The 288,358-nt window shown below is 41.3% G+C and overlaps 15 protein-coding genes and 1 pseudogene across 20 annotated transcripts in view; 9 read left to right on the plus strand and 7 right to left on the minus strand.

The window, feature by feature from the left end:
* Positions 1-14,918: 14,918 nt before the first annotated feature.
* smim7 (small integral membrane protein 7) lies at positions 14,919-17,105 on the minus strand. Its single transcript, XM_083969441.1, has 5 exons — positions 17,034-17,105; positions 16,766-16,807; positions 15,914-15,966; positions 15,708-15,798; positions 14,919-15,595 (listed from the first exon to the last, which is right to left on the minus strand). The coding sequence occupies exons 1-5, from the start codon at positions 17,057-17,059 to the stop codon at positions 15,580-15,582; spliced, it is 228 nt and encodes a 75-aa protein (XP_083825567.1). The 5' UTR covers positions 17,060-17,105; the 3' UTR covers positions 14,919-15,579.
* A 2,422-nt stretch (positions 17,106-19,527) lies between these two features.
* LOC310984416 (interferon-induced protein 44-like) lies at positions 19,528-24,427 on the plus strand. 2 transcript variants are annotated; one of them, XM_083969614.1, is made up of 10 exons: positions 19,528-19,647; positions 20,720-20,823; positions 21,296-21,317; positions 21,546-21,646; positions 21,856-21,907; positions 22,031-22,226; positions 22,991-23,137; positions 23,255-23,426; positions 23,584-23,684; positions 24,003-24,427. In XM_083969614.1, the coding sequence occupies exons 1-10, from the start codon at positions 19,580-19,582 to the stop codon at positions 24,210-24,212; spliced, it is 1,173 nt and encodes a 390-aa protein (XP_083825740.1). In that variant the 5' UTR covers positions 19,528-19,579; the 3' UTR covers positions 24,213-24,427. The 2 variants fall into 2 exon arrangements, with proteins under 2 accessions (XP_083825740.1, XP_083825739.1); XM_083969613.1 differs by having other exon boundaries at positions 22,985-23,137; positions 24,003-24,424.
* A 1,139-nt stretch (positions 24,428-25,566) lies between these two features.
* On the plus strand, positions 25,567-41,285 carry LOC310985312 (uncharacterized protein; the record flags this gene model as incomplete). The annotated part of the gene is made up of 15 exons (XM_083970889.1): positions 25,567-26,038; positions 26,162-26,210; positions 28,327-28,522; positions 28,601-28,753; positions 28,861-29,032; positions 29,130-29,230; positions 29,649-29,840; positions 37,570-37,747; positions 38,242-38,733; positions 39,145-39,193; positions 39,654-39,849; positions 39,928-40,080; positions 40,188-40,359; positions 40,459-40,559; positions 40,966-41,285. 15 exons carry the CDS (start codon positions 25,567-25,569, stop codon positions 41,158-41,160), a joined length of 2,871 nt encoding a protein of 956 aa, XP_083827015.1. The 3' UTR covers positions 41,161-41,285.
* LOC310984417 (interferon-induced protein 44-like) lies at positions 33,224-37,102 on the plus strand. The gene is made up of 9 exons (XM_083969615.1): positions 33,224-33,290; positions 33,814-33,880; positions 34,112-34,206; positions 34,412-34,463; positions 34,576-34,771; positions 35,598-35,750; positions 35,869-36,040; positions 36,330-36,430; positions 36,633-37,102. Exons 2-9 carry the CDS (start codon positions 33,870-33,872, stop codon positions 36,840-36,842), a joined length of 990 nt encoding a protein of 329 aa, XP_083825741.1. The 5' UTR covers positions 33,224-33,290; positions 33,814-33,869; the 3' UTR covers positions 36,843-37,102.
* Positions 41,286-43,364: 2,079 nt separating the features above from the next.
* On the plus strand, positions 43,365-44,424 carry LOC310985313 (interferon-induced protein 44-like; annotated as a pseudogene). The gene is made up of 3 exons (XR_014596485.1): positions 43,365-43,532; positions 43,695-43,795; positions 44,216-44,424. The product of XR_014596485.1 is annotated as an interferon-induced protein 44-like (transcript).
* Positions 44,425-45,200: 776 nt separating this feature from the next.
* On the plus strand, positions 45,201-98,395 carry LOC310984413 (interferon-induced protein 44-like). Of its 2 annotated transcripts, XR_014595308.1 has the most exons (9): positions 45,201-45,310; positions 45,810-46,349; positions 46,486-46,534; positions 47,087-47,282; positions 47,361-47,513; positions 47,604-47,775; positions 47,965-48,065; positions 48,458-48,897; positions 98,319-98,395. XR_014595308.1 is itself a non-coding variant. In XM_083969610.1 (8 exons), the coding sequence occupies exons 2-8, from the start codon at positions 45,878-45,880 to the stop codon at positions 48,641-48,643; spliced, it is 1,329 nt and encodes a 442-aa protein (XP_083825736.1). In that variant the 5' UTR covers positions 45,201-45,310; positions 45,810-45,877; the 3' UTR covers positions 48,644-49,523. The 2 variants fall into 2 exon arrangements, 1 of the variants encoding a protein (XP_083825736.1); XM_083969610.1 differs by lacking the exon at positions 98,319-98,395 and having other exon boundaries at positions 48,458-49,523.
* Positions 51,250-54,098, plus strand: LOC310984414 (interferon-induced protein 44-like; the record flags this gene model as incomplete). Its single annotated transcript, XM_083969611.1, has 7 exons — positions 51,250-51,721; positions 51,848-51,896; positions 52,191-52,386; positions 52,455-52,607; positions 52,710-52,881; positions 53,071-53,171; positions 53,904-54,098. The coding sequence occupies 7 exons, from the start codon at positions 51,250-51,252 to the stop codon at positions 54,096-54,098; spliced, it is 1,338 nt and encodes a 445-aa protein (XP_083825737.1).
* LOC310985314 (interferon-induced protein 44-like) lies at positions 55,488-58,019 on the plus strand (the record flags this gene model as incomplete). Its single annotated transcript, XM_083970890.1, has 7 exons — positions 55,488-55,959; positions 56,078-56,123; positions 56,372-56,567; positions 56,646-56,792; positions 56,902-57,073; positions 57,325-57,425; positions 57,825-58,019. 7 exons carry the CDS (start codon positions 55,488-55,490, stop codon positions 58,017-58,019), a joined length of 1,329 nt encoding a protein of 442 aa, XP_083827016.1.
* On the plus strand, positions 59,739-62,270 carry LOC310985315 (interferon-induced protein 44-like; the record flags this gene model as incomplete). Its single annotated transcript, XM_083970891.1, has 7 exons — positions 59,739-60,210; positions 60,340-60,388; positions 60,618-60,813; positions 60,892-61,038; positions 61,141-61,312; positions 61,602-61,702; positions 62,076-62,270. The coding sequence occupies 7 exons, from the start codon at positions 59,739-59,741 to the stop codon at positions 62,268-62,270; spliced, it is 1,332 nt and encodes a 443-aa protein (XP_083827017.1).
* rabgap1l (RAB GTPase activating protein 1-like) lies at positions 62,919-177,292 on the minus strand. The gene is made up of 26 exons (XM_083969609.1): positions 177,227-177,292; positions 170,124-170,350; positions 169,552-169,702; positions 166,748-166,952; positions 165,843-166,017; positions 165,129-165,286; positions 164,234-164,344; positions 162,507-162,573; positions 161,905-162,007; positions 157,949-158,115; positions 150,696-150,822; positions 145,402-145,495; positions 143,490-143,640; positions 105,696-105,809; positions 98,073-98,147; positions 96,009-96,134; positions 93,920-94,063; positions 90,288-90,329; positions 84,070-84,198; positions 73,283-73,375; positions 69,849-69,959; positions 69,245-69,349; positions 68,318-68,401; positions 68,064-68,135; positions 66,957-67,157; positions 62,919-66,117 (listed from the first exon to the last, which is right to left on the minus strand). The coding sequence occupies exons 2-26, from the start codon at positions 170,259-170,261 to the stop codon at positions 65,956-65,958; spliced, it is 3,105 nt and encodes a 1,034-aa protein (XP_083825735.1). The 5' UTR covers positions 170,262-170,350; positions 177,227-177,292; the 3' UTR covers positions 62,919-65,955.
* On the minus strand, positions 129,726-130,859 carry gpr52 (G protein-coupled receptor 52; the record flags this gene model as incomplete). Its single annotated transcript, XM_083969740.1, has 1 exon — positions 129,726-130,859. The coding sequence occupies exon 1, from the start codon at positions 130,842-130,844 to the stop codon at positions 129,726-129,728; it is 1,119 nt and encodes a 372-aa protein (XP_083825866.1). The 5' UTR covers positions 130,845-130,859.
* A 3,868-nt stretch (positions 177,293-181,160) lies between the features above and the next one.
* On the minus strand, positions 181,161-181,925 carry LOC310984466 (protein FAM163A-like; the record flags this gene model as incomplete). The annotated part of the gene is made up of 2 exons (XM_083969686.1): positions 181,161-181,559; positions 181,833-181,925. The coding sequence occupies 2 exons, from the start codon at positions 181,923-181,925 to the stop codon at positions 181,161-181,163; spliced, it is 492 nt and encodes a 163-aa protein (XP_083825812.1).
* A 31,338-nt stretch (positions 181,926-213,263) lies between these two features.
* On the minus strand, positions 213,264-222,876 carry tdrd5 (tudor domain containing 5; the record flags this gene model as incomplete). The annotated part of the gene is made up of 16 exons (XM_083970892.1): positions 213,264-213,322; positions 214,755-214,938; positions 215,054-215,242; positions 217,104-217,214; positions 217,458-217,658; positions 218,112-218,178; positions 218,304-218,513; positions 219,087-219,304; positions 219,520-219,713; positions 220,327-220,489; positions 220,714-220,770; positions 221,038-221,121; positions 221,447-221,598; positions 221,833-222,091; positions 222,333-222,526; positions 222,648-222,876. 16 exons carry the CDS (start codon positions 222,874-222,876, stop codon positions 213,264-213,266), a joined length of 2,571 nt encoding a protein of 856 aa, XP_083827018.1.
* Positions 222,877-225,406: 2,530 nt separating this feature from the next.
* Positions 225,407-239,425, minus strand: axdnd1 (axonemal dynein light chain domain containing 1; the record flags this gene model as incomplete). Its single annotated transcript, XM_083970893.1, has 28 exons — positions 225,407-225,517; positions 226,679-226,857; positions 228,789-228,899; positions 229,013-229,152; positions 229,452-229,543; positions 229,647-229,748; positions 229,951-229,995; positions 230,515-230,598; positions 230,864-231,004; positions 231,237-231,327; positions 231,612-231,802; positions 232,508-232,601; positions 232,984-233,116; positions 233,251-233,470; positions 233,799-233,868; positions 234,003-234,169; positions 234,292-234,393; positions 234,679-234,799; positions 235,123-235,227; positions 235,431-235,571; positions 236,465-236,586; positions 237,521-237,629; positions 237,835-237,891; positions 237,995-238,080; positions 238,345-238,435; positions 238,698-238,801; positions 238,897-239,051; positions 239,344-239,425. 28 exons carry the CDS (start codon positions 239,423-239,425, stop codon positions 225,407-225,409), a joined length of 3,246 nt encoding a protein of 1,081 aa, XP_083827019.1.
* Positions 239,426-240,554: 1,129 nt separating this feature from the next.
* Positions 240,555-260,643, plus strand: crb1 (crumbs cell polarity complex component 1; the record flags this gene model as incomplete). Its single annotated transcript, XM_083969461.1, has 13 exons — positions 240,555-240,627; positions 243,813-244,049; positions 244,817-245,012; positions 245,126-245,265; positions 245,950-246,132; positions 248,401-249,354; positions 250,494-251,044; positions 251,368-251,533; positions 252,597-253,554; positions 254,248-254,292; positions 254,998-255,120; positions 256,353-256,479; positions 260,425-260,643. 13 exons carry the CDS (start codon positions 240,555-240,557, stop codon positions 260,641-260,643), a joined length of 3,972 nt encoding a protein of 1,323 aa, XP_083825587.1.
* Positions 260,644-263,911: 3,268 nt separating this feature from the next.
* dennd1b (DENN/MADD domain containing 1B) overlaps positions 263,912-288,358 on the minus strand; it is a 103,310-nt gene continuing 78,863 nt past the window's right edge. For all 3 annotated transcript variants that reach the window (XM_083969463.1, XM_083969462.1, XM_083969464.1), the window contains 9 exons: positions 287,471-287,572; positions 281,703-281,793; positions 280,451-280,491; positions 278,958-278,993; positions 278,397-278,441; positions 276,894-276,983; positions 268,440-268,525; positions 267,900-268,122; positions 263,912-267,171 (listed from right to left, as the gene is read on the minus strand). In XM_083969463.1, coding sequence (XP_083825589.1) covers positions 266,233-267,171; positions 267,900-268,122; positions 268,440-268,525; positions 276,894-276,983; positions 278,397-278,441; positions 278,958-278,993; positions 280,451-280,491; positions 281,703-281,793; positions 287,471-287,572 — 1,653 coding nt within the window. In that variant the 3' untranslated portion in view covers positions 263,912-266,232. The remainder of the gene's footprint in view (positions 267,172-267,899; positions 268,123-268,439; positions 268,526-276,893; positions 276,984-278,396; positions 278,442-278,957; positions 278,994-280,450; positions 280,492-281,702; positions 281,794-287,470; positions 287,573-288,358) is intronic.

Consider the following 288,358-nt stretch of genomic DNA (forward strand, 5'->3'; position numbering starts at 1 on the left):
TTATGTATACTGGTGTTTCAGATACTATTTGAATCTTTTATGCAAAAGTTTTGCCTTGATAAAATGACAACAAAAAAAGCTCCTGCAAAAAACTGGGTTAATGCATATTTGTGGGGACAACAAAATGCGGGAGTTGAGGAGCTCCGACTCCCCAATCCCACCAGATAATTGCATAACATAACTCATTTGTGCAGGAAACGTCCTTACTCGCGGACCATGCAATACAGCTAATGCAATCAAGCTTTTTCAATGCTCTCGAGTTAGTGAGGTTTAAAGAAAAATGCAAACATTCACCCAACTCTTTGCAGTGGTGCCCTCTAAATGGATGGAATATGTCAGAAATGTCACTCCTATAAATGTTGCAGGGCTCCGACCCAAACACATCAAGCTTCAAGGAGCCATGAAACTCATTGTTGGAGATTTTCTGCCAAATTATCTCACTGCACTTGCAGCATTGTGGATTTATGGAAAATAGTGTCTATTAATCTGAAGTGATGGACAGCCCCTGAAATAATTAACTTACTCAAGTCTATAGGGATTACTGTATGTATTTTCATGATGTGCTTAAATGAGGAAGTTTGGTCACATTTTCCCCTGTAAACTCCAGAAACGCAGTCAAGCCAAAAAAAAGTGTCCTTGAATGAATGTGAACTAATGGGAAGTTGGCTCGACAACAGCCTTCACTGCTCCCCAACAACAGGAAGAGGCCTTGTAAACTTGGACCACTGGCTAAACCTTTCTCTGAGGCTAATCAACTCTCAGGCTGCGGGTAAAATTGTTTTACTGCCTCTGACAGTCACCAGCTCTACATCCTAAAAATGTTTTTATTCTCAAACATTTTTAAACACAACTCGAACCAAGGATAGAACAGGAGACAAAAGCAATGAAATATACGTACGACAGTTTTTAACTCTTTGCTAAGAAGAGAACGTCTCCTCCAGAGCAAACCACATCTGATCTGATATGTACCCAGTTTCAAATGCTCGGTCACAGAGAGTTATACATCTCCTTTTTCTTGTTGCCACCGCGTGTGTGCAGCTCAAGAGAGTCAGAGCGTGTCTGTGGGACAGAGGAGGAAGTGTGTGTTTTTCTCTCTCTGTGAGTGGCAGCTTGAGTTTTTGGACCTCCAGGGTGAGAACATTTTTGTGAAATGAGGTTATTTCTGACAACTATTACATTTGCAGGGGGTGGGGGGGTGTCTTGTTATAAAGAGTTGGACAGTTGTCCTTAAGAGAAATGATAAGTAGGATAAGAATTATATCAGACAGTTGACTGAAAGTCACTAGAAGTTTGAGTTTGGTAGATTTGGTAAAAAATAAAATGAGTTTTGGTGTTTTACTTTTGAAGTGATGAAGATTAAACTGTTTTTAGATAAACGTGAAACTAAACCAACTAAATAAAACCAAACATGAAACTTCTCTTAGCTCAACAAGAAACTGCAGTCAGGTCAGAAAATGACATTAAGTTGAGGGTCAGAGTCAAAACAGACAATAGCAAGCCCTCATAAGTACACCAGTCCTAATGTGTGTGTGTGTGGGTGTGTGTGTGCGCGCATGTGTGTGTATGCACATATGGGAGGAAGAAGTCGGAGGAAGGAGGAGGCGAGGGGGTGATGTAGCTCTCAGCACTGGCTCATGCCGGTTTGCGCTGCTTCTCACTGGCCCAGCCCCACAACGAGGTTGCGAGGTTAGTTGAGAGGCGGATGGATTTGGGGTGGGTTGGGGGCGGGGGGGCGGGTTAGAGAGGGGGTCATTTAGCGCCTCGGCTGCCCTTTGCGGCACCGAGGGCCTTGGCAGGGCTGCCCGCTGACATGCCAGACAGATATCTGCAAGTAGAGAATGTACGCAGCAGCCGTCACCCCTCCTCTATGAGGAATCAAGGCTAAGATATTCAGGCTCGTCATATGAACATCACACTGACACACAAACTGAAATGAAGCAGAGGCACAAAGACTCACTCACACCAACTGACCTGCTCTGATTGGGGCTCCTGTTTGCATGTTATATCTATACAAAACACAAAAGAAACAGGCAAAAGTTAAACAATTGTGACTCCTAATGAGTTCAGAAAATGCACAAATAATCAATTTTCATGAGTAAGAGTGTGCACAAAAAACAAAATCAATGATCAGTGGAATAAGACAGTGATTATTTACAGAAGCCTCCCTAAGAAGTTCTGCAACAGCAGCATAAACAATGGTCACGAGTGCACGTGCTCTCGCTGCAGTGACTGCGAGCGACTGAGAGGCGGGTCAGCCACACAGCTGTCTACCTTAAACATTAGCAGCAGCAGCAGAGCGGCTGCTGTGTTTGGTCGCTTTCTGAGGTAACAAGCACAGCTGAGCCTCACGCGAGCAGAGCAGAGACTATACACTGAGCAATCCTGTGCATGTCGTAAAAGTTTCACAACAACAATGAGATGCTCATTTAGTCTCATCACCAGAGAGGAAAAGCGCTGAGATAAATTCACGGTGTCAGGAATTACTGTACATGTGTTTTGACTCACTCTTCCTGTGTCTGTCTTGGCAGGATGAACCGACTGCTTGTGAGTAACGTTGTGTAACTGTGCAGCTTAAACAACAGAAAATCAAAAATGTCAGAAAAGAGATTTACACTATATGGGTCTAAATGACATCTGTCTAACTTGTCGTCCTCTCAGAGTCGGGGAGGAGAAGCCAGGAGTTCCATTTTAAACTTTGTACTCTCTGTTTTGTTGTTGTTGTTTTTGCTGTTTTTCTGTTTCGAAGAGAAACTCTGTTTGCTTTGCTGTTTATAAAAAGCCACCAGACAGAGTATTTCCATGTTCTGTCGGCCTTCTTCCTCTAGATTCACTTGAACGTTCTGTGGGAAAAAATCCATCCATTGGCCAACTATTACTAGAAGGTTTTCTTTTTAAACGTTTGGCACCTGAAAGTAGAGAAAACAAGATTTTTCCATTCCCTCTGGCAGATGGGGCAAAAAAATACAGCACTAAAAAAATGTCTGTGCTTTCAATAGATACATCTGCATAGCCACTCATAGTAGAGCCATGACTGCAGCAAAACTCTCCAGAGGAATAAATAAAATGCAGCTGGCAATAGTTATGCAATGGAAAAACTAAGTGGTGTCGCCTTCCCCCTGACCAGGTGGAACTGATTTTAAGCCGCGGCAGATCGAAACATTTTGCCCAAGTGTGCTTAACTTAGATTATAGCGTGTGTTTTTCCAATCAATGAGGTGGTGAGGATTTGGATTTGGATGCATCTGTTCAGAATTTGTGTTTTTGGGGCTATTGACTTAACCATTATTAATCCACATGTGTACACTTCTGCACACATAGACCACAACACCGTCTACTGTTGATGAGCTTCAGTGAAATCCTTTTTTTCTGATTGTTTTGTTCAAAGTAATCCTTTTCATTTCACTTCTCTCAACTGACCTGAAGGCTCCATGGTCATTTTGGGGGTTTTGAACAGCAACCTTTAAAACTTTAAATAAACTTAACCATGTCTGTTTTTCAAGCCCTAGTAGCATTGACCTTAACCAATAAGACCATCACTGAGAAACCTGACAGCCTGAGGTGGCCACAGTTGTAAAGTCTCCTGTTTGAATGTGGAAGAAAATATGACTTATCACTTAATAGACAAAGAGTTCATGGACTAAGAAGTACAGAAACTAAAGAAACTCTAGAAAGAAACTAAAGAAAATATATGCACAGTGAACAAGTTGAATTTATCATTGTATCACTGGGGCCATTACTTTGTAAGTTTGCAAATTTGTTCGTGTTTGCAAACCAGCTCCCTAGGACAATATGGACAGAGAACAATGAGGCCCATGGGAGATGTGGTTTTGTGGTTCTCTCTTCTTAACTCTTTGAACACCACAAGCTGTCACTAAGAATTTGTCCGGAATCAGTGACTCACCTTCAAAATTTTCCCCTCTTGTTGCTGTGCATGAAGTACACGCAAGTTTGCCAGAAGCATAAAGGAAGAAAGCTGTGCAGAGTTGACAGTGAAAGTAACAAAGATGAAGTATATTGCATTTAGGACAACGGAAAAGCTCAGGCAGTATACGGCTGCTGCCATTGGTCACGAGTTATAAAACCTGTGAGTCAGCACAAAGCGGTTTCTGTCTCACTCTGCTGTGGACTGATAACTCTGCTCGCTGATGGCTCTGCATGCAGCGAGGTTCCTGGAGGAGTTATGAGGGTGAGGTTAGGGGTCAGAGGTCAGGGGTCTGACCTCCAGCTGTGTCCCCTCCCCTGCCTCAGACATCCAATAAGAGCGTCGACCCCAGTGGGCTGAACCCCACGAACACAAGGACACATGTTGTTGTACAGTGTGTGTCCCTCTGCCCATCAAACCAACACCCTGATGTGTGTGCCCTCACTCACAAGCAGCACAGGCAACGATCCAATTCCCACTTTCATTTATAATAGCAATCACATATCGCTGCTCTCTGTCGTCTATTGTTTTAACACAAGAACAAGTTGTGCTACAGCTGCTAATAAGACACTCATCTCTAGTAGCACCCAGCATCCAAGGGGATTTACTGTAACTGAAGATCTAGACAGTATGCACCAAAATTGCTTCTCAAGCATCATAACCTTAAAGGATTTTTACTACGCTACATTTTTAACCTTAATTAAACAGCTTCGGATAATTGTGATGGTTGAATAAATAACTTGTAACTTCCACGTAGCGTCTCTTGGCTGAAAACCAACCTTGTAAGATCAGCACCTCCGACCCGGTGTCCCAGCTCTCGTCTCTGCAGCACCACAGCACAAATGCGCCCCGTAACCCTTAATCTCTTGTTTATGACAGATACTAAGACCACACAAATATACACATTGTAACATCGCATATGATGTATAACGTTATCTATCGCTCCATGGATTGCTTTCTCGCATTGAAAACAAATGCCCATGGCCAGGAGGAGGGTTAACAAAACAGCGAAAAAGCGACCGGACTTGCATAGTTCCCCTTTAAATTTTCCAACCTCCTGAACAAATAATTTGATTGTATGACTATTTTTTGAACATGGATGAAAATGTAATCGAACATAATGAAAAATGTGAATAAAAAAAAAACATCATATCTGAGTTAAGCGCTGGCTAATATAGTTATAAAGAGTAATAAAATGTGTTTACAGCATCAGTCTGACCCAAGGCCCTAAAATGGACTCCGAGGCAAAGTGCCATGAATTAGCTGCCGCGTGCAGTGATTCCATGTTTGCTCTGATGAGTGAAGATAACTGGGAGTGTAATGCATATTAATAGATTGTGTCTGATCTCCAGTGAAGACAGCAGCCAGCGTTAACCGGTGTAGGAAAATGAGTTTAGGGCTTGGCAGCTGGCTGAGTCCAGATATAGTGTCAGTTCTCATGAGCTGTGTGACCGACAGCCAGCTTACATTAGACGGAGCTCGTCACAGGGACAAGACACCGCTGCCTCTGACCGCGCTGACCCTCTGTTATCAAGCTTTTATTACAACTCTCACCTTGGCACCAAAATGGCAGAACAACCAAAAGGCCCGAGCACTCCTCACACACACACAATATTTCTGGACAATGCTTTTTTTCCCCTTTTAAAAAAAAAATCCATATTCTTTCCATGATTAATCGTTTAACCAATCAACACCTTTCCTTCTTTATCTTGGCATCTTTCCCAAACCACTTGACCAGCGATTTATGTCCCCTTTTCTTCCTGAGACCACTCCCGTCCCAAACCAATCAATGCTGCACACATTCTTCCTGTGCCCATCAGCTGCTTCTTCTCCTCGTCACCACCATCATCCAAGACTTCCATTGACTCAGCACTTTTAAATCCATCATCTCAACTGAAGTGTAAACTGTTTAAAACTAAGCTGCCAAAGCATTACCTCTTTGGAAAAAAATGACTTGAGGAAGACATTTTCTTAATACAGTATTTGGGCGCCTCTGATTTTCTTGCAGTTACTCAACCATCTTTTGGTAACCGGGGTTAGCGTCACTGTCGCAACCTTGCTGCACATTTAGCAAACAAGTTATAACTCTGTAATAAATCAGTCTTTTCCCCAGAGGAGGGATGGTAGGATCAGCTGATCTCCACAGTCGGGACGAAGACCTAGAGAAACCTTTGGATAGAAATGGAGAAGGAGGCCAAGAATAGAATGAGGTGGAAAAAACAAAAGTGTGTGACCTGCTCTCACAAGTGTAACTCATACACGTGTGTTCCCTGGTGAAGTTTAGTAAATCAAGCTCCAAAAATCGGAATCTTCTGGTTAGCTGCTTCCATCACTGCAACATTTTTTGCCTGTTTTTGTTTTTCATTATTTTTACGGCCTTTTACTTTGTCAGTTCTGGTGTTAATTAACTTCCTCTTTGGGATCAATAAAGTTTCATTCTTTTATAGGGCAACACTGGCACACTTTCTGCGCATCTGCATGAAGCTTTAAAAACTTCTCTTGCTGTTTTCCATTAATAATTCTCCCTATCCCCAGTGAGTGCATGCACAGATGAGGAAGAAAAAAAAACCTACACCATACAAATGTAATTAAAAGACAAAAATCACTGATGTTATGCAGTGAGAATGAAAGAAGATGCGCTTTTCTGAACGTGCCCCCATTCCATTTCATTTTTAGGGTATCCACACAGAGATCTACAAATTATTGCCACAAATAGTAGCTGTATGATCACGCCCACTGTGGCACGGGAACATACTGTCCCACCAGAGGTATGCGCGAGTGCTCACTAATCCCAAGCATGTCTGCCTGATAATCAATACACCCCAACCTGACTCTCCCAAGGCCCCTTCTGATTCCTTATGTAATGTGGCAGGGGAACACCTGCCCGCCGTTTTAAGTCCTGCATCACCACCCCTGCCCCTGCCCCTGCCCCTGCTCCTGCTCTGGATCCTCTTACACTTCTGGGGAATGTGTATCCAAATTGTTCCTGGTGACAACAAGCGCATGACAGAGCGCAAAGAGAAAAAGTTCAGCCAGTCTGAGTCAGAGGAAAGATGAGGAGGAGGACGAGGAACGAGGGAGGGGAGGAGGGGTATATAGCTCGCAGAGTCAGCCTACGCTGGTTCAGACCGGTTCCTGCCCCCGTCCCCTTCTCCTCTCTTGACTCTCCTCCTCCTCCTTCCCTTTTACTCTCCTCATCTCATTGCGTCTTCTGTTTTTTCTTCCTCTCCTATTTTGGTCTAATTTCCGTCTACTCCCTCACTCCTTCCTCTTCTTTCCCTTTTCTTTCCCCTTATTTTCTTTGCTTCTATTCTCCACTTTCTACGGTTCTCCCTCCTTCTTTTCCTCCTATTTCCCCTGTGCAGATGTTTGGCAACCAGCTGAACTCACACCTCCATTTTGAGAAAAAAAGGAGATTATGCGCAGTGAATAACAGAATCATTCATCATCTTGATGAAGGCTTAAATGTACAAAAGCAAGTTCATTTTGTTCCCGACAGACAATCATGAGAAGGTCATAGGTCAGTGAGTGTTGGCGGTTAAAGAGAGTGTGAAACAGGAGAAGAAAGGCCACAGAGAAAGTGATGAGATGTGTGTGTACTTGAGAAAGAATAAAGAAGGACTAAGAGATTAAGAGTCCTTCTCATGCTCCTCTGTCCGTGTTAGTCTAAAGAGCAAAGAGCCTGTGCTATAAAAACACAGCGTATTGTATGTTGTACACTGATTGGACCAGACGAAGGCCAGGAATCCGTAACATCTACAGCATACGTGTTTTTCTGGAGTTAGAGTTTGAGAAAAACAAACTTCACTGGAGGCTAAGCTGAGAGAAAACAGTGGTGAAGATTAACACTGTAGGGAGGGTCTGAATTTTACTGCTGGTTGTTGATATTCAAAACAGAGATGGACGGGGTTTGGTGTTTCTCAGCAAAACTGCAGACTCTCACTTCTCCACACTGAGCTGCTGCAGGGTTTGTCCACCCCAGAGGAGGCTGGGGATGTAAACAATGTGAGGCTGAACAATGTCTCTGTCTCCAGGCTCCCAGCCAGACGGATTAGAAACTGTCAGCCGTGAGATCGGACACAAGGAAACAGCTCAGCTCAAAGACTATGACGGAAGATTCTCGAATAACCTACGACGTACTTTTGTAGGATATGTTTTCAGTACAGTATGTTCTGGCATCGTGGTGATGAAGTAAAGCTCTACTCATTTCCTGAAAGACTTTCTATTCATGTTACTTTTCATTTTAAAGTGCTGACAGTTGTGCACCACGTTTTGCTCCATACAAAGGTCGGAGAGACGGTTGAAATAGATGCTCACCTCCTGCCAGTGACAAAATTCCCAGTTATCTTTGGCTCTTCCCTTCCATATATTCCCAACACCTCTTGGAAAACAAATTTGATCTATAAGTTGTTTATGAACGTTATTTGCAGGTTCCCGTGCAAAAGTCCCGTGCACAAACAAGCAGCTCTGGTGACAGGGAGACATTTGATAGCTTGACTTACTAATTAAGGCTTGTTTACTGTCTGTGTGAGGTGCAGTGGGAGGATTCACTGAGCGTGTTGACCTGCAGCAGACATGGTATCTGATAATGTCATTAACCTCCGTTAGGCCTCTCTTAACAGGTCAGGTACATTTATATGTCTGCTATGTCTGCTTCTTTTTTTTAGTCTCATCATGTTTCTCTAGTTGGTTTTGACACCCGTATTGTCCTCCTCCACAGCATATTTCAAATATTTCCAAGTTGTTCAGTATCTTACATGGAAGCATTAGATTTTGGATGTCACTACTAACAAATGAATGGCCTAAAAAAATATAAATGTAAATAGCCTATTACTTTGATCACCACCAAATTGTATCTTAGGTCTAAGATAATGGTAATAATTTTAATTCACTTGGCACCATTTAAAAATATAGCTGACTAATTGCTTTCACATATAAAACAGTAGCAGTGAAAAGCCAACAAGAGGGAGGGCAAACAATATGCATGAGAAAGGTACAGTACAGAATCAGCATATAAACAAATGCACACAATCGACTATGCGTGTGTGGGTTGATGCATGTGTGTATGTGTATGGACATGTGTATGTATTATTATTATATAATATAATATTGTATATTTGTATTTATTTCTTTTACTTTTTCTATGAATGATTATTACTTTTTTTAACTTTATTTTATTGAACTTCATTTCACTTCATGTTTATCATTATTATGGCTATTTAATATTGTTGTACCTTCTTGTTTTGTTTTGTTAATTGTTTGTAAAACTAACAAAATGTGCAACAAATAGTTGCAATGCACTCACACACACAATCACACACACACACACTAAGTCTGTTGTGACCACCATCACTCTGCAGCTACATGTTAACCAGTGGTCACCTGTGATTTCAACAACTCAGCAGCATCAGCGAGCACTTCCTGTCAAAACATGTCCACATCATCAATTTTCCCATCACACCTTGCAATTTCTATTTTCCCCCCGTTATCAGACTGTGGCGAACTCTCAGTCTAATTATGATTTCTGCATGTTCCAACCGGTGCTGAGTGTAAAAATGGAAGGAAACAAAATGCAGCATGTGAAAAAAACAACATGTCTTCAGACAAAGACGTCAGGAGTTCACTGTGTGTCAACAGCTTTGAACCAGAGACGTTGTTTGAACCGAGTATAACTGAGTAGAGACATGGAAAGCAACGCTCTCCCCTGTGAGGAGACAATCTACCTGTAACCTGCGGGGAAAACAGCCGAGTCATGTTTACCCATACTGCTCATTTCTGCGAGAGGAGGAGCAGTTAGAGCTTTTACTTAGAGAAATGCACAGTAAACAGACAGGGAGAAGTTTCTGCTTTGATCTTGACGAATCAAACCTGGGACTTACATGGTACTCTAGGAGGACTGAACAACTGCTGTAAAATTTGAGCATAGCATACATACAAAACATCTTAAAATTACAGAACAGACAGTACTGACCCACACATTAACACTATATGCATTCTATATAATTTACATCCAAAAAATGCAAAAACATACTTGTTGTGAGGACATGTTTCCTGCCAGAAAAACAAAATGTTATAAATAGTTCACTCTAGTCATGGCGTCACAGAAACCTGCAGCAAAGCAAACATTCATGTTCATACCTGCACAGATGTCGGGGGCACACTTTACCCTGCAGCGTTGCTTTCTTAGAAATCTGAAAGAAAAAAAACAACTTTCTTAGGACTTTAAACACCAATATAGAAACAACAAAAACAGGAAATAACGACAGCTTTGCAAGAGGCAAGGTGATGGGGAATGGCAAACAGTCTGTGATGTAGGTCATCAGAGAGAGGCCATCAGATATCATTAGTGAGAGGTGTCAGTCAAAAATGCTGACACGTGTTTTTAAGGTGGTGTTATGATTTCCTCATTCTCTGTTCTCCACAAATGTAAAAGGGAACATCACACATTAACAGACAGCTTTGCTCAAGGCCACAGTGGTAGAGTAGTTGTTGCTAAAGAGGAACAGAAGATGCAGCTCTTTCTTAACTCCACTCATATCCCTGAGCTGGATTTCAAAGCCATCATGAGCTGCAGCCTCACAGTTATTACCTAAAGTGGTGTTTTTGAAAACTAATGACTAAAACATTGCTTGTAGGCGACGTCCTCTCTGTTTAAATGCTCAAACTAGACGCCCCACTTTACACTTCAGGTCAAGGTGTGGCCTACTCACACGGCAGCTGTCTATACATCACACTGTGAACGTGACCAGAAGCTGTTGTCATGTCCCAGTCCCGCCCATCCTGTAAAACTCAACCATCATGCTATCACCTGCACAAAGGTACAAAGGAAGAACAGAGGAACAAAAACACAATTCCCAAGACATTTCCATACGTCAGCTGACAGAAAAAACAGCCTTACTTACCAACTCGTCATACTCTACATCAGCAGTGATTTTCTCTGCATAAATAACGCATGGCCTACCTAAAACAGAAAAGAAGAGTGTTATTAAATGCACTATACTGAACAGAAACTCACAGTCGAGACTTTGTTATGAATGTTTCTTAAAATGTGGTGAGACATTTGTCTGGCATTTAAAACATTACACTGTTTGTCCTGATGGGAAAGCTGAAGTCAACAGTTAAAACTTAAAAACTTAAGCATAAACATAAGCAGCCAGCTCTCATCTTGTTAAAGGGTTTTATTTGGTTTAAGCTGGTATAATCTCTTCATACTTTCTGGGATACATACTGAAAATGTGTATATGTTATACATAGAGTAGAAAGACTTGTCAGTCCAACAATCTTTCTGTTTAAGAGCATGTGTTTGTTACTGTTATAGAAATACTTCCAATGAAAGTTTAATAATCTATTTTGTCAAACACATACATTAAAAAACCTTATTTTAAGTTGTTATACATTGTTTTCTTGCATTCTGCTCAGCTCCAGCCTGCTCCATGCAGAGAACTGGATACTGCGCACTGCACTGCGGGTCGACCAGGCTACTGGCAGGAGAGCCCTAGGGGAGTTGAGCACGTGTGTGCCACCCGTTATGGATGCGTAAGGGTGATGGGGGTGGGGGTGGTAGTGGGCGACCTGGTTGGGGGCGGGGTGGGGGGGGGGTTGCTGCTTGTAAAACAGACTGCTGTGTCACACGGCTACATAGTCGGCATAGCTCCCCGTTTAGACGGCTCATCTCCCTCCTCCCACCTGCAGCTCTGCGCTCCACTGACATCAGCTGGAGCTGCTGAGTCAGAACTGAATCGTCCTGAACTTTCTCAACTCACAGCCTGTGACGATAAGGAGGTGTCGCTGTAAAGGTCAATGGTTTACTCTCTGTATTAATTATGACCTACATGAACACTGTAAACAAAAAAAAACCCAACAACCACAGCTGAGAGGACAGCACGTCTCATGCCTGTCTCTGTACTCCAGGTTATGTGACTGCTGGCTGACAGTCGGATGTGGCGGGAAAACTTTTGGATTGTTTTACCAGGTAGAGGTTTAGTTTACGTCTTTTGAATGGACGCTGGCTGGTCTCAACAGCTGCCTTCATTTCTATTCTGCCTCATCCAAGACAAATACAGTATTGCGAGAAAGGGAGGTAGGGACAAGCCGTGATCCTGCTAATGACGGGGGTTTACAGAACACGTCTTCATTTTTAGAAACACTTCCACACCAAACACTTTTGTGCTGAGTGTGTTTATATTTCAGTAAGTCTGATCACATACTATAACCGGAAGAGGGCTGGTTGGAGAGAAGGCAAGAAACATCCCCATCCTGAACACCGAGGCCTCAGGATTTAAGGACTTAAATCCTGATTACAGCTGGGACACGAGGAAAAAACTCAGAGTACACAGTGATCTGTTCTGTAGGTGCACATTAGACTTATTTATACACACATTACACTTCACCACACTACATTACACATTTTCTGGTTACAGGACAGTTAAATCACGAGTTCTGTTTTGCACCGCTGCTGTGTTTGGTTTTGTGGGATTCCTGTTTTAGCAGGGAAACATATCCGTCATTTACAGATTAACAGCCTATAGATACTGTTTGCTGTCACAACGTCAACAGTTGTACTCACTTGTAATGACACCCAGTCATGTTTCTATTTCCCAACATCAAGTTACCAACCTACCCTGATGCAAACCGTGGCTTAACATCTCCCATTCTTTCTATTATTTTTGCTGAGATAGCAAAGGCATGGCACAACCACAAGGCATAAAGATAACAGTGCCTTACTGCACCCAGTCAGTTGCAGGCTGCTAGCCAAAGCAGCCTTACCAAAGTCGCTCTGAATGACAGATAACTGACCTGGAAAAACCTGCAAACATGAATTTCTTTAATGTTTATTTTGGCTGGAGGGTTTTGCTGAGTAAACATGCTCTTCTAAGTCCCACCTATACAACCTACACAAGAAACAAGCTGAGAGAAAAAAGAAAAGTGAGCTGTCACTGTTGTTGACATGGTTTGAGTTAGTTATTAATGATAAAAAAAAAGGTTGTTGCCAATCAGATCCTATGAATTGGCTCTGTAATCCTCATCTGTGGAGTCTAGGGAGATTGTGAAAATGTGGAGAAGCACTGGAGGTGCAGGTGAGGCTCTGAGGAAAAGGCACTGAAAAGACAGAACGGTGTTAGATACAGTGTTGGTTTGCTGTTTGCTTCTATTGGCATCACCTAAAAACAATGGATTGAGCCTACAATCTGACCTACAACCAATAACTTTTTTAAGTTAGAAGGTTGTGTGTGTATTATTGCTACAACAAAATCCAGTTTGAGCCAAGGCATATGAAGCAATCACAGCCTGTTTTGTTTTGGGAAGCTGAAATAATTTCCTTTGTGATTTTCAACATCTGTTTGTGTCGGTTTCTTTTTTTTTCAAGCTTACACCCACACAAGCATGTGTCTTCAACTTTTAAAGAGGCACTAAACACCTCATACTCACGCTAAGGTTTGATTTCTGCATATGTTTTTTATTTTTTATTTTTAGGGTTATCAGTTTTGGAATCAAGTACAAGATTTTGAATATTTTTCTGTCTGATTATAGTTTGTTATGATCAAATCTGTCCAGGCTCAGTTCTAGGGGAAATAATTCTGCAAATAGGACAAAAAAATACTTAAACACATGAACATACTCACATCTGCGGTCAAAGCAAGTTTCTCATCCAGGAAACAGCCATCAACACCATAAATCACAGGCGAACAGTCACTTCAAAGCAATATACTCACTTCATTAAAAGCTACTGACTGATGACAGTGATTATGTATCAGGATGTATTTTCCTGGAGCAGTGGATGAAGCTCTGGATATCAGACTATGAAGTTTCCCTCTGCACATAGAGTAGGTCACAGGTTGACCTCTGCCGTCAACCAGCAGACAAGCATCCACAGCTTCAAACATAGGACCACAGCGCCCTCTAGTGGATATGATGAGTGGGTGCAAGGGCCATAATGATGCTCGTTCCTGTCTTTGACTGCAAACAAACGTGCCTTGCTGTTCTGTTATGTGTTTTATGTGTTTTGTTATTTGTCACTGCAGACATTATCCACAGATACTCTGATTTGTCTTGACAAAGGACACATGGAAACGTGTCCTGCTGTGCTGCCACTCTGTGCTCCTCCTTCACTTTGTTATTGTACATCTAAAGGCAGCATTTTCCAAAAGACTCACAAGATTCACTCCTGTGGTTCTTCAACATTCAAAAGCCAATATATAACATCAACACTATGACTGAGTATTGTGGCTGCTGCCTGCATCCATTTGAGAGTCTGTGTCTCAGTTTTGTTGTAGGCCTACTCATGCAGTGGCAATGAAAAAGATTTTCTACTTCTGATTTTCTGACCCCTGCTCCTTCTGTGTTAATTGTGCAAATTGAGTATAAGACTTAAGTGCTTTTTAATTTTTCTGATGTATTTCACTACAAAATACATACATTTTGTGGGATCACTCCAATGTTTAAAAAGAAACATATGTAATGGAGTATGAATCAATGATTTGTGCAATCCTGCAATAAAGTATATAAAAAAATCTTTGTTGTCAATAACCTCAACTATCTCAGTCAAATAAATTATAAAACAATTACCATCTGCTTTTTACCATCTGACATTTCATGTCCGTTCCCTCTAACTCTTACAAATGCAAGCCGGGTCGTGAGAAATATACTCTACCTTTGTGTTGATTTAGGCTTTTAGACGTATGACGACTTTGCACCCTGCTTATGTGATCACACAAGCAGGGTGCAACCTGCGATCCAAGCAAAAACTGAGTTTATACTTTAAATATGCACACAAAGCCACTCACATTAGGGTATAAAAGTGTAGTTGTATATGCTCTAACAAAAATTAAGTCCCATATTAAACACAAGAAAGTAAAATATGTTGCTGCAAATGACTCACATTTGTTTTTAGAAAGCCCACGTCTCCCTCCGGGCATGTTAAGCATCGCCCATACCTTCAGAGTCATTCGAGTTAATTAGCAGACACTGGATAGGAAATTTGTATTTTTATTGATGAGAGTAAAGACACATTTACATTATAAAGCATATACATTTACTTACAGCACATGTGCCCCAGAATAAATGAAAATACATTTTCTCTATTGGAGAGGCTGCACATATCGCACATAACAGTAGATGAGTAGAATTTAGGGATATTTGAACCATTTCTCATAACAGAAGGTGACAGAGATCATTGTGTCGATTGATGGCCGAGAAGATAAAGGGGATAAAAGCATGTTTCAAAAAGATGATCCCGGTAAGTCAGCAGTAAAATGATGACAGAAAAATAACATGCCACAGAAAAGACATTTTCTATCCTGTTAGCAGAGTTTAACTCCTGTGTTTCTTCAATTAACAAACCAACATGCTGAAGAAAATGTCTCATATCCTACATTGAAGCACGGGGCACATTAACAACACATCCAGTAGAAGGCAGGGGTGGTGTTGTGATTACAGCTTAAACGGAGGAGTATAAATGTAACAACTTCTATTAGACAAAATAAATACAGCGTTTCATAGATTCCTGTACAGCCAGAGGAAAATTTAAAATTCGAGGTGGTGAAGAAAACCGAGAATAATTACAGTTAAAAGGAGCCAAAGCAACAGAAAATGCCTTCAAGGAAAATTGTTAGAGCATCTATCTTGAAAAACTGGCAGTCTGGTCATTGTTTATGTTGATCATGATCCAAATAATCTGCGGAGATTGAAGACATGAAACCAGTTGAATGAGAAATGAGGTCACAACACACTGCAGTCTTAATGAACAACTGCTTATATAAAGTAAAGTAAAAACACAGACTACTCACAGGATCATGCAGAACATGATGAAGACGTTCCACAGAGCAATGAAGATCCGAAAGTATCGCAGGCTGAGCAGGAACTCTCTGATGTTGTCACCTGAAACATGGACACATCTTTATTTTACTTTTTTGGCAATGTTGCTCTGTCTCTTCATCTGTGACACACACGGTTTCTGAATTTCTTTCTCATATATCTAAACATTCATACACACCTGTTGTTGGTGATCTGGACTCATCTCCAAATCCTTGGGTCTCCTTCCTTTTGCTGCAAAACATCCACAGTCAACCTCCTGCTGTTAATTTGTTAATGTTATGATCCTCTATTGTCATGTCAGAGCTGCACGGCAAAAATGTCTAACATTTTGTAAAGACTGACATAAAAATCATCATATTTCATTGTACCTTATTCTTTCTGCCCTGTGTGTCTTGTGTTGCTCGTCTAGCTTACATGTTGTGAATAATTTGCTCTACTATTGCACTGGTTTTGCTGTTTTGCCATTGCTCTGCATACATGGTATCTGTGCTGGTGGGGTGGATAAGCAATTTGAAACAGGTGGGTTTTGATTTTTGTTTTGAAAAGAGGGAGAGAGTCAATGTTACGGATGTGAGATGGTAAAGAATTCCAGAGCGACTGAAAGCTCTGCTCCCCATGATATAATGAAATACAATTGTGTTAACCCTGATAAACATTTTAAGTTGAAAGCAGCAGTGGTTAACAACGTGGGGGCCAATGTAAAATGATGTTGAGACAAGCAGCAGTAATTGAAAGTGCTGATGTGCAGCCTTATACACTTTATCTCATTCATTCATGAACCATCATAATAAAAAACTCATATAAGAAGACACAAAATTGTGTTGGCATAGGATCACTGTATTGTTATGTTTGTTTGTTTTTACATGGCAAACCAATACTATTATAATCTAAACAGCTTTCTACCAATAGCTACTCAAGTGATAATTAATATAGTAGGTTTTTAAGTCTTTATGTGTTTTTTCATGCAATTCAGGTTCTTGGTAGCTTTATACTTAGCGTATGTTGACGTATGTGGGGATGTGATACTCACAGCTTGAAATTCAGCACGGCCCCTGCATTCACCAGTAAGGTCCTGGGGAGCAAAGAGACAGACAAACAGTGTTTCTTTCTGTTACAGGTGAGGATATTTACCTGCAGAGCTAATGTTAGCTGCTGAGCTGGCACTGACACGGAGATACTTAACTCGTCTACATTGTCATTTAACCAACAACACCGTGGACAACAAGGCACACGGAAACATCTCAGATCAATAAAAACGCGTTTAAATGTGAAAATGTGTCAGACAATTAAATAATTACCCGAATATCAACAGATCCGCGATCATCTTGCTCTCATAACATACGTTTACAGATTCCCCACTTCCGCGTTCATCGACGCAATCCGGAATGTGACCAATCAGGCGTCAGCAGGGCCAGACGGGGTGACGTCACGGTGTTAGTGACCTAAAAGTAATGTCTGACAGGCAGCTCTCCTGTCACGTCCTACGATCAAATTAAGCAGCTGTCAGTAGGAAACCTGTGGTTAGGGGTTATGGTAGGAGTGTGAGGGAAGGACACTGATACAGAACATCTTTGGTACAACTACTTGTATGCCCATGTACCTTAAGACTCAAACTTAGGGAAAACTGTCCGTCTTTTGCATTGTATACATAGACTGTAGGCCGTGGGAAGGCAGGGCAGGACCATGGATATGGGCATTGATGACAGACTGAATTAAATATTAAATATGTTTTTGTTTATTTGTATATGTATTTTTTCTGGTGCTGTAACCTATGTGTGTTGGTGTCTTTGTCTGGAGCAGAACTGTGAAAATGAATTTTCCCTCGGGGACAATAAATCATAACTGAATCTGAATCTGAATCTGAGGCTCATTTATTTACTTTGTCATATAGTCATGGGTGGATTCTGTTTTTGCTGGTATTTTTCACTTTGATTGGTTCTTTATCAAAAAAAGTTGTGTGACTCAAAAGTCCTAAATCAAACAAAGAGACTCAAAACAATATGGCTGATAAATTAAAAGGGTGTGTTACTGTCATAATATTCAAAATTCCTTCAAAAATCACACCTAGAAAATATGCTTTTGCTTTAGATGCAATAGTACCAAGTGGTTCATTTAGTGTTATTAAAAAATGAGCTTGCAAGTTACAAGTTTGTTTGGGACAGAAATCAAAGACTAAGCTATATAAAAAGGAGGAGAAAAAAAGTATATGAATGTACTTAAGGTATTTGATTTTAAGTTTTACTTTGATTTCAATGGGGTGGCTGTTAATTTAATATCATTTTTTTAATTACATTTTTTTTAAATTAAACTCCTTGTAACTGTTGGAAAATTACATGATTTGTCTCAATTCGCACACTTCCATACTTACACTTAGCCTACTGTTTGGAGTGTATACTGTAAGTGCATTCACACTGAGAAGTATGGCAAAATGCAGAGTACAGGCGTACACATTGGCGTCGCACCCATGGGGGATGAGGGTGTTTCGACCATAGACATATATGTACACCTATACATGTATAATATATATTTTACAGCAAGATGATTTATTAATAATTACCAAAGGATAATTCATTTGTCTGGCAGCTCATCTACATTTGCAGAAAGCCTGATTGCTGTAGGTACAAAGGATCCTCTATATCTCTCTGTCCTGCAGTGAAGAGAGAGGAGCCGTTTTATTGCAAAAAACATTAATTAATAATAATAATTTAAAAATAATCTGCAGTTTCAACAAACTGTGCAAAACTCTATGTCACTGCCACTGCACTGTCTTCAATTAATCATTTCAAGCAGCAGCACCAAACTGCCACAATTTTGTATAGCAAAGATAAACGTCTCCGTACAAATGATTCCTGCCTGGTCACAGCACTTTATGGACTGTGTATCTGACATGTTATCTGGTAAAACACAGAAATGCTGTGTGTGGAGAAACTCCTCCCTACACCTACATCTTCTTGGTTGACCTCACAGGCATAGATGTACGTAATTCCTTATCAGCCTATGTAGTGTGAATCTGTTACAGAAATGAAAGCATAACTACATGTGACACCTTTTATGAAAATGATGATGCAGGTAACCACCTCCTTTTGAAAATAAGCTAATGTGTAAAGAGGAATTGGAGGTGGGAGTAAAAAGTAAAGCTTAACAAAGGTAAACGTTTGGCTGTTACAGGGATTGGTTCACAAATTATTTCAGTGTCTATAGAGTCATTTGACAAACTAATTATCCATAGACTTGAACCTCAGGGCCCCCAAAATACTCTGCTGTGTTAACCATGTTTGTTGTTTTGAGAGCCCTCTTATGGCCACCCTGACTAAAGTTTCACTTTCTTTTCCCCAGAAAGGACATCGCCTGGTTTTTACTTCCCACACTAGTATCTCGTAGCCTAACTGCTGTTGTTGCACGTCCACGCGCAAAGGTCGATATGAGGTGAGGAAATAAGCATACTTATCTTTATGCAGTTTATGGACATAATTCATGAAGCTGATAAACTGAACAGGTGGAGCCTGACGGTGACAAACCTGTAAGGGGATTAATGGTCTTTAGTTGATTAACATTCAAGTAGTTCTCTGCTATCGCGTTTACAGTCTATGGTTTACTACCAAGTTGTTTCAAGTCTTTCTAATTTTTTATTTATTATTGGAGCATGCTACGGAAGCCTAGAATATCCGTACTTGCAATTATTTTTCTGTAAATCCGTAAACAAAGATCGTTGTCGCGAGATAACAGCTGTCTCTGGAGATAAGGAGACGCCGCCCCTCCCTATGCGCAGACTACGCGCTGTGCGTAGGCCCCCGCGATCCATGGGGCCCCCCAATTGCGCCAGGGTCTCCGCAAATGGCAAAGGATGTTCACCACGGGCGCACCGATCTCGGTGATGCGCTCCAAGTCATCCCGAGACATTTCCGCGTCACGGTATGGTGTGTGTGGTGTTGAGCATAGACTGTAGGGTGTTGAAATGCCTCATGCTGCTGCTCATAGATGAGACGAGACAGTGGAGCGACTTAAACCTCTGAGTTAGTTATTCCACGAACTTAGTCATTTCAGAAAAGCGCCCATTTGTGTTTGTTTAGTTCATCTGCTTGTTTATAAGAGTTACTGTACTTTAATTTAATTTATTTGATTTGTTGTTAAGGCAGGCACTTTGCACATGCACATGCCCTTTTATGGTGTTCAGCCCTTGCCCCTTTCATGTGTGTAAACATAATTCTGTGAGATGAAAAGGCACACATGCTTGTCATGTTGAAAGACGCTGTTGATAGTTTTTTTTTGTAGGACATTCAGGTTGAAGTAACTTTTTTTTTTTTTTTTTTCAATTTATAACTATTTGTGACTCGGATTTATTGATTGAATTTGGTTTGAAGCTATTTTTATTTGGTTTGTTCTAGTAATAAATGCTGTCAAATTAAATGGCATATCATTATACAGTCATTTTGTAACTATTGACATCGGCCGGGGGGAGGGCCTCCAAATAAAATTTTGCTTAGAGCCCCAATTTGACTATGCCATTGTGTAGAGGTAATTATGAATAACTCGAAAATTAGTGTTTATCACCTGATCTCAGTCGTCAGGATCCACAGCTGCACAAGATCTAAACATGACGAAATAACATTATATCCCCACAAAATCATTCATTTGTGGTCTAGGGATGAAGCAGTTAGAAAATATAATTTAGCCAGCCATTCTCGGGTAGCCTACTGTAAATCATATTTTTTGTCAGACTACGTGGTCATAAAGCAAATGCAAAAGATGGGAAGCTATAAAGTTGGTTCTAGTGCTGTTTATGAATGTACGATACAAGTGGGTGAAATGTTTTGTATTTCAGCGGCTGACTGACATGTTTTTGTTTCTAATGGGCAAGTTGGCAGTGCCTCTAACTATTTGCCTTAATGTCTTAAGGTCATACTGTACACAGAATGTTTCATTCAAGTTCATTTCTGCTTATCTGCTGCCCTGATGTGATGTATGTGATGGTTTTCCTCATCAGCTTTGGCAGCTCGTTTTCTTTTGGAGGGGGAGGCTCTCCGTTTGGTACAGCTGCAGGTTCAACCAGCTCAACAAACCAAACAAGCATTGCTTTTGGATTCTCAAGTAAGTCACTGAACTGTTTCACTCCAAGATACTGATGAAGAGCAACTCTGACACAGAAAATGTGCCATAGTTCTTCCCCGTTGTTTGGATGCATGGTAAAACCTTACAGTCTATGGGTAAAACACAGTTCATCCAGTTTGACAGGATACGCAACTATGAACCAGTTTAACAAAAGTATGTTTTAAAACCATGTACACAATTAACAAAATAAGCGGTATTTCACTCTTATTCATTTTGACATACAGTGAGTCAGTTTACATTCAGCACCATGCATAGCCTACTGTAGAGGAGCAAGTCATTCAGAACTTCCACAAATGGTATATTTCTAAAACTCTCTAAAGCTATATATCCTATGAGCTACAAAATTGTTTTCTTTATTTACATGATGCCTGTTTTGTGTGGACAGTCTGTGGAGAGTGTTACTACATGTTTGATTAAACTTCAGCAGCTCTTAACTTTTCTTCTGCTGCAGGACCGCAGGACACTGAAGAAATGTGAGTGAAACTGATATCCACTCCTGTTTATGAATTTTTAAATAATAGCTGGCTTTATTAGAGTCTCAGTTATCTATGGAAAGCTTATTTTTCTCATATACACATTTAAATCTTTTCAGTGCAAGATCTTTAACCCAAGGACATTTAAAAATCAATCAATCAATCAATCTGCGCCTGTGTTTTATCTATTCTCTTGTTCTGATTTATGTGCTTTGTTTCCTTCATCAGCCCCAGAGGTGTAAATTTTCAAGCCGTTGGTGCTGCCACAGGTACAGGTGCCAGTGTCAGCTCAACAGATGAAACAGCAGCACAACCTTTTACTTTCACAGGTAAACGGCTCCACGGCTCCACACCAAATACACTGTAGTCTGGAAATGTATGTGTTCACTGTATTATGTCATAAGTCCACAGAATCAGAAAAATTCAATTTATAATTTCAATAGTCACATTGAATATAATAGACCTCACTGGTAAAAAAAAGAAAAAAAAGAAAGAAAAGAAAACGCTGACTGTTTAATTAAATGTAAATTATCTTCAGAGCTTGAACGCACGCTGGAATCTGAATGGAGAGATGTGGAGTGGACAGAGGAGTGAGTACAGCCGTAACATTTTAATAACTAGCAGTCATGTTAATGTCTGTGCATATTTTAATGAGAAAAAAGAACACGTTTTATACACTATAAAAAGCATACACATCTTAAATTCATACCTAGACAAAAGACAAGCTTGAAGAAGTCGGTCAGCTCCTACAAGCCCAGCTGTGAGGGGGTGACCCAGGCCAGGGTTCTCCTCCTGGGTCCAGTCGGGTCTGGAAAGTCCAGCTTCATCAGTTCGGTCCAGTCGGTGTTCACCGGGAGAGTCACTAACAGAGCCATGGTTGGCTCCTCCACCACCAGCTTCACCAAGAAGGTACATGTGGAGCAGAGGCATTTTGATGTGCACTTTAGGGCACCGTGCAATACAACTTGGTACCTTTGCAATCCTGCACTTTAGCACTTGTCACTGTGGCCCAGCACTTTTGCACTTTATCTCTCAGAAACTCTTATGGCCCCCCTACCCATGGAAGTGTTTGTCAAAATGTCAATGTTTTATTTCGTTATAGTCGTCTTGTTATCTTCTTGTTGTCTGCATTATTATGTCGTCTATATTACTATGTGTATTGTCACTGTACTGTTTTTTATGCTATGGGACTCCGGATGGAAATTAGCATTGCTGCTATAATCCGGCACATTTACATGTTTTTATATGTTCATTAATGTGCACTGTCCCATCCAAAAAAACAAATAAAGTTAAGTAAATTTACATTACATTGATTGAGAGACATCACCAAAGCTACTGATCCTTTTTGCTGAAATTAATTGTTGTTTCACTGAAAATGAGGTGACATTGAAAAGAGGCTCCACTGAACATATCCCTTTATTTATTTCTTTATATTATTTTATTGGTGAGTATAAAGCCTGTAGGATGTGCCTCTACTTCTTCAACACAACTACGAGTATTCATCTCATATAAAATTAAGATTAACATTCAGATGATTTCCACATATAAGTGAGATGTGTCAACAAAAAGCACAAAGTTTTTCCAACTGGTCCAAGTCCTGGTCCTCTGATCAGCAGGCAGGTTGCTCCAGTGCTTTCAGTGACATCCATGTTTTTGTTTTGCGTCAGCTGCAGTCCTTCAACATCCGCGGCCAGAAGGGGGAGGATCCTACCAATCTTGTGCTGTGTGATGTCATGGGCCTGGGGGACGAAGAGATGACCGGGCTCACCCTCTATGACATCCTGTCCATCATCAAAGGCCACGTGCCTGAGGGACACAAGGTACAGTACAGCAGGGTTAGGGTTACAGTTTTTATGTTGTGATCTCGGCGTGCTCCAGTATGTTTATTCTTGTCGTTAAATCACTGATGATTGAATCTCTTCACTTGCCTCCCCCAGTTCAGCCCAGATCAGCCAGTGAGATCAGAGACAGTGGGCTACGTGAAGAAGCCAACCCTTAAAGACAGAGTTCATTGTGTGGCCTTTGTGGTGGATGCCTCTAAAATCCTGACCTACCCCAAAGGCCTCAGGACCGCCTTCCAGCAGCTCCGGGAGCACATCCGTGATCTGGGTGAGCAAAGGACAAACTAGTGACGTGAAGAGGAGCTGTTGTCATTCCTTCTTGCAGTGAACTGCAGTAAAATTTCAAAGTGTAACAATGAAATGCTGTTTTTCTGATAATGACAGGAAACCCTTAATGACCCCAGAGTGTACTGTGTGTGTGTCAGGTGTTCACCAGGTGGCTCTGTTGACACATATTGACAAGATCTGTCCAGAAACAGCCAAAGACGTCTCCCAGGTTTACAAGAGCTGCACAATTCAGGAGATGGTACGTTGAACTAAATCATATTGTTCATCAAAAGTGTTCATGTTCTTTAATTGTTCTGTTCAGACTTCAGAGTAAAAGTAAAATGTAAATGTAAATGTAAAGGAAGATAGAAACACCGGGTTCTGATTTCACCAATAAGCAGAATAATGTAGCAAACATAAATAAGTGATCAATGAAAGAAAGTGTTACAGAGTGTGTGTGTGTGTGTGTGTGTGTGTGTGTGTGTGTGTGTGTGTGTGTGTGTGTGTGTGTGTGTGTGTGTGTGTGTGTGTGTGTGTGTGTGTGTGTGTGTGTGTGTGTTTGTGTGTGTGTTTGCAGATGGATAAAGCTGGATCTCTGTTGGGGATGTCCACTTCCTACATCGTCCCGGTGAAGAACTATTCATCAGAGCTGAACCTGGATGTGAACACTGATGTGCTACTTCTTAGTGCTGTCGACCACATCCTGCATTACGCTGATCTGTTTTTCCAGGATAATACACCACAGTGTGCAGGGTCAGTGACATACGGAGGCATTGACCTACCTTAAAGCATGGCTAAAAACAGAACAGTTGAAATTTAAATATGGGGAAGCCATGAAAACAACCAAACAGCAAGTAATTGATTATATTTTTACTGGTATGTCCTTCCTAAAGGCGTGTAATGACAGGGTAATCACAGTCTTCGATCTGAGGCCCTATGGTCACACACTGGAGGGGGGAGCTTACTTGGAGAAAATGACATGATTTTAGCCTTTCAAATGTGAAGACATGTGTCATTAATAGATTTGTTGGTTTTCTTTCATATACCAATGATTTTATATTTATCTCCTTTTCCCCCTTTTTTGGTTTGTTTAAAATTGTGATACACTAAAGTGTAATTCATAATAAAAATCAAGGTTGTGTAAATTTTTGTTGATGAGTTATCTTCTCTTTGTATGAATAGAACTGAATCTCATAAAGAACACAATTTTGTCCTTGAGTGTCAGTTATCTTCTGCATTTGGTAGAAATGTATTGTAACAAAAGTCCAGACTTGTACTTCTCATTAACAGACTTTAGGCTACATTGTCAAATCAGAGTATCACACTGATAGGCAGGGGCTCACATCATTTCTTTTTTTTTTCTCTCTCTCTTTTATTCTGAAGGAAACGTCATTAGTCCGTCGTAGTCATGGTCGTAGTCTGCAGACTTTCTATTTCATTTCCTCAAAGTCCTAACCCTGACAAGCCAGACTACATCATTAAAATGTATATGTGACCTGCGGAGCAAGTATATTTGCTGCCGCTAGGGTGCATCTAGATTTCTGCTATCAAAGTCCAGTCCATGGGCAGTTTACACTTGTCAGACCTACGTGAACGTAGCCAACCACCTCTCCTTGATTTTACAAGCAGAGAACAGGTAAGAAAGTTGATTGAATAAAGGTTTATCTTAAAATGTTAAAGTTGAGACTTTATATTTAATTTCTTCCAAATTGAGTCCACACGGACAATTTCTGACAAAACCTTTTCAACAGTTTATTGAAGGACTGTGTAACATTGTAAAAGAAGTAGGCAGTTACTTTCCAATGTTTTCTTCTTTTTGCGACCAAAGGTGTGTGTTTGGTTCGCCCTGATTTTAATCTGGACTATTGACTAAATACAAAAAAAAAATTGTATTTTACTCCTTTTAAGTGAACATTTGATAACAGCAGCTAGAGGGCTAATTGTATGTTTTAACAGATTTCAACACTGGCTATTAACTTCCTGTTTCTGCTGATCAGTTATTACTTTTCTTTTCTTTCTCATGTTCTGTAATCAGCCATGATTTAATAGCAACTTCCATGTGTTTTCATGTCTATTTAGGAACCAAAGTGAGGAAGTTCATTGCTCATCCTCTACACACAGCAGCAGACCACCTGTCCACCATGGACTCAAAGTTAACCAGGAGCCATCAGAGAACTATCTGCTCCCAGCTGGGAGGAGTCAAACTACATCTGCTGTACAAGGCCAGCGTCCATGGTTTCACTGGTGCAGCCTTCCACCAACGATGTGACAACCAAGGTCCCACGGTGTCAGTGGGCTTTAACGCCTCAGGATATGTGTTTGGAGGATACACCAAACAACCTTTCAGTCAGTCTGGTCAGTATGTGCGTGATGACCAGGCCTTTCTTTTCACCTTCAGTGGAGAAAGGCTCCTCAAGTATCCAGTCACTGGCCCTGCTAATGCAGTGCTAATGAATGCCAACTCTGGTCCAAATTTTGGAAGTGTATTTGCTCTTGTGAATGGCAATCAAGCAGTGGTGCACAGCAACCCAGGAAATTATTACAACTTCAATGCTGCAGAAATGCATGGCAATGACCTCACACTGACTGAGTGTGAAGTCTATCAAGTGGAAGGTAAGTTCTCCATAAATGATCAAATATTCATTTTTGTTGGCAGCAACCACCACAGAGAAGATAAGAACAGCTTTATAGTCAAAGATCATTGTTTGATCAAAAATGTTTTTTCCTTCTCAACAGAAACCACAGAACTTGAGGTGCCGTGGAGAAATATAATCTGGGAATCAAAGTAAGATGTGCAAATTATTGACACATGTCATTAGATGCATTGGTTCAAGACATGAAGTAGGCTTTATAAGTAATTTGCACTAAGATGGGATCTGTAAAATCGTTTGCTGTGTGTCTTATACTATATTAGTTTTAACTTCTTGGCAAATAAATAAATTAACCCTCATGGAGGTCAACTGGCTATGCCCAAAAACCTCTGTACACACCAGGCCAGAACAAATAAGAGGCTTCACACGAGATGAAAAAGTTTTTCTTTTATTAGGGTCCGGGCAGCTAAGCTGCCGGGAACCTATTGTATTCCTAGGAATTCTTCTTTAGGGTCCGGGCAGCGCAGCTGACAGGACACTATTGTATTCCTAGGAATTCTTCTTCTTCTTCTTTCTTTCTTTCTTTTTCTTTCTTTCTTTCTTTCTTTCTTTCTTTCTTTCTTTCTTTCTTTCTTCTTCCAAGGAAGTCATACTTCCCATGGGCGAAAACTCACCAAACTTTGCACAAAGGTTCAGTCCCATGCCAGATTCACTCAACTCCAAGGACATGTGCCCCCCCCTCCTAGGGGGGGCACAATAAGCGTTTAAATTTAAAAACTTTAAAAATTCCTACCAAACCAACGGTAGATGCTACAGTGTTGAAACTTCACCACAATGTAGCCTCAATACTGCTGAAACTTTTGTCCACTTAAACTTATTACAAATTATGAAGTCCATCACTCTGTTTTTTTCAATAACTGTAAAACTTTTAAAATGTATCTCCTCCCACAATTTTTGCTCAATTGTCACCAAACTTGCTCCAGAGCATCTCCAGACTGTCCTCCATAAAACTTGTTTCTCGGATTTTTGATTAAGCAAAAATTGAGCCTACAGTGCATGAAAACGTTTGACTGTAAACAGTACTGTAAACATATACCATCAAATTCTTGATAAATACATTTTCAATCTTCCTGAAAAAAAATGACAATATTCTGGAGTCATGGTTGATGAAGTTTGGCAAATATCAGAATTTTATCTCAAAAACTGAATTTTTGAGAACATCTTGAATTCTGCTCTCATGGGAACAACTGCAGTCAATGTGAGAGTGGAATTTATAAACATCAGATTTTCTCTTATGAAGCAAAACACTTATCATTAAAAACAAATCACCAACATTTCCATGCTGTCAAGATGCAATTTATGTTTTATCAGATTTTTGTTTAGATGACTGAATTTCAGAAATTTTGACCATTTCATCACAACAGCTGCCCGGGCACTGACTCACCTGAGTGGATAAATGAAGCTACACAGCAGGTCTCACTACCAGCAAATTAGCTCAGCGAGTTAGGAGCTGGTTCTTGGTGTCAGAGATTGTGAGTTCGAGACCCAGCAAGGATGATGATGATGACAGATCAAAATGTCAAATGTTCTCAAGCTGTTTTGCTGTCTAAATGCAATTTATGTATTAACAGATTTTTGTTTAGATAATGGAATTTCTGACTTTTTGAAATCTGCCTTGACAACAGCTGCCCGGGCACTGACTCCCTGAGTGGATAAATGAAGCTACACAGCAGGTCTCACTACCAGCCAATTAGCTCAGTGAGTTAGGAGCTGGTTCTTGGTGTCAGAGGTTGTGAGTTCGAGACCCAGCAAGGGTGATGATGATGATGACAGATCAAAATGTCAGTTGTCCTCACCAGAAATACAAGACAATTGTCCTAATGGTGGCATCATAGCAAGCCTCTAAATTTAAAAATCCAAATAGCTTGGACTGGACCATGTGCGAAGGCTCCTAACATCTTAGACTCATAGATGTTTGACAAATACATATCATTATTTTACCTCAAAAACTGATTTTTCTTTTTACTGTGGTTTCAAATCTGCCTACACGACAGTGAATGGCTTACTCAACCACCCTGAAGCCACTATGGAACTGTCACTTGTCAATTAGCTCAGTGTGATAGACAACGGTCTTTGGTTCCAGAAGTTGTGGGTTCAATCCTCATCTGGTGCAAATTGAACATTATAAGGTCGACTGTCTTGTCTTCCTATTCTCCTGTTTGTTGCTCAGAACTGCCTAAATTTGCCCAAAAGTAGCCCGGACCCGACCCATCGCTGCGCAGCAGCTATAATCTCTTCTTGTCTCTCCAGGAGGAGGTTGGAGTTGATGGAGAGTATTAAGACCTACAAACCCATCGTCAGCTCTGTGGCCCAGATTCAGGTTTTGCTCATCGGACCAGTCGGAGCTGGAAAGTCCAGCTTCTTCAATTCTGTCAACTCTGTATTCAGAGGCCACGTCACCAGCCAGGCCATCGCTGGCTGCTCTGCCACCAGCCTCACCACACAGGTCAGTTTCTGCTCCTGATGATGGTTTTCTGTGTGCTGGTGGTGACTGACTTCAAGATGAATATTTTGTGGCCAACAGTTTCGCAGCTACTCTGTGAAAGCTGGACGAGATGGAAAACCACTGCCGATCATCTTGTGTGATACCATGGGATTGGAGGAAAGCACTGGGGCGGGGCTGGATATAGATGACATCAGCAGCATCCTGAAAGGTCATCTGCCAGACCGTTACCAGGTACAACTTCCTGAGACTCTGAGCAGGTTATTCAATGTCTGAACCATTGGTTTGGCTGTTTACTAAAACTGCTTCTGTCTTTTTGTTGTTTTCTCCTGTTTGCACAGTTCAATCCCTCTGCTCCTCTGCACTCTGAGGTTCAGGGCTACTGTGAGTCTCCAGGACTCAAGGAGAAGATCCACTGTGTGAGTTATGTCATTGACACCTCTAAGATCTCCATCATGCCGAAGAAGCTAGAGGAGAAGCTGGGAGCTATCCGCAGAAAGGTCAACTTATTGGGTCAGTGAAAAATGAGACACATTTCATTACAATGACCAGATGCTGTGGTTTTAAGTGGATTAAAATTAGAAAGTTTGCTCTGCTCTGGTGTCTGCAGGCGTCCCTCAGCTGGTCCTGGTCACTAAAGTAGATGAAGCCTGCCCTCTGGTGTCTGCAGATGTGAAGAGTGTGTATAAGAGCGGCTACATCAAGGAACTGGTGAGAATTTTACAATATTAAACAGAGAAAAATTCAGCACATTAGTTTTTCCTCAATTCTCAGGTATTAGTTTTAGTCTCCAAATAATTATATTTTTATACACAGTAAAAACATGAAGCTGTTTTATATTATTTTCCTTAGTATCGGTTCTAGTCTGCAGTTTTACTTCAGCAGACAGTGTTGTTATTGAGTAGGATGACAGATTGTGAAATCAGTGCATTGAATGTTTATCACATGACCTTTGATTCAATGTTTCAATTGATTTGTACTGGGAAGCCATAATCAAAACAAAACAATTGACTTTTTCAACACCTTCACCTTTTGAAAAAGCCCAATGCAAACAAATGTTGTGACAGATTTCATTGGTCTTGAGAAACTAGTTATCTACTCACCTCATGTGAATCCTTCTGTGATCCAGATGCAGGAGGTCAGCGCTCGGCTCGGTGTGCCACTGTCCTGTGTTGTTCCCGTGAAGAACTACAGTGAAGAGCTGGAGTTGGACATGAGCTGTGACATCCTGCTGCTCAGCGCCGTCAACCAAATGCTTCGCTTTGCCGATAACTACTTTGATGAGATCAGTGACCAGCTGAGTAAAGCTGGAATCAAGGAATAGGAAGTGTTAACCGCAGATGTTGTGTACATACTGTATCTTAACTTCATTTTCACTGTAGTACAATATTGAAGCGCAGGGAAGATTGGGGAAACTACACTAGTTTCATGTTATATGGATACCAGTGATTGATCCAAAATGGCTACCGTGCCAGTCATCATATCTTTGCTTTACTGGCTGCTGATTCACTTACATTTCTATTGCCATGTTTACCAAAAAAATAAAATTAAAAAGAATCTGATGGACGATTAGAGGGCTAATTGTATGTTTTAACGAGATTTCACTGACGATATTAATATAGGAATAAGAAGTAACTTCCTGTTTCTGCTGATCAATTCTTTGATGTTGTTGTTTGTGGTGGTGCAGGTTTTCTTTTCTTTTCTTTTCTTTCTTATATTCTGTAATCAGCAATGATTTACAACTGTAAACGTGATGACCAGGCCTTTCTTTTCACCTTCAGTGGAAAAAGGCTCTTCAAGTATCTAGTCACTGGCCCTGCTAATGCAGTGCAAATAAATTAACATTTGCTAACATTTGCATTGATGCTAATATTTGACTTTAAATGTAGCTACCAGTCATGACATTTCTGTTGTCACATTTACCAAGTGGAAGATACTATCCCTTCTTGCTCATCGTAGTCTGCACAGCATTAAATAACTGTGAGTCTGGCTTCTTGAGGATATCCAGAGATCACCTCAGATCACCACAGCACAGATGAAGACCCAATAATGGTAAGCAGCTGGAGTCTGGAAGCCGTAACATAATCACAACTCAAAGTGATATACGGATGGATCCATGGACCAAATGCTAATTGCTGTGGGCCGTGGGAAGGCGGGGCAGTACCATGGGCATTGATGACAGACTGAATTAAATATTAAATATGTTTTATTTTATTTGTATATGTATTTTTTCTGTTGCTGTAGCATGTGTGTGTTGGTGTCTTTGTCTGGAGCAGAACTGTGAAAAGGAATTTCCCCTCGGGGACAATACATCTGAATCTGAGGCTCATTCATTTACTCTGTCATAGTAGTCATGAGTGGATTCTGTTCTTGCTGGTATTCTTCACTTTGATTGGTTCTTTGATTTGGAGTGTATAAGTGCATTCGCACTGAGAAGTATGGCAAAATGCAGAGTACAGGTCTAGGCCTACTCATTGGCATCGCACCCATGGGGGATGAGGGTGTTTCGACCATAGATTCACCTATACATGTACAGTATATATTTTACAGCAAGATGATTTATTAATAATTACCAAAGGATAATTCATTTGTCTGGCAGCTCATCTACATTTGCAGAAAGCCTGATTGCTGTAGGTACAAGGGATCCTCTATATCTTTCTGTCCTGCAGAGGAGCCGTCCACCACCTCCGTTTTATCCTCCATCAAGGTGTTATGAAGTGGATGATCTGAATTGTTCAGAATGGCCTTCAGTGCACATCCATGGGTGGGATGTACACATATTGTAAGTCTACTTTCTGAGTCTTCAATATATCACTCTTGTTGGGCAGAGAGTTGACATTTCCCATGATGACTGACAGCAGAAAGGACCTACAGTAGGCTACATCTCCACTTTCAAGCCTTCACTTTTGCACCAGCACGGCAACCACGATAATACCTCTTCACCTCAGCTGGAACAGGGTGGCATCCTCCAGACTTGCTCAGTTTTCAATGAAAGAAGCTCCTCTCCTGAACAAACTCCTCTCCCCACAGAAGTTTCCATCAGTCATTGACAAAATATGACAAAAACATTAAAATAAAGCCATGTTGAGTATATCTTAGAGCTATGAAGTGCATGTTCTAGATGGATGACAAACTGGATTTAATGCACTCATTCATTCACTCTTTTCTCTGGACTCATGGATGGATTCTTTCCTTTCTATTTTTCATTTTGATTGGTTGTCTATCAAAAAACACAAAATAAAAACAAACTGTTTATCTAGCTACAGGTAGCCTACATCAAGGTTGTTTATTATAAAAACCATTAGGCCTAATTAATAATAGTTTTAAAAGAATCTGCAGTTTTAACAATAACAAAAATAACAATTTTGTATAGCAAAGATAAACGTCCCGGTACAAATGATTCCTGACAGCACTTTATGGACTGTGTATCTGACATCTGGTAAAACACATAAATGCTGGGTGAGTAACTCCTACACCTAGCCTACATCTTCTTGGTTGAATTATGATGCAGACCCTTTTGAAAATAAGCTGAATGTGTAAAGAGGAATTGGAGGTGGGGGTAAAAACTAAAGCTTAACAAAGGTAAACTTTTGGCACTGTTGGTTCACAAATTATTTCAGCTTCTATAAAGTCATTTGACAAACTAATAATAAAGTAGCTATTCAACGTAACCCCAGGGCCCCAAAAGTACTCTGCTGTGTTATGTTTGTTGTTTGGAGAGCCCTCTTATGGCCACCCTGATTAAAGTTTCACTTTCTCTTCCTCAGAAAGGACATCGCCTGGGTTTTATTTCCCCCACTTTACTATCTCGTACACAATACACAATTGCTGTTGTTCGCCATGTCCACGCGCAAAGTCGAGAGGTGAGGAAATGAACATAAATTATCTTTATGCAGTTTATGGACATAATTCACGAAGCTGAATAACTGAACAGGTGGAACCTGACGGTGACACACCTGCGAGGGGATGGATGGTCTTTAGTTGACTTTTGTTAACATTAGTTCTCTGCTATCGCGTTTACTTACTACCAGGTTTTTTTCAAGTCTTTCTAAATTTTTATTTAGCCTACTGCAGAGCATGCTACGGAAGCCTATCCGGACTTGCAATTATTTTTCTGTAAATCTATAAACAAAGATCGTTGTTGCGAGATAACAGCTGTCTTGTAGAGGTAAATGAATAACTCGAAAATTATATCGATCACCTGATCTCAGCCCACATGACAGTCGAACATGACGAAATAACACTAACTTGTGATCTAGAGATGAAGCAGTTAAAAGAATAATTTCACCCACAGTCATTCTCTCGCCTACTCAAAATCACATTTTTGTCAGACTCTGTGTCATAAAGCAAATGCATTCGTGTGCACTCTACAACTCAGGGGGACTTTAAAAAAGATGGGAAGCTATCCAGTACTGTTTATGAATGTATAATGTGGGTGAAATGTTTTAGTTGTATTTCAGCTGCTCACATGTTTTAATTTCTAATGGGCAAGTTGGCAGTAGGTACTGTAACTATTTGCCTTAAGTGTGTTAAGGACATACGCAGAATGTTTCAAATACATTCAAGTTCATTTCTGTTCATCCGCTGCCCTGCTGTGATGTAGGCTATGTGATGGTTTTCCTCAACAGCTTTTCTTTTGGACGCCCTGCGTTTGCTGCAGCTGCATCCACTTTGGCCCAACCCATTACCAGCACAACAGTGGGCACCAATGTTCTCACCACAACTTCAACCAGCTCAACAAACGAAACAAGCTGTGGTTTTGGATTCCCAAGTAAGTCACTGAACTATTTCACTCCAAGATACTGACCAAGAGCAACTCTGACACTGAAAATGTGCCACAAAAAAGCTGGAGGTACACTGTCATAGTTCTTCTCCGTTGTTTGGATGCATGGTAAAACACGTTCATCCAGTTTGACAGGATACGCAACTATGAACCAGTTTAACAAAAGTAGCCTATGTTTTAAAACCATTCACGGTGTCTAAAAAGAACAGAAATGACGGAGGATCAGGCAACTCTGACTCCTGTATTTTCTCACCTGTAACTGCACTTTTCACAGCTGTATTTCACTCATTCATTTTGACGTACAGTGAGTCAGTTTACATTCAGCACCATGCATACTGTAGAGGAGCAAGTCATTCAGAACCTCCACAAATGGTATTTCTAAAACTCTCTAAAGCTATGTATGTCCTATGAGCTACAAAATTGTTTTCTTTATTTACATGATACAGTACTGTACCTGTTTTGTGTGGACAGTCTGTGGAGAAGGTTTTGTTTGATTACTAAACTTCAGCAGCTCTTAACTTTTCTTCTGCTGCAGGACCACAGGACAAAGAAAAAGATGTGGACAAAATGAAAAAAACGTGAGTGAAACTGTGATATCACCTCCTGTTAATACATTTTTAAATAATGGCTGGCTTGATTAGAGTCTCAGTTATCTATGGAAAGCTTATTTTTCTCATATACTGTACTGTACACATATATAATCTTCTCAGTGCAAGATCTTTAGGACATTTAAAAATTAGTACATTTTAAATTTCTGCTCCTTTGTTTTATCTCTTCTTCTGATTTATGTGCTTTGTTTCCTTCATCAGCGGCTTAAAATTTCGATCCATTGGTGCTGCCACAGGTACAGGCGCCAGTGTCAGCTCAACAGATGAAACAGCAGCACAACCTTTTACTTTCACAGGTAAACGGCTCCACACGCCACACCAAATACACTGTAGTCTGGAAATGGATTTGATCTTATTTTGCCATAAGTCCACAGAATCAGAAAAATTCAATTTATCATGTCAATAGTCATATTGAATATAATAAACCTCACTGGTAAAAAAAAAAGAAGAAAAAAAAGGTTGCAAACACTGACTGTTTCATTAAATGTAAATTATCATCAGGGTTTGAACGCATGCTGGAATCTGAATGGAGAGATGTGGAGTGGACAGAGGAGTGAGTACAGCCGTAACATTTTAATAACTAGCAGTCATGTTAATGTGTGTGCACATTTTAATGAGAAAAGAAAACACGTTTTAAATAGCATACACATCTTAAATTCATACAGGCAAAACACAAGCTTGAAGAAGTCGGTCAGCTCCTACAAGCCCAGCTGTGAGGGGGTGACCCAGGCCAGGGTTCTCCTCCTGGGTCCAGTCGGGTCTGGAAAGTCCAGCTTCATCAGTTCGGTCCAGTCGGTGTTCACCGGGAGAGTCACTAACAGAGCCATGGTGGGCTCCTCCACCACCAGCTTCACCAAGAAGGTAGGCTACATGTGGAGCAGAGGCATTTACATGCATGCACATATGACTGAGAGACATCATATCATTAAAGCTACTGATCCTTTTTTTAAAAAGCTGAAATTAATTGTTGTTTCACTGAAAATGAGGTGACATTGAAAAGAGGCTTCACGGATATCCCTTTATTTATTCCTTTATATTATTTTATTGGTGAGTATAAAGCCTGTAGGATGTGTCTCTACTTCTTAAAGGGACAACGAGGAGTTTTGGAAAAGCAATGCGTTTTCACACTACATTTATGAGCCTCCGCGCGCACTATGAAATTCTTTGACCGGCGCAAGACGGACTCATGTTTTCATTCATCAATAATTAAAGTCAGAGGTTCGACCAGCATTTCCGCCACCACTAATAACGATAGAGACAAAACAATATATTTATCGAAAATGGGCCCATTAACAAGTGCGGGTAGCGTAGATTCATCCACATTAAGGTGAGACTTTTTTATAACCAAATAGAAACTCCTCGTTGTCCCTTTAAACACAACTAAGAGTACTTTCAGGTTTACTTGTAGAACATCATCTCATATAAAATTAAGATTAACATTCAGATGATTTCCACATATAAATGATTCTAAAGCTTCTCATGATCTGTGTCAAAACATTTAATTTGTCCAGTTGTCTTAACTGATGTGCTGTAACAACTGCGCTAGTTTAAAAACGGTTTTCAGGTATTTTCAGGTAAAGATGTGTCAACGACAAGCACAAGGTTTTGCCAAATGGTCCAAACCTCTGATCAGTAGGCAGGTTGCTCCAGTGCTTTCAGTGACATCCATGTTTTTGTTTTGCGTCAGCTGCAGTCCTTCAACATCCGCGGTCAGAAGGGGGAAGATCCTACCAATCTCGTGCTGTGTGATGTCATGGGCCTGGGGGACGAAGAGATGACCGGACTCACCCTCTATGACATCCTGTCCATCATCAAAGGCCACGTGCCTGAGGGACACAAGGTACAGTACAGCAGGGGTTAGGGTTACAGTTTTTATGTTGTGATCCCGGCGTGCTCCAGTATGTTTATTCTCGTCGTTAAATGACTGATGATTGAATCTCTTCACTTGCCTTCCCCAGTTCAGCCCAGATCAGCCAGTGAGATCAGAGACAGTGGGCTACGTGAAGAAGCCAACCCTTAAAGACAGAGTTCATTGTGTGGCCTTTGTGCTGGATGCCTCTAAAATCCTGACCTACCCCAAAGGCCTCAGGACCGCCTTCCAGCAGCTCCGGGAGCACATCAGTGATCTGGGTGAGCAAAGGACAAACACGCCGTCAAAAACGACAAAGTTTTCAGATGCAGTGACGTTAAGAGGAATTGATGTCATTCCTTCTTGCAGTGAATTGCAGTAAAATTTCAGAGTGTAACAATGAAATGCGGTTTTTCTGGGCCTTAATGACCTCAGAGTGTACTGTGTGTTTTGCTCTGAAGAAGACTTCACGTTGAAATGTTATGTCAGCAACTTCACTTTTTAAAAATTGCTTAAACAAACCGTGTGCTCAAGCATTCCTTACCTGTACTGTGTGTGTGTGTGTGTCAGGTGTTCACCAGGTGGCTCTGTTGACCCATATTGACAAGATTGGTCCAGAAACAGCCAAAGACGTCTCCCAAGTTTACAAGAGCTGCGCAATTCAGGAGATGGTAAGTTGAAATAAATATCATTCATCAAAAGTGTTCATGTTCTTTAATTGTTTGGTTCAGACTCTAAAATGTAAAGAAAGATAGAAACACCGGGTTGTGATTTCACCAATGAGCAGAATAATGTAGCATACATAAATAAGTGATCAATGAAAGAAAGTGTTACAGAGTGTTTGTGTGTGTGTGTGTGTGTGTGTGGTTGCAGATGGATAAAGCTGGATCTCTGTTGGGGATGTCCACTTCCTACATTGTCCCAGTGAAGAACTATTCATCAGAGCTGAACCTGGATGTGAACACTGATGTGCTACTTCTTAGTGCTGTCGACCACATCCTGCATTACGTTGATATGTTTTTCCAGGATAATACACCACAGTGTGCAGGGTCAGTGACATACAGAGACATTGACCTACCTTAAATCATGGCTAAAAAGCAAAGCAGTTACATAAATAAAAATATGGGAAAGCGAAAACAACTATGATTATGTTTTCAATTACTGATATGTGCTTCTGAACGAGGTATTATGACAGGGTAATCACAGTCTTCGATCTGAGGCCTTTCAAATGCAAAAACCACATGTTTCATTATCAGATTTGTCTGTTTTCTTTTATGGACCATTGCTTTTATATTTCTCTCTTTTTGTGTGTGCGTGTGTGTGGGGGGGTGTTATCCAGAATAAAATCGGGGTTGTGTAAAATTTTGATAATGAGTTCCTCTCTTTGTATTCTTAAAAAAAAAAAAAAAGCTCATGAACAGATCTTCACACTGTCAAATAAGAGTAGGCCACTCTTTCTCCACTGGCAGGCATGGGCTCATCAACAAAATACTTTTTTTTCCTCTTCTTTTTTTTTGAAAGTGCAGCTAGCCTACATCCGGTTTTATTTTGAAGGAAACGTCGTTGTAATCTGCAGAGTAAAGTTTCTGTTTCATTTCTTCCAAATCGAGTCAGGCAAATCGAGTAGGCTACACAGAAGGACTTTGGTACATAGGCAGTTTAGGGCGCCGCCTTTTACACACTAGTCAGACCTACACTACGTGGAAGCAGCTAACGACCTCCCCTTGATCTCACAGACAGAGAACAGGTGACAGTAAAATTGTAAATCGTATAGCCAGTGACATTTTGAATGTTTTTGTTGTGTTGTAAGAATGAAAAGAAGGCTAGCAGGCAAGCTACTTCAGGGGAACGGTGTTTACTTCACGGAGTCAGGAGGACAACTGCATTCAGAATGCATGAGTTACATGTAGTGACACTGCCACCTACTGGCATGATGTATGCAGGCACACACGTATATACCACAGTTTTCTTCTTTTTTGCGACCAAAGGTGTGCGTTTAGTTCGCCCTGATTTTTATATGACCTATAGGCCTACTGACTAAGAGACTTTAACTTTAAAAAGGTTTTTGTATTTTACTCTTGAAGTGGTCGTTTGATGACGGCAGATGATGGGCAAATTGTAGCCTGTGTTTTAACAAGATTTCAATATGATATTTGCAATGAAGTCATTATTAGGCTTTATGCACAGCTCCACTACTTCTTGAATTTTAGCCAGCTCCTTTATTTCCTGTGTCAAATTATTGGACAAACTGACCGTTGTTGTGAGGTCAGACACACCTGGATTAATCAGTTTGTCCAATAATGTAAGAAGAAGTTCAGGAAGTAGTGGAGCTGTGCATAAAGCCAATTCTTTGATGTTGTTCTTGTTGTTTGTGGTGGTGCATTTTTTATATTCTGTAATCAGCCATGATTTACAACTGCAACCATGCGTTTTCATGTCTATTTAGAAACCAAAGTAAGCAAACATCATCCTCTACACACAGCAGCAGACCACCTCTACAACATGGACTCATTGCTGACCAGGAGCCATCAGAGAACTATCTGCTCCCAGCTGGGAAGAGTCAAACTAAAGCTGCTGTACAAGGCCAGCGTCCATGGTTTCACTGCTGTAGCCTTCCACCAACGATGTGACAACCACAGTCCCACAGTGTCAGTGGGCTTTAACACCTCAGGTTATGTGTTTGGAGGCTACACCCAACAACCTTTCAGTCAGTCTGGTCAGTGGGTGCGTGATGACCAGGCCTTTCTTTTCACCTTCGGTGGAGAAAGGCTCGTCAAATATCCAGTCACCAGCCCTGCTTATGCAATGCTAATGGATGCTAACTCTGGCCCAAATTTTGGAAATGTATTTGCTCTTGTCTATGGAAATAAAGCAGCGGTGCACAGCAACCCAGGAAATTATTACAACTTAAATGCTGTACAAATGCATGGCAACGACCTCACACTGACTGAGTGTGAAGTCTATCAAGTGGAAGGTAAGTTCTCTATAAATGATCAAATATTCATTTTTTGTTCAATCAAATCTGTAGTAGCCTACACATCATGTAAGTTGAATAACTCTGGTTGTTTTGCCCCACATGCAGTTTTAAACTATGCAAACTAGATCAAACACAATATGGACTGACATGCGTGGAGTCATATTTTGACTGTTTTTCAATAGTTTTCCTTCCTTTCAAAAAAGAAGAAAGAAATATCCCTCCCCCTTTTCTCAGCCTGGATGTCTTTTTTTTTTTTTTTTTTTTTTTTTACAGTATCTTCATGTGATGTAGGCTGGACGACAAGAGAAGAGTCCTATGTTTACAGCTTGCACAGTTCTCCATGAATTTGTTTCTAGTCAAGTTCAATAAGAGCGTTGTTTTATAAAAGTTGTTTTTTCTCCTCAACAGAAACCACAGAACTCGAGGTGCCGTGGAGAAATATGATCTGGGAATCTAAGTGAGATGAGCAGAGCTACTGTCCTTCACATAATGCTATTAACGTGCTAACATACAGTATGGTACAAGATACATTATGACAAAACTGATCATCAGAAAGCTCAGTACACCACTGACAGTGTAATTAAAAGTGTTAATCATTTGAATGTAAATTATGAATGTGTAGTACATGTCAGCACATGTGGTGGTTCTATGCATGATAGTCATTTGCACTAAGATGGACTAAGTCAGGAGTATCAAACTCATTATAGTTCAGGGGCCACATAAGGCACAATTTGATCTGAAGTGGGCCAAAATAATGGCAAAATAACCTATAGATAACAAGAACAAGAGAACAGGTACAATAGTAAGATGTTTACAGTTGCTGGCTATGCCCAAAAACCTCTGTACACACCTGGATAGAACAAATAAGAGGCTTCACACTAGATGAAAATGTTCCTTGTCTCTTCTTGTCTCTCCAGGAGGAGGTTGGAGCTGATGGAGAGTATTAAGACCTACAAACCCATCGTCAGCTCTGTGTCCCAGATTCGAGTTTTGCTCATTGGACCAGTTGGAGCTGGAAAGTCCAGCTTCTTCAATTCTGTCAACTCTGTATTCAGAGGCCACGTCACCAGCCAGGCCATCGCTGGCTGCTCTGCCACCAGCCTCACCACACAGGTCAGTTTCTGCTCCTGAGGAGGATTTTCTGTGTGCTGGTGGTGACTGACTTCAAGATGAATATTTTGTGGCCAACAGTTTCGCAGCTACTCTCTGAAAGCTGGACGAGATGGAAAACCTCTGCCGATCATCTTGTGTGATACCATGGGATTGGAGGAAAGCACAGGGGCAGGGCTGGATATAGATGACATCAGCAGCATCCTGAAAGGTCATCTGCCAGACCGTTACCAGGTACAACTTCCTGTGACATTGAGCAGGTTATTCAATGTCCGAGTCATTGTTTTGGATGTTTACTAAAACTGCTCCTGTCTTTGTCTGTTTTCTTCTGTGTGACACAGTTCAATCCCTCTGCTCCTCTGCACTCTGAGGTTCAGGGCTACCGTGAGTCTCCAGGACTCAAGGAGAAGATCCACTGTGTGACTTATGTCATTGACGCCTCTAAGATCTCCATCATGCCGAAGAAGCTGGAGGAAAAGCTGGGAGCTATCCGCAGAAAGATCAACTTATTGGGTCAGTGAAAAATGAGTCTAATTTCATTACAATGACTAGATGTGGTTTTAAGTGAAGGTGCTTAAAAATTGAATGTTCCCTTTGCTCTGGTGTCTGCAGGCATCCCTCAGCTGGTCCTGGCCACTAAAGTAGATGAAGCCTGCCCTCTGGTGTCTGCAGATGTGAAGAATGTGTATAAGAGCGGCTACCTCAAGGAACTGGTGAGAATTTTACAATCTTACACAGAGAAAAATTTAGCAAATTAGTTTTTCTCAATTCTCAGGTATTAGTTTTACTCTCCAAATATTTATATTTTATACACAGTAAAAAACAAAAAGCTGTTTTAGATTATTTTCCTTAGTATCGGTTCTAGTCTGCAGTTTTACTTCAGCAGACAGTGTTGTAAATGAGTAAGATGATAGATCAGTGCATTGAATGTTTATCATATGACCTTTGATTAAATGTTTTAATTGACTTGTACTGGGAAGCCATAATCAAAACAAAGAAATTCCCCTTTTGAAAATGCCCTATGCAAAAAAAAAAGAAAAAAAAGTTGTGACAGATTTCATTGGTCTTGAGAAACCAGTTATTTACTCACCAGAATCTGTGAATCTTTCTGTGATCCAGCTGCAGGAGGTCAGCGCTCGGCTCGGCGTGCCACTGTCATGTGTTGTTCCCGTGAAGAACTACAGTGAAGAGCTGGAGTTGGACATGAAGTGCGACATCCTGCTGCTCAGCGCCGTCAACCAAATGCTTCGCTTCGCCGATAACTACTTTGATGAGATCAGTGACCAACTGAGCAAAGCTGAAATCAAAGATTAGGAAACGTTACGGTTGATACCGTCATCTGGGTGTACATTATAAATATGTCCCTCACCATGATCCATCCATTTGCCAGTAGGTACAGTGGCCCTGAGAGCTCAACACACTGCAGCTTAGGGAAAGACATGCAAAAATTCAGAAACATTTTATCTGACAAAGCTGTAAAAACTCACAACTCAATGGAAGTGGTTCAAAGAACACAAAAAATGACGGACCAGTCTTAGCATGTGTTTTCTTAAAGCAGCACTAAAGAACTTTCAGTTTTGGTTGAGTTTGGCGGCGCCAGTGGCCCAAAGCGGTAGTGTTTTGCCTGAAGGAAGACTCCATTTCCCATGAGCACTAGCGCGTAGCGCCGTAGACATACTGATCTCCCGGTGCATGGAAATTAACAGAAGACGTCCAAACTGAGTTTCTGTTACCAGCGGATCATTTCTCAGTAGACACACATACACAATCCGACGGAAAGGTGCCACATTGCCTGTTCCCTCCTCGTCGTGACTCGCAAAAGTGAAAGTGAAACTTAAGTTAGAGCCGGGTTCCTACCATGCTCCTCAAAGCTGCTTAGTGCCAGTGAAGGCGATACAGACCCCCTCAGGCCATGACAGAGGTGTCATTCAACCTGTTGTAAGTCGATGTACCATCACAAAAGTTATGAAAATATTATATGAAGGTTGAAAAGTTCCTTAGTGTTGGTTTAAGTTGCAAGTGTTTTGTCCTCTCATGGCCACTGTAAGTAGGAGATCTTTCTCAAGTGTAGAAAATGTGACCCCAATTCAAAAGTCTGTAGACTGATAAAATACTGGACAAATACAAACAAAGGATTATTGGCAATGAGTTGTACCAGGTCTGTGCCAGTAGGCTACATGCTTGCTCTTTTTCAACACAGACACTGACGAATGCTCTCACCATCTCTCTGCACTCCTGAGGCCTGAAAGGTGCTCAACATTTAATCCTCAAAATACTCAACAGGTGCAGACCTGGGTATACAACACCCAGACCTCCTGGCAATAGTTGGATCATCTCTCAATCCTGCATGTTTACAGTATGTACTTTCCTGTTTGCTTTTCTATTTTTTGTTACAGATTATACATGTTACTTCTGTTATATGACTATACTGTATGGTAAACTTAAATTTGACTGAAGCGACAGGTCTTTGTAAATGAACCGGCATGGTGCTCACCATAACGTTTCAGATGAGTATTGTGCAGGTTTTGCAGTGGCTATAAAACCTCATTCTTTCAGTAACAGAGTTTACTGATAGGTGTTTTTCCCTACAGCATTTGATTTGTTTGTATGGGCAGTTTACATCATACTGTATATATACTGTATTGTTCGGTGCACATTGTGTCACCATGGATAACTCATGGAAAGTTAAAACTTTTAAATGTGTTTGTGTTACAGAGAATATAACATGAATCCTGGAGAGGCATTCCACTTAGTGTGAGTTCATTTAAAGAGTTTAACTGGTCGTACATGCACAAAAGTGTGACTAACAAACTTGTGTTTTCCTCTGATATCTAGCTGTCAGGAAAACGAAAGTGAAGAGCTACATCATCAAGGCAACTGAAATGTATCTCTAACTTCCAGTAATCCTTCAAAATAAAATGCTAAGCCTTTTATATGCTTGAGGAGTTGAAATAAAGAAAACATTTAAAAATCAAGCAACTAGATGAAGTCCATTAAATACACAAATTGAATTTATATAGAAATAAAGAGGACAAAGAGTTTGACTTTTAAGTTATGTCAATGTTCCTTGGGGCCACAAGTGTATCATGAATTGTAGTAAGAGAAGTACTTAAAAAAAATGTTTCCCCCAAATTGAGCCACTATATACGCAAGCTTGTTAGATTAATGCATTAACCTTTTCCTTAAAAAATAAACTAAAAGACACTGTCCTCAAAGAGTTGACCCTAGGATATATAGTCTCATTAGAGCTGTTAGTATTTGAAAAGGAACGGTATAAAGGACAGGCACAGCTATGAACCTGGATTAAGATCAATAAAAGGGTGAAATCAGTCATTTTAATCAATGATTTTATAACTAATAACTAATAACTAATTTTCTCATCGCATCCTGAAAGGTCATCTGCCAGACCGTTACCAGGTACAACTTCCTGTGACATTGAGCAGGACATTGAATGAACCATTGGTTTGACTGTTTACTAAAACTGCTCCTGTCTTTGTCTGTCTGCACAGTTCAATCCCTCTGCTCCTCTGCACTCTGAAGTTCAGGGCTATCGTACTGTAAGTCTCCAGGACTCACGGAGAAGATCCACTGTGTGACTTATGTCATTGACGCCTCTAAGATCTCCATCATGCCGAAGAAGCTGGAGGAGAAGCTGGGAGCTATCCGCAGAAAGATCAACCTAATGGGTCAGTGAAAAATGAGACACATTTCATTACAATGACCAGATGCTGTGGTTTTAGGTGAAGTGGATTAAAAAATGATGTCTGCAAAAAAATAATATACAAGTGAAGTACAGACACTCAAAAAATATGCTTTTTCAAATGTTCCCTCTGCTCTGCTGTCTGCAGGCATCCCTCAGCTGGTCCTGGTCACTAAAGTAGATGAAGCCTGCCCTCTGGTGTCTGCAGATGTGAAGAGTGTGTATAAGAGCGGCTACATCAAGGAACTTGTGAGGATTTTACAATCTTACACAGAGAAAAATTCAGCACATTAGTTTTTCTCAATTCTCAGGTATTAGTTTTAGTCTCCAAATAATTATTTTTTATACACAGTAAAAACATGAAGCTGTTTTAGATTATTTCCCTTAGTATCGGTTCTAATCTGCAGCTTTACTTCAGCAGACAGTGTTGTTATTGAGTAGGATGACAGATTGTGAAATCAGTGCATTGAATGTTTATCACATGACCTTTGATTCAATGTTTCAATTGATTGATTTGTACTGGGAAGCCATAATCAAAACAAAACAATTGACTTTTTCAACACCTTCACCTTTTGAAAAAGCCCAATGCAAAAAAATGTTGTGACAGATTTCATTGGTCTTGAGAAACTAGTTATCTACTCACCTCATGTGAATCCTTCTGTGATCCAGTTGCAGGAGGTCAGCGCTCGGCTCGGCGTGCCACTGTCCTGTGTTGTTCCCGTGAAGAACTACAGTGAAGAGCTGGAGTTGGACATGAGCTGTGACATCCTGCTGCTCAGTGCCGTCAACCAAATGCTTCGCTTTGCCGATAACTACTTTGATGAGATCAGTGACCAACTGAGCAAAGCTGAAATCAAGGAATAGGAAGTGTTAACAGCAGATGTTCTGTAAATACTGTATCTTAACTTCATTTTCACTGTAGTATAATATTGAAGCGCAGGGAAGATTGGGGAAACTACACTACATTCATGTTATATGGATACCAGTGATTGATGTATTGTCCATTTTTACAAACTGTCTCAAAGGGTTTTACACAGCATCATAACAACATCCTCTGCCATTAGACCCTCACATCGACTGAGGAAAAAAGAAAGAAAAAAAAGAAAATCCTTAACAGGGAAGAAAGAGGAGAAACCTCAGAGTGAGCAAAAGTGCAATAGATGTTATTTACAGAGTGTAGAGTTGAGTAATGCAGACAAATCAACTTTTTTTGTTTACTATGACTGTCATTTGTCATAGTAAACAATAGTGTCATAGTGTTTCCAGAATAAAATCAGGGCTATCCTCTCTTTGTATGAACAGAGCTGGATCTCATGCAACAACCATAAAACCATAAATAATTAACCAAAAATAATTGTCCTCGAGTGTCAATTTTCTCAGCTTCTGAACATTTTCTCCTGCATTTGGTAGAAATTCATGATAATTTTAACACCAGTCCAGACTTGTACTTCTCATTAACAGACTACAGTAGTTCTTTCAAATCACAGTGCCACTCTTTAACCGCTGGCAGGCATTGGCTCACATCAACAAAGAATAAAACACGTAGCCCCCCCCCCCCCCCCCTTTTCTTCTTTTTCTTTTTATGTGCAGGTATCCTGTTTTATTTTGAAGGAGCTGTCATTGTAGTCTGCAGACTTTCTGTTTCATTTCCTCGAAACTTCGAAAATTGAGTCCACGCGGGCAGTTCTGACATCACCTTTTCAACATTTGTCAGACCTACGAGAAAGCCGACCACCTTACCCTAATCTTACACGCAGAGAAGAGGTACAGTAACAAAGTTGATTGAATAGGGACTTAAGTGTTAGATTGTAAAAGGCAGTGACTTTTCAATGTTTTCTTCTTTTTGCAACCAAAGGTGCGTGTTTGGTTCGGCCTGATTTAATTTGGATTATTGATTAAGGAGCTTTGATATAGTGAAAAGTTTTTGTATTTTACTCTTTAAGTGAACATTTGTTGACAGCAGCTAGAGGGCTAATTGTGTGTTTTAACGAGATTTCACTGACTATATTAATATAGGAATAAGAAGTAACTTCCTGTTTCTGCTGATCAATTCTTTGATGTTTTTTTTTTTAATCCCACCACCAACCCTAATGGGGACCTTTTTTTTCCCTTTCTTTCTTTCTTTCTTTCTTTCTTTCTTTCTTTCTCATTAATTTGATGTTGTTGTTTGTGGTGGTGCAGGTTTTCTTTTCTTTTTTTCTTATATTCTGTAATCAGCAATGATTTACAACTGCAACTTCCATGTGTTTCCATGTCTATTTAGAAACAGTGAGCAAACATCAGAAGTTAATTGCTCATCCTCTACACACAGCAGCAGACCACCTGTCCACCATGGACTCAAAGTTAACCAGGAGCCAGCAGAGATCTATCTGCTCCCAGCTGGGAAGAGCCAAACTAAAGCTGCTGTACAAGGCCAGCGTCCATGGTTTCACTGCTGCAGCCTTCCACCAACGATGTGACAACCAAGGTGCCACAGTGTCTGTGGGCTTTAATGCCTCAGGTTATGTGTTTGGAGGATACACCCAACAACATTTCAGTCAGTCTGGTCAGTGGGTGCGTGATGACCAGGCCTTTCTTTTCACCTTCAGTGGAGAAAGGCTCCTCAAGTATCCAGTCACTGGCCCTGCTAATGCAGTGCTAATGAATGCCAACTTTGGTCCAAATTTTGGAAATGTATTTGCTCTTGTGAATGGCAATCAAGCAGTGGTGCACAGCAACCCAGGGAATTATTACAACTTCACTGCTGCAGAAATGCATGGCAATGACCTCACACTGACTGAGTGTGAAGTCTATCAAGTGGAAGGTAAGTTCACTATAAATGATCAAATATTCATTTTTGTTGGCAACCATTGTCAAGAAGGCAACTGTCAGAAGAACAACTTGTTTAGTTGAATTCAATAAGATCATTGTTTTATAAAAGTTGTTTTTCTCCTCAACAGAAACCACAGAACTTGAGATGCCGTGGAGAAATATAATCTGGGAATCTAAGTAAGATGAGCAGAGCTACTATCTTTTCCTTTTTTAAAGTATATTTTTGGGGCTTTTGCCATAAATTGATAGGGAGACAGGAAATGGGGAGGCAGAGAGAGGGGGAATGACACACAGCAAAGGGCCACCCGATTCAGATGGGGTGCCTGCTCAACCCACTGAGCTATACGGCACCCCAGAAGTACCATCTTTGAACATACAGCACAATATACGATAAATAAAACTGATGATCAGAAACCTCAGTACAGCACTGACTGTGTAATTAAAAGTGTGTGTTGTACATGTCAGCACATGGAGTGGATCTATGCTTTCCAAGGCATGATATAACAGTAATTTGCACTAAGATGGACTCAGTGTTTCTGCAAAAACCATCTGCTATGTGTCCTGTGCTATATTATTTTCAACTACAATTCTTGACAAATTGTCATACATTTATCCTCATGGAGGTCAACTGGCTATGTCCAAAAACCTCTGTACACACCAGGCCAGAACAAATAAGAGGCTTCACACTAGATGAAAAAGTTGTTCTTTTATCTCTTCTTGTCTCTCCAGGAGGAGGTTGGAGCTGATGGAGAGTATTAAGACCTACAAACCCATCGTCAGCTCTGTGTCCCAGACTCGAGTTTTGCTCATTGGACCAGTCGGAGCTGGAAAGTCCAGCTTCTTCAATTCTGTCAACTCTGTATTCAGAGGCCACGTCACCAGCCAGGCCATCGCTGGCTGCTCTGCCACCAGCCTCACCACACAGGTCAGTTTCTGCTCCTGAGGAGGATTTTCTGTGTGCTGGTGGTGACTGACTTCAAGATGAATATTTTGTGGCCAACAGTTTCGCAGCTACTCTTTGAAAGCTGGACGAGATGGAAAACCACTGCCAATAATCTTGTGTGATACCATGGGATTGGAGGAAAGCACAGGGGCGGGGCTGGATATAGATGACATCAGCAGCATCCTGAAAGGTCATCTGCCAGACCGTTACCAGGTACAACTTCCTGTGACTCTGAGCAGGTTATAATGTGTCTGAGTCATTGGTTTGGCTGTTTACTAAAACTGCTTTGTCTATGTGACACAGTTCAATCCCTCTGCTCCTCTGCACTCTGAGGTTCAGAGCTATCGTAAGTCTCCAGGACTCAAGGAGAAGATCCACTGTGTGACTTATGTCATTGACGCCTCTAAGATCTCCATCATGCCGAAGAAGCTGGAGGAAAAGCTGGGAGCTATCCGCCGAAAGGTCAACTTAATGGGTCAGTGAAAATGAGACACATTTCATTACAATGACCAGAATGTTGTGGTTTTAAGTGAAGTGGATTAAAAAAAATGAAGTCTGCAAAAAAAAAAAAAAAATTATATACTGTACATATATATACACAGTGAAGTACAGACACTCAAAAAATATGCTTTTTCAAATGTTCCCTCTGCTCTGGTGTCTGCAGGCGTCCCTCAGCTGGTCCTGGTGACTAAAGTAGATGAAGCCTGCCCTCTGGTGTCTGCAGATGTGAAGAGTGTGTATAAGAGCGGCTACATCAAGGAACTGGTGAGGATTTTATACACAGAGAAAAATTCTACAAATTATTTTTTCTCAATTCTCAGGTATTAGTTTTACTCTCCAAGTAATTATATATTATACACGGTAAAAACATGAAGCTGTTTTAGATTATTTTCCTTAGTATAGGTTTTAGTCTGCAGACAGTGTTGTAATTTAGTAAGATGACAGATTGTCAAATCAGTGCACTGAATGTTTATCATATGACCTTTGATTAAATGTTTTAATTGACTTATACTGGGAAGCCATAATCAAAACAAAACAATTCACTTTTTCAACACCTTCACCTTTTGAAAAAGCCCCATGCAAAAGTTGTGACAGATTTCATTGGTCTTGAGTAACTAGTTATCTACTCACCTCATGTGAATCCTTCTGTGATCCAGATGCAGGAGCTCAGCACTCGGCTCGGCGTGCCACTGTCCTGTGTTGTTCCAGTGAAGAACTACAGTGAAGAGCTGGAGTTGGACATGAACTGCGACATCCTGCTGCTCAGCGCCATGAACCAAATGCTTCGCTTCGCCGATAACTACTTTGATGAGATCAGCGACCAGCTCAGCGAGACTGAATAAAAGATTATGGAGCGTTACGGTTGATACTGTCATCTGGGTGTACATTATAAATATGTCCCTCACCATGATCCATCCATTTGCAAGTAGGTATAGTGGCTCTGAGAGCTCAACACACTGCAGCTTAGGGAAACACATGCAACAATTCAGAAACATTTTATTTGACAAAGCTGTAAAAACTCACAACTCAAGGGAAGTGGTTCAGAGAACACAAAAATTGACAGACCAGTCTTAGCATGTGTTTTCTTAAGTCGCAAGTGTTTTGTCCTCTCACGGCCATTGTATGGGAGATCTTTAGCCTACTGGACAAATACAAAAAACAAAAAAGATTATTGGCAACTAAAACATGAATGTGTACCAGGTCTGTACCAGTAGGCTACATGCTTGCTCTTTGCTCTTGCCTTCTCTCTGCACTCCTGAGGCCTGAAAGGTGCTCAATATTTAATCCTCAAAATACTCAGAGGTTCAGACCTGGGTATACAACAACCTCCCAGCAATAATTGGATCATCTCTCAGTCCGGCATGTTTTTGTACTTTCCTGTTTGCTTTTCTATTTTTATACATATTACTACTATTACTAAACTTAGATTTGACTGAGGCTACGACATGTCTTTGTAAATGAACTGTCATGATGCTCACCATAACATTTCAGATAACAGCATTTATTTGTATGAGCAGACTCCACTATTGTTCGGAGCACATTGTGTCACCATGAATAATTAATGGAAAGTTAAAACATTTAAAATGTGTTTGTGTTACAGATAATATAAAATCTGAATCCTGGAGTTACTGCTAAAAATGGGAAATTTCTCTGACAAAACTGACAACTGTGTGACTGACAAACTTATGTTTTCCTCTGACATCCTGCTGACAGGAAAATGAAACTGAAGAGCTACATCATCAAGGCAACTGAAATGTATTTCTTACTTCCTGTAATCCTTCAAAATAAAATGCTTAGCTTTTTATATGCTTAAGGGGTGGAAATAAAGACAGCTTTTAAAAATCAAGCAACTACTGTAGATGAAGTTCATACACAAAGTGAATTTATATAGAAATAGAGCAAACATACTCAATATCTGTGTAAAGAGTTTGACTTTTAAGTGGTATAAATATTTCTTGGGGGCACAAGAGTTAGATCATGAGTTGTAGTAAGAAAAGTAATTTACATTAAACCCCCTCCCCCAAATGAGGCACTATATGCACTCTTGTTAGATTAATGTGTTAACCTTTTTCTTAAAAAAAAAAAACAACAAAAGAAAACTATAAGACAAGTGCTCAAAGAGTTGACTCTGGAATATAGTCTCATCAGCGTTAGTATTTCACTCTTTTAAGATCACTTAAAGGGTGAAATCAGTCAATTCAATCAATTATTTTATAACTAGGATATTAACAAATAAAGCCTTTTTTTTCTTTTTTTACCAAGCTCCACTAACTCTGGCTGATTAGATTTTCGTTATATTAACTTTTCATCATTATGAATGTCACTCCTTCCTTCAGACTTGATGCTGGCTCACTTATTTTGAAGGAAACAACATCCCTGTAGTGGTCATACTGTAGACTGAATGTAGCTGCGTCTCTGCAGCATCCACTGACAGCACTGATCATCTCCATCAACCTATGAAGTGATTCAGCTTCTTTCTCAACAACTGGCTGAAACTGAGGAGGTAAAAACTGAACAAATATTTTAAACTTTATATGCTGCTGCAGTTACGAGTGAGGCAACCAAATTAACTGATAGTTTTAGGTGGTGAACTGAAAAATTTAGTATGATTTAATTGGAGCACTTTATAAGATTTGATGTTTTCTTGAAGCAGAAAGTTTCGAATAGCCTACTACAAAGTCGTTACTTTATCTGAATGATGATTGTTTGGACATTTTTACTTTGATGTTTCCCGAGATGGGGATCCACTTGCCGGCCCAGGAGCGTCCTTTTCTCTGGGAGGGTGGGGTGGGGCTGCTATCGAGCAATTTCATAATTTACCACTGAAATGTCCGTTTTAATTCATGAAAAAACACCGTGGATGACCTACACTATTTGCGGCTTATTTATGTCTCAGAATATGACGCTGCATATAAAACTGCTTCTGTGGACATTTTTGTACCGGTCAAAAATTCGATCACGCGTTTCCTTGTGTCCAAACTTTTAACTAGTTCTGATGTGCATGTCAACAAGGATCAGTCCAGTTCACTTTGCAAAACATGTACAGAGGCTGCATAGTAATTGCAATTAAGTCTAGTAAAATAACTGTCTTGTGGCGGTGTGCTGCTGCCAAACAAGCCAAGGTGCAGGAAATATTCACACTTCCCTGAGAAAATTGGTCTCAAGTGTTTTTGCAGAACATTATGATGTCACAGTGAAGCTGACCTTTGAATATTTGGATATAAAAATGTCCTCTCTTCATTATTTAATCCTATTGACATTTGTATTTATATTGACATAATAATTGTACTAATTTAAGAATTATGGTTTGGGATGTGTTTTGTGAGGTCACAGTGACCTTGACCTTTGACTAATCAGTTCATATTTGATTTTATTTGTTTTATCTACACGGCAAAAAGTGAATTTTAAAAGCACTAGACTCTCAAAAACCTGAGGACAACAATCTAGGATGAACTCCAGGCTAACCAAGCGCCAGCAGAGAACTATCTGCTCCCAGCTGGGAGGAGTCAAACTAAAGCTGCTGTACAAGGCCAGCGTCCATGGTTTCACTGCTGCAGCCTTCCACCTACGATGTGACAAGCACAGACCCACAGTGTCTGTGGGCTTCAACGCCTCAGGTTATGTGTTTGGAGGATACACCAAACAACCTTTCAGTCAGTCTGATGATTGGGGGCATGATGACCAGGCCTTTCTTTTCACCTTCAGTGGAGAAAGGCTTGTCAAATATCCAGTCATCAACCCTGCTAATGCAGTGCTAATGAATGCCAACTCTGGTCCATATTTTGGAAATGCATTGGTTCTTGCCAATGGAAATCAAGCAGTGGTGTACAGCAACCCAGGACAACATTACAACTTCAATGCTGCAGAAATGCATGGCAACGACCTGAGACTGGCTGAGTGTGAAGTCTATCAAGTGGAAGGTAAGTTGTCCATAAACTATCAAATATTCATTTTTGTTGGCAGCAACCATCATGAAGAAGATAAGAACATTTTGTAGTCCAATACAGTGGGATCATTTTTTGATATTTTTTTTCTCTCCTCAACAGAAACCACAGAAATTGAGATGCCGTGGAGAAATACAATCTGGGAATCAAAGTAAGATGAGCAGAGTTTTAACATGCTGGACAGACATTATATGATAAATACATAATGACCTGACTGATGATCAGAAACCTCAGTACAGCGTTGACAGTGTTTTAATCATTAGAATGTAAATTATTGAGTTATACATGTCATGGGATGCGTTAGTTCTGTGTTACAAGATATGGTATAAGTATAAGTAATTTGCACTAAGATGGACTCTGCAAAAATGGTTTGCTATGTCTTATGCTATATTATTTTCACACTACAGTAGATGAAAAAGTTCCTTGTCTCTTCTTGTCTCTCCAGGAGGAGGTCGGAGCTGATGGAGAGTATTAAGACCTACAAACCCATCGTCAGCTCTGTGGCCCAGATTCGGGTTTTGCTCATCGGACCAGTCGGAGCTGGAAAGTCCAGCTTCTTCAATTCTGTCAACTCTGTATTCAGAGGCCACGTCACCAGCCAGGCCATCGCTGGCTGCTCTGCCACCAGCCTCACCACACAGGTCAGTTCCTGCTCCTGAGGAGGACTTTCTGTGTGCTGGTGGTGACTGACTTTTTTTGTGGCCAACAGTTTCGCAGCTACTCTTTGAAAGCTGGACGAGATGGAAAACCTCTTCCTATCATCTTGTGTGATACCATGGGATTGGAGGAAAGCACAGGGGCGGGGCTGGATATAGATGACATCAGCAGCATCCTGAAAGGTCATCTGCCAGACCGTTACCAGGTACAACTTCCTGAGACTCTGAGCAGGTTATTCAATGTCTGAACCATTGGTTTGGCTGTTTACTAAAACTGCTCCTGTCTTTTTGTTGTTTTCTTAACACAGTTCAATCCCTCTGCTCCTCTGCACTCTGAGGTTCAGGGCTATCGTAAGTCTCCAGGACTCAAGGAGAAGATCCACTGTGTGACTTATGTCATTGACGCCTCTAAGATCTCCATCATGCCGAAGAAGCTGGAGGAAAAGCTGGGAGCTATCCGCAGAAAGGTCAACTTATTGGGTCAGTGAAAATGAATCACATTTCATTACCAGAATGTTGTGGTTTTAAGTCTTATTTCTTGATCCTGCCCAAAGTTAAGTGAAGTGGACTAAAAAGCATAAGTCTCCAAATAACAATAATATTCAAGTTAGCACAGAAGAATATGCTCAAAAATATTCTTTTTTTCCTGCTCTGCTCTGGTGTCTGCAGGCGTCCCTCAGCTGGTCCTGGTCACTAAAGTAGATGAAGCCTGCCCTCTGGTGTCTGCAGATGTGAAGAATATGTATAAGAGCGGCTATATCAAGGAACTGGTGAGGATTTTACAATCTTACACAGAGAAAAATTTAGCAAATTAGTTTTTCTCAATTCTCGGGTATTAGTTTCCAATAAATAAATAATTATGTTTTATACACAGTAAAAACAAAAAACTGTTTTAGATTATTTTCCTTAGTGTAGTTTCTAGTCTGCAGTTTTACTTCAGCAGACCGTGTTGTAAATGAGTACTTTGATTAAATGTTTTAATTCTTACACAGAGAAAAATTCAGAAGATTAGTTTTTCTCAATTCTCAGAATGATTAATATATATTTATATATTTTTTACACAATTACAATGTAGAGCTGTTTTAGATAATTTTCCTTGGTATGTTGGTTGTTGTAGCATTCGGCTTGCTTCCTCTGTCAAGATATTGAACTAAATGACTGCTGTTGACTTCATAAAGTCTTGTTGATGGACAGTTTCTTGGAGAATCCTTCTCATCACTGTGTCCCATGAGAAACTTTAAGGGCTGATGTTACTGTATACAGAAAGTCAAACAGTTGTGCCATTTGTCACCTCCATGACTCCTGTATGATTTATATATAGCCCATTTTTACAAGTTTGTCTCAAAGGGCTTTACATATGCATCATAACATCTTCTGCCCTTAGACCCATTGACTGAGGAAAAACCCCTAACAGGAAAAAACAAGAGAAACCTCAGAGTGAGCAACTTGGTCTTGAGAAACTAGTTATCTACTCACCTCATGTGAATCTTTCTGTGATCCAGATGCAGGAGCTCAGCACTCGGCTCGGCGTGCCACTGTCCTGTGTTGTTCCCGTGAAGAACTACAGTGAAGAGCTGGAGTTGGACATGAGCTGCGACATCCTGCTGCTCAGCGCCGTCAACCAAATGCTTCGCTTCGCCGATAACTACTTTGATGAGATCAGTGACCAACTGAGCAAAGCTGAAATCAAGGAATAGGAAGTGTTAACAGCAGATGTTGTGTATAGCCTAGGCTACTACTGTCTTCATCATCACTGTGGCATGCTGTGCAGGGAAGATTATCCTGTAAATTACACTACTTTCACGTTATATGTCATATCAGAATAACAGATTTATCCAATGATTGTTTCAAGATGGCTACCCTACAACAGCCTTAACCAGGTACAAACAGCATGTTCTTAAAAAAAACTAAAACATTTGCATTGATATAACTTTACAAAAAGGTACATGTAGCTACCAGTCGTGATGTCATACTTGCTGCTGGATTGTTGACATTTCAATTGTCATGTTTACCTATTGGAAATCAGTATTAACTATTTTTCACCTGCTCAACATTAAATTATTGTGGCTTTGGCTTCTTGATGTTCTCCAGACGGCCTTAGGGATGCCTGGAAGAGGAAGTCTCTCTATTTTATAGAGTAGCTGCACTGCTCCAGGGATTTACTCTAGGAAAACTCAAACTCAAAGCAGTGATGATGAACTGGTGAAATTGCCCTGTACCTTTCAACTCCATCCGTATTCTCTAATTGTGTTTATCTTCCACAGTTGGTTGTGATCTGATTTGACTGAAACCAAATAATAACCTTTAGTTAGGCTACGTTGCATGGCCGTTTGAGTTTGAAACTGAATTTTCTTTTTGGATTCTGGATTTTTCCTAAAATGATTATTTCTATTTAGTATGCTGCTGTTCAATAAAATCTCAAAGTGCATGAATTAGCTAACTAACAGGAGAAGAAAAAAAAGAAAACTCTGTATTAGAACTGGATCTAATGCAACAACCATAAAACCATGAATAATTAACCAAAATAACAGTCCTTGAGTGTCAATTTTCTTGTAGGCTATTTAACGTTTTGTTTTCTCCTGCGTTTGGTGGAAATTATTATTTTTCTTTTTTTGGAAAGTGCATACATCCGGTTTTATTTTGAAGGAACCCTCATTGTTTTCTTTTTGTCCGAATCCACCACGTGCGCAGCTTCTGGCGCCGCCTCTGAGACCTTCGTGAAAACAGCAAACCACCCCCTTAATTAATATCAAGGGAAGAGTACAGGTAACAAAAGTTGACTGAATAAAGTCTGAAGTGTAAAACTGTAAAACTGATAGCCAGTGACATTTTGAACGTTTTCGCCATTTTGTGACCAAAGGTTTATGTTTAGTCCACCTTGATTTTAATACGGGGTATGATTAGGGACTTTGAAAACTTTGAAAAGTCTTTATATTTCACTCTTGAAGTGAACATTTGATTGTTGTTAACTTATTATATTCTGTAATTAGCCATAATTTAACTGTAACTTCCACGTGTTTTCATGTCTATTTAGAAACCAAAGTGAGGAAAAGTATCATCCTCTACACATAGACCACCTGTCCACCATGGACTCAAAGTTAACCAGGAACCAGCAGAGATCTATTTGCTCCCAGGTGGGAGGAATCAGACTAAAGCTGCTGTACAAGGCCAGCGTCCATGGTTTCACTGCTGCAGCCTTCCACCAACGATGTGACCACCACAGACCCACAGTGTCAGTGGGCTTTAACACCTCAGGTTATGTGTTTGGAGGATACACCAAACAACCTTTCAGTCAGTCTGGTCAGTATGTGTGTGATGACCAGGCCTTTCTTTTCACCTTCCGCGGAGAAAGGCTCCTCAAATATCCAGTCATCAACCCTGCCAATGCAGTTCTAATGAATGCCAACTCTGGTCCATATTTTGGAAATGCACTGGTTCTTGCCAATGGCAATCAAGCAGTGGTGTACAGCAACCTAGGGAATTTTTACAACTTAAGTGATGCAGAAATGCACGGCAATGACCTCACACTGACTGAGTGTGAAGTCTATGAAGTGGAAGGTAAGTTCACTATAAATGATCAAATATTAATTTTTGTTCATCATGAAGAAGGGAACTGTCAGAAGAACAACTTGTTTCAAATTCAATAAGATCATTGCTTTTTTTCCCTCCTCAACAGAAATACCAGAACCACAGCCATGGAGAAATATGATCTGGGAATCTACGTAAGATGAGCAGAGCTTATATCTTGCACATAATGCTATTATAAAATGGTTTGCTATGTCCTATACTACATTATTATTATTATTATTATTATTTTTTTTTTTATAATTCTTGACAAATTGTCATACATGTATCCTCATGGAGGTCAACTGGCTATGCCCAAAACATCTGTACACTACACACCAGGCCAGAACAAATAAGAGGCTTCACACTAGATGAAAAAGTTCCTTGTCTCTTCTTGTCTCTCCAGGAGGAGGTTGGAGCTGATGGAGAGTATTAAGACCTACAAACCCATCGTCAGCTCTGTGTCCCAGATTCGAGTTTTGCTCATTGGACCAGTCGGAGCTGGAAAGTCCAGCTTCTTCAATTCTGTCAACTCTGTATTCAGAGGCCACGTCACCAGCCAGGCCATCGCTGGCTGCTCTGCCACCAGCCTCACCACACAGGTCAGTTTCTGCTCCTGAGGAGGACTTTCTGTGTGCTGGTGGTGACTGACTTCAAGATGAATATTTTGTGGCCAACAGTTTCGCAGCTACTCTTTGAAAGCTGGACGAGATGGAGAAGCACTGCCGATCATCTTGTGTGATACCATGGGATTGGAGGAAAGCACAGGGCTGTATATAGATGACATCAGCAGCATCCTGAAAGGTCATCTGCCAGACCGTTACCAGGTACAACTTCCTGAGACTCTGAGCAGGTTATTCAATGTCTGAACCATTGGTTTGGCTGTTTACTAAAACTGCTTCTGTTTTTTTTATTGTTTTCTTCTGTGTGACACAGTTCAATCCCTCTGCTCCTCTGCACTCTGAGGTTCAGGGCTACCGTGAGTCTCCAGGACTCAAGGAGAAGATCCACTGTGTGACTTATGTCATTGACGCCACTAAGATCTCCATCATGTCGAAGAAGCTGGAGGAAAAGCTGGGAGCTATCCGCATAAAGGTCAACTTAATGGGTCAGTGAAATGAGTCTGATTAATAATTTTAATGGTGTTTCAGTACCTTATCTATCTGTTAGTTGTTTGATATTCATACACCATTAAAACATAACACATAACACTGCAGATTATAATTGTATTACAATGGCACATGTATTTTCCAATGATCCCTACATTTGTGAAACAACAGAAAGCTGAATGTGGACTAACTGTCTGATTTTAAACACAGAGACCTATCGGTCCATAATACATCATTTTGTTTGTTGCAGGGATTCCACAGCTGGTCTTGATGACTAAAGTGGACGAGGCCTGTCCTCTTGTCGCACGGGACATCAGGAACATTTACAAGAGCCCCTACATCAAGAAAATGGTGAGATCCACTTTAAATCAACCTGTAGGATTTTATTCTGCTTCTAATCAGTTTTTGAATTCTGAGTTTCTGGCCTCGATGGATGAACATCAGCTCTGATTTAACATGAACCTGTCTCACTTCCATTTCATTAAGTTTATGTTTCTTATTGAGTTCTTTTGATGCAATTTTTTTTACCTGCTACAAGTGTTTTCTTTAGCAAACAGCATTTGATAACTAAACCCAACTTGAAAAGCCATGATCCAGTTACATATTTCCATTTGGATTACAATGGGTTGTTACAACCTACATAAATGAACTTTACCGCTGTGGTAAAGACCAACGGGGGACAAAACAAGTTACAGTATTTTACTTAACTGAACTTTTTATTTTGTGTTGTCCATGTCTTTCATGATCCAGATGCAGCAGGTCAGCACTCGGCTCGGCGTGCCACTGTCCTGTGTCGTTCCCGTGAAAAACTACAGTGAAGAGCTGGAGTTGGACAACAACTGTGACATCCTGCTGCTCAGCGCCGTCAACCAAATGCTTCGCTTCACCGATAACTACTTTGATGAGATCAGTGACCAGCTGAGCAAAGCTGAAAGCAAAGAATAGGAAGCAGATGTTCTGTGTATGCTGTATCTCAACTTTGGTCTGCTGTTGTAGTCATCCATGTGTATTCATGTCATGTTTTGTCAGAAAAGCAGAAGTGTTCAATAACTGTTTCAAGATGGCTACCCTGTTCCTCAGCTCCTAACCACACCAAATGGAGAGGGTGTGTGTGATTTACATTAGTTACATTGGTTTTGTTACAGCCCAAACCAGGTACAAACAGCATGTTCTTAAATAACTAACATTTGCATTGATGCTAATATTTGACTTTATATAAATGTAGCTACCAGTCATGACATTTCTGATGTCACATTTACCAAGTGGAAGATACAATCCCATCTTGCTCATCGTAGTCTGCACAGTATTAAATAACTTTGAGTCTGGCTTCTTGAGGATCTCCAGAGATCACCTCAGATCACCACAGCACAGATGAAGACCCAATAATGGTGAGCAGCTGGAGTCTTGAAGCTGCAACATAATCACAACTCAAAGTGAAACTTCCTCACACCTGTATTCACTAATTATCAGTGTTTATCTTACAGTTGGTTGTGAATCTTATTTAACCGAAACTGTCAAATTACTTGTGTTTACGCTGCATGTCATGTACATTAATTTGAATCAGAATTTCCTTTTTGAATTCTTGACGTTTCTTAAAAATGATTGTTTCTATTCAGTGTTCTTGCTGTTCAATAAAATCTCAAAAGTGCAAGAATGAACAGAAAAAACTGAAATTTATTAATACAGGTCATTCAGTTACTATACAGCAAACAGTGTTGGGGGCAATGCATGGCAACGACCTCACAGTGTGAAGTCTATCAAGTGGAAGGTATAGTCTCTATGATCAAATATTCATTATTCAAATCTGTATATAGTAGCCTACACATTTAGATCATGTAAGTTGAATAACTCCAGTTGTTTTGCCCCACATGCAGTTTTCAAACTACGGTAGATCAACACAATATGGACTGACATGCATGGAGTCTTATTTTGACTGTTTTTCAATAGTTTTCCTTCCTTCCAATAAAATCTCAAAATGCATGAAATAACTAACAGAAAAAAGAAGATGAAAATCTTAACTGGATCTAATGCAACAAAACCATGAATATATTAACCAAAATAATAGTCCTTAGGTGTCAGTTTTTGTTGAAGGCTACTTAACGTTTTCTCCTGCATTTGGTGGAAATGAATTTAATTTAATTTAATTTATTTATTTTTTATTATGTTTTGGGGGAAAGTGCAGATACATCCGGTTTTATTTTGAAGGAACCCTCATTGTTTTTCTTTTTGTCGAATCGAATCCACCACGTGCGCAGCTTCTGGCGCCGCCTCTGAGACTTCGTGAAAACAGAAACCACCTCCCCCTCAATTAATATCAAGGGAAGAGTACAGGTAACAAAAGTTGACTGAATAAAGTCTTAAGTGTAAAACTGTAAAACTGATAGCCAGTGACATTTTGACCGTTTTCGCCATTTTGTGACCAAAGGTTTATGTTTAGTCCACCTTGATTTTAATACGGGGTATGATTAGGGGACTTTGAAAACTTTGAAATGTCTTTATATTTCACTCTTGAAGTGAACATTTGATTGTCGTTAACTTCTTATATTCTGTAATTAGCCATAATTTAACTGTAACTTCCACGTGTTTTCATGTCTATTTAGAAACCAAAGTGAGGACAAGTTAATTGATCATCCTCTACACACAGCAGCAGACCACCTGTCCACCATGGACTCAAAGTTAACCAGGAACCAGCAGAGATTTATCTGCTCCCAGCTGGGAGGAATCAGACTGAAGCTGCTGTACAAGGCCAGCGTCCATGGTTTCACTGCTGCAGCCTTCCACCAACGATGCGACAGCCAAGGTCCCACAGTGTCTGTGGGCTTTAACACCTCAGGAAATGTGTTTGGAGGCTACACCAAACAACCTTTCAGTCAGTCTGGTCAGTATGTGCGTGATGACCAGGCCTTTCTTTTCACCTTCAGTGCAGAAAGGCTCCTCAAGTATCTAGTCGCTGGCCCTGCTAATGCAGTTCTAATGGATACCAACTCTGGTCCAAATTTTGGAAATGCATTGGTTCTTGCCTATGGAAGTAAATCAGTGGTCTACAGCAACCCAGGAAATTATTACAAATTCACTGCTGCAGACATGCATGGCAATGACACCAGACTGACTGAGTGTGAAGTCTATCAAGTGGAAGGTAAGTTCACTATAATGATCAAATATTCATTTTTGTTGGCAGGAACCATCATGAAGAAGGGAACTGTCAGAAGAACAACTTGTTTCTTGTTGAATTCAATAAAATCATTGTTTTTCCCCTCCTCAACAGAAACCACAGAACTTGAGATGTCGTGGAGAAATATGATCTGGGAATCTAAGTAAGATGAGCAGAGCTAATATCTTGCACATAATGCTATTATAATCATTTGCTACATGTTCCATACTATATATATATATATATATATATATATATATATATATATATATATATATATATATATATATATATATATATATATATATATATTTTCTTTCAATTCTACAAATTGTCATACATTTACCCTCGCACTAGATGAAAAAGTTCCTTATCTCTTCTTGTCTCTCCAGGAGGAGGTTGGAGCTGATGGAGAGTATTAAGACCTACAAACCCATCGTCAGCTCTGTGTCCCAGATTCGAGTTTTGCTCATTGGACCAGTCGGAGCTGGAAAGTCCAGCTTCTTCAATTCTGTCAACTCTGTATTCAGAGGCCACGTCACCAGCCAGGCCATCGCTGGCTGCTCTGCCACCAGCCTCACCACACAGGTCAGTTTCTGCTCCTGAGGAGGACTTTCTGTGTGCTGGTGGTGACTGACTTCAAGATGAATATTTTGTGGCCAACAGTTTCGCAGCTACTCTTTGAAAGCTGGACGAGATGGAGAAGCACTGCCGATCATCTTGTGTGATACCATGGGATTGGAGGAAAGCACAGGGCTGTATATCGATGACATCAGCAGCATCCTGAAAGGTCATCTGCCAGACCGTTACCAGGTGCAACTTCCTGAGACTCTGAGCAGGTTATTCAATGTCTGAACCATTGGTTTGGCTGTTTACTAAAACTGCTCCTGTATTTTTGTTGTTTTCTTAACACAGTTCAATCCCTCTGCTCCTCTGCACTCTGAGGTTCAGGGCTACCGTGAGTCTCCAGGACTCACGGAGAAGATCCACTGTGTGACTTATGTCATTGACGCCACTAAGATCTCCATCATGTCGAAGAAGCTGGAGGAAAAGCTGGGAGCTATCCGCATAAAGGTCAACTTAATGGGTCAGTGAAATGAGTCTGATTAATAATTTTAATGGTGTTTCAGCACCTTATCTTAGTGTACGTATGCAATGAGCTGTATCCATGTGGTTACAGCTGCTTGTTGTTTGATATTCATACGCCATTAAAACATAACACATAACACTGCAGATTATAATTGTAGTACAATGGCACACGTATTTTTCAATGATCCCTACATTTGTGAAACAACAGAAAGCTGAAAGTGGACTAACTGTCTAATTTTAAAGACAGAGACCTATCGGTCCATAATGCATCATTTTGTTTGTTGCAGGGATTCCACAGCTGGTCTTGATGACTAAAGTGGACGAGGCCTGTCCTCTTGTCGCACGGGACATCAGGAACATTTACAAGAGCCCCTACATCAAGAAAATGGTGAGATCCACTTTAAATCAACCTGTAGGATTTTATTCTGCTTCTAATCAGTTTCTGGCCTCGACGGATGAACATCAGCTCTGATTTAACATGAACCTGTCTCACTTCCATTTCATTAAGTTTATTGAGTTATTTTGATGCATTTTTTTTACCTGCTACAAGTGTTTTCTTTAGCAAACAGCATTTGATAACTAAACCCAACTTGAAAAGCCATAATCCAGTTACATATTTCCATTGGGATTACAATGGGTTGTTTCAACCTACATAAATGAACTTTACCGCTGTGGTAAAGACCAACGGGGACAAAACAAGTTACAGTATTTTACTTAACTGAACTTTTTATTTTGTGTTGTCCATGTCTTTCATGATCCAGATGCAGCAGGTCAGCACTCGGCTCGGCGTGCCACTGTCCTGTGTCGTTCCCGTGAAAAACTACAGTGAAGAGCTGGAGTTGGACAACAACTGTGACATCCTGCTGCTCAGCGCCGTCAACCAAATGCTTCGCTTCACCGATAACTACTTTGATGAGATCAGTGACCAGCTGAGCAAAGCTGAAAGCAAAGAATAGGAAGCAGATGTTCTGTGTATGCCGTATCTAAACCTTGGTCTGCTGTTGTAGTCATCCATGTATATTCATGTCATGTTCTGTCAGAAAAGCAGAAGTGTTCAATAACTGTTTCAAGATGGCTACCCTGTTCCTCAGCTCCTAGCCACACCAAATGGAGAGGGTGTGTGTGATTTACATTAGTTACATTGGTTTTGTTACAGCCTAAACCAGGTACAAACAGCATGTTCTTAAATAACTTAAACAATATTTGACTTTATATAAATGTAGCTACCAGTCACGTTTACCAAGTGGAAGATACTATCCCATCTGGCTCATCGTAGTCTGCACAGCATAAAATAACTGGTGAGCTGGAGTCTTGAAGCTGTAACATGATTACAACTCAAAGTAAAACTTCTAACCCTCAAAAACCTCATATCTTCAACTTCAACATCTGTATTCTCTAATTATCAGTGTTTATCTTACAGTTGGTTGTGAATCTTATTTAACTGAAACTGTCAAATGACTTACGTTTACGTTGCATGTCATGTACATTTAATTTGAATCAGAATTTCCTTTTTGAATTCTTGACGTTTCCTAAAAATGATTATTTCTACTCAGTGTTCTTGCTGTTCAATAAAATCTCAAAAGTGCAAGAATGAACAGAAAAAACTGAAATTTATTAATGCAGGTCAGACAGTTACTGTACAGCAAACAGTGTTGGAGTCTTGCCAGCTGAGGAGCAGCCCCTCCCTATGTAACAGGACCGTGGCATTACAGCAAACTACACACACACACAATCCTGCTCACTGCCTGCCCTCACTGAAACAAACTGTGAATTAGAGTGAGTTACAAATTGGCAGCTGTCCTCTCAGCGACAATAATCATCAGTTAAAAAATAATTATGCTCTGTGCTCAGGATAACGTTTAAACAAACAAACAAACGAACAAACACACATCTTGAAATAGTGTTTAAAATATCAATGTTGGGTTAGTGCACATAAAAAGACGGGGAGTTCCCTCCAACTTGGCCACAGTTTACATGACACTGGTTGTACGACACTGTAACTGTCACAGGGAATGAGGGAATGTCCTGGAAATGCAAAACACACCTGGAATTCAATGATATTAAGCCGGTCAGCTTTCATTTTTTGCTCCTTTTCCACAACATTGGTGCGTTTCCTCCAGCTGCTGTTGTACTGGGAAGCTCCTGATCTGAATGTATTAAACGGGGCGCTGCTGAAAACCATATGCAGCGGGTTCTTCTGGTCGACGGCGGAGCTGGTTCAGGTAACTGGGAGCACGGAGGAAGACCACCGGGTGGGTGGGAGGAGGAGCGGAAGGGACGGAGCAGTAGGGAGAAATCTTATGGCACAGCTGACGCTCTCCGACATTTCAAACAGTCAGATGGCTTTCCTCTCATCGGTCAGCGGCTTCAGTCATTAACAAAAAAGGCAGCCACGTGAAGAAGAAGAAGAAACCATTTCAACTTGAACCACTTGAGTTACAGTGGAGAACACACACATGCACACACGTACATCCAAACACGCACTCATACGCGCACTCTCCCATACAGACAAGTACACATGGGCTGAGTCAGAGTCCAAAGGCTGATTCCAGAGAAAGGGGGGGAGCGGAGAGTGAAGCAGGACTGTTGGCACTGCTACTGTAAAACAGACTTTTTTTGGCGAATTGCTGTTTGTCAACTCACTACACAAAACAAAATCACCCTTGTGTCTTAAAATTTATTCTTTCCAATCTCTTTTAAATCAATAAAGCTATTGATATATAGTATATCTTTTTTACCATTTAAATGAGGAACCATCTCCTGTTTATGTAACTTCACACTTTCCCATGAAACTATGAGGGATATATGAGATGTTACTTTCCATGCCTGTGAATTATACTTCCTACAGAGAAGTGTCCATTTTCTTGCTGTTTGGTTTTTAAGGTTCAACAACTCATTTTGAGATGCTGCCAGTTGGCTGCAGTCATTCAATATAAGGTTTACACTGACGAGACAGAGCTGAGCACTACTGCCGATAGTCTGTACTGGACACATGGAAGATTTCTCATCCTTCAAATTCACAACGATAATAAAAGTCTTTCTGTTAACATGACAGAGGGAAGAGAAAATGTTGGCACAAACAGATAAAGACTGTTGGTCAAAGATGGTGGAATATAGGAAATGTAATGTTGCTTATTATTCCAGATGTTTGTTTAGAGATGAATTGTGCTTTATAATAGATACTTAAGAGCCTACACTGGAAAGGTAAAAATGGTTGATTCAGTGTGCTGGCTCTGTTATCTACGCTGCATTTTGATGACATGTATGAAGTGGTCAGAGTTTGGTTCCTGTGAATAGAGTTAAATAATGCAGACAAATCGATTTGTTTGTTTACTGTGACTATAATCTGGCTCCGTGGAAGCCTTTTGTCACTCTGCTATTTAAAACAAGGTTTCAATTGTTTAATGAATGAAGTTTAATCTGCATTTGTATATATTTTCAAACTATTTTTGACTTCACACTATTACAACTTCACTGAAGACGTGAGGCGTTGTGGTTAATTCCAACTTTGAAAGGGAAAGTGCAAGAAGGACAAAGTCTTTTTGCTGCTGTCTTTAGTTGACCGAACTTAAAATAAAGACAAAGTAAAGTATCGATGCATGTTAGACATCTGCGTAATGCGATATGCAAAAAAAAAAACTCAGTGAAATTTGAGATAAAAACTGCTGCGTCCCTTTGGCTCATCAGCGTTTGGACTCGACCACATCGATCACACACTGTGCTTACGTCAACATCTAAGAGAGATGACATTCAAATTCCAAACAGTAGAAAAAAAAATTAACAAAGAACTTTTCCTTATGTTTTTTTCTTATTCTTCTCTTAAAGAACTGTACAAGATTATTTTAAAAAATCAATAATTAGTTATACATATTTATATGACAACATTGTTTACGTTATATTACTGTAAAGAAATACAACCTTTATGTTGTTCTTGTTTAGGAGTAGATGCAGTATTCCTTTTTCAGAGTGCTGTGGCTTTGCTGCGCTGAGGATGGTTCATGTAGATTATTCTATTTGTAAGCAGCAAACTTTTCATATCTATATGTGTGTAGTTGCATCACTATTATTGACACTATTGTTTAAATTGTAAGATTTCAGATTTTATTCTGATTCTCAAACTAAAAACTAATAAAAAGTACTGTAATGCAGATAAAAATGACTATAACTGCATTAGCAATGTATGTCCACAAGGTGGAGCTAAAATATTGACCTATAAAGAAACGCCATCTTTGGATTAATTCACCTTGCTTACAACGAGCCTAGAGAACCGACTCAACAGAAACAGTGTTAGCGATGACTCCGCCCCTTTGAAAGAATGTGGAGCCTCAGTGATGACGCACACTCACATGTATCATCACCTGTGAAGCAGAGCAGGTCAACAGACACTTTTCAGTTCACTCAAACGTAAACATCAAGAGGGGAACAGGAGGCCGGTCCACTCCGCTGCCTGTTCCTCCCCTCGTCTTTTCAGCTACTTGCAGTCGAAGGAGCTGCTGAGCTCCGGCGTAACCACTGGTTGGAAAAGGAATACTGCATTTCTCTGCTGCTTGTTTCTTCAACTTGTGTTCCTTAGCTCTGTGTGCATCCTGCAGGGGAAGGAGGAGGGTTCGGGGGGGGGTTGGGTGGGTGGGGGTTGGTCATCTAGGGGGGGCCTTCCTTTGGAGAGGACGGAGTCTGGGACGTGGAGCTGGAGGACGAGGAGGCGGAGGCGGAGCTCTTCAGGGAGCCCAGAGTCTTGCTGAACCAGGAGTTCTTGGCCGCCTGGATCTCGTTCATCAGGACACCTCGCTGGTGCTCGAGCTCCTGCAGAAGTGACAAGAAGGAGCAGAGAGGAGTCAGGAGGAGAGGAACATGGAGGAGGAGGAGCACACTCAGGGCTCCAGTCGCCAGTATTAGAACGACGGAGGCTACTGGGATTTCTTGGTTTCCCTCATCAAACTCATCAAATACACAATCCAACAACTCCAAAACGCTCTGGTGGACAAGTTATGACCTGCACATTCACCACGCTATGAGGTAATAACAGAACGTTACGAGACGGAGTTGTTTTCGAGGCAAATGCAGAGACTGCTTCCTAAAAAACTGCCCCTGACGGGAACGCGCATCAGCAGTTTTGCATGATTTTACCTCAAAAATAACTCTGTCTCGTAACGTTCCGTTATTATCTCATAGCGTGGTGAATGTGCAGGTCACAACTTGTCCATCAGAGCGTTTTGGAGTTGTTGGATTGTGTATTTGATGAGTTTGATGAGGTAAACCAAGAAATCCCATGAGCCTCCGTAGCGTAGCTCTGAGCAGCTCACGGCTCTGCTCCGCCGTTCTAAAAATAGCTTGCATCGACAATTAAAGGTAACGAACCTACTGCTATGACTTTAGGGATTATGGCAATGGGCCAATTTGCCAAAATGTTGAACTATCCCTTTAACACATCTCCATTCATACATGAGCAAATGCATGTGGTGCATAAGTTTGTTCAGGTGCTTTAGTGTTATGTTATGTCAAGATAGGATAATAGGCTAATAAAGCACTGAGGGTTCAGTAAACTCAGTGATGTTAATACAAAATTAAATTATCTACAGTAACAGTTGCTCTGCAATAACGATCATTATTGTTACTGATGTTACTGATTTCACGCTGCTGACCTGGATGCGACACTTGGCCTCCACCAGCTGTAGTTTAGTCTGAGCCAGCTCCAGCTCCAGGTGCCTCAGCTGCTCCTTCAGCCCGTCCTTCTCCTCGTCCAGCGGCTCCATCGATGTCTTGTCCCTGCCAGGAGACGAGGCCTGGAGGCCACCCAGGGTGTTGAACAGGTCCTTACAGTGATCGCAGCCCATTACTTTATTCTGCACAGGCACACAAACATAAATGCATCAGCAGAGATTGGTGATGGACATACGTGTGTGGAAATGTGACAGGTTCATGTTCTAGCACAAACATAGATGCATCAGAAGCTGTGCTGCAGCAGGGAAGCACATCTGGTCTGGCAGAACATATTCACGGCATGTGTTTCATTTACAGGCAGTAAAACATCAATAACAAACTCTCAGGCTCGATGCAAAAAGTGATGGATTTATTTAGTGCGATATGGCCTGATCTTGTGTGATGCATCTCTTCTTTTTATTCAATTTTTTTTGCTTTTGCTTGGAGGCATCAAAACCTGTATTTTTCCTTTGTTTATTTCTCCATCGAATCATTGCTCAAAGTGAAATTTAGCATGTTAAATCAGTCAATCACAAACTCCGGAGTGGTTATATTATCTACATCTGATCTTTCTTTGTATCCATTCTGCTTACAATGTATTGACTGTAAATCTGAAATTTAAAGAGTGTGTGTCACATTAGCATCTGCAGGTGTTGCAGTAACACTGACAAACACAGATCCCATCTTGTGTTTTGTCCCACAACAACAGCAGCATGTTTCTGAGTGATGTCCTGTTGCAATACTGTACATATTATTATCAGGGTAAATCAGACTGTCTTCATTGTTATCCAGGTCTAAGATCCAACCCCTCCACACCCAAAGGACACAGGTCTTACAGGACTAAACTGTGGTACGACTATTTGTACAATCAAGTTGTGTATGGGTGTGATGAGCCAATCTGGGCTTGTCTGGCTGCTTCATGTGCACTCAAAGACAAACAGTTCCAACAAAGTCCTTCATCTTGTGATGCAACACATAGTGGCTAAGTCTCCACACTGACAGCAGCCCTCCACACTACAGTAGCTGTGCATTAAACACTGTGGTCTCACCCTGACGATGTCCAGCTCTTCTTTTGTTGCTGCCTGCTGCTTCTCTAGCCTGGTGCTCAGCTGGGAGCAGATCTGAAACACAGAGGGAACGTCATGTTATATAAGAGGTGAAATGTTTGAACCGCAATAAGAGATGCACTGAAGAAAAAATAAAACTCTTTTGTCCAGGGAGAAAAAAAAATCAGTAGGCTGATGTCATATTTTCTACCAAAACTCTTTACATGCTCATATGAATCCACACACAAATGTCAAACCTGTTTGTATTCAGCTATGATTGCTGTGGTTTTCTTGATCTCCAGCTCTGCTTTCTCCAGCTCTCTCCTGAACACCTCCTTCAGCTGGGGGAGAGACAACATAACAATGTAAGATGGGATATTACTGAAAGGACACTATGACAGAGCATTTTCACATACATGTATTCAAATGGATGTCAATGAAATACATCTGGTATCAATTATGAATCATTCAGTTAAACTGAATTGTCCTTTAAAAAAAAAAAGGTTCATAACTCTTAATTACAATAATAATGGCCACTTTGGTGATCAATAATGAGTTGATAAGCAACATTTTGACCATAGGATACCTCTCACACCTAAAGTAAATTTACAGCCGGGGCCATGTTGCTCCTTTTTAGTCTAATTTCTTCTTCTTTTAAGTCAGGTTGTATTATACTGGTATAGTGAAATATCAATGCAATGAGTTCTCCAGCTCTGAGAGGGTAAAAAAAGGCCAGAATTTGTCATTGAGGGTTTTAATTGAGTTGTTGATCAACACTTATTACACATTCTCTGTATCATTTAGAATAGAAAGATATAAGCTTATATGTTTTGCAGACAGCATCTTTGAATCTGCTGTAATTACTCGGCATACATGTTCTCTTTGCCAATGCGACTTATAACGATGATAATGAGCCACTGTTGTTGTTATTTTTCTTTGGTCGTCAACAGAAGCTGATTAATGTTGTTAATTACAAGTTGTGCATTTCAATGGCATAAGGAAATATAACAGCAAGGCCATTAAGCTGAGACACGTCCTGTGTTACCTTCTGAAGATATATTTTGTATTCTGGAGTACCATACCAACGCTTAGACTGAAGAGATCCCTACAGTAAACCAATTCACCTGCAGTTTGTTAATGAGCTGAACGAGATGGAGGCACAGTAAACAGAGGACGGATGTTACCTGAGCCGTCTCCTCCTCCTGCCGTCGCTTTTCCTCCTCGGTCTCCACCAGACGTTGCTTAGTGCTCAGCAGCTCTTTGTTCAAAACATCGGCCTTGTCTTCTGCCTGAATGCACATACACACACAGAAACACACTGAGCATGTAGCACAGCACCATTTTCACACGCCACAAACACATTCAAACGCAGTCCGAGCTGAGGCAATGAGAGATGCAGCTTTGGGGTTTAATAGACCAACTCATGTTCAGAGCCTTCAGCATTAACTCACTGACACAGCTCCAGAGATTCACACTGAGAGCTGCCCAGTGGAGCTGCAGTGTGTTTAATATGAGGAAGGGCTTGGATGTTTTGCTGCTTACAGCTACATCTGTCTGTTGATATTGCTGTCAGAGTGGGGTGTTTTTTTTTTTTTATTCTCTCAACTTCTGAAATAAAGTCAAAAAAGGACGTGCATTTGGAGTATTTTATTCTCCTCATTGTGAATATAACCAGCGGTGGGAGTTGGAAACAAACACTGCATGTAAACACGGTTTTACTGAACAAAGGACAAAATCCAACAAGTCATTACATCCCGACTTCGCTTTAAATAACAGGTGCTGCGTTACCTGGTCGAGATCGTTCCGCAGTGCGATCTTACTGGTGACCAGCTCATGGGCCAAGTCGTCGTTCTCCTGTTCTAGTCGCATGCTGGCCTCCTGAAGACGACGGTTCTCCCTCTGCACACACAAACAAGACACACACAGAGTTACAGAATCCATTACTGTCAGAAATCCTAATCAAAATACACACATATTGAACGTGAGATGCATTTATATAAAGACAACAATCTCTTTCTGAAAACATTTTTTTTTCTTAAATACATCTTATTATGAGTTTGTGTTATGAATCCTCCATTTGCTCCTCTGGGTTAAGGTTTAATCTGCTGACCGTGAATCACCATGCAGTAAAAATTTAAAAAACAGCAGAATTTTTCACTTCTGATGTAAAAACAGTTGACAACCAAACAATATTTCCTGATTCTATGGGTTTAGAAAAAGGCAGAAGCGCCACTGCAGCCTTAAAATCAAAATACGACTACACACAAACAGACACACACATTAATTTAACGTCCGCATTGTAGACCATTAGTGGAGTCTCATGACTGCTGGTCTGCCAGTAAAGAGTCTCACATGACAGCCATGCCTCAATGGGACGACATAGTTGTCACGGTTGCGAGCAGCCCACCCTTCCACCCACACACACAATCACACACACATGCATTAAAATACATGTGCAGAAAAAAGGGAGTTTTAGCCGATCTGTGAAAATAAAAACTGTAACAGCGCACAGAGGGTGTTCTCCAGTAAACATCTCTCTGCTGCATTATATCATACATCACACCAACAGACATCAGTGGGAAGAAGGTTAAAAAAAAGAAAAAAAGTCCTGCTTTCCCTGGGAAGAGCCCTCATGTGGCTCCTCAGTTTCTATAACCGACTTCCTGCATGCAGTGAAGTGGTGAGTTTAATTTGGGCGCACAGAGGAAAGTCCTACATTGTCTCAGTTAGTGGAGAGGGGAAAGTCTCCTCTGCTGCAGCTGTTGCACATGTTATGCTTCGGACTGATGAACAGCTACAAATCTACACGAAAATCTTCAACCTCACCGACTGAACAGAAATCAGAGCCAGACAAACTCCAAAAAGTCAAAAACCCATTGTTAATGTCATCAACCAATGTTAAAGCATAATAAAACGTAAAAAGTGCTTCCTAAACCTCTGATAATAAAAGGTGAGGAGGAAGAAGAGGCAGCTTACCGTGCTGCTGTCCAGAGTCACAACAACAACGTGTTCATATCGAGCCTCCAGCAGCACAGACTAAAGTTAAACTCATGATCCTGGCAGGAGTTTCCCTTCTCTCTCTGACACTTCACAGCTCTTCACTCTCCCTCCCTCTCACTCACTCTCCCCTTTTTTAAAGGCTTGGTTGTTTTGTATTAATATAAACACTGAAAGCAGCCAAGAAAAAGAGCAACTGCCCACAGAAGTCACACCTACATTTTAGAAATGAGCACATGAGACACGCACAAACACAAACACACCCCAAACAAGGCGACGAACCCTGGAGGATAAAACCGTACAAAAATCGTTGACTTACAATTAAATTTTTAAGCGATCAAAATCCAAGCGGTCGTTCCTTCGTGTGCAGTTTAACCCTGTGCTAAGTTACAAGTGGCAACATTCCTCCTTTGTGTCTTTTTGTCCTCTTGCTCTGTAACAAAGTCTTTCCACTCGCTGCAGAAGACGTGGCTCTGATCCAACATCTTATCTACAATAAAAGTTCCTTCCTTCCCTCCACAACCAGCCGCGTACACGGCTCTGCTGTGTGCCACAACATATCACTTCTGCCTGAAGGGAAAAAAACAATGACATGACTTGATGTGTATGTGTGTGTTTTTTTGTTCTTGTGTTGCAAGTTCTCCTGGTTGTTTGTGTGTATTCCCTCACAATTACCACTTAAGTGATATTTCATCATGAAGGCAGCCTAATTATTGTTTGTACTTGAACTTTCAAAATTATACAAGGAAACAAGCCAGTTGCTGAATTTAAACAGTGTCTTCTTGAGTTTATTCAGTCAGGGCCAGAGGAATTTCATTAGTCATGTTAAGGCCAATCTTTTAAACCTCCAACGCTAATCATGGTGGGGTTTGGTTTAAAAGTGGGTGGGAGCAATGAAACAGCAAACAACTCTGGGTGATATAGTTGTCATACACCAATGCATCCCCTTCATATCTTAACAAAGATGTTCTTGTAGGTCAAAATTCACTGGTTTCCAGCTATAGGGTACAAAAGGCTACTCCACCTATTAACTGCTGCTGAGTGCTCCCTTCACTTTCCTGTAAGGAACTGCATTTATCACAATTGGGAATGAAGGTTTTAACACCAGTTTGCACTCGACAACTTGTGTCAGCATCAGCAGTTTAGTGTGCGGAGAATCACACAGGACTATCTGTGTAACACAATAAGAGCTTTCCTCTCTGCTCAGATGGAGCTGTGAAGTTTATAACTTAGCTGGCACCACAGGCTGTAACTCCTTTAGGGAAGATAAGACTTCATAACTTATAAACTTGTTTGCTTGAAAACTTCTTGTCAAAAAGGAAAAAGGTAAAAAAAAAAAGTGGAAACTGAGAAATGACGCATACTTTCTACATACTACATAAGCAGTGGGTGTACACGTCAAAGATGAACTCGGAAATTCTGAACTGTTCCTTTAAATTTACATAAAGTCTGCAGACAACACATTTTTTTTACCTGAATAGCTTTAATTTAATCTTTCTCATTTCAAAGCCAAATTTGAAAATAAAGACTTTAACTATAGTTCAAGAGGATGTGACAGATTAAAACCAAGGAGGAGAGAAAGGAATGGCTAAAATTAGACAACATTCGATACAAGCGATGCTGTCTATTGACTGTTTGAGTTGGTGTGAATGATGCTTGTGTGTAAATCTGCCTCACCTCTCCTGTTTTCACCTTTTGAAGTATCAGACAAGATAAAGTCGCAGCAGCTAAACCTCTCTGACAGCATCCCGGCAGCTTTGCCCAAAAATACATTTCATAGCTGCCTGGGTCAAGAGCGATGAAAGTCAGCACCGCTGCGCTGCCAGAACGGTGTCACAAACATTAACGAAGGAAGAGTCTGACGAACTGACTCGTGCTCACGAGAGTTTTCTAATCTTAGAAATGTGGTTTATTTTAACAAACACAGCTCCTTACAAGAATCCTGAATTTTTTATGACCTAACCACAACAAAATCACAGCGTTTTAGTCACATTATTGAAGAGCAAAGTGATTTTTTTTTTTTTTACCGACTGTAAGACTGAAATCTGAGAGGTTATTCAATTAAAACACACAGGAGACAAAGCTGCTCCCACATGAATAAACTGCATGTGCTAATGAAACAAAAAAATATGAGTTTTTAAATTCAATACCCAAGTGATAACAGAAAGTAAGATTTGTGTGTACTGTCTGTGTTATGTGTATGTGTCAGTGCATGTCGTACGTACCTGGTATCTGTCGATGGGGTCTTCTTGTTGCAGCTGGCTCTCTCTCAGTGTCTGATACTCCTTCTCAAACTTCTTCAGCTTTTTGGTTGGAACCTGAAAACAACAAGAGAGTTGTTGACATGATTTCACTGTAAACTTCACGATGCGCCCTGCTTGATAAAAACTTATCTTAAAAAGCCCATCCTACAGTAGCTGTTTGTGAGTGAGGGGGAGAGTGTGTGTAAGTTTATTTGGAGTGAAACAATTAACTTTGATGATGCTGAGTAGTCCTCATTCCTGGTGATTTTTTTTTTTCTTAGTGGGAACCAACATATTTTGACATTTTAGCAGAAAGGTGGACTTTGATGCGAGCAGCAGAAAATGTTTCAGTGATGACATCTCCAATATCAAAAGACAGTGAAAAGGTAGAGAGAAGACATAAACCGATATTATCATAACAGCAGGTCAAAACTACTTGAATGTAGCTTCTGATATATTGCGGAGTTGTGGTTTTTTCTACATCTGTGACCTCAACATGTTGCATAAAGTCATGATGTTAAAATATGAGAGATGCACATAAGACGTATTAACGAGGCACATCACAGCACATCTGACTGCTCATCAGCTGGTCGCCATCATTCTGGGAAACCAGCTCGGACGTCAGAAGCTGTCGGTTCACACTGTGAGCTACACGACCCACGTGTCACTCAAAGTCATTCATTTCCTCCTGAGATGAACAGAAAATAGGATGACGTGTAGTCTGTGTGTCTTGTGATGGGGGTCATTTGCTATAATTAAAGCCAACAGGATGCGTACTTGTACTTTGCCCGCCCGTGTTGCTACCCATTAGAAATTCACAGAAGTCGCTCTATCTGTAATCTCAATGTAAACACACTCTACTAAACACAGGACTGCCTTATGTCCACATCAAAAAAATACAAATATAATTTTTTTCTGGTTTGTTTAATCTTTTACCGTAGCGCAAGGAAACTTCTAGCCTACTGCATATTATCTAAACAGATGTGGTTTTGTCTTTCAAAAGTCTTTCAAAAGACAAAACGATCATACGATTAAAACTGCCTTGAAAGATTTCTCCAGCAATGTTATTAATTGCCTGTGTGTATGTGTGTGTGTCTTGTTCAGGTGGGAGGTAATGTTATCTCCTCTGTGTGGAAACAGCGTTGCCATAGTACCCACTGTTAGGGCTGGGGATTCCAGGTCAATCTCAGTCACATGACCTCTCCTCTGAGACTGGCATATTATGTGTGTGTGTATGTGTGTGTGTGTGTTTGTGCTCTAGTGGTTGTTTGAATCAAGTCAAGCAACTGATTAGGTATTATAAAAGGTACCTGCTGTTTATTTCTGTATTTGTTCATGGTTATATATGAAGAGGAAACTGAAAGGAAGCGGAATAAAACCGGTCATCGATTCCAGACAAATGTGTCACATGAGTCAGTGTTGGGAGCAATCAGAGGGACACACTCTGCATCTATCTGAATATCCTGCTGTAATAAATCAATAAATGCCCTTCCTTTCTGCTTCATGTTAAACTCATGTATTTCCACATAGTCTGCTGCATCTTATATGACATCTATTAATAATCTATAAAGCAACCATTACAATTTTATGATGTTTTCCTTTTGATTGTTTTTTTTCTCGCCTCTCCCAGTTCTCCACAAACAAGCCATTTTTCCTTCTTTTCTTTTTCTTAGTCAATCACTTTGACTGTGTTCATCATTTACTGGGCTTGATAACAACATAACAATGACAAGACATCTAGCTGAGCTCTGGATCTACAGCATTTCATAATATTTGGTCCACATCAGTAATGACGTGTATGTTACTACAATGCCCCAATTCACAAACCAACTAACAATGTAGATAATTGAAACTGACACAGATACAGACAGATGCGGACTCACTACCTGTCCTCCTCACTAAACTGCAGGTTGACCCTTGACCTTTATGACCTGGGAACCACTGAGCTGAATGAAAGTCACCCTGTAATCTATCTGGCAGATAATAGAGCTCAGACCCATTCTGTTGTTATCTGTGTGGGAAGAAAGAGCAGCTTGGTCTCTACATGCTGCTTAATAATCAACAAAAACAATGGAGTCGAATTGGACGTGGTGTTCCCTTGTAAGGTATCAACAACACTGCCAGGGATGGGAGCTGGGATCTTCAACACACTTAAGTATTAAACACCCATGGTACAGTACAGAGAGTTGTTCTGGATGCACTGATCCACGTAGAGATCCAGTTTCACTTATCATGTTTTATCTGCAGCTAAAGATTGAGAAAGTGACACTCTGTGTTGCTGGAAATGGACGTTTTTCCTCCTTCTTTATGGTCTTTCTTGTCTGATAAAAGTGGCTCCTGAAGGACGGTGTGTAGGAGGTGAGTGAATTCACATGGCATCAACAATGTGTTAATATGCATGTAATATCTGTGTTTGAACTCCTTCCTAACCACTGTTAAAACTGTCATGATTTTAGTGTTTCCTCTAAAACATTACTCCTGTCTAAGTGGGAAAAGACCTCTGATAAAACACTGTGCCCCATTATGTTGAACTTAATCTCTAATCTGAAAGAGGAGTGCTGGTATTGTTTAACTGATGGACAAATAAGTCCAACCCAAAATTTACATTGCTCATGTTTCACATAGCTAAAAGCAACCAAAGCAGGCATCTCAAGATTATTTGATTACTTAGACGTGGTTTCTTTTGTTAACTTCTCTGACCAGTCTCTAAAAATTCTACATTAATGCCTAAAACATAAAAGGAAAATGCAAAAGACAGAGAGAGAGATGGAGAGATGGAGAGAATGACTTGACTTCCTGATACTTCACACACCTCCAGATTTGCAGATTTTTAGAGTTGAGCAAATGCACGCACAAAAAAAAAAAAACCCTTACTTGTGCTTTCACCTCCAGATTCTGCTGCAAACCACCTCAAGACAATGATTGTGTCATACTTTCCAACTCCTTGTTTTTGAAGACATGGTTTGTCACAGATTACCTGCAGGTTAATAAGCCCACACTGGCAAGTACACAAATATTATACACAAGCTGACATCTGTGTTTAAAACAACTTCTTTCTTTTCCTGTGTTTACAAGTTCAACATGTTTGAATCTTTGTAAAAATCCTAAATGCATCAATTAAACATAAACTGAGGCCTTAAAATACTGGACCCTGATTGGCCAAGAGGAGCAGATATAGAGATCATCGTCAGCTGGGGAGCAGCAGCTCAGAGGGATTCAGTGTTTTACTCAAGAGCACTTCAACATGTCAGGGCATTTAACTTGGTCCGCCTTGCTGATAGAAAATATAAACCTTAAAGCCGCCCTTCACTATTAACGCACACAATTACACAACACAGGAAAGAGTTTAACCTCTTTTTTTTGCTTAAGTGTGAAGCTTAAGTCACACGAGCAGAAATCATCGACAGCGAGCTGAGATCTAGCTACTGATTATGCAACCTGCTGCTCTCCAACACCCCTAAAACACACAAATACTACGGCACGACTGCGTAATGAAATGCAACACTAAACTGGGCTGTGCTCACCTGTTAGAGGCAAGGTTTTTATTCAAACATACAGACCCGCTACTGCTACAATCACACTGGATCCAAAACTCCATGACCTCTCTGCAAAAACTACATCAGAGAGCTTCAGTTTCTCTCTATATGTTCCATTTCACTAATTTGTCATTGTTTGTCACTCTACTTGGATTGAAAACCACCTGAGGTAATGAATAATGGGATTTTTCTGATATTCAGTGGCTTTCTCTAATATATCCAAATCCCTCAGTTCAGAAAGGCTGCTGCCCTTTGCACTGACATTTTGTTTTCATTGTGTAGCTGACATCTTTACCCAGCCTGTTTAAAAAAAAGTTACAGTTGTCAGATCACCCAGTTACCGTCCAACAGTTTCACAGGAAAAAGTGTCGAGTGTCAAAATCCCTAATATTTTTAGACATTCCCAGCAACATGAGGACGACATCTCAAACCTCATATTCCTGAAATTCCTGGGGCAGAGCTAAGCCTGCCGAGCTCAGATACAACCATCAACTGTGTGCAAGGCTCAGTGTCTTGCTCAAGGCCACCTCACTAACACACAACTTTGGATGTAAATGCTACGAGGCCAGATTGAGGACAGAGGGGCCCTGCTGATTCAGGTAATGCGATTAAAAGACGCCTGGTGCCACGAGTAGTGGTACTAGGCCCACTTTAAGATTTCTGACCTGAATCCCTGCAGCAAAAAATGGAATTGGTCCCAAACCTCTAAGCTGAAATCACAGGCGGTGGTGCCATTCTCCGTGTTATACTACCAGGAGTGTGTGTGTGTGTGTGTGTGTGTGTGTGTGTGTGTGTGTGTGTGTGTGTGTGTGTGTGTGTGTGTGTGTGTGTGTGTGTGTGTGTGTGTGTGTGTGCGCATGTGTATGCATGGAGGGTGATCTGCTCTTACATAAAGTGGTTGTCCAAGAGTTTGAATATTTAAATAAGGACAAAGGCAACTGGACATCTGAAGAAAAAACTAGGCCATGCAATTCAATTACACCCACATACACCCACACACACACACACATACACACACACAAGGTCTCCATTGATTCCAAACTTATGTCGGTAATTGAAACAAACTGACAGTCACAAACCGGCAAAGCACAAAGCACTGTGACCTTAAAGGTCAGACACACACTACACTACAGTCAGAACAACACAGCACAACCCACACACATCTACTGTGTACGAGTATACACACCATCGACCGCATGGAAGGAAACATGTAGTTTCTGTTCAACCTGCATTTCCCACCATTGATATAATTAAAGTCATAAGGGCTGCTTGATTCAAAGAGCAACATCACACGAAAAAGAAAAGAAAAGAAAGAAGCGGACGAGTTCCTCTTTCCATGTTTCTTATCTAAAAGTGCAAGAGATGGTCAGAAATGAACAGAACACTAAAAAAAGAGAGAGGAGAAAGAAAGAAAGAAAGAAAGAAAGAAAGAAAGAAAGAAAGAAAGAAAGAAAGAAAGAAAGAACAGACCTACCACCGATCTGGGCAGTCTGAGAGGTCTGGAGTGGGCGACCAAGCGAGCCAGGGCGTCCTCCTCGCCCGGCCGGTCCACAACATGAGCGTCGTACGCCACCATGATGGACACCTCCTGCATCATCTTTGCTCCTGCTTGTCTCGCTCCGAGCAGCAGGGAGGAAGAGAGGATGAAGAAAAAAGGAGGAGGAGGAGGTGGAGGTGGAGATACTGCTGCTGACAGGTTTTTGCTTCTCTATGAGTGTGGAGGAGGCGGCTGGCTGCTTTCAAGAGTCCCTCAAGAGCTGAGCCCCGCCCACCGAGAGGAGGAGGAGGAGGAGGAGGAGGAGGAGGGGCAGGGGAGGGAGCGAGAGGGCAGTACAACACACCTGTTTGTCTCCCTCTCTCCCTCTGTAACGCTAGAAGTGTGCGACAAAGGAGGATGAGTTTGCTTTTTCCTCCTCTCCACTGACTGACTACTTCCCCCTCACTCATTTGAGCCTCTCTCTCTCTCCTTCCCTCCCTTCCGCCCTCCCTCCCTTCCTCTCTCTTTAGGTTTCTGTCTAGAGGTTTTGTGTTTTTTTTTCTTTTTTTATTTCCTGCTGCTGGTAAAAATAGAGATAAAGACCTGTTTACACGTCTCCACTGTGTGTGAGTGTGTGTTTGAAGTTAAGAGAGATAGGAAGGAAGTTGTCAGATCAACCACAGTGACTTGTCGTTGACAGTTGCACATCGTTCCAACGGCAAAAATCCAGGAAGTGGAGTGAAAGCAACTAAGAGGCTGTTGTGTGGATGATGCCTGAATACTACAGCAGCATCCTCCCAAAAATAAAACTATCTGGAAACCTCTTAGGAAACATTCCCCCTGGTTCACTAACAACCGTGGGTTCATCTCTCCGTGTTTCTCTTCCTGTGTGTCTTTTTATGCTACTGTGTTTTCTCTCTGTCATCAGATAAATTGCTGGTTTCTGATTCTGCACTTCCAGTTATGGATTAATTGCAGTTTGCTGAAATCTCCTTTATGCAAATCCTGTGCAAATAACAGAATGATAAACTATTTAAACTTGAAATGAAAAGTTTATTTAAAAGGAAAGCAATGGTAGAAAATAAAAGCCAACAAATAACCTTTGCTCTAAATTCATTTCAAATTCCTTAAAGGAGATATTATGCCCCCTTTCCACAAATTAAAATAGTTCCCAGGTGTTTTAAAGACATATCTATCTGTGACATGCTTTGGTCAAAATACCCCAAGGATCAAACATCACAGCTCTTTCCATTCTCTCAAAACAGCCCTGTTCAGAACGGCTGGTTTCAGAGCCTGTCCCTTTAAATGCAAATGAACCACTGCTTGCCCCGCCCCCTCTACTGGTCCCAGGTAGGGATGGGGATATGCAAATTCGAATCCTAGTTACATCACTGGAAGACAACTGAGGGAACAGCTCGTAAAACCACATGGATTTCAACCTAGTGAGCCTGCACATTACAGGTTTTTTGTCAATTCTCACATTTTACTGGCAGGAAGGTAAGACAAACACCCAAATATATGTTAAAGAGCCTTCAAAAAGTGATATTTCCATTAGGCTATATGTTTCCTTAGCAAACAGGTGTGACATGTTCTAAACACAAATCAAAAAAATCAAATAGTTAATGATCAAGTAATCAGTTTTCTACAAACACCCCACAGAAATTATTTACGTCCCCATCACACATAAACTGTTTAACTCCAACATGGCGGCCACCACCTGTACTGTGCCCTCCAAAATCCTTCTACACCTCTTTTCAGTCTGTACTGTATCTGTTCAATTTCTCTCTACTGTGACTCTCAATGCCTCTAATGTGTCTCTGGAACTTTATTTCTTCAGGTCTCTTTAAACTGTCGTTACAGTCTCTGAGTCTTCATCCATCCATGTAAGTCTTGGTCTCAGACTCTGTATCTTTCCTTCTTTCTCTAAATTATTCTGTCAGCCTCTCCACACACATCCTTCTCTCTTCTTTCTCCATGGTCTGCTAAATGTTTAGCTTTTCTGTTGGGGGGGGATTTGGTAAAAACCGGATTAATCAGTCAAACCCTGAGCAGCAAATGAATGTACGACATTTCTCTCCTTTTTTCTCTCTCTTGGAGTCCTAAAAAGTCATCACTCCAGCTGCGGTCCGGCGGACATTTAAGAAGGCAGAGAAATTCAAATTCTTCCCATAATCCCCAGAAAGGCTAAGCCACCCTACTACCCGTTGTGTTCATCAAGCCAAGGTGCCAGTGAATTCTTTCGCTGTTTTAAGCAGCTTACAGAGTTCAGCTGATCCGATTTAGACGTCGACAGGGAAAAATATGTAAAAGGGGGGCTCCCTCCTTCTCTGATGGCAGTTTAGCATGGCAGGTCCTCCAAAAACGTTTCTGAAGAAAAGTGCTCTAGCCACTGTCTCCCTTAATGTAGAAGCCAGGTCACGTACAAATGATTACGGTTTGATTCGTTAAGGGTGAAAAGAGGCGAGAGAACCCTGGTTCCCTTCTTTTCTTTCATGTCTGATCTGAAACTAGAAGACGTTTGAGAGTTGTTGCAGGTCTGGTAACAACATCAGGTTCGTCAGTGTGTTGCCTACAGATTCACGTTATTTGGTCCAAAGATGCTTTAAGTCACTTTTATGACCTAAAAGAAACAGGCGGCCACGAAAACCATTTAGTCTTGTGATGAACCTACAAGTTTGGAAATGTATGTGTGGTATAGTGTGTTATCAGGGGCATGATGCTGTGTTAACTGAAGTTAAGTGGGGATAATCAATTAGCAAATCACATCAATAGCAAATTATTCACTAATAACTTTGATAATGTATTTAGTCTCAGGTGTGTATCTTTACATCTTTTGGCATGCTGTGTAACAAGGTTTTTTGTGACATTATGTGATATCACCAGGTGCAGAATGACACGGTTGGATATATGATGTGATATGATGTGATATAGCGTTGTGCAATGTGACAAGTCACAAGCTGCTGCCTGTCTGTGAGCTGGTGGTGGACGGTCAGTGGTAAAAAAAACAAATAGAGAAAGAAAAGTGAACAGGAGTGCACAGAGAACCAAGACTATTTCTCCTCTTAGTCATTTTCATTAGGCTCAGCCTCTCTTTATCTCTCCCCTCCTTCTGACTGACTTGCTCCATATACTTGTATCCACAGGGAGTACTCTATTTTAAAAGTTAAAAGAATGACTGGTTGAAAAACATAACAGTAGAAGGAATATGCTCTTGAGATGAAGAAGTCAAAGATGCACATTCAATGTTTTGATACGTAAGACATTCCTATTGGGATGTGTTCAGTTAGTATTTGCAATATTTTCTCATTGGTATGTATATAGTTTAAGGCCAAATTCCCTTTATCATATTACCAAGAATCCAACAATACTATTATTGATTTACTAAATGTTTGTGATTGAAACAGACTGGATTAATTCAACATTCAGTTTATGTATACATGTGTGTGTGAGAGAGAGAGAGAGAGAGATTAAGGTGCCAAGAAGAGAGTGGCCGAGCCAAAACCTCAGAGGCAAAAGCTTGTGCAAGGCAGAGAAAAAGTGTGAAAAATAAATACGCCAACGCGTGAAGAATGTGAAGAACAGTAGGAGAGTGAACAATCAGCAGGGGGTGATCAAGAGATGAGAGGAGAGAGAGAGACAAACTGTTTCTATGCGCCCTGTGGCTCCGTCGTCCTATCAGACAGACAACCTGCTTTCATGATGAATTCATTAAGTCAGCTGCTTGTGTGTGTGTAGAGCTGCTCCAAGTTTTGCGAATTCCTCCGGTACTACCTATGATACTGAAATGTGGAGTGGCGAGTACATGATGCTACGCACCGATCTGCTACCAAATTACTTATTAATAAACTTTGTAGTTTCACATTTGGATTAAAAAAGCAGTTCTCCTGGGAATCAATTTTTCTTTACTTCTCCCAAAAACAGTGGCCTGCACAGGCTGCACTGTGAAGCTACTGGCAAGAGCTAGGGCAACAAAGAGTAATTCATTTCTGGTAAACAGTGCAATGTTTGCCATTAATAAAAATGTCAGCAATATGGAAATATATAACACCAGAATGAAGGCAACATGTGCAGTGTGTGAGCCTTTGGTTTCTAGGGAGGAGTGTTAGTACAGTACAACTAGTGCAGGGAGTGATTTATTCTTTAAGACTGACAGTCAAAGATGATAATAAAAAGATCCTATAACATTTATTTAAGCAATGGTATCTGATTGGTATTGGCTATGACACAAGTCTGGGTATTAAAAGTATATATATAATATTATTATACAATACAGTTGAATGTTCATTACTGAGCATGTACTGTACTGTACATTACATGTTTCAAAGTGTGTGCACACCCAACATGTTATAGAGCTGGAGGATTGTGCAAGAGTAACAAAATGCTACTAAACCACCAGAGATAAACAGTGAGTCATGATGCAGGATATCCTGTGTGTAGAAAAGCATAGCAATACACCCCAACATGCACGGACTGTAAAGCATTAAAGAGCCATGTATACTGCCAACAACACACTCTTGTCTGTGACACTACGTCACAACCTGCACCGCTCTGTAAACTTGTCTGGATCAGAAAAAGACCAATAAAAAATCCCTATAATGTAAAATAGGTAGATACAGAGAGACGTGAACAGAGAGTGTGCAGGAGAGAGCAAGAGAGAGAGAGAAGGGTGGAGGGAGGATGATTATCTCTTCCATCTGTCTCTGTCAACTCTTTCCTTCCTCTATCACTACACACACCACCGACACACACACTAACACAGACACACACGATATCCTATACACCGTGTACTGCATTTGGTCCCTGGTGACTGAAAGCAAATTCCCTAAATGCCAGCAGCCTCATTAAGGTCAATAGGAGGATGATAACGTGTGTGTGTGTGTGTGTCCATGTAAAGGAATTTCAGTGAACACACACACTAGTAGGCTTTGGAGAGAACTATGACGACCATTCATGGAATCAATCCTTTATCAGGTATCGTCAGATTTCACTCCTGACCGACGAACTACAACATACACGAGAGAAAGAAAAGATACAGCACATTGGAAAGCTGACAATATGACTGAAGTGTATGTGAAAGAATGCAGTAAATATCTGAGACATTCTTCCTCCCTCACGGCCAGGCTTCTCCAACACAGCAGAGCTGCAGCAGGCCCACACACACTTCACAACAGCTTCTACATTTAGGGATGTTGTTGCAACTCCCTCCTTGTACACAGGAGGTGATGTCTTTTATTGTGTTATTGTGAGTCTTATTGGATAAGTAGAACAAGAGACAGTGACAATCTCCATGCCTGAAGAAACAAAGCGCTGATTCTGTACACAAGTTCACCCTGTCTTTTTGACTGAGTGCAGTTCAGCATGTGGCAGTGAGGTCGTGTGGTATGAAAATCATAATGACGCCGATAAAGAGCTCAGCAGTCAACACAAACCATAACATCTGCAATAATGGAACCAGAAGGTCAAAGAACCGGCGCTCTACTTGACGTGCTCCTGGACCTTTGACCACCTTTGGTCAAATGTATTTGTATCTCAGTGGGAGATACCAAAAGAGGAATTTCATCATGTTGTCAGACTCATACAATAACTCCTGGAATGTCGTGTGTGCATTTTTTCACACTTGTACAACAGTTTTGGGTAACGTTCTTCTCTGTTCTGAACTGTTTATCAGCTGTTTGAGGGTTAGGTGTTGAATTTAAAGCGAGCGTTTTTGGGCTTAGAGTTAGCGAATGCGTGTGTTTGTCCGTAGAGCCTCTTACCTTGATGTTGCAGGCCTGCTCCATGAGCCTTCGCGCATTCTCCGCTGCTCTGTAGCGTTTAGGGAGCTGCACTCGGAAGAACTTGAGAGCCCCTTCAAAGTCCGCCTGCAAAAGGTCCTCTTTAGATGTCTGGAGCGAAGACATGAGGAGGTGGGAGGAGAGGGGAATGTGGTGGTGGAGACAGACAAACAAGGGTTTGTTATTAGGAGACAGGCCTTCAGAGAGTAACCTCCAACAGATTGTTCTCCCCACGTGATGACTGTTATTATATTTTGAGATTCAAGGAGATTCAACAAACTTATTGTCTGCACAACTTGATGACGGTTACACTGATTAATGTGAGACGGGATTAGTTTTATTGAGTTAAATCACCTTAAACCAATCGAGAGTAAAGTCTGGGAAATAAATAATCACATTTGCTACAGTTCTGCTCCAGAAAGATGAACACATTTAAAGGAGATGCAACTGCACTGCAATAGTTAAGAGTTAGTATTAGTACACGACAGTACTGTGCAACACCACCATCTTGTGGTGTATTGATGCATAGACAGTATAATCCAGCCAGAGATGTTAATGCACATTAGAATAAGTGAATAAATATATGGGTCTTGATGGACAGGGCTTTTGTGTCAGCTAGAGATGATTGGCTGTTTCATTTATAACATGCAGTAAGACGGAGGTTTGAGGCTAGCTACTATTAAACTCAAGGCAACATGAACAAGGGATGAAAGGAATGAGTGGCCTGTTTTAAACTGACATTTGCAACCCACAGACCTTCCTCTTCTTCTACTACAGGAATTTACAGTACATAGGAATATATTCAGGCAAGATCTTTGGTCAACTCAGAAAGCAGAAGAGGCTAACTGTATTGAAAGTAAAATTTTAGGCATTTTTAGGAGGAGCGGAATTTAAATGATTCAAACTAAAAGGATATCAAGACTCGGAGATCACAGCATGGCCACAGAAGACAAGATAATTGTTGCTTGGGCCAGTATCAGAAGTGGAAAAACAGCGGTTGCTTGTTTTGAGAGATGCTTGACTGCTTCCCCATCCTCCGCTCAGCAGCTTCTTCCACCAAGAACACAAGTCAAACTAACAACCAACTCTGTTGAACTCTAAACCAACCGTCCAAACATGCTCATTTTCTTTAATCCTGCAGCCCCCACCCTCCCTCCCCACCTCCTCTCCACCTCTCACCGCTAGCAGCCTGGGAACGAAGAGCCGGTGCCCCATCCCAAGGAGACCCATGACCCTGCAGAATGAGTCGTCTGAGGCCTGACTGCCGTGGGCGCCCTCTTCATCCTTCCCCTCTCCATCCTCCACCGCCCTGCGCACTGCTGGAAGGGGCAGATGGGGATGGGGGGTCAGGGTCGGTAGAGGGGGAGGAGAGGCCAGAGGGGAGGGTGGAGGAGACGGCGGCGGTGGGGTGGGACAGGGCGAGGGGCGGTCCCGCTCCGGGGCCAGGGTGGCAGATGACTCCAGCGTGTCGTCCAAATGTTCCAGTGCAGGTTTCCCGGTTGGTGGAGAAGAGTTGGAAGAGGGCTGGTCTGGGAGCAGTCCAGTTATTTGTGCGGGTCGACTCAGGGTGAGCTGGGACTTGTTTTGAAAGTCAATGTCTACTCTCGCCAAAACCGGCTGAGTCCTGGTGACCAAGGCGACTGACTTTCTGGGAGGAGAAGCTGGTAACGCCACATCAGACGACGGTATCAGCTACGTTAAGAAGCAGATATCCACTTATTGGATCACACGGGAACCCAGCAGGCGCAGCAACTCAGGCGTGCAAGTGTTCAGACTGATCCAGGTCATCGGGACAGGAGAGGATTTGGACAGGTGGACAAGTCGTTGGTGGCGGCCACTCAGCTTGTACCACTGTCAGAGCCCAGAAATGGCCACCAGGTGCGATAAAGTAACAGTCAGAAAATGATGTATTGAAGCTGCCTTCAGCATTATGCCTCCAGCTACCTGCCAGACTCACTTTGAAATCCAGTCACATTACCCACCCTCATCCTCCCCTGCCAAACTCCCCTAAACCAATTCCAATCCAGTACGCCGTTGCCTAGCAACAAAGCTGCTCAACACGTGGGCTGCTGCTGCTGCTGCTGCTGCTCCGGCAAACAGCAGCGATGGATAAGTACTCCACCTTTTTTTTTTCTCTTCTTTTTATTATTATTCCTCCGTTGATAGACTTCAAAGACGGCGAGAAAATCCCCTCAGTCTAGTCTGCACAACTGAGTGGCCCCTAATGCTCAGGGCTCGGTGTGAGAGAGATGACACATCAAAGCCCGGTTTCCAAATGGCAGGCCGCACCTGGTTTGACACCGACAGGATTTTTAGCTTTCTTTGAAATGCAAAATGGACTGAAATAACTGTAAGAGTCCTTTTATCTGAACAGCCCCAGTCTGAATCCAAGCAGACCGTCCTGACAAGGCAGAAACAGAGGAGATGTGGTCTGTTAGCATCACAGTGTGGCACTTTCCTGCCTCCAGGAAAAAAAGATGATGCACTGAATGTTTGTATTGGTTTATGGCTGAGTGGACGCTGAACTCGATGAGTCAAGGCAGCTACGCATGAGTTTTGGAGAGAGGTAGTAAAATGGAAAAAAGCTGTCTCTCTGTTTCTTTGCTCTTCCTCTTCAACCCTCTGATCTGAACTCAGTCCAGTTCCTGCCTGGTCCTGTCAAAAGCTCCAGCATGGACTCCAGTGTCCGTCCCTCCGGCAGATTTCTCAATTAGCAGCAGCCAAGCATCCGGTCTGTATCGGTTAGTAGATCCTTTAGATCGTAAGCCAGCTCCTTCAGATGAAGAAAAGTCCCCTCTGCTTTTCAACAACACAGGCTAAATGGTTGAGTGTTTGCATGAGTGAGTGTGCTATCAGGAGTGATGGTCCTGGCCAGCTGGGGCGAGGCAAAGAAACCACAGAGCTTCAGCTTCCCGTCCTCCGCCTCTCTCTCTCTCTCTCTCTTTTTCAATGCCTCCTCTCCTATCTCGCTTCCTCAACCCCTCTCTGAACCTTTGTGATGCTAACAGCTAACGGCTAGCAGGGGCGGCTCCGTTGCAGAGGTCTGGGTGGTGGATGGACTGAGGTAGCGTGTTGGAGAAATAGATAGCCAGCCAACAGAGAAGAAGGAGAAGGCGGAGGTAGAGGAGTAGGAGGTGAAGAAGAGAGAGTACGAGGAACTGAGGGAGAGAAGAGGCTCCAAGTAGGCATCCACGGGAGGTAAAGATGAAGAAGAAAAGAAAATGTATTTAAAAAAAACTGAACACAGAGCTTCTCTGCTCCAGTTTCAGATTGCTAACGCTATAGCTTATGCTCCTGTTGTGATGTGGATGCCGACTGCTGAGCAGGAGAGGGAGGGAGGGAGGGAGGGAGGTGAGCACAGATGGAGGGAGGGGTGATGAGAGCGGAGAGGAGAGCAGGATGGATGGAGGAGGGAGGAGGGAGCCTCGAGGGAGAATGCCGTCATGCCCGGCCAATAGGAAGCAGGCACTGGAAACCCCTTCTACCCTCCTCACATCCTCATTTGTTCTCCATTCCCGACCATCGCACCCACCACATCTCTCTCTCTCTCTCTCTCTGACATACAGAATACATTATGGCTAAAACACAGAGCGGGAGGGCTTTTTAAAACCGGTCATGTATGATTCATTTAGAGAAGACAGTCTGAGTGTACTTTACTGTGTCATATATTCATATTATATTATTACATATTACATTTATTATCATTATTGATCTGCAGCCAATCTGCAAAATTGGATTGATTTACATGTATTTCTTTATATATTGCCTGTTGTATAGGCAAAATGCATTTTAAATCAGTACACAAATTTGTCAGATATGATTGTGAAAAAATTGGGGATTACACACTAAGTTTCCCATATCTCCTGATTTTCTAGATGCCTATATTCCACCAGTATCTGTATATTTTATCTGTAAAAAAAATATATTAGAAAAAAATGTGTGTACTAAGGGACTGGATTTTCTGATGGCTACCAGCAGGTCAAAAACGTCCCCCCATTATTAAATCCTGTCATCAACACAATGTTGTGTCACAACACAGTTTTAAATAAGAATAAAAAAAATGAAAAATAAGAAGAAGAACATTTCTGTAAACATGATGCTGAGCATTGCGTGCTAATAGCTAATGATCTGTTTGTTTTTGTACTGAGACCTGGACCACAAAATGATACAAACACATCAACACTGAGTGTTCTTGAGGTTTCCGCAAGACGTCCATTATGACTGTCCCATCAGAGAAATGTCCACACTGAACATCGAGACACTGACCTGCAATACGACACTGTCAGTGCCAGAACTCATTGATCCGTCTCACCTCAAACAGATCTGATAACACAACAACTAGTAAATGTACACCACCCAGCTCCGTTAGCAACGACACATGGTTATTTTTGCTAATATTAATAAAACTCAAGCAGGCATGTTGTTTTACATTTTTGAACACACCGTTGTGGTTTCTTTGTAACTTTATATCTAATCACTAAATAATGTCACTAAAATCAAGATTAACTTTAAAGAAAAGGTAATGTTGGGTCTTTTTTATGTTTTGTTTAGTGTATGTGCGTTGATCAAACTGATCAAAAGGTTATCTACATAAATCTATGGATTTTCTGAGTCTAAATAACATTATTTAATGACCTATGGGGAAACCTATAAAGAAACTGTGTATCAAGCTATTACTGAATTTTTGTATGTATGGTTTAATAAGTTAGTAACTTCAGTCGAGCCAGCAAACTTCAGCTTAGAGTAGGTAGGACACAGACTGAAAACACTTTTTAAATTCATCCAGTTCATTCACCTCTAATACCACATATATTGATAATAAAATTACAATGGAAAGGTATCATGAAAATACTGTATAGCCCCATAAATAAATGTAACTCTGCTAAGAATCCAGTCACTGCGATCTAGTCTGGCAGCTGTTGTGACACATGAGCCACATCCATCAGTGATGTTTTAGCACAATTAGTCCTCACCCATTTGCCTAATTTGTCTTGAAGGACAGGCTCTTCACTTCCAGATGAAGTTTCTAATTTGATCACTAGGGGGCGAGGAATGCCAACAAACTAACTGTGTACCTCTGCCCATCACATCAGACCTCAGACTGGGTCTCATTCATGAAATGTTAGTAAATCTGTGTGTAGATTTGCACATATAGAAGCTCATGCTACTAAAACCCGACTCCGGATTCATGAATGCTGCAGGAATCTCAGATGTGAACATAAGCACATGTGTATGATCATGAATGCCAGCCCATCTTAAATTGACAGCACGCCCCCGGTGATCAGCAATTAGCATAGATCTCCGTCCATGAATAGCCATATAAAGAGACCCTGACCACCATATAAGGTGGTAGGTACATCCTGTCCACCTGCGATCATGACGCAAACAATGAAAGAGGGAGAGAGAGAAAAATCAGTGTTGAAGTTATTTTGGGTGAAGTGGAGTCCAGAAAAAATATATAATTCTCTTCTGTTAGTAGTGGTGAGACTGGGACAGGTAAATCAAAGGCGTGGAGGGAAGTAACACGTCTCGTGAATTAAGTGCCCTGAGTTTAAAAAACCATTGAATTGAAGAAGTAAAACCAAAATAATTCAATATGAAACAAGGAAAAAACACAGACAGCCACAGAACGAAGAGGCTCTTCACAGTCTCAGCTGTCTGCTGCAGAGGAGCATGGCTGCATCAACACATGAACTTGTATAGGCAAGCACACTTTGCATCGCATATCAGCTGCACATTTATGTTATGAAATATTTTCCAGTTGATATCATATTTCAGGTTATTATCAAAATTAGATGGAGCCTTGATGTGTTTACACACAAATTCGAGCTGCTGACGTTTCATGAAAGGGACCCACTGAGTGTACCTGTTTACCCACAATAACTCTCTTGTACAGTCATGCATGCTTACAATGTTTGCTTTGCACTTTGTGGAACAATAGCACGATTAACAATTCACATATAAAATAATTAATGAGCAATTAATTTCCAAAAATTGAACTTTGGTGCACAAAAAAAAAAAAAAATCACACAAAGAATATATTTAATAATGTATACTCTTTTACTGCCTTTATTGAGGCAAAGTGGTTCTAAAACTAGAAGTAATCCCCATGGTTATCAAAAAAAATAGCCACTTTGATAAAGTTGAGTTCATCTAAACAAAAGGTTACAATTAAATGAGTGACTGAGGCAAGTACTCACCTTGAGCAAGGCCAGGGCCACGTTGAAGATGATGTTCAGACCCTGCAAGAGAGAGCACAATTACTGTAGATGTGAACACAGAGATGTATATCAGCAGGTTTTAAACTGCTCATGGCTAACCGTGAATATATATACGTCAGTGTGCCTATTTTTGATCACAGTGAAACTGTACTTATGCCCACACTAACACCAGAATATATAGTGTGACACTTCACAGGGATGTGATGCTCTGCTGCAGACGCTCTTGGAACAACAACTTAAAGAAACAAGACGGTCAAAAATCTGCAGTGAAAAGGAAGTCGGCCTGGTCTGGGTAAGAGATGTGACCTCTAAGTGACATTCTTCACTTTTAAATGTCAGTAAAAGATTCAGCAGAAAAGTTGTTGGCGAAACTGCAAGGACAAAGGAAAACACATGGCATCGAGTCAAGTCCTGATACCGTAATAATGTAATTTGTTTGCATATTTTTCTTACAGACCAAACAACAACTGACTTGAAACATGTTGCCTTTTTTGAATTATAACAGCCAATCACAGTTACCTTACTAACATTTATCTACAGGTGTCCAAAAAGTCCAGTTGTTGGTTAAACTGCCTTTTGCACGAGGCATTTATGACAGTTATTTCTGAAAACTGGTGCCAAGATAAAACTTATATTATCAATTTAACTAAATGTAATTGTTGTTGCTGCAACGCAAAGGCACATACTGACCAACACAAAGCCCTGACAGAAGTACTGCAAAAAATAGCAATAAGAAAACAAGCTGAAACTTTCTTATGTTTTATTCATTTCATTTAGCATATTTCTATGTATTGTGTTGTGTATATAATTGTAGTAATAGATTAATTGCAACATGCACATGCATGTTGTCATCCTATGTTTTTCCATCCCTGTTTTTGTGTTTACACAATGATTTTGACACAGAGAGAAAGAAAATGTAAAGCTGATGTCAGCACTGCATGGGAACACCCGTCTCCTTGGTCTCCGTGACAACCAGTTCACATGGCAACACAGAGCTAAAAATAACTGGACAGCTCTAAAAATAACCGGAGAAAGAGAAAAGAAAGGGAGCTCTGCCTTCACATCCGCGTCTCCGCACGCCTCAAGATGGTGCTACAGTGCCGAGGCAGGATCAAAGGTGCACATGAGAGACAGGAAGATAATCTCAGAGCGGGTGTATCTGAGCGAGACAGATGCATGGGGGGAATGAGATAAACATGCAGAGAGGGAAGATATGATGACATAGGCTGGGAAGCAGATGGGAGAAGAGGCAGGGTGATGTGTGAAGGTTCAAGACTAAATGAAAAGTTTCACAAATGACCCAAAAAAAACCTTCACATGCTATCAAGGTTTGAGTCTGGGAGTCTCCACCAATCATTAGTCTCTTGTATCAGTGGCAAAATACACGATTAAATAATAATAATAATAAGTCCTGTAGCTAGTGTAACTACACTATTTAAGGACATGAAGTGGTACAGAGAGGTTGAATGTTAAAAAATAAAGGAATAAATATTTGTGGGACAAAAATTTTAATCAAAATCAGAACTTTCACAAAGACTTCATCCGGTGCTGATTGTGTATGAGATTGATTAACAAAAAGGGGCAGAACAGGTATGAAGGAAAGCTGGGGAAAAAAAGGAGAGTGGTGATGAGAGTGAAAAATACAAATAAGAAGCGAACAAGTTAAGCTGCTGATGAAGAAAATAGAGAGAGAATAAAAAGAGGAGGAGAGGCAGGAGATGAGAATTCTGGTTTAACAAGCAGATTCTCATCATGCGGCTCATTGGGTGAGAAAGACCTGAGAAACTTTTAATTGTTCTGCCTGCGGCCAATGGGCAAACAGAGAGGGGAGAGGGAGGAAGGGAGGGTGGATGGAAAAAAAGTGGGGGAGGAAAGCAGAAAGCGTAAGAAGGGTGGAGGAAGTGGCGAAAGTTTCGTGGCTTGACTTTGATTGTGTGTTTTTTTTTTTCAATATGAAGTTCTGCCTGTGTTTGTCACTTCCTTTTACTTTCTTTTCTGACAGGATCTGTTGGTTCTGAGTTGCATCTTGTCTTTATCTGGTCATTCTGGACGGGGTCACCCACAAAGCTCACCTCACTCCCCAGCCTAGCCCCCCTTTACTTTGAGTTTATGTGCTCCAAACACAATATTTATTTTCCATAAGGACACAGCTGCATGTTCGAGGCCTCAGCCTCAGCCAGACCCATTCCTCCTTGTGCAACCTCATTACTTTTCTGGCTTCACCACATCTTTCTGGCAGCTTTTACCTCCCACCTGATCCAACGCACCAGAGCATACAGCCACAGATTAGATGATATAGTCATCGAAGAAAAAACTTTTGTCAGACACTGTCCTCGGCCGTGGTAACAAATAAAGATATGGTCAGTCTAGTAGTGACTACCAGAGGAGGCCGGAGACAAAAAAACACCCTGGGAGGTTAGATCAAGTCTCAAAGTTTTCACCATTGTTACCTAAGTGAGACCTATGGAGAGGTGTGCTCTCCAGACACCCACTACAATAATTATTTTATCAAATATGTCATATAAATTTAAGTATACAACTGAATATGATACCATAAATTAGAAAAATATAATAAATCATGCTTTTATGTCAATCTGAAATTATTTTGCAGTACAATTAAAAATAAAAAAAAACGTGCAATATATTCAGAAGAAATTATTTCATTATATTCATATTTTTTTGCAACACACAGTTCATGTTGCTGACCAATGTAGGACTGAGTAGGAGCTGAGCAGTGGCATTAAACTTCGCTAGCATGCTACAATTTACCAAGAGAAATTAATTTGAACTTTTGGGTGTGGTGCAGTTTTTTTTTGTTGTTGTTGTTCATTGTTCATCTTGCCCATGAATCCCAGGGAGTCAGAATGCAGTTTAAAGCAAGCAGCTGCTTCACATCACACAGCTTCTCATGCGGTTTTTGCATCTGCAAGGCACCATTTGACTGTTCGAGCTCCCCTGTGATCTGTGATCTCAGTGGGGAAAAAAGTTGAAGGAAAATTGTTGTTGCAAAATGTCACAATTTGTTATGAGATAAAATGGCATGACGATAATCACATTATTAAGGAACACTGTCATTTCATTATTATTATTATTATTAAGAAGCTGCCGATGTAAAAAAAAAAAAAAAATGAGCAATGGACATGAGGTAACCTACAGTAATGGCTTTTGGAAGAACTACTTAAGAGGAGCTTTTTGTAGAAATGTTGTCATGTCAGAACAAGAATCAAAACGTGATTGTGATCAGGTCAAGAGATCCTAATGTTATTGGCGATTGTATCACCCCTAAAAAGGCCTCTCAGAGCATCCCTATTGATCAGGTTGGGTAGACTGAGGGGCATAATGGAGATGGTTCAGTGCTGATGGTGGTACAGCTCTGTCTGAAATGTCCTCTATTTCCGGCCAATAGCGGTAAGCTTCATCCAACTGATGTCTCTCTGACCTTCTCTTTCATGCCTCCTTTCTCCTGCCTTTGTGGTTGCCACCTGTTTTCCGTGACCCTCTTTACTACCTCCTTATCACTCTTTCCCTTACTTGTCTCTGTCACAATGTGTGGACCACAACAACTCTTCCGATGCTCCCAGAATAATGTAAAGCTGTGAGTCAAATTGTACCTCGCAGAGCAGCAGGTCAGTGATGTGGAACACCATGCACAGGGGGAACTTGGCAGTGAAGAGGGTAAGAAACCACTGGGAGGCATACATGTGCGCCTCCAGGTTCAGCTCCTGGAAGTGGGACCACAAGTCTGGAAGCTGTTCCTGTACGAGTAAATAGAGGAATGGGAGGAGGAGGAGGAGGAGGGAGGAGGAAAAGGAGGAGGAGGAGAAATTTATGACATAAAACAGCACTTACAAAAATACAAAAATATGGCTCCACTTGTCTTTTCAATTTTACATTATTTCATTTTGACTCATTCTTTATTAAATCATGCCATCTCTCTGAGATCAAAATCTCTTTCAAGAGCAACCCAAGAACAAAGGGAAGTTTCAAACAACACATAACACAGTTCGGTCCCATGTCAGACACATTATTCATCAAATCAAATAATCTAATTAATAAATTCTTTATTATACAAAATGTGGTATAACTGCTGAGCTTAGCTGTTTCATAATGCACAAGATGTAAAAGCAACACAATTCATAATTGTTAATGTTGTATGTATTTTCATACCTAATTATATTGATTCAACATTTATTTGTTCTTGTTTTTTTCTCACCATTTTATGTTGTTTTATTTTATCAGGTCTCTTTTTGACATGGGGGAATAAGACAGCTGTGGGTCTCAGATAGAAATGTATGTGTGTGTGTGTTTTACTACTGTACATAGACCATGAATAGAGGATCCAATTAGCCAGTCAGTGATCCACAAACACTTACCATGCCACATGACACCTCACCGGATCAGATAATGAGCTCCCACCTATATGCTGATATCAGTCAATCCTAACCTCCTTACATTGAGCTTGTTAGGTCAATGCTAACAGAGTTGATCCTGATGATGAGATGATTGCTCGTGGGGTAGGAAGGGTTTCGGGGCCAAATTAAACTTACACACCAACAGACATCAGCCTGAACAGACGGACCTGCTAGTCTCACAGTATCATACTCTGTTATATTTTTTGACCAGAGACACAAAGCAAAGAAGGCAACAACAAATATGTTGAAACCCATAAATGATGCAATCACTGGTAACAAGCTCAAAAAACTTTCTTCGCCTTTATGGAAAATGTAAATACAGTTAAGGAGGCTATTTGTGTTGTCTGCTAGTCTTTTCTTATTAGTGGCACAGAGTGTAGGTTTGTTGTACAAACTCTGTGCTCAATTAGTAATTAAATGAAACAGCCCAGAGGACCTTCAGTCTCAGGGAAGTAAAAATGTTGGAAAAATCCAATCTTGAGTAAATTGATGTTCATTAAGACCAGACTCTACCACAAAGATATGTGAAGTGAATTTCATGGCATTTAAACTCACGATGTGGTCAAAATGACTGATCAACATTTTTCATTTGGAGCTGTAATTGTGAAGGACCCCAAGGCTCAATCATTTCAATTTCTGCCACAAGTGCCAAGAGTAATCATTTCTTCAACCACAGCCAGAGGTGTCAGGAAAAGTGTGTGATGAACGAACAGAGAACAGAAACAGAGATTGATCAATAAACTGGGAACGACTTGTACCTTACAGAGTTTAAAAGTGGAAGGAGCTATATCGTGACCTGATGTGCCAGTTGGTTTGTAACACACAACCAGAGCGAAGGTGTTGCTTTCAAATAATACATAGGAGGTGATTGGATGACCCATCGATAACCGACCATCACAGACTAACTTTAACCAATCAGTCTCTTTGGCCTTCTCTTAATAATAATAAAAGAAGAAAAAAAAAAACACTAAAAAAGGAGAACGTCTGATTTTGGTGTTTCAAAAAAAACTGATGGGACAATCCAGACCAGTTTTTTTCTAGGCCAGTTTTAAATTCTGTGTATTTCAGGTTTAGGGCTGCATTGATTCTGATTTCAGTCCATCACAAGTCTGAAGAAATTGCAGAACAATGCTAAACTTGAGTGTGAGTGGATTTTTTACACAAAGGACATAATTTTAAGAAGTAATGAATAGGGCAAAAACATTTCCACTTCCACTGCAGTACTCTGTTACTACTGTACATTATATGAACACATTTCAGTACATTTCAACAACAATGCATCTATTACCTGCATCAGCCTCTCCAGCTGGTAGAACTTGCAGTGGAGATCTTCAAAGTTGTTCTTGTAGAGCGCTCTGAGGCCGTATTCATACATGATTTTCACCAACACACAGAAGGCCTGTTCCTCAGGCATCTGAAAGAAACACACAGGCACCACTAAACAAATGGCTACTGTACATCAAGTTCAACTCCCACAGCTGACTGTCCAAAATGTATATAACTATCATCACAAAGGGAACTAGGATACTTTGTTGTTTTGTTGGACACAAAGGCTCCAAGACGAGAAACAGATTCACTCTTTATCTGCACGTGAGTTACAGTCGGGCACTTTGATGCTACCAGGCCAGAGTCAAATTTTATTTACAAAGATTTTGGTAAGCCCCTCCCATCTCCTCCTTAAGCCAGATGGAAAACAAATAACATTTTATTTTCTGACATTATTTGTCTGGCTCTAAATGGGAAGGACAGGAGAAGAAAGTGAAGGTCTGAGGAGCAGCTTTAGCAGCTGATATGTAACGCGTTTGTATGTGCAAGAATGTGTGCGCGCAAAAACATGCTGCAAATGTGCGAGTGAGCACTTTACTGTTTCTGTGTGATTCAGTGTATGGGATGAATGAAGATAAGAGGCATGAAAGAAAGCTTAACACTGAGTTTGTGTGCATCTGTGAGGGTATAAACCCATTTATTTCTCCTTGCACACACACATACACACACACACTTGCAGACGGTGGGGTGAGGTGATATTTAATCAGAGTGACAGTATGTGTTTGGGGCTGAATGGGCTCCTGCAGGTAAACCTGAACCCCTATTAATATTCCTGACATCTCCTCTATAACCTCTCCCTTCTTCCTCTTCCTCCTCTAAACCTAGTCTGCCCCCTTCTTCTGTATAACCTCCCTTTCTTTTACTGCTGCTCTCCCGTTTATATCTCCTCCTCAACTTTACACCCTCCCCTCCTATGTACCTCATTATGCGTCACCAAATTCATCCACCGCTTCTCTCCAAGACTCTCCTACCGCCTCTCCTCGCTCCATCTCCTCCTGACCTCTCTGTTCCTCCCCACTCTCCCTCCATCCTCCTCCTCTTTAACCTTTGCTGCCCTTGTCGTTTGGACATCAACCAAAACTTCCACCGCCCTCTCTCCTCCACTTGGGACTCCCGCCTCCACATGTCAACTCCTCTGTCTCTCCTCCATCTGTCTTTTAACACCTTCCTTGAAGAAAGATTTCAGGCACACAAGCTGAAATACATGCACAACAAACAAAAAAAAAACTGAACAAAGGATGGAGAGGGAAGGGGAAGGGGGATCTAGAGCTGTGTGAAAGCCAGTGACCTTGAAAACAAATGTGTGAGAGAATGAATGAATGTCTTTTCCACCTTTTTCTCACTCCTCATCTTCTGCCACGACTGTGTCTCGTGCTTTCATCTTTACCTTCTTTCACACTCTCTCGCTCCTTCTATTCACCTGAATCATTCTGCTATGAACTGTTTTCATTTGAGTGGTCAGCAACTTTCTTTTCAGCCGGAGACTCTCTTTCTATCTCCCTGTCCCTCCCAGCCTCCACTGAATCTGTTATATTGCCTTGGTTCTGTTGTATTACACCTTGTACAAGCGAACAGCCTTGGCGGCTGTAGAAGCAGTGAGGTGTAGGTGCAGCTGCACAATGGCGACATCATCTCTTTATTTAAGTTCAAGCCTTGAAAATTTGCTCTTGTCTGACAGAGTCCTTTTAGCGTCGACTTAATATTCCAACAGCCCCATCAAGCTTTTATTTTAAAAGCGTGGAGCAAGGGGAAGCACCAGCAGGAGGTTCTTCAGCGACTATTTTAGAAGAGCATAAGATTTATTTTTCTATTTGAATTGTTTTTGTTGAGACGGTATGTGTCTAAGTATGTGTGCAGAATAGTAAAAGTGTGTTTGTGTATCTAATTAAATTATATTGTATATTGTTATGTTTTTTTTTGCTCAATTAGTGTTTGAATGTGTGTACAGTATGTATTGTGTGTGCCTATACATCCATCTGGTGCATTGAGTTGACCATGAAAAGGCAGAGATGACAAGTTTACTCACGTGCAGCAGGAGAACAGCAGCGAGGAATGACTGACCCTGACAATAACCGATCTCTTCATCATAGACGGAGTACGCCTGAGAGAGAAAAAGAAAGAGGACAGAGTGGAAAAATGCATTTTAGTTATTATTGTCAACCAGACATCAGGAGTCACTGACATCAATTCAACATTGTTTAAATGTGTGAAGTCGACTCTGAAGTGTTGCAACTCCAATTTCATCCATATTTTCACTTTTACTTTAAAGCAGAAGTAAGCGAACCGGTCCTTTCGGCTAATGCTGCGTTCCAGGCAGGCTTTTGAAACCGTAAATTACAGCTTCAAGTCACGGCTTACGACTTTGTAGCGTTCCAGGCAACCCACTCGTGTTTTTCCGACCTGTTTTACCTGTGAAAGTCACTGTAACTGCCACTCGTAACTTCCGACCCGTGAACTCGTACCAAATCGAACTGGTACGACTTCACAGGTCGGAAAAACACGAGTTACGGGCTGCCTTGAACGCACCATAACGTCTTGTCAGCCGATGGAGTTAGCAGCCCCGCGCCCTCGTCATGGATCTATTGGTCCTCGTCCCTAGGTCACTACATTCAGGCGCATCCCTTAGCTGCACACACAGCCCTTCATGCCGTTCTCTCTCCTCATTGGATAAAACTTGTAGGATACGAGAAAAGTTTTCTCCTCGGCTCAGAGCAGAGCAGAGTGACTGACAGACCCGTGTTTCAGTCCAAACACTCTATGTAAGTGATTGCTGTCGGAAGATATAACTATTTAAGACTTATATTAACACAAAAATATCGCTTACTTCTGCTTTAACATGGTCATTTTCAAGTGAAGATTATTAAACCAATACGTTCTTAAAAACATGAAAACCCAGCAAAATGGTAACATATTTCAAAGTGAACATTGTGGAGAATTTAATTTTACAGCTGAATTGTGAACAAGTCTCACACAGATGTTGTATCCGGTTAATACTAGGATTGTAAAAAACTATACCATCACTGTGTACAGTACTGCATGTAAAAAAAAATGTATGAGAAAAGAAAATATTCATAGTCCTGAAAAATGTGTTTCTTGTAGCCACATGGTAGGGTAATACTAGGAATGAGATTATTTTAAAACAAATTTTAGAGCCAGAATCAAGTCATTTGATCCTAAAAGTTTAATGCCTTGTTGATATTTCAACTGGCACTAGTTTTATCACTTTAATGTAAATGTTGTCAGAGAATGTACAGAACATACAGAAGATATTTCCCAAGAGACCGACAGGTTCTCTCCAGCACCAGGGCTTTTCATTTTTTCAGAGGAATTTCTCTAGAGACCGTCTCGCTGCGTCCTTTCTCTGTGTCAGCGTCGGCCTCTCTCTCACTCTCTCTCTCTCCCTCATCACACTCTTAAATGTAGTATCTGGGTCTAGTCACATAAAAACCAAAGTTGTATGTCCACTTTAAGAAACACACTGTCCAAGAACAGGTATATTGTTGTTCACACAATGCAGATTATCACTGTCATGTGAGAAATCTGTAAATCTTCCCTTGTCAAAGTCATTTTCCTCACAAACAGGGGGCAGCACATTTCACAATAAAGAATTTCAGTCATGCAGCAACACAAATCTTAGTTTAATCATCTCACTGCTGCAGAGGTAATAGGCGAGCGGGTCCTGCCCAATAAAAGAAACCTGGATGGTTCAGTCATTAAAGTGTGGAATTAGGAGAGCAACCTTCAAATGACCGTTCAGGAGAAGCACCGTCTCAAAACAGTCGGTAGTTGACACACACCACCAATCATGCTAATGACCAAACAGACAGGCCTTTTCACAGTGTAAACATGGATCCATGGAGAGGCAAAAGAGTCTAAAACCATTTGACCTTTTTTTCTCTTTTTTAAAAAAAAATGTGGGACAAGCGGCAAGGTGAGGATGTCATCACAGCATTAGAGCAGAAAGAAACATTAACGTGCAACAAAAAATGTTCTGTTTTCAACGACTGCTCCAGTGCGAGGCATGAAAAGAAGTGTAACCAAGCTCAGGGCAGTCTGTCTCAGTACAGCTATAACAGTTCTCCAATACATGGTTTACTACCTTAGACCTTGAATGTTTAAAGTATAATTCTTTACATACCTCAGTAGGAGGGGGACTAATTGAAATGTTTCTCACAGGTTGCTTTTCCATTTTGCAGAATCACGACACAAGATCAAGAAAGATGTAATGCAGTTTCAGTCTTGGTTTCAGAATCGTTAAACCCCCTAATTCTGAGATAACCCCCCCCACTTGACCTCAAAATGCGTGCAAGGTCAGCAGCACCAGAGCTGAGCACAGAGGCCCAGAGAACACAGAGAAGGTGACCTGTCATCATATACTCAGCAGTTGTTCAGTGTGACAGCAGCATTAAACCAAACACAGTTTTCTTCCGACATTTTTAACTATCACGGTTTTTTTTCCAGCTGTTATCTAAAACTACTTGAAATCACTGAGTAATGACCGGTAAGAGCTCAGTACCTTCCTCACAGACATGTTCGCAGGAAGCTATGTCTTTGATGGACGCATGAACTGTAACAGCAGTCAAACCTGCTTACACTGGGTTAAAAGATTCTTTCCCCCTTTTCCGTGTTTGAAAAATGAGTGCGGACGTCCAGAGCTCCACCGCTGATCTGTGCAGCTAATTTGGGGTTTGATGTGGAGGTAATGGAGAAGTCTTGTGGAGCTGTCTGGAGTGTAATCTACAAGCTGACATGCTTGATGGAGTGTGGCATTCACACGTCCCCAACTCGGTTGTGAGAAGTACATGCTGACAGATGGATGGGGGAGGTCCTGGTGGGTGAAATCTAAATTTGTTAGCCTGAGCGGATAGTGGGCTCATCGAGATGGATCATTTAAATCTATATGCCTCGTTTCTCATTACCATTGAGGATGGGGATTTTATTCTTATAAATATACACTTTAGGGCACCGTCTGCATAATCTGAAACGTGGGTCGAAAAGACTTTAAACTGGTATGGTGATGGTCAAACGTAATTCCATAATTTGTAGTGGTAAACTTGCCTTTGTAACCTGTAAAAATAAATCAACATGATCAATTATTGTTTAGTTGTAGAAAAGATTTGAAACTGAAATATAAATAAATAAGAAAAAAATTGCAAATGGTCTTTAAAATCTGTGGTGAAGTTACACAAAGACACTGGAAAAAATAAATAACAGTTTTTGTGAACATCTGATCTGGTGATAGACGGTGGTATGGGATCCACTGTGGGTTTCATACATAACCAGTGCACTGTATGCAATAGTTCAGCATGAAGGTAACAGAATCACCTGCCCCTCTGATTGGTTTCTGCTTTACAGGTGCACAAACCTGAGATCCTCATGCAATAAACTTTGAAATCATCTGGAATCTGTTTTTTTGTTCATCGATCTAACATTGCTGTTTATTCAGGTTTTCTGTTTTTCCACAGTCTATAGCAAACATCATTAAATGTCACAGCTTGACAGGAGAGACCAGTGACGGTAGAGGCATCATGTGGCTTAGACACGAAAGGAACCAAGTTACAATGCAGAGGCGGATGCCACTCTATCTAAAAATCTAGAAAATGAACCTCAGGTACAAATGTTTCTTTTTCTTTCAAACAGACAGATGAAAAAAAGGCTAAATGAGAGATCGGACTGAGCTAAAGAATCAAGTGAAACACAAGCAAGATATGACTTTGACTCTCTCTATAGCATAAGTGACAATCTGTGTGCATCTGTGCTGTGAAAGTGTCCTTGAACAAAACAATGAATATCTTAACACTCTAGTCAAGTGTTTCACAGAATTTAGTAAAAGATATGGAGACGAGCTGTCCATAACTGTCCCAGCAGTTATGGAAACTCTATTTATATTATTTTTATGAAATACTGAATGAAGGGGTTTTATTTTTTTATATACTAAAGTTTTAACTGAAGATTTTGTAGCTGAAGTTCTGTTTCCATTATTGCATCATATTTTTGTCTTAAATTATTGGTTCATTGTATAGTGTAAATAAAGTCTCTTGGATTAAAACGTCAAAGGTGAGTTTAGGAAGGGATTCAGCAGGGGAAACAAACCCTGCTGGTGTTTTGTTTACAAATATATGGAAGTCTGTTTAGGATGTTGGTCACCAGGATGTGAACCAGTCTCCTGAATAATGTGTGGATGGAAATACTCAGTGATCACTGGGATACGCAACATTAGCTTGGTTGATGAGGCGTGTTCATGCGTTATCATGTTTGCTATTTTTTCCCCCTGCTTTGTTTAAATTCGGTTTTCCATGGAAATATAGAAGATATCCTCTTTATCAACCTATCTGAAAGTCACAGGTTTTAAATCCCCACACTACACTGGCTGGGATAATAATGTTCTGCTCGCCTCCTAAAAAAACCCCCACTGTCAGCGTGTCCTTGAAGTGAGGCAGTTGAACCCAGACTGCTGCAGCGGGGCCTTCTGAGTGACCACCAGTGGACGTCTGAGGTTGTGCAGGTTAGCTGAAAAGTGTGAGTGAGTGGAACATTATAAGAGAATGAAGCAGAGTTGAAGTGACCTTCCCCGGAGAATAAAGGTTAGAAAACAGAAGACTCCAGGCTTATTACTGAGTAGGATATGAAGATGAATAAAAAAAATAAATAAATAAAAACTTGTCCTGGATCCTCTGTGCCTGTAACCCACTCATGCCTCAAGATCCAACCAACCTTATCAGCAGCAAATCTACATGGATTTGCATACAAATGAAGGCTGGCTCGCCACTGACCTAGTTGGGTCCAGACTGGATGCTAACCCTCCCTGACAGGTTCTCCCAGAGCGCTGACCGGCCATAGTCTACATCTGCAGCGCCAGGAAAACACAAAGGAGTAAAAAGTTCTACTTCATCATTCTGCAGCTACCTTTGATTTCAATGAATACACCAAACACGTCCGTGATATGCCCCATTTACATTTGTTATTTACCGTATGCCTCCTCCTTTCATCTGATTCTACCTTGTGCACACAGGTTTCTGTTCATTACATAATTACTGAACACAAGCATCTAATTACTGCTCACGTCAATTACTGAAATGTGGTCGACTGACCAACATTTTCCTTTCTAAATTCACCACTATCTAATTTGCCTCAATTATAGTAATTAGAGTTTATTTATTTAGAAGTATTTTTGTATTTGAAGAACCTTTTCAAGTTCTATTTTGGTGTGTTGGCCCTTTTCCTATCAATACCAATTGTAATCTGATGACTTTTTGTTATTCATCAATCAGTTATGCTGGTGGCATGGTAGGGCATATACAGGTGTAAATACAATGTTAACATACAGAGCATTTTAGAGGGTTGTGTTTGAAATCCTTCTCTCTATATTATATGTAGTAAACTATCTTTATTGTTCACTGTTTTATTTTTGAGTCAGATTTCTAAATGTGAAATTGATGATCTCATAAATTCTCACAATGGTGATTGCAGTTTTAACACTAAACCTGTAAGTTCTTATACAAAATGACAATGATTTATCAGTGTCTGAAATCTCATTTTACAGCTGACTATGAAGTAAACTACTGAGTGTATATTATATTGGGACAAATGAAGGTGACTTTGGAGTGATTTCTGGACTGGAAAAGGTGTGAAAATGTTTACGACCGCTGAAATATTTGTATATTTCTGAATAAATAGGTTGATTTGTGGTCCCACAGAGTTTTCTGAGTGTAATAAATCAATAAGTTTAATGCAGGTCATCTTCTTGTCCCTCATTCCTTATATATCAAAAAACTATTAACCCGTACCTGGTATTGTCATGGGTTGGCTTTTATAACGAACACTACTGAAGGTGCCGAAGTATTTTTACTTATGTCATGCTGTGTTAATCTCTGTGATGAGAGGATTATGTTACAGGTTAGATTTCTGTTTGATGTGTTCATTAATGATGAGTCTCTCCTCAAAAACTTTGTGTTATAATCACTGAGCTGTTCAGATGTTGAAGAGTATAAAGGAATCTATTCTGACGATGTGTGAAAACAGTAGTGTACATGTTGTCTCCGTAGTGTTTATATGTACTGTAGCTCTCTCCTAAGCTTCGTAAACTGTTAAGCGACTACTTTTTTCCGGTTAGTGATAAAGCTGTTGGGTACAGTGTAGGGTAATGCAAAGTCATCTGTGCATAAAAAATGTCTTGGTTGAGTTCACAGCTGCAGTCAGGCTAAAAGGACAGTGACGGAGATTAAGACTGGCTTTAATACATTACAGTAGTGCTGACCTTGGTTTTTGTCTGAATAAAATGTACCGTGTGTCTTCACAGATAATTACCTCAGGATGTGAGTCCACTGGGACCCTCTCCTCACAGCACTTATTTTCTTCATTCATTTTAATGGAAAACAGGCACTGCACTTGTTTTATTTCGGTACAAGGCTTGTGGCTGATCCACTAAAGGTCAGCAAGAAGGACTGTTCAATATTGTATGTGTATGTTTGTATGGATGAGATAAAGTTTTTAATATACCTTGGTTGCATTGAACATTTTCCAATGTAAAGAAGGTCTCTACACAGTCTTTCTTTTATACTCATGTATCAACATGGGGATAATATGAGACAATAATCCATTAAATCTCTGTCTATTAAAACACATTTTTATATAGTTGAATCTTTAAAGAGTTCACATTAAAACTTATACTCACCCAAAGAGCTTTGCTATTCAAATGAAATTTCAGGATTTATAATTGGACACAGATCTGTACTGAACTTACTGTAGACTTAAAATGCATAGTACATAAATATGTTTAATTTCAACTGTGTGACTATGTTGTTGTTGTTGTGCCCTTAGCCATGCTCTCTCAGATACATCTGTCTTTCAGTGCTCATGCAAACTCAGGCACAATCTCACACGTTCATATCCGCTAATACATTTTTTGCCTCAAGGACATCCCCTCAGGATGAGCCTGTCAGCAGGACACAGGACAAATCATTAAATTACTGTGAGTCGTTAAAATGATGAATTTACTTCTGCTGCTAAAAGCGTCCAAATCTAAACTATTCAAACTAAGCCTTCAGAGTTTTACCATAAAAGCACGGAGCATTCAACCAAATGGTATATTTAAATTCTTGCCTCAGATTGGATATTCAAAAACAACTTTTGGTGGGTAATCTGAGAGAAATCTGCCAGCTACGTCGCAGCCACCGTGTATTTTTCCGCTTTAAAAAAATTGGAAAACAAGATCAATGACTGTCCAGTGAACGGTGCATACGTCCGGTGTGCGTGTAGGAAGGGTTCATGATGATCTCTCAGTTAAAGGCGGGCACTGTCAATCATATATTGTCGAGCCAACTTGAAATGCCAAGCAAATTCCTACTACAGCTTGCCAGACCACAAAGAGAAGGAGAAAATACTAATAGCTGGCATTGTGGGAATAGGCACAAAATTTAGACATTTCAGAATTAGCTTTTTATCTCACAGCATTTGATTCTCTACAGAAAGTTTTTTCCAAAAACATTCGGACGCAGCATGAAAGAGTTTGCACAGAGATTTGCCTTCTGTTCGACGTTGCCACAAGGACAGCGAAAGTTAACAGTATTTTATAAATCGGTGCTGTTGTGGTCAAACTCACAGTATTTTGGAGGTAAAAGGAAGCCGACATGTCATATCTCAGGCTCACCTTGCAGATCTTGTACAGTGAATCCTGTCCGTCTCCATCAGAGTCCTTGAAGTAGTCGTGAGCGGGGAAGGTGCGGTGGATGTCTCGGGTGATGACGCCTTCCTGGGCTGAGTCCTGTGATACACAAACACACACAAACAGATTACCCACTATAGACATGTGGCCAAACCAAGGCAGACTTTTTAGATATACGTCGCTGAGTGAAGTTCTTTTCATACTGTAGGTGAGGAAAGTGCAGGTTAAATACTACAGTATATCCAACAAAGTTGTATGAATTTACAGCTATGACACGAAGAAGCAACACAAACTATGTCAGTGTGTGTTTATTTTTTCTTTGTGTCTGTTTGGTTTGTCCCATTCCTCCTGCGACAGCAACAGTGCTCCACAACTCTGTCACTTGGTCTGGTCTTGGTTTGGTCTGCAATGTCTACAGTAATAGACAGCCAATGAAGCATACAGTACACACATGCATACTACACACAGCTACTTGTTTTCCTGTGTGCTTCTCAATCACAAACACACACATAACACAGGCAATCTGCTATTTCCTCCTCACTTTCTATTCTCACATAAATACAGTGAGTTGCACACTGTCACACACACACACACAGTGCTAACAGTACTGGAGAGAAGACTCTGGCAGCACAGCATTCTCCAACAACTCACTGTAAGCTGCAGATAAACCAACCCTGAGCCCAAATGGCCTTGATGTGTGTTTGTGTGTGTCAGAAACAGAATGAGAGACCGTGTGTGCGAGAGCAGCAGAGGGAGTGAGAAATTTCATCTTTCTTGCTCCCTTCCCTTCCTCTCCTCGTGTCCTGACAGTGTGGAGAAAAGAAGGAGGGTGTTTAGTGTGGCGCTGCTGAATTATCATGCTCATATGGTGAAAGGGCAGGAGGTCTCCTACTTGTGCACAGAAAGAGGTCTCCCAATCTCAGGAGTTCATATTTTTGTATATCTTTTCATATAACACTATACAGCTTTTCACCTTCATATCTTATTGTGTTTAAAAGTCGCAATAACATGTCCATCACCAAGAAAATTAATTGGCAACCATTTCAACTATCCATTACATGTTACAATAGGGAGTTTGCTAAAATCACCTTCTAAAATGTCAATATTTTCTGGTTTCTGGCACTGCTGCAATTAATTGTAAAGTAAATTGATCATTTTTGGGCTTTGGACACAACACAATTTTCCCAATATTTAGATATAATACAAACTGAGCAATGAATGAAATAATCAAAGAAATAATCAGTGAAAATGATCATTGGTTAGCTGTCCTTGTACTTATTTAATAATCAAATGTAAATACATTTTAATGTTGCAGAGTAATCTGTGTACCTCTATAATTTCTTTTGGTGTGGTTTTGTTCATCTATCTATTTTCTCTTTCTGTTTACAAACTGAACTTGGGAAGAGTGAAATAAATCTTATAAAGAGAGCTACAGCAAAGTTTATTAAGAATATTGTCTGTTCATAATAAGGTCGGTGCACTGAATTCACACAGTTTTTGCCTGATTCTTGTTGAAAAAAATCTAATTGCTACCAATACATACTAATCACAGACACAATTATACTGCACATGCGTTTCATATCAATATTCTAGTTTCCCGAACAACTGGCTAAATATATATAATTCCCTGTTTTCAGTGTTGCCACTATCCTGCACTGTGCTTGTATGTTATACGAGTACAAGTATACATACATAGTTGAAGTGCTTCACATGTACACACACACACACACACACACATACACACACCATAGGGTTTGATAGACGCTGCTGGCACAACTGTGTGTAATGCTTTAATGAGATTTGTAGTGCGGAGGTGGTGTGTGGTTCTGTGTATTATGTGTTGGAAATGGAACTAACAGTTTTACATTGTGTTCCTTCTGTGGCACAAAAAAAACAGATGCAGCTCTTCAGGAACTGAAGGCAGTGTTGAGTGTTTTTTTTCCCCCCTTCATATGTTCACGGTCTTCTCAACCTGACAGCAGAACGAATTTCGAAAATGTGACACAAAAGATTGATAAAGCACATTTCAAAGTTTGTCAACATGTGTAAATTTGATGAAGACAGATCGCGGGGTATAACTGGATACCTTTATTTCTATGTTAGGAAAGGTATTTTTACAAATGCTGTTGATTTTGACCTATAATTCACCTAACCTACTTTAGGGCTGAGATGCTTAGTCCATGAATCAATCAGCTTATCAACAGGATTTTAACCAGTTATTATTCTAATAATCAGTAATAAACAGTACCCGTGTACATGTCGGAAAATTGTGAAAATATTCACCTCACAATTTATGCCAGCACACAGAGTTCAAATAGTTGTTTTGTCTAAACAATAATTCATAACACAGATATTTAATCTAATTTATGATCAGCCCCTAAACAATTATTCAAAATATACTATGATTATCAGCTGCAGCCAAATTAACATTAAACCAATACAGTATCAGACTGAAGCTTGAAACACAATATCCACCCCGTATTGATTTGTTTTCATCCCCACACAGTGAAAATGATCCAGAAAACAGTGAAAATGTTTCTTGCAGTCTGTGGATATTTTCTCACCTTCACTTTTACTTTGCTCAGGGAAATAGTGTGAGCAGCTGAACAGTTACATCGTGTGGACGACCACACAAAGAAAAATGTAATCAATTATTCAGTGAGTAAAAACACTACTTTTAAAATAATTATAGGCTAATGATTAATGCACGACTTTTTTTCCGAGTTGTTCCATCAATAACAAATTCATTTATGACACTTTAATTACCATGGAAACATCAGCAGGGACCACAAAAAATCTGGTTGACAGTGGAAGTTGTAAACACTTTGATTTAATAAACCATGCATGCCTCTACTAATTAACAGCCTCATTACTCAAAAAAAAGCACAAAAAAATGAGGAGAGGACATCCTCTCCCTTACTTCATCTCCTCCTCCATCCTTCCTTCCTTCTCCTCTTGAATCCTTTTCAACCCCTTCTCTTCAATTTCTCCCTCCACAGTTCCCTCTCTTCTCGAATTCCCGTCTTCTTTATCTTTCTCATTTATCTCCTTCCCTTGTCTACTTCCATTATTTCCCCCTCTTCATTCTACTTCATTTCTACTATATCATCTTTCTGCATTTCCTTTTCCTCACAGTTATATGTTTCCTACATTTTATTTGCTTCTCTCTCTCCCTCTACTTCCATGTGTCCTAAACATTTCCCTCATTTTTTCTAATTTTTAATGCATAAAGGAGACAGAAGGAAATTTACAGTAAAATCCTAATCCGTGTCAATATGAAGGTTAACAGGACCAGTGTGCTGTACACACACTGTAGAGCAAAGTGCCTTAAGTACATCATGTATTTTTTATTTCTCCATTTTAGTATGATTAGGTAATATGATTTGGTACATCATCACTTTCAGCACAGGCAAACACTTCAACGCTCAGTGTAAGTTGTAGCATTTACTTGCATTTAGTCACTTTAGTGTCCCTCAAGTTGAGCTGATTAGTGTATACATTTCCTTTCTGACTGCATGCTAGAATAAGAGTTATATGCTGCTTACTGGGATGAATGTCTGTGAGTAAGTGTGTGTGTGTGTGTGTGTGTAAATGCTGAAGCTGGCAGCTCTTTGATCTCTGCGGGGAGACCGAGGTGCTCAGGAGAAACTGCAGCATCATCAGCAGCATCAGTTCTCAGTCACATTGCCCTAGTTCCACTTCCCAGCTGTACACTGTTAGTACAAACACACAAAAACAGAGGGAATAAATCTCAACTCTGTGCCCTACAGTATGATTCTAGTTTTATGAGCAGAGCTACAGTCCTTCTCCTAATTACTGGTTTGGCTGCAAACCTTAACCAAGCAGCAGAAAGTCTGGATCTTGACAAGCAGCAGAGTGACCAGGTCAGCCCACTGACTTATTGGTGCTTAAATAAATGAGTTATATTATGTGTTTCAGGCTGTCTGGCTTTGCTGAGGTACAGTAAATCCAAGGGTGTCGTCTCTCCCTGTCATGACTTGGGCAGAGCCTCCTACACTGTGCCACTGCTCATCATCCACCTATGAAGCCGGAGAGAAAGAGCTAAATGTTGCTAAAAGCAGAAAGCTCAGCATCATCACCACTTCCTCCATCATCCGTAGGATCTTCAGCCTGAATGTTAGGTAGAAATATCTATCCATAACCGCTGCCACAGGTGAATCAATGGCCAAGACAGGCAGAGGAATCCAAAAGGCTGTTAGCGATGTGCTGGTTCCATTTTTAGACGGAGGTAAAGACAGGGGGGGATCTGTGGCTGAGATACACCAGGGTAGGAGAGGCAGTATCACATCTGAGGAAAAAAAAAAGTCTAGGCTATTCTTGACTCCAGGCAAATCCTCTTAGTTTTTAGGTTGGTCTCTTAGTGGCTGAGAAAGTGGATGGCAGTTCAGGATATGATGGTTTACACAACCAGTAACAGGATGGATCGCTCGCTGGATGCTTCATGATTGGCAAACCCAGTGTATGCAAATTTCAGTAAGCTGCTCCACAGGGTTGACACACAGTAACTGTATGTAGACTGTAGAGCCTGTGTAAAATACAACTATGTATGTAGACATATTCATGAGGCCACGCACCACAGTCTGCATACTGTACACGCTGAATACACACACTGTTGAATGCATGAAAGCACAGAAGTCAGTGCAACCAGGTACAGTAGAGTAAACGTCAACACGTAATAACAACTTCTTCTCAGACACAAACGTAATTATCTGTCAGCTGAAACCATAGAATAATGCACTTCTACAAATGCTGACCCACGTACACACATACAGTACAGTACACACACACACTCACCTTTCATCTATACACAGATGAATAGGAATGCTATACTGTACATCAGTACAGATGACATAATAAATATGGAGTGATTAAAAAGCATTAGCACAAGCGGGGGGGGGATTACATCAATACCGTCCACAATCAGTCTGAATTCAATGTACTGTGCATGTGTCTGTGTTTGTGTGTATATATATATGTGTGTGTCTGTGTGTGTGTTCCTCAGTATTGTGCGTATCCATCAGATTTATCCCCTGGTGGCTTTTAAACTGACTGACTGAAGGCAGAAAACAAGACAGGAAGGGAGATGGAAGTACGGAAAGAAAGAGTGGGAGAGGCAAAGAGCATGGGGGAGAGAAGGAGGGAGAGAGATCAAGACAGCTAACAGAGAGAGAGACGGATTGAGACAGAAGTCAAAAAAAGAGAGAGATAAAGAGGGGGCAGAGAGATATGTACACAGAGGGGAATGAGAGGCTTCCTCTAATTGTAGCCTGGGGGCTTGTTGGGCAGACAGTCCATTACTCAGACCTCACCAACAGGTAACCTACTTAACACACGCAGCTAAAAATAAAAACTGCTGATGTGTCCAATGTGTCCGAACCTGCACTCCACCTCCACATCCCTCTACATTCAACAGCATTTCATTTACAGAGTTGAGAGATTTTTCTTCTCTGCAGAAGAACTGTCATACAGGAGGAGCAACACTATGTGAAGTCGGCGCTGCTGGGCTCAACATGCATACATAAAAGCAATACATAAATAAATACAAAACATAATGAATAACTTTTATAAAAAAGTATGTTTACATCTCGTTTTGAGTTGTTAATTGATCACTACACCTTTTTCCAAGTTAATATTCATGGCTTTGAAATCACATTTTCAAGTTTTCTCTCATTTCAGGCATTAGAGTGATGTGTTTCCCAGACACTTACACTAACAGAAGCTGTGTTAAAACAATACAATAATTACTTAATTGATGGGAAATTAATTGCTGAAATTTGTTCATGATTACAGTACTGTACGTGGAAAACATAGTAATAATTGATGGCTAAAGCTTTTTAAGCTGCTTATTTCATCTGGTTAGTGGAGCAAATAATCACTGATAACTGAAAAGAAAAATTAAGAAAATTTAATTGTGATCAATGATGAGTTGCAGCTCTCGCAGCACAGAGACATATAGAGATATACTGTAAAGAGATGAGCAGGAGTGTTAACCAAGTAGCCAAACACAAATATACACAATAATGATAAGATAAATAAACTATAAGACACTAAATTACACTGAAACATTTTGAGTTCCAGCCATTTTCAGTTCCAGCCACAACATCTGAGCATGAAGACTCTGGTGGCTGAAAACTAAACGGCTTCTGCTGCAATACTGGCAGAGCAAAGCAGTAAAAGGGCAGATGCTTAATGGGGGATATTTTAAATGTTAATCTCTGCCTTGGGAACTGTGCCCTAATTTATATTAAGTTTGAAGGCAATATAAGCGAACACCTGTCATTTTATGATAAAAACAATTCATTCAGGGGCCGGTACAGCTGAGTTGACACCGGAGTTGTTCCATGTCAAGTGCGCTCCTGCAGCAAACAGTTTAAGCCCCCTGTCCACTTAATGTTTGCCTTGCCGGCTATTAGGCTCTGTTAGCTTCCTCCTGTCTCCATAGGGAGGAAAGATAAAACCACTGGTCACTCATTTGAGGCTGGCTGACACCGATGACCAGTGACCTTGGTGAAGCTTAGTCATGCTGCCTCACTGCAAGTCAGGTAGACTACTTGAGATTTTCCACCATGCTGTTCCTAGACTGGGCCTATATCATTACAAGGGAAACCAGTCCTCATTAACGCCGTCCTTTAATGGGGAACTATGCAGTCGGTCGTTTTTCACTTTTTTGGTCGTTTATTTTTCTCTACAGATTCCCCCCTACAGTTTCAGAGTGCATATTTTCACTGTTGTAAAAACTCACCGCTAACCCTTCTCCCTCTCCCCCCGGCCATGTGAATTTGTTTTCAACGAAGCCAGCGAGAATAAGCAATCCGTGGAGCGATGTCTACCGAGGTGGGTAACGTTAACAAGAGGTTACTGATTACTGGGCGTGTTTGTGTCGTAGCGCCGTAAAGCAGTCCATGTTTCTTGTGAGACGAGATCTGGGACACTGGGTCGGAGGCGCTGATCTTGCACAGTTGGTTTTCAGGCCAAGAGACGCTACTATAGGTGGAAGGCAGAGAGCCTCCATTCTCCCCATAACAAGTCATGTAACCATCCCAATTATTCCAAAGATGTTTAATTAAGGTGCAAATCTTGCATAGTTCCTCTTTAATGGGGATGGGGATATCTGCACTCAACAGTTAATTGTGAAACATGCACACCATAGGTTGTGCGCTCTTGATTTTGAGAACAAATCATGCACAGTGTGGTTTCTTTATTTGACAAACTGAACAAATATTAATCTAATTCGAAAAAGTATTCAGATGAATGTAATCACAGCTTCCGGCATCTGTGCAGAATGACGTGGGCAGCACCACAGTGGAGGTCCCAATGTTTAAATTCCTTGAGAAAATCTGAACTTGTGTTGAGAGGAGATGAGTATGGATTTCAGTGACGCAATGAGTCAGACATTTGACACTGAGGACAGTTTAAATTCACTGGGTTTTTTTTTCTGCACGTATTGAGGCTAGAGTCATTTTTAAACATGAGACAGGAGCAAAATTGATTAAATTCAGGAACACTTATGTCTGCTTCACAGTGCAAGGTCAATATGTCAACATTAAGCTTTAGAGGTATGAGTCAGTCTGTCCATCAACAGCACTGAATCCTGTCAAAATGTCCTTGAGCAACATAATCAACCACCTACCTGCTCTCTCGTTCTCACTCTCTCAGAATTTAAGTGGTATTAAAACGCTTCAAATGTAAAACATGTAAATGCAGAATCTCACAAGCAGCTCCATCTCCTTATTATACCATTCTGGAGAAAACACTGAGCTCTTAACTCACCCTTCACTTCTGACAGTTATGTAACCACAGGGTGTGGAAGGGGCCCACGGGTGCTGGCTGGTGAGCCCCCTCGACAGAGCAGGCAGCCAGGCTTTGCTGAAGCGGCGAGGGGGGAGCGAAGTACATCAGGCTCAGACAGCTGCACACTCAGAGCCCACTAAGTCCTGAAGTGACAGACCAGCCAATCAGCGATGATACTCCTATAGCATTAATCCTCTGGAGCCAACCCCGAAGACAGATTGCTGGATACAAAGTCAAACTGTGTAGGAAATAATTACAGAGGGAGCGCAGCTAGACAGAAAAACCTAAATGGTTTACTTGACAACTCCAGTGACTGCCACTTGTGAGCCAATCTGTGACCACTGGATAAAACAATCCGGTGTGTATAGCTGGGAAACAATGGCTCTGTCGCAAACAAAAGGTTCATCTGAATTTCAGAGTGTGTGACTGTTCACACACCAGACTGCACTGTTTTTCCACCATAGAAAGACAATCCTAAAATATATATAGAAGAAAAAGGTGTATTCTTAGAAAGGCGGATGAGAGAGATTTCGCCATACTGTGAAACAGCCCTTCGACATGGGGGTATACAGTACGATTACCATGAGCAACGCTGCCAATAAACGTCACTTTTTTTTTTTTGCTGTCAACGTGATGAACAACTGTGATGTGTAAGGTCTTACTGGATTAACTTAAAACAGACATGTTTCTGGCTGCATTATCTGGTTGTTTTGTTCATCCACTGACTTTCAAGAAACTGCACAAAATCAAAATTCATTATTGTGATTTAAAATGACAATTTTATCCCTATTATCCACCCGAAATTGTATTATTTGAAACATCTAAATAATCCGAAAACACAGTGTCTGAGAAAAGAAGAAATACATACGAGCAATTTCAGATCCAAGTAGCAATAAGTATGGTGAGGGGCTGCAAAGGAGTGTACCAGCAAAACTGCATTACAGCATCAGTTGCTGGATCAAGATGAACACTAGTATATTTAGTCTAGCACATATTCGGACAACTACAAATAAACCAACACCACTGCATCCATTTAGTTGGCCATCAGTTAAAATCCCTTGTCAAGAATATTCTCAACAATGGGAGGCTGCGGTAACCAGCTGGTGTGTGAAGTGTGAGAGCTGCAGGCGGAGGGCTGCTGGGTCACAACAGTGTTAAACCAACACAGGTTTTTGGATTGTAACTACTGAGAGATTATGTACTGTATAAACATTTTTTTTTTCTTTTTTTTACAGTTTTATCCCATTCATATTCAATCATCCAATATTTCTTCTCTGACACAGCCGTCAGACAGACAGTGATCACATTTTCTTGTGGTTAAAGAGCTGTGCAGGTTTTACTGTAAAACACAACCCCACAGCCAACAAGAGAAATCATTAAAACACTGTCTATGTTACTGATCTCCATACACTGGTCAAACCTCGTTATTGATCCTATTCTAAGTCAGCGGACTCACAGTTTTCAGACCCTTCTCAACCAGGCAAGAGCGGTGTGTGGATCAACTGAATAAATTAAATTCACTTCGACACCGTTGTCTCTGATAGGAATGAGGAAACAAAAGCAAGTGCTGTGCCATGCGAGCCTGGCTTCGGTTAGAGCGGGGAATGGTGCATTATGGGCCATGTTAGAAAGCAGAAGCTGTGATGAACCCAGCAGGATGGTGTGTTAGAGAGCACGTCTGTAGCAGGGCTGCACCCTGGAGCTCCTCCACGGAGGGCGTCCACATGAAATCTTTGTCTCAAAACCGCTTGGAGAAATACTCTGCTTCGGTGTGAAGCCGCTTTGTTTGATTCGTTCTGGACCTCAAATACGTTCGAATCACAGAAGAGAAGATCAGTTCTGAATAAAGCCACGTCAAATCACACGCTCTCTTGTATGTGCTTCTCTATCCAGCTTATGCAACTCATGTGTGCTCTCATAATCTTCCTGACATTTGAGTCACATGTTTGATTGCCTTCAGAGAGTAAGGAGGCATCTTCCTCAGGTGGTGTCACTACAGCAGAATCACAGCAACAACGCCATATGAGATGCACCAACCAAACTTCAGCCTGCTGCGCTGCTACAGTAAAGACCAGTTAGCCCATGTGGTTTCCCTTTGCTGACCGATAGAACTGCATGGCTATGGATATTAGTACTGTTGGGGTAAAAATGTGTGCTCAGCAAGCCTCTCCTTATAAATGTAAACATAAAAATGCTTTCCCTGCAATTTAAAGGTCTGCCATTAATTTCCACTGTGACACCTTCAGGTCTCCTTTAGAAAGGTTTGAGGAAAACCCTCTGGGCTGAATAAGTAACAAACTATATCCTTTTCAATTAGCCATGTGTAACAGTTTTGAGGGATGAACATTAATCAAGGTGTTTTCAAAATCGCAAGATGGCTAAGTGCGATATCCATATTGCACAACATACAGTACCATAAATGAAGCAGAGAGGTGTTGCCTGGGCCTATTAGTCTTTTTTTTTTTTTTTTTTTTTTTTACAGACACAAGGGAGCAAGATTCCACAAAAATCACATCATCAGTTTTTTTTTTTTTGTTTTTTTTTTCCAATATTGTTCAGCCCTACTTTGAATTTGCCATCTTGCTTGTCTGAAAACTCTCCAAAACATTCCTCTGAGGTTCGAGAAACATGAGGTCCTGGGATGCAAATACAAGAGTCATTTAAAAAAAAAAAAAAAAAAAATCCCAAAATGCCACATTAACGAAGATTTCGAGTCTAAAACTGAAAAATGTCTCGGTCCCATTTTGTTTTAAATTCCAAAGAAAGGTGCTAATTCTGAAAGTATGTCAGGCAAGAAACCACAGACTGTATTATAACTTCAAAGTCTTGCCTCTAGTCATAACACCGTCAGACAGCCGGGTGTAATAATGACACCACCCCCTCTGCTGACACACCTGGCTCCCCCGAAACACTCCTCATTCCTCTTCATTTCAGTGGGACGCAGTGAGATAATCTATTGGTGTGATATTCAGAGGACGGCAGCCCAGTAATTAAAAACCAGCTCCCCCTGAGGCCTTTGTCCTTGGTTGCTGGCGAGGAAGTTTCTGGAGGCTTCCCTGGAGGTTTGTGGGGAAGAGGAGGGGAAGGAGAGGGGAGAGGGGAGAGGGGGGGGGGGGCAACAGCTGGCCCGCCTGGCAGATTGCAAATTCATCTGTCTCTGTATCGCTGCCGTGGCATTTTAATGGTCCGGCTGGTTCTGCATTTCAATTAGCCGAGTTGGGAAGTGCAGGCGCAGTGTTCAGGCAGAAAGGCAAAAAAGGCGAAATTTCAAAATTTTTTGCTTACGCTGAAATTCGTGACAAGCAAACAGGTTGGAGAAAACACTTCACTTAACAACAGTGAGCTGAGGGGGAACAACGCTGTTACTCAGACTGGAACCTGTGGTTAAAATTTCTCTTCACCTCTCTCTATAAACAAATTATAGGTACAGTATAGTTAAAATTAGGAAACTGATTAAGGCCTTAAAAGCGTCTTGATCCTGTCATCAGTTGCCTGGTAACTAGATGCTAAAAGACACCTAGATATTTTTACAACACTCTTTTTGAGATCTGGGTTCATTTTTCACTGTCTGTCTCAAATTTTGGGGGTAAAATATTTAACAATTAAAAAGACTCTGAGCTCATTGAGCCCATTTCTCCTCATTGGACAAACAAGATGACAAAGCTTTTCTATACATTACAAGTTATTGGAGTTACTTCCAAGAGTGGACAAAAACTCCACTCATTTGACACCTTTCAATGGCTTTTATGCTGCTGCTTCTTGTGTTGATCGAATCATAGTGTTGAAGATTATTTAATGCAAATGCAATGTGGGGTACAGTACATGACAGTATTTATAAGATATATATTAAATATTATGCTTAGCCTTGGAAATCTTGGGTTCCTTCCTTTGCAAAATGACAAACGGAGATACTCTACTGCACCGAACTAAACAAACTATAACAAAAACTTGCATTTGGAAGGGAATAAATTGGCCCTTGAACATACACACACACACACACACACACACACACAGCATCATTGAAAGAGGTCAACGGATAAAGTGCATCCCCCCAGGTATCTGACATTTTCTGTGTTGTTGTGGTTTTTCCTGGAGGATATGAGTCGCGTCTCTGTTGTGTGGGACAGAGGACCCCGAGGGATGATAAAGGTGGAGTGGAGGGTCAGAGGGTCCACAAGAAAAGACAGAGAGACTCTTGTGTGTGGAAGTGTACAAAGTTATGGGACTTCTTGTCTCTGTATGTTTAGATGGGTGGGTCCGTGTGAAAGAAGCCCCCCTCATCCGGAGCGCACACACAAACCAACACACATGACATTAGATTAGACGTCGTTCACTGCCTCCGTTTTCCTTCCCCCTGCATCTTCAAAATAGAAGCGTACACAAAGGAATAATGACGAGACTGACGAGATTGCTATTTTGGAGCCAGCGTTAACATCCATTTTAATTGCACCCTATTTATAATCTTCAAATAAACTCTGTGAAACCTTGTTGCTTCTTCATATTCATGGTTACCATAGTGACACAGTGCCTCTTAAATCCTGATGTTCACTTGGGAAGATCTAGAGAGACAATGGAGACACTCAACTGTAACTGGGGATGTGGTGTTAGATGGCTGTCAGTCCCACTGACAATTACATACTCAGACTGACAGGAAGGGTTGGTATTAAACAATTTGTGAACAATATGCTAGTGACTGAATTTCAGCTTATTTTATCGGCAAACAAATAAATGTGAAATCTCCATTCTAGCATGATTGGCTCAGTTTTTATGAAAAGGATCCCAAATAATTCATTTCATCATGCTTTGTATAGTATCTATCAGTGTACCATAGTTTGGACAAGCAAAAGCAACACTGGAGCTGTTGTCAATTTAACAGCATACTGTTACCAGCTTCCTTGTGATTTCAGGGAGCGGCACCCCTATAAGCAAATCACTTTATGGTGAATGCACAGCAACTGTACGTAATGCAGACCGTGCACATACATCAGAAGCATGGTCTAAAAGCAACTACAACACCATGTCTACTACACAGATGCCACGGTGAAGAAAGCACATCAGCAGCAGTGTCGATTTACTCCAGTCATCCATCATTACCTTCAGAGGAATGTGTTAAGATCACCTGCATGATATTTAATTCAGCTAAAATGCCCTGCCTGTCCAGTTATAGGGCCTGTGGAGTGGACTGCTATAGTTAACTTGCATGATTTTACCCACTGCTTTCCAAATGATTGGCTAGTTAGAGAATGGCATGATAAGCAGGTGCACAAGTGTTCCTAGTAAAGTGCGTGTTAGGTGTATAACGTAGAGCAATAGACAGGATCCTGTCAGGTTTATCATCCGATCACCACTAGTTTTATAGAAGAGGCTGCTGGTGAAATCAACTGGCTGTGGCACAACACTGGTTATTTGAGTCTGATGTTGTGGGTAGGTAATAACTGTCCACAAAAAAAAAAAAAAAAAAAAAATCCTAAAAAGCCTTTGTCATGGCTACATTATTAAAATAAAGAGTGATGTTTTCACCTTCCTCGGTTTGATTTATTTCGTTACTGACTAAGTGATAATTAGAGAGATTCAAACGACACGCTGGTTACACAGCCCAGCAAGCAGCACACACAGCTGCCTTTTATTATCAGGATTATTATTTCATTCATTCAGTCCCCCTCCTCCTGTCCTGACAAGTGTAGCCAGGCTAAATGCCACAGTGGAAGAACTCGCCATATCAGTGATGGCCTGAGGCAAACTGCTGGACCATCACTACTAAATAACTGCCTAACACAGCCAGGCCTAGTCTGCTACTGTGGGAAACACTGCCTCAGGATAGACGGAGAGAAAGAAAGAGTGAAAGAGGGGAGGTAGGAGGAAGGAGGAAATATGCTAAGGAGCCAAGGGGGTAATTTGACTGTCTTATGGTATTTAATTCAGCTAAAATGCCCTGAGAGAAAATTAGAGAAGCTGGCTGTACATCTGCTGGCAGAGCTTCAATACCTGAGGTCTGCAGGGAGGTTAACAGTAAAAAACATGCTTGTCCTCTACTGTCTGTCAAGGTGTTTGTCTTTGTCCTCTCTGTATTAACAGCTACAGTAAGGCAAGGAAATTAGAGAAAATAATATCAAATCAATAAAAAAAGAGAAAAGAAAAGGATGAATAGAACCGATATATATTTTTAAAAAATGTTTAGATGCTCCTTTATCTATGCGGTGAGGAAAGTGGATTGAAGCGGTTCCAAAGCCGATACTTTAATGAGCTCCATTCAGACACAATAGAAACCCTTTTCATACAAACTGCAGTTCAAAGGTACCAGCTGTGGCGAGCTCTGTTGTCTAGCAGTGTTGACCATGGAAAAGAGGAACGGCAGTGGATCAGAAACAGTTTGAGTCAGGAAAGAAACCCGTAATGTACAGATTCAGTCTCACACATGACAGTATGGAAGAAAGACTGACCAACCTTTGCTGGCACAGTTGAGAACAGCTCAGACTGAAGTTAAGACCATTCAAATTCGTTATTTACCTACATGCTTCAATGCAGGTGTATAAAGCCTATGTTGTGTGTCTAATTTGGATTATTCAGTGCGGGTCATTATGACATATTTGCTCTACAGCTACTGCTGTTAAATTATTCAGTGCCTGTGATCATGAGGCATGGAGAGATTGAAAAGGTGAAGGAGGGAGGCGCTGCTGTAGATCACTGCCGGTAGTTTATCAATCACAGATTTAATGATCATTGCAGTTGTTAACGTGAATCAATAACTGGCTGTCAGTTGAGCTCCCGAAGTGGATGCTGTCGATCTAAATGTCTATCTGTCAGATTCTATGCTAATATTTCACACCTGCTCTTTTACTTGTTAAATACTGAAGACTTTTAAGCCTCCAAACCTTCTACTATCCCAAATGAATGAGAAAAATCATCTTTTGAGATAACTGTTCTCCTTAGCATTGATGGCTGCTATAAATAATAGTGTGTGTTAAAACAGTGCTATTTAATTTATCTTAAATAACCAACATCTAGCTGATCCAATAAAATAAACAGTTATTTAAAGATGCGTATCCTTTTGCGACAGCTTTGCTTTTATATATTATTTGCCCAGGTATACATTGCTGCCAAGGTTATTTTTTCCTCTTCATGTATTGTATCATCCAATGTTGATGCCCTCTCAGTGTCTCTGGTGTGTATCTACTGTATGTGTGTACATACACACTTGTGTGTTGGTCCATAAATGGTCTCTGAGCACGCTTACCTCAGCCAGGAGGCTGGCAGCTGGGCCTACTTATAGGGAAGGCTGGCATTCTCTCTCTCTTACACACACGCACACACACACACACACACACACACACACACACACACACACACACACACACACACAAATAAATGCATTCATGCACAGTTGCACACACACAGTTTTGTATTACTATATTTATTAGAGCCTGTATTATTTATGATGTAATGCATTCCCTCTGCACACCCCCTTAAGCACCACAGCAACATGGCTGCCCTTAACCTTCACCCTAATTTTAACCCAAATAGAAATATGACATTTTCCCCAAACAACCAGCTCTTTAAATAAGTCAGGACCTGGTCCTTAAAAATGCTCTCACTTCAACAGGCACAAGCAATGTGAACCAACAGAGACTGCTTTTAAAGGAAAATTCTGATATATTTCCATCCATCTTGAAGTATTTCAGTCTGGTGAATTTACTATAAATGTAAAGGGGATCATGTCTAAATGTGGAACACAATTGAATTAATTAAACAAATTGGTAGTTTTGGTCTTAAATTGTGTTTTTCAAATTGAAGCTCATCATTTACACTTGAGTCATCCAGCATGCATCGCTTCACAGACTAATACTATTTGGACTCAAAAGGGGCTCAAAAAGTGCCGCTTTGGGCAATGTTTTAACCAACATGAGCACGATAAAGCTACAAATATCGCAATTTAATCTCATCACCACAGAAAATTCTTCCTGACCAGGCAGATAGAAGCAGGGGAGGCCAAATCATCAAGCTAATATGGTCAGGTCAAGCAGACAAATAACAAACCTGACCCAAATTGTTTTCTTTATAGTTGCTGCTATAGCCATAGAGATGCTATGGCACTCCAGGGTGAGGTGGGATTTCACAAAGTGGCTCCTCAGACAAAAAGAGAGTGATGATGCAACAGGGACTGGAAGGAGAAAAAGAGAACAATGGCAAAAAACAGACTATTTCAAACTGAGAGTGGAGAGATGAATGTCGCTCCCAACCAGGTGAAAACCACTATGCACATTCAGGAGAGTCGATGCACTTAAAAAATATGGAAGAGAAAGCTCTCAGTCGAGTGCCCACTGATGGATAGAAAGGCTTGCCTACCTATGGCAATCACCAGCTGAAAAGCAGCTGATGAAGGTTTCCCGTGCTTCCGCATTTTAGGGCATTTTCCAACACTCTTACCCAGAGCAGTAAGGGCCCCCCTGCAGCAAGGGGGCCTGTAAGTGACCGGTTGAGGATTAAGAGAGGAGGCTGAACCTGCAACCATTTTGTTACTGGACGGAGGTGAAGCCAAATCAAAGAGGTGGTGCCATTCATTAAATAAAAAAGGCACAGTGCTGTGACGAAAATGTCAAGTCCCCTCTGCACGCTCTGCTGAGAGGCTCTCACTGTTCTCTCGTGAAACTGTAGGTACTTTCTGCAACATCACTCCTGTGTTTCCCCGATCAATTATTACATGTGCGCATTCATTATGATTTATAGCTAACTCACATTACACAGTACGGGTGGCTTGGAAAGAAGTGACGACTGAAACCTAATCAGTAGGAAACAGCAGGGTGTTGATTGCAACAACCTGATACTTTGAGTTTCTGTTGTAAATAAGTTAAGTAAGCGTGTGAACCAGGATAATTAGATCATGGATGTCCTTGTCTCTTACCTACATTTGTCATTCTGATAAATAGTCAATATCGTTACCGATATCTTCTCTTCAGTACAACTACTCACCGGAGAAATTCACTCCCCAGCATCCACCCCATACCAAACTTGCATTTCAGTGTCTTTGTTCATCATTTCGGATTTCCAAAGAAAGAGAAAGTAAAAGTTGGCGTCCTGCTTACAGCTTGTTATGAAATCCCACCCCACCTCAGACCGTCCCTAATGTCAGGCTGTTGCCAGCGCCATCAGCTGGACGCTAGAGCCACGAGTATATCTACTATAACAGAAATGTGTTATACTGCCCTTTGTTTTGTGGTTCGGTCATTTTGAGAGGCCAAAAAAATGTGCCATGAGTGAAGACAACCCAGAGTTCACTCGCGAGTGAGTGAGTTGACCTTTTAGTAACTTTCTTGACAGGACATGAAAAAAAGTGTTATTTACATGTCCACATTTGGTATTTCAATTATTTAACTAATAACTTTCTGCCCATTTAAACTACATCAAAGATGGCATCAAGCGTTGATCATTGGGCGACTCAAGGGCCCGGTGAATAAATCATAGGACGGCAAAGCACTAACACACCAGGCTGTTAACCAGAAAATATCTCTTAAGGCTGAATTCACACCGACATTCAGTCTGTTGAAAACGCAGCCCCTCATACATTTGAGTGAAGGACACAGTGACAAACAAAGTGATGAAGCATTGTTTGCTGCAGTGCAAACAAGACAGCAAGCAGGCTAGCAAAGCACTGCATTAACCAATCATGTACCAGCAACCGCACAATTCCTTGTGAAAACTATTGCTGCCATTTAGCACCAGATCAACAGCTCAACAGAAGGTAACAACATGTTAAAATTCTGTCTTTATCCTGTCGTAATCTGCGTAAAAATGAGAAAACAAGAACTTGCATACACACTGAGAAGCTATGATTCTTGCTAACTGATATTCATGGTCTCCAGAGCATGAATCTGATGACTGGATGATCCAGCAGTACAACCTTACACAGTCACTGGAGTGTGTGTAACCTCTGCCTTGAAAATGGACCAATAAATATTTAAGAAATGTTTAAAACTGCACATTACTCTCTATAAGGACACACGATGGGCTATGACGAGATTAACACCTGTCAGCTATCAGGCCGCAACCCACAACGTTTTCAAAGAAAAGCAGGCCATGCAAGATGTATGAGGGTGTGTTAGTGTGCGAGTGGATGAGTGTGTCCTCCTTATGCCATCAAAGGCTTTTTGGTGGGTGCCGCAAGGCTCCACCATTAGCACACTGAGGCAGGAACTGGCTTCCCCTCCAATTATGACTTCCCCACCTAAAAAGAGGGTCAGGTGGTCCTTTCTCAATCAGGACGGAAAGAGGAGGAGGAGGAGAGTGGCAGGATGGAAAGGGAAAGAGGAAGTGAGGCGAGTGCTGCCATTTGTGGAAATAAAAGGGAATTCCTGATATAGTGTTGGCTATGAATATTGAGGAGGCCTGGACCGGGATGTTGCTCTGGGTTTGGTTGTATAATTGTAAGTGATCCAGTTATTTCTGATAGGAGGAATAAATACAGACTTTTATTCCATGACTATACCTCTAACATAAGAAAACAGTCCCTATTCTTATGTTTGATATGAAGTTCTGACATGCAAAGCATCTAAAAATTGCATGCTCTTAAAAGTGTTGAAATTAAAATAGTCCTTTAAGCTTTGCATCACAGAATAGTTTGATACAATGATCATTTTTCACAGCACCGTGCATAAATGGCAAGAAGTGTACCATGCTTTAAACGGCACCAATTTCTTGTGCTAAGATAGTATATACTTTACATTACATACAATATATTCATATACAACCTTTATGGCTATTTAAAGAGAAATACAAAATGTCATATACATGGTATAGAAATGTTTCTATCCTCTTTATCATCATTCTTCATCCTTTCTCTTTTGCTATTTTCCTCCCTTTTCCTGCCTATATTTCCCTATACGAATTAACCACTTCACCTGTGTTTCTACATTTTCTCTTTCCACCCTGTTCCTCTCCATGATCTGCTGCTGTTCTGCTTTCAATCTTTCTCCAGTATCCCCTTCTACCTCCTCTTGTTCGTCTCTCCAGTAAACTGCAGGGTAAAGAAATCAGGCTTAGAACTGTTTCAAAGCTCACCTGCAGTCTAAAGGTTGAGTGTATGAATTTCAAAGGGCAATTTAAGACCAAGAACAAGGGATCAGGCTCTATAATGAGGGTACTGTTCACACCGAGAGAAAGCATGATGGTGTTCATTAACTCCCAGTTACAGTACAGGAAAGGCTGCCCCTGCTGCAGAGTTGTTACCTAGCAAATGCCACCTAATCAGCCATCTGCTGGCTAAGAGGAAAATGAAGAGACCAAAACCTGAAAATTAAATCTTTGTTTTCATACTTCTTGTGAAATGTTTGGCGATGTTATCCTTCTGGAGCAACCCACAGAGCCTGAACTTAAAACGGATATGGAATATGGTTTAAATATTTGATTTGCTCATCGGCTAGACAACAAAGCAAAAGAGATTTCACTGATCAACAGGTTTACATTATTCATCCACGCACATGGAGACACCTGTCTTACTTCAGTGATTCTTACATACATTGCTCGCCGCATTTTGAAAATAACTCACAACATTCAAGCATTTTGCTGAAGGGAACCTTTTGCAATGTTTGTCAAGGCAGGCATTAGCTAATTGCATTGATCCCACCAAGTGTGGGGAATCAAACTGGCAGCTTCACAGTCACAAGCTCCTCGTCTCCATCTCCTTTCATTATCTAAAGGTGATAAGGGTGACCCCTGTGGAGCTCTGGCTAAATGGCGACAGAGACACACGCGTTTCACAAAATCAACTACACAAAATGTGAATGTCTACTATTTTCACCTTTATTGGGTTGGCAGCAACAGCAAAACCATAGCCTTTGACAAAATTTTAAAATAAAAAAATAGATACTGTGTAATTCAACACACTCTGCCTCCTACTCAAAACATCAGCAGCCTAGTGGATTTAACACAAATGGATGCGCCATATCTTTGTCAGAATTTTTGTCTGACATTTTTACTTTTTTTTTTGGCTGTACAGCAGATTAAAAACAGATACACACACTTTATATACAGTATACTCTTATACAGTATATTGTGTAAAGGTTTAAACATAATTTAATAAATAAATACATATTAACCTGTTATTAAACTGTTTACCAAACTCTCTTAACTAAAAGCCCCTATCAATGCACTTGAAAGTAAGACAACTTGTTTGAACAAGATAACAGTTTTGATTTTCTAACACTCCAGTTTGGTCAGTGTAATACAGACACAATACATTTTTTTTTTTAAATATTCATTCAGCGGCTCTTGAAGTTTTCAAACCCTGAGCCAACACACGCATTTTACATCACCTGCTACAAAAAAGCCCATCAAAGGAATGAACATTTGTGCAACTTACGTCTGACCAAATACTGTAATCTCCACCTTAATGGAATATTCCAACTTTAACATTACATGGTAACAACTGAGCTATTTTAGTTTAGGTCATTACATAATTTTGTTTTCTCCTGTATTATGTTGTTGTTTGTCACCACGTTGTGAAGATAATACATCACTAATTCAGATACTATAAATTTCATCTACTACCTCACTGCACTATGCTCCAAATGAGCACAAAAACACAAGCTATCAAAATAAAAAAATATTTTTAAGTCTAATATTTGACACGGCTATGCTGTGTTTTCCCTACTGTTATTCTTCATATATGCCAGGTCATGTGGCCACAGAAGGGAATTCACAGGACAGTATCTGCTGTCTTCTCTTATCTTACAGATATGATGTTGACGTCAGATAGTAGGACACATATCCACATGAAGGTAGAAGTCAGATCGATCATGATAAATGAATGACTTGACCCATTCTTGGTGTAAGTGGAAACCCCTCTGACTTTATCACAAAGTCATGGAAAAGTAAATAAAATGACAATGTAGCTTCAAACTTGTACATGGACACAGGGTATGTTCATGTAGCTGGAAAAAGTTTTTAAAAAGTGCAGCATGTCCATGTAATGGTAATTACTTCCCAACATCTTTTTTTTTTTTCTTTTGACTTTTCCTACAAAATACATCTTTAGGCACGTATACAGAACAATCTGTAATGCATTAAAGCTGCATAAAGCAATATTTTATTCTTTTACTATAACACTGAATCAAATAACTCCTGATTATGTTAAAGGGTGATGAATGCTGATAATCTCTATGAGAATCAACACCCCATTAAGCAGCGTTACACAGCTGCTTCTACCTCACTGATTTGGTTATCCCAGTTATCAATACCTACGAAATCAACACAGTGCAGGCACATACTCTATAAACCATGGGCCGCCAATCCCATCTCATGACCATTTCAGGTTGACTGTACTGTATATTGCCTGCACTCCTCATGCAAAACTGCAAAGAGCTGAAGTAAACAAGTGGCTGGTGAGAAAAAAGTAGATCATGTAAATAACCCAAGAGACAGATATTCTTCTGTTAGTGGTTTACCAAACCTTGGCTTAAAAACAATATTTACTTACATTCATAAGGTGGCCAGAAAGACTCTACTGGAATGCTCATGTACTGTAGCTCTGTTTTTGCTGGATGTGTAAGTGGCATATCGCTTGCTAGTGTATCACTAAAATATGATAAGCAAAAGGCCTGGAGTCTCTCTGCCCCTAGTGGTCAAAAATCACTTAATGCAGCTTTAAAATGATTTACACAGGGTACTGTTAAGCAGCATAGAATGAAACAACAGTTACAACATCAAGGGACTGGGTTTGCTGTGTCACTTGGTTTCTAGCATGGACAAATATACACTACGAGCAAGGCCTAAACCACAGATGACCAACAATACTACATGAGCAAAGAGGGAAATCAGCATAAATCGTTGGCCATAGTGTGTGGCTGTATTCTCGTGAAATTATGTTTTTGACACTGATCCTATAATCAAGGGAATGTACAAGGTAAATTGACTGGAATGACAATACTACTGTGCTGTAGCAAAGGGTGAGAATCATATCCAAAGGCAGTCTGCAGGTTGCTTTAGCAGCACAACATAATCTGCTTTTTTGTCTATCAAAAGGCCCAGATTTGGGAAACAGTCTCCAAGCTGGGAGGGGCGCAGTCCAAGAATAAAAGACTTGTCTTCTAGCAGAAAGGAGTTAACTACCCATCTTCAATAAGCAGCTCACAAATAATTCATCATAGACTCCCAGCACTGTCATCTGTTGCTTGGTCAAAAGTGTCAGGAGAAAAAGATGAGGATTTCAACAAACCCATAGCTACCAATTCAATATCATTTCTCCTAATACGTTATATGTAATTATCAGTTAGGTTTGACTGTGATGTTTATTCAACAAGGCATTGAGAAGTCTGTGAGACATTAGAGCCTGTAGTCTGAGTACAGTAATTTTTGTTGTCTATCAATAACGAACTGGTACAGCTCAAAGAATGGAAACAAATTAGAAATAACATTACAAATGAACACAGTCGGGCCTTTTGTTCAACAGACCAAACAAAATATAGGATATTGATAGCCTTAAACCTTAAACCTTTATCACTACTACAAATGTAATCTCAGATCACTTAAGTTCCAACTCACAGCAACCTCCAGACAGATCAGATCACATTAACCTGAGCCACTGTTCACTGCTGCTGGGAAATAAAATCCACTATCATCTTTAACAAAGACAACTGTGTCACTGATAGCAACTAAAACTAGGCTACAGTAGATCTTCAGGTCAACACTGCCACCACCTCATGGCACAGAGACTTCTATCAATTAATGTATGTTATAATAATCTGAAAATCACAATTACATAATACCACTGACTTTTGCTATTTCTGTTCTGTGTTTCAATCCAATATACATGGCCCATCTTAAACGGGGGAAGAGAGATGCAATATTTATTTGCTGGTTAGAAATGGCTGTCATAAGCTTTAATGTATCAAAGTGTTTGCAGAATACTCTAAACACAGTCGCATCTGAAATGCCACACTAATGGTGGGAATCCTGGCACTGATGGGCTATTTCATAAACACTAAGGGGTAGCTTGGGTAGAAACCACTATGCTGGGTATTTATCTGCTGAGAGCATCACTTCTCTGCCCTCGATACAGAGTGCCTTTGTGTCAAACCAGGCTCCTTGGTCTGAATTGTAGAAATAAGGTGCTTTTTAATAGGGCTGCACCAATCAAACGGTGACCAACCATGATTACAGTAGTTTGATTTTCAATTGGTAAGCAACATGTAATCTGTGAAAATCTGATAGGAGTCACATTTCAATGGTAGTAAATGTGTTAAATTTGACTGTCTTGGAGATTTTTTTTTTTTTTTTTTTTTTTTAATTCATTTAAAGGTTTCAACGCTCCTCTTACAGGTTAAGATAGTTTGACAGTCCTTGGTCTAATGCTGTAATGTAGTAGTATGTATTGCATAACCATCTAAGCAGTGCATTATTGGATATTTTACTATTTAAGATGTTTAGATTATGGAGCACGTTGAGCATGTGGCAGATGACCTGACCAGTTCATCAACAATTTTCCTTGCATCTGTCTGTTGTTCGCCTACCAACATCATTTTAACATAATCAAAACTGAATATTTTAGCAGAAAAACCGCTCTCTTTACTCAGGTAAACAGTCAAGGCCATACACCATCTGTTAATTATCAGCAGCAATCATTTCAGCTGTAATCATTGTCACGTTGTGTGTTCGAACAGTTTAAAAAGTCAAATATTCATTTACAATCTTTAGATAGTTTTATGAGGACAAGCAACTGTAAGTTATCTTGAATCTTCTAATGACAACCACAGAAGGTACGGAGACACTGGAAGTGAACCAAATTTACAAACACTAAGAAAAAATTAACAGGCCTGAAATAGAGTGGTCAACTTCGATGCACGGTGAAATATTTGTGAATGTTTCAGAATTTATATTTTTGTCTTTTGACTACCTATACCCTAGCCAATGACATTCTTGTTGTTTTTTTTATATACGTAAGATGATGTAAAGGCTAAGAAAGCCACGGGGAGACTATTTTCTATGTGATCCACAGAAACTCGCATTAAATCTCTGTTTAGACACTGCACCCATCTCCTTGAAAAGCAATGCAATAAACCATGGTTTCTTGCAACCAAGGAAAAGTCACTGGTGTCATCTTACAGGCTGTTACAACAGAAGGTGTTTTCTGTTTAGTAAAGCTCTGCCAATCGAAGATTCATATTTCCCATTGATAGATTCCCGTAGTATCCTGATCCTGTAGAAGTCACCACTTCAGATGGAGCATGAGTTTGCCCTCTTCCTTGGTTTAGGCTCCACAAAATCCCTGTCGTCAGCTGCACAGTGGCTGAAGGAGCAAATTGTCTGCGACAGCCTACGCATACCGAGGCGGAACACACTATTAGACAGGCTGTAGATGACACAGTTGCAAAAGCTGTTGCTAATGGCCAGCCAGGTGGTGATGAAGGAGAGGGCAGGACTATCCAGCACATGGGAGCTCTCCAGCAGGAAGTAGATTATGTAGGGCAACCAAAGCATATAGAAAACGCTGGTGATGCGGAAGAGTACCATCGCATAGCGCCGATCCGGTCCATGCCCTCCCTGATGCCCACCGCCACCCCCCTCACCAGCCTCCATCTCCTGGCTGGGGAAACGCGCCCGCCGTTCACTGATCTCCCTATTGTGCTGCTGGCAAATGCGAAAAATATGGTAATAGGTAAAACAGACCACAAGTGCAGCAGGTGCATAGAGTAGGCACACCACGAAGCCTGTGAAGAGGGCAGAGGTGGGCCAAGAGTGAGCGCACCACTCAAAAATGTCCCCGTGATAACCTGGTTTACCCCACCCAAAGAAGGAGGGCAAGAAAACCAAGCTTGAATAGACGCAAATGAGGGTGATGCATCCTCGTAGCCGGCACGGTGTCACCAGCTGGTTGTATGATAGTGGTTTAGTGATGGCCAGGTAGCGGTCCACACTGATGCAGGCCAAGCAGGCCATTGAAACACTCTTCAGTACAGAGATAACATAGCTGAAGACCTGGCATGTGATGGGCTCCTGGACGCCTGCTGGGTAGTGGAGCAGAGAGAGGGTGGGCACCAGGCAGCTAAGACCCACCAACAGATCGGCGTAGGCCATGGTCTGGATGAAGTAGCTGGTGGTGTAGTGATGTAGCAGCGGGGCACAGTGGAACACAAAGATCACCGTCAGGTTCCCGGCGATAATGAGGACTGTAAGAAGCACGATGACAGCGGTCTCCAAGACACAAGCCTCCAGGCCTTCGTTCAGCCCCCAGCCCAAGGGGCAGGAGTGGTTGGAGGGCCTTCCAGGAAAGAAGTCTCCATGGCTGCTGTTGGCAGTGAGCAACGGGTCCGTTGTCAGTTCAGACTGGTTCATTGTTCTGGGTGCTATCCAGGTGGGTCAGGTTTGCAGTTAGCCACCCATAAGGCAGCTGGACTGGTAACTGGAGAACGGCCTGCCCCCTCCTGCCCGTATACTGGGCGTCTGCAACCTCCCTCAGTTAACGGAGCTCGATACTCTCTCTAGCACAGTCACTCTCTTTCGCCGTGCTCTCACATAGCTGGGTCTCAGTCAAATGAACACTGACTTGAGGAAAATCAATACAGCCTCTGGGAGAGTAGGACAACCCGTTCGGCTCTCCTTTTCCAGTCACTCATGGTTAGTGAGGGTAGTGGATGGGTAACAGTCAGGAGTAGAGAGGAGGGGGAGAAAAAAAAAGCTGTATTCCTTCAGTAAACCTAAGGCAGGGTAGCATTAGTGCTGTGGCCAGCATCCATCCCAACGGCGAGCTTCCCTGCTGCTTTGCCTGCCAGTCTGTGGCCTCATCTCCTGATTCTAATGAGGGTTGCCATTGGGAAGCTGACGGCATAAACTGTCCTCACAAGGACAGATAGCACAGAGGATGCGAGGGAAGAAACCATAGGAAGAGGTTAAACAATGACGCAAAGTACCTCTCCGCTCTTCATAGATCATTAAAGGAGATCAAATAAGTGATCAGCGTATGGCTACTCCAGTCAAAAGATCAAATTAAATTTATTGAGTGCAGTTACCTTTCAAAAAAATACACTTCAGGCAACTATCGCCTAGTGGGGGAAAAGCTTCTTAGGAGTCTCTCCGTGTGTATGACTACATCCATCTCTGTGAATCAACACTTCAGTACAATCCAAAGTTTCTCTGTGCCATGGGTGCTCGTGTGTTTACTACGTAACAGCAGGCTCCCCTTATTTTGGTGGTCCTCTGGTCAGTGTCTGGAGCCCATGTATGCCCAGCTATTGTCTGAATCAAAACACAGACACAGGCTAGAACAACATGGGGATCTCCGCAGGAGATAATGTCACAGCTCTCTCAACACACATGGCGCTGGGGGGAAAAATGTGTTTACAAGGCATCCCCAGGCGGAATGAGGTAACAACCAAGCACGTCAAAAATGTCTGGATGAGCTCTGCCATTAAAGTAATTTGAAGTTTAAATCCAAATGTGCAAACTTGCCTCTCAGTGATCTGGACTGCAAGTTGCAAAATATGAACATTTGTGTTGAAAAAAACAAAAAAAGAAGAAGTCGTCCAGTAGCTGATGAAAGCGTTGAATGTCAGACTCCAGTGCAGGCAGGTGAAAGGACTCTCCAGGAGCAATGAGAGGCCAGCTGAATAACTCAGCGCTCCTCTCACTTCAGCTCCTCAGCAATCCTGTAGCAGATACTTGAAGAGTGGGGTGTGGGGATCAATCAGCCATCTGTGTATTTATCCCATCAACTTATTTGCATTTTTGTTGTGACATTCTGAAGCACCAGCAAGGAGAAGCTTCGCACCTTCTCCTCAAGTGCCTCATGCCACAGATTTTCTAACTTGTCTTCGTCCTTTCAAGTATGTGCTCCGTTTAGTTCTAGAGGTGCGGGATCCTATAGCCTTGTTTTTAACTCCTCTCTCAGTATGTGAGTCGTCTTGAACAAAATGCTGGTAGCGCAACAAAAGGGGAATCCACTCTTGCTGTATAAAGACGAAGTCTCAGTCGGAGTCCCGGTCTTAAGCAATGTCCTCTGCGAACGTCCCCCTTTTAATTCCATCTAACAGGACAACCCACGCTTTTTTAATAAATAAATCCTCAGATCCTGGCACACAGAAAGAGATGAATGCAATGCATCTGTCAAAAGCAGCAAGTGAAAAGCGAGGGAGAAAAAAAAAAGATGACTGCGCTGATGGAAATGAGTTAAATCTGCAGCGAGGGAAGCGAGGGGACGAAGACTCCCTCAGCCCTGGTGCAGTGAGAAGGAGAGATGCTGTGACTGGCTTACACTTCCCTCCCTCCCTCTCCACACAATGTCTCTAGCTTGCACACTCATTCTCTCTCTCTTTCCACACACACACACACACACACACACACACACACACAAGCCCTCCCTCTCTCCCTCTCTCTCCCTTAGCCTCTTGCTCGTTGCCCCGCCTCCTCCCCTCCCAGCTGCACCTGAGGCTCCCTGCCACATTATTCTGACTCTCACACTGCCTCTCTCTCCCAGGGGTAAATTTGGATACATTTCCTATTTACATATTACTTATCTCTCACAGTCTATTTTCTATTAACTAAAGCCCCCGCCTCCCACCCCGCACCCCTACCCCTCCGTCTCTCACCCTCCCACACCCAACCCCCTGCTTCTCCCATCTTACTTCGCTCCCTCCCTTTACAGTCCCACTTCTGCCTCTCAGTCTCCCTTCTCCAAACATCCACATAGCCTCAGCATGTTGGCATAAGTATCACAGTAAATAACAACAAAATCTACATTTCATGACAGACCTATGAGTCACACACACTCTGTACTCGGTGGAAAAAAGGAAAAGAAAATGCCTGTTAGTGTCGGTGGTCATCAGCCTCAGCTTACCACTCTTTTTAAATACATTGATGTATCATGCATACAGGATTGCACTGTATCTCCATAATCCCATGGAACATCTTGGACAGCTAAGCCCAATAAAATGTGTCCTCTCCTTTATCCAACCAGGCTCCAGGTTTGTCTGGATATATTTTTATGCTTTATTTAACCAACAGATTAGCACAGTTATGCTTGTGCCTAAGTTACAGTTGCCAGGCATTTCGGCCAGTTGCGAGCATCCTCTGGCCAACAGATGATAAAGAGGATCAAATGACAGTAAAACTGGCTCAGCAGAAAGGCAGATGGAAAGAAACTGTCAAGCATCATGTCTGGGCAAGAGAATCTTGTGTGTGTATGCTACCACTATTGTTTTGTCTCGCTTTTTATTTTATTTTATTCGAACAATCAGAGCCTGTTAAAGCCAATGAGGAGGGGCTGGCTCCAAGTTCGATGGAAAATGGCTACTATGGAAAACAGCACTGCACCTGTCCTCTTCCAGGAAGACTAGAGAGCTGTGATTATTTGGAAAAGGGAAGTGGGTTTTACACTATGTAGACTCAACAAGCAGAGGAGAACTGATGTGTCAGTGAGGAAGCACTACTGCTTCAGTGAACATTTAATGTTGCACTAAGTGATCCTAGCAATTTTAAATATATAATTTCAATAATAAACAACAGAGGATATATTATTACAACACATAAACCTGTCTAATTCTGATGTATTGTCAGTCACACAGTAAACTATCAGGGCAAAACCGAACACGTCTGTCGAACAACAGCGAGGGAATTTGCCTTCCACAGGAAAAGACATTTACAGACAATGGCTGAACCCAGACCTGATTGAGTGCCCTTCAGGAAGATGTAATACAATGTAATGACATCACACAGGGGAAGGTGGCATGAGGCCAACCCAATTTTTTGACACGCTACCTCTTTATGACAAATCAGTCAAGCCTGTGAAAATGTCTTATATAAATATAAAGGTGGTATGACTGATTTTTTTTTTAGTTTTTCAGAAAACTCAGATTTAGGATTCAATAAGAATTCATCTATAAACAGTAGGATATCACATATGAAATATAAATAGAAAATATCAAGAGAATAGATTAGAATCACGTTTACATCATATTGTCTAACGTCTAGGAACATGCCATTCTACATTATATTGGCAACTATAAAGTGCATTATATGACCCAACATACATATTTAAAAGTTGTAAGATCAGGTGATGGAAATGTACATCACACATGACAAAATTTATTTTATAAAAGACCTTGGTAATATTGTTGAAGGTGCTAGAACTTGATCATTTCTTCATCAAGACAGCGATATAACATATGTTAAAGGTTTATTGTCTGTTGTCTGTCTGATTAATGCACATGTATACAGTACTCTACTTTCGTGAAGTGAAATACGCTTTTAAGGTTCAGTACACTCAGTGTGTTTCATACAAAGCGATTTCAAACTGGAGAGCAACAAGCCTGCCATACAGACGGACAGCTCTTTAATTGTCATGGAGACCAGATATTCTTCTGCACCTGTGTTGGTTTATCTGGTCATTCAGAGAAACCGTGAAATGGAAAAACAGAAGTCGTCAGAAAGAGAGGAATATTAAAATAAAAAAAAGAGACAAAGTGACGACTATGAAAGTTGTGTTGTCACTATGGAAGAGGCAGGCCAATGGAGATCTCTCAGCACAGTGCTCTTTAGCTTTGGAGGTGGACACTGATGAAAAACACGACCAGAAGGCCACCGTTAATAATTCATTCTGCTCCAAAACAAAGCCAGCAGGGCCACTTGGAAACAAAGGTGGAAGCTGATTCACCTTTCACTGCCTCGCAGCATCCCACCCTCCTCCACCCCTGGGTTCCTGCTGATTCCAGTCTCAACAACAATGTGTTGGCATAAGCAGAGAGTTCACATCTATATCATAGGTGTTCAGCTAATAAGCTCAACAAGAGCAACTTATAGTACAGTGAATACGGAGGTAGGGGGCTTGTTGTGTCATACAAGGACGAGGTGAGTGAATAATGTAAAAGTGTCACACTTATCCGTGCTATAACAACCAATAAAAATGAAATTAATGACAAACTTCACTCTAACATGAATGTAATGTCTCTCTGTGCAAAGATGCCTTTACAGTAGATGCTGTTTTAACAAGTCGACATCGCTGAGCCAATGTCCACTGAAGGGTAAAGGTTATTAACCAAACTGGTGGCCAGGACACAGATACATGTATTGTCTAATCAGCTCAGGACTAATGAATTTTATGTTCTTGATAATGTTGGATAAAGATTCAACATTGTGTTACGCTTCAAATAAATTTGGCAATGCCTAATTCTGCTACTTGTTATGTTATATCTGAATGATCTTTTTTTGAATGACAGACGATGGCAAAGGGTGCAGTCTGTGTCCTCTATCTCATGAGTTTATCTCCAGTAATTTCAGGACTCATTCTACTCTGCAACTGGACCTCATCAATGTCTCCATTGTCTGTTCCTTGTTGCATGAATGTAGTGTTTCGTACTGAATGGTTTGTAAAAGGCTGGTGATCATTGAACTTAATTCAATTTAAACTGTTTGGTTTGGTTTTGTGATAAAATAACCCCAACGCATTTCTCCAAATGTGAGGCTTCTGTACTGTAGCTCCAATCCCAATGTGGAGGGATGGGTGGTTAGCGGGGCAGATTAGCACTGGTTCACTGCCTGGATACCAACATTCATCGAGCACCATCAATGGACCAATGCTAAACCTGCTTAGCTGGAAGAGGCCAGTATTTATCTTGAACAAGAGTGGGCAAAGCTTTGTTTGGATTTAGTTCCCAGGTTGAAGGCACTGAGGAAGAAGAAGAATCTAAAGCACTGACAGCATCGGTAGTCATTGCATTTAATGCATCGTACTTGTCTATCATAAATACTGCACTGAATATTTAGATGTCATAGGTTGACACCATTTGCCAAACAATAAATCCTGCTTTCCATGTAGATCATGTGATGATTTAAGCACTCAATCCAATGAGAGCCAGACGATTACACCGTCTGCTGCTCTGGGCTCTTTGGTATCCCGGAGTATAAAACACAACAGACTAAAACTGCACTTGGAATAAAAAAATAATTTAAAAAATTAAAAAAAAAAAAAAAGTACTGGAAACGGCCTCTAGGTTTTGAAATTCAAATTTTGATGCCACCTCTACATGCTAGTTTTGTAAGACAGCTGTACATTTGCCACACACACACACACAAAAAAAAAAAAAAAAAAATCGTGGTCATGTTTTTGGAAGTTATGAGTGACCACAGAGTATGACCACACAGGAGATAATATATGATGCAAACAAACAGTGAGAAGGAACAAATGTCAAAAGTAAAAAGGCAGGAACATAACAGTATAGGCGTTACTTTGTTTTCCACATTATCACATTTAACATGACAACAACTTATGTAGTCCCAACACCCCCCACCCCCCCACAGAAAGTTATCTAACATTTTCACCTCTAGCACAATGTCACCATGTACATTGCGTATACTGGTTGAATGGTAAAGAGGAGCTAAAGGTCAAAGACAGGCTGCCTTCTGAAATCACCATCCATCATCTTCATTTAATCTCACACCACATGGTGGTGAAGACCTTTCTGACCGTTCAGGTTGAGGTATTTATATTCATTATTCTGTAGCGCCTATTGTCCTTGTACCATGTAGGTCAGGATGTAATGTGTCTGTTTTAGTTATCGGTGAAGACTAAACGTAAACAATACGTCTACGTGCTTTCACTTGAAATTAAGTTTTTGTCAAATGCAAACAAGAATGACGAATGGATATTTACAGTACAGAATAAATAATGGTATAAAATACAGGTCAGTGTTGCATTTTTGCATTCAAATTCTTACCACTACCACAAACGAAAAATAATTTCTCATAGGATATACTAAAAATGCTCTGTTAATTGCCTGTTGCCTTTACCATGTATGTGTCACAAATGTGTGTCAATATGTTGCTGATTACGCAATGTTTCTGTGTTTCTTTCAAACCAAAAGTAGTTTTCAAGTTTACTGCCTTCACTGCAAATAAATGACATAACGTGTTCTCTTTCTGTCTGTAATTCACTCGACACCTGGATGAAAATGTTAATGACGCTGTTCATAACAGGGATACAAGCTTGTGCAACTCTGCAGTGAGGCAGAGGAAGGAACAGAGCATGACTCTAACTGTGAGGCTACAGTCAGTGTGAGGACTGGGACACAGAAGTGTTGTGACCAAAGAAGACGCTGTAGGGTGGATCTTCTTAATCCGAACTGTCATATCAATGTCAGAATGGCTAGGAGCCTATGCTAATACAAACATAGTAGATGTATTCACTACTGTATGGCAGCACAGTTGTAGCAAACATCCTAAAATTGTTTTCCTACAATTTTGGCATTGTAGATTAATTTCTATCTCCACAAAACATTCTGCATTGAATAAAAAGCTTGTTAAAATTTAAATGAACTGTTTAAGCGGCATACACTATGCGGTTTTGAGTCCCATGAATACTCAAAATTCCTCACAAACCCCGTCTCATAGTTACGATTCTCTTGCTGATTTGCTCCAATGTATCAAAAACCATCCGACTACAGAAATAACAGATCAGATTTTTGTTGATTTTGCTTCTTAACCAGATATTGATTTTCATGATGCTATGGAGGGAAGGCACAAGGCAGTGTCCTTTTATGGTGCCTACTGGGTTCCTGCTGTGGATATGTGAATGAGAGCTGTAGGGCTGCATTATGAGAGACACGCACAGCATCAAGAAGGGAGGGGTGCTCTAAATAGACCTATATTGTGAGGAGGGGAGAATGGAAGTGGTGTTGCTTGGCTGTGTTGTAGCCGTGCAGTGCAGCTGGCCCCGACAGATACTATGGAGCAGGATGGAATAGTGGCGACTGAGTGTGTGCGACTGTCTTTGTGTGACTTGCTGTGATTGACAAGACTTTTGATCCTCAAAGGGATTTATTTTACCAATGAATGCAGGGAGACCTCAAACTAGTTGTGGGACACACAGCTAAGCCGGAGGAGCTATGTTTATCTATGTGCATGTAATGTTTATCTGGGCACGCATGTATTTTCAGCTAGGGGTGAAAACTCTATCTCTTTTTAAGTTGTTTTTCTGAGGTTTTCAAAGGTTTTCCTCATTTTATCAAATTTCTCATATTCTATACTAGAAGCTTCCTACAATGTTAGAAATTAAACAATAGTGTAACAATACTCTGATTGTAATGCAGATTTAGAGTGATTCTTCTTGACGGAGAAACGAGCACTGTCCTGTTCATGTAATGTTGCTGCAAGCACCAGTACACATTGCATTGCACTCTTACACTTAGATCCTAACATCTCTAACATTCACTAGACAGACTCTCACAGCTGAGTTATCTGGTTTGAACTCCCTGCATGTGTAAACATGTTGTATGGTAATGGGTGCAATGGCTGGTTGTTCAAGTAGAGGGTGTAATTTTGGGGATGGACACATCAGTGGCTAGCCACCTACCCACGGTCCAATTATCCAAATATCAAGCACTTAATGAACTAAGGTAAAATGTTAAGAGACAAAGGCGAAAGGAGACTCAGAATCGTCATGGAGACAACTTCAAGCAGAGTGAAGTCCATAGACCCTTTCAGTTACCATGGCACCCTATCTTATGTACATTGTACTCCATGTATCTGTATGTGGGTTATCAGGCGTGGGTGTAGCATTATTCCAGCCTGGCTGCATGGCTGATGCTACCTTTGATTGTACACTGACGTTAAATGTCATTGCTAAGCTGGTGCTGGGTCTGAATATGACTCAGCAGCGAAATGTAAAGCACCTCACAGTCCTGGTATAGGCTATCATTTGTGTGGTATCATTTCTTTACATGTTTTGTAAAGAACTGATAAAAAAAAGTGAGACTTGAGTGGGAATCCCATAAAAGTTTGGGTAAATGTGGAAAATAATATAAATAGATTGTTAAATGTGTTAAATTGTCTAAAAATGGTTCACCTTTTTAAACGTGTGCTCACACACTGTTCTCACTTCAACAGGCAAACAAAAGATATGATACAATACCATATGCAAAGACACGCTTTTCATTTCCATTTATCAATTCCTGAAAGCAATATTTGTGCCTACTGCATGTCTGTCTACTTTTGTTGAGTATACATTGATACACAGTATTTGTATTGTGTTTCAGTTTGCTACTTTTGGAAGAATTAAAAATCATAATGCATGTAATATAAATTTTACCCGCTGCTAATGGTTGGCACAAATCCCTTAACCCTCTTACTGGCACAGATTTGTTTAGCCATGGAGAAAAGAACACAAAATGAGTAAAAGGAAAAAGGTAAAAAAGGTAAAAAGAAAAATAAACCAATCAATGCAGTTTGCAAAACAGTCTCCTTGGAAGACCTTCAGTTTCATATAGTACAGGGCTCCTTACGGCCTGCTGGGGTGAAACTGCTGTTCCAGCTTCTGATTACAGCCACTGTACCTGCGGAGAGATCCTGACCTCTGTTAACACACTGGCCGTGCTGTGAGTGAGACTGGTCTGTGGAGAGGCGGGCCTGGAAATAGCTGGCTGAGCTTTTTTAAGCGGTGGGTTCAAGCGTGGCAGCACACCTTAGGCTTGTTCAGCTCTAGGGAGACGAAAAGGTTGTTCAAATGTCACTAGCAACCCCCAACCCTGACCCCAAACACAGCGCTGCACCAGCTGAGAAAGGAGTTATTTGTGAATTTGTCTCAGATGCCCTGAGGCCATGGCGCGTGTGACAGAGTGTGTGTTTGTGAGTCTGTGTGTGATGACTGTAAATGAGAGCAGTACAACAGTGAACATGACACTTGCGATCTATGATATTAAGCTAGCGAGCCTAGGGCCACATGCTGCTAAATGCTCAGTAAGTTAGACTAAAAGATAATTTTAGAGACATGCAACATGACTGGCCTCAGAAAATAAGACATACAAGTGGTCAATGGGCTGTGAGAGGGCATCTCCTCTTCTTAAGGTAATATAAAATTAAGCATCCATCTGTCAGAGTACAAAAACAGGGATCTATAGAAGGTGCTAAATAATTACAAGTAGCAGTAAATGAAAGTACGTGTCATCTGTGTCTTCCAAGCATTAATATTTTCATGTCAACCACTTTTGTTGATATCTGCTTTTTTCTAACATGGGACACCAACATCATCACATAGGAAAACAGAAAGAGATGTGAGCACTATCAAATCCAAAATGACATCAGATAAAAGTGAAAACAGTACACTTGGTTGAACATGGCGTACTCTACTGTAGCTCGGGCTTAGCCACAGAATACAAACCTGACCGAGTTTCATACGAAACACTATTTTCTATCTAAAATAAGTCTTTCTGTCAGCTACAATAAATTTTATTAGAGAATTACAGAAAGCTGCAGGACATTGATAGTTATATTAAGATGAATCCCTGTCTTATTAAGACCTTAACAATGATGTTTGGGAGCTGTTATCACAGAAAAGCGTCAGTATTTTGTGCAGATAGCAGAAATAAAACTGATGATTTTTGTTAAATCTACACAACTCAACAATAACAAGTGCGATAAAAAAGAAGGAATCTGCATTGATGTCGTACTGTCGGTTCAGAAATAGAAAATCACACATCATTTAACATGACAATGTGGCTCGCTAACACAAAGCCCTCTGAGAAGCCCAGGTGAGCTGAATAGTGCTGAATTATAACACTAGTGCCCCCTTCCATAGGTTCGACAGTCCAGTCACTTAGAATTCAATCAGCATTAACGTTGTCACTGAGCCCAGACAACAGACATTAATAAGCTCCACATCACCCTCGCCAATGCTGTCATTTGCCTCTCTTCCCTCGCCCCCTCCCTCCTATATCTTCCCTCAATTCCATTCATTTGGTGCTGCTATTAATAGACCGGCCACCCGCCTATCAATACCATCACTACTCTGGTAAGACAGGGGATGTGGGCGTGGCCAAGCCAGTGGAATGAGGATTAATGAGCTTGGTCTTATGTAATGTAAAAGATGGAGAGGGAGAGAGGAGGTGGCTGGGTGGGGGGGCATAGAAAAACATGTCTCATATGACAGAAAATAGTATGAGAAGAAGAAGACAAGAAAGACAGAATAGTGAAGGACTGTGAGAGGGAAAAGAGGGATAGAGAAATGGGGCATGAAGTACGGCAGAAAAAATGTCCCAATTTTAGAGATGAAGATGGTGAGAGAAACAGAAATATTGAGAAAGACAGAAAGAGGAATTTACACCGCAGGTGAAAGACAACTAAAAATATGTGACTCGGGGAAAGAGAGAAACCTGCCAGCTCTCTTGACGTTTACACACATTCCTTTTCTCCCCCTCAGTGACTACAACCTCGTATTTATGGGTCCACATTCTTCCATCTCTCTATTTTTCTTCTATCTATCCTCCTCTGTCTGCTTATTGATCGAGACAGGTAGTTCCACCCATCTCTGTGCAGCAAAGAGAAAGACTATTGTATTATCCATAAAAGCAAGGATCTCTGTCTGCTTTGAGTGTTTATACCTCCTCCTCCTCCTCCTCCTCCTCCTCCTCCTCCTCCTCCTCCTCCTCCTGCTGCTGCTGCTGCTGCTGTTTTCTGGTCCAGTGGGGCTTTGTCACTCTACTTATTGGTTTACAAATCTTTCACTAGGCATCCAAGGATGGGTCACAGACCTTGGTTACACAACTGCTCAGTCTCATTTGGTGATTTGACTTTTACTACAGAGAACTAGAGAATTATTGTCGTCTCTAAAAATCTCACTACAGATAACGAGGCAGTAATAACACTGAAGTATCGATATATCATGTAGTAATAAATATTTCCTTCATACAGTCACTAACTTAAAGGTGTGTCCATGTGAGAGAATTATGTAGAGCTGTAATTGCAGTGGAGCTCATAGTCACTGACTGATTGATTGAATTTGATGATTAATGGAATAAATACAATACTTCACTGCAGTGCTTTAAGTAACTTTGTGTCTTCATATAACTACTAAAGTTTAAAAAGTTTTAAAAAACTGGCTGAAGTATTCTCAATAATTCTTCTCATCTCTGTTTACTGGAGCTTTGACCTTTTAACCTTGACTACGACCTACTTCTGGAAAGGAGAATCAGGATGTCTGGACTGAGCATTTATGATGACAATTCATCACTCAATTTGTGTTGTTAGTGGTCTAAAGATGCTTTCACACCTAACCTGTCTGATTCGGCTCCAGTGAATTCTGCCATGTTGCACATTTCGTTTCGTTCACTTCAGCTGGTATTTCTTCGCGACAACCGAGAACATCAATAACCATGATAACGTCCAGTGAAGTACAAAGGTGACTCGTTGTCCACATAGTGGTGCTGATGCAGAATTACAGTGGGTTACCTGTCAATCTACGTGTCTCCCATTCTTGTAGCTTTTGGTTAGTTTGTAAAAAAAAAGCTGAAGAAAAGTTTGTCCGGAGCACATTGAATGAATTACAGGTGGAAAAGCATGTGCAGCTAGCAACAGTATCTAAATCTTTCGTTGCGTACCTGTTTGCACAAATTTGCTCCAACACAACCGGCCGAAAAAGGCAAACTTAAACTGCACCAAGAGGTTAGAAATGAGCACAGCCTGAAGAACATCCAACAGCAAAATACTAAAGGTAAGAGACAGTACCGCATGCATTTAAATGTCACAGCTCAATGAGAGTGTTCTCCTCCAACATGACACATAGTTCAGAAGAACAGCTGTGATGACAGCAGCAGGATCAGTGATGTTAACACCATTAGACAATCTAGAGTAGTGTCAATAAAGGAAATAAATCCCCCCAACCTGTGTTCATCATAGTAACATGATATCATACCCGCAGTAACACACACTCATTTAGTTCCCACCTAAACATGCAGTAACCAACCGCGACTTGCACTGTACCTGACAGACCCAATAGATTATCAATAACGCTAAAGGTTCGTATCGCCATGGGAAAAAGAGTCTCGACCAAATTCTAGACTAATGAAATGATAAGAGAGCACATACAGGATTACTCATCCCTCCATGATTTGTGTGTGTGTGTGTGTGTGTGTGTGTGTGTGTGTGTGTGTGTGTGTGTGTGTGTGTGTGTGTGTGTGTGTGTGTGTGTGTGTGTGTGTGTGTGTGTGTGTGTGCGTTTACCTTGGTGATGAGGATGCGGTAATGCTCAAGCAGGTCGTGGTTGTCGTGGCAACCGGCCAGCAGCTGCCAGACTTCAGCTCTGAGCGGCTCAGGAATGCCACTGCGAACCAATGAGGGCAAACCCTTCGGACGAGTCGACAGGTTTGCATGCCTGATAAACACACACACACACACACACACAGAAGTGATTGCATTATTTTATAATCTCGTTTAATTCAATTAAGTAATTTAAATGTTAATTTGAACTGCAGCTGGACATATTTCAAGACGCAGTGACATTTGGGAAGTGGCTGCAGAAAGACCAATCAGGTGCAGAGTTTCAGACCCTTTACACCGACATATACATGTTGCGCTGACATGAACACTTGTATGTCTCAACAACAACATACTTATTAACTGCAGTATAATGAGATCAGAATGAAGGTTTTTCCTCCTCGCTGCCCTGGTCAGGTCAGGTCAGGTCAGAGGACTGACTGAACAACTTGTTTTCTGTTCCTTCTGCTACTGTTGCACACAATTATCGCAGCTTAAAGTTCACTGCCTCACTAAAATGTACTTTAACTTTAATATGAACAAGAGTAGTCAGTACAATAACCAGACTGACTGATAACATTATCAACAATGGTAATAATAATTTTAGTTCTACCTACTTCTTCAAGTACTGTATACTGTATTATTGAGAACAGTATTGAGTATGGTACAAAGTACAACTCTATACTTTGTACTCCAGTAGTAACCGCAGTGCTGTCATGCTGCTAGCATTTTCTCGCATGAGGAACTATCCTACTTTTGAAAACACAATGTCAGCTCTTTTTAATGATGCTTGAAATCTCATCATAATGCATTTATTGAGGCCATATGAAAGCAATTTCCCAATGAACTACTTCACTTCATTGTGCTGATGCAACGGCAAGAAAACAGGCTGTGAAATCAAATGAAAAGCCAGCAACATCTTTTATTCAGTTAATTATGCCAATGTCTGTACCTAAAGCCATATGTATCAATCCTGGTTGTTGTTGTTGTTGTAGATGCACGAAGCGTTAGAATAATGGCAGTATGTGTTGCAAAAGATTAATGAAGGGGCGCATCTGAACAAAAATGCTTTCCATACAAATTGGGATGAAAAAACAATCAAACTGCAATAATGGAGAGTTGCCACTCCTGCACTGTAAATCTCAGCCTGTGCACCCCATTTTCTTTTCAGCACCACTTTGTTGTGTGTTGTGTCAGATGAACAGACTAAAAGGTTAAAATGTATGTTTGACATAATTTTAGACTTTACACGTGTTTGCACTCCATATTCTCTTTACATTTTTTGCTGCATTTTAGGAGAAACTAACGATTAATGTTGTAATTTATTCACAGTTTACTTGTACTTTATATGATGAGTCATGTCCAATATTTGTGGGGTCTCACTCCCCCCACCCCACAACCCCCAAGAAATGTCCCTTAAATAATTCCTAGCCAGTCAAACTAACCAACTTCAAACATCCTTTGCACTGTTTCAAAACATTTCACAAAAAATACAGTCATATTTGAAATAACTAGCCGTTCAAGTTATTTCTAACAATGTCAATGTTATATACGGCTCAGGTGTTTTGTTGACTGTAGTCTTTACATTTCCCATGTCTGTCTCAGTCTATATTTCACTGTCATTCTGATCTAAACCATCTCTCTACTGTCCTTGTTCTCTCCTTACCGCCCTGTTTTTTCTTATTTTTTATCCCGTTGTATATAAATCGTCTGCTATCTTGTCTCATCCTTCTCCACCATCCTCCTCCTATCTTTCTGTACCTCTGTCTCCATATCTCTCTGTCCAGATACCGAATGTCTGTCTCAATCCCCATTTAATCTAAATGTTTTTGTCGTGTCCACTTCTCTTAGTCTGTCTGTGTGTGTTTTGAAGTCTCACCATCTGTTGAGGATTCCTCCCCAGGACTCCAGGATTTTCTCAGGACAGTCTTTGGAAACATCGCCAGTCCCACTAGAGATTTCACTGTCACTTTCTGCAGGAAACACAAACACACCCAGATGTAAAGAGACATTTAGAGCATAAATGGATCAATCCTGACATGTGTAACCTTTGTTGTGTGGTGAGAAAACAGGGCTCACACCTTATTGACAAGGCCTTCTACATCATCTAAAGGTGAAATATATTTTCTTTGCAGTGTGACAAAGCTTTAAGTAGACATTTGCACCTGTAGTTTCCAGATTTAAACTTTTAAAACTTCTTAATATTGATGCCACACACTAGTCAAATGGAGGCAGGAGTGCCTGTGCAGTGCCTACACCTTCCATTATTGCTGCTCTCTTGTCTGGTGGTTCGTGAGGCAGACAAGAGGCAATCAGCACAGCCAACCACTTGTGTTTAGATGCAGGAGCACTAATTGACTGTCTGGCCTGCTCTGCTGCCGGAGAGATGAACTGATCCCCACACAGAGGCCGCCCACTGGAACTAACGCACACACTCAGTCCACACACATTCACGCAGTGTGTCCACCGCACACCTACAACAAATGTAGTTTGCATTACTGCTGTACAACCACACGTGTATGTACTGTATCATATGTAGGCTACTAAATGAGAAGACAGAAAAAGATAGATACGTGATAATGAAGACAAATCATTTTCTTTAATTCATTTTCTATAAATACTAAATAAAAGCAACATTATTTACACAAAGAATAGGCAAGTATGGAAAATTGTCTTAAGTATAAATGATACTGACACAGTAACATACAGCTACAGATTCTAGCTTGAATTGTCTACAGTACAAAATATCAGTTTTAAAGTTTTTGCCCTTATCTTTAAGGATAACCTGGGCTTTTTGAATGTACAATTAAGTTTTTGCTATTCTATTCTACTCTATTCTCCTCTGTTACTGTACGTTGCAACATCCTGAAGGTCTGGATGTAAAAGTGCTTTGGGTGTTTTCACAATTTCCACAAAAAGGCACAGCAATCTCTCTATTAGGGTGTCTGCAAGTCTCATCAAGTCAAATTTTACTTTTAACTCTCCTTTTTACAACGTGATATAAACATGAAAAAGCACGGAGGTGGCAATAAAAATGTCAGGGCATGTGATTAGGATTCAGTGTACAGTAATATCAACAAAAGAGCCAAATAGCAACAGTTCTCAAAGGTGGTAAAAGGCATCATTATCTCCTATCGAGGCCTTGACTAGCACTTTGACATTATATATAAATTTGGATATTTTCTGCTGCTCCTATACATCCTCACAGCCTCAGCAGGAGCTTTTACAGGTCTTTATAAATGCTTGATGAGCCCTTTCAAATGGTTCAGACACAGCACAAAGCTGCCGCCTCTGTTCTCAGATTGGCTGAGGCCACGTGGCAAGGAAGCGTGAGTCCAATGCCACTGCCAACTTACCAGGTGATGAAAGAAACTGTGAAGACGAGGGCCATTACTGTTACCTTTTAATCTGGAGAGGGGCTGAGCATTCACTGTGGGATTACTTTCAAACAGGATCTCTCTGATGCTGAAGCCACTAGTGGATTGGTTTTGTCTACATTTAAGCAGCAGAAATTCCCCAGTAGTATCATGAGGATATCTATTTTAACACTTTTATTTTTTTGCACTCAATCATCTTCAATCTCACCGTGCTATATGACAGGACGGTTCTTGTATTTTTTTTAGAGCAGATGGGCTGTATGCATATATGCTGCGTGTGACCACAGTTGAATGAATAGAAAACAGAGTATTGTTTGTGTGTGTGTGCACGTGTCTATAAGAAAGGGAACAATAAAACATAAAAAAAAAAACATTACAAAGCATGCTGTGAAAAGAAAAGCAAAAAAAGAATTTCAGCTTCAGGTCTATTTTCCACATCCACAGCTTCTAAGGAGAAAAAAAAAATCATCCACATGAATTGAATGTGTGTGAGTGCTCGCAGCGGTGGCATCTACACTGGGAGTGTATTCATTTCTGTACACAATGAGGCTGACCTCCAGCTCCACGGCCCTGAGCGCCTCCAATTTCAGCTCTAGGGGAGGAGAGGGGCGTTATAGAAAAAGCCCTCTGAATGGCTCCCATGGTGCCAGTTGAAAGCCGTCAGCTCCGGCCTTGGCGGCTGACTCGTGACTTTGGACGAGTCGGCAGCTAGACATGATGGGAGAGACGGTTTTTTTGCCTCCCGCTCTGTTAATACATTTTAGTGATTCAAGGTGAGGAAAGCAGACGACTGTTGACAAGACGAAAGAAAGGCGCCTCAATAAACTGAAGATGAGCCCCCCAATGTTAGACGCTACTGTCACAATTTGGCAAAACACAAAAAACAGCAAACATGCAAAGAGAGAGAAGGGGCATGATGTGCAATAAAGGTCCTTTAATGGAATCGAACTATGGACTATTTCTAGAAAAAAAAAACACTAAAAGTTTTTATTTTGAGGATTTCTTTCACTCTCCTGTGGGCTGAGGTCAGTATACCAATGCCGGGCTTTAATCATCGTAACATAAAACCGGTGGCTTTTATAAATCCTGTTAAAATTTTACAGGTATTCCATGAGGGTGGGAGTAATTAACCTGTGTATTATCTACTAAGGCTATTTTCTTGTATTTGGATACATAAAATAAATAATACTATGATTTACTAGATGCCAGGCACACTGTATCTTGTTCATTAAGATATTCCAGTCAATGGGTTCATCTCCACTTGTGGTGATTAAGCTGCTGTGAAGCAATAACCCACACACTGTGAAAATGTGCACGAGCACAAACTCACACACGAACGAACACTGAAACGTGCACTTTCATCCTAACCAGTATTACCATGAAGTGTGCAGTCTGAATTGTAGCCAGGCTTAATCTGCGACACCTGCACGAGCGAGGCAGTGGTCAGGTGGAAATGCCAGTCCTGTTCATGCCGGTGGGCTGAAACTGGGTCATGTTTGGGAACCACTGGAGTCTAACAGCCAGTGTTGGTGCTGTTAATGTTACTGCTGTTTAGCCTCCATCTCTCTTACATGGTCAGCACTACTGACGGGGGCATATTAACTCTGTGCCAGTTTGCCACCTTAACTGGTCATGTTTAAATTTCATAGGGTCAGGGTCTTAATCAGGACACCTACAAGGCACTGACATCACAAAATGTCCAGAATGATGGTCACCTGTGCAAATTATCTGTTTGTAATGGTGCGGACATCAACACTGGATTGAAAAAAAAAAAAAAACTGTTTAACAAATTATTGTATTTGTAATATTTAATCAACTGGCAAAACTATGCTAGTTAGGAAGGTCATACTTAAAATGAAATGAAAACAGCTTTCCTACCAAGATGGGCATGGTGGCGTTCATAGGTAGTTCATGGTAGTTCATGGTAGTTATGGCTTATTGCACTGCAGTGCTGCAGCGCAATAAGCCATCAGGCCCTAACAGGATTGGGCAGGGCTCCACACAAAACCAATCACGCTTGACACACAAGCACATACATACGCATGCATAATCACACAAATAGCTGTCCAAAACCCCTGAGATTCTGCTTCACTGCTGTCCACACACACACACACAAGCCTGCAATCTATCCACACCGCAGGTATCACATGCTTTGCCACACTCGCTTAAATACCACCAAAACATGAGCATGTTTTATAAACAGCACCTGATCGTGTGTTCACATGCTGTGAGGGTGACCTGAACAGATCTGTTTGCAGCTCATGAATGTGCAAGTTAGTGTTGTTCATTCTCACGACAGTTAACTAAAAGCATCAGAAGAAGAGGAACTGGTACCTGACGTGCAAATGGAAATTATAGCACATCTTTCAGCAAGTCACTGTAATAAAGTCATGGGGCCTTTATTATCTTATGTTTTTAATCGGCTGCATAATGTGGTTTATGCAGGCTGAATAAAATTTCCATTGCATCTACAGTGTCTGGAGTGGACTGCCCCTCTTTTTGTAAACTGATGCATTTGAGTTGTCCCACTTTATGAAATTTAGGTGATGAAACATTTCTTGGCTTGTACAAGTAACTTAAACTTAAAACTTAAAAGACCTTTATTGTCCTTACGGAAATTTGTGCTGCACAGCAGCTCAACAATCCCCACAATCCCACTCAACACAAATCATACATTAAAAAAAGAAACATCATACATATAAATAGAATTAAAAGTCAAGGTGTGTGCAAGAGTCCAGGGGTCCCGTAATGTGTGAATGTGAAAGTGTGTGCATGATTAAGGGGCGTAGAATAGCTCACAACACTAGCTTGATCTTATCAGCTCTGAATTTGCACAACACCACACACATGTAGAGAGCACTATACTGAATACTGTCTAAATGCATTACTGTATGTACATTCCTGTCGATATTGATGTAATCTCCAAACCAAGTTACATTTCACTGTTGATTCATGTCAGCCCATAAACAAAAGGTGTGCCTGTAACAAGGCCTTGCTACAAATACACACTGATCATACTGTACCAGCCAAGTGAAAAAAACCAAAAAAAAACGGAGGGAAACAAATTTTCCCTCCGACAAGCCATTTGTGGTAAATCTTTTTTTTTTTTTCCTGGTGCTTCTGCAGGTTCACAAGAGTGCCCCATTGTTTATTGAGGCAATGTGGGATTTGTACAGCGCTGCACAATATAAGGTCACATTTTTCAATCAAACAAGATCTCAAGTAAAAGGAGACAGAAAAGTGCCTCTCCAAAGATTTACAGGATTTAAAGGGATAGTTTAACATTTGGGCAAATTTGCCTATTGCCATAGCCCCATAGTCATATGGATAGGTTAATTACCTTTAATTGTTGGTGCAAGCTGTTTTTAGATTGGCGGGGGAGAGACACGAGCTGCTTAGCTAACGCAACAGAGGCGCACGGTACTTTCGCCTTTTCCTCATCAAACGTTAGCTGAGCAGCTCGCGTCTCTGCCCCGCCAATCTAAAAACAGATTGCACCGACAATTAAAGGTCATGAAGCTACCCATAAGACCAGAGGGATTTTGGTAATAGGCAAATTTCCCAAAATGTTGAACTATCCCTTAAACATCATTACATAAAACTGATTATGTACTTCTGTCTTTTTAGTACATACTGCAAATCATTAACTTAACCAAAATTAAGATGAAAAGAAACCAAGTAACTACATGGCAGGAGAGAGAGAGAGAGAGAGAGAGAGAGAGAGAGAGAGAGAGAGAGAGAGAGAGAGAGAGAGAGAGAGAGAGAGAGAGAGAGAGAGAGGGGAAGACCTTCATACCTTCATCATCCTCTTCCTCAGTGGGCGAGGTCAGTCGCCCTCTTCCTTCATTGTTTCTCTCTGCCTCCCTTTGAAGACTTATCACCTCATACACAGCATCGCTCTGACCCACCCTCTCTGGTGCCTGCTGAATACACAAACACACAGACACACAATCAGACCCTGAGGGAAAAATCATCTTGGAAATGTAGAAGACTTTGAAAAGATATTTAATTATATTTAAATGAAGAAAATCATCAATTTTAAATTACAAGAACATCTTAATGATGTTAGTATTGTAGTACACCATATCAGCAAACAAGCAGCAGGATATAAAAAAAAGTTTTGATGATGAGAGAATAAGTGACACATCAATAGTGTGCAGGGTTGCAAATTTCAACACCGATCAATAGTTTTGACAAGTAATGTTTTTTATTGCTTGTGAAGGCTTGTTTCAGTGTTTGTACCATTAAACAATATCAGGGTTGTCAGTTATTAGTGTCACATTAGTCATATTTCGCAGCATGTAGCCTCAAGAAGGACCTAAAAGGAGTTGACACATATCTGAACAACTACCAGTACCCAGGTGGCTCAAACAGAAGCTCAATTAAATGGCAACACGGAGCTGTCAAAACCAAAGAAAGACAAAGAGAAAAAAGCCTGGTGCTGAAGAGGGGGGGTTAGAAAGTAGATGGGTGGTCCCTTCAATCTTAGGACAGACAGTCAGGAGCCAGTGTGATAGCACGCAATATCAAATAAGCCCCAGATTTATGGCCTATAGCGCTGAATACCTCCAACCAGCACAGCCTCAACCCCCATTTGTCCCCAACAGACAGCTGCAGCAGCACCAGAGAGAATACCTACAGGTATCAGTTATCTGATTGACAAACGGGGTCAGGCTCAAGAAGGCAATCAGCATGACCATCCTCACACCTGACATCGACCAACTGTTTAAAATCGACAAAAGCAGGTGGTCAGGTTAGAGCTCACCGTCTCATCAGATGACACCAATGAAAAGAGGAAGAAGAACCGGGTATTTGGAACCAGTAGGAGAGCACGACCATCGGTGGTGGTGGTGAGACCGCAGCCAGAAACCAAGTGGTAGTGACAGAGGTGAACCAGGAAAGTCATCTGAAACCATGGGTAGCGATTTGCAGCTAACGAGCTCACATAAGCTGACTGCAGGCGCAAAATGATGACTGGTATGGTGGCAGTGAGACTGAAAATGCCTCCACCAGACAACCTCACTTTGCTGAGTAACAGCACTGAATAAAAAGGCCAGAACATTGTGATGATATAAAAGTTGACATTTGATCATTTGAATGTAATGATTATATTAATATAATAATATACAATATGTATCACATTATATGAGTTTGATGCCACTGTGAACTTAATATAAAGATGTCACAGTACTGTTTTGTTGTTGTTGTTGAATGAATGAATGAATGAATGAATGAATGAATGAATGAATGAATTTATATTTATATATTTTTTTATTATATAAGTGTCCTGCACCAGTTAAGGAGCCCAGCCTATAAGGGCTTACAAGACACATTTTATATTTAGACAACAAACAAAATCATCAGAGCACAGACAAAACAAAAACCACATGGAATTCACATAAATAATTCACTTTTTCTTTTTGACCAGGCACTTTTTATGAAAGTAGCTATAGTAAAGACTTCTTTTCTGAAGAACCATTCCAACTTTACCTCATCAACCCAAAACAACTCAGGCTTCACATTTTGCATTTTCTAGTTGTCGAGTTATTAAAGGTTCATCTGCCTAAACTCGACTAGGCTTGGCACAGAGGATGCAGGAGTCAACTCAATTCAACTCAGTCCTTTCTTTTATTTTACTTTTGTCAATTTTGTCGCAGGTTCATAACCTCAAACCTCTTGTTACTATAGTGATCATATGAGTGAGTAAGATAGATGGATTTTTGATGACTTTGTTGATTTGGAGCATTAATGCCAATCTACAGGTCATGTATTTTTATTGAAAATTGGGCAATCTGCAGCTGATCAATCGAGGCATCCCTAGATAAAACAATTTAGCCAACTACCATTGATCGTGCTAAGATTGATTTTTGTAACAAAAGGTTATTGACTATAAAGACTGTTTGTTTAAAATGTTTTTCCCCTGGCTCCTTTTGAGTGATGAGGCGAATTTTGCGTTGTGGATTTTGTGTGAACTTTTATTTATTTTGGAGCCATACAGAAAATTAACTATAATAAACAATCAATGAATTAACAAGTTAACAAATGCTAGAGCCAAACATCAGTATGAATAAAGACTTATTGAATACTGGACTTACATTCAACAGATATAGAGATCTTTGCCTGCTGAGCAGGTGCAAAAGTACTAGGTCACATACTGTATTAGCCATACAAACTTCAAAATGAACTCGTTGCAGTGATTGTTGTTGTTATGGTCTTGAGTGTAAAAATGGCATGATATCATTTTTTTCTGCTCCTTAAATCCATCGGAGCAGAGACTAAAGAAATGCACCAGAGAACAAAGACACCAGTGGATTTGACCTTGGGTGTCATAAGCTACTGATGTTTATTTCTGGTCTATTCAATTACTGTAGTGCTGTTGCCTCTGCTCCACCTGGTAGAATGGATCAATGAGCTGCATTGATCTGCCCACTCGCATGGCGTCTAATGACTAACTCAAGTCAGTGATGAGAGCACAAATTGGGAGAGAATATCAAGCCTTGCCTATTTTTAGAGAAAATCCGAGGAGGCTTAGGTAACACGTTTGCTTTGCTATGGCCTCTGCCAGTGAAACGTTAACCCTACAATAAGAGTTTTTTTGTTTTTTTTAACACTGATAAAAATGTGACAGTAATGTGAGCCCACTGTATAAACACAGAATTATCTACTGTTGACTGACTTATACGACTGAGAGTGTTATTTTATCGCCAAACTGGATTTTTTTTCCTTTCAAGGCAATGTATCTTCATCTTAATCTCAGATAAAGGAGATGGTATTCTCAAAAAAAACACTGACATCTCTTTCTGCTATTGTCTCTCTCAGATACTGTTGATTTTTTGTTGAAAGGCTCTTGCACATATTTTATATTTAAAACGAGTGATATGTAAGACTGTGGCCAAAGCTGTTGCTGCAGTCAAATTCAAAATACTGCAGCGTGTTGTTTCCCCTCCCCCTTCGCCCCAGACTGGAGGTTGCCAGAGCCACACGCTGACCTCTGCCCTGCTCCAGCTTTGTGGCTGTGGTACCCTGGGACTCACTCACACAGTCTCTACGCCACCGGAGTTGCAATGATGTAGTAATAGAACAAAATAAACCGTATAAAGCTGTACACGTGCAATGAGAAAACGGATTATTGTGCAAAAAGCTAGGTGTGTGTCCAGAAGAAAATTAGCCACATGGCATCTGTCCTCAAATTCTTCTCCGCTTTCAGCCGTCTCCATCTTTCAAACGCATCTCCTATGCAGATCCTGGTTTTGTTTCTGTTTTTGTCAACACGTTTTTAAGAGTCATAGCGAGGCCAGACATCATCCACAATACGTGTAGCTGCAGCTCAGTGGTAACTGGCAACCTGGATGCGGAAATGCTACTGACTTTGTGGTTGGTAGAGAGCGGTGGGTGGTGCAACAGGCCAAAACACAAGATCAAAATGCTGCAAATAACATTTTTAAATGCAAATATTCTGGCTGTACTATTTTTGTCGCTTAGATCAGCATTTCAAATTAACATGATTCCTTAGTCACTGGTGACATATTGGATGATTTTATGATTACTTGCCATACATTTCTTACCGCTCCTTTAAGTCCTTTCAGAAACTGGAAAGAAAGACATGGAAACAATATTTTCCTCAGTCCCAGTCTGGACATAGAAGTTGACTAGCCTACAGTCCTGGCAGGTTTGTTTCCTGATAACACAGACACCAAATTCAATTTCCAGTAAAGACAACACAGAAGGCGTTCTGAGAGGTTGGCAGAGATTTTGACTGCTTGGTGCTTCAGCTGGCTAATGACAGTTTTTGGCAAAATAAGACAACAGGGCTACATATTTTATGTGTGAGTGTGTCACCTCTGATTATCATCTTTCAAAAAAAAAACCTCCACACAATTTTATTTTAATTAGCTCTTAACCACAGCACCAGTCCAACACTCTTCCATTTACTGAGGAGATAACTACAGAGGCAATCAGGCAGACGAGTCAGAGCGCCACTGTTAATTACCCACACGCCAATAATGCGACAGAGCCTCTTATTAGCTCCCTACAATCCAAAGCTTCCCCACACTTCACTGCTTTGCCAGCTCCCGACGGCCTACTAAAGGAGATCTGCTTTTTAACAGGGGAGACGAGGCTTACGGCTTCACTGTATTTTTTTTAAAGCACCTGCAGCAGCTGCTCAGGCTGGGTGTCCTTGTGTTGGTGGGAGGTAAGTGGATGTGCATTCCTCTCTCTCTCTCTTTGCACTTTTAATCAGGCAAGTTGTGAGGAAACTCAGGGTGTGTAATGTTCGCCATTAGACATTAACGGTAAGATACAGGGAGGACACGGTTTATTTGTTGCCATCAACAACATCCATCACGTCACAGGACTGTGGTTACTATTATTAGGCTCCCGGACATCAGCTCACAAGATATCCAGAGATGGCGTACAAGCACAATTGCCTTTATTTTCAGAGTCGAATGAAATGTTGACCTGCTCAAAAGAGAGATTTCGAGCAATACAAACCCTCACATTCTACATTTTACACTACAAAGAGGTCTTCCAAAGAAATTGTGGTGGCGCAGGGGAACGGGAGTAACATGTTGAATATCAATACACCAGCTTGACTGGAGGCATTAAGACTAAAAGAGGAGGCAAAAGTGAGAGATGCACAGATGGAGAGTGAGAAATGGAAGTCAGCTGATGAGATATTTGCATCTTTCAGTGCACATCTTTAGCTCTTACAAATACCAAGTGTTTTGCTTCTCTTGGGTACATCGTTTGACCGACACCAACTCTCCTCCAAGCTGTTCGCTCTGACCTCCTCCTCCACTCCACACATCCTCCAAGCTGCCCATCCACTTGCTCCACTTTTCCCTCATCCTGTTTGAGGAGCATGGGTTGAGAACTAAGTGTTGTGGGCAGCAAAGCCTTTCGAGACATATGTGATACCGGGGCCACATTCAACAACATGACCCGTGAAAGCAGCATGGCCGACATCGTACTCTGCCAGGAGTCTCTCTCAGATTGCCTCAGCTTTTTTTTTTTTTTTTTTTTTACGTTTGTGCATTCATGTAAAATATTGTAAATCCTAGTGCAAATGAGAGGGAATGTGCTTTGAATAAATCATAATGGAGTGAACTGGCTTCATTACATACACAGGCAAAAATACCAAAGGTGCCTCTTTTTTTTACTTTCAGCATTAATGCATCATTACCAGATCTGTTTGAAGAAATTAACTGTAAACAAAACATGATTTAACTCGCTGTAACTGATGTAGACCCCACATTAAACAGTCTTTCTAATCAAGCAACGGAAACGATCCAGTGAATCAGCTAATATCCATATTATGCATCATCATCTTTATGGTGATTGATAGATATGATGATGTCGAGTTTTGGACAATCACAATAACAAGACAGTTTTGGTGGTTGCTGGGTTGAGCAGGCCCCATATATACAGAAGCTGTAGCCAGCCCCTGTTCAAATACCCTGGTGGCCCTTTGCTGCATGTCATTCCCCTCTCTCTGACTCCCCATTTCCTGTCAATTATCCTGTCAGTTAAAGCAACATTGCGGAGTTTCAGCTCAGTGCTTCCACCATCTGGTTGAGAAGCGCTATCGTCTGGGGGGAAAAACGAAACTTAACGGAAACGAAACTTATCAGCCAGCGCATCCAGCGTTTATTCCCATTAAAGCAGAAGTAAGTGATATATTTGTGTTAATATAAGTCTTAAATAGTTATATCTTCCGACAGCAATCACTTACATAGAGTGTTTGGACCGAAACACGGGTCTGTCAGTCACTCAGCTCTGCTCTGAGCCGAGGAGAAAACTTTTCTCGTATCCTACAAGTTTTATCCAATGAGGAGAGAGAACGGCATGAAGGGCTGTGTGTGCAGCCAAGGGATGCGCCTGAATGTGGTGACGTAGGGACGAGGACCAATAGATCCATGACGAGGGCGGGGGCTGCTAACTCCATCGGCTGACAAGACATTATGGTGCGTTCAAGGCAACCCGTAACTCGTGGTTTTCCGACCTGTGAAGTCGTACCAGTTCGATCTGGTACGAGTTCACGGGTCGGAAGTTACGAGTGGCTGTTATAGTGACTTTCAGAGGTAAAACAGGTCGGAAAAACACGAGTGGGTTGCCTGGAACGCTACAAAGACGTAAGTCGTGACTTGAAGCTGTAATTTACGGTTTCAAAAGCCTGCCTGGAACGCAGCATTAGCCAAAACGACCGGATCGCTTACTTCTGCTTTAATAAACGACAGTATTTCCCACATGTTTGCAAGGAGACTGTGTGGTGGGTGGTCGGGGGAGGGGAGGAGGGGGTGAGGGGGGTGGGGCGGCGACGGCGGCGGCGACCGGAGGAGAACCGTAAGTTTCGCTTTGCACCACGTCTCTCTCTCGACGCAGAGGGGAGGGGGGGCGGTGATTCGTACCCGTGCAGGGAAGTTACATAGTGCAGTTTCAGCCGACGCGACCTGGCCCAGGCTGCAGCGGCAGCACCATCCATCCTATTAACCATTTTTCTACCATTGCAATGAGTCTGGAAACATTATTTTAAGGCCGAAAAACTCCGCAATGTTACTTTAAAGGCAAAAAGCCCCCAAAAATACTTAATTCTTAATAAATACTTAATAAATAATTCATTCTAAATAATAAATAATATAATAAATATATAATAAATTAAGAAGAATAGTAAGCTACAGCCCATTGAGTAATTCTGTTGATTATTGATATTGATTTGCAATGGTCCACTTCACACAGAGATACTGGATGTGTAGCGACCATGGTGCAGCTGGTATGATCAAACAATCGATAGCTTGCATGCATAAACTCAGTCTATATGACATCACCTAACCATAAAATCAATCAATAAGAAGCCATGTGCAATTTCATTACAAATAGTCCAACTGATCACATACTAACTGAGTAATATGGCAATGGATTATTCAAGACATGTGCAGGAGAACAAACTGGAGTGTTTGGTTCATTCAGGAAGCCCAGTCATTTCTACTGACTGAGCAGAAGTTTAAACAAAAAGGTACTGTAATGGTTGAAGAGTTTCTGCGGACAAACCTGTCTGAGTTTGAGGTAGAAGGTCTCACTGAAGGTCTTGCGGCTGAAGTACCAGAAGCGTTCGTTTGATGGATAGACCCTGACCAGAGTTTCCAGCAGGAAGCGAACCGGCTCCACCACTTCGGTCACGACCAGGTCCACTGCCACCGTCATGTAGACTTGCTTATCTGGGCCACACCGGGAAGAAAAGACAAGGTTACTATGGAGGTACGACTTTCTTTTCTTTTTTTCTTAAAATGAGTCATCATCACTCTGTACAAAAGGAGAAAACTGATTTCAGTCACTAAAGCCCTTTTACCCTTTGTCTGTGCTATGAAAAAGGTTGAGTCACAGCTTTGGGTGCACTGCAGCTTTAAAAGTATTCAAGGTGCAGGCAGGTTACGAGTCATCAGCAAGCCAAAAGCAAGTGCATATTAGTAAATCTGCACTAACCTCTTTGGCAGAAAAGATATTATTTATTATGGCAATTATTCTTTTCTATTTCAATAAATACTAAGAGCCGGTATGGCAATCTCACTACTTACTATGGAAATATAACTCCATAAATGTAACTGTAAGCTGATGTGAGTTCACTATTCATCTGCTTGGCTTATACTGGGAGACAGGGAACACACATCATGCATCCTGTGGAGATGTCACACCCCCTAGTGGGTAAGGACATAACAATAACATTTCCAGCTCAACGAGAGATGTCGACAGATTTATCCGTCAGTTATCTGGTCAGTTGTTATCCTACTAGATGAGCTCTGAAACGCACCTGACGTTGATTTTCACAGTTCCCTCTCACTAACAGACCATTGGAGCTTCTGTTTTGTGGACAGTGTAATTGTAAAGGATAAATAAACAAATTGGAAAAAGGACAGATGGCGCTGGTAACATTATTTCACAGTGTGGCAGTTTTATTATTTTAATTAGTTGGTGGAAGGACAAAGGATAAGCACCAGTACTGCAATATAAACTAATTATAATTAATGTCAAGCTCAAACTGGTAGTTTGGAAAAACTAAAAAGGAAAAGAAAATTATTTATTTGCAGCTTCCAATGAATTTCAAGAGCCTTTATTAGCACTGGTAGTTAGATTGTTCACGTGACATTTCTTCTGATGGTCCAGGCACCAGGGTTTTTTTTTTACCAAAGGCTACAAGCCACATTAAATCATGGTAGGGCTACTTAATACTTTAATCAATCAGCATTTCTTGCATAGTCAAAGACAAGTTATAGAGGAAACACAAAACCATTTTGGACAAAGAATTAAAGCTTCCTATTTCTAACAATTTTATCAGACATTCAGCAGAGCTTAAAAAACAAAACAATCACTGATTTATTAACTGATAACTTACTCGGCAGGAAATTACTTAATAATTTTGACCTTGATCAGAGCTGGAGGAAGAAAACTGGTTTCAAAATCATCACTTCAAAACAAATCACCACCGGATCTTTTATAAGCTACATAATTAGTTTCAACCTTTTCAATATCAACCATTTCAGAGGCTTTCCGACTTCTCACTGTTAGTAAGGATGATTTACATGCACGCGTGTGTGTGTGTGTGTGTGGGTGTGTGGTTTCACACTGCCTAACATAAGAGACTGCTTCAACAGAGCTAACATCCATCTCTGAGCCTCTGAGTCAGCAAGTTGCCAAGTCGTCTAATTTGTTAGCTTGGTGAGGCAAGCTCTCTGCCCCGATACACTCCATAGGTCCCATTTGAACACATGTAAGCACTTCCTTTTCAATAAATATGGTCTCCTCGAGAACACATCTCAGGCAGCAATTCTGTTTTAAAACTTAAAACTCACGTTCAATATGTTAACATTCAGAAAACACCAAAACAAATCAATAAACTCAAATTATTTATCTTACTGACAACCTATCGTATCTAACTTCATCTTAACTATTAAATGATCTAAGTATAACATCAGTATTTATTATTATTATTATTATTATTATTATTATTATTATTATTATTATTATTATTATTATTATTATTATTATTATTAGTGTGCTTGAAGTATTCAATGTTCACAGGGTTTTTGGTCCAGCATCACATGCAGTGCCTATACAGTACATGTTCCAATAGATGAACTGAATGGTGTGGGGGGGGGGGAAAGTCCTGTGCTAATGTCAATCATGGTTTGTGTTATCAATTAGAGTTAATAAAAAGAGGAAATTGTAAAAATCTAAAATACTTTAATGTCTGTAAGAATACATATCAGGACTGCACCGAGAAGTGCTTCAGAATAATCTCATGACAATGCTGCTTTTCATTCTGTTCTCACACGTTTTCAGCAGCTGTTGGCGCTGCGGCCTGATGTGATTTGATCACTCTTCGATGTGCATAAACATGCCAAGTTTTGACAAGTAGTAGTAGTCACAAGGCCAAACACTGTGAGATATGTTGGAAAACGGAAGAAGGCAATTATCACATCCAAGATCCACTTATGGATGTACATCATCATTACCATCATATCATAAATGCATCAAAACTGACTGTACAGTTGCTCTTAAAAAAATACTCTCAGCCAAAAACTATTTGTGTTGATATCAAACTTAATATGTATTTATGTTTTTATACATGATTGTACAGTGGCATCCAAACGTTTGGGCACCCCTGGTCAAAATGTCCGTTAATGTAAACAGTTAAGCAAGTGGAAGATTAATGATGATCTCTAAAAAGCATAAAGTTAAACATGAAACACTATCTTGCCATATTTTAAGCAATATCAGTGTATTTTTGTTTGTTACAATTTTAGAGTGAAAAAGGGGAAACAATTTAGCGCTCCTGCAAAAGGTATCAGACAAGCTATTTACTATTTACTAGGGGTGTAACGGTATATGTATTCGTCCCGTGCCGTCACGGTACGGGGGTCACGGTTCGGTGCACACAGTCACACGACGAATACGTCTGGTTGAATATTAAAAAAAAAAATTAAAAAAAAAAGTCGAGTCCTCCAATCTAGGTGGCGGTAATGAGCCTCGAAGCTGCCACAACCGTCATAACAGACGAAGAAGAGAAGTGATGAGAGAGTGAAGTTAGAGGAGGACAGCTGTCTGCTGCATTTATCTCACCGTGGCTTCTTAATGAAACACAACGGCGGCGGCGGCTCGCGACCAGTCCACCGGACAAAGTCCGTCGGCGATATTTCACGGATGCGCGCTGCGTCGCTAGAAACGCATCAAACACGTAGCGCATGTTCCCCCCCCCCCCCCCCCTCCTCAGCCCTCCCACACGTCAATCACTGGTGCAGGAAACAGACAACTTGTGTGCAACAACTTATCCCGCTGCTTTTAAGCCTCTTGACATGAACACAGACAGGACCAGAAACATCACCAAAGCAACTGGCATCTAGTCTAAATTAACTGTAAACCAACATTGATGTTAGTTTCTTGTTTTTTTTTTTTTTAAATAGGCTAATAGTTGCCAGTTGTCAAGTGCAAGTTTTTTCTCCTCTAGAATTAATGAATGGCATGATAACACTCCTAATGCACTTGTTTTATTTTATATTCTATTTTTTTTTCTACTTTTATAACACAAGACAGATTTTAGTTTTACATTCAATTAGTGTCTGTTGTACCGAAACCGCACCGAACCGTGACCCCTGAACCGAGGTACGTACCGAACCGTGACTTTTGTGTACCGTTACACCCCTACTATTTACACACTGTGATCGTTTCCAAAGGGGGAGCTACTCGGTGCTAACAATGCAGGGTGCCCAAACCTTTGCTGTGAAGATAAAATACCGGTATATTGTTATATTATATTAAAATGTTAAAGGAATATGTCATCTGTATTTTAATGCCTTTGGATATCATTTCATCTTCCACTTGCTTACCTGTTCACATAAATAGAAATTTTGACCAAACTTTTGCATGCGACTGTTACTTCACTCAAATTTGTAAGAATAGCTTTATGAAACATTTTCTACTTTTGCAGCATGGTAACTGTAACTCATCCTCACCTTTAGGTGTGTCTTCATTCAGTGGCTGGAAGGCTGCCATGTTGGGGTTCCAGGTTCCTGTGATCACGTAGGCTTTCCCATCAGAGCTCTTTCCCATCGACTCCTGTGCAGATAAACATCCAATTGCTTATGTTCTTCTAACAGTATTATTTTATATACCGTAATTGCAAGTCACCTAAAGAATGACTTGATTAAAAAATACATAATAAAGATGATGACCTGCAGTTAATTCACAGGAGTTGAAACTCCAAATGCACTTATGGACTGAATGCTCTTGCAACTGAACCCTAAGGCAGGGCAAGTTTATTTGTAACAACATCCTCTGCCCTTAGAGCCTCACATCAATTGAGGAAAAAAACCCAAGAAAACCCTCAACAGGGAAGAAAACCAGGAGAAACCTCAGGGCGAGCAACAGAGGAGGGGTCTCTCACCCATTACCTGGAACCTCACCCTTTAGAATTAATTAAAAGGGTTAAGTATGTATAATATGTTAAGCATTTTTAAGTGTGTTGCCTATTCTCCAGTGTACAAAAATACTACTAATAATAATTTCTACTCTCAAGCATCATAATGTACTGTAAATGGTGTCAGTGTGTGCTCACCATGTCTAGGAGATGCATGTCACTGTTGCAGACTTTCTGTCCTGGACTCAGCAGCATCCCGAAGCACCTAGAGGGAAAACACAGCAGGTACAAACACAAATCAATACTCGCTAATTCCACTGCAGAGGCACTGGCTTCATTCACCAGCACAGCGGGGGAAATTATCTGAGAGGGAGAGGAAGCTCAAATATGGATTTAAAAACCTAATTTCAACAAACTACACTCATAAATATCATGTTAATGCTTTGTGGGTTTTGTGTGTTCCGCCAGCATCCAGAAAGCATTGACAGACGCGATTTAGCATTTGTCTCTTTTTGTAAAGGTCATTCAGTGGTTCTTTTGGCCAAAATTAAAATTATTGTGATAAGATGTGCATCCCAAAATAATCTAGCCTGGCTTGTCATCAAGGTGACAACACTTTCCCTGTCTGTACCAACTGTATGTGATTCACAGGCCTGAAGAAGGCTGATACTTATTGCACTGTGGGTTCACCCTGTCCAGGATGTCCAGGGAGTTAAAATACTCAGGGGCAATAACATACAACAGTCAACCTACATTGTTACTCTACCACCTATAATCAGAGGTCTTATCACATTTTTATTCCTGAAGTCCTGAATCTGTCCTGCAGCCAATCAATAGTGAACCAGCATGGTTTATGTACAGTAGTTTCTGGTTCATTGTACCAATTCCAACATTAATGAATTGGTACAGTAACCTCAGTTTTAGTTTACAGGTGCCATCAAGTGGTCAACATAGGAATCTCTCTGTCTGACAAAATGCATTACATAAGAATGTGTTTACAGCTAAGACAGCACTAACCCGGGATAGCTCAAACTGACTCTGCAAAGACACGGTCAGATGACTGGTGGTATTTCAACAGGATTACTAAGCATGAACAGAGAGACTTCAAGATGGAAGACATTCTTTCTCACAGAGCACAAACCACACAACATTTTAATAGAAATTACACTCAAAACTGATGCTTTTACAAAAATGAATGTCAATAAAAGGTCTAAGAACTTCAAGGGGATCAGCTCTGGGGCACAATAGGAGTTTCCACTGAGACTAAAAATAAAAAAGGTGAGGGCAGGTGTTTGTCTCCCGCACATAGCAATCTGGAGGTAAAGGGTGAGGCGGAACAGGGGGAGTGGTGACGTTGACCTAGTTCTTCAGTGCAACCATGCTGCAAAATCATGTAAAGATAGAAATAGGGGAGAATGCGAGTCAAAAGTGATTTAAAGATACAAGCACGTCTTTGTCTTGGGGATTACCTTTATTTCTCTTGATGCTTATGTGTATTGCTGCTGTATTTTGATTAGTGAGCTTGAGCATTGTCCTTGTGAAAGGAAGTCATTTCAAGCAGCCTGGTGCTTTCATCGGGAAAGTCACTGTATAATTTACCATAATGAATTTCAGAACAAGGCTATATAGATGCTGCGTTCACACCCAGCATGTTTAGAGCAGTGTTTTCAAACTCTACATCATTACCTCCTTTGGTTCAGTTCATTTGTCCTGCTGAGACAGATGTCTGCCTCCAACTCTGGTGCTGGTGCAGCATCAAGAGAAATAAAAATACAACCCCCCCCACCCAAGAAAAAAAAAAGTATAATAATTGGAATAGATGCAGTGGCAACACCTGCAAGGAGACACTGACACAAAGACCCCTCCTCCCTGGTGGCAGGTTTGGAGTCTAGCCATGAATCATCTCTTTTTACAGTGATCCTCACCTCTCGATGCCGAGCTCGTTGTTGCACATTTGCTGAACCGAAACCACGACCTTCTTCTGGATGCCCTGTTTCAGCTTGAAGTAGAACTTATCTCTGTCCTTAGGCACTGGACTGAGGAGACAAGGAAGACAAGAGGGGGTTGTTATGTCAAAGAAATAAGGACTTTTAAGGATGTTATCCCATTTTCACTTTGTGTTTAGTTGTACTGTGATTTCATATTATTGCTCTCTCTGGCTTGATATCAGTTTCTTTTCTACATCCTTGATACAGTAGTATGATGAGCAATACGAATGGTTACAGATTATATATGACAGGTCTTCGATCAAGTTCTCTCCTGAGCACATTATATATTACAGACTTCTGCTTTCAGAACAGCTACTGGGACATTTTATTTCTGAGGAGAACAGATAACAGTGAGAAAATGAAAATCCATTTCTAAAATACTCGATATAAGATGGCTTGTGAAAATGGAAAAAATTCTCTCACTGTGCCGACAAGTTTTATGCTCTTTATGGATGAACAATAACAGAAAGATAAAACAGTAACCCACCAGCACATTAGCAGTAACGCACACCTTTCCTACTATCAACATGAAATACCCACACTCCTGAGCTGATAAGGAAAAATAATCTGTGTGCATTTAATTCCCATTTTTCTCTGGGTCCTCCTTAAAAAATGAAACAATGGTGCCACACCGTTATACTGCAATCTAGCAATCTCATATTTCTTCCATAAATGGCCGCTAAATGCATAATCCCAGGTAGTTTTGAGTTTGTAGTTTTTGTTTGAGTATACAGTAGTATATTAGATATATAAAGACAGCATACTGTGGCTTTACATGGGCAGACATCCAAGACTGTAAGTATCAGTATGTGTGCATGTGTGGACCAAGTACCTGTAGTTTCCCTTGCCATCGTCCTCTTTGACCTCCAGTGACACAGTGAAGGTGTAGAGGTCGCTGTCGGGAGGACTGGACAGCGCCGTGTCCCTGATGTCTGCCGGCCGAGAGGAACGGCGAAAGGCAGTAGAGAAACTGTAGAGGATACGACTGACCTGGACAGAAAAAGGACAAGAAGAGATGATGAATAAACACAGAAGCTTTATAGGCAAAAAGTGATTTGAAAGGTTTGAAAGATTAGGAGGTGAAGAGAAAGAAAAACTAAATAAAACGCAAGTGCAATATGAAATACAGATAGAAAAGATTTTAATTTCAGAGTAAACAAGAAAGTTTAAATGAAATTTGAAGGAAATGAGGAAATAAAATCAATATACACAAACAGAAATGAACAAAATGATCAAGCAGAAGAGAAAGTTATAATCATTATTAGAAAAGAAAATGCAACAGAAGACAACAGCGCCCCCTGCTGGATCAGTAGTGTCAGTACGTAAAGGACTCAAATGTCAAGTACTGTATATTTAGTGTGGTGCACAAACTGTATGTTCAAAAAGCAGTAATGTCTGCTCTCACAGAAGAACGATGTGAGTTTTGTAAGCAGAGTTCAGAGCACGGCCTGTAATCGGCCAGTCATCTATTGGGCTTAAATTACTGCGCAAAACAAATTGTATCTAATTGTACATCACCATGGAATAGAAATCATGTGTAACTCACGGCTTCTTTAATGTGGCAGGAGAAGACGTGGATCTGAAAGTCCTCAGAGCTTCGGTAACTCTCGGTGAAGGAGAAACAGTCGCTTTCCACTGAGCCCTCCCGTCCCCGGGCGCAGAACAACACTTTGTAAATGGGGAAGGAGGCGATCTCTGTACCTGAAGCCTGGTCCACAATCCTGAACACAGACATTTTATTTTAGATGTACTAACTTAAGTTTGTCCATGATAGTTTAGAAGAAGAAGAAGTTTGACATCTATTACCAAGATTGATCTATTCTAATTTGATTCTGACTTGCTTCCCAGAGAAAATATCTAACACTCAGAAACTGTTAAGATGCTTCATGTTGACATGCAGAACTGGCATCAGATATGTTAAATAAGACTGAACCCAAATGTAACACTCTAACTCAGCCAAGTTTCTGTTCAATTAGGAGGTGACATATCTCACATGTCACTGCATTTTCTACATGGTTAAAAAAAAGTCAGGTCTCATTTCCCCTGTGCATCTTAAAATGTCATGTTCCCTTTTCATGTAAATACTCAGATTGGTTGAAAAGTTTCTCTAATCGTTGTTCTTGTTTCTCTCAACATACATCAGAAGTGATGAGTATCTTTAATAGGCACATATACCTGTGCTGTCTAATGTGGCTTCATAAAATGCATACAGTTGTTAGCACTGTTTTCTGTGCTGATCATTTCCATTACATGACCAAGGTCCATCTGTTGCATAACAAGTCTATCAGTCCATAAATATGGTTGTTAATAATGCCTCAAGTTTTTGTTTCTTTACTACCCATGTAAAGATTAAACATGTTCAGCTTCCATCTTGAACAAACATATCTACTTTTCCATTTTCATTGACCTCAGTCTCAATACACACAGTTCCACTCTCAATGTTTTACTGACCGGACAGAGCCATCTGGTCCACTGGGGACATGTAGGGTGATGGGGATGGGGATGGCGCTCTCGGCTCGCAGCGTGGCCATGGCCCTCTGAGCCTCTGCCTCGTTGCGAGGGGCTTTGACCCAGGTGCAGCCCAGGTAGGACAGTTTGTTGAACTGGACACTGTCCTCCTCCAGGACGGTGGGGCTGGGTGGTGCTGGACATTCTTCTGTGGACAAAGAGGAAGGTTTTTTTTTTTTTAAAGTTTAAATGTGTTCTTGGGGTTTTCCATCCACATCATTAGGAGAAATGGAGTGAGACGGAGTAAGAAGTAGAAAAATATAGTCAGTTCACTGTGTACAAAAATTTACTTTTGTGGGAATTTTTTGGGTATTTGTTGACCTATACATTTTTGGAATCTGCAGACCTTGGGGATTCTAAAAACCAATGAATGTTGCCACTTACACAGATACCTGTATGGCGGCCATTTTGGAATTTCAAAATGGGGGCCATAAAATACAGAATTTCAGTTATCTTGGCCTCTAAACATCCTAGAAACTCAATTAAACATGCCAAACCTATGTTTTCTTAGTCAAGGAATCCAATGGTGACTTCAGAATTGTGCTCATAATCTCGCTGTGGCACCACCAAGTGGTGGGAAATGAAATTGTGGCGCCGCCAAGAAGTGGAAAAGGAAATTGTTAATCTAATTCCCGACCCCATGTCAGAAGTCCTGGGAAAAAATACTTTAAATTTCTGCATATGATTATAAAAACAATGACAAAGGTAAATTAAAACTATAATCCGTACATAAATGTTATATTTATTACACCATAGGCTGGTAACAGTCAGGACTCGGTCAGCACAGAAAACTTAAAAACTTGAATTTCATTGAAGCAACTGAAGCAATCTTTACCAATTAACAGATTTATCAAACAGAAAATGGATCTCAATATAAAACTCTGAGGGGGCTGAGGGGCTAACCCAGTGTAAGTCCAGATTGGTTTTTGGATTCCCCAAGGTCTGCAGATTCCAAAAATGTATAGGTCAACAAATACCCAAAAAATTCCCACAAAAGTACACAGTGAACCTGACTAATAGTAAGGTAACAACATACAGTACCATGAATGTGGCATAACGCCAAAGCATAATGAGATAATGAAATGTTTTGGAAGTTCATCCTGTGATGAAACTGCTATACAATAGACTGGTGCATGTAAGGAGAGAGACAGTAACAGACAGAATGACAACGGGGGAAGCTGTGTGTGTGTGTGTGTGTGTGTGTGGGGGGGGGCCTTTATGAAGTGGCCTTTGACCTGGAACTTTCACACTTCGACAACAGGAAGTAGAACAATGAGCAGCAGCTGGACTTCCACTGCTGAGTGGCTGCTAATCTACCACACACTAACCATTTCCTCTTAGCTCACTATGCAGTTGTGTATCGTTCAGCACGAAATGCAGGTAACACAGAAGATGTGAAGGTGCAAGTCAATAAATAAATAAAGTCTTGACTTCAAAACACATTTTACAGCGTTGACCAAAGTTTGTCTGTACAGAAAAATTTAACTACATCTGACCCACCTAAGGCATTTACTGTATAAAATTAAAATGATCAAACACCAACAACTTTTCATCTTTTTCCTGCTTATTTTTAACAAATCTGTTTTACACCACATACTGCATGTCTAAAAACAATTATACAGTACTTTGCAAAAGTTTGGACTTACCTTGACTTTTTGCAGTTCGTTTTTTTCTAAACTTCATTTTTGCAACAGTGAATTTATGTCTGTCTGTCTGTCTGAGGAGAGAATGCAAGTTTCCTTCCTCTGACTGTGACAGATGTCTTTTCTCTTAATTTCATTTTCATTTCCTCTGAAAGTGTGTGGGGAGGGGTTCAACACCATCTTTGGATACCTACAAGTGTCCCTAAGATGCAACTAAAAAGGTAAAGCTCTGGTTTCCACATGAAAACTACTACTTATAATAGTAATAGAGATAATCACATCATAGACATCCACATTTCTGTTTTTGCATCCAGTGAATTAACATAGGATCTCAAATTCTTTAGCATAATTAACATGTGGTGGTCATGTGACATAAAGCCCAGATAATGGAATATAATTTCACCATTAGCACAGTTTAATATTGTGAGGCCCCAGAGGGAGTGGAGCTTGAAGTTGTAACCTAGGTGGTGCTCATGCCGTGCATGTGCCACGGAGGCAAACAGTGCAGTATGTCAACCTCAGTGTTGTTTTTGCACTCATGTTTGTTGAGCTGCCTCGACCAACCTGTCCTTGTTGATACAAAGAGCAGTTAACCCAGTGGCATTGAGTTCAGATACCAGCCCTGCCAATGTGATATGGCAAAGGTAGACTGATTTTGTTATGTCAGTGGCTTGCACGCATCTGAATGAGGTCAGTCTCAGACATTTATCCATCAGTTATGTGTTACACATTGGTATTTCCACTCTCGTATCAACAAGAAATAGGCCAAACAAACGTTCCACTATACAAATAAACTCAATTATATCTGAGTTTTTGCTCAGATGTCTCAACTGTACCAGTGTCATGAGCTGTAACCTTATGCAGAATGAGAGCAAGAGAAACTCTTGTTTGCAGCATTTTTCCACTATGGCTGGAGGCTTTCAATTTTAACCAGACTGAGTCCTCCATTTGCTGTATTTTGTTGTCCCACCTACTAAAAGCCAAGATCACCAAAATATTAATGCTTTACGTCACTATTATGTTATAGTGACAGTGGTCAGTTGCTTAAAGATTTGAACCTACAACAACATGGATGCAGAGACCGTAATATACCAGACGATATACCTGGAGGTCGGGCTTCCTGGACTTGGCTCTCTGGCTCCTTGTGCTTCTCCATCTTTTCCACACTGCTCTTCTCCACCTTCACCTCGTCATCATTATCATCCAGTACCTCCTCCATAGCTTTTTCCAGCTGCTCACTTCCATTCCAGGACATCTAAGACAGTAAAAACAGCAGACACGACGAGAAACACGGTGAGGAAAAGGAAACATTAAGGCAGATGAAGACAGACTGGAGCTTCCTGGGCTGACTCAATCCTTTGGCAAGACCTAGTCAAGCACCTTTTTTTCCCCACTTGCTCTCATCATGCTTTCTTAGGCTGTAATCACAGACTAAAATCATATATTTTTTTTAAAATTACACCCATTCTAATCTAATCTAATTAGCCAACTGGTAGCCAGTAACACATTTGGCTGAGTAAACAGGTAGGGAGGTAAATTATCAAATCCTGCAGGAGCTCAATGGGGGAAAAATATGTTTAAGCTGCTGCCTTTGACCTTCTTAAACTCCCAATTTGACCCTCAGCATTCAAAAGACTTTAGTGCTCTGACATGTTGTGTCCATCTGTGGTTCTGACCTTGAGTCTTGGTTTACCCTCGGAGCCCTGCGGCGATCCAGCAGCACTGGACTGAACCAGAACAAACTCCTCACTGGTGACGGTGGCCACGGACTCGGTAGAGCTGCTGACTTTTCCCAGTGAGGAGATGTCATCCATGGCTGGCTGGTTTATTCAGGGTCGGCTGGGGAGACCAGGGTTAAAGCTCTCCCCCTTCCCTCTCCTGTGTGCCCAGCTCTGTAGGCAGCCTGCATGCACAACAAATGGAGCAGCATTAAGACTGTTCATTATTCAGGTCATTGACAGCACTTAATTGAACAGCTACTTCTCCTCAGGGCTGGGTGCATGTATGTTTTTTCTGTTAAGTAAATCGCGGTTTAACAGGTTACAATCAAGGTGTTGAACTTGCTACTGTTATGTACAGTATAAGACAACAACAAAACCACAATGGACTCTTCCAGTATTTAATACATGCCAGAAACATGTTGGACAACTCAACCACAAAAGTTGTGACTCTGCGCTGAAGTTAGTTTAACCATCCTGTCATCTTTGAGTTAATCATACCAGCCCAGACATGAGGACAAACTGTCGACCTAACCACAAATCTAATGTTTCACAATTCCTAAAATTGTTTTCAGTGCTTAAGAGTGTAATTAAGTCTCTTCCTGATCACTCAGGGATTTGCCAGTCACAGTGTCTGACAGGCTGAGCTGGCGGCAGAATGAGGTCAGAGAGCTTCCTTTAATCACTGTTGTGGATGATGGTTCCACTTTCAACATACTTCTGATGCAGAACTTTGTGGCCATTAAATGACTAAGTGAAATACTACTCACGCTTCAGTGGTATTATAACACCAGCAGTAGTTGAACAGTCTGCTGCTGTATTGGCCCCTATTGGCACAGTAATACATTGTTTACAGTTAAACTACCTTCACTGGAGCATTTTGTGATATGGAGCCCTTGGTTATAATAACTAGTCAAACCTCCTTTGGCGCTAATAACTTTAAACAAGCGCTTCCTGCAGCTGCACAATGTTCAGGAGCCATTCACACCACTCTCTCTTGGAGAACAGCTTCAGCTCTGTCATATTTTAAGGGTGTCTCTTCTCTTCAACTCATTTCAGAGCAACTTCACTGGGTTAAGGTCAGCGCTCTCACTGGGCTTTTCCATCAGGATCATTCTCTTTGTTTCAAGTCACTCTTTATTAGATTTACTTTATGTATCACCCAACTTCTTCTGACACAGCCACCCACACTTTATCCTGTACGATACCATGAGAAACCAAGGAACTCTTTCACTCTTTGATGCTGAGAGTCGTCGATTATGTGAAATTTTCAGGTTTATGCAGATGAATACGAAATAGTTCATACGTCATTATCATACGTCTGTGTTTTTAACATCGGTTTCTTTTATACAGTATATCGGGTCTTTTATCTTTGCAATATACATGTCATATTATCAGGTTTGATAACACCTGATTCCTGGTAGCACATGTCATTAAAATAGGGGTTCAAACTCCTGCAACACTTTACTATCAGCTTCATCATTAGACCACTGGATAATTAACTTCATCTGTATATTGCAAATGTTGCTGGAGTTTGACCTCTTTTCACCATGTACCTTTGAAGAAGGTGAATAGAGCCAGATATTTCATCTCTGCCTCTCTACACCAGGATAAGGGCTCACATAACTGATCCAGTCTAAACCGTGAATGTTTTAATGATGTATTAAGTGTGAAACAGAACAATACAATAATTTGTAAAGCTGCGGACCTCGGGTTAGCCTGCCTCAGTGACTTTGTGTTTATTCTATCATTACCTGTAGTAGCATCTTGTAATTTTAATATAAATAGGTTTTTTTTTTTATGGTTCATTAGCAGCATTTTCACAAAAGTGGTACAGCTGAAGCAGCTACCAAACAGCTGGATTTGAGATATGCAGAGGTTATGTTGATACCATGGGGAAACACACACACGCAGAGTCGAGAACAAAAGTAAGAAGGGGGCATTCATTCACACACAGAGACATGATTACATGCAAACAAAAGGCATTCATACACACTTAACCCAGGCAAATTATATTCATACATGCACACGCACACAGTCACACACGGGGGGGAAGGAGCAGTATCATGTGCTCCAATCACACTTATTCAATTACACGAAGCACAGCATGAAGCAGAAAAGTGAACACTCCCACTGATTCACTTAGCTGCAAAGAGCTGCAACGAGAAGGAACCCAGATGAAAAACACAGATAGTGACTGTGCATGCTGGGATATTATGTCATTTAAAAGCTAAATTCAACCGGATCTCATGTCTGCTCTTGTACGGTTGGACAGGATCTGATGTGTCATGTACTGTACACACACCTCAGCCTCACAAAAGTGCTTTTTAATCACAATAATGCTCACATTGTAAGAACAAAACACACACACAACACCCTCATAAAAACAACAGTACAGAAATTCACCACGTACTTTCCATGATAAAAAAAAAAGTGAACTAAAACCGCATGTGATAAAATTCTTAGTTTCAATAAAAGGGAAATAAGCAGCCAAACTGAGACCAAAGCTTTTCAAATGCTAACAACTAAGTAAACAATATGGTAGTAGGGACTTTGACTGATTTATCCACTGATGACTAATTTTACAGCTGAGTGGTCATTAAAAACAGTGACAGTATTCATCCAGAGTAGACCACTTCTGCTCTCTCCAACTCTTCCTGTCTTTGGGTGGCTGAACAGTCTCTTCCTCTCTGGTTTGAACTTAAAACATTAACAGCAAAGCAGCACCCAGTTATTACCAGTCCACTCCTCCAGTAGTCTACAGTCCCAGTTGGCAGCCTCGCTACCAAACCACTGCCCACATGGAAACTGTGAGTGTCCGGTGGTGCAGACAGACGGCACAACAACCACAGGCGCTGCCGGGCTACCCAGCTAGTAGCTACATTACGTATACTATGGGTGCATGTGTTTCTGAGTGTGTTGTCATCGTCATCGTCATCATCATGCCCCTCTGTAAAAATCACACAGATACAACAGTAGTCAGACGCGTGAAATCAAAAACACTGCAATCCCTGTTTTGAGAGTGAGAGGAGTAAACTCCACAGGAAGCCATACAAGCACACATACAAGTCTGTCAGTGTGTCAATCCAAATTTTATGATTTCATATATAGTGCATGATGCTGCTGGGTGTAACACTGTATGCATGACGTTAACAAACTTGTGACACTTCACTTCAGGGTTGAGTGACTGGGACAAACGTCTCCTTTTAACCTCTTTCAGCTGCTGAGGGCTGATACATCTGCTTCATGACTGCACTGACTTTGCAATGAAGATGAACAGGTCCACAGAGGATACAGTAACTCTGCTGCTCCACACTGCACCGGAGCACCTGCAGCTAAATAACACATTCGCTTTGTTGACTCCGCTTTCAATACAATCCTTCCATGCAAACGTATCCCCAAACTTCTCACTGTGCACCGCTCTTCAACTCTGATCACTGGTGCCCTGCAAGGTTGCATTGCCCAGTCCGTTATACACGATGTCCTTCCTCCTGCCCAACGAACTACATCTTTAAATTTGCAGACAACACGACAGTGCTTGGCCTCATCTCTAACAACAATGAGTCTGCTTATAAGCAAGAAGTGGAGAATCTGGCAGTCTGGTGCTCTGAGCGTCAACCTCAGTCTGAACATCAAAAAGACAAAGAAGATGGTTAGGAAGTCTGCTCAAGGAAATCACCTGTGCCTGACGGTAACAGAGGAGTCAACACAGCCTCTGTCATCGGGAAAGACCCAGCCAACAATGTTTGTTCTACCTCGGGAAACTTAGAAGAGGACTTGTATCGCTGTGCAAAAGTGTCTTGACTGTACTGCCTGACCTGGTGTGTTGGTTTCTTCAGCTGCACCAAGGCAGAGCAGGCAGACATCCAGAGGATCACATCAAAACAGCTGGGAGGATCATCGGTGCTGAGCTGCCTGACATCCAATACATCTCCACCTCCACCTCCCACAACGCTCACATCGCACAGACTCGTCTCACCCTGCCCATCACCTGCTCCAGCAGCTCCCTTCAGGGAAGAGGTTCACATCCATCAAAGCACACACCTCCAGAATGGAAGCTTTCTACTATTTATTGCACTACTTCTCATTGCATATTTACCATCATAGCACTTTATTGTTAGGATAGTTTTAATATCTGGAGCTGTCTTGCCTTGTATGTCTCGTTGTTCTTGTGGCAATGACAAATAAAGTAGTTTGAAGTTAGGGTGCCCAACCTCAGGGCTCCAGACTGCCCCTAAATGGGGACATTTCACCCCTAAAATTTGAGACAGTGCAAGTAAATTTTTTATCTACTTGCACATGTGCAACCAGTAAATTTGCTGGATTTTTATTTGAACACCATTTAAACATGGAAGAGGAGACAGAAAGACTCTGGTATCTGTCATTACAGGTGTCAGGCCAATGTCTGTGAGGATCATGGATGAAATGGAAATGTGAATATTTGCTTTGCAAGTTGATTTACGGTGTGCGCCCCTAAATGTTGTGCTTGCACTCCTAAAATTTAAGTCAGGGGCCACTGTGCTCCTAGTAAAAAAAAGTAAGTCTGTAGCCCTGAGCCTGGACCTGGTGACTGCAGCTTTCCTGTTTTCAATTCAACAGGGTTATTATGGGGCATAATCACACTGGACAGACCTGTCATTGCAGTATGACAAACTTATTCATTACTTACAAAGGATGGGAACACTGTTAGGGTTAGCCTGGGGCTGAACTAACTAAACGTGATCAACTCAAGCAGCAGTATTTGCCAATGCAGACCACTGTCTCCAACTATGAAGTAATCAAATCCTGTCTAATTCCAGGTAATCTGTTATGCTGCTATCTTTCGGTGTGCCTCCATGCTGCGGTATGGGTGTGAATCAGCACTGCCAGGGGTGGGAGTTGGGAATCCATTAATCACACATCATGCCAAATGGAAAACTCAGCCTGTCCAAACACCTGAATAAGCCTGAAGCCAGGTGACCCAACTCAGTCTCACAAAAAAAAAAAAAAAAAAGTTTACAGAGGCAGAAAGCAGCTCCACCAACAGAGTGTGTCTGAATAATAACACCTGTTATTCCCGTTTGGTGTAAAGCCACGGTCATGCAAGTTATTGCCATTGTCAATTACATACAATCAGCTGCTCTTAAACCTGAGGGAGACTCTTGTGACAACCTGCACAGTGCTGCGTAAAAGACTTTAACAAAACTACTCATTTCAAATATCTATTTGTTTTCTTAATTATAGCATCCTTCTTTAATTTAAGTGTTTGTTTCTCCTCATTTCCAAACAGGGCTGCTGAGCCGTTTCCCATTGTTTTGGTATTTCAACGATGATGACACAAAGCTCTGTGAGTCAAAGTTCAGTTAATCTGATGAATCAAGGGGAAATGCAGACTAATTATTCCTACACAGGAACAATTATTTGTGTTGCAGGCTAATTATTCCTGCTGTACTTGTTTGTTTTCTAACTCCTTCATGTCGAAGAACACCTCTCTGTTGAGACACACAAAAGGCCACTTTGTTGTGGTGCCAATGCCAAAGCCTGGCCTACATCAGACTAGCCTACTACCTGAAATTCGTCTTTGCTCAGAGCCTACAACCACAATCCACTCTCAGGTAGCCATGTATTTACAGGCTTCATAGTCAAATTGTTGCCGGTCTATCTCCATAATACAGTCCTTTCATATCTTAATGCATCAGCTACTTTCCCTAAAATATGACAAATATTAACCAGAGAAGCTTGCACATTCACAAACCAAGTGAAACCAAGACTTCAAAAGCAAACCAATAATGTGGAACAACTTATACATAATAACTTAATAACATAACAATATTATGAGTTATGCAACAGCCAGACAAAAATAATAGGCACGAAAATGAAAAATAGTATAGTACATCTATCTGTTGTGCTGCATGATCATTTAGCACCAAGTGTCATGTCCAAAATAGCATCACACATCAGCAAAGTTGAGAACCACAGTGACAGTTTCGGTTATATCACCCAGCCGTACTTGTGTTATGACTTGTGAATATTGAGTCTCAGGTCAGTGAAGCAAATGCTGTGACAGCATGACAAGCAGATGTGGTGATGTTACTGAGCAGATGAATGGGTATATCGTCTACTACAACACAGCTGTGAGTGCTGTAGTCGAATAAAACTCAGTTTGATATTTAAAACAGAACAAAAAACAGATCAAGTAAAACAGGTGTGGGCCATTCCTATATTAGACAATAGTGCAGTGTAAAAATGGCTCGGTGCCAAGGTGTCAGCTGATGGCATCATTATTACAGGTGTTGATGCTCTGACTTCCACGTGAGTAGGTAGTAATTTATGCGTGTAAATAATAACGTTGCGGTTGAAAAGTCAATTGAATATCTAGTCTTAAGCTGTGTACGAATTGGTTTCCTTAATAATTGCTGCAGTAAATTGATAATGCTCCTCTGGCTGGTGTCTGCAGGCCTGGATGGATCACACACCACAGCAGTGTCTCACAGCATCTTACTGTACAGCAGGCTAGCTTTTAATGACAGCGTTTTCTCTTTATGACAGCTCTTAAATTAATGTTTAGTAGGTTAAATTAAATTGCCACGGTGTTGTGTGGTGAAACACACACACACACACACGCACACACAGCAGACTTGCGAGGCTGAACACACACAAACACACACACAGAGGCAAAGCAAAGAATTAGCTAGCTAACTAAGGCTAACTTACCCGTACGGTCACCACAGCCTTTTATTCAACACAGGGAATGATAATAATACTAATATGTGTTTGTAAAAGTAGACGCTTTGCCAAGGAGCTAGCTGTCACAACAGGTGAACATAGGCTGAACAGGAAGTACCTCTGTGTGGGTAAAGGCTGGACCTGCGAGCTGAAGCTAATTGTGGCTAATGCTAACCTAGCTCAAAGTCCAAAACAGTCTGTCCGCTCTCAGCTAACAGCGACAGCGACACCCCGCCCCGGCTCCCGAAAAGGAAAAATGACGAGAGACAAGAAGGAAAACAACGTTTCTCTTCCTACAGGATGTAAATGTAACACTGGAATAAACAAGGGTGTAGCTAATAAAGCTGTCAACTCACTTGTTTTGGGAGCGTTGAGGAGTTGCTGCTCGCAAGCTGCTGTCAGGAGAGTTGCAGCTAGCGAAGATCGTGTGTGTGAGAGGAGGAATCACTCGAACGAAGATCGTGTGTGAGAGAAGAGGAATCACTCGGGACTTTTTTTTTTTTTTTAAGTGATGCCCTTTCCGGTTTGGAAAGCACTGGAATCCACTTCAAGCACCTCTTAACAATTTACTGCGCAGCTTTCATATTTTCCCCCAGTTTCATTTATGCAGTCTCAGTTTTACTTGATTCATTTTACATACACAGATCTACATTTTCAGGCAAGAAGCCACATTTTCTGGAACTGTCTGCCTGGTTAAACAATGATTGTGAATTTTTTTTAAAACGCTGTTAAAACATGATCTTTGTAAGCTTTACAACATATTCAATGAATAGGCTAAGTATTTTTCTTTGTCTTGTTGTCACCCTTAAACCCCTGGCATGTTTATGATTGTATGTTGTAGGCTACATGCTTATCCTTGTTTGTATTCAGCTTATGGTTTTGTTTTCCCCACATACACTACCAGTCAAAAGTTTGGACACACCGTCACATTCAAAGGTTTTTCTTTATTTTTATCACTTTCTACATTGTAGGTTCATACTGGAGACATCAAAACTATGAAGGAACACATTATGGAGTTATGTTGTAAACACAAATGTGTTAATTAAAACCAAAGTGTTATTTGTCACCTGACTTACAGTAAAGCTGACTGAGATGCTGAAGGGCAAAACAGCCAACAAGTGCACAGGGAACTCCAACTTCAGTTGGAAAACCATCAGGTGGCAGCCTCATGAACCTGATAACAGAATGCCAAGAATGTCCAAAGCTGCCATCAAAAAATATAAAACATATTCTGCTTTGTTGAACACTTTTTTGTTTACTACATATTTGCATATGTGTTCCTTCGTTTTGATGTCTTCAGTTTGAATCTACAACGTAGAAAGTAGGCCTAATGAAAATAAAGAGAAACCACTGTGTCCAAACTTTTGACTGGTAGTGCGTATGTGTGTATACTGTATGTGCAGTTACTTCTTGAGAGACAATACAGTAAAAAAAAAAAAAAAAAAAAAAAAAGTACATATACAGCCATGAATTGTTTTTATTTTCCAGGTAATTTCATACAAAGTGCAGTAAACTGGAAAAAAAAAAAAAATTAGACTTCAGTCTGTTGATGTAATCGCAAAGTGACTCCATGATGTTTGACTGGCTCTGTGGGGGCCAGACCATCTGTAGCACAGCACTTTGTAATTTTTGACTCTGAATTGTTTATGACTCAGGGAACTTTAACTGGGACCGATCAGCAACTGATGTTGCTGTGTATTAGATAAGACTGACTCCAAACTCTAATCCAATGTTCCTAAAACATTTTCAAAGGGCTGTAGATAAAATGAAATATGTACAGCCTACAGCTCCATTCCTTTGTCATCAAGTAGTAGGCCTATCATTTCAACATCGCCTTTCTTATTGGCTGATCAAACCTGTTCAAGACATAATACGCATGTGTTTTACCCAAGGGCATCATTTAGGGAAAATTATGAGATAAATGAAGGCTTTGTTCTGAAAATTAAATTCAGCATCTGGTAGTTGCTGTTAACCTCGTGACAATCATTATCTGGATATCAGACGTCTTGCTGCCTTCAGAGCTCGGGATTAAAACATTACAGGACACTTTAATTCTTCTTTCTACTCTGACATCCTGAGGAAACACAAGCAAACTTAGTAATTTATTAACGCTGGTTAAACAGGTTTAACACTGTCCCCTTGCGTGTCTGTGTTTGTGTGTGTGTAGTCTTGTAGTCTTGGCAGTAAAGACACAATAAACAATTTCAAGCAGTTACAAATCTTTAATTGTCAAAAGTTAACACTGTCAAATTTTATTGTTTCTGTATTTATCATGTATGATTTGACGCTTTTTTTTAGCCACATTTCTAAAAATTCATTGTTTTCTATGTTCAAAGATAACTAGTTAAGTAAGTAGTAAAATAGATAGTTAATACAATGGATAAATAAATGATGATGACAATGAATCCTTAGCTGTGGTGATGGACAACAATGTGGATATTAAACACCGTTTTTATTCCACCTGAAACATCCGTGTTGCTCAGATGCATCTGGGTAAATTCTCCTAGCAGAATACGTGTTGATCTTTAGTGATGAACTTTTATTTCCCCAGTCCTCTGTACATTTATTTGTTTATTTCTAGTTAATCCAGAAAAATTGCAATTCTGGTGTAAAGATATACAGTATATCAGTACTGCAGTTGGTTTCTGTAAATAGAAATTGTGAAATAAATGGAGTAGCTGCTGATGAGTGGGTTTTTTCTATATGCAGTGTTGAAAAGAAGTTGGAGAGTGTGTTTTTGTTTAACTCTTGAACGATAACACCAGAGGCCTGCCCGAAAAATCTTGCAGAATTATCCAATTTTATCACACCATGCAAGTCTGTAAGGTTTCCTCCACTGCTTACTGTAGTCACTGCCTCACTGAGTCCTGCTGTACACAGAAATACAAAGACAAATATCACAAGAAATATTTTTTGTGTATGGCAAGCAACACTGGGTAAGTGCCATGTAGAAAAAAAAAGCACTGTGAAACTGTTTTCAACCACATCCAACACGTGTACTCAGACTTTCTCACAGTGAAAACAAAAAAAGAAAAAAAAAAAATGATGTGATTAACTGCATTTCACAGATTCAACATGAGAGTAGTACAGGAGTATAGGAGGAGTGTGTAGACAAAATAGCACAAACTAGTAAATCACACTCCCTCATTCAAAATACATCATGTTCAAATCCCAGGGTGCATCTCTCTCCGTCAAGAAGACAGCGGGATCAAGAGATGCGTCTGTCGCTTTCTGGTTTATATTTACATTTCTAAACTTTTTGCATCATTGTCAGTACAGAGAAATTCACTCAAGCTCACCACTGATGCGTTCAAGGGCTCGGGTGCCCTCGCATATTGCACAGGTTTACGCCTTTGGGAGAGAAGGTGGTGGTTCAAGTGCTGGATCTGGCAACCCAAGGGAGGCGTAGAGACTACAACTGTTATCCAAGAGCCAGTTTGAAATGCTTGTAGGTTTTACTGTATGTACACCGTGGTTATATCTCACACTGCTCGTGATGTTCCTCCAGTGAAGTAGATGAGGTGAAAACAGCTGAAAGGAGATTACTGGAGATGAAGAGCTGCAGTCGATAGCCAGACAGCTTGCATAGGGAAAGCTCCAGTCGTCTGCTGTCTCCCTCCTTTCCTGCCTTCCAGAGCTCCAGGAAACTGCAGAGGGCATGCTGACTTTTTCCTCATTTTGCCCTTTTAACTTTTTTTCTCTCCATTTTGCTTACCATAACAAAATTGCTTCATATTTGCTACAGACTTCATAATAGTTTTTTCATTTTCTTTTTTTTTTTGTTGTTGTCTTTTTGGCAGTCACTGGGAAGTTATGCAGCAAGGGAAAACTCATAAATTATCTAAGATAGCCCTCAGTCAGTAAAGACACAGTAACAGTCAACAGACAGTGCACCGCCATGTCCTTCATGTGGGAGGATAAAGGGACATTTTCTTACAAGACATTTTACAGCTACAGGTTTATCTACCATCAGTTATAGAATTAGTGTCTTTATGAACAGGAATATTTAAAATGTACGAGTATAAAGTGAGGAACTAGGTTTGAAAGTCATCCCTGCTTGCCACACACTGTAGTCTTGAGTAGTAGACTTTAAATCCCCCCCCACCCCACCCCCCAGACCCAAAACCCTAATTACATGTGATAATATAGGCTGCACAAACAGTAGTGGGCCTTTATCCAGCAGATCCAAACTGGGAGCTGCTGTATGTGTCAAAATCATTGGTATTGTTAGTGGTGGTGCTGATGTGTGTGTGTGTGTGTAATGGGTGGTGTTATGGGATTTTTGGGTGGTCACACCTCGGTACTGATGGCTCGGGTATTGGTGTAGAAATCGGGAGGCCGCCCTCGCTGAGTCTCCCTCAGCAGGGAGCCTCGGACGGCGGGCAGCGGCATCGCCAGTGCCTGGTTCTCATAGTGTGTGGGCATGTAGGTGATGCGCTCGCCACCGTTGCGCATCTCATCAGTGGTGCGGATGTAGAAGGGCGAGTCGTAGGGCGAGCAGGTGGGGCAGTAGCTGCGTCGCCCCCCTCTGGGTTTGGTGGGGTTGGCGGATCCGGGCGGCTCCGGCGGCGACAGGGACAGCGGGGTGACGATTGACCCGTCCAGGCCGGTGACACTGCAGGCATTGCAGGCAAAGTGTTGCTGAGAGATGGAGCCGCTGTCAGACCCATTCTTCTTACAGCAGTAGTACTGCAGAGACAGAAAATCACCCTGGAATTACCTTGTTAAGAGGAAGTTTTCAACATTGTTTTAAAACAAACAAGTCAATAATGTCTGCAAGACGTTATTGAGTGCTATCCAACAGTAATTTCTTTAAATAAAAGGAAATTAAAACAATACATTGTCGTCATTTAACTTTCTCCAATGTTTTAAAATATACTTATGGTGTTTAGTGGTTTAAAATGATGCATTATGTGTTTATGTTGATAGAAAAAAAGGTTTAATTTAGATACACAGTCATACCTGGAGTCTACAGTAACAGAGCACAGCTATGATACACAGAAGTATCACTGTGGCCAGTATTCCTCCGGTTATGACAACAGTTCCAGCTGTCATCCGACCAGCTCTCCATCAAACTCTGACACAGGCACAAGAAGTCACATCATCATCGTCATCGTCCTCAGGCTCCACAGAGGATCAGGCAAATGTCAGTATTACATTAAAAGGAGATGCAATCTACTCAAAAATGTTCACTGGTAATAGAGCTCCATAGGTTAAATACATGACTCTGTTTGTTTGTACAGCTCCAACACAGTGAACTATCACAATAAAAGAGCAATCAAGAGCATCAAGTTAAACTCAGTTGCCTTTTTACAGATGTATATATCTTCATAACAAAATATGTTTGTCTTAGTTTGTCTGAAAATAAACATACTGGCAACTTCAAGAGTAATGTCAAGCTTTTTTTTTTTTATTATTATTTTTTGGGGGCTTTTTTGCCTTTAATCGACAGGATAGTTGAGAGAGACAGGAAATGGGAGGCAGAGAGGGGGGGAATGACACACAGGATAGGTCAAATATGTCAAGCTTAAACATTAATTTCAAACGTGCAAAGAGACATTTGTGTCTCTCAAAACTTTTTGCAAATGCTGATTTTAAATTGACAAAACAGAATAGACCCTGTTTTGATTATTGTTGTTCTACTCACGTTCAGCAAAGCTGCTTAACACCTGAAAGCAGAGACACAAGATGATTGGTTTATTGGTTGGTCAGTTGGATGGATGGATGGATCAACGGGTGGAGAGATTAAACTTACATCAGAAGAGTGTTCAAAGGTTGCAAGGGTGAAGAGAAGTCAAATCACAGGTCAAAGACGAGAGGGCACACCGCTGGAGAGCCACACTGTATCAACATCTGTGAGGAGAGAAGGAGGGAGGAAAGGAAAGGAAGCGGGAAACGTGAGGAAATGACAGATGTAACTGAGGATGTTTTAAACATTTTTCTCCACAAGGTGGCACCGGAAGAACAGAAAATATGTCGGTCACACACACCAGCAGGCACAAGTAGGATGACTAGGCATGAAGAGGGGTGTTTAATTACAAAAGGAACATACAGGTGCAAACACACTCCCGACACACAACTACATATGCATTACGTACATACAGCGGGTGGACAAAATAATGGCAACAATGCCTGTATCCATAGTGCAACGCATATCCCCTTGTAAACACCACACACAATTCCATCTACTACCACAGTGAAGTAATGACCAAACAGTCCTCGTGAACATATTTACTGGCAGGCTGCTGTTGGCTTGTGCTCAGTTGTTTCAGCTCTTTCATACTCTACTCAGTTATCATACTGTAAGTGTCCACCTCTCAGGACATTTTGCACTTTGACTACAAAAGAGGGAAAAAAAAAAAAACTGGATCATTTATAACGGAAACATCAAAGATATTCACTTACTCAGCCTCCACGTTCTCAGACATGCATATTCTTGAGCAGTGTCTCCTTCTCTCTTTGTCTCGTTTTTTCATCCACACTCTAATAGTGCACAGTGCACACACACACACACACACACACATGCATACAGTACACACATGCAGCATCATGGAGGAGCAGCAGTAAAAATGATTTAGCAGCGAGGGGCTCAGTTGGCTGGGGGTTTAATCTGCAGGCTGAGGCTTGTCCAGGTGAAGTGGAATCTATTCCTCCTGATAAAAAAAAACGGGTCAAATTCATGATTGAGTTGGAGGACGGAGGAAGGAAAGTGGGATGAAAAAAGGAAGGGAAGAGAGGATGGAGAAAGTAAAGGATGTATGTCAGAAAGAAGGAAATTACAAGAGGAAGGAGGAAAGGAAGTAGCACAGTCACTCACACAGACAAACACACACAGACATATTTGCAAAACTCATTTCTCAGCCTATCACTTAAGGTACCTGCTGTCAGAAATGTGTGTGCGCAAGCAGTCGTAGATAGATGAAGTCATTCAGTCCTTCATTGTGCAAATTCAGATTAATTAGAAACCAGGACTGAGATCCTAAGCCTGGTGAGACCGAAGACTTTGGTGAGCTGTGCTGAGAGCAGGTAACGCTGCCTGGAGCCTGTGAGGAGTGGTCTCTGAGGGTCTGATTAGCTCACTTCCCTCTGATCCCACACCCTCAGATTTTATTGTCAAACTCGTAGTCTCCAGTCCCAGCCGGTGTCAACTCCAGTGACATCACTTGAGGGAGTTCATCAGACTTTGAGCAGCTCTACCTGGAGCTACAAAAGACTTTTTTAATACTGGCCCTGTATTCACAAATGTCCACACCTACAGACTGACGGCTGACTGAGTGATGGTACATCTACCACTGTTCATCCACAGGGAAGTGGAGGAGCACTCCCAGCACACTGCACCTCACCTCCATTATAGCAAATAAACTACTTACACTATGCATCATTATCACCTCAGAATCGTCACCTCTTATGCTCGCTTGCCTCTCTCACTAAAAAGGGAAAAAAGAAAGATGTCCTGCCTCTTCAAACTGTCTTTGACTTTTATTTGTATTTGGTGGTTTTGTCAGTCAACATTGCAGGTATAAAATCAGGCTTTGACCCTAGTCAGTTCAGCCACATAATAGGTTTTGACCTCGTATTTACATTTGAAATAAATTGCAGTAGTGCTCCCTGAAGCCCTGCAGACAGACCCTTCAAGAGAACTGGATACAATACCCTGTTGATCCACCTGAAGCCAAAGTGAAACTCATCAATCATCATTACTCTTTATGGCTTATTAACGATGAACCTTCGAGGCCTTCACAGGCTGGGTGACTTATTCCTACTGGCATCCAACATGTAAACAATAAAATTATGTACCCACACATTTCTTCAAGACTTCCTGACTTATACTGTATCATTTCATATAACTTTACATCACTTGCTGTGCCTATTGTAATGATTACATAAGGGGAGTAAAAGCCATTTTAGGCCAATAGGCATCACATGATATGCAATGCAAACTGTCCCTCTTGTCCTGCAGGCCAATGGCCCAGCACTTCTCCTCGCAGCAGCTGCTCTGTTTAGCCTGACTGATGGTAAAGTTGGATTTATAAATTAAATCCATCCATTTCCTCCACATGTTGATTTTTTACCTGACAAACAAAACAACAGAGAGGCACAACTGAATGACTTTATTGCTCATTTCAAGTCATTGCAGTCAATAGCTGTGTGTTTTGTGACTGCGATGCAATTAAAAATAAGTTAAAACAAAATGAAGTTATACTCAGTGTAATATAAATCATTTCTTATGTTGTTTGGTTGTTTTTTTTCTCTAATTGCTGCACTGTGGGATGACTTAGTGTGAAGTCATCATCATCCCACAGAAGCCATAGAAATATAGATATATACGTATATACAAACTGCAGAAGAAACCAAATAACTCCCGAGATGAGTCGAGCATCTCAGACTGATGATATTTTGAACGCTAACTGAATTCACTTCTGCTCAGAGAAGCTGAATGTGTTTTTTCTTCATTAAGGAGACAATGAGCTGAAAGTGCCGTCAGACGCTCCACAGAGGAGAAGAAAAGGAGGCGGTGCTGCTACGACAGGCTGCGATCTGAACCGCTACACTGGCACCGAGCTCATAAACCATGTTTCTGTCAGAAAGTACACTAGTCTTCAATTATTCGTGGGGACCAAACGGGATGGCAGCTGACAGATTCCTCTTAACATCATTCTTCATAACTTTCTCCAGTGCGTGCAATCTCAGACTCAGTACACCACACTATTTTTCATAATTAATGCCAGCACGGTGACTTGTACTGCAAGGAGGAAATGGAAATGGAGTCACCGCTGTCACCAGGTTATCCTTCACACAGACACGGACACCAACACACACACACACACAAAAAAATAACACTGAGATTTGTTTCCTGGCCAGTTTACATGTTGCTCTGCAAGCACTTTGAGACAAACTTGTTGGTTCGATTAATTTTCAGTTTACTTCATCTGACAAACTACAGAGAAATGAGATATTTGCATCAACAACACATATGGACACTTACACACACACATACATGCACACACATGCTGAGCACAGACAGAAAGAAAGCTGGATCAGTCACCACTGGGTCCAGATTAGAGTGGCCCTCAATCCCCTATACTGCCTGAAGAGCCCTGTGTACTGATAAGACTCTGCATGCATGCACACACACACACACGCACACTGTGCACATGAAGTATTCACACAGGCCAACATGTACTCAAGTATTACCACATAAATCAGGACATCTTAATAAAACATCCATTAAGCAGAGACAGCAGAGTCTTCACAGCACTTAGCAGCATTCACTGCTCAGAAAGTAGCATGGTTTAATTTACTAAATAACCGCTGAACCTCAGCACTCACCACAAATGTCTGATTGACAAATAAGAGTTGATGCTGCAGTATAATGTTCTTCATCTAAAGTCCGGTTCCTTCCAGTACATTTAAGGCGGTGGAGATCGAGTCTCAGCAGACGGCAGCTCACATCCACAGATTTTAAAGGGAGCTTTTAGTTTGTTTCTAGACACTTCTGAGCTCCTGCGACGTGTCACACACACTTTCACTTCAGAGCTGCCACACTGAACAAACAACAAGAGCAGCTGTAGCTCTATTGCCATCAAAGTGGAAAACATTTTTGATATGAAAATGAGGTGTGTCTCAGATGAATCACACTCCGAGGACGGTGAAATCCTCACAGAGTCAGTTCATCACCTTGATGGAGTGAAAGCAGCCGCCCTGGGCTCAGCACATTTCAACAGATTCAGTTGGGATGGACTTTTTTTCTTCTTCTCCTTCATCTTTAACCTTTTATATGCAACAGTTTCGCTTGAGACAGAAAATATCCATCCATCCACCCATCCACGGCTGTCACCATCACTTGTTTTCACAATTAATTGCAGTATTTAACACCACAATTAATTAATCATAGACCAAAGATTCCTAAATACCGTCACTTTCCAAAAAAGATCATGTCGGAACCATATCAGCAGATGTGCGCCAAAGAAAAGGTAAATGCACAGATACTGGTCCATTTACCTAAAGTAACGTTGAATTGGTAGGAATTTAAATGTTAGCCTGACATTTGTTATTTTAAAAAATGATTAAAATAAACTTAAACATTTGGTATAGCTGACAACTAATGACTTGAATATGTCAAATACTTCCCCTGGGGGATTAATAATTGGTCCTATATTATTAATAGATACTTAAAATATTTTGTGTAAATAATGTATTTGTATTTTGACTATATTTGATATAGTGTTATGAAATGAATTAATGCATAATAATCGTGATAATCATAATAACGTGATTATTTCTCTGACAATAATCGTACCAAGAAAATCTATAGTCGTGACAACCCTACATCCATCCATCCATCCATCCATCCATCCATCCATCCATCCATCCATCCATCCATCCATCCATCCATCCATCGGCTGTACTGTCTGTCCGTACAGGGTCGTGAGGGGGCCATGGCGAGGTACTGTGCACCCTGGACAGGTCCTCAGTCTGTCACAGAACTGACATATTAAGATGAACACAACCTCACACACTCACATTCACACCAACGGGCAATTGAGTTGCCAGTCATCCTGCAGTGTGCCTGTGTTTGAACTGTGGGAGGAGGCTGGAGAATCGGGACAGGACCCACGCAGGCACAGGGAGAACATGTTAACTCCACCCCGGGAATTGAACCCAGAACCTTGGCAAATAATAGATTTTAAGCAAATAACTGAGTTAATCTTTGCAGGTTTATAAGCATCCTGAGGCTGAGGATGGTTGTGAGTGACTAACACACTACACTTATGGCTTTTTATCATACATATTGATCTGGGCCCATACTCCGAGCTCATTGAGGTTTCTTTTTCTTTCTTTTTAATTACCTTGAGGTATCTTATTTCCAGACCTCTGCATCATTCAATAAGCCCTTCATTTAATCAGAAATTCTAACCACACTCATCATTGACAACTGCTGCTCATCAGGCTAAACAACTGATCAATCAAATGACAGAAACAGGAACTTTAACATTTGGTTGTTATGAGACACACTCACTGCCGCTACTGTAACATCTGTGTGCTATTGATTAATTAGGGCCAAAAACCAAACTAACAACAATCTATTATGTTAAGGATTAGCTGACATGCATTATGCTACAGCACACATTTACGTAAACTGCCCTGCGCTACACTACACTCATGCTGTGCTGTTACATCAAACACCACACTCATATATTACATTATGTTTTATGATTCATGTCACTATGTTTTGTTGTGATTAAGTGTAAACTGTAAGCTACACTCTGTAGCACTCTATTATGTTAGATTATGCAATAGTACGATACAATTCACTGGACTTTGTTGATGTTTAAACGCTTTTACACCTGTGATCATCAGCCTTTAATATCTTTTTTTATCAGCCTTTTTTTTTATCAGCTTGTTGGCTACGTCCACTGCTGCTCTCCATTGTCTCCATTTTGTTTTGGTTGTAGTAGCTCGTAGAATTAAATTCATTCATGCTATAAAACCACAGGTTTCCCAGATGCTGTTTTTGGCAAATCGGAGTAATGAGAATATCTCATGCGTCACACCTCCCCCTCTCTCCTCCTCTCCTCCTCTCTCTCTCTCTCTGTCTGATGAAGTGTTCCCTCTGGAGTCTCAGCCATCAGTCTTCAGGAGCATCTGAAGGACCTTCACTTGCCCAGGAAGATTTTTACAAGATTGATTCTTTGGATTTTAAACTGCTCCGAGGCCAGGAGTCACTTTGTGTCAGTTTCTAGTCTGTGCTCCCACCAGCACACACACACACATGACAGATTCATGCTCTGTAATACAAAGGCAAATGCTCGCAACGTCAAAACTACTTGTGATAATGTGAGGATTTTGCAGTTTTGTAATGCAAGATGAAGGATTATATAAAGACTAATTAAATTAAGTTTTAGAATCAGTGTGTGAAACCTGCTGAAACCAAAAAAAGTCGAGCTAAAAAGAAGACTGATTTTACTGTTGACATTTTAAAGATGCCTGCTTTTCACAAAACAGCGGTCTTAAACCTGTAACCACCAAGGAATCTGCCAATTCCAGAGATGGATGTCTTATTGTCAATGCTAATGTGGTTGCTGGATTTTTACACTGATCTCCTTCCTGTTATATCTGTCTGAACAGCGGCAGGAGGCTAAAGGTTAGTGAGGTCAGCTTGTGTCAGAGGTTTTTGCCTATAGGCCGATGATCTGATTCAGATCTTGCTGACTGATTGTGATTATGTAAACGAAAGCCCAGCAGAGTTGAAGTTTTCAATGAGAAATCAGCAGAGCAGAGCAGCAGTGAGCAGAATCAAAAAGTATTCTCTTATTTAATCCTGGTTTTAAGATTTGCCACTAGTTCAGAACTAGTTCAACATTGGCTTTGTTTGGTTTAAATGCAGTAAACGTCCACTGAGGATGAATTGCTAAAACCTCCTGAGCACTAATCTATCCACAAGTATTATCAATATAAAATAACAACTGATTGTGACCTGTTTCATCACCTCAGTGCTATTCAGAAGTAGGCTACAGTAGAAAGTTTAAAGATTGTCAGTCACCATGTTTTGCGATATTGCACTAAAACCTCACCAATCACCTAGGAAAGAAATGTCAGTCATCATCTTTTATCTACGATCCCATCAAATGACAAATGTGAAAATTGTAGAGTTGCCTTTCAAAGTTTTTATTTTATTTTATTTTTTACTGTAGTTCATTGAAATGCTCTTAAGACAAAATGTGTGACCGTGTGTTACGCTCATCTGCCCTCACTTTCTACACTTCTGTCTCGTTCCACTCCTGACAACCTCAGGTGTTGTCTCGGCAGCAGAGCCAAACCCCACCCACTCAAGCAGTAATTCATGTGAAATTTCCGCACATATTATTTTGGAAAACCACCATTTTGTCATCAAAATCCACAGCTCTATAGTTGCCGTTGTAAGTGGAGAGAAAACAAGTCGCACATCCAAATGGGATTCATGGTCACAGCTGAAATGTAATTTGTCTAATCCTGTTATCTGCCGTTCCAAAGGCTTTCCTCTATCTGCTTCCGCTCCCTATCGTTTCTGTTGCAGCCCAGCGTGGGCGTCTGTGTGTGTTTGAACGTGTGTGGAAATGTGTGTTTGTTTGCTTGCGTGGGTGTGAAGCACAAACACAATTGAGGGGGTTCGCTTCAGCAATCGCGGTATTTCTTTTTTTTATGAATATTATTCGCCATAAAAGTAGGCTCATGTGTAAAACATCAAAACAAAAAGAAGATAATCTGTTATAACTGCACTGGGGAAACCACAGGATGACTGAACAGACTTATTTGATTTTGGTTAATGTTGTCAGGTGACAGCAGCAGCCTGTCAATCTCACTCATGTTTAGTGGTTGTACAGTCATGCTGCTCCAACTGTTAACCCATGGGGAAATGCACTTTGCACTTTTAATTCATTAACACTGATGTTATGACGTATATTTCGCTGGAGACAAGTCTTGTCAAGTCTGCCTGCAGCTCTATGAAGAGTAGAGAAAGCTGAGAGAAAATGCTTGAGAGTCAGGTTAGTGTCTTTAATCCTAATATTACAGTAGCACTGAACACAAAGTACAGTACTGTACAGCTAAAGCTGATGGGAATGGGTGGTCTTGGTTGTAGAGCAAAGGGCTGGATGAATTGAAATTTTAAGATGACAATGGCACTAGAGGAAATGTGTTTACATTATTAAAGTTATTATAACACATCATCCTAACAGGATAACAAGTGTTCCTTTCCAGTTTCATGGCAGGGCAACCAATAATTGTTGAGACATTTCAATCCAAATCCACAAAAATGTCAATTTCATGTCATGCAGGAAACGTTGTCACATGATCACCAAAGTCTGTAGGCTTCCTCATCTGGGGAGCGTGAAAGTCTGGTCCAACTTTCATGAAATCAGTTCATTTAGTTTTTGTGATAAATTGTGAAAAGTTAGATCTCAATCAATGGGTTTTATCAAACTGCAAGTGTGATACTAGATGAAAAGTCCCCGGATTAAACCAAAGACAGGGGTATTCATCCTCTGGGGAAAAAACTAAATTTCATGGCAATTTTACTTTTATGTTGTGGGCACGATTTAAATACCATTTAAAGCTGGGGGAGCTTGACACTCCCTCCTCCACCTGTTCTTCCACCTTCAATTTAAACTTCCCAAAACAGTAGTTAAGAGTGTGTGACCATAAATATTATGGATACACTGTATGTGCATACAATGTTGTTGTTGTTTTTTCATTTAGCTTCTCTAGAGCATTGTATTAAGGGCTGTGGGTATAATAGTGGGTATACTTTGCATTCTGTCCATTATTACCACTTAAATATTAATATTTACCACGTTACTGCTGTCCAATCAAAAACTGTATATGCCGAGGCACGCTTAACAAGAGCATGAATAAATGTTCACACTTTGTTGCATGACTGAAAAATGTTCTTTACAAAATAAATCCACTCATCTTTGATCACAAAAGTCCTTGTGCTACTTTTAGTCCGACCAGGAAACACCCAGCAAAGGAGCAAATAAATATGAAAAAGATGAGATCTCACACACTGACGTTACTCTCATCTTTTTGATCTTATGCCAGCGGCACAGCGATAAAATTGATTATGGAATGACAAACCGTTTCTTCCACTATTTTACAGCTACAAGTCTTTAATAGAATAAGTACATTAACTTTCTGGAGGCGAGCACATACATGTGACCTTGACAACCTTCATGTACTGAGGGATCCACAGGAACTCAACCAACCGTTATCCCATCTTCCCTCTTAAGCTGTCGCAGCAGTTACGGCCCAGTAGGCAGAGATTGATGACACTGAACATTTTAGTTCAATTACTTGATTTTGCTCGAGGTCATTTGGGGCAAAGAATGCAATGAATGTAGAGAACCACTCCCAAGAATGATCCTCTTGGCCCTATAAAAGCACATGATCAATACAGGTGGTAAAACAGCGTGGTCCGTGTGAAGATGGAGAGAGATAGGACGACAGAGAGTTGGAGCACCGTCTGAGTCTTTCTCTCCGTCCAATCTGGACCATGTTCTGATGCCGTATATACTGCTGGCAGATTTATAACTGGTGTACATTATGCTGTTATGCAGCTACTGTACTCCAGCCTGCCAGCTCCTGATTCAGCCTTTCTACACACTCGCTGTGACTGGAGATGTGGTGAATACCTTTACTCACATGGAAAGTGAAAGATTCATTACTCACGGTCCATCTGTAATTTTTATACACACGTCAAATTCAATTTCCTCCCTCTCTATAAACGACTATCACCAGATATCCAGGCCAGTTGGATGGCTATGGGTCTCCCATCTGACTTCTGCTCTCTATGATTCTCCAGCACTTTTACTTCACAACTCTTACAGCCATGCAACTATGACAACTGTACTGCCATTGTGACCAAGGCTACAACTTCTACAAAGGAAATCATCGTAATGAATGGCTGTTGTTGGTATCAGAGTGGGGTCAAGCAACTTACATGGCACAAGTGCAGATATGTTCAACTTCTGTTACAACAGCACATAATGATTAAAATTTTTCTTGAAATCTTGAAATCTGTCAACTTAGATCACATCAGTGAAAGCACCACTCGTGTCTGGGAGGGCTTTCTGCTGCATCTATTAAAAAGCAGAGTGTGTCCAAAAAGCCTGCGGCAGACAGATCATAAACTACAACATGCAAGTCTGACCTAACTCTGCACAGAGTGAATCCAACCCACAGCTGCTGCCCTGATGCATCTGCTAGACTGTAGGTTCAGCACTGGAGCAGTGGAACAGTTCTCTCTGTGTGGAATATAAATAAATAAAACACACTTACTTATTAAACTAATATAAACACAGCTGTCTGCGGTGACACTCGGCAAACATGGAAGATAAAGCTGCTTCACTGCTGCCTGTTGTTTGGTTCAAACAGGGCCAACATCTGTTTACAGTGACAATCGGTGCCATCTTGAATATCTCCATTCTCTAAATTAGGAAAGTATTGATTGTGAAATTCTGGGCCGATACCGATAGCAATGTTTAAAATAACAATTTGGCCGTTGGCCAATGCTGGGACCGATGTTTTTTCTCTGTTGTTTATTCCTCTTTTGTGTAAAGGAAACAAAGACATCTTCATTACTCGCAAAAAAAAACCAAAACATTTTCACACGGGCCCTCTGGCGTCGCAGCAGAGTCACATCCCCCCAAAAGAGAGAGAAAAAAAAACAGGCTTAACTATATAACAGCTATCCAGCACTGCAACCCCAAAGCTTGGAAAGTGAGATTAAACAAATTACAGATCAGTAACAGCAGTGTGTTACTTGTAGTATCACGTTAAGCTACCAAAATCTTATTGTATGCTTTTATCCAATGCGGTCATCTGTAACAGTAGAAGCAACATCATTTCAAACACGACCTGCACAGAGAACAACATCACACACTGAGGACAGAAGTTAAACCCCAGAGAGCTGCTCACTGATCTGCTGCAAACATTATCAACACATGAAATGAATCAATGTCTACCATACAGTACTATGTAGGCATCGCTGAACTCAGAGACTGCATACCATGTATACGTTATACCAATCTTTGTTTTGCAGTGAGTCTACAACATATACGTTCTTCGGCCCGACGCATATACCACGGCCTGTCGTGATATATTGCTTAAATATATTATTATATATTATGGAAATATCACTTTTTGAAGGCTCTTTAACATGTTTGTCTTGCCTTCCAGCCCCCAAAATGTGAGAATTGACAAAAACAATGTGCAGGCTCCCTATGAAATCCACATGGTTTTATGAGCTGTTCCCTCAGTTGTCTTCCAGTGATGTAACTAGGTTTCAAATTTTTCTTTTTTGTTTGTATGTTTTGGTCTATACGTGTCTGGTTTTGTCTATATTGTCTTAAACATTGTCTGGCTATGTTGCTCCCCTCAAAAAAACAAACAAACAAAAAAAAAGCTTTCAAATTTGCATAACACCATGAAAAGAGCTGTGATGTTTGATCCTTGGGGTATTTTGACCAAAGCATGTCACAGATATGTCTTTAAGACACCTGGGAACTATTTTAATTTGTGGAAAGGGGGCATAATATGTCTCCTTTAATACTGTTTAATGTTACTTATTTACTTACTAATACTTCTGTTAAGGTTTTTCAAGATCTTTCTGGAGCACCTTTTTCAAGCTGTGAGTAGCTCCATCACTTCTCATTGCATTACTTTGTGGGACACGGAAAATCAGCTTTTCTTCTTTCTGCACAATTACTTTTTCAACTCTTAACTTCATTCTGTCACTTTTCCAGTGCAAGTACAGAAACATATTCACAGCCTGCTACGAATAATGCACAGGAAAATCGAAACTGAGGTCATCTGCCTATTTGCATGTAGGAAACGATCTGGACATGGTTGTGGGTGACTTGCAGACATCTTGGACATGAAGATATTTAACATTCACTCACAATCAAAGTTAAGATTCTTAGAGGGAACAGTTCTAACCACAGGGATACTGACTCGCACTTCAAACGAGAAGGCTTGAATTGATTGTCTAGTGGTTAATTTATGTCCAGTTCAGACAGATTCACAGAGGAGAACTTCAGCAGGAAATGGACCTGACATTAAACATGCCTGCAGCTCCGCGTCCTTCTGCTTTACGAGGATTGCAGAGGTTTCATTATAGCTGCTCAGCTCCTCCCCTGCTGTCCTGCGATATGCCAGCTTCTCTTTCACACTTGGCAGCGGTGCAGCCTCGCTGAATGCACCCCCAGTATAGAGGAAGCTGTAATTACTGTACCTCCATTCTGCTGGTCAGCACGACAGTCTCATAAAAGGAAATGAAATGGTCCTATCTTTGAGGGAGTAATGTACCACGAATATTACATTAGCATACATTCACATGGACATTTTATCTGTGACAGTTAGTGAAGTGAGGGAGCGCAGCCACAGATGGCGGGACACACAGGAGAAAGGCCGGCCTGCAGAGTTGTCTTGCTCAAGAGCACAAAGGTTCAGGTTCGAGGAGGCGTTCAATGTCTCCTGGGACGTCCCTGTTTTCCCATGACAAATTCATATAATTAGCCTGTTTCCTTGGGACTGATGCATTTAACCACTGTGACCAACATTTCGAATTCATTGGAAGTGGATTGTCACAGCTAAGTCCTCCAGGGATCAAATAAACTTTACTGTATTTCTACTTTTCTTACGCATTTAATACTTTACTGACATCAAGGTCAGTGGGCTGAGGTGAGGCTGAAATATAAAACAGAGCAGCCATGATCGGCCTGTCAACACTGAGTGTGTAAAGCCGTCACACCACCAGTCAAGCCTTCGCCACCCCTTTCCCTCAGCCATTAAAATGAATAAATTAGAAATAAACCGGCCTGAAAACTGTCGGCCTGACATTGAATGAGAAGCGATTAATTTCAGTGTGATGCTCGGGGGCTATTTCAACACATTGCTGAGCAAAAAATTTTACCTATGACCTTCCGCTTACAGAACTGTAACTGAATCCACTGTGCCATCCTGGCAGCAGCCGGGGAGACACACTGAGGAGGAAACGCTTCCAGGACAAACAGCAAGTCCCATCTCCTCTCATCTCTCCGCTTTAGTTAGGCTGAGGCTCTCTTCTAATTGTTGATCAAGTTACTGCAATAACCCACCGATCCGTGAAACTCTGACATGTTCGATTTACAGACATGCCGACAACCAACGGAGGTTTCAAAGACACAACCTGTTGCATACAGTACAGTACGTCTCCAGTCTTTCACCAAAAACAAGGTCTGTTTTTTCGGTGCCATAGGAAATAAAAGAGACACGACTTGGGAAAAAATGGTTTAAATCCCCAGAATAATGAAAGCAGCAGGGGGGCAGATAAAAGAGATAGCGGGCTCAGCAGAAATCCTACAACCTCTTCATACACCCATTACATCTCAAGTACATGAGAACCTCCACATGAACAGCATGAACTAATGGGATTAATCAGTTTAAGATAAAGGGGGTGTAGCTTCTCATGGTTCAAAGTCATTTGTGTTTTCTCTCATATCTACATGCAGTGACGTCAGAAAGTTGCATATGAATGAAAAAACTTGAATCTACTGGTTCTGGTATCTAAAAGCATTTACTTGTCCCACATAATGTAAAGCTATTATGACTGCAGCATTAGTTATCCAATAGATATCTTAGGATACTTATTCAAGAGATATTTTAGAAAATGTTTAGGAGTCCGCCTATACAGATAGATATTCAAGCTGCTTACAAATATTTTGAAAAATGTAAAGTGCACAAATGTAGCAAGTTATAACCTATACTAACAGACATTTATAGACATTTTAAGTCAAGTGAGATAAGAATTATGCATGTGAAAACTGAAGGGGTCAGACAGGAGCGAATGAAAGCGCTCATATAATATATTAACAGTATTAATAATTTCCAGGTCTTGACATCAGCAGGATTGCGGTCAACTCTCAGCTATGGAAAAATGTTTTATTCATGGTGAAAATGTATTTTTTTTGCACATATTACCAGCAATATTATCTGGATCATGTGACCTCTGACCCTTTTTTTCCCTTACTGCAGCTCAATCTGGGTACAAATCATATTGGAAAATGCTAACTGCAAGTGTAAATGTTGCATTGAAGCTTCAAGCGCTGCTTTGCTTGCGTAAGAGGGCTGCTACAGGACAAGTTCAAATAATGATGAATAAAACAAGCCATGGAGCTGGTGGATGGTGACGACAAAGGCTGAAATTTCATGATTAGAAGATGGTTTAGGGTAAAAAAAAAAAAAAAAAAAAAAGGAGGCTTGTGCATGAACACAACAGTAAGAGAGTGTTTTCTCAGCAAGAGGTGATTTAAAAATAAAAGCAACAAGGTCATGAGAGGTGAATAAGTATCATTGATCTCCAGCTCCAGAAGTTTTTTCTTATATACTATTTTCATTACAGAAGGGAAAGTTAATTCTTTTAACTAGGACTTTAACTAAGTGTCCCATTTATGCTTTTGACACATTTAACTTAATGTTTTTGTTACATAATGAGAAACATAATTTTATTACCAGTGTCTATAGCAGGAAGTCTGTGCTCCAGAGCTAAGATTCATATCACAACACTTTAAGTGACAGATTATTGGGGGAAATATTATTCACACTTACGGTAGCAAACAGCAGGGTGTGTTCACAGTGTGTGTTTGTTTGTGGTTGTGTCTGAGGGCGCGCATCTAACTGTGTGCGAGTAGGTAAATGCCACAGATCATGATGTCATTTTAAGGGTGGGTGTGTGTTGCGTATGTTTGTCTGGCAGTGTGTCTGAAGTGTGTTATGGGTGTATACTGTATGTGTGTCTGTGTGCGTGTTTTTTTTTTTTTTTTTGATGAGTCACCATAGAATCATCAGCCAGCAGCAGTAGAGCTACGTTTGCAGATAACAGCGTTTCTGTTCCAGAGGCCTCCGGCTCTGCCAGCGAGCCTTCCTCTCAGCGGCCTCATCCTCACCCAGCCTGGCCACGCTTCATCCACATGCCGCACATCACCTTCCACAATGCCAAGGAGAGAGTTGTCAACCCAGCTCTACATACCTAAAAACAAACGATATCTACTCACAATCACGAGCCAACAGGGGAATTAACAGAAAATGTAAACCTCTGTGTTTTCTTGCTGTTCATATAGATTCAAACTTGGAAAATCTTTGTTAAAATGGTAGTTGAAGCAGAAGTAAGCGGAATATTTGTGTTAATATAAGTCTTAAATAATTATATCTTCCGACAGCAATCACTTATATAGAGTGTTTGGTCCGAAACACGGGTCTGTCAGTCACTCTGCTCTGCTGTAAGCCGAGGAGAAAACTTTCCTTGTATCCTACAACCTTTAGAGAAGAGAGAACGGCATAAAGGGGCGGTTCTCTCTGTGTGTGCAGCCAAGGGATGCGTGTGAATGTGGTGACGTAGGGACGAGGACCAATAGATCCATGACGAGGGCGGGGGCTGCTAACTCCATCGGCTGACAAGAAGTTAGCCAAAACCACCGGATCGCTTATTTCTGCTTTAATGTAAGAACTATGTAAGTCTGGTCGTTTTTTCGTTGTTTTGGTCACTTTTTTCTCTACAGAGCTCCCCCTACAGAGTGCATAACTGTCGTAAAAACTCACAGCGAACCATCCTCCCTCCCCACCTGGCCATGTGCATTCAACAAAGCCAACAGGCGAGAAGACAATCCATGGAGCGATGTCTACCAGGGTGGGTAACGTTGACAAGAGATTAGAGATTACCAGGTGTGTCGTAGTGCCAAAAAGCAGTCCATGTTTCTTGCAAGACAAGATCAGGGACACCAGGTCGGAGGCACTCATCTTGCGAGGTTGGTTTTGGCCAAGAGACGCTATGTGGAAGGCAGAGAGCCTCCATCCTCACTGTAACAAGTAATGTAACCCATCACAATTACTCCGAACCTGTTTAATTAAGGTGAAAATCTTGCATAGTTCCTCTTTAAATACCGACCTTACTGAGCTCCTGTATCTGTATGAGCATCTTGTGTTGCCGCTGTCGTTCAGTAGAATGAGTCATGTAATGCAGCCACAAAACACAGGAGGTTTGGAGTAGCAGTCAATCAACACCACATCTACCACTTCCTGCTTTTTCTTCCCATGTTCTTATTATTGGTCACGAGGAGAGAGGCTTCACTTTTCTCTTCTTCTCCAAAGCATCTGAACAAATAGGAAGTTATTTTTTCAGGGCAGATAGCAGGAGAGGTGCATTGACCACCTGCTGGACATTACAGTTTCTGTTTTATACAGAGGTTTATTTCTGAATCATCAAAGCAAAATCTGTAAAAATCTGTGCTCAGATTTGGTCTGAATAGAAGTGGACTAATTTAGTTTACTGCTGGGAGCAGGAGGCCCCTTTATAATACAAGAGGTTATATACACCTGAGATGCGATGCGGTGCTGCAGTGATTTGTGACAAGACAGTCATGAGTTAACGCTGCAGCTTGTGATGAGTGACTGATTCTGATGCCAAACCGGTAAGACTGGTAGGTAAAAAGCTGCCAATGCTAACTTTGGCTTAGCAATACTTCACAAATAGCTCCCTTAAAGGGGAACTATGCAAGTCGCTGTTTTGCTAACCCTACTTCCGGCCATGTGCATTTGTTTACAATGAAGCCAGCAAGAAAGTAATTGATGGAGCAGTGGATAATGTTATATACACGTTACCATGTTTATATTTGTGTAGTCTACAATAAACAAGAGATTATGGGTTACGAGGCCTATTGTGTTGCCACCGAAGGCAGAGAGCCTCCATTCTCCCTCAACAAGTTACAAGTCATTTATTTAACCATCATAATTACTCCAAAGCTGTATAATTAATAAAAAATGTATTATTCCTCTTTAAAAGTTGCATCAAGGTATTTTTTGGGTGTCATTTACGAATATTTGCCAGGTTCAGACAGATGAGGAAATTGAGCCTGTGTAGGAAGGCTTTATTGACACTGACTGCACTGGGTGAGCCATTATCAGTGGAAGAAATGTTCAAACATCCATGGGTTAAAAGTGCCTTGTCCTCTCACACTCCTGTCAGACACCAGCCTCCAAGTGGAGAACAATTTAGCAGCTGGCTGTTCTTGGACCTTGATTTTGAACCTGAAAATGAGTTGGAGGTCCGACTGTTGGACTACAGCTGCAGTTTAATGCTGGAGTTTCTCGTCCTGCTAAGTCTGCAGTCAGTGCAGTTTGGACACATCTTGTCTCACCTTTAATGTGTGACTACAGTAAACCTGACCTGCAACTGTACAGCATCAAAAAACGATCCTGCAGCCAGAACCTTGAGGGCTTTTCAATAATTCACACACACCTCTCCTGAAACACTGAAACACTTTCTCCATCTCTGGGTAGCTTGAGATCCTCCACACCCACCCATACACCCACACTCACACACACACACATTCATACATGTACACCACTATCACAACCTGAAAACACGACTCTGTGCATGTTGTCCCAGAAAATACACTGAGTGGAGTGTCAGCAGGAGGAAGTGAGCGTAGGCTGAGTACAGTAAGAGCAAGAGAGACAAAATCTATGTCGCACAGGATTTTCCTTCACTACCAGTGGCTTTACTTGGATTAAAAAAAGGCTCATTTAAATTCCACACAACCCAGAGCAGGCTTAAGTCTGTAATGACAGGACTCTCTTTTGGCAGCAAAGGCTTTATTTTAATTACACTACACCAGGTTAGCGGTGTCACAACAAATCCCACTAACCTGCAGATGAGTCATGTGTGGACATGATGCAAGATTGTTGGTCACGCTTAACATCAAACATGTGCTCGACAGGGCAGCTTAATTTTGACCAGCCTGCTTTGCTCTTCAGTGATGGTTTCTCTCATGTATTTTTCATGAGTCAGATACTTCATATGTTGGATAAAACTTTTAAAATACAGAAGTTTACACAAGGCCAGCACACAGTGGCTACTACACACAGAGACAGTGGTGTTGCAGTATCAAACTGGCAACTTTTCCGATGCATAACAACACCAGCGGGGTAATAAGAGGCTATGTAGTTAATGTATCGCTGAGATCAGGTCAAACAGTGACTCCAGTCAGTGAGTTTGTCCAGCAGTTCTTAAAAAAGGGGGTAATCAGCTCAAATAATGTCAATCCTGTCTGTATCACCAGCACTGACAACAGAAGTGGTCTCCCAGCAGCGATTTGTCAGGGTTAATAAGGCCACTTAGGCTAACTGTTTCCTAAATTAACTGAGGACGATCAAATATTTAGTTTTCCAGCCAGAGAGGCTCTTACAGAACAACTTAACGCTGACAGGCCAAATGTTGCAAAGCAGCTGGTTGTATTTTCTCACAGTGTTTTGATCTGTTGGCACAGAGCGCCATTATACAACCTGTGTATTAAATACATTTTGTCTGTTGCCGCTGTGTTTGCTGTGACAGCCCCTGACTGCAGACTCCTTTGGGAAATCAGCCCACTTCCTGTTGTATCATAGGCGCTGGAGGTGGAGGAATTAAGAAGTGTGTGTAGTGTGTGTGTGTGTGCATGTACACTGTGTGTGTTCATGGCGGGGTGGAGACAGGAGGATATACAGAGGCTGCTCTACAGTTATTTAGTCATAGCCTCCTCTGTGAGAAATGGGTCAGAGCAGCGCGGCACCTGCTGCTGCTGGTTGTTGATGTGGGAAATCAATGCACTTCTCATACTGTACTTTAGCTGACGTGTGCACATAGTGAGGGAATATTTAACCTGGCAGTGATTTCCTTTCTCTCTTTTTTTTTTGTTTAATATGAACATAGTTGCCCATGAGGAAAACACTAGTTGTACAAAGGGCTCAGTTAAAAGAAAACATTCTGTCCTACAAGACTTTCATTTTGAAGCCCTAAAGCAATGCAGATTTTTACTCTCCAGCTTCATTGCAGACAAACAAAGACAAAAAAAGATGCAATAACACCACCTCATACAGTTTTGCCACAAAAATAAAACAAATGTTTTCTTTTTTTCTTTTTTCTTTGACTCAAGAATATCCACTGTGTGTATAAAACAGCTCCTTGCATCCAACAAAAAATAGAAGAGTGGTTGGGCGAAATATCGACAGATCAATATTATAAGGTTCTAATAGATATAAACTGCTATTTAATAAAATAATACACCTAAAAGTGTGTCCTCTTATATGTGATATGTTAAACTTAAATAAACAGTAGCGGAATCTTTTTGTTTGGTCAGTATTCAACATTAACATGGTAAATGTCACATTATCAGGTGTAAAATACAGTGAGACACTTTGAATCAAACCTTTCGAAACACCAAAAGTCCCAAGAACCATATAGCCATTCTTTTAATAAAGACTTTTTAAATATTAAATCCAGAAGAGTTGCCTTGGATTTCTGTTTTTTCAAGTTGGTCTCCATACCCCATCTCATCCAAAGAGCACCTTCTGAGACGCTGCAGCCCTCTCCCCTCTCTTCTCTACAGTCACAAGAACCTCTCTGACTCACCGGCCCTTGACCTTGTGCCCTCTCTCTGTCCAAAATGTTAAATGCTTTAAAAAATAAACAAATAAATAGGCCTTAATCTACTAATAACCATCTCTTCTATTTGAAATGATGCAGTCAAATGCCAGCAGCAGCAGCCGCAGGAGGACGCCACACAGACCAGACAGATCATCACAGCCACAGCAAAATGCCAAAATACCCCAAGACCACAGCTCCAGCTGAGCTGCTCCACTCTCACTCCATCTCCTCTGGCAGCAACACACATTTCTCATTGGGTTCAAAGTGAAAAGACATCTGGAGTAACACGTTTCTGAGTGGCATTTTGACCAAAGGGTCCGAGTCAGAGACATGTTTCCAGATATAAACCTCTGCCATTTGAGTGTCAGTAACTGGACACCTCCTCGCAGCAGGAAACAAATACAACATGTTATCTCACCTGCCTTAGTTCATCAGTGCAGTTCATCACATACCTGATCTGGTTACATGGTCCGTTTGTCCAACTCGGGGCTAATCCTGTGGAGTTGGACCATGAAAAGCCACCAGCATGATTCTGACTATCGCAGCAAGAGGAGAGCAGAGGCAGAGGAAGAGGAGCGCTGTGCATGGGACTGCGGCGGAACTTCTCCAAGGATGAGCCCGAGTCCAGAGCGCACAGCGCCGCCAGAGACAGAGACAGAGAGAGAGGGACCCCCCAAACCCCCCAACGCTCCCGGCGTGGGACCACCAGCAGGACTAGAGGTCAGAGGGACAGCAGGCAGAGCGCACGGCGACACGGAGCATAGTCACGGTGCGACAACGGGAGCAAACGCGCACACACAGGTGAAGGACGGCGTTTTTTCTTTTTCTTTTTTTCCTTCTTCTTCTTCTTCTTTTTTACGCGCAAGTAACCTGTGAAATCGCGTTAACCTTCACACTCAGTCGTGTTTTTTTTCCCGGGACACCGAGGGAGCGGAACAACCGAGAGGAAGCGTGAAATCACAGAGATGCAAAACGGAACACATCCAACAAGTGAGGAGTCGAGGAGGCGGAATGACGGCGTCCGCTGCTGGGCGGACTGGGGGGGAGGAGAGGAGCCGCCCCGAATGGCACACACACACACACACACACACACACACACACACACACACACACACACACACACACACACACACACACACACACACACACACACACACACACACACACACACACACACACACACACACACACACACACACACACACACACACTCCCTGCCCTGGCAAAGGACCTATTATGATTGCTTTCAGAAGAACACTATAAAAAAAAAAATAGGGGTAGATGTAGAAACATAGTTGTTTTAAAGGAAAGGCATGTCACTGACACTTCAGACCACCCAGTGTTGAATACACTAATCTCCAAATGTGCATTATATTAGGAATATATGCAGATAATAGAGCAAGCTTGTGCACATAGTCACTGACCACTACAGATACTAAGTAACTCTAATATTACAGTGGTGGTTGCTTCAGGATGCTCCCATTAGAGAAGGAGACTGGGTAATGTGGTTGCATCATGAGCACAGTAAATAAATGCAACAGTACAGCAACCCAACCCCTTTACCCCATACTCCAACCCCCCCCCCCTTCTCAAACACAGACCACTGAGCTACAGTAATTGATTTGCCCTCAATCACTGGTCCCTTAATCTACTTACTGTTGCAACCAAGTCCACGCAAAAAAAAAATATTGACAGAGTGGGGAAGGGAAGGGGGAAGGCCTGGCTGGACCGAACGGCTGTGCCGCTCCACAAAAGAAGTGAGACACACAGATGAATCAGACCACTGGGACAGTTGAGAGGAGGAAGAGGGTGAGGGTGGAGATGGAGTAGGTCAGGGAGTTCGATGTGGAGGTCCACACACACACACACACACACACACACACACACACACACACAACAACAACAACTCTGGCTACGATATCTCAAAAGCTCCAACAGAGACAGTCAGGTGAAGAGAGGAGACAGAAGACTGTACTGTAACAAAGTGGTTCCACTTTCAGGGATCTCGACCCTGAGGATTACCAGACGGGCTGAAACCTGCTCTATATTCCTCTTTAGGAACTCTGTGCCTAAAGTCAAAGCACAGCAAGTATTTAAGTAAGTTCATTTACATGCGTGCTTGGATCATCACATCATCAACACAGCGCTTTGCCACTGTTTTACCACAGCGTGGTATACATCACATATAGCAGTGACAGAGTATCTATCTATCTATCTATCTATCTATCTATCTATCTATCTATCTATCTATCTATCTATCTATCTATCTATCTATCTATCTATCTATCTATCTATCTACTGTATCTATCTATCTATCTATCTACTGTATCTATCTATGTTTCCCTGAACAAGCAGCTTTGGTTTGTGAGCTACAGCTACAGATCAGTGATGAAGCTGCTGGTCCCAAACGGCTCCATATACGTCATGTGTGTGTTCAGTCGGTTAGAAAACTGCCTTCACTGCTGCAGAAAACCATTTTACTCCTGGATAACCCAAAGTATAGACACAGACCAGGTCGATGAGAAACAGAATAGTTCAACATTTAGAGAGAAACACCTCCTCTCTTTCTTGCTGAGAGTGGATTGATACTACTACTTTTATGACTGGACACTAAATACGATGCTGCTGCAAAAGGGTCAAAGATCCTGATCCATAGGAGCTCAGGGAGTGCTGTTGGTCTGGTCTACGTATTGTACACTGTCAGTTTAACAAAACTCTCTGCAGGTACAGAAAGCAGAGATGGTGTGACACTTTACATGATGCACTTACTGCTCATTGCTCTTCTCAGAAAGCTGAGCTCAGTAGCCTATATTATCAATAAATTAAATATGCTCAAACAAATAAAGATAATTATTATAATTTTTTTCAATGAGGGGTTTTTACATATCTGGGGGAAAAACAGAATGCATTAAGACTTTTACCAAAAAAAAAAAAAGAATAAAACCCCCTCCCCTTCATGAGAGCATGAGAGCAGCATCCATACTGCAGAATCAGCTGGAGCAGAGCTATTGCCCATGTTATGTGGGTGTGTTTGATTTAACTGATGGTACTGACTCTGGGGGAGGTGCAGTGAACTGCCCAGGTGTGACACTAGATCTGAGCCTCAAATTGCTAGGTCAGTCAACAGTGACTTTTCCTCTTTGCCTGCAGCACCGCGTCCGGACAGTATTACATTTTAGTCAGACTGGCACAGAGCTCAGGCTCAAGTTCAAGGGTCAAAGATCTCAATAACTGAATTTACTGTAATATTAAAGCTAATATAATATCCCTGTGTTTAACGAAAGGTTGTGAGCTAGGGGCTGATGTGGTGGTTTGACATGTCAGCAGACAGGCTAACAGTTTGTGATGAGTATTAATGACTTTGATTTTAACCATTTGTTTCAATCAGTGCTCCAAGCAGATGAGTAGTGAAACATTGGCTTGTTGGAATTCATTGATTGGTCGGCCAGACAAGCAATCCATTACAGTGGTGAGCTTCTGCCAGAGGTTTGAGTCTTGCAGTCAAGTTCAATATGGGGACGGGTGAACGGGAGATACTGTTCCCATGAAGGACACTTTAAAAATGTATCACAAACCTCCCCAAACTACTTCAAAATAAAATCTAAATTCCCTCCCACACTGTTTGATTGACAGGTGGGTCACACATAAATGAACACGGAAAAATGATCGAAGCACATACAGTACTGTACACGCCACTTGCCCTCATGTGAGCAGTCGTTTGGGAGAGTGTAAAGATGGAGCAATATCTCTATGGCAACCTGGGGAGTAAGAGGTCACTGCATGAGCGTGTGTGTGTGTGTGACAACAAAGCTAATGCTATTTCCTGTGCTGGGAGGCAGCTCTGACTTGATTCTTATCTGCACTTGCCCATCCCTGGTATTTTAGTGAGCCGACTGTTGTCTCTCAGGCCACGTCCACACCAATATGAATGGAGATCAGTTTGCATGTTGATGTTTTCTTTGCAAACACAGTTTTAAGATACAGTATTTTTTGTTAAAGTTTCTCATCTGCAACGAAAAGCACAACACAAAATGTTCAGATCACTTAGTGCTGCTTTACTCTTTGTGTTAACCAAGCTGCTTTTCGACTGTCAAAACATTACAGACCTGTCAATCACCTGATATCACATTAAAATCACAGAAGGCTACAATAAAGATTGTTTAAATTTAGGCTTGGTCTTTGAAGAAATATCAGTGCAGCATCAAATGTTATGTCTATATATTTACTCACCATGAATTGTCTCCAGCCATGGACAGCAATGCAATCGTTGACTCTTCTTCCTATCTACTTCTTTTCTTCCTTCTTCCTTACAATGCTAACCAGCTCGTTGCGGCCTGTTCCATCACTCTCCAGTAGCAACTCACCTCCAATCCACCCTGATGGTGTACTGTAGCTGTGCCTGCACCTCCTCCCAGCTCAATGGCAGAACACATTAGTCCTGTTAAGGGATTCAAACCTTTTGAAATACCGTTTGTGATTGTTTTCTCCTAATTTGAAATCCTACTTCCCCATGCTTCTAACTCCCCCAGAAAGGTGTCGACAAGCATTCACTCTCTCTGTTCATCACAGAGCTGCCTAGCACTTTGCTTCACTAGAAGAGCAGAACATGTCCCTTCTCTTTCACGTCTTGCTCCTCCTTGGTGAGCTTCAGTCTGATCAGATAAAACTAACACTAAGCAAAAGTGATACTGTGAAAAATAAGTCTCTATGTAACACCAGTTACTGTATCTGGTGGGACTTAGATGGTACAGATGGTCAATGTGACTTTCAAATATAACTTTGTAAACACAATGATTACTGGTGACATTTTAATTTACTCTGTCCCTGCAAAGATAAATCCGGACACGGAGAAGAGGACAGAGGAAGCAAAGAGAAGTAGGGGGGTGGTGGGGTGCGGGGGAAGAAGCGAATGACAAAAATAGGGGGCAAAGAAGGACAAAGAAGAGAGAGAAAAGAAAAGAGAGCTTGACAGGAAGAGAAGGAACTGAGAGGAGGATGTCGAAGGAGGAGTGAAGAGGGTGAAATAGAAGAGGAGAGGAGGTGAGAAGAAGAGGAGAGGCACATGGGTGATGATTGATCATGACTAAGCATTACGCCGCCGGCTGAAAGTGAATCCATTCATCAGGTGACCTGCTGCTCCTCATTCACTGCTGCTTTCTCTAAACACAACGTTTCATCATTTAACCACAGACAGACAACATCAGTTTCAGTTCGATTACACAACGGTTGTTAGCATCAACGTCCATCTATGCTAACTCAAGTGCAGGTATGCAACTTTTCAAATCACAATAAATGAGTGGAGCGTATACTACTGTACTATCAGTCACAGAGTACAGACAGGAACTAGCACTTGCTCATATTATTCACACTCAGGCCATGTAATTAATTAATTATTTCATTGATTACAAAGTCCCTCCAGTGATCCACTCATCTATTTTCTCCTCCATTGTGGGTCCAGGACACAACGGCAGCACACCAATAACAAAGGTGGGAAGAAATCATTTTCATTAGAACTTGTCCTCTACGTAGAGCGAGTCCTCCATAGTTGAACATGAATACACGATAATTAAACCTGAAGTCAGAACGTCCCTGCATTAGGACATTTTGGACTGGACCTGATTAGAATAATTCTTGACCTTGCTTGGAGGAGTTTGGTGCCAAGGAGACTGTATTTAAATGTGACACAGTCAGGGGAATAGGGCTTGAATACAAGGTCGTTCAACTCCATGTTCCTTAAAGATCCCATCCAGGGCTTAGTTAAGATGCTCAGCAACTAAAACTCATGTTGTGTTTAAAAGCCCCTGCTGCCTCTGGTCTTCTCACCTTACCCACTTGTGAAGATACTCTGAACTCTGAAGCCACTCAATCATGGCGGGCAGCTCACAATCAATGTCCAATGACAACATTCAGCTGCAAAAAAAATGCAACTTTCATGTTAGAGCTTGCTCTCATCAAACATCCGTGATAACCAACACATTTATAGAAGTGTTTGTTCCCCAAACCTCATTGTTGTTCCTCTGCCAGAAGAATGATCTTAAATGTAGATGCTGTAGACTAAAACCGAGCATTTAAACATGTTATCACTGAATGTAATCTGAGATCATGAATAATCATGTAGTGTCAACGTTCTGTCTCCCCCCGCTCTCCCTATTCCTTTAACACTACACAACAGTCGTGTTGAACAGTGATGTGTCCTTCCACGAATGTCCACACTGAAGGTTTGCCAGGTCCCACTGCTGACAGTTGCAGCTCTAAGGCTCGTGGAAGGCAGAGCAATGCCGGCCTGTTTGTGACGTTGTCTATATGGATGAGTGCAAGCCTGCTCTTCCCAGATATGTCATACAGCTGACCGTCTTTTGTTCTATAAATCCTGTCTAAGGCACCACAGGGACTGCATATGGAGTGAGAAAAGAGGGTTTAACTACAGAGATTCACAGTACTTAATAAAGGGCAAACACACTGTACAGGAACCTCCACAATATAGTATATCTTTCTAACTTGTTGTGTAATCAATATATTTTATAATCTTTTGCAGAATACATGATGTTCAGCACAGACTTATGTTTGGGTTCAAGTAGAGGAGGATGGCAGAAGGGAGGATGGGGTGAGCAAAAGACGATGGAGGAAGGAGAACAGGATATGAGAAAGAGAGAGAGGGAGAGTTAGAGAGGTCTATGGGGACAAACAATACCCAGTGATGGTGCATATTGTCTCTGCTGTCACCGAGCATGGCAGTTTGATGCATTGCATTGCTGGACCAAAGACAATTCTGTGAATGCGGACAGCCTGGCATATCTGCATATCGATTATTTGTGGCTGCCATAAATATGGTTTAATGGAATTGTCAGTGTGTGCCATCGCATATAAACTACGCCTGGAGCTCGGCTGCAGCTGGACGCTGCTGGCAGACAACACTGGCCACATCTGCATGCAGGTGGAGAAAAGGACAAGTGTAGCAGGATGAGTACTGGCTTGAATAGGGTGAATGGGTGAGAAAGGAAGACTTTTGTTGTTGTTGTTTTTTTTAACCAACTCTATTTCCACAAACTACCCATGCAGCTGAAAGTAGCTCTTTTCATTACTGCAAAACAGCCCAATACAAGATCCCCAAATTCGATATGCATGCAAAAGTTGTGTTAGGATCAGCGTTTGGTGTAAACAGAATACTATTTTACTGTTGTAGTGTCCTTGGGCAAGACACCTTACCCAATGTGAATGTGAATGAATGTGTATAAATGTTTGGTTGTGGTGGGAGGGGCCATTTGGTGCACATAGGCAGCGCTAAGGGTATCATGAAAAGATCTACATAAATCCAAACCATTATTATTATTATTATCATTAAATATTGTAGACCTAGAAGATCTAGAAGTTAAGAAGTGAAGAAGTTAAGTTACTGGAGGTCGGCTAAGACAAGACGCTATTCAGGTTGTGATAAATGAATACATTTTATAAAGAAGGTATGACTTTACAGAGACATTGAAACGTGTAGCTTTTCACAGGGTTATTGTTCTAATTCACTGAAAAGCTGTCTCTCTCCACTGCAGCTAAATGATTTCTGCTACTACTGGTTACTGGTGTTGTAGTGGCATCTGCCTTTTCTGACAACAGTGTGTAAGTCCAATGTTTTCTGAAATGCTTCTCTGATCTAGGATGAAACCAGGTTTGTTTTTCGGGGGGGGGGGGGGTTGAAGGCAGTCACTTTACAAACCAAAAATTTTAACTGGGAAACCACAAGAAAGTGCGGTCATAAGAGGGAGCATCAAACATCAGTCTTCACTCATCTCTCTTCTCTCCCTCCATCCTTCTGTCCTTCCCACAGGCAGCTCTTGTCTGCCCCCCAGGGTCTCTTCAAGGCATCCATTAAGTCAGAGAGTGATAAATTCTCACGCTTAAGACTGGCAGGAGGCACAGCTGGAAGGATGGAGGCCCTTCTTTTGTATCAAAGCACAATGTAAAAAAAAAAAAAAACTACATGTTGCTACAAGCTGCTACTATATGATACCGCTAGCAGTACATTTAGGATATCGTGAACTCAACATTAACAGCACTAACTAATCTACTGCAGAAACTAGATAGATAGATAGATAGATAGATAGATAGATAGATAGATAGATAGATAGATAGATAGATAGATAGATAGATAGATAGATAGATAGATAGATAGATAGATAGATAGATAGATAGATAGATAGATAGATAGATAGATAGATAGATAGATAGATAGATAGATAGATAGATAGATAGAACAGCCCTCTAAGACTGTTGCTGCCATTGCAGGCTACACAGTTAATCTTGTTCTGACAATACCAGAAGAATATCAACAAGACAAACTCTAGTACACGTAAAGATGATTGAAGATGTGTGCAGAGTGGAAAAGCTTCATTAGGAGCACTGGTTTCTCTGATACTTGCAACCAGAGGCAAAGAGTGGAGCTTCTCTCCACTCTTCTTCAAGTTGTCCTAAAATTAATACAGCAGATAAGAATTTTGACACAGGGATAAAAATAAAAGCGCCTCTCTCCTAAGAAATTATCTCTCAGCAGATGAGTGTGACTTAATACATCCTCATTTACACACAGCCATATGAATTCACACATACAGTACATGGCTGGTGTTCACACACAAACCTCCAAGAATCCAACACAACTTATTAGAAAGCACACATGGACTCACCAACATCCAAAAAAAAAAAAAAAGCCGAAGAAAACATTCACCATGTCAAACCAGGCAGATAAACACAAAAGTAACCTATGAAAATCCAAGAGTACACCAAATAAAAAGCTTGCTGCAAATTGAGCTGAGCTACACGGAGGATAATAAGGAGAGCAAAGAGGAAGGATGGCTGGAGGGGAAGAGGAAGAGCACATTAAGCAGCTAATCATTGCTGTGCATTTTGGTCAGGATGCAGATTCGATGAGCAGCCTGAAAAATCGTAAAACCTGTATTATAGCATGCAAAACTGGAAAACAAATGGTTGGTCTATAACCTACCGAGAGATTATGTCTCTGTCCTTTGTTTCCCTGTGATCTGTTACCATGCAGTCATCATAATACAACAAATCATACATACGAAATGTAGCAAAAGGTGCTGAATGACATGAACCAAGGGGTGATGTAATGAAATGACATTGAATGGTGACAACAAAAACATCTTACGCACAGGATCACATGATCTGTGATGCCACCAGAGCTGGAAAAGGAAAACTCAGACATAAGACACTGGTAATATCATTATTCTGTCTACTATTGATACTGTAACTATACCAATATTGATTATTAGCACATATTCAGAAGGGCTTAGGGAACATTTTACGTGGTCATGTTTAAGGTCTGATTTATTTTGGGATTAGCCTATGACGGCTCAGTGTAGCTAGTTGACAGCATCAGGCGAGCCAGGCCTCAACTGCTGTAACGCCACTTACAGTCAGAAGGACAGAAAGACTAGTATTTTTGGTTCAGGCTTATTATAAAAAGCAGAGCATCAGTGGCTAAATGTAGCAAAGTTGTGCACATTTCAACCAAACTAAAAGTGCATAATTCAAACAAGTTTGTGTAAGGCTGTTACTTTTTGATTAAAATGAACTGCAACCATTATTGATTCTGGTTATTTCAGAGATGTGTTTCTTAAATTGTTGCAGGATAAACTGTTTAAACAAATGAAAAAAAACAAACAAACATTAATTAATTATACTCTGGAATCAACAAAACACCCAAATTATCAGTAGTACCAGTCACATAGTGGGTGAAACAACAGCAGTCGTCTTTTGACAGTCTGGCTCAGAGTCTCGTCTGTAAATCAGAGCCATCAGATCTTTATGCTTCATTCAGCACACAGATGCTCTGCTGCTGTCGGCTGCTAATTCAGCTGCGACCACATTACTCTCTTCCTTAATAAGGTTTCCCCAGTGTCTGCCGTACCAAGCCTCAGCCTGTATCGAGCAATGCTTTGCAATGTGTGTGTAAATACATGCGTTTGTGTGTATGCATTTGTAAAAAGCTTTTTGTGGTGTACACTGGTGCTGCTGAAGCAACAGTGGGTTGTGTGTGTGTGCTTGCTAAACACTGCCATTGTATGTTTGCTTGAGGATCAGGCTCAGTTGAGAGTGCGAAGGCCAATACTTGATGTGAAGGTTAGCATTTTGAATTACAAAAGAAGGACAAGTGTGTGTATACAGTACTAGTATTTATCCATATTTAAATGTAGGTTACATGTTTTAATTCAATTCGATTCAATTATGAAAGCAGGGAATATGTGTAACTGTGTTATAGTGGGAGGAGGAGCTCTTCTCATTAGGAGCTTTTTAAAAAGCTAATTGGCTGAGCCAGTAAAGGTCAGGGGGCCCAGCAGGGAACAGACTAATGATCCAGGACTCCACACTCTGCTTTAACCTTTTGAAGACGAAATATATTTTTCTTACTGAGCTACAGTTTCAAGTTCTAGTCTGTCCATGGTTTTCAGAAGGATATGTACCATTTGTTTTTCTTTTACACTTATTGGAAAATGAAAAGCCGGAGGTTTTGGAGTTGTGAAGACGACTTGTATCTATATTTGAACTGTCAGCTCTGCGCCACAAAGAAACATGATTTCGTTTAGAGATGGTTTCCTCTTTTGTTTAATTCATTGTTCATGCTTGCTGCTGGTCTTGTCTCTTTAGTCATTCATATTCCCTCAGCGCCGCTGTTCTGAGGTTCTGCAGCTGTTCACATGCAGCCTCATTGTAAAAGCAAAGTCACTCATTTCAAACGCCGAAAAACAGATTTGTGTAAATCAAAAGCGTTTCGCCGAGTCAGCTGGACAAGGCCAAGTATGGATTAATTGCCCAGCTGAAGGTCACATTGACGCCGTCCTAAACACAGCCGGGGAAGAAGGAAACACACCACAGCTGTAGCTTTACTGAGCCAACAACACTGAAATCACAAAACTGACTGGAGTTTTTTTTTTTCTTTATTGAAAAGAGTAAAAAAAAAAAAAAAAAAGTCAAAAGGTAACAAGACTAAGTATAAAGCCACACTAGCTGCTCTCTAACACTGTATTAAGTTACAGTGCTGCTTTGGCCTATATGCTAATTCTAATGTATGCATAAGAATAAGTAAAAATGATTTGCCTTTCTATAAAGCACTGTGCTTTCTCCACTGAAGTAAACAATGTGGGGGAGAAAAAACTCTACTAACAATCACATGACATGAATTGAAATAAAATATAAAATAAATGATCAAATATTCTAGAAAATAAAATCTCTCAAATACCATTTGTTATAATTTACATTACATCATTTATCTAATGCTCATTCATACAGCCTCTTGAAATGATTTAACCATGTCCACAACAACAACATGACATGTATAAGAAAATTAAACTTCATTCAACACATCTCAGACATCTTGAGAAGAAAATAATATCAAATTTGCTCAGGTCATTTCAGGAATGAGGAAGCAGCGTGCCAATGTTTAGCAGGCTGAGTGGAGAAACAGGAACACCTGGACAATGGAACCAAACACAGAGTTACTGTCAATGAAAAATGACTATTATGACTTTTCATTAAGGTAAGGTAGCTTTATTTGTCCCGGAGGGGTAATTTGTTCTGGCCCATAGTGCCTCTCGGTTGCATATTGTCATATTGTGACTGACAGCTTGGTTGAGATTAATCACTTTCATTTCTGTGCCACAGTTGCCCCCGGCTAAAAGTGAGATGCCCCTATTGTGAGTTGGACCTGAACCTACAGTGGATCTGACGCAGCACCAGTGCACCTTTTTAAAACTTCAACCACTAGGGGTCAGCAGAATCAAAATTCACAGCACAGTTTTTTTTTTTTTTTTTTTATAAAAAAAACCCAACACAAAGGTAACCCATTCAACGGTCTTTTTCAGTTCTGCTCCATTCGCTGCAGAGACTCCACACAATGTTGTCTCTGAGCAGCAGGTCAACAACAAACTGAGGACTGAGCCTTTCGCAGGTATTAAAATGTGCTGAGCAGTCAAACTTAGCTGTAGGTACATCAAGAGAGATATAAGCGAATCACAGCGAGGGACAAGTGCAGAGTTTGCATTTGTGTGTAAAATTATTTTTCTGGGGCCAGTTCCTGCAGTGTCAGGTTTTACGGGGGAACCCACCATACGATTTCTGAGGTTATACTTGACAGACAAAACCCAGAAGAGGAAGGATTGCCATTAACTACAGCCATTAACCTGTTAAATTAATATTCATTAACATTAACTGCAGGAAAGCTGCACGTTGAGTGTATGTCATCACATACATTTTCAGAACATACACATAAACATGATCAGTCATGCTCTAATCCCAGTGTCAGTAATGCTACAGTTTGCAGAAAGCAATTTGTAGATATATCTACCTTGGCCCACTCTTGTTTTGCTTTTTTCATTACCACTGGTGGAAGTGGACGAGTGGTGGAGCAGCAATGTATCGATGTCAGGACAAATGCAATGAAAGCAGCTTGTTGGGTCAAATAGCTCTGGTAACAGGTCTAATTGAATCTGTGTCAGGTTCTCAGTACAGGTACATCCACCACTGCAAGCAGCAGGATGGAAATCAATACGCCCTCTCTGCATCCATGGATACACTCTAATTTCATTGAAGGTTTTTTTTTCTGTGTATGGTGGAGAGAGAGAGAGCGAGCGAGACGGAGTGAATGTGTGCACATGTGCAGGTTAATGAAGGTCATTGTATAATTCTATTAGAAAATGGCTGCGTGTGCCAGAGAGAGGAGCAGCCTGCGTGTGTTCATTAGGACTTTGGTTCCACAATGTTATTATTTTACAATTTGAAGGAAATTATTTCTAATCTTACAAAAGAATAAATGGGTGGATTTGAAGAAAATCACAATTTCTCAAGTCGTGCAAATTGTGCATTGTAATTCTCTTGTGTGTGTGTGTGTGTGTGTGTGCGCCTACCCCGAGTGAAGCTCTGGATTTGGGCCAGGTCTGGGGTGTGCTGCATCAGGGTCTTCAGGATTGGGGATGGCCTGACCAACAAGGGGGCAGCGACCTTTGGCTGGTGCTGCTCCTCGTCTCGTGTTGGGAAGAAGGAGCTGGAGAAAAAGCTGGACAGACCCGTTTGGAGAGTCTTGCGCAGTGGCTGAAAGCAGAGGAGACTTTTCTTTAATGGACAAAAAAAAAAAGACTATCACTTATTAGTGTGCTTTTAAACTGCATTTAAAAACACTACATTTTAAGTGATTACGAATTCTCACTTCAATGTCAGTTTTACAGGGAACAGGGGTCGTCTTGGTCTGGATCAGGTCAGCGGGAGCAAGACGGCTGAAAGTGGGACTCGTAGGGTCGGAAGGAGGAAATTGATTGGTCAAGGCCTGGCCCAGTTCACTACAGCTGAGGCTTTCATTAGCATCCAGCAGGGCTCTGAACGGGTTGTTATGCGTAACCTGAACAAAGCATAATAACAAGACTTCAACAGTTCTGTCTACCATACCCAGAGCTATAACCCAGAAGTTGGTTAAACACATAAAATTCAGCCTAAATCCTCTTAAGGAAAATCTCCAGGCACTAAAATGGTCAGAATGGCCTTTTTTTTTTTTTAGCAAAATGTCTGCTCACTGTTTCAAATATCACATCAAGTTTTAGCTTTTCCAAAATACTTAGTTCATCCATTGCTGTGACACAGGTGTTGAGTGAACAAACAAACAAAAAAAACTATAAGCAGCATGTCAAACTTACATTTATCAAACACACACACACAATCGAATAGTTAGTGCCATGTGGTCATACCTGGATACTGTCAATGAACTCCAGAGCGGGTGGTCCTTCCTCCTCTTCCTAAAAATACCAACAAACAGCCCATGTGCTTCAGACGTCACAAACAAATGAACAAACTGTACATGATCTTTATTTGGATTCAAGTTAAATCTATTCGTCCATAAATCTACTTACAGCAAATCCTGTTAGCACATAAGTTATCAATATGACAATAATAAACATCTACAACGTAACTTGGCTTCAGAGTCCTGTCATTTTAGTCCAAACAGGAGACATTCATTTCCTCATCACAACAGTTTCATGACAAAATTAACTGAAACTAATATATAGTTATAAAAGCTGCATGATTTCCTGCAGCCGTTTATATTGGAGTCGGGCTGCCTCCACCAAATTAACGACTGTCTCCATTACCGTCAGATGAAACTCACACTTCAGGGGAAAGAGCCACGCTTATGAACTGTGAGTCTTTTTCAATTAAGCTACTTAATTTAATTTATAGATTGTATAGATAAACAATAAAAGAGACAGAGTGAAGAGTTGACAGACTCATTAGACGACAGTGAAAAATAGCTCAGGTTTACCTATTACAATCACACATTAAAGTAATCATTCAGAGCACAATGTACCAAATGTTGAGTTACAAATAGGAAAAGCCTCTGACTCGTTTCTTTCAAAGCAGGGAGTTTGTGGGAATCATGTTGAAGAGCACAGTCAGCATAAGCTGTTGAAACGGTGTTAAAGTCTGGAAAAAACCATCAGCTCAAGTTTAATTCAAGTTCCACATTTACCAGGTAGCTTTCAAGTTAGCTCCACGCTGGATCTCCAGGATCAAATCCTCTCATCACAGAGGCATTACAGAGAGGAGCAAACCTCACCTGGTCTGTGTAAAGCTCCCTGATGTCTAACTTCACAAGTGGCAACACAGTAAGGACTGCACTATCTATAAACACTGTGTCTGATACAGATACAGATTCACAGGGTTTTACTGTTGCCTTGCTCCGTTCTCATAAGCCAGTAACCATCAATCAAACAGCCCACTGAGTGTCTGCCATGTTATTTAATGGCCAACAACAACCTTCCTTCCAACAGTGTGACTATACATTAAACAGCATTGAACTGCCCTCCTCTCCCTCCTGCTAAATGATGTGTGTGTTTGATCTGAATGTGTGCACGGTGTGTGCACGCCAATGTGTGTGTTGAGGACGCTTGTCTCTGCAGCGGGCCTGCAGCACTGACAGTATGGCTGGAAAGATAAGAGCTATGAGCAGAGGAGAACAAAAGCCTGGTTACAGCAACATTAAAAGACTGGTCAAGAAAAATGGAGCGAGAGAGAGCGAGAGAGGGGGACAAAGGGAGTGCACGGATAGATAAGACACAACTGAGACATAAAGCTGCAAAAACCGCCACAAACATCCAAGTAACCCACTGCTGACACCAATATCTTGTGTGGACCCTTGAAGACGTGGACAGACGACATTTACATCAAAGCAGAACTGGCCTGAAGGGTGTGTGTGTGTGTGTCAGGATTACCTTCTGTTCAGGAAAGGTTTCTGGCTGACCGATAGAGATGTCTTCCAACTCGGGAAGGTCAACTTTTCCCTCTCCCAGGTAGAGAGTCACTGGATTGTCCAGCACACACAGCTGTGGAGACAATGAGACCGGCGAATTAACTCATGACCTAAATCAAAAATATCAATGATAGACCTAACTGATCATTACCGCTCTTCATTATATGGTTTATAACTCATAGTGACTCAGTACTGAGTGACTAATGTTTAAAACAGTGCTGGTGGTACAGTAGATATTTAACATCATGTGCAAGCTCTTAAAAGTTTTATTATGGTTAGAATACAAAAAATGTGTTGTGTGTGTGTTTTGGCTCACTGCTGTGCAAGCTCCGGGGCTGCAGGGTGTCCCGTGTCCCTGGCTCAGCAGGTGACTGTGGACGTAGATGTCTTCATTGGTGTAGGTGTCACACAGGTAGAGCTGCAGCACGTCTCCAGTGTAACAGTCCAGAGCTCCCACCAAGGGGCGGTCAGAGCACAACTTCTGGAAATAAGCTGTGGCGATGGGAGTCCAGTAACCCTGTGAGATGAATGGTGTCAGCACTGAGCAACGTCTTGACAGCTTTAATTCATTCACATAGTATATAAGGGTAAACTGCGTGCAGCTAGAACAAGGCAGAAAACTATATAAAGATACAACTTTACAGTAAACACATGTCTTCTGGGACATGCGATCATGATCATAGGCAGGGTCCATCTGCAAGTTTCTCATTTTTTTAATCATTATGATCGCCCCCGTCAAAGGTCTACTAGAAGCAGTTTCTGAATACGTCAGTTAAGAGATGACATATATACTGGGGAAATCTACAGGATGAGCTCAGGCATTAAATAACACAAAGTTCAATACTGTGTGAAATACCAAACAGTGTCCAAGGTGGATACATCTGATATCTTGAATGAAATTAATTTAATAAGGCCGAAGGGTGCATGAAGGCTCACAAGTGTCAGTGACTGGATCATCTTTCAGACTCACATTGTTGGGTTTAATCCCAGAGAGTGAGGCTGGAACAGCTTGTGCTGGAAGAGCCAGAAAACACGACCTGAGAAACAGAGAGATGTAGACGGCTCAGAAAAAGAAACACACACATACACATACACACAGTGACCAGCTGGTACTGGAACAACCTGTGTGGACAAAGTGCTTCAGTGTTTGTGATGGCCCTACTTAAGGAACTTGAGGTCGGCGCTTGGCACAGTGGATGTATCGCCGTAGTCGACGTAGTACACCACAACTTCATCGGGGCCGATGATCTGATGGATCACCACCCGGTAGAACCACATTCCTCTGGGCGACACGCAGCAGAGCTGACCCGGCCGGATGTACTGTTTAGGGAGGTGGTAACGCTCTGACACCCAGGGAGATTTGTAACATCGCCTGTAACAGAAGAGAGGAGAGGAAAAGTCAAAAATTAGGTGAGACCCAATGTAGAGAAGCCTCAGGAGTCACAAAATAACATGTCTGCCAGCCTTCCTTTCTGAGTTTTGAGCAGTCCGTGCTTCAACTTCCCAGATTCTGTCAAGTCGGTGTAAATACTGTATATCTTTCAGACTATCCAGAAAATGTTGCTATGTCTACCTCTATTTTATTTTAAGTATATGTTATTTTGCTTCTGGTTGTATTGAAGATTAAATAACAGGTCGGTGGACATTAGGGATTTCATTCACTTCTTTTCTACTTATTGTGTTTAAAAAAAATCTCATACAGAACTTCAACAATCAGTTAAAAAAACATTTCATTGTTACACAATAAATACATGGTCTATCACTTATTCCTCAAGCTGATTGATCTAGTCTACATGGTTTTATGCATTATTTCACTGTTCAGACTGTTCAGTTCTGAAGGGCATCCTTATAAAGTTGCTGGCCCAACAGACGGCAGGCCAACCACAGATTAAGCGTATATTATGTTATTATTCTTGAACTAAGCTGACATTAAGACTTCCACCACCTCAATTCAAACATCATGTTGTCCATATCTTGTGCCTCCTCGCCATGGCTGACTCGGATGTAGAAATGTCCTGGCGTTTCCACCGTTTCCACCAGAACCTGCAGCAGCTCTCGAGCCCTGCGGCGTGTGGGCTTTCTGAGACGTTGACTCCGCACGGCGTCCGGGGGCACAGCAGGCCTGCTGTGCACCTGAATGGCCGTGTACATCTCCTTCACCACCTACAGTCATTTAGAGAAAACACCTAAGTAAAAACAGATTTCAGGACACAGCTTTCAGTGCTAACAAACAATAAATCCGGCCTCTTCCTAAAAAAATGTTTGCATTAGCTTCACATCTTATAGTCTAATAACCTGACTTTTTTCTTTTTTCCTTTTCATCTTTATCTAAAAGACAGTCCTGGCAACGTAAAGTGATGAAAAATATGTGGCCTTACCATTTCTTGGTTCTCGGAAATGTCCGAGGTGTCCACCTCCATATTCTCCTTATTCTCCTCATTCTCATCCGCTGTAATATCATTGTCTTCCTCTTCCTCCAGTTTGTCTTCCCAAGCAGACTGTCGAGTGTTGAAATAGTAGCTCTTAAATGGCAACCTCGCACCACTACCAAACATCCCAGATTCCCTGGAGTCTACAAAATGAATAAAAAATAAATTCCACATTTAAACACAACTGTTTCACAAGAACTTTCCATTGTGTGACATGTCACGACTATCATAAGAAGCTAGGAGTTGATGAATAGAGAATGAAAAAATATATAAACGTAACATTACAACATCAACCTGTGATAACACTGTGTGGAACAAACAAATCAACTGTCCATGTCCATGATATTTCCATCCCCACCTTATTCCAAATGTTTGTCAAAGTGTGATGATTCACAAGAAAGGTAATGTGTACATTGTGTATAAAACTGAGGTGCTTGTTGGACAGCTTGGAAAACCTCTTTACCACACTTTTCCAACATGAAATGAAGCTCTGACACCCACTTCAAGCTGTGACTAGTCGGCTGTGCAGGGTTGAAAAAGGAGACAAGGCTTTTACTTCTGTCTCTAACTCTTTTCTGTCATGTTTCTCCTAGAGAGACTGGAGATGGACTGCATACATATCACGTCTCCACTCTCTCACTCACTGCATCATACAGTGTGGTTCATGAGATCAGGTATTTTTATTTCCAATGTGGTCAGACGGCACAAACCAGACCGCCCTTTACTGATGGTACTTGAATAAATGCGCATACACACCTGACTGTGCAGCGTCACCGTCCTGTACGTCCATGACTATCCAGAGGTGAGTGTCGTTATCACTTCCAGGTTTCAGGTGGAAAGTGTCGCTCATAGCACCAACAAGTTCAGTGACGGAGACGAAGCCGCTCTGTTGCAGCGGCAGCTCCTCACCAAAAAGCCTCTAAAGAACCAGAGAGACACACAGCTCAGCTTCCCAACAACATCACAAACAGTAAGGTGTCCAAAAAGCAAGATGCCAATGCCTTTTATTTTTCTGGGTCTAGAAAGATGCAAATTTGCTATTGGCTAGCTCTGGTGAAATTACATGCAGCTGTGCACTGTCCCTGTAAAACGATGAAAATAAAAAATAAGATTGAATCCTGCATGACTGTGTATCTTTCTTACCTTATACTCAGCAGGTAAATCGTGCACCGATAATCCACCACCGCTCTGAGATACAACCTGCAGTGTCATGAGCATATACACTGTTTTATTATTATGTCATCTGAAACCACTTGGTCGATTCTTAGTTTGAAAGATTAAGTCTATCTCATAGTTAGTTACTACAACACAGTTCACCAGTTAATTTCACTGACCCCAATCATACGATATATGACCTTCTCTAAATAGGCTTTCAGGTAATTCTTGATATGAAAGCAAAGCATATTACCTGTAATCAGTCACTAGTGACATTAAGATACCTGCTTATGGACTAGCAGGGAGTCTGACCTTTCGCAGCTTGTCCTTCAGCTCCAGACTAATGGTCCCAGCTACTCCGTTCTCCAGGATCTGCTGCTGTAGCCTCTCCTCCAGCTGATGGGGAATTTAAGAAGAGAGATAACTGAATTTAAACTTGTGGACAGTAAATTATTGGTGACACAACATTTTTTGTTGTATTTCCATTCTCGTATGCCAAGAGTCCCAATAAATAATATTATGAATGCTTAAATAATAACATAAAAAAACATAATAGTTTTCTAGTTGCCATCTGATTCAACCCCTGCATCCAGTTTATGCAACAAGACCTGGGAGGAATAGAATACTGAACATTGTTATATTGCCTTGTGTCTTGTTTTAAGCAACCCATACATATTTTATGTGCAGCAAATATATTTCTTTGTTTTAAGTAAGCACAAACCTTAAGGACATGTTTCTGAAAGAGTTGATCTCCCTGGCAGAGCTTCTGTTCAGCTTCCTGGTTCTTTTGAGCCATGTTGGGCTTGTTACCGACGGCTGTCGACTCTTTCAGGACAGTGCCCAGGGTAGTCCCAGTAGAAGGCTGAACTGTAGCTGGAGAGAAAGCAAATCTTGCATTAAAAAAAAAAAAATCATACAGGTCACACACAGTTTGGAGTGTGTGCCATTACTGTACTGTACCCATAAACCCACTAGCATTTGCACCTTGCACCTTGATTGCTCAAAAGAGAAATGAAAATTCAACCAAAAGACATCGGGTACGGTGTTTAAAAAGTATAAAAGCAGAGGTGCCCCAAGAGTATTGTTCTTCTAACCTACATAACACACCTTGGGGTATTGTTGCTGTCTGAGCACTGGTACTGGGCACTTTGAATACTGGACTGGGAGTTTTAGATGATGGTGGCTTTATAGGCCCAGTCCTCTTCAATGACAGGACTGAGCCCTGCCTCTCTTGCCGGATGATGACGATGTCACTTGCTGCCTCCAGCATCTCTCCGATGGAGTAAAAGCCATAGCTGTTGACACGCAGGGGGCAGCCGAAGGAGCGCAGGAAGCTGGCCTCCAGGTCGGATAACCTGAGAGGACCCTGGGAGTGCAGCCACATAAATAGATGCAAACGGAGAAACTTACTATGGAGAGAACACACAGAGCGTTTTTTTTTGTGTTTGTGTTATGTGTTTATGTCTTTGACCTTAATCTTTTTTATGTCTCAATGCAAAGCACTTTGGCTTCCCCTGTGGTTTTTTAAATGTGCTATATAAATAAAGTTGATTGATTGATTGATTGATTGATTTAGTGAGAAACAATAAGTTGTGAAGTAGTCATACCTGAGAGAGCAGGAGACGGAGCTGAGCCCTGAGCTGGGCCGGGAGAAACGGAGGGGCCCAACTCCTACGATGAACGATAGTGGGAGACTGTTGATAGTGGCTGACCCCATATCTTTTGACTTTCTTGGCAACCTTAGAAACGCGCTGCCTGGCTACCATCTCCTCAATGTGCCGGGTGGAGTCATCACTAACAGCTGCAACAGTAGAAAAACAAATGTTCGACCTTGTTTGAAAGGCTCTGTCCATTAAAACAGTGGCAGATTTTAGTTGAATTCACACCAATGCACATGCACAAATGGATAAAAATGACAGTACCTTTTAAGTAAAGGGTGCCATCCGGTCTTGTGTTTATAGACACCACGTCTGGCATCTCCCTCACCATATCCATGACGTTTCTGAAACCCAAGTGTTTCAGGGGCAGTGGATACCCTAACATTGTGGCATAGTCTCGCTTCAACTGATCCGGGCCCAGGCCCATTTTGGCTGACATGAGCAAGGAGCGAACATCTATCTTCAGCTTTGACATGACCTCCTCCTGGTCCATCTTGCCTGCCTGTTGATATCTGGAAGACACAACAACGGGGACAAAATGTTAAGTTGTGTATGCTGCACCCACCCTGCCAGGTGGTGCACAGTCACAGTGCCGTATGATGAAGAGGAGAAAGACAGAAAATCCCACCAAACGCTGCAAGGAAATCTCCAACACTGGATTGCTTTGACTCAATATTGCCCTTACAAATGCACTTATCGAGACTTTTCAAAATCAGGAGTTCAAATTCACCAAAACGCGTTTGCATCCGGTTTGTTATTTTACAAAAGTGTCTGCAGGTGATCGTTGCCTTTCAGCCATCTTTAACTGCTAGCTTGTCGTTGCACTGCAGCATGCTACTTCACACAAGGTTAAATCAAACATTTTGAAGTAATACCGCAAGTAAAAAGTTAAAATAGAGCAAAAATAACACTATACAAGTACTCACCACATGCACCGATACTGACGTAAAGTTTCCGTTTGCCTCAACCGAAAAAGCGCGTCCGAAAATTCCAGGTGGCAGAGTGCGGTAATTGAAAAACGCCTAATTAATAAATGCACATAACACGTGGCATTACGGTAAGAACTCATTTCAAAATAAAAGAGACAAACATGTGCATTAATTTCAACCTGTATGGATGAAAAAAAAAAAAAAAACTTTTCTTCTTTTGTTTCGACATACATTAAGGATTTCTTGGGGGGGAAATGGGGGTATTTCAATGAATGAATGTGAAATAACACAGAAAAAAGCAACCAAAAAACTAAACAATTAAAAAAAAATACTGTTTGCAAACTGAGAAAACTGGACTAATATTTATCGTGTAGGCTAGGCTATAAGTAAAATAAATAAATCTGAGATGATGCCATTCATGGCCTGTGTCTAAATTCGGAAAATAAAAGCCCTCTCAGATTTGACCTACTTTTCATCTAAATTCAAGCTGTTGATTCAAACTGTGACTTTTTGTACTACTCTCCCTCCAGGCACAGTCCAACAAGCAGATAAGTTCGTTACCTACATTAGCACATTAGAATAACATAGAAGAGTCTTTGGTTGTACAAATTATCTCTGCCATTCACACTGGCTCACTGCGCCATGTTGGCTCGCGCTCCGCCATGGTCACAGACTGAAGCATTTCCGGTTCGCGTGCGGGGTTTTCCTGTAGCAGCAGGTTCAACATGTGTGATCAGTAAGTATACAGCGTGCTACAGTAAATGTTGAAAAACTTGAATGATGTGATGATGATGATGTGCATACAAACAACCTTTAAACACATCCAAAAGGAATAGTAGCCTACATTTCATTGAGTTTTTCTTTTTTTAAATGTAGGCTACCATAATGAACCCAAGTCAAGGTGTCAGTACAAAAGGTATGTGGCTGAGTTCGGCAGCCATAAAAGAGTTTCACTTTCAGGTGTTTTTCACAAATTGTACATGCAGCTCCACATAATTAATTGACTGTTTAATTAGGGTCTCTTTGGGAGGACAGTGTGTGTCTTTTCCTGTAAAAACAGAAAAGATTAGATAGGTTGGGAAAGGAGAAGCCTGAGTCTGCACATTCCCAAGGAAGAAACTGTGACTCCCTAGCTCCCATGACTCTGACGCACATGTCCACCAAAAGGGTTAGAACAGATTTGAACTCTATTAGACATGTTTTTTTTGTTGTTGTTTTTTTACAGCTCTTCTAGCCTTCTCTTTTTGATGTTTCTTTCTGTAATAGCCTATTTAAAGGCTTCCAAGCTTTAACACCTTTATTGAGTGAAGAGAGACGGCATTGCAATGGCATTAAAATAAAACAAAATAGGCCTATTGCTGAAAAAAAAATCTAGCAATCCCTCTGTATTTTGATTTTCAAAGGTAGTGAATGCCATGGTCACTGACCTAAAATTATTTGAGAACCAGAAAGGGTAGAGGATGACACTCCCACTGTCGTTCTACACTCCCACATTCAAACAGTCATTCTGATTCACTACCATGGAGTCTGTCTCATCATGACAGATGGTAACACCACTGCCTCCAGCAATTCAGAGCGGAGGGAGCTGCACCATTTCCCCTTTCTCTCTGCTTTTTTCAGAAAAGAAAATTACACAGGAAAATCCCAACAGCCATCACTAGTGTGCGCTTTACTCCAGAGCTTCCAGCCAGTATGGAAAAGTCTGCCAATGTCCACCCCAGTGATCTACCGAGACCCAGAATGAAGCCCAGGAAGGAGAGCGAGAGAGGAGCCACGCTGGCTGCCAGAGGTCACCGACAAAGGGCACCGAAGGCAGACCGGCACCCTGCAAGGAAAGAGAGACCACAGAGGGAGAAGCCCAACCAGACAAATGAGATTAAGGTGGGTCAGGACACAGAAGAGAAGCTGAGGCCTACGGTGGTGGACATAGACAGAGTGAGAGATGACGATGCCAAGGAGGAAAACCTGGGGCTCCTGGAAGCAGCGGAGCAGGAAGAGAGTGAGTTAAAGCAAGAAAAATCTCTTTATTTTTGCTCATGTTATGGAAGAGTTGTGTTTCTGCGCTTATGTAAAAGTTTTATTGCGTTCTTCATACTAAGCACGATGACTCTCTGCAGGTATGAAGCACAAGAACCTGGGAGTGTTTGAGTGTCTGCTGATGGCCTTCGTGCTGACTCTGATTCTCCTCTTCCTCCCTCTGTCCATCTGGTTTTGTTTCAAAGTACGAACTACACCACAGACCAAACGAGATCAAACAAACAAATCAAATAAAAGATACGGTTGAAAACAACTAGACACATGCAGTTTGTGACAGGAGAAGGCTATCAAGGGATGAGGTTTATCCTCAGCTGCAACAACCTCACATAATTTGATAGTGATTTATCTTCAAGCTGCTAAATAGTAACTATTTTAAGTGTGAGTTTAATCTGGCATGGAAGCTTTTGGTAACCAATCGTATCATTCAAGTGTCGTTCAAGATGTTCATAGCCAATTAATGATTAAAATATTATTCCCACTTGTTCCACCTCAGCAAGAAGTAAAATATTAGAGAAATTAATGCAGCCTAACATGAAAATCAGCACTTTCATTTCATAGCCATTGTTTGACTGATGCACTGCTTTCTGACTGTACTGTATTTTATTGTATTGTACAACGTGGCGATTTTCAATTCATGTGGACTGACTAAATGTCTGTTGTTTTTGACTGACAGATAGTGAGGGAACATGAGAGAGCTGTGGTCTTCAGACTGGGTCACCTGCTGCGTGGAAGAGCCAGAGGTCCAGGTCAGCAGAGTACTGTACTATAATCTTTTGCCCTCAACTGTGATTTAAAGCTGTACTTTTTGAAAGAAAATGTTATTTTGTTTGCATTACAAATGTGTCAAATCAGCTGAATTGGCATTCTGAGTTAAGGCTTTGGTTGTTAAATGATCCTGCAAATACAAAGCCATGAAAAGTTTGGACAACCTGCAACCTGTCAACTAAACTTCAAATTATGTTATAGTTAAATAAATGAAATATTCTGCCTCTGATTCATTTTATATTCCATACAAAAGTCATAAGAAAATAATTAAAGATAAGGCAAATCACAATCATTTGTATGTTACTGTATAACTCTATCCTTCCTGATCTGTCCAGGCCTTCTCTTCTACCTCCCTTTCCTTGATGTTTGTCACAAGGTTGACATCCGACTGAAAATGCTGAAGGTTGCTCCTCACACGGTACAGAACATGCAAAAGACATTCACAATCGGCTCCATACGTGAAATAAATGATTCATAATTACTTGAATGGTTACTGTAAATGAACTTTTGCAGGTGGTGACAAAGGACTTGATGAGGCCAGAGTTGGGCGCTGTGTGTTATTACCAGATAGAGAACGTGGCTCTGTGCAGCACAGCTCTGTCCAGTCTGACCACAGTGTTGCAGACCGTGGTTCAGGCAGCGGTCAGAGATGTTCTTGCACAACACACATTCAGCCACATGCTGCTGCACAGGAGAAACGTCGGGCAGCAGATACAAGCAGCTGTTGACTCTGTTGCTTGTCGCTGGGGCGTCCGGGTGGAGAGAGCAGACATGTAAGACTGATAAAGAGAAGTTACTTGGTGGTCAAGTGCTTTATAACACCCTTTATTGTGTTAAACATTCTTATCTGCATGTAAACCAGTTAGTGAATATTATTATTATTCACTGGGTGAGTCTGTATAGTGCAAAGGAGTTGCATGGATACCCCTGAGGTTGTGACAACACAATGGTATTAACTGCATCATGCAACAGAGAGGATAATTTTCGAAGAAATCTATTAAACAACAAAAAAAAACTGATTTGTACACCCCAAAGAGGCAGCACTGCTTCTGAAAAATGCATCACTTTCTGTTTGGAAAGGATTTTTCCTGTGCATGCAATGATTTTTCCAGGCAAACAGGAATGTTGAGATTTGTAGTTCCTGCTGACCAGGCTGGGTTGTGCTTGTGTTTGATTTTCTGTCAGAGACGAGCTCAGTTTTCCTGTGGAGTTACAGCAGAGCCTAGCTGCTGAGGCTGAGCTCAAGAGACAACAGCAGAGCAGAGTAAGTTACCATGATAGCTTTTTATGATTTTAATCTATGATTTTTTTTATAACTTAATGCTCCTTTTTGAATGTCAAATGTTTATGGTTCATCAGTTTTTCCATCTATATTTTTTGTCCAAAGATAACCAAAGATTAAACAAACGCAGGAATTATTATCAGCATTATTTGCATAACCTTTCAGGAGAAAAGGTTTGAAGATAACTTGAACTACACATAAGATCGATACTAAACTTGAAATACAACGATTAAAGCTTAACATCTCTAATTTTGGTGACTTCTGGTGCTACCATAAAAAAAGAAAGACCCGGGGGGCCAATCGCAGCCTGAGCAACCATCAAACTGTTTTTCAAGCCCAAAGTATGATTGCAGTTTAGCCTCTTGCTGTGAGTTAATGTCTGTGTAAACACAATTAATACGACAGCCCCTCTCTCCTCCAGGTAAAAGCAGCTGAGGGAGAGACAACGACCTGGGAAGGGTTCAGGGCCTCCTTCCGTCACCTTCATCCTGCCCTGGTTCTTCCAATCCCCCCAGATCTCCTCAGTTTGACCTCTGACCACTCATCTCTACCTCCTCCTCCTCCCCCTCCTGCTATGGAAGAAGAGGGAGCAATGACAGAGGAGGAGACAAAGACAGACTCGCCAATGATGTGACAGACTGTCAACAGACACAATGTTAACTATTATAATCATTTTCATGACATGAAAACATGAAAAGATCCAGGAAATTTTTATTGACACACTCCAAGCCATTTTTATTAAAGCAAACTCTTACTGCTTGTAATTCAGGAGATTTAAAGCTCTGATTTCGAATTCACAAGAACTGAACATCTGTACTATTTTATATAATTTATGTAGTATATGATCACTTTGTGTAGCCACAAAAAATATTGAACTATAAAATGTTAAATATAGTGTACAATTGTACTTTATATTAGCCTGTTTTATAATACAAAAATATATTCACGCTTCAGTCCAGAAATAAAGCTCTAGAGAAGAAAAACAACTTTTTAAATATAAAATAAACATCTTTAGGTTAAACAAAACCATAGTCAGACATAATATCAATGACAATGTCAGTGTTTCCCATTTTCATACAAAAAGCTATGCAATTTGAATAAGCACAAACCCTGACACTGGGAATATTATATGCTTGGGAGGCAGCACTGGTTAATAACCATTTTTAGTTTTCTCCAATACCATTATTTTTTATTTTTCATGTGCACTACATTCATTTGAAAGTCTGAGAGAAAATATGAACTGGTACCGTGTTCCTCTCTGGTCTTGTTACAACAGAGGATACACAATACATTAAATCCTACAAGTGATTTGAAAAGCAGTTCACACGACATTAATTGGACAGTCCCAAACACACAGAGTCAAAACATCCTGTAATTAGATGTCACCTCAGCGTTTCTTGGTCTTTTTGGTGCTGCTGGTAGGTTTGGTCTCAGGGGCTGTTTTCTTTGGAGGATCAGGGGGGGTCACTGCTGATGGGGAGGGTGGTGGTGTTTTCTTTTTCTCTGCAACACAAACAAAGGCATGTACTGCTTCTACACTTTAACACTGAATGTTATTTCTCTTTTTTCACTCTTTCTCAGATAAAAGTCATTAAACCTAGTGGTTCAGTTGCTACCTTCTCTACTTTGGGGCTCCAGACTGGGCTGAGCCTGTAGTTGTCTCTCTAGGTCCTGAATCTTTTCCAGTGCCGCCTGTAGTTCCTCCTCAGCTTTCAGGGCTCGCTCCTCAGCACTCTGGACGCGCAGCTCAGAATCACTGTCACACACACGAAGAGATCTAGATCTGCTGTGCATAGCCACAGGTTTCTGCATTTCTGAGCAACCAACGAAACTTAGCTGAAGTAATTTTCACAGTGACTGAAGGAGACGGTGAATCAGATTAATTATTGCAGATGGATGTTCAACCGTGGGGGATAATTTCCCATTTCATATTTTAACTAAATGAATATAAATTGTTTTGTGCTGCACAAAATAACTAACAGCCAGAAAGTGTTACACATTGATACTGTCAATGTTGTCACTGTTTTCCACACAACATTAAGAAAGCAAACTTACTGCAGTTCCTGCTGCAGTAATCCTACTGTGGTCAGATCACTAAAAGCTCTCTGAGCTTTGTCTGTTGCCGGAGTCACGACCAGGTCATCAGTCTGACAAACAGAGACAGACACAGACAGACAGACAGACAGACAGGCTCAGTTCAGTACAAAGGGAAATAAATGCTAATGAGTATGTGTGATTTAATTGTCTGACCCCATTCAGGTGGACACTGCTCTCCCCTAGTCTTCTTTGAGAGATGTTTCCGTCATAGCCGATCAGCTTCACCAGTGGTGTCTCACAAACCGTTGGCTCCCCCTGCAGGACAACAGTAGCACTGTTCATTTGGTGGGGTTGATGACAAAAAACAACAACCTGTGCAACAAGCCAGTTTCCCTGTAACCTTCACACCATGAATCTAAAATGTCTAATCTCCCTGTTTAGACAAGAGCTGATGTTTTATATATATTTTCCAGAGCGCTTTCCTAGGTGCATTTCATGCATGGAGATGTATCAATACCTCACAAACTTCTGGTTGCTGTGTTTCGTGTCCTTCATCGGTGCTCTGTGAACGCACAAGTGCATCATCATGACCACAATTATCCAAACCAAACAGAACTGGTCAGGGACTAAAATTAATTTACTGACTGTCATTATTCAACCAACATGGTATTTATTCATGGGCTAGGCCAGTTAATTATGTGCCCGTTATTGTTATATGTCACATAAGATAAATTATATTAGATATAATCAATTGAAAACTGTCATAAAGACACTGACAGAAGGTTAATAAATTCATTATTCGACTCGATAAAAGTGCTGCAGGATACAACCTTAACAGGTCAGTGCTTTGCTTAGTGACACTGGCATCAGGAAAGTGCTGATGCAGGAGTTTCAACCTCTTGCTACAGGAACAGCATCACTTCTTTATCAGTGGCAATGATTCCTCGAACTTTTCACCAACTAGAAAATTTGAAGTGTGTGTGGTCACATCGAACCATGTTCAATTTTCTAAATTAATTTGTCAATGGTTACAGCTGGTTGATGTTTTCACTCACTCCCCTCTGGTGTTAAAGTGACTCACATCTCTCGATTCTGCCTCGGTCTCTGTTTTGATCTCCGTTATCCCACTGTCTGTTATCGGCTCTGCTGAAACCCTCTCGGTTGCCTACAAACACAGGTGCACACACACAGACATATCACCATCAAAATCAGAAAGAAAGGATTTTGATCCTTAAAAAATCTTCTATTGTCAGCTCTACCTCAACATTGCACCGGTATCTTTGCCCGCTACCTTACAACAAGTTTAAGATTTCAGGAAATGGACATGACTAAGATAAAAACATATAAGCATCCACACACATCTGCAGGAAATGTATTCTACTGGTCATTAATCGATATTTCACATAGGTTGTATTGAGTTGATTTCTCACCAGAGTCTCCACGCTGTCTGCAGGAGAGACTGTGACATCACTCCTGGAAGTGGCAGCAGGCTGCATGACCGACAGCTCCACATGACCTTTGACCTTCGAGAGCAGGACTGTGCAGGTGTCCTTCCAGTCATCACACTCCCTCTGAGACCATACACACATATACAAACAAGCACACACATTACAGTATGTAGGTTTGAACAACTGAGCTTGGCTTTACTGTAAAGGTTTGACAGTCAGTTTGTCTCCCCCTGGTGAAATGTTGTAATATGTTTTCATGCAGGAGTAAAAGAGATGTACTTCCACTTACTGTATTACGTTATTTGAAATGTACAAACATGCAGCCCTGCTGTGTGAGTAAAAGATTGTTGTTTACCTGCAGTTGTCTGTACATATTTTTCTCATTTTCACCCTCAGGTTGATGTTGGTTCTGCCAACTATCCTCCTCCAGAATCAGCTTGCAGAAGCTAGAGTCAGAAACAAACATTTCCAGACGAATTAATCCCCTTGTCTGTGCTGATCCTCTTCCACTCAGATATCTTATGAAATACTTCAATCTTCAATCACAATCTTCAATCTTAATACTTAAGCTGCCACTTCATGTCTCTATGAGTGTGTGTGTACTGTATACTGTACTCTGAGGAGGTGATCACTGCACTCTGTAGTGAAATTCAGTTCAGTGCTGGTGTGAGACAACAAAGTTTACTTATTTTACTCTGGTTGACGGGAGCTGCTTAACAACCTCTGGTACCTGGTGATGTAATTGGAAAAATAGTCCAGTCTCTCAGCCAGGGTCTTTGCATCCTCATCCAGTGTCTGTGGTGAGATGTTTGTAATGTACTGGTGATCTAGTTCTTGTTCCTGGTCCTCGCTGTGGTCAGGTACTAGGAGGAGCAACAGGTCTAACATCCAGCAGGTCTGACCCATGTGAATAGAATTTACCTGGTAGGAAAGGAAACACACAAATTCAAACATTCAAGCAAATGAAAAAATATATATATCTGCAGTATCATGGTAGAGGTGCTAAGTCATAAACAATATGAAAACAGCAGCAATTGTCACACTGTGGAGTTAGGTTACAATCTGTGACTGCATTAATGTGAGACAAAGTCATGTTGGAAAAGATGAACAACAAATGAGAAAACAGAAAACACAGACGTGCTAAAGAAGGCGATGGTACCTGGAATTATGTGGAGTAAGTGACAGAGAAAATTTGCTGGAGAAAGAGTTCAGGAAGTGACGCCGACAGTTTAACAACAGGACAGAAAGAGACAAGAGCTGGAAAGTGAAGAAAGACACATGGACCAGATCACCTTATATTTCCAACTCAGATATTATAATTAGGATAAAACTTTAATATCACTTAACATTTTCAACTAATTGGTTGTTGATAAATAATTAAGCAAAATCAAGTACAAACATTTGAAAAACATTTAACAATTAAAAAACATTTTTATGTAGTCAGTTGCTGAGGAGGACATTAGTGGTTTTTGGTCATTTAAAAGTTTTTTTGTGCAACTTTTGAGCACATTTCATGGGGCTGACATAGTTCTTCCACTTGATGTGAAGGCACTGGGCTTTTTTCAGCATTTTCAGAATGTATGTAAACCTCGGTTGACAGTTTGACTGAACCTGGTTGGTACTAACCTCTTCACTGAGTCTCTGATTCTCACTGTCAGCGTAGTTGACCAGGCTGGTTATGAACTCCTGCACCTTGTCAAACACCATCTCGGTCTCTGTGCTGTATATAGAAACAAACAGACAATAGTGCATGACAATGACAAAGTTGTGCTAATGATGACACTTGGAGTAAAGTCGGAATTAAGATTACATATGCAGAAAAAACAGATATGGTTTACATAAATAAGCAAATATTATTTGTGCTAAATATATGAGCCTTGTGTTCAAATTTATTTTGTTAAGTTAGAGATGGATTACAGTTTACATTCAAAATGTTGCAAGATATTGGTAATTGAAAGAATTGTGTGACTCATTTATTGATAACCTTTACGTCCCAATGAAGGTAAAAAAAAACGTACTATATGTCAGATTTGTTTTTGTCCCCTTTGTTCTCTGTCTCTGTGTGGGAGACATCCAGTAAGATTTCTTCAGCCAAACTCTGCCAATGGTGAAGTGCCTTCTCTAGCTTCAGCCAATCAGGGACTGGTGTCGTTTCTGGCCGGCAAATCACTGCACCGAGCTCGGACACCCAGGACTCCATAAGGCCGAGCAGTGTCATGATGTGTCCATGGATTCCTGAAAACAACAACACTTCAATCTTTGTCTTAAGGGACCCTCTACAGTATAATAATAATCAAGAAAACACATTAGACGCATCTTTGAAGATGCTGCGACTTTAGCTACAGATTCATGTCTCTATTGGTCCTCACCATTCTCTCCACTGACTCGTGTGTCCAGCTGTTTGAGCAGCTCAGATAAGACGCTGCTCAGCTGGATTTCAGGAGGTTCACCGTCAGGGGGAGGGTGTCGTCTGAACAGCTGACGGCTCTTATCCAGCCATCTTTCCTGGATGAGGCTAAGATCTCCGAGGCTCTGCTGGCAGCAAAGCAGCTTCTCACCTTGGTACCGTTCACACTGAAGGGTTAACATCTGAAGATGAACCGAACACAGAGTAAGAGTGATCAGTGGTGGACAGACATGAGATAACAGAGACAGGCAACAGAGGTGAAACACAGTGGACAGGTACAGTAACAGAGTGGCACAGATAAAATGGATCAGATGTAACAAGTTCATGATAATAACCATGAGAGATGAGGTGATTCGATACAGTGATTACATCAAAAAGTTAAGTCAGAAAGATTTCAGAGATGCTTCAGTTTGATGACAAAAGTGAAAGAAATATCAAGTAGATACAAATTAACAGCTGCCATGAAAAAGACAGTAACAGAAACAGTAAAGTGAAATGTGATGATCTTACATTTGACCACTCTTTTAAATCAGCATAAATCTTTGCCACTGAAGATTGCTCATGATTTGGGCCAGGACACCTTGAAATAGAGAGAGAAAGAGCTGAATCGAGAGAATAGATACACACAGACTAACGTCTTCTTCAAAAATGCTCCCAACTGCTGTTTTAACTGTCTACACTTTACTATACTCTGGTATCTCAACATGTCCTAACTTGTTCTGTGTGGTGCAGAAGTTGAGCCACTTGGTGATGCCTTGCTGGATGGCGCAGAGCTCTTCAAACTGAGCTTCCTCTGTCTTCTTCATCTGGGACATGAAAACAGTCAGCTCTTCTTTCCAGTAGTTACCATGCCCCTTGATCATTTTTAGGTCCTCTGTGTCCTAGAGCAGGATTGTCAAAGTCATAGTCAGGGTCAGGACATTTAACAAGAGTCATCTGTGCTGTTGATTGTTTTTGCTTGTGTAGTGCAAAAAATGTTAGGAAGTAGGCCCTATGCTGTTACCCTTGAAGTGAGGTAGAGGAGGCAGTGCTCTGCTGTCTTGAACCAGCTGTGCTCATACACATGCAGCTGTTTGACTATCCGCAGCTTTCTCACCTTGATCACCTGACAATCACAAAAAAAAAACATAGTGTAATTGTTTCTACTAAGCATCTTTGAGAGAAATAAATTTCATCCTTATTATTATAGTGATAAAAGTGTCAAAAAATGTATCAACCATAAACAATCACATGAAATCTCTTATATAGCAGGGATGGCCTTTTCACACCATCAGTTTAAACACTTTATATTGTCAGCTGAGACCTCCTCCCATTCCGTGAGATTTCACGTCCGAAGCCAGTAAATCTGTTATGAATCATGTTGCCTACACATGAGGTGACAGACACACACCTTGAGGGCGAGACAGACGGTGCGCTGGCTCCAGCAGTCTCTCTCCTCAGTCATCTGAAACAGCTGAGACTCTAGGCGACCTCTCTGCAGCTCATACAGCTCGTGGTAACCCTGGACCACACTGAGAAGAGCACATGGACCAAATGAGAAGGAACACTCTGTTTGTATTTTTGTACTGCATGCTACTGAATTTCTGCTGCACTTTTTGTCAATGTATTTCTTAAAAAATTGTCCTTTTGCTCTCCCATACCACTTACGTACATTTTCTTAAATTCTTACAATGAAGAATCTGTTATCTTTTATACTTTAGTGCATCACTCATTGCAGCCAGTTAAATAATGTTGATATAGTTTAGGCTGGTTAATTTTAAAATGTATCAACTTGATGAAAATGAGATTTGGACTGAATGAACTCAAGTTGGGTTCAGTCCTGTGAGGAACTGACTCGGAGTTGGTGTGCGTCTGATCAAGCGCCTCGGCCAGCTGGCAGTGAGCGTGCTCCGCCTGCTGGGAAACAAACGCATCATGGTCTCTGATCTTGGACAGTTCCCTGCAAAGAGAACACACACACACACACCTAAGCACACATACATATTTCATATTTACACCTTCTAATGAGTGCTATCATTTTCATTTCTTCTATTGATTATTTCCTCTTAAAACAGCCATCGCTCCATCAACCCCTTCCAGAGCTTAACAACTCCCAGTCATTTCTTTCATCATGACCCAGCTGAATGACCCTGACCAACGTACCTGCTGAGCTGCTGGATTGATGTCTTGATGTGGTTGATCTCCTCAGTGAGCCGGCGGTCCAGAGTCCGCTGTGCCACCAGCTCCGTGTGCAGAGTCTTCAGACGGCGGGGTATTCGCTCCAGCAGGGACTGGTAGCGCTGTCTGGACACACACAACACAAGAGCTGGGAATAGGAAAGAAGCTCCCTGTCCTCATTACTGGAAAAGATTCTTTGTAAATTTCAGACTTCAAACATGTTCAAGTAACTTTAACTTTATTAATACCCATGGGTAGATTTGTTTTGCAGCAGGAAGGTAACCCCAATTAAAAAGGACAAAACAAACACTAAACATCACAGGACAGAGATATGGACATAAATCAAGCTCACTGATTGTGGTTCAAATCAGACAATACATGCTTCATAAAAATACCAGTGCAACATAACTGTAAAACATGTTAAGAGCATGGCAACCGTTTATGGACTTTTTTGCATCGATGTAACCCCCCTCCCTCACACACACACTCCCTCTTTCTTTTCTTTTCCCTTTTTTTTCTTTTCTTTCTCTCTCTCTTCCCCTCTCTTTTTTATTATTATTTATGTATTTCTTCTGTCATGTCAGTTTAATCATTTTATATAGATTATATCTCAGTATCTAAACATTGTATAGTTTATTTGGTTTTAATTCTGTAACTGTTGATTGTTCTCAAAAACACAATTCTAAATCCAAGGGTGTATACAAACATGTTTAATGCTGACACCAATGTACCATGTCAGTGCCTTTGTTATTCTTGTATACATATTAATAAAAAATATGAAACAGAACATGTTAAGAGCATGACACAGGCAGCAGTGAAAAGCTAAAATAGCTTAAAAAAAACCTAATAAAAGGAGTAAAAAGTATGCTACAGCTTATTTAAAAGATAAACAGCAGCAGGGACAAAACTGTTTCTGTAGAGTGTTAAAAAAAAAGGCTAATATGGTTTAAAGTTTATGAAACTTCATCAACAAGTGAGGAGGTTCTACCGGTTAATACCTTAATGTGCTGGTATCTAACCTGAGTTTGGCAAGCAGCTGTCCCCGCTCGACACAGCCCACGCTGACCTGCCTGATCAGCTCATGGAAAACAATGTTGTAGATGTTCTGCTCAATATGCACCAGCTCCAGCAGACCCTCCATCTGTAAGACAGTTCACTGCACATTGTTTCTACAATGTACAGTTGGCTATGTTTCCATAAAAATCTGACTGCACTTTTTTTTCATATGTAAGTATGTTGTAGGGGGGGACAGGAACATTACAAGCAGGAGGTAACACACTACAGTACACTCACACTCTGTAAACTGTGTTTTTCGACAAGGCAAGAAGTAATGCACACGACTAATCAAATCTCTATAAAAGCAGCAGAAAGCCAAATGAAGCACTGAGCACAACAGGTTACTGCTGTTTGAGCTTATAAAGGACCTTTCATTATATTTTAATGGGGTGCAGCCACTACCACAAGCACAAACATTGGGTTACTCTTCCTGATTACATGTTGGGAGTGCGTCAGTCCTGCAAAACATTGTTTATATCGATTTTTTTTTTCAAAAAAAAAACAGACAGGAAATGGGGAGACCGAAAGAGGGGGAATGACATGCAGTAAAGGGGCGCCAGAGGAATCAAACCGGGGCCCCTGCAGTGAGGACTATAGCCTTAGTATATGGGGTGCCCCTATATCAAGTTTTTATTCTGTATAACAACTGCTAACCAATATAGAACTTCCTTACATACATGTGTAAGTCTAAGTCATTCTTTCAGATGTTACAGATCACACCTCGTACCTCAGCCATGGAGGTTATGTTTTCATATGTGTACTGTATGTTTGTTAGCTTGTTGGTTTATTTCTTTGTTTATTAATCAGGAGAAATTTGGCAGTCTCTCAAGAAATTGTGTATGGATTTTGACGTAAAAGAAAACAAAAGAAGACATAACTATCGTGTTAAGATCTGAGAGTTTTGTTGCAGAAATAATAATCCAGATCTGCTGTAAGACGATGGATACAGAGTCTGCATTTCATTAGAAGTTGTATCAACTATCATCTGTATGCCACACATGCCCAGGCTGTGTGCCTACCTGGGAGAGCTGAGTCAGCTCCCCACTCTGCTGATCCACTCCGGCCTTCTCCAGCATGTCGTCCATCATCCTCATCAGCAGGACCACTTCCAGTCTGCCACTGGGCTTCCTGGAAACACAGCATGAACACACATCTGTATTATGACACAATTTAGAGTTTTCCTCAAACATTCATCCTTTGTCTTACCAGTACTTTGGGTACCAAATGGTACACAGTTCTGTTACTTCCTACCATGTCCTGGTGAAGACTCCTGGATGAAGATTTATATGTACTGTAGGTTATATATTTCATTAATTTGTATTCTTTAACTCACAGTGAGGGAAAGACCCGTAGCTTCTGTTTGTCATCCTGCAGCTGTACAGTGAACGCACTGAGGAACAGATGCAACAAAGGAGTTGACACACAAACAATTTGACAATATGAGGGTACACATTTACGTAATTAAGTGGCTAAACATAATAAAGCAGACTCACTCGTCAAAGAACTCAAGGCTCTTCAGCCCTTTGTTTTTGATAATGTGATATTCTTCTGGGATCAGACTTTCTGAGATACTCAAATTCTGAAAGACAAGGTAACTGTGATTATCACACCACATATGATATGAAAGTAGATGTATGACAGTAAATATGAATTCAAACTCAGCACTTTTTAGAAAATCGCAGCGTTTTAACTGATTTGTGTTTGTCGTGTCTTGTATATTGTCAAATCTGATTGGTTTTGTTACATTGTAAAATATGACTTTTGATATTGTGTCACATATTCAGCTCAGTTACAACACGTTCTCTGGCACTTTTGCCACAAAAGGTTAAAAGACACAGCTTACCTGTGTGTCATCACCACTCCTCTCAGTCAGAGGTGGAAGGGGTGTCGTCTTCCCCTGGGTTACTATAGCATCGCAAAGGAATGAAATATCCCTGTATAGACACACCACACACAAACACACACCTTAATTTATAACTGACTTCAGTGAGATCATAGTAGTTAGTTTGTCTTAACTAGATGTGCAGCTCTGAAGATAAAAAATAAAAATAAAACTGATTCAACCCTGTCCTGTACTAGTGTCAAGATAAAACAAAATATGTGACTTTCATTGACTTTTTATTCAAATCAAATCTAACTTTAGAGTGGTAGCAACATTGTTGGTGTTTTTGCGTCTATCTTGTTTGCCTGGCTCACCTGCCCGCTCCAGTCAGGGATGTTGGCTGCTCCAGAAAATATTTGTATTTCCTGCGTCCAAGTGGATGGTGCCAGACTGCATCTGGCCGTCGGATACCCTGGCCCTGTGAAGTACAAAGTTGTCTAGTTAAGAACCCTGGTGTGAATTCACACAAACGTAACCACTTTCATGTAAAATGTACGTGATGCTTGAACGCACCTTGCAGTGCCGATTGTGTGCAGTGTGCCCCAGCATGCCCTTGTCGCAGACAGTGGATGTAAGGCTGGCCAGCAGTTCATCTGGGATGATGTGGTTGTTGACAGGAGGGGGCTGCGCATGTCTGCTCTCTGCTGAGACTTTCAAATCCAGTTCTGCTACAGAGAAAAATAAAATTAAGCTCAAACAAACCAGCAGATATACAACTCAGGCTATGACTTTTTTATATTTCCACATACAGGTAGTGTTTTGGAAAATGGACTAATAAGTCTACACAAACCTAAATATCTGTAAATATATCCACGGTTTCTTTTGTCTAGTTTACAATTGGTTATCATCCTTGCCTTCTATTTTTCCCCCCATGATTGTAACTTCTATTATTGTCTCTCTACTGTCTAACACTTATAATAAACATGCAAAGGTTTGGTTTAGCAGCTCATGTTAGTGTACACGTGACGTCACCTCTGGTGTCCGGTGCTGGCTCCGGCCTCGATGAACTTGGCGCTGAAGTCGCTCTCATAGACGCAGACATACTGGACTCTCCGTGGAAATGTTACACTACAGCTTTGGCTGGGGAAAAAATACCCCCAAACTGTGATATTTCCAGTAATAAAAGAGGAGAAGTTAGTTTGATTTGCCAGAACAGAGCCGTCTCTTTCCGCCGACCTCCTGCCTGTATCGACTTCCTGGACGCGTTGCCATAGAAACGCCTGGCTCGGGGCTCAACTTTATGTTTATGTGTTTCCTTTAGTGTGGATGCTGAAGGCATGCTGTTTTGTTTTGTTTTGTTTTGTTTTCCTTCATGAATCCCCCTAAATGTTTTTGCACTTTTATAGCCTACTGCACTTAATTTTTCACCTAGGTATTAGCTATTATCCTCATTGAGAGGATGTATTTTTCAATTGCTCAATACCTTGTTATTGTTATTCAAATCTTTATTATTATTATTCCGTATTCTGACTGTCGTTTTTTTTTTTTTTTTTTTTTTTTTTTGCCTCTTGTGCTTTTTCAACATCTCAAAGCCTGCAGCTTTTTCAGATTCAGATTCAGATTCAGATTCACTTTATTGATCCCGTTTACTTTACAAACTCCTGAATAGTAGCTAGGCTATAAATAGGAACGGGATCAAGATTAAGAATAAAATAAGATAAAATAGAATAAGCATAAATACAAAATATAATAATTTACTACATGTAGGCCTACTTTGCAAATGAACATGATTATTTTTCTATTTCATATTATTTCAGACTTTTCAGTTTTACTTTTCAGCTTTCAACATTGCTTCTTAGCATTGCCTGCATCTTCTTCAGGAAATGCTTTTTCTAGTTTTTTGTGTTTTTCCACTTTTTTTATGGCTTTTATATTTATACTGGTCGATCCTCTTTCTTTCTTTCTTTCTTTCTTTCTTTCTTTCTTTCTTTCAACCGCGAATATTCTGTTTCCCCATTTTTGTCCTGCACATTTGAACGCCTCACTGTGGTGTGTTTAGTTTACTGTGCGGCGGACGGAGGCTGTTGCTGATGGTGCTCCAGCAGGAGAAGTGCGCATTAAGTGGATCAGGAGTTGACAACAGATGCGTCGCCGCCGAGAACAGAAGCAGGGAGCTCTCCGTGCATGACAAAACGTCAACACAACGAGCAGGATGATTTCCTGGCACTATTATGGATTTAATCAGCTATAATTTTAATTTATTTGCCTGCACCATCCTCATCTCATCACTATTTGTGATAAATGGTAAGTTAAGGCTGCTTTAACCATGTGGGTCTGAGTTTTCATTTCCTGTTACTCTTTAATTTATCAAATTATAACCATGTGTTGTGCTTATATGTTGCACATAAAGCTGGAATAAAATATATTTTATAGGCTACCTCTTCTCATGAAATGATTGTGACAATGTGATTTATCCTTGATAGATAAAATCCTATATCTTCTCAAAACTAACTGGGACTCAATGTGTAGGCTAATCATTGCACCCGGTCAAAGGTAATTACTGATGTGTATAAAAAGTGAAAATAAGAATAAGTCTGAAAACAAAATAATTCCAGCTTTGTGGACAACGGTGTCCTTGTAAAACTGTCTTTTTTTTGTATTTGTTCAGCTTCAAACAAGACAGGTGTTGAATCATAACTCCAGGATCATGCATCTCTCAAGCTTAAGTACAATACTAATTCAAACTCTTTTCTTTCGTTTATTGCTTTCATATAAACATTTAAAATAATCAAAGCAGTGCACAAGTTACGGTATAGCCACTGTGTGTAAGGGGGTTGCATTTCAACCAGTCCATGCTTAGAATTTCAATTTCCAGGCTATGAGATGACATCATTGCCTATAGAGATCTTCATACACTGAAAAGCTGAAATGACTAAAAAGGGATCTAACCATGGGGAGGGGGGTGGGGGTACGGGTGTATTGACCCATAAGGGAATTGGGGGGAATCATGGGGGTTGAGTTGTGTGGATAAGTGACGGGACAAAAAGGGGACATCTCTCTGACATGCACAATAACAACAGCTTCTTATCACCACAGAAACAAACACGCAGACAGATGCAGCAGCGACATGCATCAGTTTAGAGAAGATGTCAGATGCCCCACGTGTGTGCTGTTTGAGGGCCTCCAGATAGGACCCAAACAAAGACCCTTAGAAGTCATTTGCATATGAAAAAGCCTTACATGCTGTGGGAGGGGATGTGTGGTTGGCTGGTTCTGGGTCTGAAATAAGCAACAGGCCTGGATCTGTGAACTTTGCCTCAGAGAAACACTGGGAGATCAGTGAATTTAGCAGAACGCCAGTTTACAAGATACACTACCTCAAATCATTCCCTGAATCATATTTGTGGACAGTCATCAGTTTCTTTTTCCATGGTAATAAGCTTTTATTTCTAACATATAGGCTACATGCCACACTGCTGCTGCAACATGTGGCTCTGCTCTGGTCGGAGGGTTAATGATTGATCCTTGTTGTAATGAGTGGTAATATACTGTAGGCATATGTTCAGGGCATTGCCACTGATACCCATGATCTCCATCACGCCCCTGGGGCATTTGGAGCATATACGTACCTCTGTCACGCTGGGTCCAAGTCTAGACGTATATAAGCTGCTCCTGGAGAACTGTGCCTGCTGTCTGTGAAATTGATTGACCTCCAACCAATGACAGATGATTGGTGCTGCCTGGGTTGGTGAAGATGGAAGAGCACCAAGTGTGATTGTGCTCTTCTCCGTGTCTTTATAGTCTGCACTCGGTCTGATTGGGCTCTTGAGGCATGATTACTGTGTGTGATTATTGCAGTAGCTACCTTTGTGGGCCCACAGCTTCATAATGACGTTAAATCTTTCTTGCACCCATCATGCAAAAACACACTTACACTCTCTCTCTCAAGTATTGGCATATCCACCCAATATCCATATATTACTTTCAAGGCGTTTAGAAATCTGGTGCAGGCTGATTATCATGTAACAGAAGCGACATTTGAAGCCTCCTTTTTGTGGCATCATGCCTCTGTGTCCCCTTATGCACATTCCAGGGATTACGTGGATCATTGCCTCTGAGCTGGTCCCATTTGTTCTGCTTGGGGTATGGCAGTTTTGAGATGCCTGGATGATAGCTATTTGTCTGTGATGTTTTCTTGCAAATAGGAGCTGTGGAGGGGGGGCAGGGGGACAGGTCTCAAGATGCTAGATTAGATTTTAAAAGAAAGAGGGAGAGAAAAAGACATCATCATCATCATCTAAAGATGATTGGTCCTCAGGTCAAAATGAATCTATATGTTACCTTTTACATTTTATCTGATGCACTTGTGTGTACATCTTTATGAAATCTCAATGTACAGCCACATAATCAGTGCTGGATTCAAGCAGATACAGAATTCATTCATGATATTGTCATACTGTGCTTTTACTTATTGGCCGTTTAATTGGGAAATACTGAATTTAGGAAGTTACTGTATGTATGGATGACAAAACTTTTTTTTCTTAAATTGCAGTTGTTTTTTGATATTAGAAAAAGTCAAAATTATAGATAGACATACCAAACCATATAGCCTGTCTTTAAAACCAAATGAATCAGCAAATGTATACAGATATTGATAAACAAATATTTACTCTTATAAGGGAAGTTTGACATTAAGGTGTCATTTTAAATTCTTTTTTCAAGTGTAGATCTCGTTGGCTGACTATTTATTACAATTTGTATTAACATCAAAGATATTGCACTATAATTATCTGCAAATATGTGATTAAATGAATGAGAAAGATGAAATTGAAATGACAAGAAACACTTAATTTATAGCAACAAATTGAAATGCATGTGAATTTTTATGAGCTTAAATACACAGTTCTGTAAATAATGTAAATGTGTGTTAGTCTTTCAATGGAAAACAACTCACATGATTAAGTCGAACACAGTTGGAGAATGATTCCTCTTCATCCTCGTTGAAGTGCTCATCCTGTGATTAGTATGGATATCATGTGCTGACTGAAGAGCAGAGCTCTAGCCATGTGGTCTGAACACCTGCTGATTAAAAACACACCGTAAAGTGTAAAGAAGCAAAAGCCTCTAATTGCTTTCTACTTACTTGAGTCTATTTCTATGGAAATAGATTGAGTGCTGAAGCAAAACAGTGGAATTGGTTACTATGGAAGCCAGGGATGATGCATTGAAAGGCCCTTAATTGAGAGCATGTCCTCTTGATGTATCTTTCATAAAATAATAATTTATCATTAGTCAGTTTTTCAGTATAATATAACCTGATGTTGCAAAGCACTGTAGAGTACATGCCTTTATATATTATATATATATACAGTAGCATATTACAGATATTTGGATTAAAAGGATTGCAAACTCTGATTTTGTGGTAAAAAAGGAAAAAAAAAAAGAATGATGTTCAACGATGTTAATATATAAATGTTATGTGTTCATAGGTGCATCTCCTGATAGGCTGCCACAAACTGTGGACCTGTGCTCTCCAAACCCGTGCCAAAACAGGGCCTTATGCAGAACCCACAGGGACGGCTACTCCTGCTTCTGTGTGCCGGGGTTCCAGGGGGCTCACTGTCAGGTCGATGTGAACGAGTGTATTTCACAGCCCTGCAGGAACGGAGCCACCTGTGTGGACAGAGTGGGCAGGTTCTCCTGTCTGTGTCCTCCCGGGTTTACTGGTGAGTGGGAAGAACCGTGCCTTGACTCCCAGGAGCATCTCAGGAGTGAGATGTTTCCGTCTGTAAAACAGCAGAAGGCTACGTCATACAAGATATTCACAAGTTCAGTGCTTTAGTAGCTCCTAAATGTAACTTACAAGAAAAAAAACTCTGTGTTTTAATGTTAAAAAGATGAGCCACCTCAAACCACTGTATTGATGAAACTGATGGGATTATTATGCAAGTAGCATGATGGTGCAGTGTCAGTCACAGCATGAAGATCTTGGGTTGCTTGCCTATCTGTATATGTGGCAGACATGTTGTATTGGTGAACCACTTCCCTGCTGTCAGCTGGCACTATGTAGGCTCAGAAGTGACCCTCAGAATAAGTGGGGAGAGTTAATGGATAGATGGACAATAATGTTTCTAAACTATTCCCATGTGTGATCTTTTATTTTAACATCTTTTATTTTTAGTAGGCCTACCAGTAGCCTACTCTCTAAATCTGCTTTAAACAGATTTAACTTGTTACCTCTAGCGACGCCCTTAGATAATGGATTGTAGCTGGATGAGAGTGCAGGTATACATTAGAGAAGATACTATTCGTATGTAGTGTACTTTTTGTCTGCCTTAGAGTGCAGAACATCTGCAGGTCCTTGTTGTGAGATAAAAGAGCAGTCAACACATGATCACAGCTAGTCCACATAAAAGCTGTTCTCATTTCTGCCCTCACTGTTCGTATCGTGCTGTCCTGCCCTCTGACATCTGTATCGCTTTGATGTCCACAGGGCTCGCTTGTGAGGTCCAGATTGATGAGTGTCAATCACAGCCATGTCTGAGTGGCGGCAGTTGCCGTGACTACCCCGGTGGCTTCACTTGCACCTGCCGGCCCGGTTTCCAAGGACACCGGTGCGAAATCAACATTGATGAGTGCCAACAGCAGCCATGCCAAAATGGGGCTCTGTGTAGAGACGGGGTGAATGAGTGAGTGGCCCAGCCCCCCCGTCGTTGAAAAGATGTAGCTTATTAACACAAATATACTGTAAATAATCAAATTTCATAATCATAATCATAATTCTGTTGTGTGATTGTGTCAGATACAGCTGTGACTGCTCTCACACAGCCTTCACAGGCAAACACTGCGAGACCCCTCTTCCTCCATGTCACTCTGAACCCTGCTTCAACAGCGCCATCTGCAAGGACATCCAGGGTAACTACACCTGTGAATGCTGGCCAGGTAAATGAAATTCATTGTTGTTACACAGTTAACAGGGGAGATAATGTACTTCTGAGTTACAAATGTATGTTTTTCTTTTATATGTATGCGGATATAAATATATATGTTTTTATTTGGAACGATATTCACATCTCACAGGATATCTCATATACTTTTAACTGTATACTGTAATCCTACAATAAGTCATCTTTATACCACCTAATGATAAATAAATAAAGGGGGGAAGAAATTTATTTGTCTTGTATATACATAAAACTATAATCTCAGTGAATAACACTGTCTTATTTTGAAATGATTTGATCTCCCTGTCATTACATTTCACTTGTCCCTCTAAATCTAACAAGCACTAGACTTCATGCAAGATTATTTTCTCTGCAAGGGTAAGGATATCAAGTGTTAGATTTTTTATTTTGACTGTGTGATTTTGAAATGATGAGAGATTAATTTCCAAAGAGAGAATAAGACAAAGCAAAGGCAGGCATATACTTCTAACACATGCGTTCAAATTTGTACACAATTTGCAGTATCATGTTGTGAAACTGTGCGTTTACAGTTCTCTATAAGCATGTGAACACACCGATGATGACTCTAAACACAGTGGACATTCTCACTCTAACACATAGTCTATAGGACATCATATGCTGTCAGTCATGTACATTATTCCCTTCTGCTTGCTCATTTCAGGGTTCGAGGGCCATCAGTGTGAGATAGACATCAGTGAGTGCAGCAGCAGTCCCTGCAGGCACGGAGGCCGCTGCATTGAGAGGTCATGGCAGGCCCTGTATGGCAGTGAGCCGCTGCTTCCTGCGTACTATGACCCACAGCATGCTGCAGGCTACATCTGCAGCTGTCCTCTGGGAACAACAGGTAATTCATTCAGAATAACCAAACTGAATTAATTATACACGGGTCTCTAACGATGGTTATACAGGAGCAGATAGTTTCCACCTTATTCCACAGTGTGTAGAGACTTAATATTGTTCACTCTGACATAGCTGCAAAAATCACAGATCAGTGAGATGAGAAGTTTCTGCCTGGAGCAACTGCAGCGTGAGAGGGTGAATCTAAATTTGGGAACGTTTTGCTTCTTCTATTTTGTAAAAATGGATGCTAAACATTACATGCACACACAGTCAGTTCCAGCTTTTGATGAGGTGAGAGCTGAGTTCATCCAAACAGTAAACCACCTCATCTCTATCTCGCCACGCAGAAAGGTATGATGTATTAGGTGTGATCTACAGACTTTTTGTTAGTGGTTTTCACCATGTTCAAAATGAAAACAAAATCATTTTTAATTTAAATTTAATGTTTTGGTTAATGTACAGATAATCCATTAGGGGTATAATTTGTAACCTCAAAAAACTGAATAACTCTATGGCAGCGTGAACTCCCAGGACAACTTCACCATCAGCATTGCTGTGACAGAAAATAGCTGAAAGAGACAGCTGTAAATTCTGCTGCTGACTATATACTGTACAGTAACTGTGGTGAACTGACCTCTGTCACATTTGACAGGTTCATTATTTTGGCGCCCCCGGGTGGTGGCAAAGAGCAAATTATAAATTGCAGAATTATTCTCAAGGATGGTCTTTAACAGCTTCTATGAGCCAAACCCCAAACTGTAAGAAAACCATGAAAGATTTAAGGACACAAATGTAGGTAGTACCTTGTATTTGAGCCTCACTGTGAGTCTGTTTTGTTGTTGTTGTTTTTATCTTGGCCCTGTTATTGTTGTGTAATCATGCCATTGTGATAAGACTGTGGGACAAACAATTGCAAATTAGTACGTCTAAGCTTAGGTCTAAAGAAATATGGTCTACAGATAATTTACTTTGTATACAAGTGATTATATTCATGTATTCACAGTGCATCAGTGCCTATAGAGAAACCTGTTGTGTTACACAAACATGTTACATCAAATTATACAATACAGTCACAGAAGCAGAAAATTCCAGTTTCCCCTGCTTACACAAGACTTGATCTAGCGATGTAGGTAAGACTGTGAGCCTTCGCCTGCTGAGAGTTGTGTTCTAAAAATTGATTCCCTGCCAGTTGCAGTGGCACTGAGTCACTAAGGTGGCCAAATAGCATTAGTTTAATCCCCAGGATCTGGCTTTGCTGGTCTCCTGACTGGAGCTATTCAGCGCCGGCGTGGTTGTAGGGAAGTTGACAAGGAGCGGACCTCCACTGGCATGGCCTGTACACACACAGACTAATATGGTGCAGTTAGACCAGTTCGGGGCTGTTCTGGGGGAAAAAGTGACGGCATGATGTGGACACCTGCACCATGGATTTGGGGAATTTTGTTGCTCGGAACAGGTACAGTAACATAAGACCATGCTCTTGTCCGTCTAGATATGTAGTGTTGGTAATACGTAACATTCCTGCTGCTCTTTATCCTCACATACTACCAATGTAAAACAGATAAATGACTTAATAGTTGACATTCAGTGTTTTTGTACACTGTGATGTACGATACAACTTGTAGCTGTTGCTTTGAAGGACAAACTGCCCACTCAGTGTTTTTATTTATGATTTTAAAACTGATTAGATAGCATCAACACAAACAAACAGAAAAACAGTGTTAGGGAAACTATATATGATGGTAACTTAAAGTCTCTACTCCTGTTATGTAATACCAACTACAGCTGAACTACAGTGAACTGAAGTGAACTGTAATAGTTGGGTTGCGTCAGGTATCGTGACGACACGCATGTCAGGATTGAACATGGTAATTTAAACTATTTCAAAGGCCTGCAAAAGTAAAAAAAAAAAACAAAAAAAAAACAGGATCCATTGTACACATAAGTAGCAGGCGTTTACAAAATATGGAACAAAATGGGGGAAAAAAAATCTTGGTACTGTACATGTCAGTGTCTACACTAGCAATCATCCAACTTACCCAAGTGCATCAGTATGTATCCATGTTATTAATGGTAAACGAATTAGGACGGAAAGAGACAGAGAACTGACAGTTATAACCTGTTTAGTGAGCAAAATGACCATAATTGACCAATAACACATCATTTACTTCAGATTTACTTCACAGCTTCAGTTTCATAGTTGAGGTAGATTTGTGTCTTCCCTTGTTAAAAAGACAAAATAGCTGATGTTATTATTTTCTTGTGTTGACAGGTTCCCTCTGTCAGGAGGTGATAGACCAGTGTGATCCCAGTCCCTGCCAGAACGGGGGCAGGTGTGAGAGCCATGTTGGAGGCTACGTTTGCCACTGCCTCCAACAGAGTCATGATGGCGCTCTTTATGGAGGTGTGAACTGTGATGCGAGGCTGGTGGGCTGTGAGGGACATGAATGCCAGAACCAAGGCTCCTGCTCTCCCTTCTTGCTGGATGGGACTCACGGCTACACCTGCTCCTGCTCAGCCGGGTACACCGGACCCCTCTGCAAGACCCCCACCACGTTCTCCTTCGAACGGAAAGGCTACCTGCTGCTTCAGAGTCCCCTAGTGGACGCCGAGGTCTCTTGCAACATCACCCTCAGCTTTAAGACTGTTCTGCCCGGAGCGGTGTTGTTCCAGAGGAACAACAGGGGCCTGCTGCTGAGCCTGGAGCTGGAGGGGGGCCAGCTCCGTCTCACACTCCGGAAGGAGGCAGAAGCAGAGACTCCTATCCAGTTTCTGGAGCTCCCGCACGCTGTCACAGATGGACAGTGGCATTCTGTAGAGGCTGTGCTTGGAAACATGGTGCTCAGTCTGAAACTCTTGGATGAGGCTGGGAGCTGTGGGAGCCAGCCGTGCCACATGGTGGCCCCGCTCCAAAGCACCTTGGACGAGCTGGTGGCGTATCCTCAGAACACTTTTATTGGAGGAGTGCTTCAGGACTCAAATGGGCCCAGCGAGGCCTCCCCACTTCCAGCATTTATTGGCTGCATGCGGGATGTGTTTGTGGACTGGCAGCTCGTCGTCCCTGAGGAATGGCTGAGCGACTCTGCCGTTAATGTGTCCCCTGGCTGCAGCTACAGGGACCGCTGCCTGGATGTGCCTTGCCAAAACAGAGGACAGTGTGTCAACCTGTGGCAGACCTACCAGTGCTGGTGTCCAAGGCCTTATGAGGGGCACGACTGTGAGGAGGGTATGTCCACAGCTGTGAAACAACAGACTATATTATAGGTGGAGATATACAGGAAAGTCAAATAGCAACAATTTAAAAATTGGTTGCAGATTTTGGTTTCTAAATCTATTAGTTCTGCCAAAAAGAAGTTTATTGCACAAACACAAATGGAAAGGTCACTCTCATCAAATTTCTTAATCTTCATTTGCTGATTTGTAACAGGATATAAGGGAGCAGAAATTAGGCCAATCAAAAGCCACAGCAAAGGACAGAGGCAGAGATCCTCTTATCTTACTGGATTAAGGATGTAAGGGTTTCTATTTTGGAAGTACACTGGGAAACATTACAGGAAGCTGCATGGCGTTCAGTCAGCTAGTGGTAACCTCTGATCAATACATCGGACAGTGAGTGATACATACGTTGAATGAAAAGTGTTCAAGTTGTGCCCTACTGAGGATATCTAGAGCTTCTTAACTCTATCAAAGCAGATGACTGATCACCAGTACAGTGATGTGATCTTTGCATTCACCAAACCAAAATTGACACAAATGCACATCCTTTCTATTCATACATAAATAGAAATTCCAACTTTTATGTAGCTTTTATATGACCTATCATTTTCTGCGTGACCTCTGTGTGTTCTCAGTGGCGTGTCTGCCTTATCATCAAGTGGCCAAAACACATTAGAAAGTGCTGACAGAGGACAGAGATCAAACGGCACATGAGGGCTGGTGGCTGCTTGAATGCTCTCTGTCTGTTCTCTGTGACTTGTACTCAGGACTTTAATGGAAACAGCTCATCTGTCTTTTCTCCAGATAGTTTCTGCAAACACCTAAATGTATCATAATGCTCTTATAAATGTAAATATTTGAATTTTTATCCTCAGTGCAGATGAGAAAAAAATCTCAAATGCAGCAAAAGAATCTGTATCAACTAAAAAAATGGATAGATTATATTGAAATACAAGGAGTGTGAGCTCTTTTTGTGCTTGGTTGACTTTTCATCTTGGTATTTTCACTTCAAAGGACTGCAAATAAATTGTATTATTAAACTTGTTAAACTTCCTCAGCACATGTTGGTCAAGATGAAAAGTTCAAGATGTTGAACACCCAGTCAACTCATATTTCTCATTTTAATCACCTGTTTTCCTCTTTTTGCAGAGCATGTGACTGCACGCTTTGGGAATGAGGACTCTCACAGTTACGCTGCGTTCACAGTCACCGATGACCTGGGCCCCGACTTCTCCATCTCCCTCTTCCTGCGTACACGGAGGCGCAATGGACTCCTCCTGGTGCTCGGCAACAGCAGCAGCCAGTACCTGCACATGTGGCTGGAGGACGGCAGGGTCACGGTTCAGTTGAACAACTTTGAGAGTCTGAGGGCAGAGAGCGCGGTCAACGACGGGGAGGTCCACTTTGTGAGCGTGGAGGTGGCGGGGGATCGCATGGCGCTGTACGTAGCTGCTCAGAAACAGGGAGATGTGGAGATCAGGACGGTCGATGTCCGAGAAGGTGATACCGTGTATGTGGGAGGTCTGTTGGAGAGCAAGGCCACTGCAGTGTTTGGAGGATATTTTAAAGGTTGCATCCAGGACCTGAGGATCAATGACACTAGACTGCAGTTCTTTGGGTTGGACGCCTCAGTGAGAACTTACCCTCTGCAGCTCATGGAGAACGTGACCAGTGGGTGCTCAGGGGACAACGCCTGCAGTGTGAGTATCACACGTTTACAATGTGTCGGTGTTGTTTTGTTAGTTATTTGTTAACCTTTTATTTTGAGACTTAAGCTGCGTTTGCACCACTCTTTAATTTTAATTTTGCTGGAAAATTGGATTTTATGTGATGGGGAGGTGGGGTCTTGGGGGATTGTGTCTTTCTTGGAGCCATCTTCTAGTGACACTCCCAAATGGTGAAGGTATTGCAACTTCAGTGTTTGCCTCATTTTTCAGCCTCTGAAGCTGCTGCTCTGTAAATCAGGCAGAGGCCGTGAAACATCAAGTGTAAGTAACCAACTGCATCAATTTGTCATCCTCAGAGAAACCCTTGTCTCAATGGGGGGATGTGTTACTCCAAGTGGGACGACTTCACCTGCACCTGCCCCCCCAGCACAGCAGGGCGGCACTGTGAAGATGTGAGGTGGTGCGAGCTGTCGCCGTGCCCCGCAGACTCAGAGTGCAAGATGCTGATCCAGGGATATGAATGTAAGTGAATCCAGTCAGATACATCAGAGGGAGTTTCAAATCCACGTCAGGTCACAAGACATTATGGTTACAGTTTTTGGGCAGGATTGCTGATATCTATATATCTATTTTTTATTTGACCTATGTTCATAGTGGTTTCTTATAATAATTAGATAAACAACATCTGTAGCTACTGTACAAGGAGCCTGTATGTATTAGTCATTGTTCTGGCATCCAGCCATTGACTTAAACTAGATAAATGATCTATCTATCTACCTTCTACCAGCTGATAGTATAATTACTGTTGGATTGTGTTACATAGACTAAGGTTAAAGGGTTATTGAAGTTGTTCATATCATATTAGTTGCTGCAAAATAGTAATGAAAATGATACAGTAAGTATTAGTTAGTCATACATGATCATATCGTCACATGTAACATTAACCAATAGAAGTAATGGAATAAACATATGGGGTACAGTATGCTTAAGCCGTATACATTTTGTCAGTGCATCCCGACAGTTCATTCTTTAAAGATACACTTCATGTCCACGTTCTCAGACTCTTTTTTTTATGTTAGGATAAAATCTCTTAAACCCAAACAAAGAGTCAGTTATACCTCTTCTATAAATATATTTGAGCTTGTTTGTGGAATTGGTTGTTACAGAGTTAATTGGTCACCATGTACAGCACACCTGACGATAAACCAGCCTCACTCTGCCCTCTCAGTTGACTGAATGTGCTCCATAAAGCAGGATTGGCCTGAGGCCAGCTTATCCTTTTTTTGCTGGGATTAGTGATGATTTACTGTGTCACCCCGTCTGTCCTGTAAGCCACCCCACGTTCAGCGATTAACTCACCGCAGAGCAAATACCTGCTCCTAACAGGAATTTACCATAAATGACCTTATGTAGTTGCTAAAAGGATTTCAGTGTTATCAAACCAGGAAATGCTGTGCTGTAATGATCTCTGTTGTTTGTCAGTGTTTAAATTAGAAGGGTTAATACCCTTGTTGTTGCATAGCGGCAGATAATCAGGGCAGAGAAACCAGCTTTGCAAATGTGTAAACAAACAATGATCTTCCAGGCTACTCCAATGCAACCTTCCTGAACGAAACCACCGTTCTGTCCTACCGGGGAAACGGACACATATCCCGCAACCTCACCAACCTGTCCCTGAACCTGCGCACACGGAGGCGAAATGCAGCGATCCTACATGCAGAAAGAGGCTCTGCATTCATCACACTCTCTGTCCAGGACAGCTTCCTCTTCATGGAGCTTCAGGGCAGCAGAGAGGAGGAGGAGGAGGAGGGGGAGGGGGAGGGGGAGGGGGGAGAGGAGGCCGTGCCTCCTGTCAGCCTGAGCAGCCGCAGGAGCGTCAGCGATGGAGAGTGGCACAGTGTCCATGTGTTCATGGCAGCGCCGTGGGCACAAACCTCCCGCTGGACGCTGGTTGTGGATGAAGAGATCGAGGAAGCTCGCACTTCCAGGGCCCAGGGAGGCAACTTGGACTTCCTCAGGGAGGAGGTGGACATCTTCTTGGGCGGCCTGGCCCCTGACGCCGGCTGGCCCCTGACCGGATGCCTGAGCACGGTAGAGCTGGGTGGCATCGCCCTGCCGTACTTCAGCCCCTCCGACGTGAACCTGCCGCGTCTGCAGGAGGAGCAGTTCGTCCGGACGTCGCTGGAGCCTCCTCTCCCCGGCTGCAGCGGGGCGCCCGTGTGCGAGCCCAACCCCTGCCTGAACGGAGGCGAGTGCCAGGACCACTTCAACACCTACAACTGCAGCTGCGCCGAGGGCTGGGCCGGGAGGCGCTGCGACTTCTTCACCAACACCTGCGCTTCCGGCCCCTGCGTCCACGGCAACTGCAGCGTGAACGGGATGACCTACGAGTGCGCCTGTGACTTTGGCTACGCGGGTGTGGACTGCGAGGAGGAGGTGGACATGTGTGAGACCCACCTGTGTGCCCATGGAGGCACCTGCCTGCACGGGCCGGACAGGTACGCCTGCCTCTGCGCTGAGAACTACACCGGACCGCTCTGCAAGTAAGTGCAAGTGTTTTCTGGATCTAGTAGAAAACAGGAGAATAGAATAGAAATAAACAACAGACTCAGACCAGCAGCAGAGGAGGAAACAATCCCAATATGAATATTTAAAGCTTTGCAGATGACTTTGCCCTTCTAAGAACACTTTTCAGAGCTTAGTTAGTTAACAAACACAAAATACACAAATAAATGCTCCAAAATTGCACAGACAAGGGATCGGAGCACAACACAAAGACACTCCTTCGCCGTAAATGTCTCAGCATCTCTGCCTCTGTTCAGCATTTCAACCACACCTGCAGTGAGCGTCTCAGAAGCTGCATTTCTATTCTAGTGTCAGCCAGAAAGGGCCTCAGTCTGCTGCGGTGTCTCACTACACAAGGCTCTCTGGTTCAGCACCAGTTTTCTTCCCCCACCCCTGTCATCTACGGTTTGCCTCGGAGAACCAGCAGGGGAACGCCTCCAACCATTTATCCTGTAAACACGCAGGCTCTTGCATTTTTGCATCTCCTGCACAAGGAAAAAAACCCTTTGCAAGTGTCTCGCTAAGCAAGCCACGAGACAAGCTTCTCCTCGTCTCCCTTCACTGGGAACATCGAGGCTGTAAAGTTTTCATCAAAATGACTTTCTTTTTGTTTGTCTCTCTTGTTTGTGTGTGTCTTTCTACCTCCCATCTTGCCATCTGTTTCTCTCCAGTGAACGCATTGAAGAAATTCCGTGGTACATTGTTGTCAGAAAAGTGTAAGTTGCTTCTTTTTTCTCTCTCTCTCCCTCTATTTCTCTGGTGTTCGCGATTTGTTTCCTGTTAGATATTAGTCTCTCAAATGTCATGTTCTGTGACTCCTCTTTCGTCTTTTTTTTTTTTTTTTTTTGTTCGACAACATGCGACAAAATGCCAAGCAAAGCTAATATTAACGTCGCCTGTGACATTGTGTTTGTTTTGGATGGAGATAACCGCTGTGTCAGATGAGTGACAGCTCAGTTCAAAATGATTGAAACATCACCCACCAAAAATGTGCACTTTTCAAAATGAAAAAGCTCCTCTTGTTTTCTTTTTTTGTAATTGTTGAGGGATGAAATTCAAATTACTACCAGATGCTGAACATTTTGGAACAGAGCTGCTGTGCTTCAGGCAAATACAAGGTTACAGAGGCCAAAGAGAAATGGTTGGCTTTTTCATTCCTGTACATGTGATTTGACATCCTGCTAGTGAATAGTTTCATGAGGTCTTTAATCTTATTATCCTGGTCACCTCCTAAACCTCTTTGTCTCCCCTGTGGAGAGCAGCGGGAGGCCGTACAATACGGTTCCTGTCTGCCTGATTCCCCTGCTTCCCCAAAGACGTCAAACTCCAGGGAACTCAACAATACTGAGTGTGCAGCCTCTAATGAAAACACAAGTGACACACGCATTCACCCGCTTATATGTCTGATTGTCCTTCACCAGACAGCCCAAGCTGCCCGTTTCTCTGTGTGGCGATGAAACCAGAAACTACACCTGCTTCAACGGAGGCAACTGCACTGACCGAGAGCTGTCCTGTGACTGTCCCCCCGGCTTCGTCGGACACCGGTAGGAGAGAGAAATAATATGTGATGATTATTGTTAAATGAAAACATACAAGTAAATGAAATGGATCCAGCAGGGACTGAGATATGAGGAGAAAATGCACTGTCATCCTGTGATTTGTCAGTGGAGCACAGGGTTAGCACGGGTTAGCTGTCATGCAGGTGGACAATGTGGACAATATAACCTGAAGAAGTACATATAGAGCTTTATCAGACAGTAAATAATGATAAATCAGCGCATAAGGAGCATTTTACTGTTGTAACAGGTTGAAGCGGAGCTGGTTTTAACCACTTTATAAACTGTTTGAGACTTTTACTCTTGTGAAAGTAACTGCTAACCATCACTTAAGGCCTCAAATGGTTATTTAAACGGGAGCGTGCCTATGTTCCCTCAGCCCTATGTTCCCTCAGCCCTATGTTCCCTCTGGACTCTCTCTACCTATCTGGACTCTGTCTATCTGGCCTGTCTAGCCTCTACCTGGTCTTTTTACTAAACTTAACCAACTCCTTTCTTCATTGCCTAAACCCAACCAATGGTGGGACCAAAGGGCTGTGGGAATAGGGCCTAATTTTCAGTGACAACAAAAGTTAGAAATGAGGGAACATAGGGCTGAGGGAACATAGGGCCTAATTTTCAGTGACGACAAAAGTTAGAAATGAGGGAACATAGGGCTGAGGGAACATAGGGCTGTGGGAACATAGGGATGACCCCATTTAAACCAAACCATCTGAGGCATTTAGAGGGCAAATCTCGCATTGGTTTAACAGCTTAAGAATGTGACAAAGGGCCCAAAGTCGACAGTATTCACAGATTAAAGATGCCTGGAATCACAAGTTTAATCTTTAAAATTACACTATATATAAATATATATATATTTTTACCTTATTAGATTGAATGTAAAATGTCAATCTGAAGGTAGTTATGATATGGTAAAAGTAGTAAAAAGTGCATCTGACATGTAGTAGAGACGTAGTAGCATAAGGAGAAAATACTCAAGTGGTAGTGCAGTACTGACACAACCTCCTGTGCTGTATAAGTTTGTTATGTCTGATTTAACTATAGTAAGACTGGATGTGAACATATGGCTTTTATGAAGGGCGATACGTTCTCCCAACAGAACCGTCTCTCTGACAGCTCCCTCAGATCAAAGCCTCCAAACCCGAGCCATAAAACCATCTGCTATATATGTATGTGCTCAACGTGTCTCTGACCGAGCTGCGACTCTGTGTCCGTAGGTGCGAGCAGGAGGTGGACGAGTGCAAGTCCAACCCCTGTCTGAACGGAGGCTACTGCCGCAACCTCATCAACAAGTTTATCTGCGTGTGCGACATGAGCTACGCCGGAGACCTCTGCCAGACGGACGTAAGCGACATTTACTTTTACGTGGCCGTGCTGCTGTGGCAGAACCTCTTCCAGCTGCTTTCCTACCTCATCCTCAGGCTGGACGACGAGCCAGAGGTGGACTGGGGAGGAAATGACTGAATGTGTGTGTATGTGTGTGTGTGTGTGTGTGGGACTGTTTTGACACTATGGGTGCAGAGAGGCATTTGTAGAGGTGATTCACTGTTGGAAGAGCCCTGTAGTTTTGTGTCCAGCACACAGCACAGCACATGTTAGGGGGTTTTGCTCTATAGTTGACGTGCAGTTAATGTTACCACAGAGCTGTTTCTGTGCCTTACAATGACACTTTGGTAATTAATAGCACCTTATTCAAAGTAGTTATTTTTATTTATCCATTTCATTTAATAATTAAAGTAGCTGTGGACCACACAGGCAGTCATCTTCTTGTAAAACCACCACATGCAAAACAGTTTAGGGCTGTAACAAAAGACCAATTTAATTATGAGTCATTCTATAAAATGTGAAAAATGGCCATCACATGTTCTCTGTTTTATCCAAACAAGAATCCAAATAACTAAATATTGACAAATTAATTGATCAGATATTTGTGTCAGTTGCAAAGCTGCAGGGTGCCTCCTCTGGTCTGAAGGGAAGGATGGTCTATGTTAGGTAAAGCGAGGAACATTATAAAACCTGTGTTATTTATAATGTTTCTCATTGAGGATATCCTGTCAGTCTCGTCTGAACTGGGTTTTTTGGGAGCTCCGTGCCGATGAACGTGTGAACTATCAAAAACAGTCACAGAAGCACCTACGGGGGCTCGGAGACGACAAGATGTCTCTTTGTTCTCGATGTGCATTCAGAGCACTGTGGTGTCTGACTGACTGACTGACTGACTGACTGACTGACTGAGTGCTGTGCGTTGTTTTGTTTTGTACCAAAGAAGAAGTTTCTGTCTCTTAAACCTTCCTGTGTGAGGCGAAGATATTTTAAGCCTGAATTCTCTGCGGCTCTGCTCGAACGGCGCCCATCAACATTTACCGTGCTGTTGTGGTCAACATCTCATGACGCTCTGAATCATTGCACTTGTCTGTTCCTCATGGTAGACCTGCATGTGTGTTTTTTTTTTTTTTTTTTTTGTCTGTCTCCTCAGTGTTGTTGTGTTGCCGAACGATCCACGTATGATACATGTAATCTATCTTTGTCTTTTCCTCCATCATATTCTGTCCTCATGTCCTGTCTCTGTTTAAATCCTGTGTCTGTCTCTGTTGTTGTCAAATAAAAACAAAATCTTTCTTATCAGCCTTGATTTGTTGTCTGTCCTCTTTTCATCTCTTTGAACTAACGCTTCTCTTCCATAACAAAATATATTTGTTTCATTCCCATTTTCCTCCTATTTTCTCGTCGGTGCAGATTTGATGTGAAGCTTCTCTCACCGATCCTGTCATCGAAATCTTAACCATCTATCACTTTGTGTCAAGAAGTGGATCTGCTGACGGCCTTAGGCTACCGTGACACCAGCACACACCTAATCTCTCTTAACAAGATGTAGCGTGAGTGTATCCCAGAATAGCCCAAGTTCATAGCTCAAGTTGCTACACATCCATGCAAGTTTATCAGAAGTAAACGCACGGTTTTGTCAAATATCAGTGTTTCTTTATTGAACTAGTGAAGCGAAGGTAGAGAACAGGACCTGAACTGAAGCCTTGAAACGAGAAGACATTTTTGCACCAGGTGAAGGCTGTAGAGTCTGACTCCTTCCTCCATTACTGACAATTGAGATTTAAGGACCACGGTGAAAAATGATCACATCAAGAAAAACCATTTAAAGATGATGATTAGGATTATTTAAAGATGTGCATTCCTTAAGTCTCGCCCTCATCACGGTGGCTGAATGATATGAAATACCTGCAGCCAGGCTTCAGAGGTTTTTATTTAACTATGTGTGCAACATTCAGGTATCCACAGACTTGTTTTGACCCAATGGTAAATATGTTATAGCACTTCTATCTCGTGCACCTGCTGTCTCGCTGCCATCTCGTCTTTGTGCACATAATGTGTGTGTGTGTGTGTGTGTGTGCGTGTGTGTGTCCTTTGCAGGCACAGCTAGCCCTAATGGAAAGGAAAGAGGGGGAGGAAATGGGAAGCCATTTTTCAGCGCTGGCACTGATGTGGCCATCCTTTGAGAATGAGAGAAAGAGAGAAAGAGTGAGAGAGAGAGAGAGAGAGAGAGAGAGAGAAAGAGAGAGAGAGAGAGAGAGAGAAAGAGAGAGAGAAAGAGAGAGGGAAATGTGCTTCGCCAGCAAAAACAGCAGCATGATGCTGCTGAAGTGCAGTTTCAGCAGAGAACTGGTGACATTCACAGAAGTTCGGTCTGCTTCACAGAAACGTATGAGGGCAGCTTATCTGGCAGACACACACACACACATAGACACACATATACACACACACACAGAACAGGTTGATAGTGCTGACAGCAAGGAAGCATACCTGCCATCCCTGTGTGTGTGTGTGTGTGTGTGTGTGTAGCTGCTGTGTTGTGGCTTCAGGGTGGCCTTGCCATGTACCTTAGAGACTGGTTAGTTAGACATCTCCGTGTCTGTGTGTGTGTGGCAGGCAGTGACTGATGGCGGGTCCTGGCTGCAGGCTGCTCCGGCTCGCTTGTGTCACACTCGCTCTGACAGCCAACTGCGCCGCGGTGACAGGTAAGCACTTTCCAGGAGTCAACAAAGAACCTGTAGAGAAGGAAAAAGAAAGCGTAATGTCTACAGCGCCGAGCGTGAGCGCATGAGTTTATTTTTTGCCTGGGGATACGGATTGGTTGTATTTTTATTAGAATAATGTTTCCGCGTTGATTGCTCAGTGTAAAGTTTGCTGACTTCTTAGATTTCTCTCCAGAGCCTTGTGTAACCTGACAAGCTCAGTGAAAAGCTTCAGTTATGGAGATACTAGTGTCAGCCAGAATTATAAGTGCTGTGGAACGATACTTACAGCTGTTGTGCTGTTGGTAACCTTGTACCAGCCACTCGCAGTGTCACCACCATCACACCTCCCACCACCACGACTGGTGTAAGTTTCATCTGCTGCTCCGTCTTCCTTGCTTCTTCTGGTTTTTAATGAATATTAACAATCACTCACCTGCTGCACTGGAGGCTTTGATTGGTCTCGATTCACTGGGTTTGACTGGTGAGGTCAGGAATCTGTGTTTGCATGCGGGGCGCTTGTGTTTCCGCTCGGTGGTGAGGCTGTTTGTGTGTTTTTTGGTGTGTGAAGATCAAAGGGCCCCAAGGCTGTGAGTTAAAAATGAATCTTAGCAGGTTTCACAAGTCATTACAACGCCCTCAGACGCTTCATGTAAAACAGCTTTTCTTCCTGCTTGAAAAGAAGCATGTGTGTGTGTGTGTGTATGAGCTATTTTTGGTGTGAGTGTTTTGTTTTGTTGTTTTTTCGGTGGTGTTATGTGCTGATGGGATCATCAGGCAGCATCTTGCCTATATATATGTGTGTGTGTGTGTGTGTTTGTGTGTGTGTGTGATCCTCCACAGATAGAGCGTGCTCCAGACAGCTCTCGGGTGGCTGCCGTGCTGGCGCCGTGTCTGGTTGGCTTGGCGATAGTGGTGATGGTGGGGCTGGCGCTGGCCGTAGCCAAACTGCGCGAGAGGCGGCAGACGGAGGGAGGTTTCAGTCCTCGGCAACTCGAGGCTCCTGGTGGTCGCAGCCCACCTGCCGAGCTGGGAAACACATCCATCAGCACTTTGGCAGCACGCGTGGAGCGCCTGGTGTAGTGTAAAGCATTCAGGAGAGGAAGAAGTGTGTGTAAGAAGAAGAGTGTGTGACTGAGAGAGAGAAGAAAAAAAAAATGTGTGAGAGAGACAGAAATAAACAGTGCACCCTGTCTGTGCGAAAACCTTTACACCAAAATGTTCTTGTAAAAGCGTCTGTTTCTCTTTCCCACCTCCCTTGCAGCTCACCTCGGAGGGCCTGACCTCTGACCTCTTGCTGTCCATCAGCCTGGTGTCCGTGGTGCTGCTGCTGGTTCTCATCCTGACCTCCGTCGGGCTGGTCGTGGCGATGAACCGCCGCGCCACCCACGGCACCTACAGCCCCAGCCGGCAGGAGAAGGAGGGGTCGCGGGTGGAGATGTGGAGCATCACCCAGCCGCCGCCGATGGAGAGACTGATATGAGTCACAGGAGGAGACTGTGTTTACATGCAGGTTCATTCTCTCATTATTGGAGTCGTTTAGAGGCTGAAAACCAAAAACACACCTGATATCAGACGTATGATGATGACTCTCTGGATCCTGCATATTCACATGGTCTTCACCTCACCGTGCCGCCATCTTAAACTGACTGTTCCCGCCTAAAGATCTCACGCTGGATCAGCCCGCCAACACAATCAGCCTTTATTGTCACTATACAGAAATACAGCGAAATTACAGCAATCAACCTGTCCGTACATATACAGCATACAATACATACAATAAGACAGACATGACAGGATGACTGGGCGATAAGAGGGGGGAGGAAAAGGGGAGAAACAAGTGTAAATGTGTAAATACGCGACCTGGCGATGTTTTGCACCTGCAGCTTCACCACCCGGCAGTACATCCATCTAAATGCAAAGATTTGTGCTCATCAGGTATCGAGACTGTCGCCTCTTCGTTTATATTTATAAAACTGATGGACCAGTCAGCACACACACACAAACACAGTCAAACATACACTCACATGGAAAAATTTGTCAAAACATTCCTTATTTAAATTCAATCCGTGTGTATTTATTATAGGAAAATTAATTGTCTCCTCTTCTTGTTCGTGTCTATACACTGAGTGTTGCTGCCTCTACTGATTTAATTTGTGTCCTCTTATAGTCAGCTCTCAGGATCAGTGGTACCACAGTAGTTGACTGGCTGGCTTATTTATTGTTAGATACCAGAACTGTCTGTGATTAAGCTGTTATTTCCACTGTATATACTTTACTGATTATTGTATTCATAATTTTTAAACTGTGAATTTAATTTTGTACCTTTTAATTGTTGGCACTGCACAAAAACCAATCTGTTGAATAATTAAAGTGAATGTATTTGTGTTAATTTATTCAATGTCTACAAAGTGTTATAGCTTATGTTTGCTTTTCACAATAAACCAAAACACTGATAATAAACACAATATTAGTCAAGGACTTACTGTTGTGCACTGTTACCTCCCATCAAGTCTCCAGTCCTTCCAATCAGATCGCTTCGTTGGAAGTTCTCCATTTGGCCTGGTTTTGGTTTTGTGAACTGTAAATACACACACAAAAAACCCACATGGACTATTTTGTTAATACAACACATTTTTGTTGTTATGCTGATACAGAATTTTAGTTCTGGTCAAAAACGAGTCCAGGGATGCATAAGAATGAAACAGTATAATTTATTTTCAGTTCACAGTGCATACATTACGTGCAGTTGTACCAAGTTACTCATCAATAGCACATTATATTGACCTCAGTTGTTTTAAGACAGTTGTTTCCTCTGCAGTGAAAACATGCAAGTGTGCACAGAATCAGAAAATCAGCAAATGGCATACAAAAGAGTTCATCATTACGATACCCAAACAAGAGACTGAAAATGAAAACTAAAACGTTGCTGACGTAACATTCAGTGTATTTGTCCCTATACTGAAAATATCTTTTTGTTAACACGTGGTTCCAGGGAAGTGATGTTAATATTTTTGTAAAGTTGAAGGCTGCTACATAATCTTTCTCCCTCCTTTCATTACAACAATGTCAGGAGTCGTGTACTTTCTATATATTTTCCAATAGCTTAGCTGTCACAAGCCTGCAGATGTTGAAATGCAAATCTGCTGACAATCACCTCTTTGTCGTAATACGACGTTAGTGTAAACGGGACCAGAGTTGTGGTTAAAATTTACAGTAGCCGGTTCACTAAAGAAATAGAAATACTTTTTTTCCTACATAAAACGCAAGGCAGATGACATTTAACTGTACAATACCCAATGCAAGGCAGAACGATGTTCATGTCCATCATTTTTGATCCAATGGAATTGCTAAATACTGAACTAATAATTAATACCAAAAGAAGAAAAAAAAAGAAAAACACAACTAAACAAAACAAAATCATAGCATACAACACATACAGGTACACACATGCAGATACAACAGTCAGCATTGTATCATGTACAAGCAAGCATCAGTCTCTGCTCACTGAAAGGTGTCAGATGCTCCTGAACGTGAATGGCTACATGGGACGTTGCGTTAAAATTCTCTCTTCTATTTAATTTCTCCAAAAATAAAATCTAAAACATTCAAATATTAGGTGTCATTTTTTGTTTTTTTACAACATACAACACCGATCATATATTATCCATGTAAAATATACTCAAGCCAGAAAAAATACACATCTATTCAGTTGAAAATAATCTTTCATCAATATGAAATCAACTAGAGAAACTCCTCTGAGGAATGTTTTTAAATACAGTTAACTCAGAATGAGTGTTAAAGGTGTTTTAAAAAAGAGAGAGCGCAAAAAGAAGAAGAAGAAAAAAAAAAGCACAAACTATACAAGTAATCACCTAACAGTACAGTCAAAGAAAGTACCTAATTTACAAAAGAGACAAAATAACCCAGAGAGATTCAGAGATCCTGTCTTACACACACACAGGCAGGAAGATTCCCACCGACCACCGCAGCAAAGGAAAACACTGAGTGAGTCCAGCTGGACCGCAGCTGAAGCTCAGAACCAGAGCAGCTACAAAAACAATGCGAGTACCCGAGTTCAATTCAGGTCAGGTTCTCAGGTCCAAGTTTGGCTTTTTGTGTCTTTTTTTTTAAAAAATCATACGAAAACCAAATTCTTCAATGTCCCTTCCTGAGGTTTAAGGTGGTCTGAAAACATTGCATACTTGTTCCGTCTTTAATACTGTACCTTGTTGTGATTATACTGGATGGTACTCTGGCTGTATAAGGCACACCATACACTCCGTCTTTAACACCAAACGACACACCTCAGCTCACACAATTAAATAGACTCTTGATATTTATTTATTCAGGGGGAACAAGAGGTCAATTCCCACTAGAAATTAATTTAATTGTTATTATATTTCAAGTAGAATAATATAATGTGAAAAAACTGACCTTTCTGATCATTTTAAACATTTGCATAGTAAATAAGTTTTTTTTTTTTAAGTGTTTGCAATATCTAAGGCCAGTACAAAGATTGTTCTGGAGTTTTTTTCTTTTTGGAATTATTACAAGGACTGATTCCTGGGCTTTTAGAAGCACGCCAAAGACTTTATGAGCAAATCGTTAACGCAGAGCAGCACTCAAAAAGTGGAGAAATAGCTGCTATTAAACTGCCACACCGACTGGCGTCTGGCATAAATCATAAGAACAACGAACCATAAATGTAATAATCCCAACACAAGCACATGAAAAAGCTTTTTAAAAAAAAATCTTTTCTTTTCTCTGGATTTGTGGCGACGCAGAGAATGATGGGAACCCACATTCTCTGGACATGGCGTTTCTCTCCACAGGAGAGTCTGTTATAGAAATCCTTTAGACTCTGTACACATTACATCCACGTAGCTTCTCTCTGAGGAGATCTGTATTGCTTCATTACAGTACAATCATCAACCACTGCATTACGTTACAGTGTGTGACTCTAGCCTAGAAGGACAGAGACTGCATTTCCTCATGTGAAACAGAAAGAAAGATAAAGACTGAGTTATATAATAAGTCTGGTGATGCTCAATAGTGGCAACAAAATCTATGAAAAGACCAAAACAATCACTTAATACTTAATAATAATCTATACTGTAGATGAAACCACTCAAATGCAGTATTTAGCCCTGTGTAAAGGTGCTGCAGCCTTCTCGGAGACTGAAAATGGAAACTATGTTTAGTATTAGTGAGTCATATTCAAAAGTTTACATCATGAGTAGGAACAAATGTGCTCGGGGGCTGAGTGCCACAGACAGGGCAGGGAAGTCTGAAAGCAATGAGACAGAATAATGTATTGTTAGTTTTGGTCTTTCCATGGGATTTGCTGATAATAACCGAAACGTAGAGCACTGCCAGACATATCCTATAAAGTTCACCCTCTACACATCCACTCCAAACCTCACAAGCTCCGCAACGACTGGCCGCCATTTTTTTTTTTTTTTTCCTTTTTCTTTTTTGTCTTAAGGTCGAGAGTGAGAAGTAGATGTGCTGAAAGTAGTAAAAGGCAGAAAATGAGAAGAGACAACATGAGGAGCAGAGTGGTGACGGTGGAAGAAGAGAAAGACGAGGAGATGAAACGAGGATACTGGCTTTTTAAAAAAAATAATCCATTTTGAACTTTTGAGTGTATTTGCATGTCGTCAGAGAGACAGAAGTGTCCTGAGGAACGTGGGGAGAGGGGAGAAAGAGAGGTTCCCTACGTACATACGTGCACATCGCATGATCTGGAATGCAATTAAAAACAGCAGCTTAAAGCACATCATATATTAACTACTCTATTCATCCAGATAAATACAGTGCTGTTTAAGTACTACTAACTGTTGCATTTAAGATCTGTCATTATTCTGATTACAAAGTACCTGTTATGGTATCTATAGATTAAGACACCAGAGTATCATCAACAAATCACATGTCCATTTAAGGCATGGTGATAAAAAATACATAATTACACAGTGTAGAATTAGTTTCAAAGGCCCGAGTGGACTCTGTGTCTGGAAACTCCTGCCTCACTTTGTTGTTCTCGCTCAGGTGATATTTTTTTTTTAGTACCAGGTCGCAATTACTGATTATTATTTGTAAATCTACAAGTGCAAATTCAGTCCGGTCACGTGAAATGTTTGAGACACAGAATGGACGACTGACACAATGTGCTGAGGAGTGATGATCGTCCCTTCTTAATTCTGACTGAGCGTTTTTTCTCCAACTCCTTTTCTCCATTAACCGCTTGGCTACTTTACATGATCCCCAAAAAGTTTGTCGGGTGAGGCTTTGTAAAAGCTGAGAAATACAACACGCAATAGTTACGTCATCCAGAAATCTAGATGATCGCAAGCAGAAACACCACAATGAGGAGTAAACAAATCCTCTTGTGTCTTTCTTGTTTGTAATTGAGTTTATAGCGTTGTATTTTCTTCACACGACTGGGACAACAACACTCCAGAAACACAAAAAAAAATCCTAAAACTAACCCTACTTTGAGTTTTTGGAGTGTCCCTGTCTCCGTTTCTCACTCGTTGCAACTTCAGCAGCAGCACACCCAGTTCTCTTGAAGGAAAAGTACTTATTTTGTGTTGGATGTGAAAAATCTGCCACTGTAGTGAGATTACTTCAACCTGTTTCCTTCACAAAACAAAGTTTAATTTTACCAAAATGTTTGTGCAGACACCTTTTGTGGTGTTAAGGTTCTTTTTGTTTGCTTGAAGATCCAGATTCTTATGATGGGAACGTTTAATTCTACTGGAAACAGGCTTTAATGCTCCTGTTACAGTGGCTTTGTTTTCACAAAATACACAAAATAAGGATTTCATTATATAAATACAGAGATGGATGATGGATGGAGACTTCCTCAGCGCGCCAACTCATCTCCATCTCGTTCCTGTGTGACATCAGATTTGTTTGTGACTTTTCCTGACGACTACAGTAAGTGCTGTTAGAATAAAAACAACTTCTGAACTGACCGTGTCCTCTGAGTCTGCAGCTAATTGTTATAGAAGAATGAGAGTGAGTATGTTTCATTTTTAACAGACTCTTAAGTCTCTGACGTCCCTTATTAGGACTCATCGGTGGCTTTGCCCTGGACCTGGTGGTGACTGTTGTTGCAGTGAACCTGTGAGAGCTGCAGGCTGGTGTGGAGGACGGAGCTGAGGCAACACATGGACTCAATCTCCTCGAGCAGGCCTTGATCCTGCACCACAGCCGCCTCGGAGCCATTACCCTGCCCCAGACACAGGCCGAGCCCCAGGAGCCCCTCCTTGGACACCTCCTTCTCCCAGGGGACGGGCATAGCTGAGTGTCTGTGCTTCGACGGGCTGCCCTCGGCCTCCTGGTGGCCCCTGCTGCCCTGCCTCTGGAGGGCCTTCTCCTGGTACTGCTTCACCGTCTCCTTGGACAGCACCTTCCTCCTCAGGATGCCGGTGGAGGCGGTCTGGTTCTGGCTCTGAGAGGGCTCGGTGCTGGTTTGGGGGTCCGAGATGGTCCGAGACCGACCGGACCCGGCGGCGGGAGGAGAGTAGTCTGGGTGGGAAACGGGCGCCGAGGAACCGTAAGCGTCGTAAGAGAGAGTGGGAGACGGCAGCGTGGTCGCGAGTCTATGGGACTGTACAGGGGAGTAGGAGAAGCGGTGTCCTGGTTGTCGTCCTGAATGTAAATAGTGAGGGGCGGGGTCGGCGTTGTGCAGAGGGAGGCGTGGTTTGGAGACGTCGGCGGTCTGGTCTGGGGGTGCAGCAGCAGAGACGGCCGCTGGAGGAGCTGCTGCTGCTGCTGCTGCTGCTGCTGCTGCTGCTGCTGCTGCTGCTGCTGGTTTCTTGGACACCTTCAGGCTGCTCTTGTTGGACTGCCTGCGTGGGGAAGGTGGGAGGTGTTTCCCATGGACTGCGCTGTCGTCCTGGCCCAAGTTCCAGCCCTGATCTCCACCACCATCACCACCTCCACCACCACCACCACCACTCTGATCTGCAGGTTTACACTCACTGGAAGGTGTCGGCTTGGTCTGCAATAAAAGAAACAAGAGCAACCTTGATGAAGAGACCCAGGTGTCTGCAAATCTCAGCGGGTGAAAACAGTATTTCACATGTGCACCTCAACACCAGCTGCTGACCACATGCATGTGAGGAGTGTTTATAAATCTATAAAGATATGCACACCTGAAAATCAGACATTAAACATGATTGTAATGCCTCTTTACTATTACTATTGTAGCGAAGTCTCAATCTACCTAATGAACTTCTCTAGATAATTACTACTAGTAAATATTAAATAATACAGTTATTTATTGATTATGAGTCTTCTGGAGGCTTTTAGTTAAAACAACTACACACACTAATTAATTTAAGTACTGATCTGTAAGTCATTATATCTAACACAATTAGAGCTGTGACAAACATGGCGGTAAAGCTAAACTCTCCGCTAATTCGCTCTAAATCTCAAATCTCAATTTTTCGCACAAAGTGTTCAGTGTTTTAAAGCACCAGAGTTATCCTTAAAAAGAAAATGGCAACATATGTGAAACTGATAAGAGACAAGAATTCTAATGTGCTCACAAGTGATGAATTATGTAAAGCCAAATAAATTGGTTTATGCAGATTTCATGTCTAATTCTAACCATCTACCCTTCATCTATCAATGTAGCATCACATTAGCACTGTTTAAGGTTAGGTTATGTTAATAGGACTTATTATTCCCTCTTAAAATCTCATGCAGCCTTCCCATCTTACGCACCGGGGCCTTGAAATCTAAATCGTCCATGGACCTGAAGAAGTCCAGACTCTTGGCAGCACTAAGTTTGCCTTGCTCCAGTGTCGAGGTGTTCAGAGAGTCCAGTATTTCCTCCAGCAGATTCATCTGGCCTGAGTGGGAAGAGTCCATGTCGAGCTCCATTGAGTAGGAATCATCGCTGTCTTCGGTGTAGGAAGGAACGTCGCCGCTGTCCTCTGAGGAGATTCTGTGTTTTTAGAGGACAAGCGACGCTGTTAAACATCGTATCATGTTTCAGAGGAACATTTAACACTGATCCATGATGGGAACTTTCAAACATAACATCTAATATACACAGTGCATCCACTTGGGGGCAGTGTTATCATGAGTAAAAAGATTGAGTCTGCTTGGAAATCCACTTTTCACCAGGCCATCAACTTTTTCTAGATAAAATGAATCAGCCAGTCACTAACCTTGACATACCTGACATGCACACTTCAAGCAACATGAGAACCGCTTCAGTGACAAACTACTGAGAGGCAACAGGTCAGAAAAGGGACCTACTTGCTTGCACTGTCCAGCTCGTCATCATCAGGTCCGTAGCCGAGGTCTCGAGGGCCCATGCTCATGGGAGACTTGCCGAAGTTTTGCTGTTAATGAGAAAAACACAGCGAGTGGATTCAGTTAGACAATAACACTGTGATAAAACAATACAAGTGGACTCAGGGGGAGCCGCAGCTTAGAGATACAATATGGAGTCTAGACAGAATGTGGTGTTCTGCTGAGGTACAGTTTTTCATAAAAAAATACGACTTGGGACTGGGTAGAAAAAAAGATGCAGGTCTGTGTTTGGTGGGTCCCCATAAGACAGGAGTACTAGCTTGTTTTAATGAGCCTCAACCCTCAGGGTTGAGACTAAATTTGTCAAATTTGAGTCTGGGGATAAAAATCTTTAATATCCCCTGCAGTGTTTTTATCAAACTTGGCATTATATGTGAACTACAAGCTACTTACGCACTGTGAGTTAAGATGAGGGCAACAGCAGAGATCATTTGTATTGCAGCACCAGTGCATGTGATTGTATTTGTCACTGCTGCGTGTTGAATGATCAGCGTGTACTGTAGTTGTCTGACACAGTTTAATAAGCCACCTGTGTACCATGTTTAATGGGCAGGTTAAAGAAGAGACAGAAGCTTTACAGAGCGGGGCAGGACTCTCCCCATGGGAGCCCAAATCTGCCCCAGGCCACTTATTAACATGCCTTCCACTACGACGCACATGTTCCTCCCTCACTGCGAGCGCATGTTCGTTTATGTTAATACTATCTTTCATTTTCTAATGTACACGCTTTACTTTTTGCCCATTTACCTTCTTCTACACTGATGCTCACCTCCTACGTCTAATTTCTGCCGATATCTCAAATCATCCTTCTCTGTGTTGTGTGCACATGCAGGCACTATGAGGATACAATAAAGGATACATGATATCACTGCTAACAATCTGTGTGTGCACTGCAGTGTTTTTGTTTTTTGTTTTTTTTACACTTACTTGGCTCCACCTCTCTTTCTCTCTGCGTGTTTCTCTGTAAACTCACGTTAGCCACATTATCAAAGCCCAGTACTGAGAAAAAGGCTCTTTACAACCCTAAAAGTGAGCGGAGCACAGGGGGTGTGTTTAAGAGGTGAGGATGCTAGTGTTTGTGTGCTTGCATTGCGGTTTTGGGTCGCAGGGAGAAAAAAAAAATCACAGACGCAAAAGGTGAAAAATTGTGAGAAACATTTACAAAAAAAAAAAAAAAAAAAAAAAAAACTGAGCACAAGATAAGAAAAAAGAACAAAGGTAAGGAATGAAAGAGGGGAAGGAAATGTAGAGAGGTGAGGAAAGATTCCTCAAAGCCCAAAGAATGATGGGAATGGTGCGGGTGGGGGTGGGGGTCAGTGTTGGACCCGTGAACCAAGCCGGTCTTGATTAGCCGACACAGTGCCAGCCAGACAGGCGGAATGTAACGTGTGGCTGGCCTGGCCTCATTTAGGGCCTGTGTTCGGCCAGGGAAGACACACACACACACACACACACACGCTCATACACACACTTTCTCTCACATACACACACAAGTCAAGTCACATACGCACCCTATTACAAAAAAACACAAAGAGTTAAAGTGCCATTTTCTCCATAAAAGTCAGCGGAGGAGATGTGTGCAGTAGCCACTTAAGCCTCTCAGCCATCGGGCTAAACACGAACACATGTGGTGGCACTGCTGATTGGCCAAGCTGTTCCCTTCCATGGTAGCTTGGAGCTATAATGAAAGAGATTTGAGAGGGGCTCAGGCCTGGGATCCCTAAACAGCCTTTAATGGATTCCTGTGTCAGGGCAGTAAATCTGGGGCCAGGCCGACATGCCAGCCAGCCAGAGCGGGCCGGCGGAGCGGAGATGCACCTGTGAGATACTTGAGGAGCGGAGGGTTAGGAAGGGGAGGGGAGGTGGGGCTGGAATACTTACAAAACATTACAAAACACACGCACACTGTATGTTTATGGTGCGTGCAGTAATTTAGCCTGTTCATTTGTGCGACAGGGCTGAGCGCAGGGAAGCGGGGGCCTCTCTCTGCGTTTAGGTGTTTATTAAAGCAAGGTGAACCCAAACACAACCAGACACAGGTCATGAAGCCTGGCCCTCTGATCTCGGTTACAGCTTTGGTGCCGTCTACCTGAGAGGAAGTTCCATAGGGAGCAGTAAATGGATGGTACCTCACTTCACGGCTTTATCAATTTGTCATTCCCTCTCTTCACTGTGACCCTTTAGTGCAGCAGTTAAGATTAAACTATTTACAACAACCGAGCATTTTACGATAGAAGCGCCAAATTTGGCGCAGGAGTGGGTTTATATCCTTTTTTTGCTTTTGCAAAACGGCCAGCATATTGTATTCATTTCACTGGTAATGTGAAGTACTAAGTACGCTTTTGTCAGTTACTTGAACATAATATCGCCGCTCCTCAAGAGCTGTCGAAACCAACAAGAAGCAGTTCAATTTGAGATCTAAAATTAGATGTACTGTATGTCAATGTTAAAGAAAAAAACAACAATAACAAAAATATAGACTCTTCAAATTCAGACATTCACAATGAGATATTCTCAACCAGAGCAAACAGGTTCTGTGTTGAAGCTGTGACAGCTCTGCCACCATCCCATAGCTCCCCAGGCCTGACAGGACAGTGGAAAGCATGAAATAGCAGAACAACAGATTATCATACTGCGCCTTCATTAGCTTCTCGCTGTCGGCTAATGCGAAGCTGAAAGGTGAAAATGAAAAAGCGGTTCTCTCTCCATGCCCCCCACCCCCCACCCCCCTCCTCCCCCATCTCCCACCTTCTCCCTCCATCACTCAGTGACAGATGTCATTGTCTGGCTCTCGCCTCCTTCCTCTCCGCCACAAGTGCGACTGTACAGATACGTGGAGAGCGAGCGAGCGAGGGAGTCAGAGGAGGATACAGCAGAGGAGCAGGCGTCATGAAAATAATAAAAATGGTCAGGGTATTTCAGTAAAAACCAGCTCCATCCAGTATTTTGGAAGAGGTAGGGAAGCCTCCTGTGTTTCTTAAATCAGGGAAAAGATTTGACATCTCAGCTTCTCTTGCAAAGTGAACTCCTTTTTTTTTTTTTTTTTTTTTTTTTTTTTAACTCTGTGGGAAGCATTTCTTCATTATTTTTATGTTATTTTGTGATTATAGTACTTTGGCGTCTGTCTCCATGAGTATCTGGCTACAGAAGAAAAAGAAACCTGACTCCCTCCAGTTTCATTTTCACATATAAAAAACAAACAGATACCAGTCGTCACTTTTGGATTGAGAGTAAATGAGGGCAGAATGGTTAACATGACTAAATTATCTTTTATTCTAAGCGTTTAAACCCGGAGCCTCCAATGAGCAAAAAGAATGAAATATATCTGAGGGACCTTGAAAAGAAAAAAGTCTTCAGATTTGATATAACAAATTACATTTCATTTCTGTGGTTATGAGGGGAAAATAGTCATCATCATTCATTTTAGTAGCTGCATTTGGAGAAACAAACTTTCCCCTCCTATTCCCTTCCTTCCCTGCATGACCGGTTATGCGGAACAACTATGCCTCTCTGTGACAGGGCCAAACGCTCGCGGACTTTAATAGCAAGTCTTACATTATACATTTCATATGGTATTTCTGAGTGGGCACTGATCTCACAGCTTGGCAGTGTATGTAAAGAGATGCCGGTAAAATGCAAACAAACCTTGGGGAGAGGCAGAGGCTTTGTAGAAGTATGGCCAAGTCTGTGTTTGCCTGTTTAAGAGCTGCTCACTCGAAAGGAGGAGGAGGAGGAGGAGGAGGAGGGAGAGAGAGAGGGGGGGGATAGCGTTTGAGGCGAGATCCACAGCTTTTCTGTCCAACTGGCTGTTGCTGAAAGCCCACTTCCTCTTCGCTTAAAACATGAGCCATATAAAAGACGGAGAATGTGCATTATGCTCATTCTGTTAGACCAAACTGAACTCATCCAGTAAAATCACCAGGTGTCTTTCTGTGAATGGGCGCAGTGCAGTACTGTGACGGTGCCAGGAGATGGCACTTTGGTTTCAGCGAGGAGGCCGCGCTGTGTCTGAAGTGGGGAGAAACTGGGCAAAAGTGGAAACTACAAACGCATACAAATAAGCATGTAAACACACACGCGCGCACACACACACACACACACACACACACACACATAGAGCTATGGACACAGACACTGTACTCTTAAGTTCTCTGGGTGCATCCTAACTATTGATTTAAAAATATTCATCTAAATATTAATCCTTCCATGAATATTATGAGCAAATCTGAACTATTTTCCATTTTAGAATGACATCAAAAACTATTATTATGACTTATAACAAACATGCATTGTATGCTCTATAATCTACAGTAAGTGAATATGTTGTGAAACTGTTATTAGCTATTCAGTTTACTCAGAAAGCATAGCTTTTGCATTCTGTCCATATTATAGTATTTTAAATCATGCACTGAATATAATGCACACTCAATATCCACAGACTGCGTTATGAGCAATACTTCAAGTTAAGTGTTGTTGTATAAAAAATACATATTAGTAAGAGCATGTTTGAACTCAGAGACTCATGATAGTTGCTCATCCCGAAATCATCAACACACAAATGTGCATTTCCCTGAACACAACGCAGACACTTCACAAGTCATGTGTATAGTGTACATATGTGTCCACTGGCCATGAACATATGAGCTGTCTCCCACTGATGGAGCACACACAGATACCCACCCATGCATCCACACATGCAGCATCTACACACACTGAAGTATCCATGTGACTTTGTTCCTCTGGTTTACATCTGTGTTAGCCCCCCCCCACGTCACACAGAGCTTGTGTGGTGTTTTCCAGTCTGGCATCTCCTCTGCTTCACCAGGTGAAGAGTCCAGAGCCCGGGGCTGAGTCCGGCCACAAGCCTGCTGGCTGTCATTGTCCATAACACTGTCCCCACCTCTACCCTCCTCTGCTCTCTTAACAGCTGTCATTCTGCATGTTTGTGCACAAGGAGCACACACACACACACACACACACACACACACACACTGAAATACATGCTCATGTACAAAAGGGCTGAGGCACAGACACACTTTCTATTTGCAGATGCTTACAGCGCAATACCACATAAAACGTGTGCAACACAAAATATACAATATCTTCCATACCGGATCTCAAAACACAAAAGTGGCATTCACACATAAAAATAAACAAAACAAAACAAAAAAAACATACAGGAGCCAGAACAATGGCTGCTGTTTGTTGTATCAGACAAGAAGTCAGCGGTCCAATTCAGTCTTGTTTTTGTCAAACGAAAGGATTACTCCTACATTCTTAATCAACAAGCTCACCAAACACTACAAATCACCCACATTGCCGGATACGGCTGAAATATGTACGCATATGACGGCAGCACTTTCACTTTGGTACATGTGTTGGCTGATCAAATAGAATATGAATTTCATAACTCTGATTATTTTCTTTTTTCTTTTTTTGTTGTTGTTGCTATGATTAATTAAAGGAGCTTCTCCAGGATCATTCATTTCATTTCAAGGACAGAGTTAGAGGTGTTCGCTAAAAAATGATGAATGATGAAAATGTATCAGGATTTTTGTTTCCTGTCATGCTGTGGAGTGGAGAATGTCTTTAATCAGATCACATTTTTTTGTAGCGTCTGATGACAGGATGTTTGTGAATTTATCAGGCAGATGAAGAGGCATTTGTTTGTCACTTGGTCAAAGGTATGAAGACACAAGGAGGACACAGGGAGGCGGTGCAGGGAAAGGACACAGTGCACAGGAATATGTCAGTGTGTGTCACCTGGTGTGTATAATGCTGAAATCTTTTCTCTCTTTTTTTTTTTACTGTAGGGAGCAGCTTTGTTCCCTTCTGTTTAAACAAGCAGGATCCCTGCTCCTGCTTTGATTTCATTTCATATAAGAAAAGTAGGATTTTTTTCTTATTATTTTAGGAGATTATATATTATTACTGTCCAGTGGGGACATATTCATACATGTATGAATATATGGACAGAGACAGGACCTTGGTTTGTGCAAAGAGAGGGACTGGGAAATGTTGCAAAGACTTGAGGAGTTAGAAATAAGGCAGAGCCAAGGAAAAGAGGTCTGTGTGTGGGCACAAGTAGAAGAGAAGCTATGAGGATAAGAAGATAAAGGTGATTTTTTCCCCAGGTTACTTAACCTTTATTTAACCAGGTTAGTCCCACTGAGATCAATTTCTCGAGCAGGGAACACCTGGTCAAGACGGTTGCAGGCAGAAAAACAGAATAAAGATTTCATAGGAAGCAGTCTCAGGAAAAAAAACACAGTAAGGTGACAGACGGAGAGATGAGAGAGGGTGAGAACAATAGCTATCGTCTTTTTTAAATGTAACTGAAATATAAATATGTGCGCTGTTAACGGTTTGGTAAAAGTAAAGAGTAAAGTGCAGCAAAAAAAACGAGAATCCCCCCAAAAAAGACCCTTAATTTCATAATGTTCTTGCTAAATAAATTTCCAGTGGTATTTTTCCCCCTGCCATGTGCATTTTTAGTTTCTAACTAATGTGCTTTAATGTGTGTAATAAAGACAGGAAACCAAGCCATTATGGTTATCCTGAAAAACAACCCAACAGTGGAAGCATCTCTACAGTTTCCTGACAACATTTGTTTTGGAACAAATGTTTTGAAGAGTTTCAATCTTTCAGGGGTTAGTGCACACTGACAGGCCATAAATTATCAAGGCTTTCTTGGCTTCTCCATTTTCAGTCTTGTTGACAGAAAAGAATCTTGGATCACCAGACTTTACAAAACACACAACACAGCAGGGTTTTCAGGGTGGGTTCCTTCTGTGTGTACGTATGTGCAGTATGGGCTGCGATGATATACTGATCTACCCTGATGTGGGTTAAGGACTATAAGCAGTTAGTAAGGCAATGTGGAAACGTAAGAATGAGTGCTGCTTAAGAAGAACTGATGGACTATATATAAACACAAACACATAAAAAACAGTGCTGTGGGACATGCACTGGTGTCCTGCGTGTGTGTGTGTGTGTGTGTGTATGCGTCCCCCCCCCATCCCTCCCTCCAGTGGTCCCCAGGGACCCGTTACTGTGGCAATGAACAGGCCTTAGTGGCATGGACAGGGGTGTTAGCATGTGTATATCCTGAATGCAGTGCGTGTGTGTTTGTGGGTGTGTGTGCACATCAATTGCATGTTAACTTTTAATCTGACTGTGTGTGTCTATGTGTCTATTTGTGTGTGTGTGTGTGTTGGCCCGTCTTTGTGTGTGCACTAGCTGCGGGGGGAGGGTGTCCGAGGAGGCCTTTAGAAAAGCCCTAATTGCCGTTCCTCTCCTCTCCCCGGCCGTCACACCTTCCTCTGCGCTAAGACTTTCCAGCCTCATCACACACACAGGAAACACAACGCTAATTAGAGACAGCACAACCTCTCCTAATCACACTCTTACATGACTGTGACTAAAATGTCAGTGTGTGCATGCAGGCATGTTTTTTTGTGTGTGTCTTTTTAGACAGAATCGAGAGTCCATTTGCCTTTTTAAAAAATTATTATTTAGCAATAGGAGGTGAAAAAAGCTGCAGCTGCGATTACAGAGGTATAGATGTACACTAAGAGACATAGCTAGTATCCCTGAGGCTGTATGCATGTGTTTTGTACTGTACAGTGTGCAATTTTAATTACATAAAACTAAACTTCCAACACTAAGAAATATAAGTGAGCACATTCATTTACACTACACTGCAGTGTGTGTCTCATAATTTTCTAATGTTCTTAACTCTCCTGATGAATTTATTGATGAATGTGTATCTTGTGAGAGTGCGTGTACAGTACTTGCTCATCGTATGCCAGCTCTGCACACAACAAAGAGGAAAATGTGCTATCCAGTTATGGTGCACAAGCAAATTCTTCAGAGGAAATGCTGACCAGCAGATGAGTTGCCTCTACTGTCCGCGCTGTTCAGAGAAAAATACTGAATGTACATCATGAGTGTGTTGAAAGACAAAAATGCTTATCATTACATTTGGCGCCCTGACAAACTACTGTACTTCCAAGAGTTGCTACAAGAGAGAAAAGAGAGAGAGGGAGGGAGAGAAAGAGGAGAGGGGTTGAGGTAAAAAAAAGAAAAAAAAAAGGAGAGAGAAAAAAGTGTGGGGATGGAGAGAGAGATGGCGAAATAGCTAAGAGAGTGCAGAAGTGGAAGAATGCATCCATGTCGGTCCAGTGAAAACAGCTCTGGCTTGATAAGTCAGTGTAAATGTAGTTAACTAATTTACTGATGTGAGTCTGTGTGTGCGTGTGTGTGTGTGTGTGTGTGTGTGTGTGTGTGTGTGTGTGTGTGTGTGTGTGTGTGCGTGCGTGCGTGCGTGCGTGCGTGTGTGTGTGTGTGTGTGTGTGTGTGTGTGTGTGTGTGTGTGTGTGTGTGTGTGGATCATACCCGTCTCATCTTCTGCAGTCTCCTTGGAGACAGGCTCTTGGTGCTGGTGGGAGACCCTGCACAGACCGTCATCCCCTCTTCCTCTTCTTCCTGAGACACAAGGGGGGGAAGAATGTAAATTTTTTTCAGCTGATTTGTGTTTTAAATGAATCTGGACTAAAAGATCAGATAGTTTGGGTGAATAATGAGCATTTGAATTTATGTGAATGAGCCAGACAACAGGACGTGAGGTGCATTTCTCCCTTACTCAAGTTAATCCATTTCAAATGAGTGAATTAGATATTTTCAAGGTGAATTCAAATGAAGATGCAATATTTTACTGTGAATAAATAAATCCTGTGAAAAGATGAAATGTAACATGTATTGTGTATCTACAGCCTGGTGGAGCTTATTCCTCTGTGTCACTGAGCCAAAGTGTTATTCATAGATAATGACCTACAGTATAAACTGCGACATTTGGTGACATGTTCCTTCATTATGATGAACATGTAGTTTATCTCAGTCAGTCCCACATATGTTGTTGTGTTACAGAGAACACTTAACAAATGTGAGGCTGAAATAGACAGCCCCCAAATATATTATTATACTGATTGATGTTTGATTATAACTACTGTATAATTCTGTTTTACAAATCTACTGCTTTTTTTTTTTTAAATGAGCTAACTTAAGTAACTTTAAGTCCTAAGTAAGAACAGGTCTAACATATACAGTATATACATACATATAAATATATACTGTATATCAACAGCCTTATACATCTGTCAGGTTACCCAGAGTAACCACATCTGATCAGTTTTGTTTCAGTGTGTTTATGCCTGGGGTCTTTGGGCAGACATCTGCAGCTGGAAGTATCACATTGTAAAAATGCTCTGCAGATTAATTGTGATCCTGAGAAACTTGAATTCATTTGTTTTCTGACTGCACAGGAAATCTGACTTCAAAACTGGATGGATTTCAGCACCTCATCTCTGCGTGTGTGAGTGCATGCGTGTGTGTGTGTGTTTGTGTGCACATGCACGATGCCGAACGCTGCGTGCTCCTCTTGTTCATCATCAGTGCCCTCTCTCCTCACTTTCCCACTGACAGATCAAACTGCTATTGCCTTATCAAATCCATCAGGCTTATGGAAACATACACCTCGTTACATTAGCTTTGAGGAAATCACAGGCTCACTGATGAAATATGCAGACAATAAAAGAGAAAGAGGGGCTGGGGTTCGGATGACATGACAGGCCATAGCCAGAGGGGCGCTGGTTAAAAATGTACAGCTTGAACAAAGCGCTAAGCAGGCTTCAACAGTCATTAAAGGCCCCTGCGTCAGAATCACACACTCCATGTAAAGCAGCTTTCCTGTCTGCTTCTATGAGGGGGGTGTGTGTCTATCTGCGTGCCTCAGAACACAATTACGTGTGCATGTGTGTGTGTGTGTGTGTGTGTGTGTATGCATGCCGGCATGGGGGCGCGCATGTGTGTCAGAGAGGTGTGAAGGTCTGAGCTGCTCACCCTTGCTCTAAGTCTGCGGATGCCCCTCTTGGCATGACTCTTGGCCTAGGTGGAAGAAAAACAACACATCCACACACACACACACACACACACGCACATACGCAGATTACTAATCAAAACATGTTGCATTAACATTCTCTTCTGGTTTCATGTAACATCAAGAAATGCTTTGATCCCCGTGGCAAAAACACAGAGACAAAAGGTTGGATAAGAGAGCCTCGCGCACTAACAGGAGGCGATAACATGAAAGGGCACCCTGACCACCTATTGTACAGCACATAACGACATGCTACTGCTCATCAAACACCGACTTGTCATGCACAATGCCTCCACTCGCTGCACAGCCAATTGCAACGGACACGTTTTTGCGTTAATTTTCATATATTCCAGCATAACGGTTCATTTTCTCTAAAGAAGCTGCAGAATGTCACGCAGGGTCTATTTCAATGGATTTTTTTTCCTTTTTTTTTAACAGACTTGAAGATTCAATTTAATGTAGGTACAGTATTGAACAAAGCACTGATGTGGCTGCCTATTAAGCAGTTTTGCAGAGGAGCGTACCTTTGTCACAGCCGTGTTGATGAGCGCCCCTCCTCTCTGGAACAGACACACACACTCATTTGTCAGACACTTTAAAAACCTTTTGAAGCAGTTTCCACACATATACACACACTCAAGCCAATTATTACCAGTTATTCTTACATTCATTATTCATATACAGAATATATACACAGGTAAGGGTGATACTGCAATGTCTACCTTTTACTGGCATCATGACTATCATTAAAACCAAATGTGTTATTGTATTGACTCATACGACGGCTAACAGTGGAAGGGTGTTGGTTCTTTTCAACTAGTCATTTTACATACATTGGGAATACTGTGATGTACAGTAGACTGCCAATCAATATTTATCTCGTATGATCTACAACCACATCCGTCACCCAGGACCAGTTTTTAATATCAAATAAACCAAAACTCCCTCTGCAGCTCTGACAGCAGTAGGAGAAAAAAAAGGCGAAATCAGGCAAAGTATCACATCGCTGAGCCATGATAAACTGCACCATTCATGGCATTCGGGAGTTTTTTTTTTTTATTTAGAAGCAGAATAAAACAGCGATGGAAGGGACTGTGCGTGATTGATTTCTACTTTGAGTTGTGCAGACTGACATTACGGTGCCCAATATTTCTGTGTGCCTGTCTTCTTTTCTCACTCTGAGTTGCTGCATCTCTTCCTTTGGCGTCTCACTCTTCCTCTCTCTTCTCTGTTTGGTCTTTAGTGTAAGCACAAAGCGTCGGCTAAACGGCTAAACAGAGTAAATGGCAGACAGTGTTTCAGAAGTCGGCGGAGGGAGAGGAGGAGAGGGGCCGAGGTGAAGGCCCCTCTTATAGATCCCTGTCAGTCAGGAAATGTGAACTTTAACAAACCTTTGAAGAGCACTCTAGAGAACTAATTCAGCCTTAGCTGACGGCGTGGGGAGAGAGGGAGGGCGAGGGAGAGAGAGGGAGGGTGAAGAAGAGAAGCTCGGTGAGTGAGTGAGAGAGTGAGAGACAGAGAGAGATTGGGGGGTGGTGGAGGGTTGGGGGTGGGAGTGGGGGGCTGTGACAGAGATGAAAAGAGGGAGAGAAATAAAGAGAGAAAGGAGAGGAGGAAAGCGACAGAAGGAGATGAAGAAGGAGGGAGCGATCTATGTTCTTGGGTCGGTTCAGCGGAGTAACGCCTGTGTTTGCTGCCAGATCAACATGTCATGTTGGAGGACGTCTTGTCACGTCAAATCACTTCTGTCTCCCTCCCTGTCTGTCTCCACTGTCCTGCTGCACGCGCCGCTTCACACACACCAAACTGCGCTCGAGCCGGATCTGTACATTCAGACAGCCCCCTTCATTCCAAAGGCAACACCAGGACTTCAAACGGAGTCGTGTCAATCACGCTTTCAATTAAATATAACTCAGGAATAAAATGAGCGAAAACATTAAAAAAAAAAAAAAAAAAAAAAAGCCAGAGCCACAGATAAAAGCATTTAGGTGTGATGTGCACGACATTCTGTGAGTACCTTTACAGTGTGCATCCACTGCTGATAAGACCTTGAATTACCTAAAAGGAAGAAGAAAACAGGAAACATGAATTATCATCCTGCACTCAATACTGTAGCACAGTGTGAACGTTTTCAAAGCAAATGTAACTATGGATATTGCACTAGCTACACACAGTTACACATTTATTGAGCATTTTAAAATCTTTTTCTCTATTGATCAGGACAAACGTAGTGATTGTGTAATGAAACATGTTTGAAGGAAAATAAAACTAATTGCAACAATACATCTTTGGCTCTTATTTCCGTTTAAACTCTTTTCAGTAAACTTCGAAACTTATTTTCTTATTTCCCCCCCTTTTGCCCTTTAACCAATAATGATGAAAATGATAAACTAAAACATTTACTGCTGCAAAATTACCTTGAAATAATGGACTTGTGAAAGGCAGAATGGAGGATTGTTTAGAGAACATAATTACAGATGACAGTGTGGGTTTGGGTCAAGATCAGAATAGATAAAGCTAATAATATGATGGGTGTTTAGCTGCAGCATCTGGATGGCATTTCTTTCTTCTTGTCGTGTAAATATGACTCAGACCTGAGGTGTTACGATCAAAACAACCTAATTTGTCTAAGCACTCCTGTGGGATTCGTTCCACACTCAAACTTCTGATGTCTCGTGCCTCCACATGCAGCGATGCACGTTCCTGCCAACATATCATTAAGGCTTCTGTCAATCTTCTGTTGCCACAATCAGATTTGCATGTCACCCTTTGTATTAGCTCCAATAAGAGCTCAAGATGCACACACAGAATATTAAAAATATTTATTCCTCGAGAGCGTCACGGTGGCTTTAGCACAGCTGTGAGCAACTTTAAAGTGTATTAATAATCATTTAATTCTATTCTTCAAAGAACAATAAAGTTCATTGGTGCGTTTGCATTTAAAGCCCCTTATGTGGTCACAGGCATGTTTATGAGACATTTTGCAAAAGCCTTCAAAGTGACTGAAACAATAAGTGTTTAAGGAGCAGACATGTTTTCAAATTAACATTTTATAAAAAATATATAGCACAGTAGATCATTTATCCAGTTTATCATTGTGTGACTCATTTAACTGGTGTACAGTTTTAAGAGAGGGTTATATTTTATTTTATTTGGGTTCACGTTTTCTTTATCTCACTGTAGTCCAATCATTTTTTTTTGCTGTTTGCATGAAATATGGCAAATAAATATAATTTGACTAATTGATAGACAGGTCCGGCAATACTCACTTCCACAGAAGCCCCCCTCTGTGATCTCCTCTTCAAACACGTCAGTGAAGCCACGGCCTGCGTTCAATTTGGCCAGCCGTCCGTCGATGAACTACAACCATAAATTACAATGTGCTTATTAAAGGAGGGGGGGAGGAAGGGGGGGGGGGTATGTGTGTGTGGACACACTTAAACAGACACACACCCACATACACACAGATTCAAACACTCCAGCCACAGTGGGGTGTTATTAATCCTACCTGACGGAAACTACATCCTAAGATTAGGTGGGTTGCAGGTAATAGGGATTTGGTAATGTGGAGCAGATGAGGGATTAGGGCAGCAGACTACATGCTGCACACTGTCTGAGACATGAGGAAGTTTCATTTCCTCCCTTTGTAACATGGAGCGCATAAAACTCCATCTCATAAATATGGACCTAACAGCCAAGACAGCTACACATTTCATGAGCGCAAGTCACAAACGCACATAACGTTATGCCGGTTTGAACAAACAAGTGCACAAACATCGACAAATGTCCCAGCAAATCTCTGATGAACACAATACAATTACAACCTTTAAGAAATAATTTGAGAGTCTTTACAGGCCATGACCGACATGATGTAAATAATACTTTCATACACATGAAAACCTTTTTCTCTTAAGAGTTTTTGGACCATTACAAGATTCTGGTGGTGTATCCTAAACACTTCACAGTCTCAGGGATCAGACCGTCCTGCTGCGTCTGCAAGAAACGACATGACCGACGAAATAAAAAAATATGATCTATCATATATCTTCCTGAATACTGAACATAAAGAAAATCTTTGAATTTCACCAAAACAATTACACGACTGTAGATCACTCAGTCACACAGCGGCTACACTGTTTTCTATTAACTAAATCCAACCACATTGACCCACAAGTCGTTGTTAGTTTCCTGTCCCATCGCTTACAATATCAGCAAATCACTGCATGGAGGGAAAACTTTCCACTGACATCTGTAGACTTTCTGATATAAAAAAATAAAGTTGTTTTCTTTTACTTTCAAGATGCAGGGGCTAAGGTCTAGTGAAGTTCTGCTAAACTAACTTTGTATAAGTTTGTGCGTATCTTTGTTTCCAACCTTAGACTTAGATCTGTCCTATTAATCCATTCAGGGCTTGTTTGTGTAAAGGTGGGAGGGGGAAGCAGCTAACAATCAGCACTAGTGTCATTTGGATTTATATGAAATTTATTATGACTGATGACTGCATTAATTAACGATCATCACCCTCTACCTTTCAAACACTTGTGTTTTTTATGAAAAACTACAAATGGTACAGTTTTCTTTTGAATACAGACACTTGACATCAACACATTGTCAGATTTTTTTTTTTTTTTTAACAGTGGCAATCCTACACCCACCTCTGTGTCCAGGGTGTAACAACAGTGTAGGTTGTTTTAGGGCGCATGTCCACGGGGACAGGCTGCTAACTAGCGACCGACGCGGCCACCCGCTCCTCTGGTCAGGAGAAACTGGAAACTCATCATTAGATCATTTTAATGAGAGGTGAGACTGCAGGTTCCGACCACCGCTCCACAAGTTGGCTGGCCCAATTAGTGCAGATAATCAACCCAAATCATCACCTAGCCAAAGCACACACCCCCTCCCCCCCTCCACACACACACACACACACACACACTCCACCTCCTCCCTCCACCTCCTCCCTCCTCCCCCTCTCTCCATCTCCCTCCACACAGCCCAGCCAGATTACCTGCCTCACCGTGGGTCTTAATTAGACATTACTCAACAATAGCAAACTGTAATCACCACACTCTCTCACACTCACGCACACACACACACGCATGCATGCAAACCAACACCAACGGCCCCTTGTGCACACTGGCATGTACGCAAACACTAGTACACAAAATGGGGGCTAATTTATCTTTGTTTTGAGTGTAAGCCGTCAAAAAAACAAAAAACAATTCTCTCTTCAAGAAATAAAAATACATTTTAGGGTAGGAGAAGTCTGAACCAGTTTCATCCAAACAAACAGTGCAGCGGGAGATTGAAGAAATGAATGTGGTCAACATAACATATGAGAAGAACAAATTTACTCCATAAAGATCAACAAATCCTTCTGCTTTAATTGTGTTTTTTTGTTTTTTTTAACCAAACGAGCTGAGGCCTAACGACGTATGTAAATAAAGTCAAAGCAAGGAATGCAACTTCACACTCAGAGACAAATCCTGCTCCATCTCTTCATGTCTACATGTCATCTTGTTTCCTGTTGCTGCCGTTTGCTGTTGCAAACAGCAGAGAGGGAGAGTTATCCCATCTGGCTACCAGCATACTGACTCACTCTGGGGTGGGTCACAGTGGTCTACATTTATTTAAACTCTGGAATCATGGAGCCTGACGTTGGGATAAGGACACTACAGGGGTTAATTTAGAGAGATATACAAAGGGAGCCTTGAGGAAATGTCCTTTTTTTTTGGTCTTATTTGTGGAAATTGGGCTCATAAACTGCAGATGCTGAGGGATATACCAGATTCAAAGGTTTCTGAGTGGGAGTTGGATCTGGGTTTACAGTTTGCCGTCATCTTTCCTAGCGACGAGAGCACAGACATTCATCTTTGGTCAAGAGGAAGGAAGACAAGGGAGCAAATGACAACCACTGTTGGTGCTTGACATGCTGAAATACATGTACAGTAATATATGCATATACAGTAATCTACTATTAGCTCCAAATAAGCGACTGGATTTCTATGAGAAGAAACAGGATGTACGTTCTGGGAGAAAGCAAATGCAGCTTGGAGTCCTGTGGGTTCAGTGGAGTGAAGTCGCCACCACATGATCAGATTTTAAAATGAAATTATTTCCCTTCTTCCAGTTCTGCATTGATATTCACATGTACACCCAGAGCCACGGGTTATAATTGATAGATGGGATTACAAAGAAATTGTCAGGCCCCTTGAAGACTCAATAAAAGAGTGTACAGCTTAGTCTTATCAGTAAGAGGAACAGTGTGTGTGTGTGTGTGTGTGTGTGTGTGTGTGTGTGTGTGTGTGTGTGTGTGTGTGTGTGTGTGTGTAGGAGCTGAGGACGGTTGATAGGAAGCAGGTTAATGTCAACAGGTTTCCCTCCGCATTCTTGTGGCTGATCTCTCCCACTTGTTTAGCTCAGAGCTCAGATTGGCTGCTGGAGCGAACAGAGAAGGAAAAAGTCTGGGAACAAAAGTGTTTCACAGGGAGAAACTGAAATGATTGTGCATGTGCAGTGTGCATGCGGATTAGAAAAAAAAAGAAGCAAATATTAAGTACAAGATTAATTTAAGGCTCATTTAAATTTTACAATACGGCAGCTGTGTTTATCCAAAAATTACGGTGAGCAATTTGTTAAAATAATACCATTCAAAAAGGGTATGAGGAGTTATGTTCGGCCTTGAGGGTCACGTGACAGCACAATGGTCTTTTTGTACACCGGGCCATTCAACTTCCAAAGCTTTAATAATGTTTGCTGAATTTTCATCAACAGCTCCGTGCTGCTGCTTCTATAAAACTGAAATTACTTGTTGGGCGATCATGAAGCCAAAGAGCTGCTTTACAGGGCATGAGAACACAATCAGGAAATAAAGTATCTGTAGAAAGCAATTTCCTGCTGGGATGGTAACACCTCGAACTCACACAACACCTCCACATGACACATGTGCTTCCGTATGAGTGTAATGGATGTTGTGGCCCGACCAATCCAAATAATATGGTTTGAATTTGGCTCCATTTTGACCTGGTAGACTGCTGGAGTACACTACAATATAAAATCCTAAACCTTGGCCATTGTGTGTGACTAAATAAATATTACATATGATTAAATATATTCTATTAGTCCAGTAATAGTGATTGACGGCTTGGTAACAAGAGACACAATCTGTCTGTTTACACAACCCGTGCTCCTAAACGACAAACACGATGCCCTGAGGTTCTCCTCTCTTAACAATCCCAGTGGGACTTAATGGCACAGGTTGTTCAATTTAGCTGGAGAAGAGGGAAAACACACAAACAAGCGAGTAAAATAATTAACCACCTGAAAGTTTTAAAAAGTGTGAATTTGTAAAAAGTTATTTCCTGCTCATATTGTAAAAAAAACAAAAAAAAAACACACAAGTTTGTTATAGTTACTGTGTGTGGTCAAGATGTTTTTTTTTTGTTTGTTTTTTTAATTTTGGTGAATAGTAGCAAAACAGCAGCTCCACTTACAGCCCTATAAATATTGAGCAATTTACTGATACAGTCGTTAACGTAACAGGGTGAAAGGCTTAAAATAGAATAAGAGTTGGTGTAAAAATAATCAATAACAAAACAAGGAGCAGAAGGGCTGGAAAAAAAATACAGTACATCTCTAGTCCCAGAACATGTACTTATTTTTTATAAAGAATGTGCGTGTGTGGCCGGGTAAGACCAGTATTGTTTGTGTGTTTGTGAATGAATATGGGTCATGGCCAGAGCAGAGCTGGAGCGGACCGCTGGCCTCCCTCACTTTAGTCAAAAGAGGAGTGGAGGAGATAAGCTCACCCCATCCCCCCCGTGCTGGAGAGGAGGAGGAGGAGGAGGAGGAGGAGGAGGAGATAAGAAACCTGTTTCCCAATGCTACTGCTGAGGCAGGAGCCAGCCGGGAGGATGCTTTGAACTGATGCTTGCTATCTGCTCTGCCTGGGAAAAATTATAGACGGGGGCAGAGTGTCCAGAGAAACAAAAGGCTGATTGAGGGCCGCTCTGCAGTAACTCTCGGGGGTAAATCACAACTACTATCACGGGTCAGAGAGCGCAAAAGAAAAAAAATTCAAGGGGTGAGAGGAAATTTTCTTTGGAGCCAGAGGTGTCTCTACACTCGGCTAAGTTTAGTGTTGCTGAGGGGATTCGCAGGAAAAAAACATATTAAGTATACATGAGTGATTTTACCTCATGTAACCACACATGAATTAAGGATACCTGCTCACACACTCTGACACTCTCTCTCACACACAAACACTCATTCTCTTCATATGCTGCACATAAACACACACACACACACACACGATACAGACTTGTATAATCACCCTGATGACAGAATGCAAGCGTTGTTTTTGTACAGTGAGAAATACTTTTACCAGACCAGGGCTTATCGTGGACTTTGTTTGTACATTTGGTTTCGTTGAGCAAACAGAGAGACATTAAGATGAGTGTTGAGAGATAACAGCAGTAAACACTTTCTAGGGGTCAATAACCGTCCATAATCCCCAGGCCTCTCTCATCTCCATTCCCTCTCACTCTGAACAACTTACAAGTGTCAAGATACTAAATACCAACTTTACCCAGTTGACAGTTTGCTGAGCACAACTGGTGCTGAGAGACATTTTTATTTATTTTTTTATCTATAAAAATGAAGACTTTCACCCCTCTAAATAAAAATCTGCCCCAAAAAATAAGCAGCTTGAAAATAAAACTGACATTGATGGCAAAGAACAGAGTAACCTGCCATAAGCACTCTGTCATCTTGTCTCATTTGTGCTTGCCTATAGCTTACAGGACAGAGCTCTGCATCAATGTCAATGTGCCCATGTTAAGTGACAGCAGATGTTCATAGGAAGTAATTATGGTGAATAGATGAACTAAGGTCCTGTTTGTTCACATGGAGTCAAAAAATATCACCAGGATTTCATTACGTTGTCAATGGTCAGATCGATTTTACTACAAAAATGAGAAGTTGATACACACACACACACATACACGCACACACGCACACACAGACAGACAGATGTTGGTACCTGTTTGAAGAGCTGCAGGTTGACAGCCATGGACAGGAAGCTCCTCATGGTGCTCGAGCGATGGTTCGCAAAGCTCTCCTCACAGAATGTGATTGGCTCCCCCTGTAGAGACCATGGAGACATTATTGGCAAAAAATTAAAATAAACAATTATTTCTAATTAATTTTGGCTCAACTTTCTTTGTACCAATCTGTTTTTCCACCATGTTTACATAGTTCAGAAATGAGCCACAGGAAGGAAGGCAGATGCGTTTGGTGTCTTGAAAGGCAGGGGGTCTAAACTAAAAAAAAAAAAAAATGTGGCTTATAATATAATTCATAGCACTACGACGCTCACATCGTGTCGTTTTTTTTATTATGCACTGTGAAAAGTCTTCTATCACAAAGAAGTATTTCAACTGATTTCTTCATTAGCAAGCCTAAGTGAGCCTGAAACAGAAAGTTACTCTAAAAGAGAGACAGGAAGGAAAGAGGAAGGAAGGAGGAGGAGGAGGAGGATGAGAAAGAATATAAGTTAAAGAAAGAAAAAAAACACACAAAACAGTTTCTTATAAAACAGTTCCCCCGGCAGAGTGCACACGATCTCCCGCGGACCAGAAGACAGTGTCCCAGTAAACTCCCCAGTACTCCACACTAACACATTATCACATTATTACTATTTCTTACATCATGTCTGTCGGCCTGTGAGCTATAGACACGGAGGATGACAACAGAAGCACTGCAGGCCAATCACACACAGCCCCACGGTCATTTCCAATTCATGTTTTCTCATAATTAACATAATTCTCACATATTTCAATGATGCTCTAAATTTTTTCTTTTTCTTTTTTTTTTTCCCTTTCTGTAAAACAATGCGCTTTGTCTGTTCCAGGCTACAAGCGCAGCGTGG

This window comes from Trachurus trachurus (genome assembly GCF_905171665.1).
Source record: "Trachurus trachurus genome assembly, chromosome: 4".
Classification (NCBI taxonomy): Eukaryota; Metazoa; Chordata; class Actinopteri; order Carangiformes; family Carangidae; genus Trachurus; species Trachurus trachurus.

What these genes read in the sequence shown, in the direction of transcription:
- smim7 (XM_083969441.1), bottom strand. Translation starts at nt 17,059, where the DNA reads ATGATCGCGGATCTGTTGATATTCGG. An exon ending in GCCGTGCTGAATTTCAAGCT is followed by an intron (nt 15,967 to 16,765) that starts GTGAGTATCACA and finishes GATGTTTTGCAG; the next exon opens with CAAAAGGAAGGAGACCCAAG. An exon ending in GTCCAGATCACCAACAACAG is followed by an intron (nt 15,799 to 15,913) that starts GTGTGTATGAAT and finishes TCCATGTTTCAG; the next exon opens with GTGACAACATCAGAGAGTTC.
- LOC310984416 (XM_083969613.1), top strand. Translation starts at nt 19,580, where the DNA reads ATGTTCACCACGGGCGCACCGATCTCGGTGATGCGCTCCAAGTCATCC. An exon ending in GATGTGGAGTGGACAGAGGA is followed by an intron (nt 21,908 to 22,030) that starts GTGAGTACAGCC and finishes ATTCATACCTAG; the next exon opens with ACAAAAGACAAGCTTGAAGA. An exon ending in GGAGCACATCCGTGATCTGG is followed by an intron (nt 23,427 to 23,583) that starts GTGAGCAAAGGA and finishes TGTGTGTGTCAG; the next exon opens with GTGTTCACCAGGTGGCTCTG.
- rabgap1l (XM_083969609.1), bottom strand. Translation starts at nt 170,261, where the DNA reads ATGGATGACATCTCCTCACTGGGAAAAGTCAGCAGCTCTACCGAGTCC. An exon ending in TCTACCTCAAACTCAGACAG is followed by an intron (nt 150,823 to 157,948) that starts GTTTGTCCGCAG and finishes TTGTGTATTCAG; the next exon opens with CAGGCACCAGAGAGGGTGGG. An exon ending in CACTGTACAAGATCTGCAAG is followed by an intron (nt 98,148 to 105,695) that starts GTGAGCCTGAGA and finishes TTTCTCTCTCAG; the next exon opens with GCGTACTCCGTCTATGATGA.
- LOC310984413 (XM_083969610.1), top strand. Translation starts at nt 45,878, where the DNA reads ATGGACTCAAAGTTAACCAGGAGCCAGCAGAGATCTATCTGCTCCCAG. An exon ending in AATATAATCTGGGAATCTAA is followed by an intron (nt 46,535 to 47,086) that starts GTAAGATGAGCA and finishes TTGTCTCTCCAG; the next exon opens with GAGGAGGTTGGAGCTGATGG. An exon ending in ATCTGCCAGACCGTTACCAG is followed by an intron (nt 47,514 to 47,603) that starts GTACAACTTCCT and finishes TATGTGACACAG; the next exon opens with TTCAATCCCTCTGCTCCTCT.
- LOC310984417 (XM_083969615.1), top strand. An exon ending in ACGTGCCTGAGGGACACAAG is followed by an intron (nt 35,751 to 35,868) that starts GTACAGTACAGC and finishes TGCCTTCCCCAG; the next exon opens with TTCAGCCCAGATCAGCCAGT. An exon ending in GCTGCGCAATTCAGGAGATG is followed by an intron (nt 36,431 to 36,632) that starts GTAAGTTGAAAT and finishes GTGTGGTTGCAG; the next exon opens with ATGGATAAAGCTGGATCTCT.